General features: G+C 44.2%; 7 protein-coding genes and 1 pseudogene across 13 annotated transcripts; 3 read left to right on the top strand and 5 right to left on the bottom strand.

Moving 5' to 3' along the window:
* The first annotated feature begins 13,852 nt into the window (after positions 1–13,852).
* Positions 13,853–13,970, top strand: LOC133371022 (5S ribosomal RNA; annotated as a pseudogene).
* A 7,656-nt stretch (positions 13,971–21,626) lies between these two features.
* LOC133370855 (epithelial membrane protein 2-like) lies at positions 21,627–47,004 on the bottom strand. The gene is made up of 5 exons (XM_061597732.1): positions 46,839–47,004; positions 44,879–45,025; positions 36,531–36,647; positions 22,562–22,708; positions 21,627–21,640 (listed from the first exon to the last, which is right to left on the bottom strand). The coding sequence occupies exons 1-5, from the start codon at positions 47,002–47,004 to the stop codon at positions 21,627–21,629; spliced, it is 591 nt and encodes a 196-aa protein (XP_061453716.1).
* A 30,708-nt stretch (positions 47,005–77,712) lies between these two features.
* LOC133370854 (protein NKG7-like) lies at positions 77,713–88,463 on the bottom strand. Its single transcript, XM_061597731.1, has 5 exons — positions 88,393–88,463; positions 83,539–83,771; positions 81,929–82,078; positions 80,016–80,150; positions 77,713–77,785 (listed from the first exon to the last, which is right to left on the bottom strand). The coding sequence occupies exons 1-5, from the start codon at positions 88,461–88,463 to the stop codon at positions 77,745–77,747; spliced, it is 630 nt and encodes a 209-aa protein (XP_061453715.1). The 3' UTR covers positions 77,713–77,744.
* A 5,054-nt stretch (positions 88,464–93,517) lies between these two features.
* LOC133370364 (uncharacterized) lies at positions 93,518–98,884 on the bottom strand. 2 transcript variants are annotated; one of them, XM_061596576.1, is made up of 3 exons: positions 98,720–98,884; positions 97,179–97,245; positions 93,518–96,592 (listed from the first exon to the last, which is right to left on the bottom strand). In XM_061596576.1, the coding sequence occupies exon 3, from the start codon at positions 96,544–96,546 to the stop codon at positions 95,212–95,214; it is 1,335 nt and encodes a 444-aa protein (XP_061452560.1). In that variant the 5' UTR covers positions 96,547–96,592; positions 97,179–97,245; positions 98,720–98,884; the 3' UTR covers positions 93,518–95,211. The 2 variants fall into 2 exon arrangements, with proteins under 2 accessions (XP_061452560.1, XP_061452559.1); XM_061596575.1 differs by lacking the exon at positions 97,179–97,245.
* Positions 98,885–122,079: 23,195 nt separating this feature from the next.
* LOC133370485 (myelin-associated glycoprotein-like) lies at positions 122,080–150,805 on the top strand. Of its 5 annotated transcripts, none has more exons than XM_061596880.1 (10): positions 122,364–122,395; positions 126,883–127,057; positions 133,834–133,962; positions 137,562–137,942; positions 138,534–138,827; positions 139,900–140,172; positions 143,951–144,241; positions 145,751–145,850; positions 146,244–146,424; positions 148,070–150,804. In XM_061596880.1, exons 3-10 carry the CDS (start codon positions 133,920–133,922, stop codon positions 148,211–148,213), a joined length of 1,707 nt encoding a protein of 568 aa, XP_061452864.1. In that variant the 5' UTR covers positions 122,364–122,395; positions 126,883–127,057; positions 133,834–133,919; the 3' UTR covers positions 148,214–150,804. The 5 variants fall into 5 exon arrangements, with proteins under 5 accessions (XP_061452866.1, XP_061452861.1, XP_061452864.1 ...); XM_061596878.1 differs by lacking the exon at positions 122,364–122,395 and adding an exon at positions 125,954–126,046; XM_061596882.1 differs by lacking the exon at positions 126,883–127,057 and having other exon boundaries at positions 122,080–122,395; positions 139,900–140,052; positions 148,070–150,805.
* Positions 150,806–152,793: 1,988 nt separating this feature from the next.
* HAMP (hepcidin antimicrobial peptide) lies at positions 152,794–158,065 on the bottom strand. The gene is made up of 3 exons (XM_061596883.1): positions 157,845–158,065; positions 154,707–154,781; positions 152,794–153,101 (listed from the first exon to the last, which is right to left on the bottom strand). Exons 1-3 carry the CDS (start codon positions 157,920–157,922, stop codon positions 152,997–152,999), a joined length of 258 nt encoding a protein of 85 aa, XP_061452867.1. The 5' UTR covers positions 157,923–158,065; the 3' UTR covers positions 152,794–152,996.
* A 13,788-nt stretch (positions 158,066–171,853) lies between these two features.
* On the bottom strand, positions 171,854–201,624 carry USF2 (upstream transcription factor 2, c-fos interacting). Of its 2 annotated transcripts, XM_061596977.1 has the most exons (11): positions 200,837–201,624; positions 188,880–188,926; positions 187,380–187,495; positions 186,082–186,201; positions 182,149–182,302; positions 180,310–180,397; positions 178,575–178,633; positions 177,450–177,544; positions 176,670–176,738; positions 176,003–176,131; positions 171,854–173,575 (listed from the first exon to the last, which is right to left on the bottom strand). In XM_061596977.1, exons 1-11 carry the CDS (start codon positions 200,887–200,889, stop codon positions 173,486–173,488), a joined length of 1,020 nt encoding a protein of 339 aa, XP_061452961.1. In that variant the 5' UTR covers positions 200,890–201,624; the 3' UTR covers positions 171,854–173,485. The 2 variants fall into 2 exon arrangements, with proteins under 2 accessions (XP_061452961.1, XP_061452962.1); XM_061596978.1 differs by lacking the exon at positions 176,670–176,738 and having other exon boundaries at positions 200,837–201,621.
* Positions 201,011–266,449, top strand: LOC133370853 (uncharacterized). The gene is made up of 35 exons (XM_061597730.1): positions 201,011–201,082; positions 202,666–202,830; positions 220,378–220,407; positions 223,252–223,296; positions 224,507–224,563; positions 226,288–226,335; positions 227,520–227,567; positions 229,575–229,631; positions 232,635–232,664; positions 234,172–234,198; positions 236,785–236,808; positions 238,040–238,066; positions 239,481–239,504; positions 242,075–242,104; positions 244,478–244,501; positions 246,306–246,329; positions 249,695–249,724; positions 250,725–250,751; positions 251,348–251,371; positions 251,981–252,013; positions 252,904–252,930; positions 255,011–255,043; positions 257,155–257,187; positions 257,271–257,303; positions 257,387–257,419; positions 257,503–257,535; positions 257,619–257,651; positions 258,485–258,517; positions 258,601–258,633; positions 259,235–259,267; positions 261,308–261,334; positions 261,742–261,777; positions 261,865–261,885; positions 263,489–263,529; positions 266,392–266,449. The coding sequence occupies exons 1-34, from the start codon at positions 201,011–201,013 to the stop codon at positions 263,495–263,497; spliced, it is 1,263 nt and encodes a 420-aa protein (XP_061453714.1). The 3' UTR covers positions 263,498–263,529; positions 266,392–266,449.
* The last annotated feature ends 21,909 nt before the right edge of the window (positions 266,450–288,358 follow it).

Raw genomic sequence — 288,358 nt, 5'->3', positions numbered from 1 at the left:
ATGAAGGTGCCAGGCAGACCTCATTGGGGAGCATATTCCACAGATGGGGAGCCACAACTGAAAAGGCCATCTTCCTTGTCACCATCCTCCGAGCCTCCCTCAGAGGGGGACAAGAAGAAGAGCTCAGAGGAAGATCTAAAGATTTGGGTATGTTCATATTGTCAGTCACTGCCAACCGAGTTGAAATAAGTAATTAGCAGATAACAGCCAGCAGGCGAGCCATAAATCTGTCAGGCTTGAGTTGAGGCTGAGAGAGCAGCAACTATAGCAAGTGTGAAAACCTGATGGGAAGAGCCGAGAGAAAGTAGAACAGATGAGTCCTTGAGGAGTCTAAAATCCAAGTATCGGAGATCCAATCAGGCAGGGCAGAGTCAAAGGCACGGGATCACGAGCAGGGCAGGCTGCAATCTGACACGGCGGCCCGATGTTTCCATCAAGAGCCCCAAGCCACTCACAGCCTTTTAAGCGCAGCATCTGAGGCCAGGTGTTTGCAATCAGCCTCCCCTCTTTCAAGAGCTTGTGGCACTTACAGACAGACAGACATTCTTTATTACGGTCAACGGCCCGTCAAAAGAGATAAAAAGTTTACAGACAATACGGCAAATTAGCTAAAATAAGGACTGAAACTACTAAAATAGTATAAAATCTACAGAGAGGAGTTAGAGGCAAATAACGATAGTTTACACTGAGCTGCATAGAAATACTTAGCAATTGGAATCAAATGGGTACTGTCCTTACCAGATAACAACAGTATCATCAGCTGTTCTGGAGATCTATTAGGAAACTTTGGGATGAGAGGTGTAATATATCGGACCCTTTCCTCCGCATATAATGGGCAGTCAAATAGAACATGGGAAAGGGATTCTACATGTCCTTCCTTGCACAGACATAAGCGTTGCGCTAGAGGTATACCCTTAAATCTGCCCTCCAGCAGCGCCGACTCTAGGCAGTTAAATTGTGCCTTAGAGAAGGCTAATCGATATTTAGGGTTCGTTAGAGCGTCTAGATAGGGAGCGTGCTTTATAAAATTGGAGCACAATTTGTGCTGAAGGGGAGAGCACGTTTTATCTGCAGCTTGCATTGTAGATTGTCTGTCGATGTCCTGTAGCCGGGACCTAATAATCTGCCCAGCCTTGCTGGGGTCTTGGGAGGAGAGAAATTCTATAGACAGGCCAAGGTAAGGCAGCTTATCTAAAAAACATTTCATCCAGGTGGAAAGGTACCCATCATCCCTTAGGAGCGACAAGTAGCCTGACAGGCATCCAAGAATAATTTTGGTCCAAAAGGTAAAGGCGAGGGACCACGTTTGGCATTCAATTGTGCTTGATCCCACCTCTATTCTTAAAGCAGCATTTGGTACCCAGTTCGGGACACCAAAGACTCGACGTAGGAAAATGGACAACACTGACTCAACAGAGGGATTAAAAGCATGTATCCAAAGTTGGACACCATACAGTAGTTGGGATAATATTTTGGCTCTGAACACCAGGATAGCTGCCGGAATATGTTGGCCCCCATTATTGTAGTAATACCTTATGATGCTCTTCATTGATGACCGAGCCGTCGCAACTGCCGCACGTATGTGTGGAATCCAGGAGAGGGAGGAGTGGAATATAATGCCTAAATACTTATAAGATCTAACTTGCTCAATAATGTGACCATTAATTTTCCAATTAGAAATTAAGGGAGATTTTACAAATGCTAAAATTTTGGTTTTTGAGAAATTAATCGTTAGGGAGTTCTCTGAGCAGTAGTTCATAAAGATCTTAGTCAGACGTTTAAGGCCGACTTTTGAGAAGGAGAGCAGAGCCGCATCGTCAGCATAAAGTAGGATTGGGCAGCTGCTTCCTCTAATTTTAGGCGGATGAAGGTCAGGCAAAAGGCATTTAGGGGCCAGATCATTCAAAAAGAGATTAAAAAGGAGAGGGGCCAGAACACAACCTTGTCTGACCCCTCTTGACGTAGTGACTGAATTGGAAAGATCTCCTTTTTGGCCGCAGCGAACACGAAGGGAGGTGTTCAAATGCAGATTATATATCAAAAACAACAGTCTCTTGTCAATGGATGTTTTAGCCAATTTGGCCCACAGAATATCCCTTGGTATAGAGTCAAACGCCAACTTCAGGTCGATAAAAGCAGCGTATAGACCACTCCCTACCTGATTCCGATATTTTTCGGCTAGGTGGTTTAATAGGAGGCAGTGGTCCATGACCGATTTGCCACTCCTGAAGCCTGCTTGTTCCCATCCTAATATGTTTTCCTCCTCTACCCAGTTGGACAGTTTCTTCTTTAAATAGATGGCATAAAGCTTTCCAATCACTGAAAGCAGGCTAATTGGCCTGTAGCTGGAGGGTTCAGTCCTAGGTCCTTTCTTATAGATAGGCACCACTATGGCTTCCTTCCAGGATTGTGGAAAGTGACCTTTGTTATTGACCAATGTGAATAGATTGGCCAGGATAGGTGCCCACCAATCTGGATGTGTTTTTAGAATCTCAGGGGGAAGGTTGTCACCACCTGGAGCTTTAGCCGGTCTTAGGTTTTTAATCATGTCCATTATTTCAGACTGCGTAACCGGGGGCCAATTAGGCAGAGTTTCACAGTCAACTGCTGACAGTGTCATCGGATAGGAATATTGTGCGTCCTTTTGGAAGTCCGCAAAATGTTGCTCCCAGACACTTGGAAGGATATTACAGGGGGCAGAATTAAAAGGTCTGATAGAGCCATTAACTAATGACCAGAATTTGGGGGGGGGTTTGTCCTTGGCTGCCTGTCTCAGGGACTCCCATCCTTTTTGTACTGCTTGCCGTTTTTTGATAACTAAAAGGGCCTTATATTTCCTTTTGGTCTTATAATAGGCCTCAGGCAAGACTTTGGCATTTTGATATCGATAGCGAAGATATATCTTTTTCAGTTGTCTCTTTAGATTTAAGCATTCATGATCATACCACCTATTTCGGCCTGCATATGCATTTGATCGTCTAAACATATTATTTGATACTAATAACGGTTGAAGTGACTCAACCAGGAAATCAAAAATATTTAACGATTTAGAAAGATCAGCGGAGTTTCCAAGAGACTCTTGTATGGTCTTAGCCAAGGGGGATGTCATGAATTCTGCTATTTTAGAGGCTACCAACTGGGTCCACATGGGGCGTTTATGATGGAAGTACAGTTGATTGACAACCGAATTGTATTCTGCCTCTAGCCCACAATTCGTCTTTAATCGCAGTGAAAGGGATAAAGGGAGGTGATTGCTGTCTAATTCTTTGCCGACTGAAAGATTCGTTATTAACTGCGTGAGATGGGGAGAGGTGATCGCATAATCGATCACACTACTTCCCCTGTTTGAAATAAATGTGTATTCCACGCAGGCATCAAGGGGCTTCAAGCCATTAAGAATGGTAAGGTTATGACAACCAACAATACGGGTCAAACATATCCCCGGGTAATTAATGCTATGGTCTTTAGAGGTTCTCTCTAACTCTGGAACTAGATGTATATTGGTTTCACCCCTCCAGAGCTTAGAAGCTAAGAGACTCTCATTGTTCTGCCCAATTCTTGCGTTAAGATCCCCCAAAATAATTAATGGAACTTTGGGGAATTGTGCCTCCAGCTCTGTAATATAATAATCTAAGTCCTCCCACACTGGATCCGTAAGTGCCCTGGAGGTAGCTGGAGGAATATAGACATTGATTAATAAGAGGGATAGCGTATCAAAAATCAGGTGAACAGCCATGGTGAGATTGTGGCATGGTGGAGTTCTAATACAATGAACATTTACTGCTATGGATATTAGGATTGCTAATCCTCCTTTAGGGCGTCACTTGGTTTTAGTTATTTGAGGCGCAGCTGGTTGGGATATAGAATTGAACCCGTCTATATTTAATTCACTGGTATACCAAGTCTCCTGCAGGCAAATTAGATCTTGGTGATTTAAAAAGTTAATAAAGGCTGGCGTATGTTGTTTAGCAGGCCAGCCAGCAGTGTTCCAGGACAGCAGGTGTACTGTACAATCAGTCCTTGGTAAGGTATGGTGATTACATATGGGATGAGTTGCCTCCAGTGAGGCTAGCCTTGGCTGAAGCGGTCAATATAGCACTTCAATGTGGTTCAAAAGGCCCAATTCATCCTTAAAGACTGCTCCAGAGGATGGACGTGAATTCGAGGTTGTAGCGTAGGTCAAGGATAATTCAGATGAGGAAGAGGTCGTATTAGAAGTAGAGGAAACAGACGTTCCCTCACTAGAGCTCTTATGTTGGTTTGTATCCGTGAGGTGCTGAATTAGGCAATAAAGTTTAATAACCGTGTCTCTCTCCAAGTCTGTTAGTTGGGTGCATAGATCTGCAAGTTGGATCTCTTCCGGTTCCAGCTCCCCGAGTAAGATCGAAAGCGATAGAGCTGGGACAGCTGAGGCGTCAGTCGGAGTTCGTTCCTTGTGCTGGGAGTAAACTGAGTTCAGGGTTACCTCTGTCTCCGAGCAGTATGGACTCGCTGGGCTTCCAGAGTAAGGCCATAGTAGTTCTGGGGGAGAGGAGTTGATATAGTATTGCTGTATCAATAAGCCTCTATAATGTAGTTCCTCTCTTACTCGGAAAATCTGGTTGGCTATTGCCGGGGAATGCAATACCACAATTAGATGCCATACTCCAGGTCTTGCAGATACATTAATCATGGATTTGATGTAATTAGTAGGTTGCCCAGGATGTAGAGACTGGGCAAAGCATTTGTCCAGGAAGGTTATACTTGGGAAGTTGGGCCAGCTTCTAGAAGTCCTGGAATTATAAGATAATACTAATTTTCCAGGCTGTAAGACCAGGTTCCAGGGACGAGGCTGCATTTTAGCAGATACTGTCTTTTTGTTCATTTGTGCCGACGCTATAATAGCACTCTCTTCCCCAGATATAAGTTCGCTGGATGAGACTCCTGTGGAATGTGTAGGAGATGCTTTCTGCTGGATGTTTTGTTTGGTTGACAATGTCGGCGCATACACTTCCATGGAGGAATCCGGTCCTTGTGGTCCGAGAAGTTTGAATAATGGTTTAAAGTTCATCTTTCTTTTTTTAGTTGCTAAAGTTTCTGTATTTTTATAGTTCTTGGATTTCTTGCCATTCTTTGTTTGTCTTATCTTTTCCCTCCCACAAGAAGCGACCTTGGGCTGCTGCCGTTTGTTCTTTTTCTTCCTTTTTTATTGTTAGCTGTTTCTCTTACAGGCTCCAGCTGCTCTAGAGAGGCAGGACCCGCCGCTACAGGAGCTGGGTGCTTTGGGGGGCCACATGCAAATTGTGGCCCCCAGGACTTCACCAGGGTGGTTAGAAGGCTGTTAGTTTCATTTATAAAGGATTTAATTAGTCTCAGTTCCTGCAGGATAATATGATGCCCATCTGTCCATTCCTTTATGAACGTCAGTAACATCAGCTACTGGAGAGGATGATTCAAAGGCTCCAAGGGACTTGATGGTGGAGTAGTTTTCACTGAACTGCTCATGAAATGAATCGATGGTGACGGTCTCCGAAGGAGGTATATCGTAAAGTGAGTTGAAGGAGTTAAATGAGCAATTAAAACCAGCATCTCGCAGCTCCTCGGCTAAACTTGGAGCTGTGACTTTGGCAGCATTCTTTGTATGGCTATTAACAGCAAGAGATTTCCCTAGTGACCATTCATGTGCCACTGCTGGTAAAGGGTCCTTAGCCTGAGAATACTGCATGGTTTGAAGGGGATACACTGCATCCTGCATTCGTGGGAAATAATTAGTTATCTTGGGTTGCCATTTGTTTAAGCCTTTTCCGTTCTCCATGACAGGCTCTTCTCCTCTCTCAGTTGCTAAGGTCATTTTACTTATTCGAGCCGTTGCTTAACATATGACACTAAGGCACTTGCACCCTTCGCTCCCGTGTGAGTTACGTTGTTTATCTGTGTCTTTATACAAGCTTGGCCTCAAGGCCGAGACACTTTGAGAGGGAGCAGAGTAATTGCTCTTACATGAGTTGCATATACTGCAGCAGTTCCCCAGATTAATGGCGGCAATTAGCCCAGATGTATGAGGCTTCTGTTTACTCTACTTCCTCTCTTTATTTGCTTTTACTTATAGCCTTCTGGGGCTAGCAAGCAGCTTGCGTATAAAAGGCTCAGAATTCACGGATATGATAGATAAGAGCACGTATTTAATGCAAAGTCCTAGTAACTACAGGAGATTTCAGATAAGCGTCTTACCGGAAGACGATCCTTGCCCCGCCTCCGCTTGTGGCACTTAAACGGGCCAACTGCCTTCGTTGTTCCAACATCCTTTGGTGTCTCCTCTGTGCTGGGGTTAGCGTAGCTTCCTGGTCTCTCTCTGAATCTGACAGGATGGCTCCAGAAGGATCCTACTCCTTGTCTGAGGGCGAAGGGTCTTGAGCTGCTCATCCCTTCTCCTGGGTCTAAAAGTCTCCCATTCCCCTTCATCCTCTGTTGAGTCCTTTGAGGGAGGCATGACACATATTGGGAGATGTGTTCCAGAAGATATTGGGGTCCTGAGCTGTAAAGAGCTTTATAGATCAAAACCAGCACTTTGAATTGGGCTTGGAAGTGTACAGCCAGCCAGTGCAATTGGAACAGGATGGGTGTTATATGCTCTGTTTGCCTTGAACTTGTCAACAATCGGGCCCCTGCATTCTGCACTAATTGAAGCTTCCAAACCATTTTCAAAGGCAGCCCCACGTAAAGTGCATTCCAATAATCCAACCTTGAGGAAACCAGAACACAGATTACTGTAGCCAGGTTATCCCTGTCCAGAGAGGGTCGCAGTTGGGCCACCACCCTAAGGTGATGGAAGACACTCCGCACTACTGAGGTCACCTGTTCCCAAGTGACAGCTGTGGATCCAGGAGAAATAGAGGTCTCCACATGTCTGCAACAATTTGCATTTTTTTTATCCTCATGGAAATTATTCAGCATTTTAGTGCAATTTATCTTAATAAACACGTTTTTGCATGCAGTTTTGGCTAATGTACCCATTTTTACAAGCAATTTCTTCTAATACAATGCATTTCTGTGTGCTGTTTTCACTTAATCATTTTTATGTACATTTGCCCTAATATATGCAGCTGGTTAGTTGGAAAACTGCATTGCAAACTTCAGACAAGTGCAAATTTTGAAGGATGGCTATGTTTCATTGCTCATATTGTTTTGGACACTGCAGATTTGATCATTTGGGCTTTAAACACAAACTGAAATCCATTTCTCCTTCTCTTTTTATCTTGCAAGATAAAAAACTAGGCCCTCCTTCCTTACCCTGCTCTAGGGTTGCCAGGTCTCCGGTTTTCACCCAGAGACTCCTTATCGGGTCTCACTAGGAAGTGCAGCTCATGGAAAGCTGGAGATAGATCCTTTTTCTACTTCCTGCCAGTTACACTTCCCACAACCCCTTGCAAGTGACACGGTGTGGCTTCACTCCCAAGACACTCCAGGAAGCACAGCAGGCAGGATGCTGAGGAGAGAGCCTTGCACTGCTGTGAGTGGTGTAGATGGGCTCTTTATTAAAAAAGCAAGGGGATAAATGGAAAACCCTTGGCCACCTCATAAGGTTAAGTAAACCCCTCCTGAAAACTTTGGAGTAATTTGTAGACTCCCTTAAGAGAGGATGAATCCTGCCATGTTTCAAAAGGATAGCTGCATTATTTTTTCTTGCAATGGCAGCCTTTACCATTTTAAAGTGGTTTAAAAAAGTTCAATTCAATTAAAATATTTTTTGCTGGGGCAAAAGAGCAGTGCGCATGTGGCTGCATGTAGGTCAATGGAGTGTGAGATTTTTGCATGCAGTTATAATAATAATAATAATAAAATTTTATTTTTAGGCCGCCTATCTGGCTGAGTGAACAGCCACTCTAGGCGGCGTACATAATTAATTTTAAAATACAGTTATAAAACACAAATAAATACAATTATCACATATTCAGTTTACCCCCATCTGTACACTATAAAACTAAAATTAACTAGGGGTTCTATATGCCCGCTGAAATAGCCATGTTTTTAGTCCTTTACGGAAACCTACCAAGGAAGGGACATGGCGTAGATCGTATGGCAGTGAGTTCCAGAGGGTGGGGGCCACAACCGAGAATGCCCTCTCTCTGGTCTGCACCAGTCTAGCTGTTTTAACTGGTGGGACCGAGAGGTCTTGGGAGGCTGATCTCGTCAGGCGGCATACTTGGTGATGCTGGAGGCGCTCCTTTAGACCGAAACCGTGTAGTTGAGCATCGGTTTGGGCTGGGGGGGAGGAATTCAAACTGATTGACTTTTGCTATGACCTGTGATTGGTTTCCATGTGGGTATGTTTAGTTGGAAATCCAAACTAGTCATTGACAGAAAATGGGGTGCCATGGTGGCACTAATCACATTGGCTGAAACATTTTAAGGCACTGTTTGCCAACCAAGAGGCTCAACTCCACATAGCTGCTTTTGAATTATTTTCTGTAGGACAGCAATCACGTCTTTCCAAGAGAAGATCTCATCAAAAAAGAGACTTGAAAATGGATCAGGAATTTCCTACTGCAGACAATGGGTGGTCCATTCATGTGGCTAGCACCTGCTTCCTTAAATGTTGATCATAGCTGTCACTCACTCATTGGCTAAAATCACTGAAAGGTGAGAGCAGGCTAGTTTCTCATGAAACGAATGGGCAAAATAGTGACTGCACTTTTGACCTCTTATTCCAGGGTCTACCATGGCTAAAGACGTGGCATTTGTTTGTTTGTTTAACAAAATGTATGTATCACCTGATTGTAAGAAAACCTCTAAGCAGTTTACAAGAAACATTAAAATGATTAATAAAAACAGTTAAAAACAAGTAATTAAAAATATTTAAAAGACAATTAAAACAGCAGGGGTGTAGTGGTTAAGGTGCTCGACTACAATCTGGGAAACCAGGGTTGGAATCCCCACACAGCCATGAAGCTCACTAGGTGACCTTGGGCCAGTCACTGCCGCTAAACCTCAGAGGGAGACACCACCTCTGAATACCGCTTACCATGAAAACCCTATTCATAGGGTCACCATAAGTTGGGATCGACTTGAAGGCAGTCCATTTCCAAACTAAAGCACACCAGCTAAGAGCTGTCCAAGGTGCTGAACCTATTCCAGTATCTTGGACAGCTCCTTGAAAGTTCAGACTAAACCCCAGAGTGGATTCCACTGTCCAACTGACAGCAGCCACCAGCCACCACTGACAGCAACATCTACGTGTCTGGATACCCTTGCTCAAAAGAAATGTTTTTAGCATTGGCTGAAAAGAATATAGGGAAGGCACTTGCCAGATTGCAATTGGCAGGGAATTCCAAAGTGTATGTGCTGGCACACTAAAAATCATTTCCTACAAGTGTGGAACAAGTATTATGTGGCATCTGTAACAGTGCCAGTTCTGTCCTCCAGATGTTGTGGACTACAACTCCCATCAGCCCCCACCAGCATGACCAATGATCAGGGATAATGGGAGTAGCAGTCCACAACATCTGAAGGGTACCACATTGGCTAGTCCTGCTCTACAGTATTCAATAAACGGATTCCAACGAACTATGAAGATATCTTTTTCTTGGTGTTGTTGTTTTCCTCTTTATTCTTATATAAAGCATCAATATTGCCTTTGAGGCAACGGTACAGTCATTTCCTCCAGATCCAACTCGCCCCAATACAGGCTCAGTCTGTGCCCCACCCTATAAATATCACTCCAGATGTCATCCCAAATAGCAGCATGGCTCTTCCTCCTGCTCATGCTGACTCAGCATGTAATTGGTAAGCAAGCCAACCTATCAGGAGAGAAAAGGGATTGCTTAGGGCAATAGATGGGGTAGGGTAAACAACATCTGAGATATCTGAACACTGACTCCTCACCATGTCATTGGGGCAGTGGAATCCACTCTGGGATTTAGTCTGAACTTTCAAGGAGCTGTGCAACATGCTTTTAGCTTTAGGACTACAACCCAGAGTGGATTCCGTTGCCCCACTGACACTGAGCCATCAGCTGCCACACTCTCATTGCTATTGTCCAGCCACTGGAGTCAGAAAACCTTGACAGAGCTGAGCATGTTGTGCCTTGAGGAGAGGAGAGGAAGGAGAACCAGGACACCCATTTTCAAATATTGGCAGGGCTGTTCCTCAGAAGAATGGGCAACTTGTTCTCTGTTTCTTCAGAGGACAGGATTAGAACCCATAAGTGGGAACTGCCTGGAAGCAGATTCAGTTCAAACTGTTGGAGAATCTCCCGAAGATCTGCTTGACAGTGGGAAAGACTGCCTTGAGAAGTGGTGGGCTCTCCTTTATTTGAGGGCACTTAAGCAGAGACTAAATGCTCACCTCTCAGGGATGCTCTAATTGCATCCTGCTAGTTTTATTGTGTGCAGGGAAACTTACACCAGGGAAAACATCAAACAAGTGAGCCTCCACCTGAAGCCTAAGTGGGACAGTCCCAGGCGGGCAACTCCATAATTATGCCAAGCAGGTAGATCAGCACTAACCGTTCTGTAATAACATCCCTGATGGATCAGACCAAAGGCCCATCAAGTCCAACATACTGTTCTCACAATGGGAATCCCATAAGGAGAACTTGATGAGAATCAATAAGGAGAATGGGAAACTCATAAGGAGAACTTGAGCGCAACAGCAGCTCTCCCTGCTTGTGATTCCCAGCAACTGGTATACTTAAGACCTCATCGAGTGGAGGTAAAACATAGCCATAATGGCTAGAAGGCACTGATAGCATTACCCTTCACAGTTTTCTCTAATCCTCTTTTAAGGCCATCTGAGTTGGTGGCCATCACTATAGCATGTGTGTGTGTGTGTGTGTGTGTGTGTGTGTGTGTGTGTGTGTGTGTGTGAGAGAGAGAGAGAGAGAGAGAGAGAGAGAGAGAGAGAGAGAGAGAGAGAGAGAGAGAGAGAGAGAATTCCATAGTTTAGTTATGCACTAGAAGGAAGGAAAGAATCCATCTGGGACTAGGGTTGCCAGGTTCCTGGCCTGAGAATGATCCTGTATCTTTAAGAGAAGAGAAAGTCAGCCAAGTGCAGGTGTTCTTGCAACACTGTAATGAGGAAAACCACAAGGTGGAATTCTCCCTTTCCCCTGCACAACTTTTAAAGACACAGAAGACCTCTTGTAGGCTGGGCCTGGCAACCAAGAGGTCTCCTGTATCCTTAAAAGTTGTGTAGGAGGAAGAAAGAATTCCACCTTGTGGTTTTTCTCATTACAGGGTTGCAAGGACACCTGCACTTGGCTGACTTTCTCTTCTCCTAAAGATACAGGATCAGTCTCAGGCCAGGAACCTGGGAGACCTATGGGAAGGATAAACACGTAAATAAAAGGAGTATATTTCGGCAGGTCCCATTTTGCACATACTCACCAGTTATAAGGAACAGAGGAATGCAGGCCCAGCCCAAAAAAGACGACCATCCATAATTGCTCATTGACCATGCCTTTCCTGAGAAGGTGATAACAAAGAAGACCATCGCAACTGTGGACAAAAGGCCTAGGAACACACAGATAGAGACAAATCCTTAGAACAATAAAATTCCTAAGAAGATTAATTCCTTAGAATGAAAGAATATTGAATTATTTAGAGCCTAAGAATATAAGAGGAGCCCTGCTGGATAAGACCAAAGACCTGTCGAGTCTAGCATCCTGTTTCCTTATAGTGGCCAGCCGCATCCCTCTAGAAAGGCCACAAGCAGGGCATAAGCACAATTGTCCTCTCCTGCTGTTGTATTCCAGCAACTGGCATTCTGATCCTGGGGATAGTATAACCATCATGACTAGTACCCTTCAGTAGACATATCCTCTATGAATTTGTCTAATCGCTTTTTAATGCCATTTTAGGCTGCAATTCTACACAAATGGGAGTAAGCCCCATTGAACACAATGGGAGTTACTTCTGAGCAAAACATTCATAAATTGAGCTGCCTTTGGGCATTCAACATCAGGGTTAAGAAGACACCTCCCAATCCACCCGGGGCCCCAATCCACCCCATAAATCAGGTCAACCTGACCTGAGCCAGATCTGGTCCCAAAGTAGTTCAGGGACAGAGCTCGTGTTTAATTAGTTTTTTAAAAAAAGAAAAAAAAGAATGAACTATTTATACAGCTGGGAAGGGGTGAGGGAAGGAAATATTATGTCTCCTTCACCCCACAATCAAGAGCAATGAGTTCAATCCTTCTGGGTGCTCCTTTGCCAATGGTTTTATGCAGGGAAGGCATGCTTCCAAAAGAACCCCACAGGATCAATGAGACATCAGTCCCATGGGATGGTGCTTAGGAATGAGTTATCAACAGGAATGAGAATCAGGCAGAGTTGAGCTCCTACCTTCTCCCAGGAAGATGCAGCCAATGGTTGCAATGGTTGATTTTTCTGCTCAGTGCCTGCCTCTCCTTTCTGCCTGATGCCCATGACATTCCCAGAGTGGTCTGGGCCACCCAACTTGCAGTGATCTGGGGCTGTCTCAACCAGACTTGACTGATGCCCAGTTCCCCCTGAATCAGCCGATTTGGTTTGGGACTCATCCGAATCTGGTGCATAACCCTAGTAAACACATAAGGGAAGGCAGCAGGGTGGAACTTCTAACATGTTTTAGAACCCTGGGTTCTAAAACACACAGGGACCCTTCATGAGTGCAGGAGGTTCTCCACATCAGAGGTTCATCCTCCCACTCATGAAGGGTGATTAGAACAGCAAGAAAAAGAAAAAGCCAACCTTGAAAGGTAGACTTAGGTAGACTTCAGGGGACCATTTCCATCAGGACTATGGCATGAGAGGATAGGATTAACTTTCCTTCCCTGCAGCTGCTTTTTCCAGGGTTTGTTTGTGTTTCTAAACCAAGATTGTGATCCCATTTGAGAATGCCTCATTTGGCCCTTTCCATTCAGGGAATCAAGCAGAACATCCAAGCAGCATTTCAAAATGGAAACTGGAAAATGTTGAAAAAAGGGTAGTATCCAGTGTTAGTCTTACTCAGAGTAGATTCGTTGAAAGTCATAGACCTGCCTAACTTGGGTCCATTAATTTTAATGGGTCTACTCTGCGTAGAACCTCACATTGCAATGTATTCATTTAGTTTTGTCAAATTTCAGGTGGTACCAGTCAAAATCCGAGTGGGCCCATTGTAGTCCATGGACTTTAGTAAGTCCTGGTCATTGATTTCAATGGGTCTATACAGAGCATGACTTAGATGGATTCAACCCATAGAATATTATATGGACTTTTCATTTCAGCCCAAGTCTTCTTGGCATAGGATCTGGAGAATTTTTTCAAACACAAGCTATGGCTTTGAATTATAGGGCTTGGGGGGGGTTGAACTGACTATGGAAGCAGATGCTTATGACCCCCCATCCCATAATACCTGCTAAGAGATTGGCTATAGCTGAGGCCTTGGCCTTGGAGAAGCTGCCAATTTGGCAGTGAAGCAAGATGGCAGAAAGACAAAGAAAAGACACAACTCCAGCAATCATCGCCAATATCATGAAGGCTCGGGTAACATGGAATAATTCTTTAGGGAGTGAAAAGAGAGACAGGGGAGGACATTAAGAGTAACAATGGGATTATACAATAGCACTGCAGAGGTCTCATGTAATACCTCCCCCCATGGATGGACAGATCAGTCTAGTTCTTCTCCATGTCAGTTTTTCATCTGCTCTCTCATTTCTAACATAATCTGTAATTTTTAAAAAAAGAAATCCTACCTAAATATTTAAATATGGTGGGGCCATTTCATAGTATTGGTTCCTCTCCTACCTTTGGGGTCAGTTACTGAAAGTCGTAATACAGGGGTATTGCCAGTGTCTAGTCATGGTGGAAACAGCATCTCTGACAAACAATTTGCCCACAAATACCAATCTTCTGTCTACAGCCACACTACCTGAACACGCCCAATTTCATCTGATCTCGGAAGCTAAGAAAGGCCAGGCTTGGTTCATACTTGGATGGGAGACCGCCTGGGAACACCAGGTGCCGTAGGCTTAGAGGAAGGCAATGGTAAACCACCTCTGAATACCTCTTACCATGAAAACCCTATGAATATATCCAAGACAGATTCATAGGGCTGCCGTAAGTCATAATCGACTTGAAGGCATATAACAATGACAAACCAATCTTCTGCTGTAATGCACAGCTTCACAGAAGTTATAGGTGTGTTGTGAGACTAGTGATGGGGGAGAAATTGGATTCAGTTTGCATTTCAAGCCAAATCTATCAAATTCACACTTTCTAAAACAATCTGAGAAGTGAAACAGAGCCATCCTTCGAAATCTGCATTTTTTCCTGAATTTTGCAATGCAGTTCTCTAACCAATGTTTGCATTCATAGATTAGGGGAAAGTCTGCATAAAAATGAATATATTAATTGAAAATAACATACAAAAATACATTATAGGAGGGGAAATTTGCACTAAAATGCTGGAGAACTTTCATGAGGATTTAACAAAAATTATCACAAATTGCTGCAGAAATGTGGACAGCATTGAAGGATGCGAAAAAATGAGAAAGTGAGAGAACCAAAATAGACAGACTCTTCCATCCCACTTGATTCACATGGAGTGATGACGGACCATAGCAAGTCTGACAAGAACACAATGTGAATGGAGTGTGCACTCAAAAGCACTCCCAGGATTCTTTGCAACAGGCAGAAGGATGTGGTTGATAATGGCCCAGGCAAACAGGTTGGTGCAAAAAATGGCTCCCTAATGGCAGACTGGTTGCATATATTAAGCAACAGTAGGACTGTTACCCCCGGACTCTTTGGACTTTCGGGGGGTTGAAGAAACATCAGCTGCCTCTTAGAAATGAAGAGCAGCTCAGGGTCCTTTTGAATACCACACCTCTCCTATTCTTACCTGGCACATCCATATTAGATGAAGCACACAGTGAAGCCACACAAGTTCTCCACAGCCCAAAGTGTGCATAGTTGACTATCAGCCAGAAGTCTGAGTTTATGACAATGAGGTGAACAAAGAGGCTGAGGATAGAGGCAAGTATAGTACCCATCAGCAGGGTACTCATTGTGGGAACCGTCGGATCTGTAACTGCACAGCAAACTTGGGATGATGAGCCTGAGGAAGGGAGCCATACATGTTACGAAGCCTGTGTTTGGGCTTGCGCTGCCCTCTGAAGTGCCACTTCCCAGCCAGTGGCCAAGTTTGTGCAAATGCAGCAGATCTGGTGAGAGGCCAACAGCAGATTGTGCTGTCACAAAAGATGTCATTGGGCTGTGAAAACTGTGATAGGCCTATGCACATGTATGGCAATTCACAATAGTGTGTGTGTAATGCCACATGTTATTTTACATTTAATGAGGAGGTTCAGTGGGTGCAGATAAAGGAGAGGGCCTTTTCAGTTGTGGCTCCTCATCAGTGGAATACACTCCCCAGTGAGGTCTGCCTGGCACCTTCATTGATGTCTTCAGCACTAGGTAAAGACTTATATTTCCCCCCCAGGCGTTTGGTAGACCGAGATGATGATGTTTTATTAGTGTGCTGCCAAAGCTTTCTGTGGTTGTTTGGGGGGGGGTGTTTTGTGTTTTTTAATGATATAGTATGTTTACTTTTGTTTTTAACAATGTTGTAAGCTGCTTGGAGTCCTTTTGGTAACAAATGAATAATAAATCTAATAATAATAAACCTAACAACAACAATAATATTCGGAAAAGTCTCCAGGTTCCCTGAATGGTTTGCCAGTTAGAAATTATGTTTTCCTTCCCCATCCTTCTCTCATATGTGGTGTCCTACACAAAAGGGATAGTGTTTAGTGATCCTAATATAATTCCATATGTTGACCCTGTAGCCTTCAACACAGGAATCTATGCATCTCTACAAAGTAAGAAACTAGTTGAAATGCTGTTTTAACATTACTTTTAATATTCACAAACTCATGTAATATTCTTCTGAATACAACTTTCCTTTGTTTTCTTGATCTTGGTTTGCTTGTTGGTGGTTCAAAATAAGGCTGGGGTGAAATCCCCCCTCCCCAGTTTTCTTAAAAATATTCTCCCCCTTTAAAAGGGGGGGTCAGTTTTCTGCTGCTTTCTTTGGAGGTGGGAGAAATTCCTCCAAGAGTTGCTGCTGGCCTTATAGGGTCTCACCAGGAAGTGCAGGTCATGGGAAGGTATGGGGATAGCACCTTTTTTCTGCTTCCTGCCATTTAAATACCACTGAGCTATGGCCTTTCCCCAAATACGTGGAATAATAAAGGTGGCAAATGTGCCCCCTGTGTGTATCTGCAGCAGCGTAGAAACCTCTGTTTTGTGTGCGGCTACATAGTAGGCTACATTGTAGCCACACACAAAACAGAGGATTATCCATTAGCTTAGTAGGCTGAAGCCTAGGGGCCCGGAGCTCTTGGGGGCCCATGGAGCACTGGCCCAATGGCCCCTGGAACTACAGGGGGCCCTCCACGATCCACGGAAGCATCTGCAGACCACCATCCACCCACTATACCCCCACTTTACCTACCTTTCTGTTGTTTTTTGTGGCGTGCCGATTTGCCATCAATAAAGATGGTGGCCGAGGTTTCCTTAAGGGGCTGAAGCCTCTGCCACCATCTTGGCTGATGGCATGCATGCGTGCTATACGTGCACGTTGCTGCCATCAACAAAGATGGCGGCAGAGGCTTCAGCTCCTTAGGGAAACCTCAGCCACCATCTTGATTGATGCGCAAAAAACAACGTAAAGGTAGGTGAAGTGTGGGGATAGGGGGCCTCAAACACCAATCAGCCTAGGGGCCCTCCTCAGCTTAATCCAGCCCTGCTACTATATACTTTTGCCTCTGGTACCATCCACCACAGGCCTGTAACCCCTGAGAGATTGCCCAAGAGAGAATGTGGCCCTGAGACTCCACTCTTGGTCTAGATAGAGACTGATCTCGAACCTGTCTCTCCCCACATGTCTACAATCCAAAGAGTGTAGGCTTTATAGCGACAACTCTGTGTTAAAGGAAGAGAGAATTCTGCCTCTCCAAACAGCCTCCGTCCATATGTTTCCCATGCCCATTCAGTAGTATCTCATGAAACCCTGAAAGTATTAGGATGTTCTTTTTATTGAAGAAAAAAAATCTTTTGCAATTTGCACTGAAAAAAACATGCTTTTTAAAAAAAATAAAATCTCTTTACCCAAAATTGATAATGTCTGTTTGGTAGGGCAGTAGAAATATTTTTTTCCTACAAATAGCTTAATTGGAGGTAGGCTTCTGAATATCAGTTGCTGGGCATTGCAAAGGGGAAAGTGCTCATGTGCTTAGGTCCTGCTTGCAGGCTTCCCATAGTTATCTTGTTGGCCTCTGTGGGAACAGGGTGCTGGAGTAGATGGGCCACTGGCCTGATACAGCAGGCTCTCCTTATATTCTTATGTCTCCAAATGATCACTATTTTGGAGGAGGGATTCAAGTAAAAGCTGTACATTTAGATTTGAGCAAATAAAGTGGATTCAAGCACCCTGCTGCCCCGGCACAACAAAACCACTTTAAAAAAGAAATAGAGTGTTATATGCTAGTCCTATTCAGAGTAATCCCACTGAAATTAATGGGCATGGCTTACTTAAACTATTAATTTTAATGGGTCCATTCTGAGTAGAAATTAGTTGGATACAACACAGCCTTTTGTGCTTAAGAAAACGAAGGGAAAATGCACTGAAAATTGTGGGATGAAGAAATGACAGGATGGCATGTACACATCTCACCAGCAAGGCAGGATGCTCATTGTCCCACAACTACCCCACAGACAAATCAAAATGAATGCTCAAGAAAGACTGGACATAGTTTAACCTTCTGCATAAACATTAAGCAAGCAAATCAGGATAAATGCTGAATACATTCATTGCCTGGAGGAGCCTTCTGTTAAAGAAAAAAGTCAGGTCTGATTCAAATGCCAGAAATACACTCAGTAAGAAGGATTGCTTTCCTCAAAGAGCTTGCATGTTTTATTATTATAATATTATTACATTTATATTCCACCTTTCTTCCAAGGAGCTCAGGGTGGTGTACATGGCTTTTCCTTCTCCATTAGGCTGAGAGAGAGAGAGAGAGAGAGAGAGAGAGAGAGAGAGACTGGCCCAAGGTCACCCAGTGAGCTTCATGGATGAGTGGGGATTCAAACCCTGGTCTGCCAGATCCTAGTCCAACACCCTAGCCATTGCACCACACTGGCAGTGGGTGTGTGCATGTGTGCGTGGGTGTGGGTGTGAGAGAGAGAGAGAGAAAGAGAGAAGAGCTGTAAATCAAGGGATGGAGAAGTTGTTTGCACCAACTTTGCAGTGACTTCTGCTGGGAGCAGAAGTATACCTTCTGATCCTCAATTCAAACTTATTCTTCTGCCCTCATAACCTTTTAGGATTAGGAAATTGTGTGTTTCTAAAAAACAAACATAAAATAAAAATCTTCTTCATCATAGCTACACAATAAGGAAACCCCCACCCCCTAAAAAAAGAATTACAAAACATTTTGGTTCACACAAAATATACAAATTATAAAGGCAAGAAAGAAAAGCATGGAATTTAATCCATAGACCGTTCCTTTCCGATTGTTGCATAAACGATGCCTGATGGGCAGAGCAAGCCTACGTTGAGGAAGCCGATGGAAGTTAAGCCGTCTTAAAGTACACCATGAACTAACTCCGTTCAAGAGCCTCGGCTGAGCTGGCTGAGCTGGGAGGCACGAAAATAGCGGCAACACAACACAGACAGGCAACTCAGCGAGATTCGCTGTATCCTGATTTCCTTTAGCCCAATGTATTGTGCCCTTACTCATTCTTTATCTTTAACCTAGCAACTCAAAGATTAATAATATTGTTCATAACTATTCTTAGGCTGTTAAGGCAATACTTTACCACAGATATTCTTTTATCTTGCATTTTTTAAAAAAAACCTCACACTTTGAGGAAGTAATGACTTCCTTCTCTAGCGGTGGTAGCCAAAATGGCGCCCTCCAGATGTTGCTGGACTCCAACTCACATCAGCCCCAGCCAGCAGTCAGTGGTCGCTCAGGGATGGGAGTAGCACTCCTCAGCATCTGGAGGACACTACTCTGGCTAGTCCTGTTCTACAGTACTGAATAAATAGATTCCCAGTTGCTCTTTCTTAATCCCTTTGTTATTATATCATGTATCAGCTTTGCGGCTATCATCATTTCCTCCAGGTCCGGCTTGCTCCAGCGCAGGCTCTCTCTGCACCCCACCCTATCATTAGGGTGATATGATATGCTCCAGACGTTGCTCTAAAGATAGCACAGTCTTTTCCTCCTGCTCATGCTGAGTATGCAGTAAGAATGCAAGCCCACCTGTCAGGAGAGAAAAGGGATTGATTAGAGCAGTAGATGGAGCTGCATAAAACACCATCTGAGACATCTGGATCACTGAGCCCAGCATTATCTCACTGCCTTTGGCTCAATATGCACTACACTGACTGGCAGCAGCTTTCCAGAATTTTAGACGCAGAGTCTTTACCAGCCCTACCTGGAGATGCCAGGGATTGAACCTGGGACCTTCTGAATTCCAGGTGGGTGCTCTACCACTAAACTACATGTCTGGTCCATGTCAAATTTGCATCTGTTCATTCATTAGCCCGTTCCACCCATTTCTCACCTCAGTTTGTACATTATTATTTTTTAAATGTACAAAAATTGTATTTAGATATATATTCACAACATACATATTTAAATATATATTTTAGCTCGACTTTTGCTTTTTGAAATGCATTTACCCTAAAATAATATTTTAACATATTTTGGTATATTTGAAAGCTAAGATGTTCCTTCCAAATGCAAGGATACTATATACAAATCACCCTGAGGTCCTGGGGATTCTAATATACCTTCTGCCTGCCCACATTACAGAAGAAGGTGATGGTGAGGTTATAGGTAAAGACATCCTTCCGGAGACATGGGATCCTGGAAATTCTAGGAGACTGTTGAATTTGATCATATAAAGCTGCCTTATACTGAGGCCATTGGTCCATCAATGCCATTATTGTCTATCCCAGGAGTTCCCAGACTGTAGTCAGTAGACCACCAGTCATCCACAAGCGTCATTGGTGGTCCACGGCATGTCTGTAAAAATGCAATTAAAAATAATACAACATCTAGCACGCTGCATAACAATTGCTACAACAGGCAGAAAATTAATAAGGGGTCCATCAAGACCCTTAGCACTTGTCAAGTGGTCTGTGGGGGGGAAATGTTTGGGAACCGCTGGTCTGTCCTAAGTGGCAACCACCCAGTGGGTTCTCAGGCAAAGACTTTTTGTAGCTTCCTAGTTTATGTCCTTTTAACTGAAGATGCTGGGGGTGAACTTCAGCCTTTGTGCACAAAAAAACATGCATGCTACACTGAGCTACAGCTCCTGCCCCTACTTACCAAACTTAGGCAAGGAAAGAAGGTGCACAGTGGCCGTTCTGTTGCAGACACTTTTGGATAACATGCATTATCTGGGCCCCAATCAGGCTAGCTTCAGCTTGGTTAAAGGGGGAAACTACATCAGATGTGCTAGTAAATGAACTTTGACTAGGGTTCGGGTCAGTGACTGTGACTCTGTTGATTCTTGTGGACATCTCAGTGGCTATTTTGTTGTTGTTAGTTGCTTGTTACTGAAAGGTGTACAAGCGACTTAACAGCAAATTTAAAAACATAAACATTGTGGTGGTGGTTAGGTGTTGGACTATGACCTGGGAGACCAGGGTTTGAATCCCCACACAGCCATGAAGCTCACTGGGTGACCTTGGGCCAGTCACTGCCTGTCAGCCTCACAGGAAGGCAATGGCAAACCACCTCTGAATACCACTTACCATGAAAACCCTATTCATAGGGTCGCCATAAGTCGGGATCGACTTGAAGGCAGTCCAATTCATTTTTTTTCCCAACGCTAACAAATTCACACAAAACGTTAACAAGCTCATACAAACACCTATCATTCCACAAATACACCCATACAAAAACAACAGACACACACAAACACAACAGCCACAGGACGCTTTGGTAGCATACGAACAGCACACGAACAACGAAGAATCCTGGGAACTGAGGTTCGTTAAGGGTGCTGAGAGTTGTTAGGAGACCCTTCTTTCCCCTCACAGAGCTCCAGTTCCTACAGCAGATTAACAGTCAATCCCTCTTCCCAGGGAACTCTGGGAATGGTAGCTCTGTGAGGGAAATAGAGGTCTCCTAACAACGTTCAGCACCCTTAACAACCTACAGTTCCAGGATTCTTTGGGGGAAGAAGCCATGACTGTTTAAAGTGGTAGCATAGTGCTTTAAATATATAGCGTAAATGGGGGCCTATGTCTCTGGGAGAGTGTGTGAAGAATAAGCCAGTGGATTCCGAATTGGGGGAGTCTGGCACATGCGCTTCCCTCGTTCGGAAATCCTGCCTGCAGCGCAGACTCATGTGAAACTTGTTTTTAGATGTCAGCCCTTCAGCTAGAAAACCTGATTCCTTCAGATTGTAGGTAGATGGGGATCACATTTCTGAATGGTTCTCAATGCAAAACCAACAGAAGCCGCCCATGCATCTAGGAAATGATCACACCGGGGGAGTGGTTCATGTTCAGCCCTCTCTCTTTTTTTTATGCCAGCTGTATTGTGTGCAGGGAATTTCACCCCAGGAAGCAGATGCAAAATGTGAACCTCCCCACCTGGAGACTTAGTGGCACAGTCCTGGGGGGGGAGGGGGATAGGGCAACCCCATGATTAGACCAAAGCAACTCTAAACTGTTCTGTAATGAAAGGATGTATCTGGCAACCCTATGCAATCCGTTTCGATAAAGAAAGGAACACATTTCCCATTCTGCACATACTCACCAGTTATAAGGTACAGAGGGAAGGAGGCCCAGCCCAACCCAAAGGACCAGAGATAAGTCACTTTTGTTCCCCAGCCTCCTGTGAAACTTCCCATGGCAATCACGACACAAACAGCTAGGAACAATAACAAATATCCTTAGAACATATAATTCCTTAAATTATTTTACAGTTTTATGAGAAAGTGTGGTCTCACTCAAAATGACCTTCCCATTTGTCATTAGTAATTATCAGCGGCTCAAATTATCACCCAATAATAATAACAACAACAACAAGCTGTGCTTTTAAAGAAAAATGAAACGTTTTCTTTGGGTGGTATTCATTGCTAGTCCTACTCAAAGTAAACCCACTAAAGTTAATAGACATGGCTAATGTAGGTTCATTAATTTCAACAGGTTCAAGTAAATATCTATCTATCTATCTATCTATCTATCTATCTATCTATCTATCTATCTATCTATCTATCTATCTATCTATCTATCTATCTATCTATCTATCTATCTATCTATCTATCTATCTATCTATCTATCTATCTATCTATCTAATCTTCAACTGTTAAACCCTGAAAAGAAAAATGAAATTCCTTAGAACAGTGGTGGGGAACCTCAGGTCTGGGGGCCAAGGACACCCTCCCCACCCTCTAAATCCAGCCCCTGGGGCATAGGGTCTAGGTATTGTTTGGTTTGTTTAAACGCAGACTATGGTGTGTTGCGTTACACGGCTCAAGATGCTTGAACTGACTGTGGAACCAGATGCTTATGACCGCCTTCCCCATAATACCTGCAATAAGGCTGGCGATAGCCGAGGTCATGGCCTTGGACAAGATGCGGATGTGGCACTGGAAGAGGATGGCAGAAAGACCAAAGAGAGAGACAACTCCAGGGATCAACCCCATCAGCATGAAAACTCGGGTAGCATAGTAGAAACCTTTAAGAAATGGAGAGAGAGAGAGAGAGAGAGAGAGAGTGAGAGAGAGAGAGAGAGAGAGAAGGGAGTTAAATGGATCCACGGGATTAGACAATAGCAGTTCAGAGGTCCCATTCAACATCTTCCCCCTGGGAATGGATAGATCAGTCTATTTCTGTTCCATGTCAATCTTGCCTGCACTCTGTCCTATTTCTGAAGCAATCTGTATTTTCTTCAGGAAAATCTTTATAAAGTGTATTTAAATTAAAATTTAGATATTGATTTAAATATCGGGTGGGGGCATTGTTTTATGGTGGTGGTTCTGCTCCCATCACTAGAACTCTAACATGGCAGCATGGGACTTGACTTGTGGCATTCCACAGAAGTCCATTCTGTTCTCTCTGCACCCCGCTGTTTAACATCCAGAGATGTGGTCATCCAGGGTCTCAGGGGGACTTAGACCCTTTATTTTTGGGGGAGCGAGGTCCCTATGTCTCCAGCATCCTGCCAGTCAATCAGCATGAAATGGGAGTCTGTTAGCCACTGAAAAGAATCTTCTAATATGCTTCGTTGTCTTTTCTTGCTGATTGGAGCCAATCAGAGTGGAAGGAGGTAAGCCAGCTCTTATGGATATGCAAAGTAATTCAGCGTTCTGAGCTGCGTGTGCCAGTGTGTGTATTTACCAAAGAAGCAGGTAAGAAGTGTATTTACCCTACCTTTAAATCACTGAGACTTAAGACTTCATAAAATAAGAAAAAAACTACTTTATTTATAGAAATACATAGTAGATAGGAAAGGCATACCTAGTTCCAACTAACTAAGTTGGAGGCGCAATGCCCATATTTGGGTATTGCCATCATGGTCCAGGAGAAGAAACAAAGACAGAGATGTCTCCTCTCTTCTCAGACAGTTGAAAAAGAAGACAAAAGAAGGAGGGGCAGGTAATGTTCCCTGAGCATATCAGCTGACAACAGAAGGAAGTTAGATAGAGAAGAGCACAGGTAAAGGTAGGCAAGCCTAGCCAGCTGGAGGACCTGAACTCTTCTGGAATACAAACAAAAGAACCCAAAGAGGAGCTGCTCTTGCCCCACTTCCAACACCAGCCACTGAGAATACTCTTTTCAATAGCTAACCCTCTCCCCTTTTATGCTGATTGGCTGCTAGGGATGTCTGTTGTTGTGAAAGAAAGCATTAACAAGGACCTCCTTCTCAACCCAGCAGCAAAAGAAAAAAAGTGTGGAGGCGGTGTGGCTGTGACTGTCATGAAGAGACCCTTCACTTCTTAATTTACCGCTACACCACTGTTAGCATCTCTACGAAACTCCCGGGAGATGCCATCAGGAGAAGCAACAGGTGCAACATGTATTCTGTGAAGTCCTGGGTATCCTTTAAAACTTATCAGAGGTTCCTCAATGTGAAGACTAGTCATGGTGGGAAAATGTAGCTGGGAAACAATTTGCCCAGTACCACCTAATTTCCCTGCAATGCACAGCTTCACAGAAGTGAGGGGTGTGTCCTGAGAGATATACACACACTCAGTTCACATGGAGTGACAGTGAGACACAGAGATCTTGCCAAGAACCAAGTGAAAATGGAGTGTGCACTCCATAGCACTCCCAGGATCCTTTGCAACATGCAGAAAGGTGGCTGAGATTGATAAATAGGAGTTCCTTGGCAGACCACCTGGTTAAAAAAAAATAGCTCCCTGATGATAGACCTGTTGCTTTTATTATGGAATAATAAAGGTGTTCTCCCCAGTCACGTGGGACTCTCAGAGGGGTTGAAGAACCATTAACAGCTCCACAAACTGTTGCAAACTTTAGAAATGAAGATCAGCTCACAGTACTTTTGAATGCCACACATCTAGTACTCCTGGGCCAAGCTAGAGAAGAGCTTACCCGGCACACCTGTCCCAAATGGATTACAAAAGTGAGAATCACAACTTCTCCAGAGGCCTGCCTTGCCATTCCTGGTGAGCAGCAACCAGCCATCTGAGCCCAGGGCAATGAGGAGGAGGAGGAGGCTGAGGAAAGAGCAAACCACAGCACTAATCTGTAGGGCGTTCATCGTGAGAATGGTCAAATCTGTGACTACGCAGCCCAATTGGGATGACAGACCTGGGGAAGTGAGACAGTTGCATTATTCCAGTTGCATTATATCAGTGAGGCCTGCAGCAGATGGTCCTGTTACCACCATAGGGTGTCATCCAGATATTCTACATTCTTTGGGTGGTTTGCAAGAGGTCGTTTAGTGGCAAATTCAGAAGCACAGGGTCCCTTCATGATAGTCACCCCATGCCCCCATACAGCAAATGCTCATTTTTCACTTTCTCTCTGTGCCATCGCCGAGTCCACACTCCACTACAATAGAATTCACTAGGAGAGTCTTCTCAGAGGCTGACTCACCTCCCTTTACTCTGATTGGCTCCAATCAGCACCAAAGGACAAGGACTCTTCTCAGTGGCTAACACGCTTCCCTTTCATGCTGATTGGCTCATACATAGGGACCTGACTGGGACCCTACTCCCAAAAAAGTAAGGGGTCTATGGCACACACACACCAGTGACTCTGGACAATTACACTCCTGTTTGCAAGTAAAAAGCAGTGCCCTTCTTCCTCACGCTGCTCTCATAAGTGGTATCATACACAGAAAGGATATTGTTTACTGCACTCATTCCCAGATTTCCCTCCCCCAGGGACCGCTTGAAAATCGCTGAAGCTCTCGGTGGACTAGTTAATGGTTTTTCTGCCCACTGCTTAACACTTGCAATGTGCCATGCTAGATGCTAAAGTATGTTTTAAACATCATATGGAATTCAAGTTTTAATACAATAAAATACAGTAAGAAATAAAACAAGCAGTGAAAATATCTTTAAATTCAATATCAATATTTTACTGTGTTTATGTGCCTGTTGTGTTAAACAAAGTTCTTTAATGTCCAGTGCAATATTTGTTGACTTGAAACTTTGGTCAGATTTTATAAACTAACAACTCCCTTTCTTGAGTCTAGGGATGCAAGGATCTATTAATTTTGGTTCTCTCATTTATCCAACCTTAAATTCAGTTGTCCACATTTCTGCAGCAATTTGTGATTTTTTTAAAAAAAAATCCTCATGAAAATTCTCCAGCATTTTAGTGAAAATTTCTCCTACTAAACACCTTTTTGTATGCCATTTTGACTAATGAACATATTTCTGCAAGCAATTTTTCTTAACATAATGCATTTTGTATGTTATTTTCACTAATATATTCACTTTATGCACACTTTCCTCTAGTACATGCATTTCTGCAAACATTGCTTAGTTGGGGAACTGCATTACAAAATTTGGGGAAGTGGAAATATTGACAGATGGCTGTTTTTCGGTTCTCAAGTTGTTTTGGAAGGTGCAAATTTGGCAAATTTGGTGAACTGAATCAAATTTCTCCCCCATCCCTACGTCAGTCCCTCTCTTTTTCTTGTAGAAGACATCATCAAGCTATTGGCTGTGATAGGCATGCAGTATATTGATATGTTTTTTGTAAAATGCCAATTTTTGAGCTGAAACAGCATCATACAATTCAAAGCAGTGTGTATTCCTTTCATGCTGATTGGCAGTGGAGTGTGGACTTGCAAGACAACAGGAAGAACAAAGGAGATGAGGGAAAGTGGGAACAGGGGGTGTAGTCATGACTGTGAGGGGGTCTGGTGTGACTATCATGAAAGGACCTATGAATTTGCTATACTCTGCTGCTTACAGCAAACATTCAAAATACTAATCACTGGGGTAGGGGAGAGAAGGCAGCTTACAAAAGATAATAAATTCAAATAAGACAAAACCCAAGAATTTAACAAACATAAAATCAATATTACCAAAAAAAATAGTAAGTACAAAGCAACAGCAACAAAAACCCTAACGGACAACAGTGCTCCATGTGCTTGTCTTGCTGCTCTCCAAGGAGCCTCAGCAGACTGCCTTAAATATAGTTCAGAGGGGAGGTGTCCTCGGACCAGACTAGATGACCTACAGCTGGTTCCCTTCTCTCTTCTCCAACGGCAGCAGCAAAAAAGGAAAATGGTGGGGAGGGCAATGATGGTAAGGTCTCTTCCCCAGTCCAACTGCTAGCACAGGTTTTACTGCAACAAATTTCTCCTTTATCCCATCTGACTGCGTATCTATGACTGCCTCCTTCCCTACGGACCTCTTGGGTCTTCTTCAGATCAGTAGAGGGGATCTTTTTGGTAGTTCCACCACCCTCAGAAGCTCGGGGTGGTGGTGGCTGAGAGAGGGCATTCTCTGTGGCTGCCCCTAAGCTGTGAAACTCTCTCCCCATGGAGGTGCATCTGGCACTGTTGTCAGCTGAGATGTATATTTTTAGCACCCACACTATTTTTTTTTTGTGATGTTGTGATTTGGGGATTTTTTTTCAAAAAAAACTGTTTTTAATCATGTATTTTAAAATTTTCGTGACCCACCCTACGACTTTTGGGTGATGGGCAGATAATAAATGTAAATAACAATCTATCCATCCATCAGTATTTATAACCTAACTTTTCAACAAATATGCAACATGACTCAGAACAAAACAATACTAAAAAAAAAATGTTGTGCAGCAAAATAGACTTTATAGAAATTAGCACCAAGATATTTTTTTTAAAACTATTCTGCTTCACTGTATGAGTCCGGTGCTTTTAGTCTCTCTCCTCAGTTCCATTTATGCAGTATCAAAATTCACCATCTTGAGCTATTGAACAATATCCTTTTCTCCCACAGAAATCTAGAGATGCATCATCTCACCTGGCTCCGGATCACCCCCTCCTTTCTTCAGGTGAAGCCAGCACTCTGGAACAAGTACCTGGCATGCTCTGAGTCCACCACCCATGGGATTGTGTTTTATTAGAGACGGGCAGGATTGGCACCTCCTATCCAAGAGCACCACCCCTTTGTGGATGGCCCCCATCTCTCTCCATCTAGTTTTCTGTTCTTTTGCTCCCTTCTTCCTTTTTTCTCTGAATGGCGAGATGATTTCGCAGAACCATGTATTTTGCTCAGAGTGCATCTGACCCACAGGCTGCACATTCTCCATCCCTTCTCAACATTCAAATGAATCCCAGTTGCTTATGAACAGAAAAGCTTCCCTACACACACACACACCCTATTGCTGAATATTGGTTATTCTCCAGATAATTAGAGATTTGCAACATCATCAGTACAAGCACTGTGTGCAGCAGCACTATCTCCAAATGCTACCAAAGATGCTCATGCTGGCTTGGCATGGACCGTTAAGACTGGACTGAAAACTGTGAAGAAATCATTTGATGAAAAGACCGTCTCATTTGCCAGGATATCACTGCCAGTTCCACAAATGAGAAAGAGGTGGACATAGCTGCATGCTAGATGAGAAATTAAATGTAGTCCTTTTCAGGCATTCCAAAGAACTTGGTGTGGAGCAATAAAGGAGGAGGGGGATTAACAGGGTGTAAGCCCCACCCTCAACACACACACCCTGTGGGTGTCAGATCCTGTCCCATGCACATGGAAATCCCAGGGACCACCTTTTAACCCAGAGACAACTTCCTTGTGTGGAGAAAGGATATGGAAACTTGATGAACGACCTTGACCCAACAACGTCAATGATTTTTTAAAGCCTGTGAGTAATATTTTCCCAAAAAGGGAATTGGCCTACAGGAGCCATGCCGGAAGAAGAAATGGGTCTGTGAGAAGCAGGTGTTTTGAGTTTGAATGGGGAGAGAGGACCTTGAAGTCCTTTTTTCTTTATTTGCAGTATCACTTGCTTTTTTTATGGGACTGCCTTTTTCAGTTATGTAAACTGCTCAGCTTATGCTTTGCTAGCCTCTTTATAGATTCCTCTCACCTGCTTTTTAATGGTATATTTGCACAGTACTTCCTCCCGCTTCATTTCACATACAAATATTCTGTGAACCGAAGACGTGTTTGGGATTTACTTGAATGTGTAAAAAGGGGGTGGCCAACCTGTCGCTTATGGGTGCAATGGTGCCCACAAAAGCTTCAGTGGCACTGCCAGCAGGTAGCCCAGGATTTGAGCTTTCATTTTTTTAAAAAGAAACAAGTCTCTAGCCTTCTTAGAAAGAAAGTTATGGAGCAAAATGTGCAGGTACCCTTCTAAGTGATTTCTGTGAAATAAGTCAGCCTGGCTGCTTCATTCTGTCAGTTTTATTAGCCCATGAGTGAGGTCAGAACTGTGATTGATAATTGAATTGTTTGGACATCAGGCGATAGCAATCCCTGGGGTCCTAAAGTGCTGCTGTTTTGCTCTCCCCTTTAGTGCACTTTTCCTACTTCTGTCTTCTTTTTTGGTGGAATCTCCAGTTTGCCCTTCCTTTTCCCCTCTAATCCAGGACACACCTTTCCTGTGGCGGGTTCACCTGAGATCAGGTAGTCCCTAGAATTTATTTTCTGCAAATGCTACACAATAAGTGTGGATGAAGGTTATAGAATCCCCTCCCCCAAAAAAGGAACTTTGAAAACTTTGCAAAGAGGCTTAGGCATGTTCTCTTGCTTTGCAGGAGCTAAAGACCAGGGAATCATTAGGAATTCACTCTGTACTTAACTTGCAGTTCAATGGCATATGTGTCTGCTCAGAAGTAAGTCTCTTTGTGCTCAATGGGGCTTACTTCCAGATAAGAGAGTATAAGATGGCAGCTTCAGCTTTGGTTTAGGGTTGGCATTGGGGTACAAACAGGGTTCTTGTGCCTTTAACAAGGTATGCAGAAATTCGACATGCCAGGTCCTTTCTAGTATGGAAATACAATTATGGGGGAAAGCTTCACTATGACTACTCTCTAATTTTGTGATACAGCCATTTTTGTGAATAGTGCCCCCAACACTCTCCAACATAAAAACTCCCCAACATAAAAAAATGAGCCCTCTGGTCCAAAAACATTGGTGACCCCTAATGTGAAGGTTCTGAATGTGTGCAGGACAGGGATGTGCACGCAAGCCCCAGCCTCAATGTTCTTGCATACATTGTAGTATTGGGTTGGGAGAGATTCCTGCCTGAAACCCTGCAGAGCTGCTGCCAGTCAGTGTAGACAGTATTGGACTAAGATGGACCAAGGGTCTGATTCAGTGTAAAGCAGTTTCCTATGTACTCATGGCCACCTGAAGGCAAGGAGGCTCCTTCCCGTGACTGAGGTTCCTTCTTTATCTGGGTCTCTGATCACCCAGAGGGCTCTTCTTCACTGCACAACATGGGGAAGGCTGGGGGCTGGGGTGGGGGTGTACATCACACCTGATAACATTAGGATTGCTTCTCCCCCCACTGACCTTCCCCACATAGCTTTGGATGGTGATACCAAGTCCCAAGAGTAATTTAAAGACTTGTTAAAAACCATAAGCTGTGCAGGGGGGAGCCCTGTTAGGGAATGGGAAGCATATTGCTGAGTGGAGGGAGGGAGGGAGGGAGGGAGGGAATTTCGATTCAGTTCACATTTCAAGATGAATCTATCACATTTGCACCTTCCAAAACAACTGAAACATAGCCATCCTTCAAACGTTGCACTTACTTGAATTTTGTGACACAGTTTGCCAACCAAACTATGTTGGGGGAGAGGAAGAGGAGCTGAAAAAGGAAATAGTTGCTCTGTGAAGGAGGCACACATATTTTGGGGGTTCCCTATTCTTTGGTTCATGTTATAGGGTGTAGGGAGCTGCCATATCAAATCAGACCATTAATCCACCTTGCCCAGTATTTACTGTACTGAGTGGCGGTGGCTCTCCAGGGTTTCAGACCCAGCCCTACCTGGAGAAACCGTGGATTGAACCTGGGACCTTCTGCATGCAAAGCAGATGCTCTACCCGTGAACTACGGCCCTTCCCCCCAAAGCATAAACACGAACAGCATAATAACAGCATCAGATACGTTGAATTACAAAAGTGACAAATGTGCCCCGTGTGTGTCTAGCAGTGTGGAAACCTCTGTTTTTGCCTGACTGGAATATAACCTACTATACAAGGGTAGGAAAGCCATTGGTTGCTCTGTCCACTTTTGCCTCTGGCTACACCTACCATTGGCATGTGGACCCTAAAAGGTTGCCCAAGAGGGAATGTGGCCCTGGGTTGGGACACCAAAAGTTTGCCCACCCCTGATCTAGAGACTGATCACAAACCTGTCCCTCCTCACATATTTACAATCCAAAGACTGTAGACTTTTTAGTGACAACTCTGCATTAAAGGAAGAGAGATTTCTTCCGCTCCGAACAGCCTCCGTCCTGTATGTTCCCCATGCCCATTCAATAGTACGTCATGAAACTCTGAAAGTATTAGGATGTTCTTTTTATTGAAAAAAATATTGTTTTGCACCCAGGAGTCAGTGAAAGAAAAATAAAGCTTTTTTTTATTATTTACAAAATCTCTACACAAAATTGATAATGTCAGTTTGGTAGGGTGGTGGGAATATTTATTTTTACAAAGAGCTTCATTGGAGGTAAATTTACAAAAAAACTTTGTTGCATGGTTGGGGGCACCAGGCTTCCAAATACCAGTTGCTGGGAATTGCAAGGGGGGAAAAGTGCTCTTATGCTCAGGTCCTGCCTGCAGGTTTCCCATGGGTACCTGGCTGGCCCCTGTGAGAACAGGATGCTGGGCTAGATGGGCCATTGGCCTGATCCAGCAGGCTCTTCTGATGTTCTGATGTCTCCAAATGATCACTATTTTACAGGAGGGATTCGAGTATAAGCTGTAAATTTAGCTTTGCACAAATAAAGTGGGTTCATGCGTTGTGCCGCCCTGGTGCAACACATCCATGTTAAAGTTCAAGAAACAGAGGGTTATATGCTAGTCCTACTCAGAGTAGTCCCATTGAAAGTAATGGACATGACTCACTTAAACCCATTAATTTCAATCGGTCTACTCTGGATAGAATTTAGTTAGATAAAATGCAGCCTTTCTGTAATTAAGAAAATGAGAGGGAAATGCATTGAAAAAGGTGGGGCAGAGAAATGATTAATGGGAAGACATATAAACACCCCACCAGCAAAGCAGGATGTTTATTGTCATATAACTGCCCCACAAACAAATCAAAATGAATGCTCAACAAAGACCGGACATAGGCTGTGTGAACACATGAATTGCCTACCACAAAGCGTTTCCAGTGGCCACACCTGGAGGGGCAAAGAGTTGATCTGCCAATCAGTTATGAAATCTCTTTGAAGTAAATTTAAAAATAAAATGCACTCAAACTGAACCCACCAGGTTTTACAGTAAAAAAAAAGAAGAGGGGTGACTAGCGTTGTGTGCCCCCAGTTTCAGAAGAGATAGGTGAGGATACACTGGAACTGGAAGAACAATGAGTGCGTCTCTACCCATCGTCTAACCTCACATAAGCTTTGTGCAAGCAAATCAGGATGAATGCTCAATACATTGGTTGTCTGGAGGAGCCTTTTATTAAAGAAAAAAGCCACAGGTGTGATCGCAATGCCAGAAATAAACTTAGTAAGAAGGATTGCTTTCCTCAAATAATTTGCATGTTTTAGAGAGAGGTGAGAGCCATAAATCAAGGGATGAAGAAGAGAGAGGTTCTGTTGCTTTCACCAGCTTTGCAGAAATATCTGCTGGGAGCAGAACTAGATCTCCTGCTCCTCAATCCAAATTCATTCTTCTACCATCATAATCATAAGATCCCTGACTTGTTCTTTATGTTTAGTCCAGCAACTGAAAGAATAATGATATTGTTCATAATTATCCTTAGTTTTTAAGCCAATTTGTTGTTGTTATGTACCTTCAAGTCAATTTTGACGTTTGGCGACCCTATGAATCAGTGACCTCCAACAGTATCTGTTATCTTCCAGCACTATCTTGTATTTGATTTTGGATACTCTGTTCATAGGGTTTTCATGGTAAAAGGTATTTAGAGGTGGTTTACCATTGCCTTCCTCTGAGTCTGGATGCATCTTAGTCTGGTGTCTCAGCTTTGACCATTCCGCCTTGGGTGATCCTGCTAGGAGTCTAGCCTCTTGGTCTAGACTCTTGACGGCATTGCTCTCAGCTTCTTCGACACTCTCAAACCCCCTTACCACATTAAGGCATGCATCCTAGATTATACTATACCGTATATATTCTTTAATCGTGATTTTTTCAGAATCTCATTATGGTTCCTTCTAAAGCAGAGATAACAAATATGGTGCCCTCCAGATGTTGCTGGACTCCAACTCGCATCAGTCCCAGCCAGGACAGCCAATGGTTACTCAGGGATGGGAGTGGTACACCTCAGCATCTGAAGGACACTACCCTGGCTAGTCTTGTCCTACAGTATTGAATAAATAGATTCCCACCTGCTGCTTCTTAACCCCTTTGTTATTAAATAATGTATCTGTTTTGTCACTATCGTCATTTCCTCCAAGTCTAACTCGCCCCAGTGCAGGCTCTGTGTGCACCCCTCCATCAATATAGCAACAGATGTTAACTGAAATAGTTTCCTCATGCTGATGCACCAGTTTTCAATGCGAAAGCAAGCCCACCTGTCAAGAGAGAAAAGGGATTGATCAGAGCAATAGATGGAGCTGCATAAAACACCATTTGAGACATCTGGATCACTGAGCCCAGCATTATCCCTCTTGCTCATGGATCAGTCTATGCAGAAGCATAGAAAGCTGCATTATACTAAATCAGACCATTGGTCCATCTAGCTCTGTATTGTCTACTAGGAATGGAGGAGAAATTTGATTCAGTTTGCATTTAAACCAGATTGATAAAATCCTCACTTTCCAAAACAATATGAGAACCGGAATGCAGCCATCCTTCAAAATTTGCACTAATCTGAAGTTTGCAATGCAGTTTTCCAACCAAACAAGATTTATGAAAATCAATATATTAGGGGCAAGTGTGCACAAATATGAAAATATTCATGAAAATAACATACAAAATGCATTAGGAGAAATTGCTCTCAAAAATGTGTACAGTAGTCAAAACTGCATACAAAATTTGTATTTTATTAAGAGAAATTCACACTAAAATGCTGAAAATTTTCATGTGATTTTTAAAGAAAGAATTGCAAATTTTTACAGAAATATGGAGAAGCAAATTTAAAATTGGAAAAATGAGAAACTGAGATAACCAAAATTGACAGATGCTTCCATCCCTCTTCTGTACACTAACTGGTAGCAGCTTTCCAGAGTTTTAGTCTTTGCCACCCCCACCTGGAAATGCCAGGTATTGAACCTGGGACCTTCTGCAGGAGGTGCTCTACCACTGACCTACATATCTGGTCCATGTCAGTTTTGCATCTTTTCATTCATAAGCCTGTTCCACCCCACTCTCACCTCAATTTGCAAATTATTTATTTTTTAAATGTACAAAAAATCATATTTAGACACGTATTCACAGGTTAGCTCAACATATTCATTTCTAAATGGATTAATTCTAAAATACATATTTTTATGTATTTTGGTATATTTTAAAGCCTTCCAAAAGCAAGGGTTCTATATACAAATCACCCCAAGATCTACCAGAGGACCCCAATCCACCGTCCTGCCCACACCACAGAAGAAAGTGATGGTGAGGTTGTTAGTAAAGATATCCTCCCGGAGACATGGGATTCTGGAAATTTTAGGGCAGTGTTGAATTTGACTATATGAAGCTGCCTTATACTGAGACAGGTCATTGGTGCATATATGCTATAATTGTCCATCCAATGTGGTAACCGGCCTTTGGGATCTCAGGCAGAGACTTTTTCATAGCCCTTCTACCTGAGACCCTTTTAACTGAAGATGCCAGGGATGAACTTTGGCCTTTGTGCATGAAAAATATGCATGCTGCACTGAGCTACAGTTCATCCCCATTTACCATCTGTAAGCAAGATAACAGTGTGCACAGTGGACATTCGGTTGCAGGTACTTTTGGACAACACCATGTTATCTGGGGCCTGATCAGCCTGGCTTCAGCTTGCTTATGGGGCAAAAACTACATTGGTTGTACTGGGAAATGACCTTTGATCAAGATTCAGTTTGGGGACTGTGACTGTATTTGTTCTTCTGGACATTTCAGTGGCATTTGATATTATTATTAATATTATTACTATATTATTACTATCATTATTATTGACTTGTTAGTCGCTTGTTACTCGGAGGTCTCCAAGAGACTTGCAGCGCATTTAAAAACATAAACATAAATACATTATACCAATCACAAATTCAGGTGAAACATAAACAAATTCATACAAACGCCTACAAGTCCACAAGCGTGCTCATGCAAAAAACAATACACCCCCCCCATAACAGGCATAGGAAGTTTTGGCACTGCACTAACAGCACACCAACCTGGTTTATCAAAAGTCTAGGAAAAAAAGATAAGTCTTAACCTGGTGCCAAAAAGATGTCAGCAATGGCGCCAGGCAGACCTCACTGGTGAGATCAACCATGATGGAATCACCTATGATGGAATCCTTCTGGCAAAGTTGGGAAGATAGGATGCTGCTTTGCAATCAGTGGTGCCTGGTGCTCATTGGGACTGGTGGGCCGGAAGGCAGGGAGATCAGCAGAACCAATGACAAGCAGAGCCTGCTAGAGTGCAGCATGCATGTATTTCATGCACAAAGGCCAACATTCATTCCTAGCATCTTCAGTTAAAAGGATCTCAGGTAGAAGGGCTATGAAAAAGTCTCTGCCTGAGATTCCAGAGGCCGGTTTCCACATTAGATGGACAGTTTAACTATGGTTCTAGGAAGGATGGGATGAAAAGACACATGACAGTGGGAAGGTACATCTTATGTGTGTAAAGGACCACCCCTACATGTGCTATGTTAACCATATAAGGAATAAGATCTGGAATGTTCTGTGTGACGTATGCACAACTATATAAGCATGTGTGTTCATGGCTCGAGACAGACCTGTTCAAGCTTGGACACTCTCTCCTGATGGCCAACAGTATCTTGCTGTTGCTTTCAATAAGCTTTAGTCCTTTTGGCAGTCCTTTGCAGAATTGGCTCTTGAAAGTGTTTTTCCTTCCACACTAGTTTTGACCCCATCCTCCTGCCTGCTGAATTCTACAGGAAGAGCATTCTAAGGAGGAGGAAGCTGACAGGCTGGATATAAGAAAGAAGGCAGGCAGGTGGGAGGCTGCTAAAGGCAGACTGAGAGTGGGACACTGCCCCACTGCCCCTAATGTGCGAGCCACCACTCTTTGCAGTGGCTCCTCTCACTCCTGTCAAGGGAGATGCAGGACATAGTACTGAGGTATAAGCATTCTCCAGTGCTTGGAAAAGTTACTTTTTTAAAACTACAACTCCCATCAGCCCCAGTCAGCATGGCCACTGGATTGGGCTGATGGGAGTTGTAGTCATGGAAGTTGACTTCTAGAGCCCTTCATGGATGTCCATTATCCCCCTTGCTGCTTAGCAGCTACACAGAATCTCTGGGAGAGTTTGTGAGGAATAAGGCCAGTAAATTCCAAACTGGGGGAACTTGGAAAATGAGCTTTCCTGGTTCAGAAATCCTGTGGGCGGACTCCTGTAAAACTTGTTTTAGGCATCAATCCTTCAGCTTGAAAACCTGATTTATTCAGACTATAGTTAGATGGAGTCACATTTCTGAATGCTTCTTGATGCAAACCCAACAGAAGCCACCCATGCATGTAGAAGAGGAGCACACCAGAGAGGGTGGTTCATGTTCAGCCTTTTTCCTCGTTTGCTGCCAGTTTTATTGTGCACAGGGAATTTTACCTCAGGAAAGCAGATCCAAAATGTGAAGACCTATGATTAGGCCAAGCCTGTAGATCAGCCCTAAATTGTCTTGTAGCAAAAGAAAGGATCTGGCAACTATATAGGAAGGAAAATCCTTAAACTAAATATAGAAGTGCATTTCCAACGTTTTCTATTGTGCACATACTCACCAGTTATAAGGTACAGAGGAAATGAGGCCCAGCCCAAGCCAAAGGACCATCCATAATAAGTGATATCTGCCCCACTGAATCCTGTGAAGGTGGCCATGGCAATCATGACGCAAAGACCTAGGAACCCCCCCAAAAAAAGCTTTAAACATAAAATTCCTTAGAAATTAAATGAATCCTTTTACAATTTTATGAGAAAGTATGGTTTTACTCAAAATGGCCCTCCTATTTGTCACTACTAATTATCAGTGGCTCAGATTATCACCAGATTTTTACTTCTTGTGGTAGTAGTAGTTAGTCATTATTTAGTATAAAAGGGATTGTCATTAATTTTCAAGAATGTAATCTGTTGTTTTTGTTACAAGTTGTACTTTAAAGGAAAAATGAAATGTTTTGCTGGAGTGGTCTTCAGTGCTCACCCTACTCAGAGTAGACCCACTGATGTTGATATACATGATTAACAGGTTTGTAAATTTTAACCAGTTTTCTTTGAGTAAGATGTATGGTACAACAAGGTACAAGTAAATGTAAATTTATACACAGTGTTAGGAATACTGTGCGTTATTTGCTGATGTTATCTACAGAGGATGCTGGTCCTTTAGGGCAGGTGGGACACTGACCCACCAACCTCAACTAACCTCCACCTCCCCGCCTTCCCAATTACAACCAGTCCAGGGGGTGGAAATACCTGCCAGCTTCCTCTTCCTTAGTCTCAGTGCTACCCTTGTAGACCTCAGCAAGGAAGACGATGGGGACACAACTAGAGTGACTTGGCTCAACCTGTCACTGGCCCAGGCACCACTCACCTCATTGGGCTCACTGCCTTCTGCCCTACCAGTCCTAATGGGCACCAGCCACCACTGGAAATCTGTATACTTTATCTGGTGGTATAAGGATATATTTTATGTATTCATTGATGCACTCTTATTTTTTCTGATACTGTGATTGTTCGTAGTTATGCTTTAGGGGGAAGGGCTGTAGCTCAGTGGTACAGCATCTGGTTTGCATGCAGAATGTCCCAGATTCAATCCCCAATGGCATCTCCAGGTAGGGCTGAGAGAGATTATCTGCCTGAAACCCTGGAGAGTCACTGCCAGTCAGTGCAGACAATACTGAGCTAGACAGACCAATGGTCTGACTCAGTATAAGGCAGCTTGCTATGTTATTCCTATGCTGTGGCCGTATACTATAGCCAGCATGGATTTTTCGCATTCCGCAATGTTAAATTGAAAATACCCCCCATGCCATTCTGATGATTCCCATAAACTCATTTCAAAACAAAACCTTACAAAACCTATAGCCCACAATGCTTGCTTAACAACCCTCTGAATATTCGTCGTGATACACAAAACAGTCAGAGAGAATAGAGAGTTCAAAGTGTAAAAACAGAGACAGAAAAACCAGATCCCTTTTGAACTTTTTTCTGTCAGAATTCTCATAATTTGTTGAAATTAATTAAAAATCAGCCATGTTCACAGAGTGCCTGTAATCCTATTAGGGACCTTGCCCCATACTCTGACCTTCACCTTCTGCAGCTTAAAAGTTACAAAAGTGCCTGGCTGATTTTTAATTAATTTAAGAAATTTAGGGTTGAACTCAATGATAAGGCCGGGCATGCTCAGTAAGAACCAATGGTCAGTGTTCTAAAAGTCAGACTCACAGCTGCTGGGCTTGCTTAATCGGGCCACACCCACACCAGACCTTTATTTCAATTCAGACAATCATGGCTTCCCCCAAAGCATCCTGGGAAGTGTAGTTTGTGGTGCTGAGAGGAGATTCCTATTCCCCTGACAGAGCTCTAGTGGCCAGAGTGGTTTAACAGACAGCCACTCTGACTGAAGGTCTGTGAGGGGAACAGGGCATCTCCTAGCAACTCTCAGCACCCTTCACTAACTACACTTCCCAGGATTGTTTGGGAGAAGCCATGACTGCCTAAAGTGAAATAAAGGTCTGATGTGGATGTGGCCAGGGACAGCTTTGGTTTAAATTTGGATGGGAGACTACATGTGCCTGCTGTAGAATAAAAAGGTGGGGGAAACCCTGAAAAAGAATGATACTGTTCACAATGTTTTCCTTTTGGAAAGGAAAGGGGCTTCCCCTCTGCCCAGTGCCCACCCACCCAATCTCCACCCCTCCTCTCCCATTCCCCTACCTGCCCTCCTCCTCCGCTCCCTGCCCCTACCCCATTTCAGTTTCAACTATCCTAAGCATGATTGCACAGGAGTAAATCTCACTGAACTCAAAAAGCATGCAAATGATCAAACCTACCCTTCCCTCCTCCTCCTTCCTATCCCCTCCCTCTTGCCCTTCCCTCCCCCTTCCTTCACCCCTCTCTTCCCCTCCCCCTCCTCTTCCAATCCCCTCCTTCCCTCTCCTCCTCCTTCACTCTCCCCCTCCTCCTCCATGGCTAGTTTTACCTATCTTAAGCATGATTGCATGGGAATAAATCCCATTGAACTCAATAAGCATGCAAATGATCAAACCTGCCCTCCCCTCCTTCCCCCTCCCATCACCTCCCTTTTGCCCCTTCCCCCTTCCTTCCTTCTCCCCTCCCCTGTCCCCTTGCAATCCCCTCCTTCCCCCTCCCCTCCTTCCACTCGCCTCTCCCCTACTCCTCCCCCATGGTCAGTTTTACCTATTCTAACCATGATTACATGGCAGTAAATCCCATTGAATTCCGTAAGCATGCAAATGATGAGACCTGCCTTTCCCCTGCTTCCCCTCTCCTCTCCCTTCCTCCTCCTTCTTCCTCCCCTCCCCTTTTCCTTGTTCCTCCTCCCCTGCCCACTCCAGCCCTCTGTTCCAACCTCCCTGCCTCCTCCGACCTTTGCCTCCTCCCCCTTCCTGCTCCACCCCAGGTCAGTTTCACCTATCTTAAGCATGATTGCACAGGAAAAAATCCCATTGAACTCAAAAAGCATGCAAATCATCAAACCTGCCCTCCCCGCCTCTTTCATAATAATAATAATAATAATAATAGTAAATTTAATTTATGTGTCACCTATCTGGCCAATGGCCACTCTAGGCGACGTACATACAATAAATATGGGAGAATACAATATAAAAATACAGTGAAATATATAAATTATAAGAGCAAACAATACATAATAGGAGGCATTTAAAACAGAAGAATATTAAGCCTCCCCAGAAGTCCCGAAAGCCTGCTGAAAAAGCCAGGTCTTTAAGGCCTTGCGGAACATATTCAGGGAAGAGATGTGCCGAAGATCTTGTGGGAGGGAGTTCCAGGGGGTGGGGGCCGCCACTGAAAAGGCCTTCTCTCTAGTGCCCGCCAACCTAGCTGCTTTGGTTGGCGGGACTGAGAGAAGGCCTTGTGTGGCCGATCTTGTCAGGCGGCATGACACGATCCTATCCCCTCCCTCCCTCTTACCTATCCCCTTCCAATCCCCTTCGTTCCCCTCCTACTCCTCCTTCCCCTCCCCTCTCTTCTCCCACCTTTCCTTAAGTGGAGTGGTTTAAGCATAGCAGGCTAAAAACATGCATCTTGGGCTTTTCCCCCCAACAGCTAGAGTCATTGCTTAAGTAGCAACATATTGTAATCAGTCACATTTTACATCAAACTGCAGTTTCAGATTCAGCTGTTAATGCACCCAAAATAGAAATAGAGCATAACCTCTTGTTTGAAACACAAAAGACTGTCTTCACCATCATATGACATTGACTAATAAAAAGGCTTTGAAATTAATACAAATAAATATGACACAGATTTGTAGGATGGATAATGAGAAATATAACTTTCTATGTTAAATTCTCTGTAGAAACAGTAGTAACACAGGAAAGAAGCAAAATAAGAACACCAACAAACATCCAAAAAATTTAATACTCCATCTTTGTAGATGCAGTCCTGATTGCCACCACTCACCATATTCTCAGAGGCAAATGTTACCAAATTCTTCCAAGCTACAAAGCAAGTGGATTGGACTGTGAAAGACCAACCCAAATTGAGTTTGCATTTTGACAAATTTGTAGGATAGTACAATATCTCAGGGAGAAGGTCAGGTCTCCTGCTCCCCTGGTGCATTCACTATAGCTGCCCAATTTCCCTGCTTTTTAAAGTTTGATAGAAATGTCTGTTGATTATAGGTACATTCTTAAACCACAAGGGGTTTTTTTGCTTATTAGTAAGTTTATCTTCAAATGAACTGTTAAATCCTAAAAAGAAAGAAATGAGATTCCTTAGAACAGTGGTAGGGGGCCAAATGCATCCCCAGGCCTCTAAATTCAGCCTTTGGGACTTTCCCCAGACCACACCTTCTCCTCCCCCAGTCTGTTCACCAGTCCTCTGCTGCACCCTCCTCAAGCACATTTGCTTGGCTAAAACTGCAACAACATCCCTTGCTGGCCAGGAGGGAGAGGACTGCATGAGAGCAACATGGCATATACATACAAGAAATGCAAGCTGGTGGCACTGTTGGAAATAAAAGTGGGGGGCCTGGAATGGCCGGTGGCCACACTTAAGCGTATAAGAGAAACTATGAAGAAATCACCTCAGACTTTGAAGCTCTGGGAAGGAAATGCAAGGACTTTGAGGCCCAGATAGTTTTCTCATCCATCCTTCTAGTACTTAGAAGAGGAGTAGAAAGGGAAAGAAAAATACTCTGGGTGAATGACTGGCTATGAAGGTGGTGCTGCCAGGAGTGATTTGGATTCTGGGACCATGAGCTATGCTTCCTAGAAGATGGACTGCTGGCAAGTGACGGATTGTACCTCACAAGGACTAGGAAGAATGTGTTTGGCCCCAGCATGGAGAACTTCATCAGGAGAGCTTTGAACTGAATGCTAAGGGAGAAGTAGACATAAAATTGGTGGTAGCGACTAACAAAGGCTTGTGCATGGTAAGAGGAACTGAGGGAACAGCTCTAATGGGATCTAGTAATCATAAAAATGTAGGAAGGAAGCCAGGCCATAAATCACATGGCCTTTGCTGTCTATATACTAATGTCTAGACTATGGAAAACAAACAGGATGAACTTGAACTCTTAATACAGGAAAGTAAATACAACTTGATATGTATAACTTAAACTTGTTGGGATGGCTCCCATGACTGGAATACAGCAATTGAAGGATATGACATGTTTAAAAAGAACAGAAGCAATAGAAAGGGAGGTGGAGTTGCACTATGTGTTAAAAAATATATATCCCTGCACAGAAATACAGGAGGATGAGCTTGGTAGCTCTACTGAGAGCATCTGAATTAAAATTAATGGGACAAGGAATAAAAGGAACATGGTGGTTGGAGTCTACTACCAACAACCCAATCAAGGAGAAGATGAGGATGAAATTTTTGAAAAGCAAATTGCCGATGTTTCAACGAGGTATGATGTAGTAGTAATGGGGAACTTCAATTACCCCAATACCTGTTGGGAGATAAATTATGCCAAACACAGCCCCTCCAATAAATTCCTGGCTTGTGTTGGAGATTTCTCCTACAGAAAGTGGAGGAAGCAACCAGAGGATCAGCTATCCTTGACTTGATGCTATTCAATAGAGATGACTTGGTGGGTGAAGTGGCAGTTATTGGAATTCTGGGGGAAAGTGACCACGCTATACTTGAGTTCTTGATTTTAAAGGAACCAAAAGCAGAGAGTAGCCATACATGTATCCTGGACTTCAGGAAAGCCAATTTAAATAAACTCAGAACAATGGTAAGTAAGGTTCCATGGCAAGCAACCTTAATGAGAAAAGGAGTCCAAGATGTGTGGGAGTTTCTAAAAAAGGAAATTCTAAAGGCACAATGGCAAACAATTCTGTCAAGGAAAAAATGAGGGAAGAGAAAAGAAAAGACAGTGTGGCTTCACAGAAAACTTAGAGATGACCTGAAAACAAAAAAAGGACACATACAGGAAGCGGAAGAGAGGCCAGACTCAAAGGAAGAGTACAGGCAGGTAGCTTGGAATTGTAGGGATGGTGTTAGGAAAGCTATAGCTGAGAATGAGCTGAGGTTAGCAAGAGATGCCAAAAGCAACAAAAAAGCTTTCTTCAGATACATCCATAGTAAAAGACAGATAAAAGAAATGGTGGTACAGCTACTCAGTGAGGATGTCAAAATAACAGATCACAAAGAAAAGGCAGAAGTGATCAATTCCTACTTCGGCTCAGTCTTCTCCCAAAAGAGAGTCTATGGCCCTCCTGGCAAACATGAAGTTAAAGGGGCAGGATTACAGCTTGAGATTGATAGACAAATGGTCAAGGAATACCTAATCACTTTGAATAAGTTTAAATCTGCAGGGCCCAACGAACTGCATCCTAGAGTATTGAAGGAACTGGCTGAAGAACTCTTGGAACTACTGTCTAATATCTTTGCGAAATTGTGGAGGATGGGTGAAGTGCTGGATGACTGGAGGAGGGCTGGAGGAGGAGGATGTTGTCCCTATCTTCAAAAAGGGCAAAAGAAGGAACCTGAGAACTACAGATGAATCAGCCTGACATCAATCCATGGGAAAAGTCTGGAGCAGATTATAAAGTGGTCAGTCTATAAACACCTTGAAAACAATTCAGTGATTACTAGAAGCCAACATGGATTATCAAGAACAAATCCTGTCAGACTAATCTTATCTCACTTTTGATCAGGTAACCTCCCTCGTAGACTCTAGGAATGCTGTGGACATAATATATCTCAACCTCAGCGAAGCTTTTGACAAAGTGCCCCATGATATTCTGATTAGCAAACAAGCTAAATGTGGGCTGGATGGAACAACTATTAGGTGGGTCTACAGTTGGCTACAGAATTGTACTCAAAGAGTGCTTATCAATGGCTCCTTCTCAAACTGGGGGGAGGTAATGAGTGGTGTACTGCAGGGCTCGGTCCTGGGCCCAGTGCTCTTCAACATTTTTATTAATCACTTGGATGATTAACAGTGTAATGTGGCTGCAAAAAAGGCAAAATCTATTTTAGGCTGCATTAACAGAAGTATAGTTTCCAAATAACATGAAGTATTGGTTCCTCTCTATTTGGCACTGGTTAGGCCTCATCTTGAGTACTGTGTCCTGTTCTGGGCACTGCACTTTAAGAAAGATGCAGACAAACTGGAACAGATTGAGAGGAGGGCAACAAGGATAACCAGGGGACTAGAAACAAAGCCCTATGAGGAGCAACTGAAATAACTGGGCATGTTTCGCTTGAGAAGAGAAGACTGAGGGGAGATATGATAGCACTCTTCAAGTACTTGACAGGTTGCCACACAGAGGAGAACTGGGATCTCTTCTCCATCCCAGAGTGCAGGACACGGAATAATGGGCTCACATTACAGGAAGCCAGATTTCAACTGAACATCAGGAAAACCCTCCTAACTGTTAGACCAGTATGACAATGGAACCAATGACCTAGGGAGCAGGTGGGCTCTCCAACACTGGAGGCATTCAAGAGGCAGCTGAACAGCCATCTGTCAGGTATGTTTTAATTTGGATTCCTGCATTCAGCAGGAGGTTGAATTCGATGGCCTTATATGCCCCCTCCAGCTCTAAGATTCTATGACTCTATGAAGCCTCTGGTATTGTGTGACTGGAATGTATGTAGCCCACTGTACAAAGGCAAGAGCCATAGCTGTTGCTCCACCCACGTTTGCCTTTGGCCCCACACACCACTGGCATGCAGCCCCCAGAAGGATACCCATAGGGACTAGTGGCCCTTGGGGAAATGCCTTAGAACACAGGAATATATGAAGAGCCTGCAGCATCAGACAAAAAGCCAATCTAGTCCAGCATTTTGTTTCCTACTGTGGCCAGCCAGATGCCTCTGAAAAGCCCACAAGCAGGACGTAAGCACTATTGCCCTCTCCCAGTGTCGTATCCCAGCAACTGGTATTCTGATCCTGGAGGCAGTATAAACATCACAATTATTACCCTTGACATATCCTCCATGAATCTGGATAATCCCCCTTTAAAGCCACTGAAGATTGTAAATGTATGCAAACATACCTGGGGTTAAGCCCCTTCATCCCAGAAGGAGCCCAGGGCAGCCATGGCACTGGACCTGATAGGGATGTGATTGGTGCACCAGTCTGGAGTTGGCACAGGCATTGTGCCTGATCATACTGCTCTGCCCCTTGTGGCATTCCCACTGTGAACACCTCTCCTCCACTGCTCTTGAAACCCCAGAGGTGGAGAGTGGGTATTCAGATTGTGCCCTTCATCATGTCCATCAATTTCAGTGAGTTCACTCTGAGTGTAACTTAGTTGGATTCCACCCATAGACCTCTATGTGGTCTTTTCATTTCACTTCAAGTCTCCTTGCGACAGGATCTGGGAACATTTTTTCAAACACAGGCTACGGGTGTTGAGTTATGCGGCTTCAGGGGCTTGAACTGAATGTGGAGACAGACCCCCCACAATACCTGCAAGGAGGCTGGCTACAGCTGCAATCTTGGCCTGGGAGATGGAGCCGAGTTGGAAGTGAAAAAACGTGGCACAAAGAGCAAAGAAAGAGACGGCTCCAGCGATCATCCCAATCAGCATGAAGGCTCGGGTAGTGTGGAAGAAATCTTCAAGGAATGAAGAGAATGAATTGTTTTAATATATTTTAAAGTCTGTTTTTATGATGTTTTAAAATGTTTTTAGTGCTTTTGTTTTCCGCCCTGGGCTCCTACTGGGAGGAAGGGCAGGATATAAATAAATAAATAGAGAACAAGGTTAAATGGATCAGTCAGATTGGACAATAGCACCACTGAGGTCTCATTTAATACCTTCCCCCTAGGGAAGAATTGATCAGTCTATGGTCACCTTCACATCACACATTAATTCCATTATTATTCCACTTTAAATAGTCATGACTTCCCCAAAAGAATCCTGGGAAGTATAGTTTTGTGAAAGCTGCCGAGAGTTTTTATGGGACACCTATTCTCCTCATAGAACTACACTTCTCATAGTTCTGTGGGAAGAGAGGCTGACTGTTGAACCACTCATGAAATTGTAGCTCTCTGAGGGCAATAGGAGTCTCCTAACAATTCTCAGCACCCTTCCCAAACTACCCTTCCCAGGATTCTTTCGGGGAAGCCATGACTGTTTAAAGTGGAGTAAAAGTGGAATAAATGTATGTATGAATGTGGCCTATTTCTGTTCCATGTCAGTTTTCTGAAGTAGCCTGTATTTTCTTTAAAAAACTATTTACAAAATTTTATATTCAATATGGGAGTGGGATCATAGTGATGGTCCTGCTATTGATAGCGTATTGACCTCTGGTGTTGTTCCAGAGAGTAGCAACAGGGGGCTATTACTTGGCAGCATAGGAACTGACAAGTGGCATTCCACAGAGATCAATTCTGTTTCCCCTCCATGCTGCTTAATATCTCTGTGAAGCTACTGGGATATGTCACTAGCAGGTGTAAGGTGTATTCTGTGGAGTCCTGGATATCTTTAGGAACTTATCAGAAGTTCCTCACTGTGAAGACTGGTAGGAAAACATCCCTGAAAGACAATTTGTCTAACAACACCCTATCTTCCCCTGCAGTGCACAGCTTCACAGAAGTGATGGGTCTGTCCTGAGTAGGAATGAGCAAGAATTTTGATTCAATTCACATTTCAAGCTGAATCCATTAAATTTGCACTTTCCAAAACAATAAGAGAACCAAAATACAGCCATACTTCAAAATTAGCACTTTGCACAATTTTGCAGTGAAGTTTCCAGACCAGTAAAGTGTACAAAAGTGCATATATCCATCTAAAGTAAGCATATAAATTAATATATTAGTAAAGATAACACCCAAATTGCATTATATTAGGGAGATATGCTGGCATAAGTCAAAACTGCATAGAAAATTCTGTGAATTAGGAGAAAATCACACTAAAATGCTGATGAATTCTCATGAGAATTATTTTAACTAAAATTTGCCCATTGCTGTAGAAATGTGGGGAACTGAATTTAAGATTACAAAATGAGAAACTGAGAGAACCGAAACTGACAGATTTGTCCACCCCTGGTCATGAGACACACTCAATTCATATGGAGTGACAGTGGGGCACGGCAAGCCAGCCAAGAACACAGTGTGAATGGAGTGTGCCCTCGAGAGAACTCCCAGGATCCTTTGTAACATGCAGAAAGGTTGTGGTTGAGAATGATGAATAGGGGCTCCTTGCCAGACAGCCTGGGGCAAAAAAAAAGGCTCCCTGATGATAGACTTGTTCCATATATTATGGAATAATAAAGGTGTTCCCTCCAGTCACACTGGACTCTGGGGAGGATGAAGAACCATTAACTTCCCCACAAATTGCTGCAAACCATAGAAATGAAGATCAGGTCAAAGTACTTTTGAATACCACAATTCTAGTACTCCTAGGCCAAGACCGAGAAGCTCTTACCTGGCAGATTCATCCCAATTTGAACACAACCCATCTGGGAGCATACTCTCCAAAGGCCTGTGTGGACATCGTTAATATTTATCCAGTAATCTGAGCCCAGGGCAATGAGGAGGAGGAGGAGGCTGATAAAAGAGCAAACCGTAGCACTAATCTGTAGGACATGCATTGTGAGAATGGTCAGATCTGTGACTGCGCAGCACAATTCGGATGATGGACCTGGGGGAGGGAGACATTCATATTATTCTAAATCAGTTGCAGCCTGTGATTGGCTAGGTTTCAAAGTTTCACAAGCAATGAGAAACCTATAGCGGTTTGTGCTGTTACAAATGGAAGATGTCCTCAGACTGTGCAGACTGAGACAGACACTCAATATTTATATACACTGGGTTCTCTGGGTGGAAAAAGAGAGAGCCCTACCTACCTACCCTGCTCTCATAAGCAGTATATGACACAGAAAAGATTGTGGTTGGTGCAGTGGTCTCAGACTTGCCCCCACCTCCGCACCAAAAGAAAATTGCTAAGGGTTTTGGTGGACCAATTAATGGTTTATCTGCCTGTTGTTTAGCAGTTGTAATCTGCTGTGCTAGATGCTAAAGTATTCCTTTTAAATATATGGAATTCAAATTTTAATAAAAAATAACAGAAACAATAAGATGCCATTTTAGATGAATATTTTAATGCATTAGATATGCCTGTTGTGTTGAAGAAGTAAAAGAAAACTGCTATGTCCGATGTGGAACAGCCTCCCCAATGAGGTGCGCCTGGCGCCGACGCTACTATCTTTTCGGCGCCAGGTGAAAACCTTTTTATACTCCCAGGCATTTTAAAGTGTGTTTTAATAGCATTTTCATCATTATTTGTATTTTGGATGTTGTTTGGTTCTTTTATTGTTTGTTTTGTTTTCTTGATTTATTGTATTTATTGTATTTATACATTGCTTGTTTTTTTATCTTTTTGTACACTGCCCAGAGAGCCTTCGGGCTTAGGGCGGTATATAAATTAAATTAAATGAATAAATAAAATAAATAATATTTGTCAGCTTAAGTCTTTTGTCAGATTGTCTAAATAAGTAATTTCCATTCTGAGTCACTGTTTTTCTTTTTCCCGTGCTCTCTTAGTGTGTCTACCACTAGTCCTTGCTGCTTCCTTCATTCCATGTATTGTCTCTCCACTCTGTTCAAGTGCCCAGTTAGTCACTTTTGCCCGCTCAGGACCTTCCCCCACTTGGCCACCAGCTGTCCCATTCAGAGTGGGATCCACGAGTCTGAGACGCTGGTGCAATTAAATCTTGTTTTATTAAAGTAATGGATACATCAAAAGCAGTGCGCTTCATAGAAACCCCTAAGCTAGCTCACTAGAATTCCCTAACTGCACTCTAGACATGCTCTGCGATGTATGAAGAAAGTTGACTCAGCAGCTCCACCCAGAGAGCGGTCTGCTTAAGTAGGGAAAGTTTTTGATCATAATCTCTGACTCCTTCGCAAGTCCTGTCTCTGTCCTGTCCATTTCTCACGGCGTTGAGAGCAGGGTGATGGGGGACATGCCTCCAACGACTCGTCCGAAAGTACGGGCTCCTTAGCCACAGCCTTGAGGTCAGGGGGTGGTGACGCGCTTGAAGCATCCCGGGAGCCGCTAGGCACAGGGGGGTTAGCACACCCTCTGAAGCATCTTCCCCCAATCTCCCCTCCTTGGTCTGGGGGCGGCGCGTGCTCCTCTTCGGAGACCGTACCGTCCGTGGGAACTGGCTCGAAGTCAAGCTCACTCCCCCTCCCAAGGTCTTGCTGAGACTCAACAACTCTTGGGTCCTCCGCGCCTTCTGACAGCTGGGAAACCTGAAACTCATGTCTTCCCTCTCCCTGGACCTCGTGGAGAAGCGGAGGCTCAACACCAGCCATGGCTTTATTCATTTAAGGAAGCTAAAGTCTCCTCCCCCTGTCACTTCCAGTCCATCTCACTCACCCTCTGGGCGGACCAACATGTAAGAAAGAGCACTTGTTGTGTCTGCTGCTCCTAACACACACACACACACACACAGACGTAGCTATGCCATTCTGCAGAGTTGCCACTGCAGACCTCCTGAATGAAGTTCATTGACTACTGGTGGTCCATGGGCCACACTTTGGGAAGCCTTATTCTAATTTTTTTTTTTTAAAGGAACCATCTACAACGATTTTATTTTATTATAGATTTGGATGAGATTTGCAGACATGGTGCCTCATTCTAAGGGGATGAATCATGCCAAATTTCAGAAGGATAGCTACTGTAGTTTTCCTGCAGTGGGCAGTCTTTACCATTTTGAAGTGGCTGAAAAAAGATCCACTTAAAATATTTTGCTAGGGCAAAAGTGCAGTGTGATTATGGGTACATGTAGGTTAATCGTGTATGAGATTTTCAGTTCACCCAGCAGTTATGGGAACTAGTTTCAGGTATGATTCAGAGGTTTTTGAACTAATTCTGTGAACTTTTTGAAATCAAACTAGTTCATTCCAACTACTGGTCCTCCGCCCTCTTCGGCACTTTATGTATTTGAAAACTGATCTCATGCCTTCATCTCCCCCTTATTTTTCTCAAGGCTAAATATTCCCAATTACTTCAGCCTTTCTTTCCTTAGAGGCTTAGAAAAGACTGAGGGGAGATATGATAGAACTGTTCAAGTACTTGAAAGGTTGCCAGAGAGAAGGGACAGGATCTCTTCTTGATCATCCCTGAGTACACGTATGGTTGCCAGGTTTCTGGTTTTCACCCAGAGCCTCTGGAGCTTTTGGGATCCTCTCCGAGCCTCTGGGTGAGTCACTTTAATCTCTGGACTCTCAGCTTTCATTTTTTTAAAAAATTAAGTTTCTAGTTTATGAGATATACACCAAAACATCAGCCACACCCCTTCCCGTAACTTCTGTTTAATGAGCTCATAGCTGGCTGCTCTAACCCCACCCTTTCAGGTATGTAGCCAATAAGTGAAGTCAGGGTTATGGTTTGTGACCTCCAGGCAGTGCCTAGACCCCATTGCAATGCCAGGAAATGGTTGTTTTTTCCTGTTTATCTGAAAATCTCATAAATTTACGTAGATAGCTTTCAGCCTTTTTCTCTCTTCTGTGCAGGACTCAAACAAGTTTAAATTCTCTTGGGCTAATGATATGAATATGAAGCTTTAATCCAATACTCACTTTTCTGGGAGTAAAGCTGCAGTGCTAATCCCACATGCCTGGTGTAAACCCCATTGAATTCAATAGGACTTACTTTTGAGTAGAAGTGGTTTAATTGTGCTGTAAATTAATGGGACTTTTGAGTGGACATAGCAAAAAATATGTTTATGTAGTAAATCTTTCTCTCCTCCTCTAATCCTATTTTTAAGGCAATTAGGCAGGGCTTACTTAGCTTTTATTATGTAGGAAACTAATACTGCTTTTATTTTATTTTTTAAAAAAGTTTTGTAATGACCAACTGGTTTTGACAATAAACTATTATATGGGGTGAATGTATTTTTACATCTCTAATATGTGTGTGTATATGGAGTCTTTCCAACAACCCTGTGAGATGGGGCTGCTGACTGGAAACCAAGGCAGCTCACAATAAGAAATAAACCCCTTTCAAATCCAATAACCATAAAAACAAGTATAAACAGTTGCAAAACAGCTTAAACTGGCATGATTCTGAGTTTTGGGTTGGGTGAGTGAAGTGCATGCCTGTTTGAATAAGCCCCATTGAATACATTGGGACTTACATCTGAGTAAACAAACATAGGATTGCACTATAAATACAGGTGTAAATAATAAGCATAATTGACAGTCATGCTTATATAAATATTTCTTCATACTATGTCCCTGATTTCAGAAAGTATCTGATTTCACACTATGGTTGTATGATTATTTCCTCTACATTTTAAGTGTGCCCTTCTTCCTTGGGGTGGTCATGGTTCCCCTCTGTTGTTTTCATCCTGAGGGGCAGATAGGCTGAGAGATGGTGAGTAGCTGTTGGTCACCCAATACACTTTATAGCTCATTTCCATTTTGAAAAAATAATAAATTATTTACATGCAAGTAAAGTTTATTAAGTAGATCCACACAATACGTTTAAAGCACATCCAATTCACATGTAAAGAGCATTCCTTTCCCTAAAGAATCCTGGGGAGTATAGTTTCCCCCTCACAGTTATAGTTCTCGCCACCCTTAACAAACTACAGCTCCCATGATTCTGTGGTGGGATTCATGTCCTTCAAATGTGTGTTGAATGTGCTTTAAATGAATGATGTGCATCTGCCCTAGGTATGCTGTGCATTCATAAGTGAATTGAAAAGAACAATTTTAAAAGATATTTTTAAACAGGGGAAGGGCTGTAGCTCAGTGGCAGGGCATATGCTTTGCATGCAAAGGTCCAACATCCAATCTCTTGAAAAGACTATTGCCTGGAACCCTGGAGAGTCAATACTAGTCCATATCATCAGCACTAAGCTAGATGGTACCAGATGGCCTGAGTCGGCATAAGGCAGATTCCTTTGTTCCTTTGTTCCTAGAAGTGGAAAGAGACTCAAGGGCCACAGTGACTCCAAACTTTACTTACAGTATGTATTTTATTTATATCATTTATATACCACTTTATTAAAAAGTACCTCAAAGCAGTTTACAGAAGGAATTAAAACAATAAAATTATTGGCAAAAACAATAAGACAGGTATTTTAAAACATTCAAAATAATACAACCAACAATGAGTTAAAACAGATTAAAAACTCAATAACTTCTACATGCCTGGGTAGGCTTGCCTAAACAAAAATGTTTTAGCAGGTACTGAAAAGAGTATGATTAGTGTCTGCCTAATGTCACTAGGCTGGGAGTTCCAAAGGGTATGTGTTGCCACAGTAAAGGACTGATTTTCTTTATGAGTCACAGATGGCTGTCAAAGTGAGTCTATAGCAGCCCACAGGGTAGACAGAAAAGGGTAGAGAATCTTCTACTCATTTCTCAAACCTCTTTTGATGTGAATGGTCAAATCTGTAAAGACGTTTGGAGCAGCCATGTTAAAAGGTAGGGGCAGAGCATTCCAGGCAGGGGGTTGCCAGGCCTGCTTGGATATGGATATCTTTGCAGAGGATCCCTAGTCAAGCTTTACCAACAGCACAAACCAAACTATAGCTGCTGAGAAGTAAGTCCTACTGAGTTTTATGGGGCTTAGTCCCTTAGTAAGTGTGTTTAGAATTGCAGCCTTCAGGGATATCCATCTTTATTCCCGAGTGCTCCCATCTAACATCTACACCACGCTAGGCTCCTTTCTTCCTACAATGGCCTTCTGGTGACTGGCCTGGCCTGGGGGCACTTAAACCCTTCTTGCCAAAAGCAAGTAGGCTAGATTAAATGTTCCCTACCCAGGCTCCATCTTTTAGCTTGTAAGTAGTGGAGGCTGGTGCCCATTGGGACTGGCAGGATGGAAGGCAGGGAGCCCAAATAGTGGCTGGAACCAGAGCCAATGATACACAGAACCAGAGCCAATTGCAGCCAAAACCAACTAATTCTAGTTTCCCCCTCCCCATCCTTTTCTGTGCTGAGTTCTACAAGGTGAGACTAAGGAGGAAGAAGTTGATAGGCCCTGCTACCCCCCTGGACTGGTCAAAAGTAGAAGGACAGGCAGGTGAGGGCTGGCTGAGGGCAGAATGGAGTTGGTGGGTCACTGCCCCATTTGCACTAATACAGCAGCCTCCACAGCTTGTAAGGTTCCCAGAAGATACCATATGGCCAACTAGTGGTGTTACAAGAATTTTGGCCTATATAGACCAGAGATGGGGAACTAATGGCCCTCTGGATGTTGCTGGACTCCAACTCCCAAGATAGCATGGCAAATAGTAGGGAACGATTGGTCTGATCCAGATGGCCATGTCTAAGTTTTGTTGGATTGAATCCTTTGGCATATGATCTATCTCTCTATCGATCTATCGATCTATCTCAAGAGAGCCAGTGTGGTGCAGTGGTTAAGGTGTTGGACTACAACCTGGGAGACCTGGGTTCAAATCCCCACATAGCCATGAAGCTCACTGGGTGACCTTGGGCCAGTCATTGCCTCTCAGCCTCATGAGAACCCTATTCATAGGATCGCAATAAGTCAGAATCGACTTGAAGGCAGTACATTTACATCTATCTATCTGTCTGTCTGCCTTTGTCTAAGATAGCTGGTTCAGCCTATTTCCATTCCATGTCAGTTTCTCATTCACTCAGTTATAGGTCTGTTCGGTCCCATTTTGTATAGATAAAAAAGAAAAGCAATTTTTAAAAATCACATTTAAATTGTATGCCCTTTTCCTTAAAGCACACATTTTATACTCAAAGGTAAAGGTGTCCCCGCACTTATAGTATGAGTCGTTTCCGACTCTTAGGGAGCCGTCTTGCGAGATTTACTAAGCAGACCGTATATATGGGGTGGGTTTGCCAGTTCCTTCCCCAGCCTTTCTTTACCCCCTGAAATATACAACTTCCCTGTAAAATGCACACTTTTTGAACTGAAACTGCATAATAACATTGAAAGAAATGTGTGAATCAGTGGATAGCTGGGTTCTAATCTGCACAAAGTCCAAGACTGGCAATTTAGATCTTTTTCACTTTAAAATGTGGATCAAACAAATTTCTCCTCCTTCCTCACTATCTATCTATCTATCTATCTATCTATCTATCTATCTATCTATCTATCTATCTATCTATCTATCTATCTATCTATCTATCTATCTATCTATATGTCTGTCAGTCTGCCTGCCTGCCTGCCTGCCTGCCTGCCTGTATTTTACCCTACCTTTCGAATATTTGTTAGAATATTAGAATGTGACTCAAAACAAAACAACAGTATAAAAAATCAAATTGTGCAGCAAAATAGGCTTCATTCAAATTAGAACAAAGAGTTGTATATATTTTACTTCACAGCATGTCCAGTGCAAAATAACTGCTATTAGTCTCTCTCCTCAGTTCCATTTATGTAGTATCAAAATTCATCAGCCTTGAGCTATGAACAATATCCTTTTCTCCTACAGAAATCTAGAGATGCATCATCTCACCTGGCTCAGGATCACACCCTCCTTTCTTCAGGTGAAGCCAGCACTCTGGAACAAGTACCTGGCATGCTCTGAGTCCACCACCCATGGGATTGTGTTTTATTAGAGGCGGGCAGAATTGGCACCTCCTATCCAAGGGCAGCAACCCTTTGCGGATGGCCCCCATCTCTGTCCACCTAGCTTTCTGTTCTTTTGCTTCCTTCTTCCTTTCTTCTCTGAGTGGCTGAGATGAGTTTGCAGAACCACCTCAAGATATTTTTCTCAGAAGTACAGTTAGATAGTCTTAGACTCTGAACTGAATGGTCCTTTTTTTTGGAGGGGGGGCTCTTTAGATGGTGATTTGTATTGCCCTACTTCAAAATGTGGCAAGTCAGTGCTGCTGTGTTTGGTGGCTTCCCTGCTCATTGTGTGGAGTGGGGCCCTGGGCTTCTGCCTCAAAGGTGTTCCCTGATAGCAGCACTGATTTCACTGCTCTCAGGAGGGGTCATTTTACTGCCCTCATGACCACATGCTTGGGGGGTAGGGTTGTGTTTCCTCCTTGAGAGTCTTCCCAATTGCAGCTGAGGAAATTATATCTCTCTATGTGCATTTGATGGATGGGAGATGTTTTCACTCCAGAAAGTAGGGTTGCCAACTTTTTTATGGGCTTCTCCTCCCATACCTTTAAAAGCAGCAGCTACATCTGCAGAAACGCGTAGGGTAAAAAAAAAAAGTCACCTGCTGGTTTCAGCAGATCAAGATGATGGTGATGATATTTATTTATTTATTGCCTACTCTTCACCATAAGGTCCCAGAGCAGGTCGCAACAATGCAAAATTCAGTATTAATAAGAGTTAAAACAGTCACTGGAATAGGGTGGGTCCTCAGGTGTCATAGTCCAAGGTAAAGTGGTGTGTCTTCAGCACATGGTACAAACTATACAATGAAGGTTCCAGATGCACCTCCATGGGGAGGGAATTCCACAACCTAAGGGATGCCACAGAAAATGCCCTATCCCGGGCCACCACCCCTCAAAGGGCCCCCTCTGCCAATCTTAACATCTGAGAGGGTCTGTAGGGAAGGAGGTGGTCTCTCAGATATTTGGGACCTAAGTTTTTAGTGGCTTAAACACTAGTGAGGCTGGAAACAAACTGGCTATTGTTAAAGAGACAGGAGGAAGCCTTATTATTCTCCCTCCCCGCACAGCCAACTGGCACCCTCCAAGTGAAAGGCTGCTTTAAAATCTAATTGCTGGGGGAGTGGGGCAAGGAGGGAGGGGGCATTGGGCCAGATGTGGAGGTCCCTTGGACCACATCTGGCCCACAGGCTGGAAGTTCCCCATCTCTGCTCAAGTGCTCCCATCATCATAGCCTTATTTCACTACTATAGCTAACTAAATCAATATTAATTCCCATTGCTTATGTGCAGGGAAGCTTCCCCACCCTATTGTTGAATATTATTATTGTCCAAATAATTAGACCCTAATTATTACAGCCTTGCTACATCACCAGCACATATGCAGCAGCATTGCCCCAAAATGCTACCCAAAGATGCTCATGCTGGCTTGGCATTGACCATTAGGCTGAAAACTGTGAGGAGAAAGTTTAGTTAAAGATAAAGTAACCAAAATGTTAAAGATAAAGTAACCAAGGATATAGAAGAACAAGCCTTGCTGAAGCAGACCCAGCATGGCTTCTGCAGGGGTAAGTTTGTCTCACCTACCTATTGGAGTGCTTTGAGAGTGACAACAAGCATATAGATAGAGGTGATCCAGTGGACACAGTATACTTAGACTTTCAAAAAGCTTTCAACAAGGTACCTCACCAAAGACTCCTGAGTAAGCTTAGCAGTCATGGAAGAAGAGGAGAGGTCCTTTTGTGGATCAGGAACTGATTAAGCAGCAGGAATTGTAGGGTAGGAATGAATAGACAGTTCTCCCAATGGAGGGATGTAGAAAGTGGAGTCCCCCCAGGATTGGTACTGGGAGACTTGTGCTTTATAACTTGTTCATAAATGAGTTAGGGGTGAGCAGTGTGGTGGCCAAGTTTGCTGATGATACTAAATTGTTCAGAGTCATTAAAAAAAAAGAGATTGTAAAGAGCTCCAAAAGGACATTTCCAAACTGAGTGAATGAGCGGTAAAATGGCAAATGCAATTTAATGCGAGCAAGTGTAAAGTGATGCATGTTGGGACAAAAAAAATCTTAATTTCACATATAATCTCATGGGGTCTGAATTGGCAGTGACTGAACAGGAATGAGACCTTGGATAGTGTGATGAAGATGTTAACCCAGTGTGGGCAGCAAATTCCATGCAAGGGATCAATAGGAAAGGTATTGAAAATAACGCTGCTAATATCATGATGCTGTTGTACAAATATATGGTGCGTGCAACCGCATTTGGAATACTGTGTACAGTTCTGATCGCCACACCTCAAAAAGGATATTGTAGAGCTGGAAAAGGTTCAAAAAAGAGCAACCAATATGATCAAGGGGATGGAGCAACTCCACTATGAGGAAAGGTTGCAGCATTTGGGGCTTTTTAGTTTAGAGAAAAAGCAAGAGGTGACATGATAGACATTTATAACATTATGCATGGCATGGAAAAAGTGGATAGAGAGAAGTTTTTCTCCCTCTCTCATAACACTAGAACTCATGGGCATCCAATAAATCTGAATGCTGGAAGATTTGGGACAGATAAATGAAAGTACTTCTTCACACAACTCATAGTTAAGCTATGGAACTAGCTGCCAGAAGAGACAGTGATGGTCACCAACTTGGATGGCTTTAAAAGAGGATTTGACAACTTCATGGAGCGTAACAGTATGAAAGGCTACTAGTCACCATGGCTATGCTCTGCCTCCACAGTCAGAGGCAGTATGGGTTTGAATACGAGTTGCTAGAAACCACAGGAGAGGAGAGTGCTCTTGCACTTAGGTCTTGCTTGTGGGCTTTACATTGAGGCATCTGGTTGGCCACTGTGAGAACAGGACGCTGGACTAGATGGGCCACTGGCCTGATCCAGCAGGGCTCTGCTTATGTTCCTATGTCACTCTTTTCAGGCATTCCAAAAAACGTGTGTGTGGACAATGGGCATAAAAGAGGAGGGGTGAACAGGATGCAAGCCCCCCCAACACCCCCCATGTGTGTCAGATCCCATCCCAGGGACCACCTTTGAGTCTGTTTCCTTATGTGGAGAAAGGATATGGAGACTTGATGTATGGCCTTGATGCGAGGACGTCAATGTTCTTTGAAAGTGTGTGAGTCATATTTCCCGAAAAGGGAATTCACATGCAGGAGCTGTGCCAGGAGAAGAAATGGGTGTGTGAGGAACAGGCGTTTGCAATCTGAATGCAAAGAGGGAAGCTTGACGCTCTTTTTTTCTTTATTTACCATATCATTTCCTTCTCTTTATGGGACTGCCTTATTTGGTTATGTAGACTGCTGAGTGTATGCTTTGCTAGGCTTCCTCTCACCTGCTTTTTAACGGTATATTTGCACAGTACTTCCTCCCACGTCATTTCACATATTCTGTGAACCCAAGATGTGTTCAGGGGATTTGCCTGGACATGTAAAGGCTCTGAATGTGTACAGGACTGGAATGCACACACAAGCACAATCCCCAATGCTTTTGCATGTATGACACCCCCTCCCCCCAGCTCCTGATCTTCCTGGTGTTGTATGGTGAAGATCTGCAGATGGTATTCTACACACGTTTGTGTGAAGGCAAGCAGGCTCCTCCACATGATTGGGGTCCCTGCTTTATTGGGATCCCCAATCGCAAAGAGGGTCCTACTTCACTACACAAGATGGGGAAGGCTGGGAGGGTGTACATGACACCTGAGAATGTTGGGGTTTGCATGTCCCTCCACAGACCTTCCCCACGCAGCTTTGGATGGTGATACCAGGTCCCAAGAGTAATTTAATGTGTCATTAAAAAGATAAGCTGTGCAAGGCAGAACCCTGTTAGTGATCTCCACACCTATGAGAAACTTGGGAACATATTGGTGATTTTTTTTTTAGGGAGGTGGAATTCTCCAACAATTTAGAGGAAAATGAAATGGACTGCCTTCAAGTCAATCCCGACTTATGGCTACCCTATGAATAGGGTTTTCAGGGTAAGCGGTATTCAGAGGGGGTTTACCATCGCCTCCCTCTGAGGATAGTCCTCCCCAGCTGGCTAGGGCCTGCTCAGCTTGCCACAGCTGCACAAGCCAGCCCCTTCCTTGTCCGCAACTGCCAGCTGGGGGGCAACTGGGCTCAGGGAGGACAAAAAAGGAAAATTCTCAGAAAAGTTTCACTGAAAGCCCTCTTCTGAGAAACATCAATTCATTTAATGTTGAATGAAAGTCTATTTCATAGTAGATAAGAGAGGAGAGCTGGAAAATGTAATGTTCAAGCCTACGGCTTCCTTCAGCAGCCTGTATCTATATCTTTTATTTGCGGTCAAAGACCCGTCCTGTTGTAGGCACATAGTACAATACAAATCATTTAAACTTAAAAACAAAGCTAAAAGGGTTAGAGCAATATAAATCAGTTAAACTTAAAAACAAGGATAAAAGGGTTAGGTCAATACATTTTGTCCTTCTATTCAGTTATCGTATACAATAAAAACAAAGTAACCAGACTGAACTTCAGATCGTAACAGTTGTGCGGCATATATAAATTTAGCAACTCTAATTGTAATTTCTTTGTTGCATCCTGATATAAGGTAGCGAATCATATTATCAGGGGCCATCAGGGAAATATTTTGCGTTATATTAGATAGAATATTGCAACGGATAGAGTCGTATATTGGGCAATTAAATATAACATGAAAAAGTGTTTCAGTGTTGCCTTTCCCACAAGGGCACAGACGATGGTCGTGAGGAATCTTTTGATATCTCCCTAAAAGTAGTGCAGATTGAAGGGAGTTGAACCTAGCCCTAGTGAAAGCTAAACAGAGATTTGGATCTATGAGAAAGCCCAAATACAGAGCATAGTTGAAGGGGTCGGGCTTTAGTTTAAAATATATGGGAGAGCAGGTTTTTGTAGCCTTTGTGATGGCAGTTTGAAAGTCTATATCTTTAAATCGAGCTCGAATAGCAAATTTGGCCGAGATTAAGGTTCGTGTTGACAGATATTTGGGAGATAGGCCTATAGAGGAGAGTTTACTCCTGATTTTGTTGCTCCAACTTGATGTAAAAGACTCATTCCAGAGATGTGTTAAATATCCCGGATGGTGTTCATAGGATAATTTGGCCCAATAGTTGGAGGTTAGCAGCCACGCTTGGCATTCGATGGAAGGAAGGCCAGCTTCTAATCTAAGGACTGCTGCTGGAACGCATCTCGGTACGCCCAGTAGCCGACGTAAGAAGGTAGAAAGAACTGCTTCCATTGAAGAATTAAATGCATGAATCCAGATGGCCGTTCCAAACAATAACTGTGGGGTGATTTTTGTTTGAAAGACCTGTATAGCTGCAGGCACGTATCTTCCTCCTTTGTAAAAAAAGAATCGGAGGATTTTTTTGGCAGTGATGCGTGCATTTAGAATAGCAGCTCTTATATGTGTAACCCAGTTCAACGACGAGTGAAAGGTAATGCCGAGATATTTATATTGCGGAACCAAAGCAATTTGCTGGGCATTTACTGTCCAGAAGCCAGATGATTTGCGCCTCGAGAACACTAAAATTTTTGTTTTATGATAGTTTACAGTTAACTGATTCTGCTTGCAGTAGGACATAAAAGCACGTAATAGGCGTTTAAGTCCCACCTTGGAAAAAGAAAGGAGGGCCGCATCGTCAGCATACAGAAGGAGGGGGCAGGGTTGCCTCCCAATTTTGGGAGGATGGAAATCCCTGGACATACAGTTAGAATTTAGGTTGTTAAGATATAGGTTAAACAAGAGGGGAGCCAATGTGCAGCCCTGTCTAACCCCCTTACTGGTAGGGATTGGATTCGTTAAACCTCCGTCACGGCCACAGCGAACCCGCAGAGAGGTGTATTGGTGTAAATTGTAAATTAGGAAAAGCAGCCTGTAAGCAAGCAGAGAAGCCGGGAGGGCCATTTTGCAGAATGTTGCTGGGTTGGGGATGGAAACCTCCAACTGTGGGGGGGGGCACAAAAAAGCAGGTTCTCAAAGAATTGCTCAGAATATTATTTTCTAAGGAGTTTTTATTCAGCACTACCCTAAACCTTCGCTTTGTTCACTGCCTTATGACTCAGCTCTTAAGACATCCCTCCTTGAATACTGTTTTTTTAAATTAAAAAAAAAGTCAGGCACAGCTTATCAGTTTCATGCTGCAAAGTGACACAGGTTATTCAAAGGTCATGGCGGCTTAACAAAGTTTATTCATGTTGAAAGGCATCAGCTAGAAGACTAACAGTCTGACCCATGCAGGACTCAGGAGCGTTTTGCTAAGTCAGATTAAGTGGAGCATCAAGAGTGTGAATTTGTGGATTTATGTGATGGCTGATTGGACTATGTTGGGCTTCATCTGCACTGTACATTTCAAGCAATATCATACCACTTTAAACAGCCATGGCTTCCCCCAGAGGATCCTGGGAACTGTGGTTGGTTAAGGAGGCTGAGAGATGTTAGGAGACCCCTATATTGCTCACAGAGCGACAATTCCCAGAGTTCCCTGGGAAGAGGGATTGACTGTTCAGCCACTCTGGGAATTGCAGCTATGTGAAGAGAACAGGGGTCTCCTAACAGCTCTCAGCACCCTTCACAAACTATGGTTCCCAGGATGCTTTGGGAGAAGCCAGAACTGTTTAAAGTGGCATGATAGTGCCTTGCTCCAATTCTTTCATTGCTGAATAAAATCAGCAACAGGGGGAACAGCAACAATGGGGACAACAGCATTGACAGGGACTTCTGTAGCAGTGAGGACAATGCCACAGGATGCATGGTGGGCATGGTGAGCAGACTAGAGATGGCATCCGAGAACGGGAATGAATCATGCCCACTCCTTTTTTGTTATTTTCATCCATCGCATGGACTCCCTGTAGTTCCACCTTCCCGTCAACCTATTATTTATTTGTTTCTTTGTTTGTTTATTATTATTGTTGTTGTTATTTAAAGAACTTATAAACCACCCCACCATTTGAAAATATGTTGTGACAGAGTACAACAAAGAAATACAAACAAAAAACCATACACAAATTAAAACAATGAAAAATATATTAAATCCATTTGTAAAATTGACGGGAACAATATCCAATGAGGCTATCCTGAAAAAGGCTGGATGATTTTTTTTTTTTAAAGGCTTAAGGAGGCTCCTAAAAGAACAAACTGTTGACTCCATCTTACTTGGAATGACAGGCTACTGATCCACAGTTGGAGGCTGCATGCCTCTGAATTCCAGTTGCTGGCAACTGCATGAGGGGGGAGTATTGTTGTACTCAGGTCCCGGTTGCAGGCTTCCCATGGGCATCCGGTTGGAGTTTGTGAGAACAGGATGCTGGGCTAGGGGGCCATTGGCCAGACCCAGCAGGGCTCTTACATTCTTATGTCCTAATGAAAGGAACAGTGATACTGACTCAGCTAAATAATAACCTGATTGGTTAGAGTGCTAGACCTATGCTGGGTGTGCAATCATGAGAGGGTTCAGACATAAGATGACACCATGGTTTGTTGTACCCATGGCTGTGATTTCAAACCAAAGTTTGAGCTTCCAGAAAATTCACAGGAAGCCATGGTCTAGAACTGCTTGCCTGCTCTTGATTCCCATTATCATGATCCCTGAGCCCAGCTTGTTGCACTATTCTGAGGTGGAAGTACAGGCTGCTTCTCAACACCTCCCCCTGGGCTCTCCTGGCCTGAGGACATAGCTCTCATGCTTTTCTCAAATGCAGAAGATGACCCTGCAAAAATATTCCCCATCCCCTCCACAGCGTAGAAGTCAGTGTCAGCAGAATTGGACAGGGGCCCTTGAAACCAGCAAAACCAGCTCATCAAAGAGGTGGAAACTACTGCAATATAGACTTGCCAGCCTACATCAGGCCCCAGACCTCATAGCTTAGCCAGAAGGGCCCATTGGGAGCAGCTCCAGATCCTGAACTGCCTTGATCTTGCCTAACAAGCCTTTGTCTTAACTTTGCCTGGACTTGCCTGATCTCCTTGGTAGAGATTCTGTTTATTGTTTTGACTTCTCTTGCATGTTCCAAACCCCAGCACCTATCTGCTCAGCACATAGCATCATAAGTTCTCTGCTATCTCTGTGGTACAGCAACCTTGGCCAAACTGGTTTGCAAGCCAGCTTCAAGGTGTGTTTTCAGATCCTGGTTTGGCAGCTCCAGTTAAATCAGGCTCAGGTTCAGACATTAAAATAAAGCGTAGTTTCATCTTATATCTGAATGCATGAGTCCCATTCTCAGTTCCCTGAAGGCAGTGGTTTTTTGGGGGTTAAAAAAAATGAGGTGCCAGTACTCATACCTTGAGCAAAGTGCTTTGAGTGCCAGCACAAGATGATTGCCATGGGCAGATTTGATGCCCTTATAAGCCTCTTCCAACTCTACTGTTCTGTGATTCTATGTGTGCAAGCATTTAACTGGAAGATCTTCATTCTTCTGCTGCTGGTGACAGTAAAAGGACACATCTTTTGTCAGTAAAGAGAAAACAGGATAATTACCACCATGAGTGCTAATAACCTGAGGTTTCAGTCCACCTGGATTTTTCTTCACTATGTAGCACTGGGTACATGCGCCTGGCTTTACCGCAGCACCCTTTCCCCAAAGACTTCAAGGCGGCATATATGGTTCCTCTCTCACCTTCTCTCTTTTTATACTCATAATAACTCAACCAAGTGGGTCAGGCGGTGAGATGGTGACTGCCCCAAGGTCACCCACTGAGTTTCCTGGACCCCCCCCCCAACGACCAACACTATATCCACTACAACACAACAGCTCTAGGGATGGAAACAACTTAACACATGTTAAAAAGCATCTTTAATCTCAAAATAATCAGGGAAAGATTAGGAAAGGCCTTGTCTCCAGGCATGGAAAATCTGGGGAAACAGGCAAGCTGGGGGGACTTCCGGTTGAGCAGTCGCCATGGTAAGAAGTGTTCCAGTCTTCTCTTGATTCAGTTTTACTTTTGTCGTCTTCTCCTCTTATTCTCTGCTTCGCCCGAATACTTGTTGCCCTGCTGGATATATTGCTGTCTCGCATGAATATATTATAGACTCCTACATCTTTTGGAGGCTCAATACTAATCTTTAAGATTAGATAAGACGCTGGAGTTTCCTGCCAACTGCCAACTGTCCGCGTCTGAAGTACCTTGAGGATTGGCAGCAACAATGTTTGCTTTCTTGAGTAGCAGAGTGTAATCACGTTAGCACGTTTACTTGCTTTGGCTGAGCCATCTGCTCTTTCCTTACTCCCCCCCACTCGACAACTGAGTTTCGGGGGTCTAAAATGGTTTTCACAAGACAGAAATGCAGAGAAATGGGCTTGCTTGGGGAGGGAGGAGAATTGCCAACAACCCATGATTACACAGTTTTTTTCCCCCAAGTCAAACTCCTTGGGAGGAGAGACGCTTGAGTGGTCCCTAGATCACCAACTTCCAAAACAGCTGGTGAGTGAACTCTCACAATCTAAAAACCTGGCAGAGGAGCTTTTGGATGCAGGCTTCAATTGCTCTCCTATCTTGCCAGGGGGTGATATCGCCACTGATCTGTTAACTCTCGGCAAGCTGGGGGGCAGAAGAGAGCTTGTAGGGAGAAGGGGATTCTGGTGCCAGCTGAAAAGCAAGGTAATATGCATAAAAGCTCTGATTTGCAAATAGTCATTTTCACATAGAAATAGCCACAAAGCACCACAAATACTTGCACACACATACACAGACAGTGAGAGAGAGTCATACCCAAACGGAGGGTTAGTGCACCCAGCTGTCCTCCTTAAGATGGTGAAATGCTTTCTTTCCCCCTTGGGCAATGGAGCAGCTGCTCCATTGGTGAATATCTCATCTGACCCATGAACTAGGAAGAGATCTTGCAATGTGACATGCCGTTTCAGACCTTCTCCATAAGGCTTAGGTGCTTCTGCTTATGGTCAGTAAAGGCAAGGGGGCTGCTGCTGTGGACACAAGGCAAGCAAAGGCAGCTATGAGCAGGGGTGATTCTGTGAGGCAGCCCTCATCCATAGTTACAATCAGACATAATGGCCAAACTGTGGCCTAGCCTTCATCAATGGGCTTCAGACTCGCATGCTCCCTTTTCTTCTGCCTTCTGATTCCCTGCCTTCCTTCCCCATTTGAGCAAGCTACGGTTTGCTGTGATATTCAGATCAGGAAACTATAGTTTCTCCAAGGCGGAATGGGAAACCCAGTTTAAACCTATTGGTTTTGGGGGATTTCAACGTGCACGCTGAGGCCGCTCTCATGGGAGCCCCTCGGGATTTCATTGAAACCATGACTTCTTGGGAACTGCACCTTAGTAATACAGGGCCCACCCATGTAGCCGGTCATGCTATCGACCTTGTGTTTGTCTCTGGAGGGGAAGGGAGTGCTCTGAAAATAGGGGCTGTCAATTCTGTACCCGTGTCATGGTCAGATTGTTACAAAGGGACCTTGAACTTCCTCATGAGCAGAGCTCACTGGAAATCCAAATTCCCCAAAAGAGAGCAGCAGGATCTTTTGCTGGAGTTACCTGCACGTCACCCTCAGAACATGTATAATTTTACCCTTAACCCAATAACGCATACACTGAAAGTAAGATAGAGTGGTTTTATTAAGAGAAGGAACAAGGAAAAACAAATATTGCAGTTTACAATTGTAGTTAACAATGAGTAGTTTTCTAACTATTATTCATTCATTCATTCAGCAACACTGGATAGACTAAAGCAAAGAGACTAGACCTATAAACACTTTCTCATTAAACTCACCCACACAGAAAGAAAGAAAAAAGGAAAGAAAAAAGGCCCAGATAGTTGCATATACCTTTTCCTGGAGAGTTGCTTCAAGTCTAAAATTGAGAGAGACCTTTCGTATACAGTCCAATGAGCCAAAAGCCCTGCCCTTGTGTAACCAGCGCTAGATTTGAAAGATCTCACCCAATCCTTAGCTCTGAAGCCCCGTGAGGTTGTCCCAAAGATGCTAGAGTACGCTGGTAGGTGAGGCAGCAGCGGGAGCCCTCCAGAAGAGCCCACCCCTCCTCACTCCTCCTGTTTTTTATATCCTTTTTTCCTTAATTAAACTGACCCCAAAGTAAACCCAAAGTAAATGTGATCAGGAAGGTGGGAGCCCACTCATTTCCTGATCAGTTCCCAGATAATAGGTGTGATCTCCTGCTGTAGATTCCTGATGATTCCTCAAGGTTAAGATTATCATAATCCTTGTGTAAAACAGTTTCTTTGTTTGACAGGAGTTTATCCTGTCTTCTCCAGAGGCTTAGAAATGCAAAACACCTCCTAGTTTGAAAGGAGCTATTCTGTTTCCTCGTGATGGCCTAGATTATCATAAACATTTCCTTTGTTTGAAAGGAGCACCTATTCTTACTGGGTGACAAATCCCAAATTTCCATGAGTCAGGAAGTCTATACCTTCAGGCATTGCAAGATATGTACTCAGAGGTCACAGAGGGGCTGTTTCCCAGGAATCTTTGCTGTTGCAGGCCTTTTCAAACTCTGGTTCACTGAGATGAATCAAAGATTAAAAATTCCCAATATTTGACACCTCATAACAAGATCACTATCTGGTGAACATGGACCTCTTAATGCCGCACACTCTCTGCAGGGTTCAAGGACCTATTAGGATGGTCCGCCCCAGACACCTGATGGAATCTGAGGGATTCCTGAATGCGCTGGGGGCTTATGAGCTGACTGAAGGTCATCCGGTCGAGACCCTGGTGATGAAGTGGAATAGGGAGATCTCCAGGGCAATAGACCGGGTGGCTCCGAAACGTCCTCTCCCCCTGAACAGAACTCAGACTGCACCCTGGTATACACCACGGTTGCGGGGTCTGAGACAGGAGGTGAGACGACTAGAGCGCCGGTGGCGGAAATCTCTCACTGAAGACGATCGGACACTGGTTAGAGCAGCAATAGCAGCCTACCAGGTGGCAATAAAGGCAACGAAGAGGGATTTCTTTGCTGCCTCTATTGCGTCGGCAGAATGTTGTCCCAGGAGGTTGTTCCAAGTGGTCCGAAGCCTGGTTGGTCTAGTTGCTCAGGAACCCATGGAGCACTCTAAAGCTTCCTGTGACACATTTATTAAACATTTTGCCAATAAAATCGAACGCCTGAAGAGCGGGATCCCGTACGCCGTGGATACAGGAAGTAGGCCAGAGTCGGCCAGTTGCATTCCGGTCCGTTGGGATTGGTTTCAGCCTCTCCTCACTGAGGAAGTGGACAAGGTGCTCGCTACTGTGAAGCCAACCACCTGCCTGCTTGATCCTTGCCCCTCGCAGCTCATTATGAACTGCAAGAGAAACTGGGTGAAGGGATCAAGGCAGTGGTAAATGCATCCTTGAAAGAGGGTGCAATGCCATCAGCCCTCAAGGAGGCAGTGATAAAGCCCATCTTAAAAAAGCCCTCCTTGGATCCCCAAGAGTTGAATAACTTTCGTCCAGTTTCAAATTTACCATTCTTGGGTAAGGTGATAGAGCGAGTGGTGGCCAAACAGCTACAGACACACTTGGATGAAGCGGATTATTTGGATCCATTCCAATCGGGCTTCAGGTCTGGACATGGAACTGAAACAGCCTTGGTCGCTCTGGTGGATGATATGAGGAGGGCGTTGGATAGGGGAGAATATACCTTCCTCCTCCTAGATCTCTCAGCGGCTTTTGATACCGTTGACCACGGTATCCTGTTAAATCGCCTAGAGGGATTGGGAATGGGGGGCACTGTTTTACAGTGGTTCCATTCCTATCTCTCAGGTAGGTACCAACGGGTGGCAGTGGGGGATGAGGTTTCAGACCCTTGGCCTCTTAATTGTGGGGTGCCACAGGGTTCTATCCTCTCCCCCATGCTATTTAACATCTATGTGAAGCCGCTGGGAGCTATCATCAGGAGTTTTGGGCTGCAGTGCCATCAATATGCCGATGACACTCAGCTCTACCTCTCCTTTAAGTCCTCACCAGAGTTGGCTGTGGAAACCATGTCCAAGTGCCTGGAGTCCGTAAGTGGATGGATGGGTGAGAACAGGCTGAAGCTTAACCCCGATAAGACCGAGGTGTTGCTTGTGGGGGACAGGAGAAGGTTGGGAAACATTGACTTGGTCCTTAATGGGGTAAGATTGCCCCTGAAGGACCAGGTCCGCAGCCTAGGGGTCATTCTTGACTCCCAGCTGTCCATGGAGGCTCAGGTTTCAGCAGTGAGCCGGGCAGCTTGGTATCAATTACATCTGATACAGAGGCTGCGACCCTACCTTCCTGTACATCTGCTCCCGCAGGTGATACATGCTCTGGTCTCCTCTCGCTTGGACTACTGTAATGCGCTCTATGTGGGGTTACCCTTGAAAACAGTCCGGAAACTGCAGCTGGTACAGAATGCGGCGGCGTGCTTGATTAAGCATAGCCATCACCGGGATCATATTACCCCAGTGTTAGTAGATCTACACTGGTTACCAGTAGTTTACCGGGCTCAATTCAAGGTGTTGGTGTTGACCTTTAAAACCCTAAACGGTTTCGGCCCAGTTTATCTGAAGGACCGCCTCCAGTATCATCAGCTAGGCCACCTCACAAGATCAGCCACACAGGACCTCCTCTCGGTCCCACCAGTCAAAACAGCTAGGCTGGTGCGGACCAGGGAGAGGGCGTTCTCGGTGGTGGCCCCCACCCTCTGGAACTCTCTCCCTTATGATCTCGGGCATGCTTCATCCCTGACGGGTTTCCGCCGAGCTTTAAAGACCTGGCTCTTCAGGCAGGCCTATAATTTCGGGGTGGATTAGCCTTCCGTTGTACTAATCAGATGTTTTGTTATCAGATGTACTGTATATTGTAATTTGTACTGTATATTGCATATTGTATATTGTATTTTAACTGTTGTTGTAAGTCGCCTAGAGTGTCTGTAAAGTCAGACAGATAGGCGACTAACAAATAAAATTTATTATTATTATTATAAACCATGGTGTTCTATTCTGGTTGGCAAACTATGGGCTATAGCTAATGCTAGTCCTAGACCCATTAAAATTAATTAACATGATTAACATAGTTTCATTCATTTCAGTGGGTCTGATCTGCACAGGCCTAGCATTGGATACAACCCAATGATCTGCAAACTTTAATTTGCCCAAATCAGACATGACAGCAAACTATAGCCTATTCTAACTAGGAAAAGAGGGAGGAAATCAAGAGCATGTGACAGGAAGGAGGAGGGAGCAAGAGAGCTTGCAGCCCATTCACAACAGCCCAAACATTCCAACCATGACAACGCAAAACACGTTCTTTCATTTTTACCCCTTCCTAACACCCAAGATAAGGCTGTGCTTAACCCAGCGAAATCCCCACTGCTGGGAAATCCACAATAGGAAACCAATAGGAAACCAGACTGGTTCCCGTTGGCTCTTTTGCAGGCTCCTGTGGAAGAGTGCAGCCCCAGACTCAAGAGAGAGTAGTTTTGTGAGTCAGCATTAATATTCCACCTAAGGGGAAGGAGAGAAAAAAGACATTTTAGGAATACCAAGGTGAAACAGCCCAACCAGAAATACCTACATCTGCTGGGAAGCCACGTTCTCTGTCTGTATGCCGAGTCTGCTGTCCTCAGAGGCACAGGAACTACCTGTGGCCAAACATGTGCAGAATCCAGGGCCAGCTCAACACATTCTGCTGCCTGAGGCAGAGCAGTAAATCTCACCCCACCCTAAAGTCAAGGTGCATAGTACTCAAGGCCAGCCAAGTTTTTTGTTAGCATCCTGAGGTGATGCAGTCATGGTACCCACTGCTAACTATAGATTGAGAAAGAGGGGAGAGAATCAAATTTCTGATCGCTAATCCACAGCAAATAGAAACCTAACAATACAATCCACTACATATTTGCTCAGGGTAAAGTTCCATTGAGCAAACCAGGGCTTTTTTCTAGGTATGTGGGGATAGGTTTGCAACCAAATGCTGGAGAGTTCTGGGGCTAGAAAGAGAGGAAGGTGCCTTGTACTAAGTCGGACTAGTAGTCCATTCAGTTCAGTATTATCTAGACTGGCATCAGCTCTCCAGGGTTTCAGGCGTTCCCAGCCCTACCTGAAGCCCTACCTGAAGATGGTAGGGATTGCACCTGGAACCATCTCCATGCAAAGCAGATGCTGTACCATTCACCTTCACCTGATGGAAATAGAACCCTGTCTTCTGATAGGCTAGATTTTGGGGTTCGGGGAGCGAATTGTTTTTTCAATATGGGGACACATGTCTACTAAAGATGATGATGATGATGATGTATTAGCCAAAGGCCATGACAAATACATCTACGAAGCTAGGTCCCTTGAGTTAAATGGGATATTCCTTTTCTACAGACTGATGTCTCATAGTTCAGAATTCTACCACCTCATTTGTCTTAGCCTCCCTTCTCCCTTAGTTGGCAAAGAAAGTTTAGGCCAGACCAGTAAGAAGCTGGGGCAGTGCCGACCAAAGACATTTTGCTGACTGAAGCGGAGTCCAAATGTCTCCCTCTCCCAATATCCACTGCTAGGGCTAACACTTGTTGCACTATTCAGACACCAGTTCCTCCCCCGTGACATCACTAGGGCCCACCCCTGAAATCTCAGGGTTTGAGATGCTTCTGACCTGGCAACCCTAATCCTTATCCTCCATCAATTTGTCAAATCTTCTTTTAAATCTAAGTTGGTGGCCACCTCTACCTCTTGCGGGAGCAATTCCCTTAGTTCCACCATGTAATGTGTGAAGAAGTACTTTCTTTTGTCTCTCGTTAATCTTCCAACATTCTGGTTCACTGAATGGCCCCAAGTTCTAATATATGTGAGAGGAAGGAAAACGTATCCTCCACGAATTTGTCTAATCCTCTTTTTGAGCCATCCAAGTTGGTGGCTATCGTTGCCTCTTGTGGAAGTAAATTCCACAGTTTAACTATGTACTGTGAAGAAGTCTTCTCCTTTGTCTGTCCTGGATCTTCCAATATTCAGGCTCATTGGATGCTCCATAATTATAATCTTATGAGAGAGGGAGAAAAAAAATTCCCTACCCACTTTCTCCACACCATGCATTATCTTAACCCCTCTGTCATGTCTTCTGGAAATGTTCCCAGGGAATAAAAACACACAGGGACATGGAAAGCTGTCCTATACTGAATCAGACCATTGGTCCGTCTAGTTCAGTTTTGTCTACATCGACTGGCAACAGCCCTCCAAGGACTCAGCCTGAAGTCTTCCCCAGCTAGGGATGAAGGAGAAATTCGATTCAGTTCAGATTTAAAGCTGAATTTATCAAATTTGCACTTTCTGAAATAACATCCTTCAAAACTCTCACTCCTGAAATTTGCATTGCAGTTCTCCCACCAAAATGCATATATTCTTGGAAAATGTGCATAAATGAATAGATTAGTGAAAATAACATACAGCATGCGTTATATTAGGAGAAATTGCTTATAAGCGTGCAGATTAGTCAAAACTGCATACAAAAATGTGTTTATTAGAAGGAATTCACACTAAAATGCTGAAAAAATTTTGTGTGTGTGTGTGTTTAAAGCACATTGCAGCAGAAATGTGGAGAACTGAATTTAAGACTGGAAAAATGAGGGAGAACAGAAACTGACAGATCTTTATTCCCAGCCCTACCTGAAGATGCTGGGGAATGAACCTGGAACTGTCTCCATGCAAAACAGTTCCTCTACCTCTGAACTGCAGCTCTTCTTCTGAGTGACAAGACCCCACCTTTGGCCACCTCACAACAGTAAGGCAACACCTTGCATCTCCTGTGGAAATTTATTTCACAGCAGAAGAAGATGTTTGAGAAACAGGCAGTGGAGGCTAGTCCGTTAGGGCAAGTAGGACAGCGCCCCACCAGCATCAGTCTGCCTTCAGCCACCCACACCTGCATGCTTATTATTTACAACTGGTCTAGTGGGTTGCACTGGCAGTGCGCCTCTGCCTTGGGTCTCAGTCTTGCTTTCATAGAGCTCAGAAGGAAGGAAGATGGGAACAAATCCAGAATGAGCTGGCTCTGCTGACTGTTGGCCTCCCTGCCTTCCACCCTACAGGTCCCAATGGGCACCACCCTCCACTGCAAAGAGGAGAACAGATTTTGGCATAGCGCTACCCAGAAAAAGCCATTTCATCATCCTACTGCACGGCAGGGCTAGCCCTGGGTTTGGGGTCAGCTGCAAAGCACAACTCACCAGTTACGGTATACATTGGGATGCAGGCCCAGGCCAAGCCATAGGATGAACCAAAGATGACTAAATACAGGGTATATGGCTTGCTCCTCCTGTAGACAGCTGTGAATATTGACATGCCAATCAAGATGAGGAAACCTAAGGCGAAAAGGAGAACATGGGAATATACTTCAAAGGAAAGTTGATTGCATGTCCCCAGGGCTTCCACCAGCCTCGCATTGGCCTCCACTGAAGGAGTTGGCACAGGACCACAGCTCCAGACTCCAAAAGAAAGTGCTGCTGCTGAGAGTCATCACAGCTGCCTTGCACCAAGTCAGGTCATTGGTCCATCTAGCTTAATGTTGTCTACACTGTCTGGCAGCAGATCTCCAGGATTTCAGGCAGGGAATCTCGCCCAGCCCTACCTGGAGATGCTGGAGATTGAACCTGGGACCATCTGCATGCAAAGCAGCTGCTCTACCATTGAGCGATGGCCCTTCTCCCTCTTTCTTTCTTTATGGGGGATGTGATGTTCCTGTATTAGTGTAAATAGGGTAAGTGCTGTTTGTATAGGAGATACATGGTAAGTAGAATGAAAGAGGAAGGGGGAGTGAATGGGCAGTAGAATGCTGGATGATTGGCTGAATGTTTAAAATGGCTGACAGTATAAAAGGAAGAATGACAGGTAAATCTGGGTGGACGTTGGTGGACTTGAGAGGGTTGTTTTGGTGGGTTTTGAGAGGAGATTGTGTGGAGAGTTGGTGGATGTGAGGAGAGGGTGGAGTTCGGATTAATACTAAGACCAGTACCTCAGGAATAGATGTAACCATATGCTTAAGTGCCTTTTAAAGAATTCTTGTTATCTTTGTTATTTAATAAATACTTTTGGTTTACCAAAGGCCTGATCCTTGGCTGGGGGTTCACAGACCAGAAGGGAGGGTAAGGTAAATACCAAGGCTGAAGGATAACAAATGGTGGCAGCGGGGAAGGGTAGAATAACACCACAAGCAGTCTGAGTAAATCAAAGGGATTGGGACAGCTTAAGCACGCAGTCACAGAGGTAACCTAATTGAGGGAGACTCAGGCCGAGTCTCTGGGACTACTGGTTATAGGACGTGACTGGTGGTGCTGCCTAGCAGGGGGATCTGTTGAGATCTGTGCTAGAGCGGGGAGAGAAACCATAAAAAGGACAGTCCGGACTGGTGGAGTCTCTGGTGGTGCCTAGAGACAGGCAGTAACCACGAGCAGGTAGGAACCTGACAGGGAGAGCCAGGGAAGGGCGTCACAGGGGACAATCCCCTATTTGAAGGGTTGACCAATGCAAGGCCAGTTTAAACAGGCAGAAACTGAAGAGGGGAGACTTGTAAGAGTTTTGGAGTTGCCCATCAACAGTTTGCAGCTCCTAAACAGCAGACAGGTCATCTGGCTGCAGTCTTTCCTACTACGGCGAGATGTATGGCATTTTTATTTAAATGCTATGCATTATTTCTAAATGGGTACCCCTAAACCATCACAGGCAAATCTCATCCTCTTTTTTGGGTGAGGGAGATGATGCATTTCCACTTCTTTGGCAAGGTGTCAGACTGTCGTGATGAGAGGACAGAGGGGAGGCTGGACGTGTAAAGATAGAATAGGAGAAACCCCCTCTTCCTGTTCCCCCCCCATAACAGTGTTACCTGTGGCAAAGCTGCAGCTGGCAGAGGCTAAGATCAGGGGCATCGAGCGTATGTGGCTACAACGGAAAGAGAGGCAAATGCAGAAGCAACCTAGAAGACCACAGAGTGTTGTCACAATCAGGGAGACTCGGATAGCATGGACAAAGCCTCCTGGGTGCCAGAAAAGAAAGCATTACATAGTGTAGGGATTATGCATTTATGAATTGCTTCCCATGAGGTATCCTGAAGTGAATTATATTTCAATATAATCAGGACTTTTTTTGTGACAGTGCTCATTGGTATGGAGTACTGGCACCTCTTCTTTTGGTGCCCATGGCAGCCATTTTGTGCTGGTACCCACAGCACTTTTATCAATATATGAGTAAAAGCACCTCATTTTCTCCCAAAAAAGCACTGAATATAATAGAAATATGTAAAACATTTATAAAAACAGTTAAAGCAATTGCACAGTGATGATGATGATGATGATGATGATAATAATAATAATAATAATTTGATTTATTATGTGCCTTCTCCCTAACCTAGGGTGTGAAACCCTATATATATGTGAGTGCTCCCTTTGATTCCCCACTGTGATCCCATGACGTCAAAAGTTGTCCCCTAAGGTCTCCCCTCCATTTTCTTTTAAAAAAAATTAATTTGATTTTAGGGAAAAAATGGATTTTGTTTAAAAAAAATACTCTGATAGTGGCTGCTCCCATAGGTCCACTGCTGTGATATTGTGATGCCAAAAGGTTTTTTCCCCTGTACCCCAAAGATCCCTCCCAATCTGTCACCTTTTTTAAAAAACATTTTTTAATGTTTAATTTTTAAAAAAGATTTTAATTTTTTTAAATTCCTGACTGCTCCCAGTGGTACCCCACTGTGATGCCAAAACGTTTTTTGTGTCCCTGAAATGCATCCATGATATTAACAAAAGATTCCTGACTACTCCCGCAAGTCTCCTGCTATGATTCTGTGCTGCAAAAAAGGATTTGTGACTCCCCCACAACCCCGAATGTTGTCCTTAAAAAAAAACAAAAACTTTGACCATGCTCTTTTAAACATCAGCCATGCCTACTGTGGTATATGGCTTCCAGGCAGCTGACAATGCTTCAATAACAACCCTCAGTGTGAAACATTTGCCACCCAGTCTATACTTAGCATATGTACATTTTATGAAAATCTGGGCTTTTTTTTTTTTAAGCAATGCATAAGTGGGTCATCCTAGACTGGTCCTCTTTTCCTCACTCCTGGCCCCTGTTCTTTTGGCAGTTCTAAGAATGAGAAGTCTTACCTACATGAAACCAATATAGGGTGCATTTGGGATCTAAGCAAATCTTCCAGAGACCACCATGGAGCAGACCTTGAGGGGTGCTTTCCATCACCCAGTAGGAAGTAGACAAGGAGGTGAGCAGCAGCAACAGACTACAAGAGCAGCAGATCATGCTGCTGATCGGCAGCGGCTGTGTCAAGAAATGGAGGTTAAATGAGGTAGAGATAGCCCTGCAATTGGAATGGGGAAGTGAAAGAGAGAGAGATGATCATCATTGCCACTTAAAGGAAAGCTGCAAGACAACAGCTGCCATAAAAGTAGGGATGAGGAAGAAATTTCATTAAGTATGCATTTAAAGCTGAATTGATCAAATTCACACTTTCTGAAACAACGTGAGAACTGAAACACAACCATCGTGCAGGATTTGCACTTATCCAAATATTGCAATGCAGTTCATAGAATGCTGCTCAATACCAGGTTGGAATATTCCTTCACCTAGCCCAATCCCCCCAGTCTCGTCTAGCTGCCAGGGAGCTGTGTGTGGCACCACAGGAGTCTTAAAAGCAAATGTTTGACTTGGGGACATTCAACAATTAGTCAAGCATTTTGCATTGAATTGTCACTATCGTTAATTAATTGGTTACATGCATTGGGGGTTTCCCATTGATTAATGTTGCAGCAAGCGTTCATAATAGGGCTGAGCTCCATATGTGGCCAAGGGCAAGCTAAACTGGACCTGTTTGGAGGCATTTGGGCCTTGGCCATGTTGGGTTGAGATAGCCTTGGATCACTACAGCGGTCAGTTACGGTGCTATCAGGGAGTAGGGTGTAGGGCAGAAAGACGAGGCAGACATGGGCAGGAGAGTTGGACAGGAAAGGCACCTCTTCACAGGAGAAGGTAGATGCCTGCCTTTTCCACCCAATCTCTCCTCCTTCCTACCTCCCCAAGCCCCGCATACCAAATCCCCTTCGCAAAGGAGCAGTATCCCGCAGTAGGGAATTCTGTTGCTTATCAGCTGATAAGCAGGACAATTCATTCTGTGTGGTGCCAGTCACTGCTTCTTTGCAGGTGGATTCCCTGCATGCAGAGAAGCTGCTTCTGAAGCAGCAGTGACTGGCAACGCTCAGGATAGAACTGTCTTGCACACCAGCTGGTAAGAAAAACGATTCCGTCCTGCGCTGGTTGAACCCGCCTGCTCTCAGTCAGCAGGAGAGGGGGAGAGAAAGAGACGTTGTGTCTCCTCCTTCCCTCGACCATATTTTTAATTTTAAAATCCCTTAGCCCTGTCCCTCGAATGACTTCAGTGGTGGATCTGGGGCAGAGTGGGTAGTCCCATCTTTGGGACAGTGCGGATTGGCCCTCCTCAGGTCCCACAGTTCAAGGTCACGAGGTGGATTGGGATGGCTGTGCACAGCCCTAGTTGTTAAGCAGAGGTACCCTCTTCCCTGTTCTACTGTACCCCCTTTCTCCTGCCAAAATAAGATCTCCTTTGGCCACACCTTTCTGGATCCTTCTGTGCCATCTTTGTGTTACGGATGAGAATGGAGGAACATCTACTTCATCTGAAATGAATCTGGTTGCCTAGGCTACTCCAGCTGCTCCAGTGCCAATTCCAACCAAACAGGTTCTTAGAGTCTTCTAACCACAGAGATTCTGACCAATCAGGTTCCTGCTGCTCAATAATAGGAAGAGTTGTCACTCACCATTTTGGGGGGGAAATCTGCATGGCTCCTCCACACATTATTGCATGCTTACGAGTCAGGTTTTGCCGCAGCATATTCTTCTGCTATGATGTGGTAGCTGGATAGTTTTGTCTTAAGTTCAGCTTAAAACTAGCATATATATGTTTTATGCAAATGTGTCTTCTTTTGTCCTCTTTAGTGATGTATTTCCTCTGTAGGAGCATGCATAAAGAGTCACCCTTCCTCTAACACCAAGCTATATCACTGAAATGAGATTAAATCATGAAACTGAGGTCACATCTACACCATCCATTTAAAGTACTCTTATACCACTTTCTGAAACATGGCTTCCCGCCCCAAAGAATCCTGGGAACTGTAGTTTGTTATGGACCTCCTGAAAACAAACTACAGTTCCCCTAAAGAAAAGCCATGACTCTTAAAGTGGTATATGAGTACTTTAAATCGATGTGACCAGCAACATCACAGACACTAGCCAATAGTCACCTTCCATAGCCATGCATTTTTTAGGTTCTTGCAAAAAGAAAAAAAAGGTTCAGATCTTACTCCAAAACAGTTTTCTTACTGAAAACAGAACAGTTGTACTGAATGAGGGGGGAGCATTTTCAAACCATCCTTCCAAATATGTTAATGGTCTTCTCAGACCATCTTTTGCCATGCAGACATGCCAATAAAAAGACAAGCCAAATGAGAGTTCAAGCAAGGTACTTTATTTATTACATTTTTCATCCCACTTTTTCTCCAAGCAGCTCAGGGAGACATGTTTCTCCCCCCCCTCTCTTTTTTTCAAATCCATACAACAACCCTGTGAGGTAGGTCAGGCTGAGACATGGTGAGTGGTCCAAGGTCACCCAGTGGGCAGGTATTTGAACTTGAGTCTCCCCAGGTGAAGTCCAGCTTTCTGTGTACCACATCATACTAGGTTTTGGGGGAAATCATCACGACAAGTTCACACTGAAAATAGCCTTTTTAATCTTAAGAGAATCAGTCAAAGTCTAGAAAAATGTTCAGGCGAGGAAAACGGTGGTGGCGGAGAAACAAACAAGATATGGGGCAGAACATTGGAGAGTAGCTGAGGGTCCTCGAGCCAGCTGACAAAACCAGACTAAATGCATACAAGTTCTTGTTTACAAATAGAGGTTCCCAGCTAAACACATAGATATTGACATGTCACAACCACAAATACTTGCATAAAGCTGTACCCAGACCCAGGATAGTGTACACAACTGTCCTCCTTAGAAAGGCCAAAATTCTATCTTTGTTTTTTCTTGTGCTCATGTCAACTGCTGCTTCAGTGAATGGATTACTAACACATTCACTGTGAAGAGAAACTGAAATTGTGTATTCCATTTCATATATTCTCAGCGTGGCTGGAGTGTTTCTGTTTGCATTCAACAAAGACAGACAAGTGACTGTGGTGGACAGAAGGGCAAACAATGGATGCCGTGAAAGGGGGAGATTGCATGGATTAGTCACCACACATAGTTACATTCAGACATAATGATCAAAGCACGATTTGACCAAACCACGGTTTGGCCATCATGAACAGACTTGCTCTCATATGTTCTCTTCTTGCCCTCTTCTTCCTCTCCACTCCAAAGCATAGTTTGCTGTGGTGGCCAATTCACATCAACTATAGTTTGCACAGACCATGCTTTGCTTCCCAACCAGAACTGGAAGCCCAGGTCAACTCCTAGTTATCAACTGTAGTACGGAGGCAAACCATGTTTTGAGCAAGCCACGTTTTGTTCAGTTGGTATGTCCTGACAAGCCATGGTTTGTTCAAACCAGAAGGTGAGGGAGGGAACTGGAGCAATCCGGAAGCCCTCTCACAATGGTCAGATCATGCTCTGCCATTATATTTGAATTGGGACAAACAAGACCGAATCTTTGCCCCCTCCCCATTCTGATACCCAGAATAAGGCTATACTTAACCTAATGAAATTCCCCTCTGCGGGAAATTCATGACAGGAAACCAGCCAGTCTCTTACTGGCAGCTCTTTCGGCCTCTGTGGCAGAATGAACCCCCAGACTTAGTAGATGGTTGTTTTGTGAGTCAGCATTAGTAGTATGCCTAGGTAGAAGGAGGGGAAAAAAGATATTTTAGAGACTAAAATACTAGATATACTATTTAGGCCCTCGGGCCTGGGGTCCAAAAGTAGCCCTCAACACCTCTGTATCTGGTCCTTGAAACTCACTCAGGTCATACTCCCTGTCTCCAGGACACACCCCTCACTGGCTCTGTTTCACACCCCAAGTGTTTTTGCCTGGCTAGAATGCGTCCTTGAACTCTGATAATGCCTCTTGTTTGTCTGGATGGAGGATACAGAGGGGTGTGTGAATGTGTATAGAACTAGCCTGCTACACAGAGGTTATAATATACATTGGCTGCTCTGCTCATTTTTGTCTCTGGCCCCACCCACCACGAGCACATGGCCAGAGTCGGCTCCAGGCATGCCGGGGCCTTTGGACAACAGCCTGTCCCAGACCCCCCAGCTCCCCTTCCGTGATCCACGGCAGAAGCCGTGCAGCAGGTCGCAGGACAGGAACTTCTGAGCCGCCCGCCATCCCTCCACTTAACCTACCTTTCTCTGCTTTTTTTCCGGCTGCACGCACTGCGCTCTCAGGGTTACCATCAATCAAGATGGCAGCCGAGGTTTCCATATGGGGCTGAAGCCTCTGCCACCATCTTGGTTGATGGCATGCAGCGCGCGCATTGCTGCCATCAACCAAGATGGCGGCAGAAGCTTCAGCCCCTTACGGAAACCTCGGCTGCCATCTTGATTGATGGCAACCATGCGCACACTGCAAAAAACAGCAGAGAGAAAGGTAGGTGAAGCAGGGGGGTGGCGGGCAGCTCGGAAGCTCCCCCTGTCCTGCCATCCACGGATCATGGAAGGGGAGTGGAGGGCCTCTCAGGGGCTCCTGTAGCTCCGGGGCCCTCGGGCCAGTACTCCACCTGGCCACCCTTTAGAACTAGCCCTGCACATGGCTTTCAGAAGGCTGCCCAGAAGGTAAAGTGGCCCTCAGGTTGAAAGAGGTTCTCTCCCTCTACCCTAAGTATTCTACTAAGAAAAGGAGGAAGCGCCACCACTTCCCTAGGCAAATTTTGACTCTCAAGTCCCCGCTGATGTCAGTGGCTGAGTTAAAAAGAAAAAACATGACAGCAAATACACTGCTGGGGGGTAGGCAAACCCAGTGCACTGATGGGGATGCAGTTCCACTTCCTCTCTCCGGTCATGAGATTGATGAGCAGAAGGGGGTGTTGAAACCCTTCTCAGCTGGTCTGCATGGATATGCCAAGGAGGCACCCTTCTGCCAATCACATGACATTATGATGTCTAGGGATGGAAAGATCTGTCAATTTCAGTTCTCTCAGTTTCTCATTTCATCAGTCTTAAATTCAGTTCTCCACATTTCTGCAGCAATTTGCATTTTTTTAAAAATCCTCATGAAACTTTTCCAACATTTTAGTGTGAATTTCTCCTAATAAACGCATTGTTGTGGGGAGTTTTGACTAATGCACACATTTCTGCAAGCAATTTCTTGTCATATAATGCAGCCATTTTTGCATGTTATTTTCACTTGTATATTTATTTTATACACACTTTCCCCTATGCATGTTTGTAAACATTGTTCGATTGATGAACTGCATCACAAAATTCAAATAAGTGTGAATTTCAAAGGATAACTGTGTTTTAGTTCTCCAATTGTTTCGGAAAGTGTGAATTTGATAAATTTGGCTTGAAATGTGAATGAGAATTGAAATTCTCACCTATCCCTAATGGCAATGGAAAGATCTGTCCATTTTGGTTCTCTCTCATTTTTCCAATCTTAAATTCAGTTCCCCACATTTCTGCAGCAATTTGTAGGGGTTTTTTTTAAAAAAAAATATCCTCATGAAAATTCACCAGCATTTTAGTGTGAATTTCTCCTAATAAACGCATTTCTGTAGAGAGTTTTAACTAATGTTCACATTGTTACAAGCAATTTCTCATCATCTAATGGATGTTTATATATTATTTTCACTCATATATTCATTTTTATGCACACTTTCCCCTAACACATGCATGTTTGTAAACATTGCTTGGTGTGTGAACTGCATTGCAAAATTTAAACAAGTGTGAATTTTGAAATATGGCTGTGTTTCAGTTCTGATACTGTTTTGGAAAGTGCACATGTGATAGATTCAGCTTGGAATGAAACCAGAATCTATTTTCTCTCCCATCGCTTGCCTTAGGTGGTGATGAAGCTGAGGCTGGACCTGCAAGATGCTTTGGGCCAGTCTGCAAAGCGCAACTCACCTGTTATGACGTACATAGGGATAGAGGCCCAGCCCAAGCCGTAAGATGACCCGAATATGACCAAATCACGGGTGTAAGACTGGGAACGCTTGTGCACGTATGTGAATATAGACATGCCAATCAAGATGAAAAGACCTAGGGCCAGAGGGAGTAAAAAAAATGAGAATGCACTTTTGCATCCACCGACCACGCATGGCAATCTCTGGCAAAATGTTTAGTTAAGTTGTATATCTGGGACTTGAGATCAGAAGGGCAGGCAATGGGAGTGTTATCTCTGTCTCTGTAATGTTTGTTATTCATTTATCTATAAAACAAAATTAAATATTTATTTTTTTTTAAAAAATGCACATCCCCAAGGCTTCAACACACACACATACCCCATTCTCCCCACTGAAAGAACTTGCACAGGAATCGCTGTTCCACAACCCAAAGGGTTGTCCTTACCAAAGTCGAGAGAAGAGGCTGAGGATGCATAACAGAGCAAGAGAAACACCAGGAAGCAGACTTTATACCTAGGCAGATTGTGAAGAGGAAGCCACAGACAATGAGTCTGGTTCTCACAGCTGGCTGAAGGACAGAAAGTCTAGGGGAGAGGTGCTGCTGGGTCTGGCTGAACCCTAATTGTAGAAAGCACAGCTGTGAAGGGGGCTGTATAGTGGAAGACGATGGGTGACAGAAGGCACCGGCACAAATGCTGATGGGCGGGTGATGTATGTTCAGTGGGCATGAATTCTAATGGGAGGAATGAAAAGCTACAGCTGGAACACAGGGGGTCAGGAGTGTGTGTGTATGTAAGTATGTGAATGCCTGAAAAGGGGAAAAACTATGGGAATAGTCAAACTGCTGTAAAAGGTATGTGAAATTGGGGAGTTGCGGTGGGGAATAAAACTCCCCCCAGAAGGACTGAGTTTCATTTATATGAGACTGAAGGCTTGCTTGCTTGCTTCATTCCTTGCTTGGCTGCTTGCTTGCTTGCTTGCTTGCCCATCCATCCATCCATCCATCCATCCATCCAACTAACTAACTATCTGGCCCTTCCTCTCAGTAGGAGCCCAATGTTGATTTGTTAGCCCTTGAAGCATACATTGACTCTGAGAAAAGGGCTCCATAAAATCAGGTAGTTGCTTTGAGGTATTTTTTGGGAGGGGGGCTTTAGAAAGCCCACCCAAGGAGTTCTATGATGATCCCAGACTCTATGCCCTTTGGGCAGTAGAGATTTCACTAGATAGATCCTGAGCTAAGGATCATGCTGGCTTTCTGAGAACTCCTGTTGTAAACTCTTAACATAGACTGTTGGTCCACCTGGCTCCGTGCTCTTCCTCCTTGGGTCCCCAGATGTTGTTGGACTACAACCAGTGGTGGCTTAGCCATTAGGGCAAGATGGGCACTGCCCCACCAACCTCAGTCTGCCTTCAGCCAGCCTCCATGTGCCTGCCTTCGTACTGACAGCCAGTTCATGGGGTGGTTCTAGCTATCTGCCTCCTCTTCCTCAGTCTCAGTGCTGCCTTTGTAGAACTTAGCAGGGAAGAGGATTGGGGCAGAACTAGAATGAGTTGGCTCTCCCTGCTATTGGCTCTGGCTCCACCTATCATTAGGCTTCCTGCCTTCTGCCTTACCAGTGGGTGCCAGCCATTCCTGACTACAACTCCCATCATCCCCCATCCAGCTTTACCAGTGGTCAGGGATGATGGGAGTTGCGGTCTAACAACATCTAGGGACCAAAGGTTGAAGAACACTGACTTGCTCTTCTTGTCTACAGTCTGGCAGGGATCCAGGCAAGGAAACTTGCTCAGCTCTACCTGGAGATGGTGGGGATTGAACCTGGGACCATTTGTATGCAAAGCCTGTGCACTACCATTGAGCCACGGGCTTTCTAGCATTAAAAAAAAAGCAAAACACCACAGCAGGGTTACCTGAACAGAAGCTGAAGGCAGCAGCGGTTCTGACCAGGGATATGCGGAACAGCAGGTCACGTTCAAAGGAGATGCAGATGCATAATAAAGATATGAGGCCGCAGAAACACGCAATCAACAGGAATGCTCGGGTGAAATGGATCGGCAGGGCTGTAATCCAGAAAGAACGGAAAAAGCATGATCAAGGGCTTGGTTTATGAGTAGATTCATGGAATTGTCACCAACTAAATTCTTCTCAGAGTAGACCCACTGAAATCAATAGAGCCAAGTTAATCATGTCCATTAATTCTAGTGGGTCTATTCTGAGTAGGATTAGCATCAAATACAACCCATTCTCCCCTTCCCCTCCAAATACATGGGATGGGCCGTAGCTCAGTGGCAGAGCATAATAATAGAACACTTGAGACATACACATTTTAGGACCCCCTCTAGTAATTTGTTTGAAACTGTTTTTAATCATGCCTTTTATATTGTTGTGACCATCCCTGGGACCTACTGGTGAAGGATGGGTAATAAATTTAATCATCACCATCATCTGCTTTACACGCAGAAGGTCCCAGTTCAATCCCCAGCATCCCCATTTGGGACTGGGAGAGAACCCAGTCTGAAATCCTGAAGACCTGCTGTCACTCAGTGTGGACAATACTGAGCTAGATGGACCAATGGTCTGACTCAGGATAAGACAGCCTCCCATGTTCCTGTGACTTAAGGGAAGGACCATAGCTCAGTGGTAGAGCGCTAGCCTTGCATGCAAAAGGTCCCAGGTTCAATCGCTGCCTTCTCCAGGTAGGCTGGGAAAGAATCTCTATCTAACTCAGTATAAGGCCACTTCCTATGTTCACATATATCTACAGATATATCATGTTTTTGGTAAAAAATGAGGTGCTGGTACTCATTTCTTGATAAAAGTACCGTGGGTGCCAGAACAAAATGGCTGGCACAGGCAGCCAAAAAAGAGGTGCTGGTTCTCTGTCTAGTCCTGATGGATCAGACCAGAGATACATTAGTCCAGCATCATATTTCCTAAAGTGGCCAACCAGATGCCAACGGGAAGTCCACAATCAGTGCGTGTGAATGCAATAATCCCCCCCCCCAACGGCTGTTTCCCGGTGCCCCCAATCCTGGACAATAGAGCCATCATGACTGGTAGCCTTACCCTCCACAGATTTGTCTAATCTCCTTTTAAAGCTTTCTAAAGTTTTTAAATGTTTTAAAAACTGGATGTTGCTTTTATATCATCATCCGATAGAGACTGAGTGCACTAAGAAACAACCAAACATACAAGACACTAAACAGTTGTTAGCTGCTGGGCATGTTTGTTCCACTACGGACACACCACATATTTAAAGCACATTTTCCCCAAGAAAAAATCCTGGGAACCGTAGTTTATTACTCACAAAGATACAATTCCCAGCACCCTTAACAAACTGCAGTTCCCAGGATTCTTTGAGGGAAGCCATGTGCTCTAAATGTATAGCGTGGACGTCTGTGAACTAAGTGAAAATGCCGCTGTCAGCTCCTAACTTAAATACAGATACAGATCCCTGGAAACCAAGCCTGAAATGCTTGCATTTTGTACCAAGATCACTGACAGCAGTGGGAGACCTTACCTAGTAGACTAAACCAATACAGGGTGCAGTCAGGATCTAAGCAGACCTTCCAGAGTCCACTGTGGAGCAGGCCTTTATTGGTGCTTTCCAATACCCAGTAGGGAGTGCTCAGGGAAGTAAACTCCAATAGCAAACTGCCAGCCGAGCAGATCCCGCTACCGATCCTCAGGGGTTCCGTCAGGAAATCGAGGCGATGTGACACCACACTTAAGGAGATCACAGAAGTTGGGTCGCTGTGTAGAGGACAAGGGTGGAGATGTTGTCATCATGAACAGCGAAAGAAAAGTTGCAAGGCAAAAGGTGCTGTAAGGCAGGGGTGGGCAGAAGGCAGATCAGGATCTACTGGGTGATCTCTGGGAAATTTGTAGATCGGTCAGGACTTCTGATTCTCAGTTGTCTAACAACACGGCAACAACTAAAAAACTCCCACCACTACAGGATGCGGAAAAAGGACTCTGTGGGGAAAGCCAGGAGTGGATTTGAGTGTGGAAGGACTTGAAACCTTGGTTCCAGTACTGATCATAAACAGTAATGAAAGCCATCACATGTGAGCGTGGTACTAGGAGGATCACCTGGCAGAGCCATATATTTTACTCCTGGCTGTGGATGCTGGGTCTCAGGGTTCTAATAAAAAACAAGATAGAACCCAGATGCTGCGAGTCTTCCCATTCCCACCTCTAATGTAGGAGACAACTTGAAGATGCATGGGCAAATCTTTCATCATGTAAGCCCATATCCCCCCCCCCCCGTAATAGAACTGCTTCTATCTAAGAATGACTGCTTTGATCAGTATTAAAACGAACAAGGCCTTTGCTCCCTGAATTGCTGATAAGGGCAAAATACTCAGGGCCCGCAGGCCTCCATTGTGGCAATGAAGAAGAGAAGGTTAATGATGGGTCTTGCATATAAGGAGAAGGATGGATCTCCTGATTAACACCACCACAAGTCACTTCTTAACAGGCGTAGCTGCTATTTCCTGGACCCTGTGCATGGTTAAACTACTGTGCCTATTTTCTCTATGTTCAGGAACACCTTGTTAAAATTTTGTTCCAGCCTAGTGCCAGCATCCTGCATGGTTGGGCAACTGCTGAGGCCCACACATCTGGTGGGGCCCACCAGTGCAGTGGCCACTCCCAGCTTCACACACTTTTGAGACACCTGTTTGGCTTACCTGTTAGCAGTACTGTAATTGGCTGGGAGAGAGTTAAGCAACCAGTAAGTTCCAGTCAGAGTTTAGCAGGTGCCAGTTTTTATGTCCCACAATGCAATGCGGTATGGTGAACACTTAGCCCTCATCCAGCCAATTATAGCATCGTCACAGGCGGGTAAGCCAGCCAACTGTAGGAGGAGGATGCTGGCAGTGGCTTCAGCAGTGCCACCAGAAAGCGGAGGAGAGATGGGGGAGCAGTTAGCATTGGGAGTGGGCATTTGTGGTAGTACACAAAGGACCTACTCAGGCCTGGCATTGGCTCTGATTTAGTTGCATCAAGTTTCTAATGTTGTCTGTCCTCATGGCTGGCTCTATCAGGTGTTGGACTGGTGTCTGGAAGCACTGATATGCTGCACAGGGACCAATAAACTGAGGCCGAATCCTGATAAGATAGATGTTCCATGAGTGGACGATTCCTATACCTTGGAGTTAGGTGTACAAGCTGTTCTGGAAGAGATTGAACTCCCCCTGAAGCAACAGTTTCATAGTCTGGGAGTACTCCTGGATTCCAACCTGTCACTGGAGTCTCAAGAGGCTTCTGTTGCTAGGAGTGTTTATGCCCAGTTTAAGCTGATCACTGCCTATGGCTGTTCCTAGATTGGGATACTCTAGCCTCAGTTGTCTATGCTCTGATGACCTCCCGTCTGGACTACTGTAATGCACTCTACATGGGGCTGATCTTGTAGACTGTCCAGAGGCAGCATCTAGTGCTGTCACTGATCCTGAAAGAGCTGCACTGGCTGTCAATGAGGCACTGGACCCAATTCGAGGAGTTAGTACTAGCGTACAAAGCCCTAAGCACATTGGGTCCCACTTACATAAAAGAGTGCCTTTCCCAATATCAACCATTTCAGGGCCTACAAACAGCTTGGAGAGGGGGCTGTCAATGGTGCCACTGCTTAGTGCTGCCCAGTTGGCATTGACTCATGACAGGGCCTTCTTGGTGACAGTTCCTCACTTGTGAAGTGACTTCCCTGGTGAGGTATGTCTCCCCCCCCCCCACACACACACATTATTAACATTCAAAAGGAATTTAAAAATATTCCTGCTTTTGATGGCTGAAACATACTGTTCCTGGTATTTATTAGCTGTGAGGGTATGTGACTGCTTTACATGCTTTTAAATGTTTGCATTGTTTTTAGATGTTTTAAACATGTTTTGACTTCCGGGAAGGGTGACTTCGCTTGTGCCTGCTTTTGGGACGGGCTCCCGCCTCAAAAGAAGCTTATTCAGATATAAATCAGTCAGAACATTTTTTTTTTTTTTGACTGATGAAATTTCTCCCAGGCAGGGAGAAACGTAGAGATCAACCTCAAAAGCCTGTTTTTGTTGGGAGGACTGGATTTCATTAATTTATGAGATAAGGTCCAGCCAACAATGCCGGATGGACTTCCTAACAAGCTCTATCTGTTTAAGCGATACGTTTATCTTTTCTTTAAAGAGAGAACGGACTAACAGGCAAGCACCCTTCTTTCTATTATTTTTTTTACTTGGTTTAAATTGTTGCAGCAAAAGGAGATTTGTCAGATTGATCGGCTTTGGACAACTTCTGGGTGAGATATAGCTCTTCTCTGTTATTCACGAAATTAACAGCTTATCTCTGTTTCTGTCGCAAAAAGCTGTCCTGGAAGTGCATTCTAAAGATAATAAACAGAAGAGGGATTTCTATTCCTGATTTCTATTCCGAGCAATATTATATTGTCAGGGACTATTCTCTTTTTGGTCTATTTTATTTTGACGAATCTGCTTCTTCACGACGCCACTAACTGTTTTGATGCTGGGAACTAAATTTGTTTTGAATTCTTGAACATAGAGAGATAAGGCAGGTTGCTCTGTTTATACTGTGATGTCATCAAGCCTGGAATATTAACCCAATTGTTGCTGAAATAAGAAGTGGTTCTTCTTTATTTTTGTTTTGCTTTGTTTTCGTGGTTTTAAAAATGGCAATCAAGAAAGTGGCTGAGAATCTGGAAGTAACTATGTTTCAGAAAATAATGGATGAGATTGAGATAACGAAACAAACCCTGCGACAGGGTAGTAAGGAGCTGAAAATTGAACTGAGCAAAATGACGCAGGAGCTTAAAGAAATAGGGGATCCTGTGAGAGAGGAGAATGAGATCAGAGATGAGAAAAGAAAAAATAAAGGGAAGATACAAGCCCTGGAGATTGGAACAAATGTGGCATTGGAAAAAGATCTGGAGTTTATGGATTTTAGAAATAAAATCTACTGTTTGGAATTTAACGTTATCTCTGAAGAAATTAATAAAGATATTAGAGATAAAGTTATCAATGGCTTGGATAATCTTCTGGACTGGAATGATGTGATGGAGCTTGATATAGAGAAAATCTATGGAATTAACTGCAGCCATGTGACAATGGAAAAACTCTTAAGAGATGAGCCAGTGCATTTTGTAAAAAAGAAGAACACAGATATGACTTTACAACAGTATTTCAGCAACTTATTCAGAATGGATGGCAAGAAAATATTTGGGATAGAGGAAATTCCCATCAGACTCTTATTATATGACTATGGCTACAACAGCAAGATTATTATGGAATACTGATAATGGAAGATTGGACACTGAAATTACTGGACTTAACAGGACTATTGAAGATGGAAGATGGAACTAATAGGGATAATGGAATAATGGCTATTGAAATTATTGGACCTAACAGATTCTGATGAGATGGATTAATTGAAATGTTTATTTGGACTATGGTTATGACAATAAGATTATTATAATTATTAACGAGATGGATTAATTGACATGTTTATTTGGAGAAAAATTGATAGATATATTTCTTAAAGAATTGAAACCTCTCTTTGACTTTTTGTGGAAAGAATAAAGTAATGTTTATGAGATTTGATGATTAATTAAGATAACTACTGGAGGAAAGCGATTTTATAATATGATTTAAGAGACAGGATTGTTATATATTGTAGATCTATAACTGATTTGATATGTGACAAATGGGAAGTCAACATTTTATTTTTTTTTTGTTTAATCATTTTTGTTTTGTTTTGTTTTTTGTCTTTGAATGTTTTATGATTTTGTTTTCTATGTTTTATGAAAATTTGAATAAAAATTATTGTAAAAAAAAAAAAAAGATGTTTTAAACATGTTTTTGCTTTCATTTTAATTGTATTGTTTCACCGCTCTGATGTTTGCCATCCAGGGCTCCTTTAGGAGGAAGTGGAAGGAACAGAAATTTGGTAAATACTAAATAAATAAATATCCTGAGGAAGAGTGAAGCGGCTACTTCAGATCCTGATTGGCAGGAAGAGTGGCAAGCTGCTAGGGTACAGAGCTGAGTGTGACACTTGCTGTGGCCAGCATCCACTAAGCTAGGCTACATCCACACTGTACATGTAAAGCACTCTTATTTTACTTTTAACACCCATGGCTTCCCCCGAAGACTCCTGGGAACTGTCGTTTGTTCAGGGTGCTGACCTCGTAGAGCTACAGTTCCTATTACCCTTAACAAACAATAGTTCCCAGGATATTCCATAACAGTTAAAGCGGTATAAGAGTGTTTTAAATGTATGATGCGGATGTGACCATAGACTGCTATGTTCAAGTGCAGTGGAGGATGCTGTCCTGTCACCAGTATTGATTCCATTGCCAGTCTATGAATGCACAAACCAGGCGTGATCCTTGACCGCCTCCCCTGATGGTTCTTTAGTGCCATGACCATTTCCTTCCTCCACCCCCATGGCCTAGATGTGCTTGGTAGATCAAGGGGGAAACAGTTGCACAGGAGGGTGGAGCGAACAGCAAAAGATCTCATCAACCCAAGCAGAAAATAGCCTGTTCACCTCTAATTCCAGCCCTGAATCCTGAGATCTTGCTCCTCCTGCTGGAGACTCTTGGAATGTGGTCAAACCCTGACACCTCAGGTCAAACCTAAGGCCTGGTAGCCTTACCTAGGACCCACATGACCTCTGACCTCATTCTTGTCTTTCAGTTTTCCCAGGCCTGTTAATTGAAACTGGGTTGCTTAGCATCACTGGTACCTGACCACATAATATCGCTCCCGTATGGTTTCCTCCCACAACAGGCAATCCCTCAGCCACACCTTTCTGCCATTTGAGGTGCCCTTTGTGATGAGGGTGAGGATGGAGTAACATCTACCTCTTCTGAAATTCATCTCGTTACCTAGGCTACACCAGGTGCTCCAGACGCTTCTGAGCAGTGTAAATTCTGACCAATCAGATTCATGGGGCTTTCCATCCACCAGGATTCTGACAAATCACATTAATGTTGTCTAACAACAGGAAGAATTGTATCTGCTATTTTGGAAAAATCCTACATTTTCCCATGTATTTTTGCATCCTTGCATGAGACAGAATCTGGCCTAATTTATGGCACTGCCAAGATATGACAGCTCTACAATTTCCCCTGGTTTTCATTTTATCCATAGGTAATCGATTTCCAGATTCCAGTTTGGTATGAGGGGAACCACTTATGCATCGCCAAAAAAGAGAGGACAGATGAGGCCACAGATTTGCATATGCTCATTTATATGGAAAGATGCACATTTAGAAATAATTGCTATTATTTCAACCAGGTGTGGGGAACTTTTGGCCCTCCATAAATTGCTGAACTACTTTTCCCATCATACCTAGCCATGTTTGCTGGGGTTGATGGGAGTTGTAGTTCAGCAACATCTAGAGGGCCAAAGGTTCCTCAAAGATGCTCTACACACACACACACACAATCTTGCCTGTAGTGTGAAGAAAGTCTGCCATTTTCATTCGGAACCCAACACACAAGAGGTCATTGTTGAATCAGTGAATCTTTACAGCTGTTTGCCACCTTCTCACCTGGTCCCTGTAACTGTGCTTTGAAGAACAGTGTGATCTGTAACAATTGCTAGGTGACAGCCTTTATTTCCATGCTGTGATCAAGCCACAGTTGAAAGGCATATCAGCGAGGGATGGCTAAAGAGTTGGCAAGCCTTTCTACAGCAGCAAGAGACAAGGTTCTGTAGTTTGTAAGAGTGGAGAAGCAATAACCAAATTATCCTTGCAGGGAGGATAAGGATATTTAAAGTACACTGCAAGAAAGCCTGTACTGTCCTCTTTGAAAAGAGGCGGCGTCATAGCTTAGCAGCAGAGCATCTGCTTTGCATGCAGAAGGGGGTAGGTTCAGTACCCAGCCCCTCCAGATAGGTCCTGTCTGAAATCCTGGAAAGCCACTGCCAATCAGGGTAGACCATCAGCTTGCTGGGGATGATGGGAGTTGTAGTTAAGCAATATCTGGAGGACCAAAAGTTCCCCACACCTGGTGTAGACCCCAGTCAACATGGCCAGTGGTCAGGAATTATGGGAACTGTAATCCAGCAACATGGGGGGACTCAACGATTGGGAAAGGCTAGAAATGGTACTTTTCTGACACACACACACAGAGTGTATCCAATACTAGTTCTCTTCAGAGCAAACCCACTGAAGTGAATGGGCATGAACACCTAACTTAGGTCCATTAATACCAAGGGATCTACTTTAAGTTGAAGTTAGTTGGCTAATAATAATAATAATAATAATAATAATAATAATTTAGTTGGCTACAACCCATAATCCTTTGCCCAAAAAAACCTGCAGTATTTGGGACAAATTAAGAAACAATTATAGCAAACCCATGTATCAAGAATGGGTCAGGTTGTAGTACAAACCCTAAATCGGGCTGGGAACCTATGGCCCTCCAGATGGCTACATCTCCCATCATCCCTGACAATTGGCTATGCTGATGGGAATTGGAGTCCCAACAACATTTGGTGGATCACAGGTTCCCCACTACGCCTATACAAAACTCACAGGTTATGAGGGAAGAGATATTTGAAGTGAAGCATGGGCAGGCAAACGGAGGGACTGAACCCTCCCTCCATCAGTAGTCTCACCTAAACCATCCCACCTGTGGAATCCTGCCCTTCCCTCTTCCCTCCATGACACTCAGGATGGCAAATGTGGAATTAAACAATCTTAGCCTTATCACATCATTTGAGGTAGGCTAGGTTGAGATATGGCGAGCATCACTTCCATGTCTGCAAGGCAGGAGATTCCACTGTAAGTTCCCTAGACAGTGTTACATTGCAGCCTTTGTAAGGATTTCAAATTTAAACCTAAATCTGTCTCCTTCACTCTGCCACAATAGAAAGGTATTGGCTGATGTCCTACAGTACTAACCCCAATCCCCAAACCACCTCCTAAATGCATCAGAAAATGTGGTGGTAGGTCCTTGTGTTTGCCCCTCATGGCCTGAGGGTGCAAAATGGGCATCGAGAACATCTATAGAATAGAACGACTCTTCCAAATAAACTAAAATACACAATTCCATTCTAGTTATTTCATTTTGACTTTTATTTCAGCAAGCATTTGTAAATGACCCCGTGTATCCTGACCGCTATAGCTTTTTTACTTTTTGCTAAGATTGCCTCTTGGCTTTATTGAATGTTGAAAATCATTTTGTAGTGTCTGATTTTCACTATAAACCACCTTGAATATTTGTTAGGAGACGAAAGAGTATATCAAAAAATCAGCTGAGAATTTTTTTCTTAACTGTTATTTCTTCTATGTTGCATTTTTATATTTCTGTATTTTAACTGTTTTGATGTTTTATTGATTATTTTATATGAGCAGGTTTGTGACCGTGTATCAATGAAGTACAAGGCTGATACACTCCGTCATCAATGCTGAAAGTAAACGAATATTAAGAGCAAAATCTAAATGTTTTAAGATGCAGTGCTGCACTGAAACACAAGGGGGAACCAGCAATTTATATTTCATTGGAACGTTTTGACAATGGACCGCAAACGCAACCCACTAAAAAATCAAGTCTCTCTGCAGTCCATCGCCACTCTAGATTAGAATAGGGGATGAGGAAGAAATTTAATTCCGTTCACATCAATGGGTGGAAATTATAGGGAAGCAGATTTTGGTTGAACATTAAGAGAAGCTTCCTAACACTGAGAGCTGGTTCACAGTAGAACAAACTGCATCAGGACAGGAGCAGCAGTTGGTGGCTCCATGTCAGTGGGGCAGTAGAATCTGCTCCGGGTTTCAGCCCAAACCCGTCTAGGAGCTGTCACGCTGGAGGTGTGGGGTATTTAAGCAAAGGCTTGGTAAGAATGTAAGAAAAGCCCGACTGGATCAGGCCAATGGTCCATCTAGTTCAGCATCCTGTTCTCCTAGTGGCCAACCAGATGCCTATGGGAAGCCCAGTCAGGACCTGAGCGTAACAGCACTCTCCCCTCCTACAGTTTTGATCAACTGGTATTGGGAGGCATATTGCCTCTGACCACAGCTAGCCAGCTGTCAGGGATGCTGTAGCTGCAAGTTTCAGCACTGAATAAGGGTAGGATTACCTCCAGAAAAAAAAAAAAACCTTGAAATGCGCAGCTATGAGTGTATGTGATTGCTTTTAAATGTTTTAGATTGCTCCAGTTGGTTTAATGTTTGTTTTTAATTGTATTGCTTTAACATTTTGACGGTCGTTCCCCTGGGTTCCCTTGAGAGGAAGAGCAGGACACAAATTTAATAAATAAATAAAATCTTAATTTATATCCCACCTTCCATCCAAAGAACTCAGGGTGGTGTATATATTCATCCACCAGTCCATTTATCATCACAAATACTCTGCAAGTTACACTACTAGCCATGATGGCTGTGCTCTGCCAACCTAGTCAGAGGCAGCATGCTTCTGAAAACCAGTTGCCGGAAGCCTCAGGAGGGGAGAGTGTTCTTGCACTTGGGTCCTGCTTGCGGGCTTCCCCCAGGCACCTGGTTGGCCACTGTGAGAACAGGATGCTGGACTAGATGGGCCACTGGCCTGATCCAGCAGGTTCTTATGTTCTTATGAAGGATTGGCCAAGACTGTTACCCAGTGAGCTTCAGCTAACTAGATATCTGAATAAGTGTCTCCAATCCACATCTGACGCTCTAATAGGGATGGCAGAGGTGGCTTGTGGCTCCATGTCAGTGGGGCAATGGAATCTGCTCCGGGTTTTAGTCCAAACTTTCAAGGTGCTCTCAGCAGCTGCTGCCACTGAGCCACCAGCCATCAAGGGATGGAGGAATTGATCTTACTTAGACTCCAAAGCAAACTCACCTGACCAGATCTGGGTGAACCATGACATGGATTGGACCTATCTCCTATTTCACAACCCAGCGGATTCCATTATGAGGGTCTCTGGGTTTAAAACAGTTCAAATTACTACTTAGGAGGTGGCCCAAGGGTTGCACGCTACCTCCACAAACCCTTTTTTTCTTTAGACCTTTTGAAATAACGTTGTCCAGATGCCACCACCAGGTACCATGAATGAACACTGAACAAGCTCCCTTTTGAGCAACAGGGCTTGATGAAATTCTGTCACTGCCAGGGGGAATTGTAGAGGGGCTAGGATGTGGCTGCCCCTACATTGGGCCTTTAAAAGAAGAACTTGGCCCCCATTCCCAAACTTCTTGAATGAGGTATCTTGGATAATCTTCCTGGGTTCCCTAGAACACAGCCTGAGAAAGCACTGGATTAAACAAATAGACACTTTGCTTGATACTCAGCAATTCCTCCGAATTCAGTGGGATCAACTCCCAAGTCAGCATGCATCCATGACATACAGCCTTACTCTGTTGTCTCCACATCTTTTGTTCATGCTCTTGCATCTTTATTCCAACAAAAAAAAATGACCTCTCTGGCCAAGCACACTCAGGAGGGGAAAAATACAGCCGCGGCTGCTTTGCTGAAAACAGCCCACACTGCTACAAAGTGACGCCAACTTTATCTTTATTGCAGTAAGTTTACAGAAAAATGTGATTTTACACATTTGTAATTAAACAAACAACCATCTTGGTCTACATGGCTTGAAGGGGATAAAAGGCTGAGCCCACAGAAAAGGTAAGTTGAAAATGATGTAACATACATTCCAAACTCACCACAGTGGTATTTATCTTGGACCTTTCAAAGCAAGCCAGGTTCACTACATTAGAAGTATAGGGATATTTAAAAAAATCTTTACAGAAATCCCCAACATAAACCCAAGTTTTTTAGATTGCTAGGTTAATGCACCTAGATTTGCCAGCTACACCAAACATCATCATCTTAGAGCTGATATACACGTGCAGACAAATAGTGCAATGTAGTACTCCTGGGATGATACCATTTCAGAGTGTAGGCAACAAATTTCATGTCTGAATGCTTCTTCCACATAAAATAAGCCTCCCTACATAAAGGCCACCACATGAGAGAGTTTCCACAGGAAGGAATTTCCTTTCAGTTTTAACATGGAGAAGCATTCAAACATGATTCCCCCATGTAGAGTCTGAAATGGTACTCTCAGGATCTCTGCATCACGTGGTTTATCTGCATGCAGTCTCACCCTCTGAGCTTTCAGTTCTGGATTTCTTTATCAAAATATTACAATGATAATTAACTTCTGCAAAACACCAAGTTCACTTTAACATAACTGCTACATATATCAACTACTGAATCAACCAACGTTTAGAAGATTTGTGTGTGTGTGCTTCTCCCCTTGCCTTCAAAATGTAACTTGTTCTCATATTAAATACAAACAGAACCAAAAGCTTAACCCTTTATAGTTAAGATCAAATGCACGCCCACACCCGTCAAAAGGAAATACTGCAGTAAAATTCCTGCCATGGATTGCACAGGCATCCATCCAAATTCTTTTGTCTTCAGTGGCTTGCAAACCATGCCATCCATTTGCTGAAACAAACAGTTGTCTTTTTCAAATTGACTACAACAGAACACCATCGACAGAGGAACGGAGCACATATTACAACTGTTTGGCGAATGCCACCAAAAATGGCATCTTTGGCCACTCGCACCTACCCACCCCAACTATTATTGTTTAGAACAACTAAACACATCCATCCTATTCAGGTGTTACTGCAAACTGGAAATCCCATGTGTGCTGGAGTGGGGTGGGGGAAGCACAGGGACAAGCTGCACGTTTCAAGAGCAAGTGTGGCTGCGTACACATCTTGTATTTAAAAGCACCAGACCGCCACCAAAAAATCCCAGGAACTGCAGTTTGTCAAGGGTGCTGGAAAATATAGTTCCGTGAAGGGTAAAAAAATACCAGGATTCTTTGGGGGAAGCCATGTGCTTTAAATGTGTGGTGTGCATGCAGCCTGTGAGAAGCAGGGCCTACTTGCATAGGCTCCCTGTGCAATGTAGAAGTCTGCTACATCATGAAAGAGACTTCGTAAGTACAGGAGACTTTGCTACTGCAGTTGTCCTTGAACTCTGAGGGTGACTGATATCCTTAAGGCACTCATCCCAGCGCTCCAACCTAGGTATGGAATTTCTAGTTTGCAACAACACCTGAATTAGGGCTGTCAGTGGCTGCCATCATACAGAGACTCTCCATGCTGCTGATCTGTATTTCTGGCAATCAATCTCTTCTCTCAACCCCTTCCCACCCAAATCGTGTGGTTTCGCTCTTCTCTCTCAAGATTTAGATTCCGCGACAGCGGCATTCTCTAGGGACTGCTCCTCCTCCTCTGGTTCGGATGGCTTCACTTCGGTGTCAATGGTCAGATCCGTGGAGCCTTCAGAGCTGGACTTCCCCGGCAGGTCAGTATAAAGGTTCTTCAGGTATCTGACAAACCCGCCGTTCTTGCTCCAATCTGCAGCAGTTACTCCCTGGTCTTTGGAAGCCGACTCTGGAAGAGGAGAGGTCAACAGCCTCAGTTTGGGAGGATCAGCAGACGAAGCACATTCCCTTTCCCAATCTTCACTTGCTTCGGAAGTGTTGGAATGGTCATTCTGGTGGGGAGTATAGGGAACACTCCCCGTAGCAGGGACAACCGATTGCCCGCTCTCATAATCCACCTCCCAGTCTTCTCCGCTCTCCTGAGCTGCTGTTTTGGCCAGTCCAGCATCTTTAGCCTTGCCTACAAAGCTAGCAGATTCTCCAGTTCCTTGAGTTTTCTGCCATCCCTTCCCGGCGGCACCATCCAAACTCCTTTTTGCTTCGGGGGCTTCCCTGGAATTCTGCCAATGGCTCCCTTCTGGGTTCCTTTTACCATTGCTGGTGCTTGACCTGAAAGGAGACCCTTCTCTCCTCCAGCCTTGCAAGCCTGACTTCCAAGAGCTCGACTCAACAGTGCCTTGCCTCCGGTCACCCCAGGACCTTCTGAAATTCTGCTGCTTGCCTTGCCAACTACCCCCAGTAGCATGGTCTCCTCCTCCTCCTCTTTGGTTCTCCTTCCAGCCCATTGGGGACTGAGTTCTCTTCCAACCCCCTGCCAAGTGGGGTGGGCTACAGTCAGACCAGCTCTTTCCATCACCTCGTTGGGCCACACTGGTCCAATGGCATCCATCATTTTGACGCTCTCTGACTCCGCTATTCAGCCCTCCACAGCCACCATAACCTCCATAAGGTGCTCCCTGTTGGTGGACTCCGCCCGGCTGTGGCTGGATGCCAGCACTGCTCGGCATGCTGTGGCAACTCGAGTGGCAGCAGCTCACTGTGCTATGAGCAGCCGGACAATGGCACATGGCGAAAGACCCCTGTCCACCATGAATGGGTGTTGGAGGCAGAGCATACTGTGCTCCTTTGGCAGCGCTGTTGAGGAGGAAGTAGAGGACATCCAAGCGCACAGGCACCGTGATGGAGGAGAGATTGCTTGAGGAGGAGGAGGAGGATGACACACGGCCTAGGGAGAAGGGCTGCATATTGGAAGGCCCAGATGTGGAGAGCTCACTGGAGGATGAACCAGATGACACCAGGACTGGTCTCCTCTCAGGAGAGCTGCTATTGGCTTCCTGATTCTGAGCCATGGGGGCCTCCTGTGCGATGCTGGCACTGGTAGCTGGAATGAAGAAACTGCAGAACAAAGAATAAAACAAGTGTCCCATTATTTTCTAGGTATTATTTTCTTCGGCAGCAATACAATGTTCTACCTGAGAAAAGTCCTATCTCAGAAGATCTTTATGACCATTCCCCTCACCCCAATTCTCCTGAGGTAGGAAAGTATAAAACAGAAGTGGCTAACCCCCAAGTTCAGAGCCTAATTTGGAACCTCAATGACATTTTCATGTCCCCACAAGCCCCACCAATTTTGGTGGTGGCCCCCAAATGAAAAAAGTTTAAGCAGAGAGTGCTGGGGTGGGTGGAGATCAGGACCCTGACTGGGAGGAGAAATTGTCCTCCCAACGTTCAGACCGATCTAATAAGCTGGAAGTGGGCAATCACTACTACCCCTGACAGATTTGCATGGATGAGCTGGGGGAGCTGTGTGTGCATGAGAGTGTGCATGTGTGGGGCTCTTTCAGTCTCACCCACCGCTAGCATGCACCCTCACAAAGGTTGGCTCAAAAAAAAAAAAAGATTAGCCACCTGACCTTGGGCCAGTCACTGCCACTCAGCCTCAGAGGAAGGCAATGGTAACCCCGCTCTGAATACCACTTACCATGAAAACCCTATTCATAGGGTCGCCATAAGTCGAGATCGACTTGAAGCCAATCCATTTCCTTTTCCTATAAGGAGAAGCAAGGCTGCCATGACATACCCACTTATTTGCAAGGAACCCCCACTGAGCTTGATGGAACTTGCTCCTGAGGAGACATGCAAAGGATTGCACTGTAAGCATAGCTCTGCACATGAAGATAAATCACCCGGTATGAAGTCATATAATTTCAGTTTGCAACGGAGGAGGGAAATTGTGTTTGACTCCCTGCACACAGAGAAACAGAAAGTAAAAGACTACTAGAACCTTTTACTGTATTTGTGCTCTATGAGCAAAGACATTTTGATCTGGCAAAGATGGAAATGTTACCTTAATTTGGTTCCCAAACTCCCCCCCCCCGCAAGGACCACATGAAAATTGGTGAGGGTCTTGGCAGACCCACTTCATGATTCTTCTGCCTGTTATAGCTATTATAATGTGCTGTGCTAGGTGCTGCATATTTTAATTGTATTTTATTGCTTCTTTTATTTCTGATATATATTGTATTTTACTGTATTACAATTTGAATTCTATGGAATTAAAATTGTGATACTGTACAGTAAAATAAAACATACACAAAATAAAACAGGCAATACAAATGCAATTAAAAATCAATATGAATATGTAATGCAACAGATGTGCCATCTCCCATCTTCAACTACAAATCCACTAACACCCCACTTGAAGGAAGCTGATGAGCCACTGGTGGTCTGCAGACCAGAGTTTGGGAAACGCCACCTTAACTCAATGTGTTTGATACAGGTTCATGGATTCAGTTTGATGGGATCACATGTAAACTCATTATGATGTTTTGGATTACATTCAGATATCACCAAATTATTTTTAGGAGGCACTATAAATAAACACACGCACATACTGTATATATTATATAAACACACATATATAGTAAAAACATCTTTAACCATCCAGAGCTAACAGTATAGAAACCAACAGTAAAGAAAACATCTTTGCATGTGCACAGTGGCTCTTTCTGTTAACATCTGAATTTATAAGCAGCCCCCACAGATGTGGGACTCAGGGGAAGCCTGTCCCAATTCACAGCACATGCTTTGCAAGCAAGTTGGAACCTGACCAACTCCCCCGCTGCCTTACAGCGCAATCCTATGCAGGGACTTATTCCCTGGGGAAGTATATTTAGCCTGCATACAGAAGAGTAATCTATAGAGTTGTTCGTTATAATTTTGCATTCGAGTTCGCAACTGGGGCGCTGGACCAAGGTGCCCCACATCAGATCCGATTTGACCGAGGGGCTTCCTGAGGAAAGAGGAATCCCACCTCGGTTCACACTGGGGTTCACACTGGGGCAAAGGAAGGAGTTCTGCCTATAAAATGAAGGGGTTTTGGAGCGGATTTTCTTTTTTTAAAGAAGGTAGCCTGCTTGGGCACTTAGGGATATAAATCGGTTTAGCGCAGCTTCCTTCGTTAGTCTACAGATGGCGCACACAGTCGTGGGGACAGGAGAGAGAAACATCCGTGTGTTTTACCTGCGATCCGCTTTGCCCTCTCACGCTCTTTTTCCGTTGTTTTCCACGCGGCCAAAGCAGCAACTGTCGCACGAGGAAGGGGCACACAACGCATGCGCATTAGCCCTGAAGATGGCTATAGGCGCGGCTCCAGCCGGAGGGTGGAACCCAGAGGCTTTGTTTACAAACAAGAAAAAGAAGTGGAGTGCTGGGAGGAGCCTAGCGAAGGGAGGGGTCTATAAAGCTCGCAGAAGGGGCGGGGCTTCACCTTACGCTGTGTGATTGGAGGAATAGCAAAAAAAAGATAAGAACGAAGCCTGAAGATCAGGAGGGGAGGAATACTGATGATGATAATCAACTGCTACAGTAATACTGCTAGTAGTAATAGTTCTTATTAACCACAATACTAATAGTGATGACAATTAACTATGGGTGGTATTCAGTGCTAGCCCTATTCAAAGTAGACCCATTTAACTTAATAGCCATAATTAACTTAGGGTCCATCATTTCAGTGGGCCTACACTTGAATACAGTACTGTAACGGCAAATTCAGGGTCCCTTCATGATAGTCACAGCCACGCCCCTACCCCCCTTGTTTTTGCTGCGAGGTTGAGAATGAGATCCTTGTTAATATCTTCTCTCCTAACAACACAGGAGCCAAGCAGCATGAAAAGAGAGTGTTAGCTGCTCACCTCCCTTCACTCTCCAATCAGCAGGAAAAGACAAGGAAGCATGTTAGAAGACTTTTCAGTGGCTAATACACTCCCCTTTTATGCTGATTTGCTCATAGGATGATGGAGATACAAAATTAAGGTGTCTGAAACCCCGGATGACTACACCCCTGGCAACCCAATGCTACTACGATGATGAAGACTAAATAATAATATAGTAACAAAAATGACAATAGGTATGGGGTAAAATGAAGCTCTGTTAATCTTGGATTGGTTTAATCTGGGAGACAATATTAATCATAAAATTAACATACCTTAGAAGAGAAAAAAAAGAGTAAATAGATTTGTAGAACTGTGGTCTTTATTTATTATGTTTTGGAACAAGATCCAAGATAATATTTATCCATATTCTTTATATATATTACTATAAAAGGAAAAAGAAAATAATATGAAAAAGAGAAATATCTTTATATAAAAATGTGATTTCCCCCCTTTCTTTCCTTTAAAATGCACAGAAATCTATATAATTTTTCCCTTCCTCCTATTTACTGATTGTATTTTCAGTTATTACTAAGTTATGGAAAATTAAATTTATTCTGTTAATAAATCCTGTTTGATGATGATGATGATAGGCCAGCCCCCGCACTCCCCCCCCCTGGTAAACAAGGCTCCTGTGTCTTTTAAAGCTGCATAACAAGCTGAAGTTTAGTAGGTTGACTTTGACCTTTTCTCCCATTCCTGCGATTTCATGCTTGGAGGGACTTTTCCCCCAGCATAAAAAAGGCAGGGATTGGGAGTGTGTGTGAGAGAGAGGGAGGGAGAGAGGGAGGGAGGGAGGGAGAGGGAGTGAATGAGTGAGGGAGAGTGGCCGAAAAGCACTGCTACAAAAGGTTTAGGAGCCCCCTTTGGGAGGGTTGGGGAAAACTGACAGTTCTTTTTCTTTTCTTTTTCACCTTGGATTAGAGAGATTTCCTTCATGGCTGCATACACACACCGCATGCCATTCATTTATGTCAAAAGCACATTCCTTCCTTCCCCAACAGAATCTTGGGCAGTGTTGCTTGTTAAGGATTCTGGGAACTAAAACTCTGTGAGGATTAAATTATGGATCCCAGGACTGGTTGGGACAGGGTGGTGGTGGTTATATACTTTCAATCAGAGCTTGGAAAAGTTACTTTTTTGAACTACAACTCCCATCAGCCCAATACAGTGGCCATGCTGGCTGGGGCTGATGGGAGTTTTAGTCAAAAAAGTAACTTTTCCAAGCTCTGCTTTCAATGTTCTTTAAATAAGACATTCCCAAACTGTGATCAGTGGTCGCGAATTTCGTTCAGGTAGTCAGTGACATGCCTGTGGATCTGCAGTTGAAGACAGGAGACAGCACATCCATCACATTAAATATTCATATTGATTTTTAATTTATTTTAATAGCTTCTTTTATTTCTTATATTGTACTGTATTTTATTACAGTTTGAATTGTATGGAATATAATACATAGGAAACGAAAGGATCAAGAAAAATACAACTAAAAATCATACAGCGTCTAGCATAGCACATTACAATTGCTACAAGAGGCAGAGAAATCTTTAAGTGGCCCGCCAAGACCCTCAGCAATTTTAACATGATCCACGGGGAGGGATGAGTTTGGGAACCCCTGCTTTAAATGGATGGTTTGTACACAGTTTTCTTCAGCACGGTAGTGATCGGGGCAGACATAGTGAGTAAAATTTAAATCCTGTGATTTACCCAGACACAGTTTACCATGTGATTTAACAATCAATCCCTCTTCTCAGGGAATTCTGGGAATTGTAACCCTGAGGGGGAAATAAGGGTCTCCTAACAGCTCTCAGCACCCTTAACAAACTACATTTACCACGATTCTTGGGGGGAAGCCACAATTGTTTAAAGCAGTATGATACTGCTTTGAATGCATAGTGCAGATGGGGCCTTAGATCAGTATGTCACGTAATCAAAATTAGAGCAGTTGCTTTAGCATAAACGTTTTTCAGCAGTCCTGATTACAGATCTCCTACATCATGCCTGATGTGCCTCCTGGTAATATATTTGTTTGGTGTGTGTATGTGTGTGTTGTTCAAATGTAATGACTTCAGTCCACATTCTCAGAGTGGTTTAACAGTCAATCCCTCTTCCCAGGGAACTCTAGGAACTGTTGCTCTGTAGAAGGAACAGGGGTCACCTAATGACCCTCAGCACCCTTAGCGAACTATAGTTCCCAGGATTCTTTGGAAGAAGCTCTGATTGTCTAAAGCAGCCTTTCCCAACCAGTGTGCCTCCAGATGTTGTTGGACCACAACTCTCATCAGCCTCAGCCAGCATTGCCAATGGTCAGGACAGATGGGAATTGTGGTCCAACAACATCTGGAGGCACACTGGTTGGGAAAGGCTGGTCTAAAGGGACATGATACTGCTTTAAATGTGTAGTGGAGATGGGCCTCAGTCTGAGGACGCTCTATGCGGAGAAAGTGTGGATCGCCTGAGGGCCCCTCCAGGCATGAACTGTGCATTCGTGATGATTTGTGCTCATGATAGTATCAGGCGGTTATATGTGTTCTCATTATTTGCACCTGCAAATGTTTAGGGGTGGTCAATTTCTCTGTTTCCAATCAGTGCAAGTCCTGTAGCTTCCTGCTGAAATGCTGTAACTTGTCCTACCACAAATGTTCCAGACGTTGTTTTTTTCAGTCCCACCTTTGTCAGGCTGTAGCACAAGAGTGCCCCTCCGGAGGGCAATAATGCAGTAATGCTGAGGAAGCGTCGCCAAACAACAAATAAAGCTGAACATTGTGTTGGCGGTCCAGCATAAACCCACCATTTCTACACTATTATTGTGTCAGTGCCATGTTGCGGAATATACCCACAAAAAGCACACCAGTCTGGAGGGGCCCTCAGACACATTAAGGAATAAACTTCTCCACTGAGGTGGAGCCTTTTGACCTCCAAGTAGGTGCCTCGATTTGCAGGTCAAATTAAGCCAAGTAGACATCATGGGGTCCCATTTTCTCTTCCTTTCTCCTCCCCCAGGAGGGCACTGATCTGCTTCTTCAGTTGCCGGGCTCTTTCTTGAGCTTCCTGGCTGGCTCCCGGATCGTCTGTTTCCACCAAAACTTCCAGGACTGAGCGCAAGGCATCAGCGTTCTTGACCGACTCCATCTGTTCTGGGTCCGCTTTGATCTCTTCCACCCAGTCCAAATATGCCTGTAGCAATCCCATGTCGGAGAGGAAACTGCTTATGATCTTGAGCTCAGGTTTCCTGTGACTCAGCTCAGAGAGTACTTCTCTCCCAGCCTTGCTCAGGCGGTTCCCCACGATGCTGAGAAAAGTAAACAAGGCTTGTAAAGGACACTGGGAAAGGTTGGCTAGACATGGGGTTGGGTCTATACTAAAGTAATCAGGTCCCATTGAAACTTAAGTTAACCATGACTAACTTTCCCCATAGATTTTCAGTGGGGCAGTTAACTTAGCCTGGATTCAACCCATAATATGCAAACAAGCAGATCTTATACGGTAATAGGAAAGCGTTCAGTTGACACGCAAACCTCTGCTCCACAAATTCAAGAAATATGTGAGGAGGGTTTGTTTATTTAATTTCTATCCCACCCTTCCTTCCAGAAGGAGCTCTGGGCGGCCACGTCATGTGGCTACCCCTCTTGTCTACTGAATGTAAAAGGGGGTTTAACAAATTCATTTGTGTGCCTCCTCCGAGGGAGGTACGGAGGATGGTGACACGAGAACAGGCCTTCTCAGTGGTGGCCACCCGCTTATGGCATGCTCTCAACAGAGAGGCACACCTGACACCATCATTATCCATCACTAGGCACCAGGCAAAAACATTCCTCTTCTCCAACGCATTTGTCTATTTGGAGGGTTCTTGGAGGGCTTTTGACGTTTTGGCCTCTTTTAGGAGGTGAGTTGTTCCACCATCTTATCCATGTATTGTGTGTGTGTGTGGGGGGGGGGGTTACTTTCTGTTTGGGTTAGCTTTATATTGGTTTTTTAATAATAATAATAATGATGATGATGATGATGATGATGATGATGATGATGATGATGTTGGCTACTAGTTACGTGTGTATGCTGTCTCAGTGGTAGCTGAGGATGATGACCTCTAGAGGGCATCAGGATAGCAAAGGCTGATTAAGATCCTTATTTTCTTCTGAGGTCAAGATCTGATATTTTTAAATGCTTTTTTTCATGAAACTTTTATTAATAGATAAGATTTGTTTCTTTGATATATGGCTTCATTTGTATAGCAGCAAGTGATTATACTGCAATAAATGGATGGATATGATGATGATGATAAATATTAAACAGAGTTTGGGTCATGGCTAGCCAGCCTACACAACAACGGTTTCAACAGTTTAATTGTTGTAAACTGCCCAGAGAGCTTCGGCTATGGGGCGGTATAAAAATGTAATAAATAAATAAATAAATCATGTCTGATTTTAAAAAGTGTTGGTGTCTGGGAAGGGTCATGGCTGGGCCTTCTTTAAAAGGTCATAGAACAGGTCGGGGAGGCTAACTATTGACCCTCTAGAGAGGTTGCTGAACTCATAAGAACATAAAAACACAAGAAGAGCCCTGCTGGATAAGCCCATGGCCCATTATAATCCAGCATCCTGTTCTCACCTTGGCTGACCAGATGCCCATGAGAAGCCCGCCAGGAAGACCTGAGTGAAAGAGCACTGTCCCTTCCTGTGGTTATTCAGAAACACAGTAGCTATTGATAGCCTTCTCCTCCGTGCCTCCAGTTCCCATGAACCTCAGATGGAATGGCCAAAGATCAGGGATGACGGGAGTTGTAGTCCAGGAGCATCGGGAGGGCACACGTTAGCCATCTCTGGAGTAGATTCTAGTGGGGCGTGGCAGGAAGCTTTCTCTTGGCCTCCCTAGTTGGTGCTGGCAGATACTGTGGGGTGGAGCTTGGGCTTGGGCTTCTAACATGGCATGAAGGTGTTGCCTATGGAAGCGCAGGAAGAAGGGACTCCTATTACCCCCAGGGATGGTCAGTGGTCAGAGGTAGGGGACACAGGGAGCTGCCTTATACTGAATCAGACTGGCAGTGGCTCTCCAGGGTTTCAGCTTGGGTACTCTCCCAGCTCTACCTGGAGATGCCATTGGGGATTGATCCTGAGACCTTCTGCACGCAAGGCAGATGCTCTACCCCTGAGCTACAGGCCATTCAGCCAAACGATGGGAGCTGAAGTCCAACAAAGAGCTGGCAGGCCACAGGCTCCGCATTTCTGCCTTGATGGCCGTCTGTTCCTCCTCACTGCAGCTCAGCTCAAGGAATCTGCCCTCCCCTTTTCAACTATAGTTATTTTATGTACAGTTATAAAGGAGGTGAAAATCAAATACGATATGCATACACAAAATATGTTGTGTGTGCATACGTATGTGTCTGTGTATAAAAGATACACATGTTTCCATATTCTATAATATACACACGTTGAAAACAAATGCTATAGCAATTACAGCACCTGTTAGGTTAACAAGGAATGTGACACAACAAATTTCCTGTATGTAAAAATACTGTAAGTTCCTTTATTTGTTTATTAAATAGATAAACCTCTCACAAAACAACAGGCTGGTATACAGACGGGAAAAAAACCTTTAAAAGCAATACAGAACAATTGTGAAAGCAACTGGCTGCGCAACAACATTTCAAACCAGTGCATAGGTTATTGTAAACCGCCCAGAGAGCTTCGGCTATGGGGTGGTATATAAATACAATAAATAAATAAATAGGCAAGTTAGTATAAAAAAATCTTCAAGAGACACATGAAAGTCAAAAGGGAGGGTGCCTGTCAGATGTGCACTGGAAGAATGTTCCGCAGCATGAAATGGGCAACACTAAATGTCCAACTTCTGGTGCGGCCAGCTGGGGCTCTGTAACACAGCGGACAACTAACTGCACTCCTCTGGGTGATCTTAGTGATCGAGCTCAGGCTGTCTTTCCTGGACTCAAATTGTTCATGAAAGTATTATCTGGGTCATTGATTAATCATTTATTTTTAACATATTGTATCACCAGGTTCTACCTACATAGCATTGCATTATAGTGTGTGAGAGTGTGTGATCTTTGGGGGGGAGGAAGCGGCCATGTCTCATTGATTCCATGTTGCCTGCCCCACTAAAACTCTATCCTGCCAGGCTTTTGGGTTTTTTCCCAGATGCTTGCAAAAATATTATACTGAAATATCAACCAAAGTTACTCACGTCAAGAGCCGAAGAGTTGTGTTGCCCATCAGGGAATCCACAATATTATCCAGGCCACTGTCCGTGATTCCTGTGATATCCAGGTAGAGCTCTTCAAGAGTGTTGTTGATCTGGAGGGCATCCCATAGGCTTCTCACCCCCTCAGAACCCAGGCAGTTTCCACAAAAGCTTAACAATGCGGGGGGGGAGGGAGAGGAGAAACAGAGAGAAGAAAGTTTAACTTAAAACAAGGAAGAACTCCTGATAATAGTGGATTTCAAACTAACACCTTGAGCATTCTTGTACAGGAAAACCCAAATTATCAGAATGAATGAAGCAAAAACAGATCATCTGGGGATTAGGCGTTGCTATCACATTATTTATTTGTTTGTTTGTTTATTCAATTTGCATCCCACTTTTCCACCCAAATGCACCCAAAGAGGCACACAACACCACAGAAAAAAAACATATCAATATAGCATTACAATAACAGTCCAATGTCAATTCAAACGCAATGTAATATAGAGTTGAAAGTGGCCAGAGGGTCACATGATCCAACCTCCCAGCAAAAGGAAGGATCCTTCCGAGATCAACCTATGAAATCTAAGATAGGTTGCCATCCCAAGGAGAAAGCAGGTGCAGTATACAAAAGCAAAGAGCTTCAGATAACTCGAGCAAGTGAGCCAAACAGCGTGCTACAGGTCAGTAGGGGCCAGTGGGGTGGCCTGGCAACTCACAGCAGTCGTTTCACCTGGCACTGCGGGGACTTCAGTATTTCAGCTTCTATTACTGCTGCCTTGCAGTCCAGAGAATTGTATCGCAACCTGGAAAATAAGAGATTCATTTGGATAGGACAATGCTGATTTTCTCAGTCCATTCAAAAAGACACTGCGGATGTCACTCCACTCCTGCTGCCTCCAGGGACCCAGAAGTTTAATCTCCTGCCAGTTGCTAAGCCCTATATCATGTCTAGAATCCAGAAATACCAACCACAGACAGACTGGCCATTGACACAAATTGGCCAGAGCCTGATGAGCTGCAGCCAACATGGCTTGCACTGGCTACCTATCTGGATCATCTGAGCTGGAAAACTGATCCTAACTAGACCTGACCTAAATGCCACCACATTTGCACAGCTGGGAATAGGATGCTGGGGTCCTGCAGCCTCCCCCTCCCACATAAGGCCAAAGCTGAGGCTAGAAAACTGCCAAGAACATACTCACTGCAGAGTCTCACACCGATGGAGAAGGCCCTGCAGCCGCCTCAATCCTCCCACGCCCATGTTGCTGTAACTTAAGTTGAGATTCCGTAGCGTCTTATGCTCTGAGCAGCCTAAGACATAGGCCAGAGCAGCGCAATCAGCTGGGTTCAAGGTCACCTTGAACAGATCCACCTCATCCAGATTGGAAGCTACGTTCTGGGTCACCCCATCCTGGTGCAGTTCTGCCAGGCAGTGCAGCAAGGAGAGCAGCTTCCTGTCACATTCATATTGAACTTTCTTCCCTAGCCATTCTGCCAAAGGCACAAGGGGGTCCCCTGTCAAGCCCCCAACCAAGCCCTCCAGCTTGCCCTTCATCCTGGAGCTCAAGAGGCCCATGAAGAACCTGGAAAACATTTGCAGGTTGTCCCACTGTTGGCCTCCACTCAGGAACTCCTTGGTGTAGCCAAGAAGTCCCTCTACAGCAGATCCATCTGGTAGGGATAGAAGTCTCTTGGTCTCACCATATTCTTGAATGTTTCCATCCCACCAAAGATCCAGGCAAGAAGTTAGCTGTTCAGCACTGGGGTCCAAGATAGCCACAGAGTACAATGCAGCTAAGAACTCCTGTATGGTCAAGTGGAAGAAGCCATAGACCTCATCTTTCTCCTTGAAGAAGATCCGGTTCAAGAAAGTGCCAGGCAGGTTCTCTGGGTCAAAGCCGAAACTGCGTAGCTCATCTGCATAGAACACAATCTGTCCTCTCAGCAGAGCAGCATAGGCAAGCTTGCCAAGCTGCAGTACCAAGTCTTTGGCTTTTTCTAGAGCACAGTTTGGTCCTCCAGCTTGCTGCAGCGAACGCCGGTGCAGCCGAAGGATGGTGCATAAATACTGGCGGTAGACCTCGGTGATGGTGCTGGGTGGGGAGGCCTCCCTCACTCCAACACGTGGGAAGAATTTGTCCAGAGCTGTGCAAATAATGAAGCAATAGAGAGGAATAAAACTGAGGCTGGCTAAACCTTCATGGGCAGAGATGTAGCCAAGCACAGCCGTAGCACGCTCTGGATTCCGGAAGAACCGGAGGAAGTAGTCCTTAATCTGCTGTTCTTGAAAGCCAAGAATAACAACATGGCGATCAAAGAGATCTTCTGGAAGGGTGACAGAAGGCCTGGATGTGACTACAATGGTGGACTCAGGTAGCAATGTCCTATAGAGGAGCCAGTGCACCAGATCTTTGACATGAGCTGGCTGGTTCATTTGGAAACAAGAATTCTTGTTCTCCAGAGAGTGCCTGAACTCATCCAGACCATCTAAAATCACCAGAAGTTCTCCAGGCCGATCCAACAGCTCAGGAAGAACCCTGTTTAGGTGGACGTGCTTTTTGAGGATCAGGTCTTCGAGGCTCTGGGGCGTCCTGATGAGGCTTAGCTCTCGGAAGGAAAAGTCCAGCAGGCAAAGGAAATCCTGGAAGGCTGCACCCAGTGCCCAGTCATGGAGAATCCTCTGGGCTGCTACGCTCTTACCAATGCCAGCAGCCCCACTCAGCATCACACGGCGAGGTGGAGGGCTCTCCTTGGAAACTGAAGAGAAAAGCTGGTGTAGGGCCAGGCGACGGGGGGCATGGAGGGAGTAGAGGCGAGCCCGGCGAGAGGCCAGCTGCAAGTAGTCATGGCTGGTGGAAGCAGATTGGAGGCTGTCGGACAGTAGCAGGTCGGTGTAGCGGATCTCAATGTGCCCGCAGGATTCACTGTCATCCACGTTGGTGCAAAGCTTCTCTGTGCGGGTCAGCAGTGAGCGGCGGTGGTTTTGCAGAGCAGCTGGCAGGAGGATAGCAGTGGGGATGAAGGGGTAGGAAGAGACCCAGAGAAATATGGAGGATAATTCTGATGGAACACAAGCACGAGCAAGGGGATCCCCCCCTTTAGTTTGAAACTCCCATTTGGAAAAATATCTATGTTGGAAGGCTCTGAGGCCACATCTGTTTCCAAGTCCTATTGACCCAGATCCCACCTTTGCTTGCTCATCCAGATCCCACCTTTCCATCTGGGGTTGGCAACTAGGGTGGTCACAAATGGGCCAGATTTGGCCAAGGGCCCCCAGTTGCTTACACAGTTCATGGTTTCCCAAACCTAGGATTATCTTCCTATACCAAGGGATAAGACATCCAGCCTGTGGGCCAAATGTGGCCTGCTAGGCTTTCTGTCCAGCACTCAGGACTCTCCCAGCTCACACCCCTCACCAGACCTCTGCTGCATCATCTCAAGTGGTTGGCTAGAATGTATCCTTCAACTCTGATAATGCTTCTGGCTTGCTGGCTTGCGTGCATGCGTGTGTGTGTGTGAACCTCTGGCCTTTTTGTGGCTGTACTGTAGCCTGCTGTAAAAAGGTAAGAGTCACATCTGTTGCTCTGCTCACTTTTGCCTCTGGCCCTCAGTCAGAAAATGGCTCCCCATCCTTGTTCTGCACCATAGCCCCACTTAGTCCTGACCTCTGTTTGAATACTTGCTTCTTTCATCCCTCCGTTACTATGCCATTATCTTTTCTTTACCTTTGAGTTGTTGGCTCAGGGCTCTTCGGAATGTCAGGTCATTGTTCGTTTCTTCATCTGCTATGACAAGAGAAGGTATTTTCTGTGTGTGGAACAGGCACCCTGCAGAGACCTCCCACCCAAGAGATTTTGTTGCCTGAGATGAAAGATGAGATGGTGCCCTCATGTCTTGTACAGAAGCTGCTTTCATCAGCAGTTGAATCTTATTTTGACACCAGCAATAGGACAGTGTCCTCCTAAGGGAAACAGGCTAGCTTAGGGGGCACAGGCCGGCTTCCAACACCTCGAAACTATGCTCTACTTCCCATCATGTTCCACCTGAGACAACCACCACACTCTGACCAACACGGGCGCGGGGAACCATTGGCCCTCCAGATATTGCTCAACTACCATTCCCATCATTCTCCGCAAGCATAGCCAATGGGCAGGGATGATGGGAGCTGTAGTTAAGAAACATCTGGAGGGCCAAAGGTTCCCCATACCTGGCTTAATGGTAGGACCAGCAGCACCTGCCCACAGACTGGCATACCACTTTTCAGAAGGGTTCTGAAAGGTTTGCCTTGGTATGAAACTGGGACAATTCTTGTCTCAGTTCAGTCAGTTTTCCCATACTGTCCACAGATCTGCGTTATCATTACTTTGACAAGTGCCACATAATGTTTGCTTTGCACATGCAAGGAATTGATCCTACATTGTGGCAAACACACTGGTGGAGCAAATTTGGTGCTCCCGCCAGTGTGTTTGTACAGAGCAAACCTGGCCACCACCTTGCTCATTCCCCAACACTTCCTGGTGAGCAGCAGCAATGCAACTCACAAGAGGTCAGGTAAGCCCCACCACCCCACCACACTATCCTCTACTTGATACAAATATAACCAAACACATACATGCACCCCCCTCTTACAGAGTGATGCAGGAGAATGACTTGCCTGCAGACACCATTGGAATCTTGTATTTCTTTGACTTCCAAAATTTCAGTCGAGATCTTTTGTGGGTTTTAGGAGGAGGATCTAGATTGAAACAGGGAAAAGAGCAATGATGAAGGTGAATCAGTGCAGTGGCAGATGCCTCTCGGCAGGTTACATCTCTGGACCAGAACTTAATCCCCCTCTCACCATCCCAGATATGGGTACGTGGAGTGGGCTTGTGCAGAAAGCATCCTTATGTTTGCAAGGATAGGCTTGAAAGTGTGTGGACAAGACAACAGTGAAATCTCAGGGCCAGACTACATTAGCATGACATGTATCACACACCACTGGGAGCACAGCAACATAGAAAGCTGCCTCATATCAAGTCAGACCATTGGTCCATCCAGCTCAGTATTATCCACACTGACTGGCAGCGGCTCTGCAGGGTTACAGACAGGGAGTCTTTCCTAACCCTACGTGGAGACACCTGGGATTGAACCTGGGACCTTCTGCATGCAAGGCAGATGCTTTACCACTGAGCTATGGCCCTTCCCCACATCAGTTTTAGCATGGCATGCATCACACACCACTAGAAGCTAGCCTACTGTACCAAGGTAACATTTGCATGCATTGCTCTGCCCACCTTTGCCTCTGGCTCCACCCACCACTGGCATGTGGCCCCTGAAGCTTGCCCAGAAGGGAATGTGGCCCTTGGGCTAGGGATGAGGGAGGAATTCAATTCAGTTCACATTTAAAGTCAAATTTATAAAATTCGCACTTTCCGAAACAATGTGAGAACCAAAACAGAGCCATTGTCAAAATTCGCACTGATCCAAATTTTGCGATACAGTTCTCTAACTAGGCACTGTGGGCAAATATGCATATATTAGGGGGAAGTGTGCATAAAAATGAATATATTACTGAAAACAACATACCAAAATGAAGCATGTTAGGAGAAATTGCTTGCAAAAATGTGTACATTAGTCAAAACAGCATACAAAAATATGCTTAGTAGGAGAAATTCTCACTAAAATGCAGGAGAAATTTGTTTTTGTTTTTTTTAAAGGGAATCACAAATTGCTGCAGAAATATGGAGAACTGTATTTAAGATTGGGGGGAAACTGAGAAACTGAGAATTGAATTGACAGATCCTTCCATCCCTACCTTGGGCTGAAAAAGGTTCCCCACCCCTTGCCCTACAAGCTAGTTGTATCACTGCCATACCCAGCTGGGTTGGAGAAGATTCTTCTTTTAATTCCTCAGGATGGCTGATTTGCAGCCAGTTCTGAAGCTCAGGGCAGTAGGCCTGTTGTAGCTCCTTCAGCTCTTCCAGGAATTTCCGACTCTCCTCAGGCTTGCAGCAGACCCTGTCCAGAAGAGCAATGACTTGGTTGGTCTTGGGGTTTGTCTCCAGCAAGCAGAAGTACTCCAGCTGGGTCAGGAGCCCACAGTCATAGAGCCGGCGGAGCAGAGGGGCTGGGTTGGGCTCGACCCAGCGCAGGAGCAGTTCCCGATGCTCTTGGATTTGCCGAGTACAATCCGAGGGAGTTGCCATCTGTGGAGAAGGAAGGAAGAGAGGAAGAGAAGGTGAAGTACGTAGATGGAGGGCTCGTTCCACCAGTTAGTTGGTAGAGTGTTACCAGATCTGCTTGGGTGTCTACACTGGAGGCTAGTCCATTATGGCATTTGAGGCACTGCCCCACAAACTGAATCCTCCAATCCCGCCTGCTGTCTTACTTACAGCCAGTAGCGGCTGGTGGCTTCATATCAGTGGGGCAGTGGAATCTGCTTGGACAGCTCCTTGAAAGCACCTTGGACAGCTCTTGAAAGTTCAGACTAAAACCCAGAGCAGATTCCACTGCCCCACTGACATGGAGTCACCAGCCGCCGCTGCTTACAACCAGAGGGTGGTGGCCCTGGCTGTCAGCTCCCTCCTCCTTCGGCTTGGTGTTGCCCTTGCAGAACTCTACAGGGAGGAGGAGGGGGACAAAACTAGAACAGGTTGGTTCTGCTGGTCTTTGGCTCCGGCTCCTCCTACAGGTGGCCTCCCTGCCTTCCTTCCACTTTCAATGGCCACCAGCCATTAGCGTGTGTCTGTCTTATTTATTCTATTTATTTATTTTATTCAGCTTATATCCCGCCCGACTAGCAAACAGCTCTCTGGGCGGCAAACATAGAAACATATACAATAATAAAATTACAAGATCAGTATAACAAATATAAAAGTACACCATCTAAAATAAAAATTACAACATTTACATAAATAACTTAGATTAAAATGCCTCAGAGAAGAGAAAGGTTTTAATGTCTATGCACATGCACACATCAGATGCATTTTCCTGGATGTATTACTTTGCAGATTGTACTAGAGATACAGAGGTTATTGCAGTGGATACAATACTTTCCCCTTTGCTTTTGCAGCCCCCCCCCCTAAAAAAACACCACCTTGACATGCTGAAATCTGAAAAAGACAATAGGGAGTAAATTTTGGAAAGGGCAAGACCAAAAGCTTTGGCAAAGGATCTGGCGTAGAGGAAGTGGGAAGGCTCAGGAAGGAAGTGAGGAGGCTGCAGCCCATAGACTGTGAACTCATAACACAGGAAAGAGACCCCTAGGGCTAAATGTAAAGACTGAAAGGGTCTTGCAGAAGCCACAAGAGAGATTGGACAAATCCAGTAGTGCAGTGGCAAATTCAGAAGTGCAGGGTCCCTTCATGCCCCCCTTTTGCTGCCAGATTGAGAGTGAGATCTTTGTTAATGCCTTCTCCCACAACAACAGATCTCCCTAGAAGCCAATAAGCATGAAAGGGGAGAGTGTTAGCTACTGAGAAGAGCCTTCTCAGAGGCTGACTCCCTTTCACTCTGGCTCCAATCATCAGGAAAGGACAGGGAAGCATATTAGACTATTCTTAGTGGTAACTCACTCCCCTTTCATGCTGATTGGCTTGTAGAATGCTGGAGACATATGGACCCTGATGGAACCCTGCTCCTAAAAAACTAAGGGGTCTAAGACACCTCCCCCTCAAGACCCCAGATGACTACCCTTCTAGGTAATTTACATTCCAGTGTAAAATATCTCTCTACACACACACACACACACACCTTTCTCTCTTCTCTTTTGAAAAGAATTTTATTACTTTGTGCTCTTTTGGATTACAATGCAGGGGAGTTAGCAGGGGCTGCACAAAATTGTTTTGGGCTGAATCTGAGCCAATTAACCCTCCGCGACTCTAGTTAGGGAAAGGGCCATAACTAGCTAGCAGGCAAAAACTTATTCTCTCTTATCATGATCTTTCTCCAGGGAGACAGAAGGAAAAAGCTGATAACGGAAGCTAGGAAGCTGACCTTTCGGACTAGCAACCCCAGTGACAAGAGGAATTAGTTGCTGATTAAAGCCAAGGGTTCCGCTAGCTCCGGAGTGAAGAATGTGATATGGACACTGTGCCTTTGGAGCTGTCTCATATGGCCTGCTTTCACACTGCAGTTATTCAGTTATTCTGATGATTTCTGACCTGGTCATTTGTGCATTATATTTTATCTTTCACACGATGTACAAGCTACTTCCAGAAATCTTGTGGAATATAGTGCAAGTTTAGCACTAATTTTCGTGATAAATAATACCAGAAACAATCTGCTTGCAAGCCTGGGAACCAGGATAATTGGGGGGGGGAGGGTTACTAGCTTCAGCTGCTCATGTGACAGGCACCCCAGCATTCAGTGCACTCCTGTCCTCTAGAAGAGCAGAGACTTTTTGCCTGACTAAAATTGTACCGGTATTCCGGCGTAAGCACAGGTAGCAGCAGCATTTCACACACACACACTTGTGTCTATACAACTAAAAAAAATAAAAGTCAGATGCTAAAGGGAAAGGGCTGCATGGCGACTTAGATCTCCTACACAGTGGGGAACTACAGTGTACATGTGTATGATTGGAGAGGGACGAAAACAAGATGTTGTTCATTGCAGCCATGTGAAAGACATTTGTGCGAAATGCCGGCGTATCGGCTGAAAAAGCTACTGTTCCTTAATGCAACAGGTATTGCAGTGTGAAAGGAATATTAGAAATCGGGACAGAAGTGCTGCCATTTTAATCTGTTAAACTAATGCAATAAGCTCCATGTCTGAAAGCAGTTCTAGTCCTGCTCAAGTTCAGGAAAGTAAAAACACAACAGGACATATGAATATAAGAGCCTGCTGGATCAGGTCCAAAGCCCGTCTAGTCGAGCATACTCTTCTCATAGTGTTCATTAGGGTTGCCAGGTTCAATCCCTGAGACTGATCCTGTATCTTTAGGAAAAAAGAAAGTCAGCCAAGTGCAGGTGTTCTTGCAACACTGTAATGGAAAAAACCACAAGGGGAATTCTCCCTCCTCCCTGCACAACTTTTAAAGATACAAAAGACCTCTTGGAGGCTGGGCCTGGCAACCAAAAGGTCTTCTATATCTTTAAAAGTTGTGCAGGGGGAAGGGAGAATTCCACCTTGTGGTTTTTCCTATTACAGGGTTGCAAGGACACCTGCACCTGGCTGACTCTCTGTTCTCCTAAAGATGCAGGATCAGTCTCAGGGATGGAAACTGGCAACCCTAGTGTCCATCCAGGTGCTTATGGGAAGCCTGCAAGCAGGACCTGAGTGCAGGAGCACTCTCCCCACCTGCGATTCCTAGCAACTGATATACAGAGACATACTGCCTCTGACAGTGGAGGCAGAACATAGCCTTTGTGGCTAGTAGCCACCGATAGCACTGTCCTCCATGAATATGTATAATCCCCTTTCAAAGCCATTCAAGTTGGTGGCCGTCACTACATCGCTTGTGGGAGCAGATGCAAGGGCTTTCTTGTGTCTGTCCTAGACCTTCCCGCATTCAGCTTCACTTGCTTCTGAGTACAAGGGCATGCATACGATGCCGCATGGCATTTTGCCTCCATGGTGTCCATTTTGTAAAGGAAAACATGTATGTCTGTATGTATGAAAATAGCGTAGACGCCTATTTTGTGACAAATTGTGCATGGCTAGAATCAGCTGCAGCTGATCCCTTTCCTAAATGCCACTTCAAATAGGAGTGGGTCGTGTCCCACTAAATCAACCTTTCCAAACCTTTGGGCCCCCAGATGTTGTTGGACTACATCTCCCATCAGCCCCAGGCAGCATGGCCAATGGTCAGGAATGATGGGAATAGCAGTCCAGCAACATCTGGGGACACCAAGGCTGGGAAAGGCTGCACTAAGTTATACTTAGAGCAGATCCATTGAAATTAATAGGCCTAGGTTAGTCATCTCCATGAATGTCAATGGCTTTGCTGCTCTAAGTAGGGCTATCATGGGAAACTCCAGAGGTGTAGTGGCAAATTCAGAAGTGCAGGGTCCTTTTATGATGGTCACAGCCATGCCCCCTCATAGCCACACCTTCTAAGATTATACAACCTTCTATGAGCATGAAAGGCGAGTATGTTAGCTACTGGAAAAAGCTTTCTCAGTGGCTGACTCACCTCCTTTCACTCTGATTGGCTCCAATGAGCAGAAAAGGACAAGGAAGCATGTTAGAAGACTCTTCTCAGTGACCAACACACTCCTTTTTCCCGCTTATTGGCTTATTATAGGATGCTGGAGACAAAGGGACCCTGCTGGGACCCTGCTCTCAAAAAAGTAAAAGGTCTCAGACCCACCAAAACTCTGGATGACTACACCCCTGGGAAGCCCACAAACATGTTTCGGTCAAACCTTCACCGTATTCAGGCTCTTACACGGAAGCTGGTGACTAAAACATGTTTAATAAGTAGGTTGATAAACAGCTCCCTGGCGGTGCTCTTCAGCATGATTCTTTCTAATCAGAGATGGAGGGGGAGAATCTGGAGGCTGAGTTGCACGACTGGCCAAGGCTCTACAGAGTTTTGGATAGGGATAAAATTCAATTTAGTTTCAATTTAAAGGCAAAGCTATCAAATTACCACTTTCCAAACCAACCTGAGAACTGAAACACAGCCATCCTTCAAAATTTGCAGGTATCCAAATTTTGCAATGCAGTTCTCTGACCAAACAATGTTTACAAAAAAAATCCATAGATTAGGGGAAAATGTGTATAATTATGAATATATTTGTGAAACTAACATACAAAACTGTATTATATTAGGAGAAACTGCTTGCAAAAATGGGTACATTAGTCCCCCCACCCCCAAATCGCTGCATCTTCATCCCAGGTTAAGAGGCACCTCTTGAACCACAGGCAGCAGTTAAAGGGGCACAAAGAGATTATCAACAGAAGAAGTGGCGACCCTGTTTTAGCACCACAACAACAACGGGGTGTGTGTGAGAGAGAAAATTGCTGCCATCTGGGCTCCAGGTGCCTCTGGCTCAAATCCCTTCTCATTCAGGGAGCTCATTGATGACCTTGACTGGCCCGTATCTCTTCATCTTAACTACCTGGGGGGGGGGGTTTCTTGGAAGGATAAACAAGATAAGAAGTACAAAGCACTTGGGGACACGAAAAGTGCCAGAGGGATGATTAATAATAACCATAAAGTGATAAAAGTTGCATCAAAAAGTATAACTGTTAGCAGACTCTGAATTCCTCAGTAGCTGACACCACAGTTTGTGTGTGCATGAGCCAGCCGGCCAGACAAAACACTCCCACTAAAATGAGGATGTAGACTTCAGACTTGAGTCAGAAGGCAAGGCAAAGTTGAGCAAGGCCTCAAAGCCCTTATACTTTTCTTATGGGCCAGCAGATTGCATCGTTCACTCCATCAGAAGGACTAATGTCAGATACTTCCCCTCAGGAGGGATGGACAAATCTGCCAGATTTGGTTCTCTCTGTTTCTCATGTTCCTATCTTAAATTCAGTTCTCTACATTTCTGATGCAATTTGTGAGGTAAAACCCTTCCTGAAAATTTGTCAACATTTTAGTGTGAATTTCTCACAAGAAACAAATTTTGGTATGCAGTTTTGACAAATACACATATTTTTGCAAAGCAGTTTCTCCAATGTCATGCATTTGTGTATGTTATTTCCATTAATATTTGCAGTTATGTGTACACTTTACCATAATATATGTATTCAATTTGTGTACACATTACTTTGCTGGACAACTGTATTGCAAAATTCAGTGAAATGCAAATTTCAAAGGATGACCATGCTTTGGTCAATGTATTTTTTTGAAAAGTGTGGATTAGGTAAGTTTACCTTTAAAAGTGAATTGAATCAAATCCCCACCCCACCTCATTCCTACCCCTCAGAGATGGGAATCAGCTACTCCATACCTTTCAGTATTTTACATATAAGATAGGGAGACTGTTTACACTTTTCTTCTCACAGTGCAGATCATTGCTTGACTCTCTCTTCTGTTCACCCTGTCCAACATTACACATCACAAAAGTCTCTTTTCCACTTGTTGTTGTTATGTGCTTTCAAGTCGATTACGACTTAAGGTGACCCTATGAATCAGCAACCTCCCATAGCATCTATCGTGAACCACCCTGTTCGGATCTTGTAAGTTCAGGTCTGTGGCTTCCTTTATGGAATCAGTCCATCTCTTGTTTGGTCTTCCTCTTTTTCTACTCCCTTCTGTTTTTCCTAGCATTATTGTCTTTTCTACTGAATCATGTCTTCTCATTATGTCTCCAAAGTATGATAACCTCAGTTTCATCGTTTAAGCTTCTAGTGATACTTCTGGTTTAATTTGTTCTAACACCCAATTATTTGTCTTTTTCACAGTCCATGGTATCTGCAAAGCTCTCCTCCAACACCACATTTCAAATGACTTGATTTTTCTCTTATCCACTTTTTTCACTGTCCAACTTTCACATCCATACATAGAGATTGGGAATACCATGGTCTGAATGATCCTGACTTTAGTGTTCAGTGATACAGCTTTGCATTTGAGGACCTTTTCTAGTTCTCTCATGGCTGTCCTCCCCAGTCCTAGCCTTCTTCTGATTTCTTGACTGTTGTCTCCATCTTGGTTAATGACTGTTCAAAGGTAATGATAATCCTTGACAAGTTCAATGTCCTCATTGTCAACTTTGAAGTTACATAAATCTTCTGTTGTCATTACTTTTGTCTTCTTGACGTTCAGCTGTAGTCCTGCTTTTGTGCTTTCCTCTTTAACTTTCATCAGCATTCATTGCAAATCATTACTAGTTTCTGTAAGAGTATGGTGTCGTCTGCATATCTTAAATTACTGATATTTCTCCCTACAATTTTCACACCTCCTTTATCTTGGTCCAATCCCGCTTTCCGTATGGTATGTTCTGCATATAGATTAAACAAGTAGGGCAGCCTTTCCCAACTAGTGGGCCACCAGATTTTGTCGAACCACAACTCCCATCAGCCTCAGCCAGCATTGCCAATGGTCAGGAAAGATGGGAATTGTGGTCCAACAACATCTGGTGGCCCACTAGTTGGGAAAGGCTGAAGTAGGGTGATGAAATACACCTCTGTCTCACACCCTTTCTGATGGAAATTCTGAAATTCCTTGGTCTGTTCCATTATCCAACGTATGTTTGCAATATGATCTCTGGTACCTTTTCCCTTTCTAAATCCCACTTGGATGTCTGGCATTTCTTGCTCCATATATGGTAAGAGCTGAAGGTATGTGAAACTGAGCTTAAAGGTTTACTTTAAAAAAACAACACACCAATTTTCCCAGAATCTCTAATGCAATAATGTGGTCCTCCTTACCTGCTAGGAAACATCAGACAACCAAATGTTTGGAACCTCAAACACCAGGGGAAGCTCTGTGCAAGTTTCTTTCTGCGTGGCAGAAGTCTTAGCCAGTTGGGAGATCTACAGTTACCAAGGAGTGGCTTCAGTTAAATATTTACCACAGGTAACTTGGAGCAAGTTACCATGGGTAATGTACACATTCTAGGGAAGAGAACTGTTTGGAGGACCTGGGATGTGACAGAGTTTGTGCTACAGAGGATCTTGAGGGTCCCTAAGCATTTGGCAAAGCACTGTTTAAGCCAAAGGAGGGGCAGCACAGAATTTGAAATGATGGGGGAGGATTCAGTGTTGTGCATCACTCTTTGACCTACCCCACAAAAGCAGAAACAGGTGAAATTTTGCAAAGTGTGTGTGTGCATGAATCTAAATGATGGAGGAGAAATTTGATTTTGTTTGCATTTGAATGAGAAACTACCAATTCCTACTTCTCAAGCCTATAAGCCAACTAAAACACAGCTATCCGCTGAAAGTCACACTTCTCCGAATGTTTCAATGCAGTGCTCCAACCAACGTGTACAGAAGTGCATATATTATGGAAAAGTGTGCAAAATGCTTATAACTGGTGAAAATAATATATAAAAATGCATTATATTAGGGTAAATTGCTTGCAGAAATTTCCATTATTATCTATTTGTTGAAATTGCAAACAAAAATGTGGTTATTAGGAGAAATTTACACTAAATTGCTGCTGATTTTTCAGGAGGATTTTAGGAGAGGAAATCACAAATTGCTGCATAGATCTTGAGAAATGAATTTAAGATTGGAGAAATGAAACACTCAGAGGAAGCAAAATTGACAGATTCAGCCAGGTACCAGGTGCCTCTAACACCTGAGGTGAGGTGGAGAGTGGATGGCCTTCTCAGTAATAATATTACACACACACACACACACACACAGAGAGAGAGAGAGAGAGAGAGAGAGAGAGAGAGAGAGAGAGAGAGAGAGAGATTGTGGAATACTCTTCCCAGGGATGTTCACCTAGCCCAATTCTGAAGTCTGTTATTCATTTTATTTGTTTATTCTGAGAAGGTATGAACCACACTGTTCATCCAAATAATGGATTGTGGGGCAGTGTATATAAACATCAAAAATCCACAATACAATATTTTTAAAATGGAGGCATTCAGAGGCAGCTGGACAGCCACCTGTCGGGAATGCTTAGATTTGGAGTCCTGCATTGAGCAGGGGGTTGGACTGGATGGCCTTATAGGCCCCTTCCAACCCTACAATTCTATGATTCTGTGATAAACAACATTAATCATTAGGTAAAAATATAATCAAAATTGAAAAGAATAAAAACTATCCAACCAGGTAAAAATAAAGAGAGCAAAGAACTTTTATTTTCTCAGGCCCTGTAACTCTGTTTCGCCTGTGCTTTTTTGTTCTGTTTAATGCTGTTTTTATTTGCTAGCTGGATTTTGTTGTAGCATCACCATCACCATTATCATTACATGATCATACACACTATTATTGTTGTTGTTGTTGTTGTTGTTGCTGTTATTTATTATCATTATTATCATTATTACATTTATATCCCACTTTTTCTCCAAGGAGCTCAAGGTGGAATACAAACATGGTTCCCCCCTTCCCAATTTTATCCTCACAACAGCCCTGTGAGGTAGGTGATGCTGAGAGACTGTGACTGGCTTAAGGTCACTCAGTGAGGTTCATTGCCGCGTGGGGATTTTTGTTAAATTGAAGAGTGGCTTCTAGATTCTTAAAAATAAATAAAAATATAATACACCCATCCATTCTTCCATAAATCTGTTTAGTGAGTAGAATTTATCCATGTTGCAGAATCCAGCTTTTCTTTGCACAGAATCTTGATTTTTGTAAAAAAAAAAGAAAAAAGGACAACACACAAACACACACACACACACACACACACAGAGAGAGAGAGAGAGAGAGAGACCATTCTTCACCCTTGCTGAAAACTTTGCAAGTGTAAATAACAGTAAATGGCAGCCATATGGTTCAGCCTTCCCCAACCTGGTGCCCTCCAATGTTGTCAGACTCCAGCTCCCATGATCCCTAACCATTGGTCATGCTGTCTGGGGCTGATGTCATTTGCAATCCAACAACATCTGGAGAGTGCCAGGTTGGAGACAGCTACTCTGGCTAGCCATCTGCAACCCTTTCCACACCTGGATTCCTTCTTAGGGCTTCTGTGTTATTTCTGCTTAACTTAAGCAGGATAACAGGAAACAGCTGACATCCAACTGTGTACATTTGACTGAGTAGGCAGCATGTGAAGAATGTGAAACGAAAGAGAAATGGCCAGTGAAAAGCTCTTTCTATTTTTGCAAGTCTCGTTTCCGTTCTCAGCTAGAGACGCTCCCTCCATAAAAGACACACCACGGCCCTACCAAGCATCATCATCACTTCCATATGATGGCATGATCACTCATTAAGCAGGCTTCTCTGCCTGTTAGGCTGCAGAGAGGCTCATCAACTCAATCTGAAACACAGGGAAGGGGAATTATTTTCAGTCCAAGGGCCGCACGCCATCCTGGGCAACCACCGGTCATCTGTTGGGTATGCTTTGATCTGAATTCCTGCACTGAGCAGGAGGTTGGACTCAATGGCCTTTTAGGCCCCTTCCAACTCTACTATGATTCTGTATCAAGCAAGGCAGGTGCAGGATGTGGCCTGGGAAAGGACAGTGTGGCCTGAGGAGGGGGTAAGGCCAAGGGAGAAGCCCAAGAGGAGGTCTGGAAGGCTGCATTTGGCCGTGGGCCTGAGCTTTCCCGCCTCTGCAGTCTACTCCTTCAGAAGTAACCCCGGTCCAGGTCAATGGGATATACTCCCAGGGAAACATATAAAGGAGCCTCTTTCAACCTAGTGCCCTCCAGATGTTGTTGGACTACAACTCCCATCATCTCTGAGCATCGGCCATGCTGGTTGCAGCTGGTGGGAGTTGCAGCTCCAAACATCTGAAGCAAAAAAAAAGGAAAGGTAACTTCCCACCTCTCCACATGTAACCAACTTGCTGTGCTGAAAGTATGTTAACTCCCGCAGGGTGGGTGAGGCGGTGTGCTTTTGAATTGTTTTTCTTCTGATGGTTTGTGGAGAATCCATTTTATGTGCTGTAAAATGTTTGCTGCTGTTGCTTTTCTTTCTGAAACGGGACCTTGGAAGCCCATTGCAGTGTTCTGATATTTTGTATGTTTTAAACCTTCTTGGAAGAGCAATGTGGTCTGAAAGGTGAGATAAAAATACATTCAAGAAATGGAAGAAGCAACAACTGAAACCTTTGCTCTTGGCCTGGCCTGTGGTCAAAAGCAGCATGGCAAAGGGAGCCTGAAGAGAAAGAACGAATCATTTCTGAATAACCAGAATACAAATACAGGGAGGAGCCTGATATGTTTTAAAAGTGGCACACGGTGCACATCTATACATATCCATGCAGAAGTAAGCCCCACTGACACTCAACTCACTGGTAAGTGTGTATAGGATTTTTGCAGCCTTAATTGTATTGCTTCTATCAGTGGTGTAATGGAGCCGGCGTGGAATGTCACCACCGCAGGGGAGATGCCATTTCCTGGCACCCTTTTTGCCAATCCTCTGCATGCTGAATAGATACTTTTCTCCCGCCTTAGGAGAAACCTACCAGCTAAGCTAAGTAGAGAAAGAAGTAGGTTAGATTGATGGCCTTCATGGCTTAAGGATTAAGCTGCCACGTTTGTTTTGGTGAGGAGAAAGTCCAAAAGCTCTTTATTACGTCCAATCGAAATGTCACAAAATTCTGAGCAAGCTTTTGAATCCACCAGAACTCTTCATCAGGCTGAATGTTAAGCAAAGCAGTGTGTGTATGTGTGAAAAAAAAATGTTGGCTTGGTATTGTTGGCCATAATGGCTCCATTGGTCAGGTTAATTTTTGTTGTATAGTCTTAGAAGGGGCATGGCTATGGGTCATAAAGAGCACCTGTGCTTCAGAATTATAGCAGTAATATTGGTAGTAATACATTTATATACCACTTAATATTATTATTATTGTTGCTGTTATTAGAAGTAATACATTTATATGCCACTTAATGCCAAAATAGGCTTCTAAGCATAAAAATCAATTACACAAACATTAAAATATAAACCTTAATTAAAATACACAATAAAACTTTACAACGTAAACATCCATACTTAAAAATGTGCAATAAAACAATCCCATTAAAACAACACAGCACTGAACACAGGAGAGTCACATGGAGAGATCAAGGGAACGCATGTCTAAACAGGTGTGTCTTCAAAAGCTGGCTCACCACTGTTAGTGAGCAATTGGTAGCATTACTGCTACCTGCGCACACTTTCCATTACAAGCAACAACAACAACAAAAACGGCTAGAGCAGTGGTCCCCAACCCTTTTCCCCCACATACCATGTGAAAATTGGTGAGGGTCTTGGCGGACCACTTAATGATTTTATCTGCCTGTTGTCGGATGGAGGGAGGGAGGGAGGGAGTTTTGAAAGCAACAAACAGAACTTCACCCAAGCTTGCTCTGGATCCCTATAAGGATATATATGGATTGCAGTACACTTTGAACTCCATAGAACTCCAATAAAATACAATATAAGTAATAAAATAAGCAGCCAAAGAAATAAGAATGAAAAATTAGTATGAATATTTAATAAGACGGATGTGCTATCTCCCGTCTTCAACTACAAATCCGCACACACACCACATATTACCTGAATGATGCTGATGGACCACTGGTGGTCCACAGACCACAGTTTGAGAACCCCTAGGATAACGACTTCTGTAAAAAATGAAAATTGAACATTCACAGAAGGGCTTTCTGGCATGTCCCTAAGGGCCCGAGGCATTTACGAGCCCCCTGAACCCACCAACCAGCCTCACCACCATGCTCCTGAGCCTGCAGCTGATTGGCTGGATGAGATGCAGTGGGGGCAGCCAAGCAGACACCCCTTATGCCCTTGATCTCCTAGTATCATGTAACTAGGATTCCCAGGTGTCCGGATTTTGCATGGAGACTCTGGTTTTTGGGGGTGCTCTCCAGGTCTCCGGGTGACTCACCTTAATCTCTGGATTCTTAGCTTTCATTTAAAAATAAAAATTAAGTTTCTAGGTGGTCTGGTTCAAAAGGTATAAACCAAAATGTCAGGCCCCCCCCTGCAATTTTCGTTACTACTGGCTGCTCTAATCTCTGCCCTTTCAGGTTGTTAGCCAATCAGTAAAGTTAGGGTTGTGACTGACAATTTTGTTGATCCCAGGCAATAGCTAAACTCACAGTTTCCTTTTCCTGCTTATCTCACATCAGGAATTCAATAAATATATACCTTTCAGCAGCGTAAAGAGTACTTTCTCTGTACAGGATTGGGACTTGTTTCTGAGTAAACATGCATAGGATTGCAGCCCCGGGGTCAGGTTGTGCCACATGGGGATTTCTGTGACCTTGGCTGACTGGCTGGCAGGATTTTTTTAGTTTTGGTTAGGAACCCCGACTGGTGGTGGGATGCTGAGTTTTCTGTCTTACTCATAGGAATCTTGTTGTGGTTGGTATGGTATTACATACAGAACCCCTGACAGATAGTTGTACAGCCTCTGCTTAAACCCCTCCAGCAAAGGAGAGTCCACCACCCACCCTGCCCAGGTAGTCTATTCTGCCGTCAGGCTACTCTCACTGTTCAGAACTTTCTCCTAATGTCAGTCAAAATCTGCTTCCCACCAATTTCTACCCATCTGTTCCAGCCCTGCTCTCCAGAGAGCAAGCCTGTTCCATCTTCTGTGTGACAGATATCTGAAGGCAGCTCTCTGTCTCCTCTTAATCTTTTTATGCTCCACTTTGGGGATTGAGATTTTCCAGTGGGATGCTTTTGGTGCCTCACCATGTCCCTGAGGTTCAAAATACCTTTAGTGTGGCAGGCTCTACCCTGTGGAACTCCTTGCCAACAGATGTCCATCCCTGCTTGCTTTTAGATGTCTTTTAGTGACCGTATTGTTACAGGCCTCTGAAACTTAACTAACCAGTGTATTTATTGACTTGCTATTGATGTTTTTATAGATGACATTATTGTAGTATTGTGGTTTTTTAATGTTGTCCATTGCCTTGTAACATTTCCTATGAAAGTGTATTATTATTATTATTATTATTATTATTATTATTATTACTATTATTATTATTATTTCTCCAGGCTAAAAATACACAGTGATAGACAGATAGATGTCCACAAATGTCCAAAAATTAAAAGAGGCCAAGAGGCAGGGTCCTGTGTTTCAGGCTGGTGTTGGATCCTAGATTCAGAAAGGCTGAAAGCCAGTCCCCCTGGTCATGTTTCAGAAACATCTGGCGAATACTAGGGATGGGCAAATCTGTCAAATTTTAGTTTCTCTGTTTCCCATTTTCCCAGTCCAAAGTTCATTTCTCCACATTTCTACATTAGTCTGTGATTTTTTTTAAAGTCCTCATGAAAATTAATATGCATTTCTCCTAACATCCACCTTTCTCTATACAATTTGCCTAATATACACATCTGTTTGCAATAATTTTTCCCTGATGTATTCACATTTGTACATTACTGCCACTAATACATGCATTTTTATGCTCACACTTTAGTATATGCATTTCTGTACACATCACATGACTGAGAAATGCATGGCAAAATTAAGGGAAGTGTGAATTTCAAAGGATGCTTGTGTTTCGGATCGCGAATTGCTTCGGGAAGTGCAAATTTGATAGGTTCGTCTTTAAATGCAAACTGCATCCAATTTCTCCGCCATACCTCAACTGGATACCCAGGAAACGCCTGGCATAAAATTCAGTTTTGCCAGCGACAACTCTGGGCCAGCAGGTAGTGGGGGCAGGTTAATTAGCGAGGCCAATTGGTGCTGAGGGCTGGAAAGCAGCAGAGCACAGAAACTTCGCAAGGCCTGGGGCCAGAGCGAGTGAGCGAGAAGCGATTATTTATAGTTGACAGGAGCGGAGAGAAGACACGAGAGGGAGGGAGAGAGGGAGGGATGCAATGATAGAGAGAGAATGACAGAGAGAGGAAACACTAGAGCGTGCGGAGGAGGAAACTGCCCCGCTTGCAGGTGCAGGGGGGAAGGAACAGCTGGGGTCCCCCTGGTCTAGGACAGGTGAGCCCCTTGGAGACATGTGGGTTGGAGGGTGGGAAGGGGCAGGGGGGTTTGGTTGCGGGGGATTGGGAGGGAGCAGTTGGTGTACAGGTTGTGAGAAGGAGAAATGTTTGGTTGTTACTAGGGTAGTCCTACGTTGCACAGCTGGCAAGAGCAGAGAACCCAGGAGTCCTGGGATGGGGGCTGCGTTAGGATAGCCCCCCTTCCTTTCCCCCCCACCACTGTTCCTCTTCTGCAGCTGAAGGCAGAATCCAAGATTTCCACATGACCCCTTCGCCAGCAAATCTGCCGAGATTTGGATGGCGTTAGCCAGAGTTAGGGATGCAGAACTGCTGATTCCCTCAGCTGCCCTGCTGAAGACTGAGAGACCTCTCCCATCCGCTGGAGGGACACTAATGCTCCAGGACACTCTTGCAGAATCCTGGACTGGATCTCTCTGTCTCTCTGTCTCTCTCTCTCTCTCTCTCACACACACACACACACGCACGCACACACACACACGTTACAAGAAAAAGGGAAATCGGCATAGACCCCAGTTCCCTCCCTTAGATGAGGACACAAATGAAGAGAAGCCGCTAAAACTCCACCGCCCTCTCAGACATAGGGATAAAAAAAACAAAGACAAGAACGCTGAGCTTTTGGCTGGCCTTTGCTCTAACTGCTAGGCACTGCTTCCCTTAGATTCCCACTCTTCCCCTTAATGTAATGCTGAAAAGCAGGAAGATTCTAGGTCTGCAACACTGGGTCAGTTAATTGGTTGGATGAATCTATTAGACATTGTGGCTGGACTGAAAGATGCCCTCCCTCCCCATTTATTTATTTTTTAAAAAATGCAGATGGCAAGCGCTGTCTTAGAAGATGCAGCTCTCCTTCCTGTGCGAGAGATATGTGGGGAAATTCCTCTTCTAAGAGGATGCCTGCTGTGTGACACGCGTGTGCATGAACTTAAAAGACAAGAACGTATCTGGGACATAGTTATTGCTTTAGAATGCCATCCCCCACTATATAAAGGTATGCATATTTCATTGATTAATCCAGGGATGAGAATCACAGACCTGGCCTCTGCATGTGACCCTCAAAGTTTTTCCACATGGCCCTTGGGACTCTCAATAGGCCACGCTTATTCCCAGGCTACACCCCGCCTTGCTGGCCCTGCTCTGTGCCCTCTCTCGAGTGCTTTTGCTCTGCTAGAATGTGTTCCTGAAGTGTAATGATGCCTCTTATTTGAACGGATGGAGAGATGCATGTATGTAGATGTATGTAGTAGAAAGTCTGACTTTTGCATGGCTGGAATGTAGCCTGTTGAGTAAGGGTAAGATTCACATTTATTGCTCCACCCACTTTTGCCAATGGCCCCGCCTGGCCACCATTGGCATGCAGCTTCTAGAAGGTGGTCCATGAGGTTGATCATCTCTTGGGCTGAAAAAGGTTTGGTCCCCCAGTTGAAAACTCATATGGGTAATCAGCTAACAGCACAATCCCTTTTTTGGGGGGATGGCGGAGGGCATGAGTGAAATGTCATCTGATCTGATGGTCTTCCCTCCTTTGTCAGTGGGCCCTGGCAAAGGATGTGAGAAGATGTAAGCGATTTCCAATTTGACATGGGACAAATAAGCAAACATCAGCAATTTCCACTTCTGTTCCCATTTTTGTCAGAATTCTCTGCCTCTAACAGCAGCTTCATCTGCAGGCAATGGCAGGAAATAACAAAGAAGCCCAGAGTTTGACTGATCGAGTTGCTGGAAAAAGCACAGAGGTAGCCCTGGCCGGTCAGTCAGCAACACACAGCGGATGTGCTTTGGGAAGCCACAGCTAATGTTAGCTTCCAAGCACATATGTAGATGGGGTCAAAAAATATTTGTGTCACATGCAATGGACTATGCTCAGGAGGAAAACAACCCAACAACTTCACATGTGCAGCCTCCCTATGAGTCACTGCTAGTCTCCACATATCTGGGCAGGCTTTTCAGATTGGAGAGCGTGACTCTGAGACAACCTTCCCCCCCTTCTCTCTTTTGCTTTAGAAATTAAGCATCATTTAGCCAGCGGGGTGCAAGTGATGAGACACAGTGGCTTTGAATCAGTGTGGACAGCAGCTTGATTGCCCTGAGGTTATGTCTCTGTACATAGTAGGACGTTATGCGCTCTCGCTGGTGGTGGTGATGCTGATGCTACTGACACAACTACAGCCTCTTTCAAAGGCAGGAGTGAGAGAAGGGTGCAAATGTATGTTGCTTGAGAATGAGGATGCTGGGAGATGGGGTGCTGCTTTTGTCTGGACACAAGCAGAGGGGGAGACGGTTGCAAACTAGAAAAAGTTGGGATTGACTGCGGGAGCGACAATTTTACTGAACCGTATTAGAGATAACCAGCTGGCATTTGAGGTTCTAGTGCTCACCATGGAGGCTGGGAGCTCTGCTCTTGAGCCAGGCCTTGCCTGCCTGGCAGCACCTTAGGGGGCCAAGAGCTTGCTGGTTCACAGGGCTTTTTATTTTCTGGCAAAGCCTGTCAATGAACTCCAGAGCAAACCTAGTCTAACCAGAGCTGGCTTCAGGTTTGAGGGGGCCCTCAACAAAGGGCTCTTCCAGACATCCCTTTAGGGTGCATTCACAAAGTTCTATGCTCATGATGGGATCGGGCGCAGTTATACACAACCCTTCTCTCAATACTGTTTGCACCTGCAAAGGTTTGGGATGGACATTCCTTTCCAATCAGTGCATACCTCGTAACTTCCTGCTGAAAACCTGTAACTTTTCATACCACAAATGTTCTCATTGTAGGGATTTCTTTTGTTCTACTTCTGTTGCATGAGAGTGCAAGAGTGCCCCTCCAGACAGCAATAACACAGTAACTTTAGGGAAGCATCGCAGAACTTATAAAGCGGAGTGATGTGTCGACGGTTCAGGATAAATCCACCATTAATGCACTATTATTACATCAATGACATGTTGCAGAATACACCCACAAAAAGCTACAAGGCCAAAAGAACCTACTTGTGGACCAATAGTGACCCCCTCCCCCAGTAAGCTCACCTGGTGGTGCCAAACATAGGGAACGCTCCGCTTAATACTGGGGAGGTGTATCTGAGCACTGGCATTGAAATTTCCTACAATTCTGCAAAGTGATGCTACATCAGGGGCATTTTGGGAAATTTTAATGGTGGCTACCAAGACCCAGCTACCCAGTGCTGATTGGAGGGGCATTGATGTCCTGGATGGGGAAAACAAAGGGGAATAGAGTTCCAAGACCTTTTTTTCAGGGCAGGAGCAATGGCATAATCTGCCTGGGGCCCAGAGTAATTGATGGGCTCTGTGCAAATGAGGCGATGATGAGGATTTCAAGTTTGTTTGGGACTGATTAACACAGGGGAACTCCAAGCACAGAGAAAGTTTTGCGCATTAAATGCAAAGGGGCAGTTAACCACACATGTCATTTGGTCCTGAATGTAAAATTGCAGGCATTTCTTCTCCATACACCCAAAAAAGAAGCATTGATTTTAAAGGGTGTGAGAAAAAGAAAGATCAGCTCAGAGGCAGAATGGCATTTTGGATTGGCATTGTCAGGAACTTGCCAAAGCCCACATCACAGCAGGGGGCCCATCACAGTGTCCCCTGTCCCTGCCCTTCATCCTCCTTGGTCTTTGTTACCTGTATCTTTTCTCTCTGAAAAGTGCAAACAGGGAAGGAGTAACAGCCTTTATTTGCCTTGTCCTCTCCTGGCAAGCAATGCCAATTGGATCCATAGGCATAGAACAACTGAACGGGCAGTGATGAAAATGGCAAAGGAGGCGAGCCCACTCAGTGTTAATCATCACGCAGTAATAAACAGGGGGGAAATGATAAGCCCTGCCCCATCTGTTGTTGTTGTTGTTGTTTAAGCCATTTCTATACCGCTTAATATATATAAAAATCTCTAAGCGGTGTACAGAAGATAAAACAGCAAATATAAAAATATACAATAACACCACAATACAAATGCATACAAAATACAAATTAACAAATAAATATTAAAACAATTGCCTTGCACTTATCCACTCAACATCTCTCAACCTCCTGGCTCTCATCCAGGACTCCACACATCCACCCTGGCTCTCACCCAGGGTCCAACACACAGAAATTGCCCCCTAAAGTCTCACAAGCTTCCCAGGGGACCCCAAAAATGGCAAACAGAAGGATGTGGGGGCAGCTGGAGGCCCGGGCCGCCCCTGCGCTGGAAGGTGCCGCTGACAAGGACATTGTTCTTGCCAAGGTAGCATAGGTAGAATCTGTTAACTCTTAGAAGTGGGCAAGTATTTGGGGGGGGCAAAGAGGGGAGGATGGTCAGTGGGATGATGGGGGCAGAGCACAAGAAGAGCCCTGCTGGATCAGACCAGTGGCCCAACTAGTCCAACATCCTGTTCTCACCGATGCCCACATGAAGCGCTCAAGCAAGACCTGCGTGCAACAGCGTTCTCCCCACTTGTGATTCTTAGCAACTGGGATTCAGAGGCATACAATCTGTGACAGTGGAGGTAGAATATCATGGCTAGTAGCCACTGACAACCATATCCTCCATGAATTTGTCTAATCCCAAGTTGATGGCCATTACTATCTCTTATGGCAGCAAATTCCACATGTTACCGTATTCTTCCAAGCTACACAGGAAATGGATTGGACTGTGAAAGACCAACCCAAATTGTGTTTACATTTTTACAAATTAGTAGGGCAGTGCAATATCTCAGAGAGGAGGTCAGGTCTCCTGCTCCCCTGGTGCATTCACTGTGCTGCCCAATTTCCCTACTTTTTAATGTTTGAGAAATATCTGTTGGCTATAGGTACATTCTTAAACCATAAGGTTTTTTGCCTATTAGTGAATCCTTTTTGAGGTGAGGTGACCAGGACTGACACAGTATTGCAAGTGCAGCATCCCAACTTTTTCATTTCGCATTGTAGTTGTCACTGTCTGCTTTCTCTTTCCATCGAAGGGTTTGCAATTCCTGGTTAGGGAACAGGTCCATTGGGGAATGCTATTTTAATCTCTTGCAGGAGCCCTTTCTCCCAGTTTCATCAGGCTACAGAGACTTTTGCCAGGAGCCTGTCTCTTGCATTTCAACATCTTCATGCTGAAGCAACAAAGTTAAAGGGGGCCCTGTTGTTTTTGGACGGCAGGGATCCTGGCCATTCAACAAACTTGAGAAAGGCAGAAATCCAACAAAATGAAGCTTTATCCCTTGTGGCAAGGGCCATCCCAAAATATTTTGCTGCCTGAGGCAAAGGACAAGGTGGTGGCCCCTTCCCTATTCCGTATGCAAATATTGACTGGACTGGTGGTAAAATCTTACTTTGGAAGGGCCATAGGTCGGTGGTCAAACTTCTGTTTTGCATGAAGAACATCCCAGATCCAACCCCCAGCATCTCCAGGTAGGCTGTAGGAGTTCCTTGTCAAAGTCCTGAAGACCCTCTGCTAGTCCGTGTGGACCAGAGGTAGGAAATCTTTTTCAGCACAAGGTCCAGGGGTGGTCAGTGGTCTCAGGGGGCCCTTTGCTGCACCTTTTCCAGCTCTACAACATCCAGTTAAGGCTGCAATCCTAACCCCACTTACCTGGGAAGAAGCTCCATTGAATTCAATAGGACTTATTTTTGATCAGACATGAGGCTGAATGCCACTACGTTATACTCAAAGGAAACCCATTGAAATGAATAGATCTATGTTAGGCAATCCATTAATTTCAATGGGACTACTCTAAGATAAACATTAGCTATAGCTAATAACTGTAAGGCAGCTGAGATGAGTGTTCGGCATGGGATGATATGTGTCAAGAGAGGGGACAACGAAAGGCTATCTAAATTTGGCCAAAGAAACAGGGCAAAGTTTGAATCCAAACTGTATTTCAAAGGTTTCTGAAATCCTGGGGATCTACTAAACACAGGCTACAACTTTATGCTTGCTCACACACACACTTCGATCTGAACATCCTGGCAGCTGTTCAGAAATCCAGAACACTTTCAACAAATCCGTCAACCAGACATGCTTTGTAAATAGGCCACAAAGTTACTAGCCTAGAGGGGGGAAAAAACCTGCTGGAGGCGTAGGACAGAGAGGTCTGCTTTTCTTCCTCTAGTAGCTGGCTGCATTTCTGTGCCAAGCATGGAGGAAGGTACTTCCATCCTCTGGCAGCCCACTTGGTTTCTGTTGGGGATCGGGCAAGAGTTGATTTTATTTGCATTTTAACGAGAAACAACCTAATTTGCACTTCCCAAACCAATATGCAAATCGAAACAAAGCTATCCTTCAAAATTTGCACTTCTTTGAATTTTGTGTTGTAGTTCCCCAACTGTACAATGTGAAGAAAAATGTTTTTGGTAAGGGAAAGTATGCATAACCGTGTATATATTTGTGAAAATTTGTGCATTATATTAGGTAATGTTGCTTGCAAAAATGTGTATATTAGTCAAAACTGACTACAAAAATGTACTTATTAGGAGAAATTCACATTACAATACTGATGAATTTTCATGAGGAATTTTAACATTCAGATTGCTGCATAAATATGCAGAACTGAATTTAAAACTGGCAAAATGAGAAACTGAGAGAAAGCAAAATGAACATATTTGTCTATGCCTAGTTTCTATGCAGGGCAAGAGTAGGGATGGAGTGTTCCATCCCTCCTCTGCCAGCCCACTTGGTTGACTGCATGGAATTCCTGGTCGCCTGTGGCTAGCAGGCTGGTGCTTAACACAAGGCTGCATTAGATGTTCTCATAACCTTTCATCAGGAGTTCATTCCGCTGGTCATCTTCCAATGTGATCCATGCCATCGTTTGACAGCAATGCCTTTCTGCATTCTATAGAGGAGAAACAGGCTAATTTTTATGCAAAAAGGATAAATGGGCATAAATCTGTCTTCAGAAATGGCAATATCTAAAAGCAAGTGGGGGGACATTGCAGCCGTTCTGTTGTTGTTGTTATGTGCCTTCAAGTCGATTACAACTTATGGCGACCCTATGAATAAGTGACCTCCAACAGCATCTGTCGTGAACCACCCTGTTCAGATCTTGTTAGTTCAGGTTTGTGGCCAGGGCTGGGGCCAGGCATGATGGGGCCCTTGGGCATCAGCCTGCCCTGGGCCCCAGCACACGCACATCTGCCTGTACATCTGTCCCACTTACCTCTACCTCCTTAGGGTGGGTGGGTAGCAGTAGCTTCCGTGATCCGCAGTGCAGATCGCGGGAGCGAGTTCCGAAGTACCCACCCACTGCCATGATGGCTGCTGGCAACATGCTCCACTTACCTCTCGAAGTAAAAGTTGATCGCCAGGGCAGTGCCAGGGCTTCTACATGTGCAAATCCCTGCCATCAATCAAGATGGTGACGCAGGCATCAGGCCCTTAGGGAAACCTCAGCTGCCATCTTGGTTGGCCGTTGTGGGTCTGCACAGCAGTGGGGGGATGCCTCAGAACTCCCTCTCATGATCCGCACCACAGATTGCAGAAGCTACCGCTACCCACCCACCCTAAGGAAGGGCCCCTTGGGACCCAGGGGCCCTCGGCCAGGGCCTGACCTGGCCACCCTCTGGCTCCCGCCCTGTCTGTGGCTTCCTTTATGGAATCAATCAATTCCTTGTTTGGCCTTCCTCTTTTTCTACTCCCTTCTGTTTTTCCCAGCATTATAGTCTTTTCTACTGAATCATGTCTTCTCATGATGTGTCCAAAGTATGATAACCTCAGTTTCATCATTTTAACTTCTAGTGATAGTTCTGGTTTAATTTGTTCTAACATGCAATTATTTGTCTTTCCATCTCACCTGTGAGGTTGGCTGTACATGACGGAGAAGGTTTTTCCATCCCCCCAGCCCTGAGCCTCTCTCAGGGCTGTGATCCCAGCACTACTTCACAATATGAGATTCTCCAGCAAAGATCTCCAGTTGGCATTTATCTTGGGTGAGTTCCTTGTTACTTGCAGATCTGATACTCACCCAAATCTACTTCTGAGGCAACAGGCCCCCTTACAGTGTTATAATGAAGATGTTCCACAGCTGCTGCCTCTCAGAGACAGTTGCACTTGAATCCTGGCTGTTCTTAGGACTACAGTGACACATAATCCACAGCTGAAATTTGTAAAAAAAAAAGCAGGAAAAGAAACTCTCACATCCAAAGGTTTCCCCCTCCCCTTGTGAACACGGATTATATTTATAACTCAAAATTGAATTTTAGTTGAGAAATTTGGTAGGGATCGGAACAGAAGCTCAGTTTGGTGCCCAGAACTAACTCAGTGATGGGCAACTTCAAACCCACTGCTCTCTCTTCTGTAGGACTTCAGTGCCCAGGACGCTGACACAAAAAAAGCTTAAGGGTGGTATTCAGTGCTAGTTCTATTCAGAGTAGACCTATTGAAGTTAATAGACATGACTAACTTAGGTTCATTCATTTTACGGTTTACTCTGAGTAGTTGAATATAAGCCTAAGATTCTATCATGGAAAGTTCTCTAACATATCAATCAGGAATCTGTATAGCTATTTAAATTTTTATTTTTATTTGCACTTCTAGCATGCCCTTCACCAAACAGTCCCAGGGAAGGTTGCAAAAAAAGACAATAACTTTATTGTCACCCTCAAACAAGAACAGAACAAACACAAGAAACATCTGATTCCATCCAGATGCAACTTAGGGCTTATCCAAACGGAGCGGGATAATCCACGGTTTCCATATTCGGTTTGTCATCCAATAGTCCTCACTTTGCCTTTTAGTTCACTCTTTCCCAATGAAAAAAAACGCTTTTTTGCACCCGCACACGCAGCGGTAAGACCCCTACATTCTTTTCGCTTTTTCCAAGTTCCGCCTCTAAAACCTCCCCCTATCAACCAATTGGTCAGCAAAAAAATGACGTATGCTCCTCTCCCCCTTTGCAACGAAGCACAATATGGCTGTAAAGGAGTTCTTGCCGGAAGGAAAGGCTGCTGGTCGGTTTCACACCTGCCTTCCCATGGAGAATGAAATTGACAAAGCTTTGGAGCAGGCTTGAAAGGGACCAGAAGCACTTTTCTTGTTTGCATTTGAGATATTACACTTAAACAAATGTATGCTTTTCTGCCTTTATTGATATTTAAGGAGATACACATGCTGGCAATTGCACTTATTTCTCCAAAAAAGCAAGAAACTGTGTCCCCCCCTCCTTCTCCCTTTCCTTCCCACTGAGAATGAAATTGACAAAGCTTTCCTGAGCAGGCTTGAAACCGACCAGAAGCCCTTTTCTTGTTTGCATTTGCGATATTACACTTAAACCAATGTATGCTTTTCTGATTTGAAGCAAAAACCCCAGCAAGTAGAATGAAATTGACAAAGGTTTCAGAGGCAGGCTGAAACTGACCACCACCACCCCTTTCTCGCTTGCTGTACATTGCAGATTTCACTCAGAGCGGCCGCCCAGTTTGCAGGCTGGCAAAAAATAAAATGCATCTGCGCAGTAGTTGCAGACCCCCCCCCAACACCCCACCATTGCGATGATTGGTTTAATTTTCCTGGGCTTATTCTCGCACATGCGCAAAAGTGCAGATATGTGATTGGCTGGAATGAGGAGAAGGGGCAAGGGGAAACGCCCAAGAACCGCCCATCAGCTGTAAAGTCCGCGGTATTTCATCCTAACTCCTGAAGGCACAGCGGATGATTCCCGATTTTCAACAGCAAATCACATTTTTGCCGGTATTGCAAGGAGCGGATTTAACCCATGAAAATGTGTAACAGCGCGAGATGTCATTTGGACGACCGAAAAATAATGAACACACATAGCGGGCGTGTCACACATTTTGCAGTCGTCTGGATGAGCCCTAAGTCCAGTACCATCTAGTGACCAAACTGTATAATGAGCAACTATTCACAGAGGATGGCTCTGTGTGTATTTATATATTTATTTATTCCACCTTTTTTCCTGAGGAGCTCATGGTGGTGTACAAGCATAGTTGTCCCTCTCCTGCTTTTATCGTCACAACAACCCTGTGAGGTAGGTTAGGCTAAGAGACAGTCCAAGGTCATCCAGTGAGCTTCATGGCCAAGTGGGGATTTGGACCTTGGTGTCCCAAGTCCTAGTCCTAAACTCTACCCATTATACCACACCGACTCAGTTAAGGGAATATAAAACTGCAGTCAGTCTGTATTGCAGACATAACCTTCAAAACTGTGTGCCCTGTGACTTAATTTTTTCTCCATCTGTTAGATTGGGTGCCATAACCTTCCTCTTTCAACAAGCCTTTTAAGTTGAGACCTTATCCCAGTCTACATCTGTGTTGGAAATGCTTTTTAATATGTTTGTAAAGCTTTTTTTAAAAATGTTTTTAACTTTTTTTTTTTAAGATGTTTGGAAAGTTTTTTAAAAAAATGTTTTTAAAGTTGTTTTGTTTTAAAGTATTTTAAAGTCTGGTTTTATGATGTTTTAAAGTGTTTTTAGTACTTTTGTTTGCCACCCTGGGTTCCTGCTGGGAAGAAGGGTGGGATATAGATCAAATACTAAATAAATAAACTGTGGTTGCCACTTCTTTATATATTTAGAATATTTGTTTGTTTATGTTGAACATTTGTTGGCCCCCCAATCAATAAAGCCGCTAGCGTGGTTCACACATCTTTACCTTTAACAATACTTCTACAGTGGAAAAGATGGTCTGTGCTGCTTTTATTGCCCAGTTCTTTCCAGGGTCCTGTCTCAGGTCCCCTTCCCCATGTTTTATGAAGATGCTTGCTTTGCATGCAGAAGGACCAGAGCTTGGAAAAATTACTTTTTTGAACTACAACTCCCATCAACCCAATCCAGTGGCCATGCTGGCTGGGGCTGATGGGAGTTGTAGTTTAAAAAAGTAACTTTTCCAAGCTCTGAGAAGGACCCAAGTTCAATCCCTGGCACCTCCTGGTTAAGTGTGTAGCGAAAAGCTGTGCCTGAAACCCTGGAGAGCCACTGCCAGTCAGTGTTGACATTACTGAGCTAAATGTACCAGGGATGTTCTTATAGCTATGTAGTCCAACGGCAAAGGACATGCTTTATACAGAGGAGATCCCAGGTTACTTCTTTAAAGAGCTTGGAAAAGTTACTTTTTTGAACTACAACTCCCATCAGCTCCAGCCAGCATGGCACTGGCTGGGGCTGATGGGAGTTGTAGTTCAAAAAAGTAACTTTTCCAAGCTCTGCAGTTCTTTTTAGGAAGAGCTGTAACTCAATGGCAGGGCACTTGCTTTGCATGCAGAAGAATTCAGGTTCAATTCCTGGCAGGTAAAGATGGGGAGAAAAGCTGTGCCTGAAACCCCAGAGAGCCGCTGCCAATCTTGTTGACAGTGCTGAGCTAGATGCCCCAATGGTCTGACATGGTATAAAGCAGCTTCCTAAATACCTGTAAGTGGGAAAGAGAAACTTCAAGGTCTGAAGAAGCACTTTTAGAGCAATATGTCCAGTTTCCAGGAGGGGGGGGGGAGCCTGGCAATCCAACCTATATCCCAAAACCTTAGCTCAACTTTAAGATTCTCTCTCTTGCTCCCCCCCCCCCATCCCTTTCTCCAGTTCTGTTCTACAGCCCTGTTTCTGTGGCCTGGAGCTCCGTGCTGCCCAGCTCAATCCGAGCCCTGAAGGGCTCCTGCGTGGTCATTCCATGCTCGTTCACTTTCCCGGGTTCCCGGGCTTCCTGGGGTGGCAAATTCAGCATGGCTTGGTACCAGTACCAATCGCGAGGCTACCCTGAGATCTACAACAGCAAAAGCCTAGGCAGTGTCCTGCCAGTGTACAAAGGACGGACGGAGATGCTGGGGGACCTGGAGATGGGCAACTGCACTCTTAGCATCAATCCCGTGCGCAGTGGGGACGCTATGAGCTACTATGTCTGGATCAACCCCGATTCAGTCAAGCACCGTTTCTATGACGTCACAGTCCGGGTGGACATAGCAGGTGAGGCGGATGCTTTCAGTTAGGACAGAGGTAGGGAACCTCATATCCAGACCTATCTTTATTTTATATAATATATTTTTCTTGTTTTCTAAAATTGGACAGAAAAAAATTCATGGATGGTAAGCATACAATGCAGTTTAAAAGAGGGGAGAAATTGATGATGATATATAAAACGGGGAAAGGTTTAACAGTGCCAGCAACACCAATTACAGTTATACATTACCAATGCTTACATAACTCTATAAAAATGCATTAAGAACTTCAATTAGTGACTAGTTTGACCAGGCCAGAAACGTAACTGAGAGGGTGGCGGTTTCAGGGTGCAAACATCCTTACTAAGGAAAGTTAGGAATGGCCGCCACATTTCATCAAATTTGTCAACTTTAATTATTCTTCGACTAAGTTTACTTTGTTGAGTAAGCCTCTGTAATAGAGCCAGCTCCCAAACCTTATGCCGCCACCCATCCATAGTAAATGAAGAGTTATGTTTCCAGTGGTGAGCAATTTCAATTTTTGCTTCAAGTGGCCCTCGGAAGGATGTCCAGAAGGGAATGCGGCCCTTGTCCCTGATTTATAGCCTTTTGCTTGCAGACACTCCGAGCCAACTGGAGCTGAGTGACCCAGGATTACTGACAGAAGGGAATCGCACCCTGATTACATGTTCAGTCATGCACACCTGTCCCTTGGCTCCACCTACCCTCACCTGGAACCTTGTAGGAGGCAAGACTGTCACAGTCCAGAAACGTCTAGCTGGGGGTGCCTGGCGGACAGAATCAGAGTTTAACTATATCCCTTCTCACAAGGATCACAGCAAATACCTGCAGTGCACAGCCACCTTTCCAAACCAGCAACAGTGTCGCAATGGGATCTACCTGCAAGTTAAATGTGAGTGTCTGAACACAATACTCGGGGGGGGGGGAGGTTGGAGACTTCAGCAGAAGGCACCTTTTCTTCATAGCTACGGCTATAGATGCACCCATTTTAAATTGTAAAGACGTTTTCCTCTAACTAATATGAGGACTGGTTACTTGTTTGTTTTTAAAAATAAAACTGGATGTTTCCTCCATTGTATTTAAAGTGTACGAATAAATATATGTGAAGAAGGGATGTTCCAGAAGGCATAGTTAATCACAGTTAAAATGTGTGGCTTCGTCCCTGGGGGAAATGTTGGCACTGGGTTGTGATAGTGAAGCCACGATTAAGGTGCTGATAGTAACTCCTCCTTCAGCATCCTGTGGGTATATTCATTCAAATACATCTGGTAAGATTTTCTGATTAGTTCTAAACATCTTTACTCCTTTCCCCATACCCTAGAAGAAAGTCTTGTAAAGTGTGGTGGTGATTTGAATGATCAATTTCTGAACCTGCTTGGAGCATGGAAACATATATCACAATTGGCCGTTATGCCTCTTTGTATATAGGGTTGCCACCCTCTTTTTCTTTTTTCCTTGTTTTTTCTAGCAGGGCCTTGAGCAGCTGAGTCCAAAACCAAAATTCAACAGATGAAGACCCCATCATTGCAGGCTGCACCTGCTGAATTTCTGCCTGTTCATTAACCATTAAAGATGCAGGGTCACAGTCACATCCACACCATCCATTTAAAGCACATGGCTTCCCCCAAAGAATCCTGGGAATTGTAGTTTACCCTTCACAGAGCTACAATTCCCAGCACATTTTACAAAATACAGTTCCCAGGATTCTTTGGGGGAAGTCATGTGCTTTAAATGGATAATGTGGATGTGCCCATTTATTTATTGTATTGTCACAGGTTGTAAATATATGAGGTTGTTGCCTCGTTGGGGGACAGCTGACCCTGCATTTTAAATTAGTAACAAACAGGCAGAAATTCAACAGGTACAGTTTGAGGAATTGATAGGTGAGGAATAGAATCAGGACTGCAGGTAGAATCCAGAAGAGCTTCCACAGGCCTCCACCCTAATCTAATTGTCTATTCCAGATTCTCCCAAAAATACGGTCGTCTCTGTAGTAGGGAATCCAAACCCAAAAGAAGGAGACAACGTCACCCTGCGATGTAGCAGCCAGAGTAACCCGCCTGCTGTCAATTACCTCTGGTTCTTTGGACATCAGAAGGCACCACTGCAGGCAGCAGGTACTGGGTCAGAGGTGACCCTGGTGGATGTACGGAGGGGCTCGGGTCCGTACCACTGCGTTGCAGAGAATGATGTTGGAATGGGAGAGGATTCGCCACCCACCTACCTCAATGTGGAGTGTAAGAACACTTCCCCCCCCCTTTTACTATTGCTATATTTAGTTATGGCCTGCTTAGGCCTCAGAAAACTGTCACACTGAGAGCAGGTTTACTGAGTCAAGATGCCACCCTTTTATTCATCCATGGCTCCCAAGCCTTTATGAAACTTAACAAATCAAACCTGCTCTCACTGCATCTCCAGGCCCTGGAAAGTTTCACCTGCTCCATTTCTGTCCATCAGGCACGGCCCGGTAATGCACGTTATGGCACTAATGGCATTTACAGCTCAGAATAGGGATGCCAGCTTTTTAAAGGGCTCCAGTTCCTGTGCCTTTCATAGCAACTTACTCCTCAGGTTTGGGCTGGTTATAATACAGTGTTCTGTGGTATGAAAAGCCTCTCGTGTATCGTCTCCAATGCGGGGTGCATAGGGCCCTTTCTTTAGAGGTCTTCAGGCGGGCCATAAAGACTTATTTATTTCAGCTTCCATTTCTTAAATAAGTCTTGTGATCTTGTTGATTTTTACTCGTATTTAAATGGTCTAATGAAGACTTTCTGAATGGTGTTCTGCTGTTTTCCTGGCTTAGTTAGTTTTAAATGATATGCTGCTTGATTGCGTATATTGTTTTTACGATAATTATTGTAACTGATTTGTGGTTGTATTTAACTGTTATGAAACTGCTTTGTGAGGTCATTTGTTCTAAAAAGTGGCTTATAAATATTTTAAATAATAATAATGATAATAAAGGCATTATAGCATTTTCTTTTTCTTTTTGCTAGTCAGTGGGCAACCCTAGTTCAGCACTGCCATTGGACTGTGGAATTCCCTCCCCTTAAATATTAGACAGGCGCCATCTCTGTAATATTTTCGCCGGCTATTGAAAACTTTCCTCTTTCAACAAGCCTTTTAAGTTGAGACCTTATCCCAGTCTGCGTCTGTGTCAGAATTGATTTTTAATAAGTTCTTAAACCTTTTTTAAAAAACGTTTTTATTCTTAGATGTTTTGAAAGCTTTTTTTTGAAGATGTTTTGTTTTAATGTGTTTTAAAGTTTGTTTTTATGATGTTTTAATGTTTGGTGCTTTGTTTGCTGCCCTTGGCTCCTGCTGGGAGGAAGGGCGGGATATAAATCTAATAATAATAATAATAATAATAATAATAATAATAATAATAATTGGACGTACAGGGCATAAACTGGGCTCATTTCTTTTCTTGACTGCTCTCCTTTTTCACTTGATTTCTGCTTCCTGATAGCAGAAGGAAAGGGGTGTGTTACTTCTGCAGCAGTGGCAGAGATGACCCTGAAAAGTCCCTTTCCCCAGTAAAGAACTTGCAGCTCTTGTGACATAGGACTGTGTTGGGAAAGTCATGTGCAAAGTCAGAGCCTTGTACAGATTTATCTTTTTTGCCTCGGGCCTGAGTTTCCTGATCCTGACCCCTAAGACTAGAGTTGCAAGACTGCATCAGGGTTTATTCTAACGTGCAGCTCAACACATTTTGTGCAATTTCTGGGGGTGGGGAGTGCATTGTGAAATAAGACTTTTTGTGCAGTTGAGCATACGGGATTTAGTAAGGAGCTAGGTAGTTTCTAAAAAAGAAACGGATGAGAAAAGATAAGAAGAAATAGAAGATGAAGATAAATACTGTTATGAGCATGGGGGGGAGCTGGAATGGATGATTTCTGTGGGTCACCTTTCCAGCCTCTGATTTGGAATCCTATGCCTGGGAGGCTGGCTCTGCTAGCCAGATGAATCTCGTTTGTTAATCAAATAGAGTGGCTAGGTAGTTAATGGTCCTATTTAGTTGCCCCAGCAACTGGTGAAAGGGGCTAGGAAGATCCTTTTTGTCATTTTAAACTCTACTGGAGGAGAGTCTCCCCCCCCCCACTCCTGGGCGGGGAGAAGTGTGTTTGGAGTTGGCAGTGTGTGTTCTAGGGAACTAGGGCTGCAGGCGATAGGATGCCCCTGCACCTAGATGGAAAAGCTGGATATTAGACTGCTGATGCCTTGAACCCCTCCATCCTAAGCTCAGGTTGGAATGTGTGTACATAAATAAACCATATTTCATAAAGACACCGCAGTCTCCACTGGCCTTCTTCCCAAAGGAAACCAAACCCTGGATGGGCGCAGGGACCCCCTGAAATCTCACCGCTCGGAGATTGGGGGAGGCGCGCAACACTACTTTCAAATCTTCATAACCTTATACTATTAGCCAGTGCTTTTTTGGTTAAAAAAATGAGGTGCTGGTACTCATATCTTGATAAAAGTACTGTGGGTGCCAGCACAAAATGGCTGGTATGGGCAGCAAAAAAAGAGGTACTGGTAATCTGTACTGGTGAGGACTGTCACCCCCCCCCCCAAAAAAAGCCCTGCTAATAGTATATTATGGGACTAATTACTTGACTAGTTTGGAGGTGGGCAGTGAGCTGGCTGCTTGGCAGCGGGAAAGAAAAGCTTAGAATTTATTTATTTATTTATTTAATTTAATTTATAAACCGCCCTTAGCCAAAGGCTCCCTGGGCGGTGTACAACATAAAATAATACAATAAATCAGCAATCACAAAATATGAAATACAAATACATAACAACAATAAAATAAATTAGAATAACCAGAACATTAAAACGTATTTAAAATACATTAAAATGCCTGGGAGAATAGGAAGGTTTTAACCTGGCGCCGAAAAGATATCAACGTAGGCTCCAGGCGTACCTCCTCAGGGAGAATATTCCACAATTCAGGGGCCACCACCGAAAAGGCCCTGGATCTTGTCACCACCCTCCGAGCTTGTCGATGGGTTGGTACTCGGAGGAGGGCCTTAGGTGACGAACGAAGTGCACGGGTAGGTTCATTGCGGGAGAGGCGTTCCGTCAGGTATTGCGGGCCCACACCGTGTAAGGCTTTATAGGTCAATACCAGCACCTTGAATCTGGCCCGGAAACAGATCGGCAACCAGTGCAAACGGGCCAGAACAGGTGTAATATGTGTGGACCGATTGGTCCTCGGCAACAGTCTGGCTGCTGCATTTTGCACTAGTTGCAGCTTCCGAACCGTCTTCAAGGGCAGCCCCACGTAGAGTGCATTACAGTAGTCCAATCTAGAGGTCACCAGAGCATGAACAACTGAAGCGAGGTCGTCACCGTCCAGATAGGGGCGTAGTTGGGCTACCAGCCGAAGGTGGTAGAACGCATTCTGAGCCACCGAGGCTACCTGAGCCTCAAGTGACAAGGAAGGATCGAAAAGAACCCCCAAACTACGAACCTGTTCCTTCAGGGGGAGTGTAACCCCATCCAGAACAGGATGAACATCCACCATCTGTGCGGAAAAGGCACTCACTAACAGTGTCTCAGTCTTGTCTGGATTGAGTTTCAGTTTATTAGCTCCCATCCAGTCCATTATCGCGGCCAGGCAACGGTTCAGCACATCAACAGCCTCACCTGAAGAAGATGAGAAGGAGAAATAGAGCTGCGTGTCATCAGCGTACTGATGACAACGCACTCCAAAACTCCGGATGACCGCACCCAGAGGCTTCATGTAGATGTTAAAAAGCATGGGGGACAGTACTGATCCCTGAGGGACTCCACAATGGAGAGTCCAGGGTATCGAGCAATGCTCCCCAAGCACTACCTTCTGGAGACGATCTGTCAAGTAGGAGCGGAATAAGCCCTGGGCTGCATTAAGTGCACATTTAAGCATTTGAAAGTGTCTGGGGGGCACTGGAGGAAACAACTTGGATCGTAGCAAAAATACATTGCCAAATTTGATTGCTGTTGTTTGTAAACATCTAATTGCCCTCCTTGCAGATAAGCCAGTGATCCTGCCCCAAAGGAACTGCACCATGTCAAGGACTGGAGAGACGGTCACATGTTACTGCATGGCTGAGGGAAACCCTCTCCCTGACATTGAGTGGCGTTTACCAAACCGTACTGTTCCCGGGGATTTCAACAGTTCCGAGTTGCAGGCAGCCTTGGCTTCTTGGGGTCAGGCCATCGTTGGGGTACTGAGCGGCCCTGCTTCCAGCCTGGCCAATGTCTCCTGCGCAGCTACCAACCACCACGGGCCCAGCCAAAGCACCGTGCCCACCATCCAGGCAGGTAAGGCTGAACGCAAGAAGGAGGTAACTCTGAACATAGGAAGTTGCCTTATACCCAGTCAGCCCATTGATCCATCCAGCTGAATATTATCAACATTGGTAGCAGCTCTCCAGAGCTTCAGACAGGAGTGTCTCCCAGCCCCATCTGGAGATGCTGAGGATTGGACCTGGGACTTTCTGCATGGAAAGCAGATTCGCAAACCTGTCCATTTTGGTTTCTCTCAGTTTCTCATCTTTCCAATCTTAAGTTCAGTTCTCTGCATTTCTACATCAGCGTGCAAATTCTTTTTTTTTTGTAAGTTCTCATGAAAATTTGTTAGCAGTTTAGTGTGAATTCCTCCTAATATTTATTTATTTATTAAACTTGTATACCGCCCCATAGCCGAAGCTCTCTGGGTGGTTTACAACAACTAAAAACAAATACAATTTAAAATACATCTTTTTAAAAAACAATTTAAAACACAATCTAAAAATTTAAAACAATATATAACACATTTTTGTATGTAAATTTGCCTAAAATACACAATTTTGCAAGAAATTTTCTTTAATGCATTTTTTGTGTTATTTTCACTTAATATGGTATGGCCTGCCTTCAAGTCGATCCCGACTTATGGCGACCCTATGAACAGGGTTTTCATGGTAAGCAGTATTCAGAGGGGGTTTACCATTGCCTTCCTCTGAGGCTGAGAGGCAGTGACCGGCCCAAGGTCACCCGGTGAGCTTCATGGCTATGTGAGGATTCGAACCCTGGTCTCCCAGATCGTAGTCCAACACCTTAACCACTACACCACACTTATATATCCATTTTTATAACACTTTACCTTAATATATGCAGTTTTGTACACATTATTTGGTTGAAGAAATGCGCTGAAGAATTTGGAGATTTAAAGGATTAATGCATCTTGTTTCCGGGAATGCAAATTATGTGTGAACTGGCTTGAAATGGTGTTGGAGACTCTTTGTTGACTCTTGTCTGCTGCTTTATCTCTTTTTTGGGGTTTTAATAACTTTGATTGCCCAAGTGGGCAAAGTGTCCTCTCATAGGCTCCTTCCCCTGTCAGTGTGCCCTGGCAGCCTTACGTGGCTGCAATGGCAGTGCATTGAGCAGTTAAGTCTAGACACCCGTTTAATTTCCCGCAATGCGTCAAGCGACATTAAGTGAGGGCAATTGTGGGAAATTAAAAGGATGGCTAGATCCAGCCATCTGACACTGCTTGGAGTACTGGGTCAGAAAATGGTGGGGGACCCAGGGCAGGCATCAGCAGTGGACCTTGCCAGGACTTAGGGGGCCCTGGGAGCTGCCCAAGGATTCAAGGGGCTGATGCCGGCTCTTCTGGCAGACTTAAAACCCAGCAAGTGAAACAAGTGGGGATGGAGTCATGGAGAAGCTTTACAACCTAATTTCTGCTTGTCAGCTACCTGTTAAAAGGATGTTGTGTCCAGTCTGTATGTCTCCAATCTGCCTCTTTACAAATGACAGCTTCTAGGTTTCACTGTTTCTTTTTTGCAGCAGACATCTCCCTCCTGCTCATGGCATCTGGGGGTGCCGTTGGGGGCCTTCTCTTCTTCGTCCTGATGGGAACTGTGGTCTACAAGGTAGCAAAGAGCAGGTGAGGAAGCCAATGGAGCAACTGAATCTATCCAATGCCAGCAAGTAGATGCTAGTTTTCATTTATATAGCAAAAAAACCCAGCTTCTATTGTCCTTTGTCCCCTCTCCCTCCCCCCTCTATCCTAGAGATGGTCTCCTTTTTTATGGAGGGTTGCCAAATTTTTTACTGGCTGCCACTCCGCCTTTACAAGAAGCATGATCTGCAGACGTTAGCAGTTGATCATGTTTATCTCCATGCCTGGGGAAAGTTTCACCAGCTGATTTCTGCACATCGAGCCACTGTTAATTGTGCTGGGTCCCCCCCCCCCAAAGTAAGTTGGCAACCTTATCTCTACACCCCATCTCAAGGATGTACTTTTAGGAACACTTCTTTCTTTCTTTTCTGCTGCTAGGAAGAAGGGGCAGAGGCAAGAGGACAATGAGGAGCAGGAGGACCCTACACTTTCTGTCACCGATGAAAATAGAGAGCAGAAGACATCTCTGAAAGTAGAGAAGCCATCCCGGTTCCAGAAGGAGGAACCATTCAACATGTACACCAAGTCCAAGGCAGGAAGGAGCCTAGCTGCTGGCAATGTGAGGGCAGCCTCAGGGCAATACAAAACTCCACAGCTTCTCTAAAAGCAGTTGTCTTTCACTTTCATCAGGATTCTTGCAACCTTTAATTCCTTAATCAGTTGGGCTGTTTAAAGCACACGACTTCCTCCAAAGTATCCCAGGGGCTTAGGTTTACCCTTCTCAGAGCTGCAATTCCCTGCTCTCTTAACAAACTATAGTTCCCAGGATTCTTTGGGGTTGGTGGGTGGGAAATGTGCTGTAAATGTATGGTGTACACACTCAGACAACGGAGACCTGCAACAAGATGTGGCACGGTAGTGCTTCTGTAGAGGGTCCCAGCCATGCCCTTTCCCAGGGAACGCCATTCCATTCCCCCTTTCCAGCTGGTTTTCTATCGTCTCAGTCCCCACCACAACAGACATGCCTCATTGAGCTAATTTGAGAGTTTTTAGATTCCCCCCCAATACTTTTCTGTGCTTCTGCAAATGCTGGTGTTCCCCCAACCCTGCAGGCCTGCCAATACCTCTTGGGTACAGATGGTGCCATTTGGCTACATTTGGATCAGTACTTGGAGAGTGAGGTGCTATTAGTATATATAAGGTTCTCCATAGGAAAGTGCCTTACATGGAGTCAGATCTTTGGTCCGTCTGTCTCAGTATTGTCTCCTTCACAAACTGGCAGCAACTCTCCTGGGTTTCAGGTAGGGATCTTTTCCAGCCCTTCCTAAAGGTTCTGGGGATTGAACCTAAGATCTTCTGCAGGCAAAGCGGGTGCTCTAACCACTGAGCCACAGCCCATTCCCTAAAGGGATGAAACTCTTTTTAATCGACTGGGTTTCTTCAGGAGGAAGGGGGGATATAAACTGACTAAATAATAATAATAGTGCTCTTTTTTTTTGTAAAAAAAAAAAAGAAGAGGTGCTGGTACTCATATTTTGATAAAAGTGCCCTAGGTGCAGTACAAAATAGGTGCCTTGAGCAGAGAGAGAGAAAAAAGAGGTACTGGTATTCTGTACCCATGAGTACCATCACAAGAAAGAGCACTGATAATAACAATAATAATAATAATAATAATAAAAAGGCACCTCCAATTAATTAGGCAACACATTTTAAGATGTGTTAACCATGCCCTCCTCTAAAGGAGTCCTACAAATGAAAGGTTGCTCATCTCTAGCTTGTTGTTTTTGTTGTTATGTGCCTTCAAGTCGATTACGACTTATGGTGACCCTATGAATCAGCGACCTCCAAGAGCATCTGTCATGAACCACCCCGTTCAGATCCTGCAAGTTCAGGTCTGAATCAATCCATCTCTTGTTTGGCCTTCCGCTTTTTCTACTCCCTGCTGTTTTTCCCAGCATTATTGTCTTTTCTAGTGAATCAGGACTTCTCATGATGTGTCCAAAGTATGATAACCTCAGTTTTAGAGCCACCTAACTCAGGCTGTGTGCAAACCATATATTTAAAACACATGACTTGCCCCAGAGAATCCTGGGAAGTGTTTGTTAAGGGTCGTGGGAACTGTAGCTCTGTGAGGGGATAACTACAGTTACCTTCTCACAAGTCTTTAGGGGAAGTCATGCGTTTTAAATGTGCTTTCAGTGTATGTGTGTGTGTAGTTTTAGTTTCTTGAACTAAAACCTTTCTTTTTTTCTTTCTTTTTTAAGGATCTAAGCGCTGAGGCCTACGAATCCATGGGGATAGTTGAGGATTATGAAAATGTACCAGCAGGTGGGCCAACTGGACTTTATGGGAACCTGGGCAACTGGCACTCTACTTCCGGCACTGACCAAATCTACTCCAATGTCTGATGTGAGAAAGGAGAGAACTTGTCCAAATTATTTTCTTTTATTTTCTATTTAACAAGTGCTTGTATAACTAGAAGTAATGCTAGCTAGACCAAAGGGGATGATTGGGCAGGAGACCTGCGGAGAGCATGGAGCCAAAGTGCGACACCTAAATAAATCTTCTGGGGCTCCCTGCTTGCAACAGTTACCTCCCACATTCCCTGGGGAGTATTGTTAGTATAAGTCTTTGGAACTCCTTGCTGCAGGGAAACATTATTATACAGGGGAGTGGCTGTATACTATAGCCAGCATGGATTTTTTGCATTCCACAATGTTAAATTGAAAATACCCCCCATGCCATTCTGATGCTTCCCATAAGCTCATTTCAAAACAAAACCTTACAAAATGTACAGTTCTGACCTCAGAAACGCTTGCTTAACAACCTTCTAAATATTCATGGTGATACACAAAACAGGGGGAATAGAGAGTTCAAAGTGTAAAAGGAGAGAGAGAGAAACCACACCCCTTCTGGACTTTTTTGTTACCAAATTCTTCCAAGCGACACAGGAAGTGGATTGGACTGTGAAAGACCAACTGAAATTGTGTTTGCATTTTGACAAATTTGTAGGGCAATACAGTATCTCAGAGAGGAGGTCAGGTCTCCTGCTCCCCTGGTGCATTCACTATAGCTGCCCAATTTCCCTGCTTTTTAAAGCTTGATAGAAATATCTGTGGGCTATAGGTATGTTCTTAAACTGCAAGGTTTTTTGCCTATTAGTGAATTAATGCTAACTCCCAGGACTTCCTGCTCTTTCTGTGTCTGGGGATATGCTATGGGTGTGGAACCCCAGTTTCCAGTACATGGGGGGAATATTTATGACTTTACTTCATAGGGCTCCTTTCTGTGGAGAAGTATTATTAATCCTCATCCCTGGGATATCTTGCTGCAAGAGGGATAGCTAATGGCACCAAGCCCCCCAAGACAGCCTGCCAAAGGGTGTGGAGGCAGATCTGTAGCTGGGGGCACTAGCCGGGAGTCCACCCACCCCCCAATTTTCTCCCCACACAATTTTTTCACAAAAAATAAATCATTAAATTTATTACAGACAAAATCTCCCCCTACTTTTTTGGGTGCCCCCCTTGACATTTTAGGCTGGCTGCAACCATGCCTGGAGTTGTGCTGTTCTCATCCTGTCTTTCCTAAGGCTGCAAGGTCTTTCCTGCTGTGCTGAGCCCATTGGGTCTGCGGATTTTACAGTCAAGACTTTCAAAGTATATGTCTCTATTTTTGTAGTTTCAGCATGTCCCTGTCGCTTTTATTACTGTGATTAATTTGGAAATGGGGTGGCAGGGAGGATGCCATAGAGATCTCTCTGCAGGGGACTGCGTCAACACTGAAGACTTTTTCAAGGACGCAGTATATAGGGCTGTCACGGTTTCTTTCCCAGTCGGGGCTCCTGCTTTTCTTTGGTCACTGTGAAGGTGCAGCTTTTCTTTGGTCACTGTGAAGCAGGGGTGTGAGACCTTTGGCCCGTGGGCCAAATGTGGACCTCCAGGCCTCTCTATACTCAGCCATCAGGATTCTCCCCAGACCACCCCATCACCGCTCCTACTCTGTGCCCTCCTCAAGCACTTTTGCCTGTCTAGAAAGTGTCCTTGAACTGTAGTAACGCCTCTTGCTTGCCCGGATGGAAGATGAAGAGGGGTGTGTATATGTGTATAAAGCTCTGGCATCTGTGTGGCTGGAACGCACACAAAGGTCAAATTCACATCTGTTGCTTTGCCAGATGATGCTTCTGGTCCCACCCACTGCTGGCATGTGGAACACAAAAGGTGGTGGATGAAGGACTGCAGGCCTTGGGTTCAAAAAGGTTAAGAACATAACAAGAGTCTGCTGGATCAGGCCAATGGCCCACCTGGTCTAGCATCCTGTTGTCCCAGTGGCCAGAAGATGTTGAATTGTGTGCGTTGTTGCGTGAAACAGCATACGTTACGTTGGAGTTAAGTTGAGCAAGAAGCTTCACAGATGCATTAGATCAGGTTAAGAGTCTTTTATTAAGACATTATGGCTTAAGGCTTTAAGATCCCCCCCTAGGAGAGAAGTTCTCAGTTCAAAGACATTACACAGAAGACTCAGCTCAACACAGATAACTGCTAGAACTCTCCCAGTCTATCTTGATGTTGCCATGACAACGGCCTTGACTCTCCGTTCCCAGACTGGGCAAAGACATAACTTCTCTTAGCTATAGATTTCCACACTTTCAGACTTGATGGAAAAAAACACTCAGTGACAGTATAGTTCTATAATCAACAGAAGATGCCCATGGGAAGCCCGCAAACAGGATCTGAGCATAAAGAGCACTCTCCCCTCCTGCGGTTTCCAGCAACTGGTATTTGGAAGCATCCAGCCTCCAACTACGGATGCAGATCATAGCCGTCATGGCTAGTAGCCATTGATAGCCTTATCCTCCATGAATCTGTCTAATCCTCTTTTAAAGCCATTCACTGCCTCTTGTGGGAGTGAATTCCATAGTTTAACCATGTGCTGTGTGAAGAAGTACTTCCTTTTGTCTGTACTGAAGCAAGACTGTACCAGTTAAATTTCTGCCTGTCATGCAGATGTTCAAGGCACAGACGTCTGGCCAGAACACACACAGATGCCTGGCCAGTGATATCAATAATAGCTGCTGCTATCCTGCTGCTGTGGATGGGGACCACCCTTTTTAGAATAGATGAAGGTGGGCTGAAATGCAGGCAGATCAGTTTGGCATAGCAGGGGTCTCTTTGCCCCATGGTGCGGGCAGCACAAATGCAATGCATGAGGGAGAGTTCCTAACTGGTCTCTGAGCAGTGCTATTCTGAAGCTGATGGCGTCCATGGTGGTGAGATCCAGGAGTCCAGTGGAATTACCTCTGAATTTTGCTTAAACTCAAAGCAAATTTGGCAGGTGCTGATCAGTCTAAAAGGGATGCAGAAATTTCAAGGGGGGTTAAGGGGATTTTGACATGAGTCAGCAGGGAAATTCATCCTTTGCATACATAAAACCCCGGATTCAATCCTTAACACTTCCAGCTAAAAAGATAGTTCATTCATTACCTGTTGGTACCAATGCTGGACTAGCCTTGAACCTCACTGGTCTGAAAACACCCCACCCTGGCCTCCTGTGCCTGAATTTTTTACTTTTTCTACTGTTCTGTTTCATACTAGACATTTGCTTGTATGTGTGCGCTTATGAAGCATTTTAAGGTGTTAAAAGTCTCTCAGACTTTATTTAGTAAACCTTGCAACAACTCTGTAAGATAAGCCAGGACTATTACCTACAGAAAGGCAGCACCACACCAACAAAGAAAATGGGGAACGTGGCTCAAGCTACTTGTCCACTGCAATTGTGGTGGATGAGTGGGTAGATCAAATGGTAGAATTATCTTTATCCAAGTTTCAGTTTACTTTGAGGCTGACCTTCACCGTGCGTATACTGAGCTGAAATACATGAGGCCTATGAGGAGACCCAAGCCTGAAGGAGTTGGGTATGTTTAGGCTAACAAATGATGATTAAGAAGCAATATGATGGCCGTCTTCAAATATCTGAAGGGCTATTACATGGATGATGTAGCAAATATATATTCTATTGTCCTGGACGGCAGGACCTGAGCCAGTGAGTTCAAATTACAAGAGGATTTTGATTAAACATTAGGAAGCACCAGCTGTTCAATGGTGGGATGGACATCCTTGGAAGAAGGTGGATTCTCCTTTGTTAGAGGTTTGTAAGCAGAATCTGTGTGGCTATCAGGAATGTGTAGTACACACCATACATTTAAAGCTCATGACTTCCCCAAAGAATCCTGGGAAATGTAGATTACCCCTCACAGAACTACAATTCCCAGCGCCCTTAACAAACTATGGTTCCCAGAGTTTTTTGGATGAAGTCTTGTGCTTTAAATGCATGGTGTGTATATAGCCCTGAATTTCCTACATCAGTTGGGGTAGATGAGAAGACTTTTTAAGGCCCTTCCATCTGTATGGTTCTATCTGCATCTGAAGCTCTGGAGAATTGCTATCAGAGGAAACAATGTGAGGTTACGACAACCTTTGACAGCCTGGTGTCTTCCAGATGTTTTGGAATGTAACTCCCATCTGCCCAAACCAGCACAGCTGTTTTGTAGTCCAAAACATCTGAGGGATACCAGGTTGGCAACAGCTGGGCTACGCAGACCAAATGGTCTGATTTCATACACAGTAAAGCAGCTATCTATCACACACTCTGTAGCTACTACCAAGTGTTGAGCTGCATCTGGAGGACCAAAAATAAACACACTTTGGGATTGTCAAGGGCAGTTAAAAAAACACACACACCATAGGATTAATAGCATTTCTTGAAAGGTGAAGTCAGGGTGCAGTACTTCTGGAGCAATCACACGCAATGCTTGTGAGGTAAAAAGTAACCACAAACTCTCAATGACACTGGTGCGGTAAAAATTACTGACAAGCATATGATGACACTCGTGACGTAAAAAAGTACACAATGACACTTGTGAGATAAAAAGGAATTACAAACTTTCAATGATACTCGTGAGGTAAAAAGGATTACAAACTCTCAGCGACACTTGTGAGGTAAAAATGCTTTAATTCCCAACAAGAACAAACAAGAACATACAAAGCAAACAAAAAACAAAATAGTGCCAAGCTAATAAATAAGGAGAATGTATTGGGGGTAGTATGGGCCAAAGTGGGGGGCCTGGTGTGTGCGTGGTGCTAAGTCAGGGAGGGGCCCAGCAGCACTGTGGTCATCCATCAAGGCCCTCTTCCTTCATGTCCGACAGCACATGCCACACCCCTTGTTGCGACAGCAGTTGCAACAGTAGGTGCAGATGGGGAAGTGGCTGTTGAAGCGCTTGGATCTCCGTAGCAACGTCTGTGGTGGGAAGAGAAAGACTATTATTAACATTTTTGTATCCTGCTTTCTCCAGCTATACATAAAAGTTGGCTTATAATGAGCCCTGAATACAAAATACAAATAATATAAACCATTACAAAATAAATCAGTCAGACATATTGTGCAACTGAGGGAAACGAAATTGGCAGTCATTAATATTTCCTTGAGAAGGTCATTTTTCAGGCCGAAGTTTGTCAGTGGGGCTTGGCCTGGGTTTATCTGTTTTTAAGACTTACAGATTGTATCCTCCTTTCCCCAGAAGTGATTCAAAAGGGGCTTACAAGGAGGCTTGCATACAAAATAGAAATAATATGCAAATTAAAACATAAATAAAGCATAAATCAGTAAGCCTGGCAAATAGTGTAATTGAAATGAAATTAGGAGTCGCTAATGTCTTCCCTCAGAAGAGAGCCACTGACACTTTTCAGGCACATGACTGTGATTTGTATTTATTTAGAAAGATTTATAGACCATTCAGAAACAAAACTCTCTGATCGGTATACCTAATAAAACTGATAACGGACAGCTAAAATTTGCAAAGTTCTTTATATGTATAGATATGATAATTATCAATAAAACACAGAATTGGTAAAACTTTTACAAGACACAGATAATTATATTATATGTCTGGGTAGTCTTGCTGAAAGAAAGGTTTCAGCAGGTGTCTAAAATAATATAGTGAGGGTGCCTGCCTAATGGTTGAGGTCAGGACCTGCTAATGGCAATGTGTAGCTTAATCTTTTCATAGGGGCCAGGATCATGTTTTGCCAGGGTTAGGACAGAAGGAGAGGTTGATAACTGAGGCTTCTAGATTCTTCCAGCTCCCATTCTGCAACTGATATAGGTCTCATCCACACCATACATTTAAAGCACATTTAATGTGTACTTAAAGCACATGGCTTTCCCCAAAGAATCCTGGGAAATGTAGTTTCTTAAGGGTATTAGGGTTCTTTGGGGAAAACCCATGTGCTTTAAATGTATAGTGTGGATGTGACCCAAGTTGGCCTATTTCCTCTCAACCAAGAGAGTGGCTACAGCTTAGCGGCAGAGGACCTGTTTTGCATGCAGAAGTTATCAGTTTCAATCCTTGGCATCTCTAGTTAACAAGGTCATGAGAATGTGATGAGAAAATGACCATCCTGAGACCATGCAGAGCCACTGCCAATTAGAGTAGACTAGATGGGTGGGGCAGATGGACAAATACTCTGATCTGTTATAAGACAGTTTTCTATGTTCCAGAGCAAACTGGACTTACAAGGAGCCTCATAAACTATCATGAGGTAGAACTACCCCCTTTTTGTTTGTAAAACTCCTGGTACCTCAAGCTGACTGCCTCTAAGCATACACAGAGGGACTATCCTCTGAATGGAACACGTTATTAAAAAAAGGTTTCTAAGGGTGAAAACAAAAGGAAGGGCAGGACTGGAGAAGCATTCTCCTTTGAGGCTGCAGGGTTCAAAAAAGAGAGGATTCGGGTTCCCTTTTCAGCCTGGCACAGATCTTACAGCTATGTCTCCCTGCACTACAGTGCCCCCTTGCTTTCACAATGGAGCAGGACAAGCAGCACTGGGTTATAGGTCTCACCTGCAAGCCAAAGATATTTGTCATGGGTTCTGCCTTATACGTATCCAGGCTGGTAAGATCTTTCTCAACCTCTGTCTGTAAAAAGAAAGAAGAAAGGATATTTGCTTTGGCCCGTTTTGAATGGGGTAGGGAGAAGTGTTTTCAAAAGTTCACAGGAAAAAAAGTTGAGACAGTGTAGTTTAAGCTTTCAGCTCTGGTTCCCTCTCTGCACCTCCTTGTACAGTGGTGCAACTCCAGAGCTTGGAAAAGTTACTTTTTTGAACTACAACTCCCACCAGCCCAATCCAGTGGCCATGCTGGCTGGGGCTGATGGGAGTTGTAGTTCAAAAAAGTAACTTTTCCAAGCTATAAACACACCCATTTTTATGCATATAAAATGACACAGTCAATTAGGCAGATCTCTATCTTCTTTTGTTCACTTTTTTAGTAGGGATGAAAATATCTATCAATTTCAGTTCTCTGTTTCTCATTTTTTCAATCATAAATTCAGTTCTCCATATTTCTGCAGCAATTTGCAATTTTATTTTTTAAAAGAATCCTCATGAAATTCCATCAGCATTTTAGTGTGAATTTCTCCTAATAAACACATTTTTGTATGCAGTTTTGACTAATGTACACATTTTTTCAAGCAATTTCTCCTAATATAATGGAGTTTTGCATGTTAGTTTCAAAGATATTCATTTTATGCACACTTTCCCGTAATATATGCATTTCTGCAAACATTTTTTGCTTGAAAGAACTGTATCACAAAATTCAGATAAATGCAAATTTTGAAAGATGGCTGTGTTTCAGTTTTCACATTGTTTCGGAAAGTGTGAATTTGTTAGATTTGGCTTTAACTGCAAAGAAAGTTGAATTTCTCCCCCATCCCTAGCAGCTATACATATAAAGAAACACATGCCAATTTTAGGCAGATCTGTGTCCTTTTGTTCTCCTTTTCGTGACACTTTTCCTCTTCTCTCTCTCTCGCACACACAGTTTTTGGTGATGTGTTATCTGCCCCCCCCTTGTTGGCTTGCTACGTGTTGAAGTGAGTGAAGAAATACACATTTCTATCCAAAGCAGGGTTTCCCACACTTCTGAGTACATTGACCCCTTGAGGAGCTTATACAGTCCCCATGCCAAATTCTAAGGAATATAAATGAAATCAACATTTATTATTAATCAATCACCATTATTAGGAATCATAAAAAGTGAAAAATAAGAAGTAAAATAAGTGAAAATAATGATCCCTACATACAATTTGTTTAAGCAATAAAGCAGCATGTTCTGAGAATATTGTTGCACTCTGGGATCGTCTTATCAAATACAGAGGCTCCTCATTGGCAAGGGAGGTGCACTCTGTACATGCCCATGCTTTTTATTTCTGAGGGTCATAGTTCCTAATTAATTGGGGTTTTTTTTGCAGGATGAACTTCTTTTCCACCCCTAGGCCCTTTTTCACCTCTAGGCCTTTATTCACCCCCTTCACAGTCCCATCGACCCCAGGGGGTCTATCAACCATTTTGGGAAACCTTAATCTAAAGAGAAGAGCCATTAAGTACACAGTTTGAAACTACCTTTCTCCATCTCTCTTTAGAGATCTGGAGCAGATCTACAACCTTGAAATAACACGCTAATACTACTGACACTTTCCTCAAACACACACAGAAAAGGGGAACACAGTGATTTCTCAGGGACAAGTCCTACAAGCAAGGATTTACTGTGCTGAGGTGCAACTAATGTCTTTGCCACAACCCTATACAGCCAGTTTATCCCTCTGTATTGCAGAAGAGTGGGGCTGAAGCTGAGAAAAGTGAGGCCACTTTCAAGCAAAGCCAGACCAAGACATTTTGTTGCCTAGACTGAGCAGCAAATGCCCCCCAATATCAAGGTACTGACTGAGTACCCTAGACTAGACCTCAGGCAGAAAATCCCATAAGCACATCTTCCCTTCTCTGAGGCTAATACTAATAATGGTAATAAAGTAACAATTTGCTGCCCTTTCATGATACCCCAAATCTACTGCATGAGGAAGTGGCTACCACTCTCTGCCAAAGAGTGGCAGCTTTGTCTGTCAGCTTGTGAGTTCACAGTGTTCATCCTAGCTCACACATTTAATTGCAAAGATACACCAACAATCCACACCTCTCAGACAAATGTGCAGATCAGGATGTAGCTGTCCATCAGATCTCATAATTCTTGGTTCAAAAACTGTATCAACATGTGTGCTTTCAGATAAACTACATTAAGAACTGTTTACTTGAAAATACATTTATAATGCAATCCTATACATGTTTGCTCAGAAGCAAGTTTCGCTGAGTTTAGCAGGGCTTACTCGAAGTGGATATAGGATTGCAGCATCAGAAATGCATATTTTAAGAGAAAATACATCCAAAAGTGCATTTTCAAAAGGATTTTTTAAAAATATTAGATTTTTTAAATTAATTGATATATTTTTAAATACAGATTAATTATTTTAATCTATTTTTAAATTATTTTTAATCACATATTTTTTAAAAACAAACACTAACTGCATTTTAAAACTACTACTACTACTACTACTAATAATAATAATAATAATAATAATATGGAAACAGGACGGAGCAGAACACATATGAAATCAACATTGTTCACAGACAAAACTAATCCATCTATCCTTAATTAAGTGGTTGTAGTTTAGTGATACGGCACATGTTTTGCATGCAGATAGCCCCTGTTTCAGTCCTTGGCATCTCCAAGGACACCTGGAATGTCCCCTAAAGCCCTGGAGAGGCACTTCTAGCCTGTGTAGGTGATAATCCTGAGTGAAACGGAGCAATGGTCTCACTTAGTACAAAGTAGCTTCCTATGTTCCTATAACTAATCTAGATTACAGTGTGGTGTAGCGGTTAGAGTGTTGGAGTGTGACCTGGGAGACCAGGGTTCGACTCCTCACTCAACCCTTAAGCTTACTGGTTGACCTTGTGCCAGTCACTGCCTCTCAGCCTAACCTACCTCACAGGGTTGTTGTGGGAATTAAATGAGGAGGAGAACCATGTGCACCACCTTGAGCTCCTTGGAGAAAAGGTGGGACATTAATAACAACAACAACAACAACATTATCTTGACAAAGAAGATTCTCAAATTCTACCTCATAATTTATCATGTCATTCTCACCTGAAGTTTGACAGCGCAAACGTTTCTGGTGGCAGCACTGAGAAGTATGAAGATTATGCAGACTAGTTGCAATTTCATCTTCGTTTCTTATGATGAGTTCAGTCCCTTTTCTTTCAATCTGTTTTCTTTCTTCTTTTTTGCCCCCTCAGACTGTCACGATCCCTTTCTCTCTCTCTCTCTCTCTCTGGGATAGGCCTAGAAGGTGTTATTCTCAAGCAGAGAAGAGAGCTGCTTTTATAGGCCAGGGAGTCCCTCCCCAGACTGGAATCAGCCAATCATCTGTGTTCCAAGAAAGAACACATTTGGAAGAGATAACGCCTGAGCAAACAGGTCAATAAGCTTATCACATTGGATCAGAAACGCATATTCTTCATACACACAGGAAAGGGGGCCAAATTTCCCAAATGATGTAACTCGAGGTTGCTCTACGACACTTCACATCTTTATTTACGCCAGCGTGTGCACAATTTAACGGATAAAGTCTGATATGTAGAACATCGGGGCAACACACCTCAGTGCAGAACATATTCTTTCATACCTTTCCCCAGCCATTGCAGCTGATTTACTGTAATTTTCTGACCTAAGGGGTTTTTGCTGTTTTTTTTTTTTTAAGTAACTAGAAATCAAAAATAGGAAAATACAGTTTATGGGCTAGAACTGCCCCAGATTTTGCAACATTTCTTCCGATCTGTGAGCAGAGGAAGTGTCACAACCCTGGAGAATTGTTTAACAAGCAAATCTGGGAATACTATCACCAAGATGAGGTGGGAACATAGTTCCTGAGGAATGTTCAGACATGGCTGATCATCACTAAATACTGATCAGATTTTGTTCCTCTGTGGAGCTGACAAGAGATGTATGAAAAACATGATCCAGATTTCAATTTTTGAAGTGTGCACCTTGACAGATTTTAATGCAAACTGATTTCCATATGAGTCGCTCAGTGAGGCTAAAACTGGCACAGTCCATTATAGTAAGATCCAATGAGCCAACAAAGTGATTGTTAAGTTGGATCCAATAACTAAGTTAAATACAATTATTTATTGGGCTGTGAATTCTCAGAGATTAAAGAAAAAAAGTGAATTATTACAATATTACAAGCTTTAATTCTGGGTTACTGCTGGATAATTTTCTTATCCATCCAAGGGCGTAATGTCTTTTTTATTTTGAATGACAAGGGTTTTTAATTAATTAATTAATTAATTCTCTCTCCATTTTTTCTGAATGAAAATGATCAGTAAGTTACCAGAGGAAGGAAGCAACAGTGGAAGATCAAGACATGAGTGTAAAGTCTGTTAAAGTTCCCCAATCCCAGCACATTTTGAACCGATATGGGAAAATCAGAGGAAATCTTCAAAAAGAATAATCCACAACAGTAAAGATAAAAATGGGATATATTAAAAACTTAAAACTATAGTTTGTTCATGTAACATTTCAGAGATATTCTTAGTTGTGCCCTGGAAAGTTCCAAGGTTACAGAGGTTCCTCCTACATAAGTAGACTAGAAATCAAACTATTTATTTATTTATTTATTTTATTATTTGATTTATATCCTGCCCTTCCTCCCAGCAGGAGCTCAGGGCGGCCAACAGAAGCACTAAAAACTTTAAAACATCATGAAAACAAACTTTAAAACACATCTTCAAAAACGTTACTTAAAAAAAGCTTTCAAAACATCTTTTAAGATTAAAAACATTTTTAAAAAGAAGGTTTAAGAACTTATTAAAAAGCAATTCCAACACAGACACAGGCTGGTAACAGAAATCATCTGTTTCAAGTCCAGATGAATTAAGAATGAAGGATGAGAATGCATAGGTTTTATTTTGTATATCAAGGATCTCCCCAAGATATAATTTACAGGAAGAATTCTCAAGTAAATTATTTCAGCTTGTATTTGATTACATCAAATGGTTTTACTCCTATGTTTCTAACAATCAATTATTAATATTTATTTTATTATAAATATTTTATCCTGCCCCTCAGTCATATTCCCAGTACAATCTACAAAAAATAAAAATAAAAAATAAAACAAACTGTTAATGATAATTATAATGGAAATGATAATGACACTGGCGGTAACAGAAATAACTGCAAGAGATTCTCAGTTATGGCGGCTGTTTTTAAATGTAAATATTGGATTTAGCAAACTGATACTTTATTAGAATTCACTCTTGCGAGGTTTTTTTAGGTATTTCTTAAAGCTGGATTTCAAAAGTAAAATTTGTAAATGCTCAAAATTTTGTAAGTCAGATATGAATCCTAGAACTTTGCAAATTTTAAATGGATGGAAAATTTCCCCTTCAGCTCTTCTTATTCAGACAGCCTCTGCATGGGTGTCCTGCTCAGTCTATTTGCTAAATTAAACATATGTGCATAATACCAAAACCTCAATGTCTATGTCTTTTTGAGGTAGAAAATATGACACAGTTCACAATTAAATAAAAAAGAGCTACAGCTCATAGTTAAAAGTAAAGGGCATCTTTAATATTTATTTTGTCATTCTCTTTTTACAGTATTACACTAACAAATCATCAAAATATAGAGAAGCATGCCGTTAACTTGCAGCTCCAAATAATTAACAGCTTCAGCTACCTAATATGTTGATTTGTAATATTCTATATAATCATCAACAGCATAACCCATTCTGATATCCTGCCTAGCTTCCATAAATTCTAAGCTGTTCATAGCGTCATTAGTAACCCTGTGGTTGCCTTTAGAACAGATCTGGCTTTAGCCACAGATTTTGTTGGATTCTAGACATAATTATTTTCATTCTTAAAATGCAGTTTCTGAATAATACTCTAAATAACAAATAATCATGTTGTGTCCAGCACAGACAACCATTTTATGGATTCAAAAAATATGTTAATGGTGTTTAAATCTATGAGACCAGCAACAAAATGTTGCAGTATATCGCCAACCCAGATCAAGAATTGTCTTCTTTAGCCAGCCACACCCTCCTCCATTATAGGCTGCAAAGAGCTCAAGCAGGCTACACCACTCCCCTAATTTTCCATTTTTCTTTTCCAAATGACATCTGACATTCCATGGATACTGAGCATGCGCAGTCCTCACCGGGCTGTTGTGTGAGGAGGGGGTTCCCCCTTAGGCGTATGTATATATTCTGTTTTTTTAATTATGCAGACCTCAGGGTTTCCTTGAACATATTGATAATGCCTCCCTCTTGCTTCTCTGTGCCCACAGTTTGCCTCCAATTGTGTTGGCACTCACTCAAGTTCGTTGTTAAATAGAATGGTATCATGGCTGAGACAGTAAGAGCTGAGTATGAACTTGCACTGGAGTTTTTCAATCTCCCTTGCAGTCCCCTGAAAAGCTGCTCTGGAAGGTTGGGGTGGCACCTCCAGAATGGCATTGAAAAAAGCATAAGAGCTACAACAGGAAGAACTGACAGGATCCCTGTGTGCAGAGAAATACTTTAGGCATTAGTGCTGGGCTTGGGGGATCCTGGTTTTTATTTATAAGCGCCACATCCTTTGTTCTATTGCATGAGCACCAAACATGCCTGTCATTTATGCCTTGGCAAGTTCTAGGTTAGATTACTACAATGCATTATGCCATGAATCTCCCCAAAGGATGGGATAACCACATGAAGCTCCAAGCACCTTTTTATGGGAGGGGGGAGGAGGGACAGCAGGGAGGGACACATTATACGGTCATACACTGTTGGTACATTTTTCCAGTAGACTTGCCTTCTATCATTATCAGATTGTTCAGTGTGTTGGTTGTTGTTAATTGTATTAACTGTGTTATTTATTGATCAAGGTTGCACCCATTTCTCTCATCTGGGAGTAAACCCCACTGAATTCAGTGGGACATTTTTGAAAAGACGTGCATAGGATTGAACTGTTAGATTTTTTTAAAAATACCCATTATGAAATTAGTGTTTATTTTTTAAAAATCTTGAAAGATGGAACCAGTGTGTGTAGAATTTATTTGCAGCTGCATTAATCTGTACTGCTAAACATCATAAATCCCGTCAATTTCCAAACAGTTTGTTTTAAAAGTAATGTAGCATTCTTAATTAATTTATTTTGCAAGAAGTCAAATTAATAGGCTTATTGAAAGACTATGTTTATAAGCTATTAAAACATTATGTAGATAAGATACAACTATATGCTTAAAATAGTACTGGTGTTTCCTAATTTACCCCTTTTTCATGTTAAAATATGCTGATCATGGTTAAGTTTCAGTTTTTGTATATTCATTCTCCGTAGTTTTTATATGTAATATTTTCAGGACTTTTTTTCAAAATCCCTCATATTTCTGAATGAGATCTGCTACAGTATTTTTTTATAATCATTATTCTGACAAATACTCTAAGCTTATGGCACTGAGGTCAAAGGAAAAAATCATTAAAGGCAAGCTTACTTCTATTAAAATCTTTGTAGGAGATGAAATATATACAGCCCATGAAGTCAGCCAACAATTCAAACATTTTAAACTGGACAGTGAAAAAAGCGGATAAGAGAAAAATCAACTCATTTGAAATGTGATGTTGGAGGAGTGCTTTGCGCATACCATGGACTGCGAAAAGGACAGATAATTGGGTGTTGGAACAAATTAAACCAAAAATATCACTAGAAGCTAAAATGATGAAACTGAGGTTATCATACTTTGGACACATAATGAGAAGACATGATTCTATAGAAAAGGCAATAATGCTGGGGAAAACAGAAGGGAGTAGAAAAAGAGGAAGGCCAAAAGAGATGGATTGATTCTATAAAGGAAACCACAGACCTGAATTTACAAGATCTGAACAGGCTGGTTTATAACAGATGCTATTGGAGGTTGCTGATTCATAGGGTCTCCATAAGTTGTAATCGACTTGAAGGCACATAGCAACAACAAAGCTTGGGATAGTTACTTGAGATCAAAAATTATTTCTAAAGCAACTAGGTAGTGTGAAAGAATTTAAAGGTACAATTAAATAATTATTATTCCTTAATCTGTTGGGATTGTTGAAATGCAGATAACATGATTCCTAATCTCCATAACTCCATGCCTGCCTGACTCATAGCTACTTCTTGGTCAAATGTTTTGGATAATGAACAAAGTTATAGGGTTCATTGACTTTCTCTTCCATGTCCAAAAGAGCTATCAGGATTTGACTGCCAAGGACAAGTGCCTTGTTTTTGAACCTTCATTCCACAGCACAACGTTGCTTATATTACACTTGTATGTTCTTGGTAAATCACATCATATGCACACAATTGCCTCTCTGGAGAAAACAAGTTGGGAAAAAAACAGTTTCAGGAGATGTGTCCCTAGTTCTTCTAATTACAAAAAACACACAACACCCTATTTTATTTTATTTTGGAGGGCAGGGGAAGGAACAGGTATTGTATACAATGTGTTTTCCCCAAATGATCTCAGTTTTTTTAAAAAGAAAAGAAAAAGTTGATCCTTTAGACAAACTTTTCACCTTTTAGGTTCCAAACATTCCTGTGTTAAAGGACTGATACGTCTTGTTCTTGGTTTTGTTTTGAATGAATACAATTGTAGGCATCCTTGTATTCCTGGCACATTCTACAGTTTTTGCTCACCTAATTGACACATATTTTTGTCTGCAGGAAATGTTCAATTTCATGGACATTTATCAAAGTTTCTGTGGTTCAAGTTAGCTACAATATGAGACAATTCATTCCAAAAATAAAACTGGTTGATTTATGTGGACACACACACAGGTTTTAAGGTTTCACGTTTAGACTATTAGCATATTGTAGGATTTTTTTCTTTGTTTTACTTGTTATTTTTTTAGAATCTGTCATGTCATGATTTAAATGGATGTTATATCAATGTGCAAACTGCTATTAAATATTTTCTATTATCTTGGATTGTACTTGGATTGCTTCTGCTGGGAGGAAAGGCAGAGGAAGGGTGGGTTATAAATCTAATAATAAATAAATAAATAAATATTTGAATTCTATTTTTATAAATATGTAAACGTACTGCCTTCAAGTCGGCTCCAACTTATTGCGATCCTATCAACAGGGTTTTCATGAGGCAGTGACTGGCCCAAGGTCACCTAGTGAGTTTCATGGCTATGTGGGGATTTGAACCCTGGTCTCCCAGGTCATAGTCCCACACCTTAACCACTACACCACTAACAACATTCTCTTTTTTTTAAAAAAGCAGACATCTTTGAGCAATTAGTTAAATTGTACAGAAAGATGAACCGGTAACTGATCTCATCCTATGGTAGGCTCCTTTTCAAATGTACCTCATTTGTATATTTGTGTGTGCGTGTGTTTAAAGCTGGAATGAAGCTCCCTGCGGCTAACTTATCAATATCAACACAAGAAATGTAACTGAAAACACACCAATCTAGCATTTCAGAAAATCAGCTAGTCCATCTTTCAGTGGAGCTTAATTGAGGCTACATTGTTAACAATGCATTTTATTCTTCAGAGACAGATTGAGAAGTTTATTTTTATTTTAAGTTAGACTTTAATATTTGATCTGGATTTTTGATCTGTACTTAAACTGCCTTTTTGATTCGTCATTTGACTGAAAGATAGGATGCAAAACTCTGAAATCCACCCAAAATTAAATAAGCAATTAAGTCCAACTGATTTCAATAGGAGAGTTAAAGGCATTTAAGACTGCAATCCTAAACCCAGTGACCTGGGAGTAAGCCCCTTTGAACTTAAATTAGACACACTTCTCAGTAGACATATTAGGACTGTACTGTTAATCTCTGTTGCTGAATCCAATGAGACTATTAACTACACTGTTCTATTCATGTCTTCTCAGAAGGAAGTTCAATTGAGTTCAATGGGACTCACTCTCCAGGTAATTGAGCCTAAATTGCAAACTGATGTAGGAATTTGGAGAACTGAACTTAAGAGGAGAGAAACGAGCATCAGAGAGAAACCAACATGATTGGATTCACCCATACCTAATAAAGATGTATATTTGGAGAATGAGTTTGCTATTAGTATATACCACAGGATAACAATGGCCACTCAATATGCGCTGACTGGTGTGTGTTAAGGGGAATATCTCCCCATGGCCTCAGTGCTTGGGTTCAGTGACAGGTAGTCACCTTCCAGGCAGTGGGGCTGCCTTGCACAGAGATGCCACCCTCTCAGGTGAAATGTATTTGCTCAGAGCCCAGAGGAGACAGTTTGTTTGCAGTTTGCTTGCATCTCTAGTGGGATTTGGCTGGGGTCCAGCCGACCTGGCTCCTCTCCGTCGGCCAAGTGCAGACCCAAAGGCGCCAGGCTGCACACCTTCCCTTCCACGCAATCTGCCCAGGACCAGTGGCCTTGGAAGCATCGCTTCCAGGCAGCCCTCTCTGAGCAGAGGACATTGAATAAAGAAAAAGGGCCATGGCGAATCAGAGCCCAGGAGATGCATGACAGGAGAGAACATGGTGCAATTACTATAAGAATAAGCCCCACTTACGCTGCCCTTGAGCTCCTGAGAGGAATGGGGGGTGCAAATGTCATCTTTATACTATATAATAAATCGTGCTGATCCTTACGTAGCCAAAATGGCACTATCTATGCACAGCAGGTGACAGCAGGGTTGGGGGAACCTCAAAGTTTTGCAGAAATACAAAACAAAAATTAGGTCACCCCCCCCCCATGTTGGTGGTGGGATCCTAAAACATCTCAGTGAGGATTGAGCATGCTCAGTGACCACAGAATGTTGATCATTGCGGAAGGAAGAGAATAGAGCAAATTATCCTGGAAAAAGGGCATTGCTGTCTGGAATCCATAACAGGAAGACTCCACGCTGCATGATTTTGTTGCAAGTCTGACTTGTTTTTATTTGTATCCCTTCATTTTTCCAAGAAGCGTAAGGCAATGCATGTGGGGAATTATCCATGATGATGATGATGATGTCTACTATTATGTGCAAATATAAAATTAATAAGGGTCCTGCTATTAGGTTTACAATCTAACTCTATCCTTACAACAAGCCTGTGATAGTTGTCCTGTTAATAACCTAATTAATTGCCCATGGAAACCTATCCATGCCTAAGAACTAAGCCCCACTGAGTCCAATGGGGCTTACTGCCAGGTAGGGATGGGCAGACATGTCAATTTTCAGTTTCTCAGTTTCTCATTTTCCCCCAACTTTGGTTCTCCAAATTTCTACATCAGTTTGCGTTGTTTTGTTTTTTTTAAAAAAAAGTCTTAATTTATCAGCATTTTCGTGTGAATTTCTGCTTACACAAATTTTGTTAAGCAATTATGCCTAATAAACATGTTTTTTGCAAAGCAGTTTTCATAACATGATGTGTTTTATTTTCACTAATATATGCATTTATATGCACATTTTACCCTAAAATATATGCATTTTGATACACATTACTTGGCTGGAGAACTGCATTGCAAAATTTGGAGAAGTGCAAATATCAAAGGATTGCTGTGTTCTGGTTCATGTATTATTTCGGAAAGTGCAAAGTATGTAAATTCACCTTTAAATGCCCAGAACTGAATCAAGTTTTCCCCCATCCATACTACTAGCTAAGTGTGTTCAAGCATTTCAACTTAACCAAGCACTCCTATGGCCCTGGCAGTGATTTCTAAACAACAGGAAAGACGGTGATGAGTAGCAAGTGGCTTGTTCATTACTGAAGAAAGCAGCACAAGGAACAAAGGGAAACGTTCATTTTCAGGTCAGGCAATGGACTCAAGCTGAGCTCAGGCCAGGGGTCCCACCCCAAAATTAAATTCCATCGGCTGGGCAAGTTAGTTACTAATCTGCGGTAGAAGCTACTCTTCCAAATTCACATGGTAAGAGGACGTTCTGTCTTCTCCAAGGAGGTGCAGGCAAATAGTTAAGTGTGGCTCATGCAGAGATAAAGGTGGTGTGTGTGTGTGTAAAAGAGAGACAGAGATGCTGTGTGTGTGTATGGGAAAACATGGGGGAGAGTGAAAAGAAGATAAGAGGAAGAATGCATCAAAAAGAAACAATCAGTGTGCATATTTACCTGAGAATAAGCCCCACTGAACTCTCTGGAACATACTGTACATCTGAACAGACATGCATAGGGTTGTGCTGTACTGTTAATCCCACGGGAGAGCTCCATTTAAGACTTTAGATGTGGGGTTCCCAAGCTGTGGTCCACAGTGTCTGTGGATTTTTTGAGATTGACAACAGGAGATGGAACTTCCATCACGTTAGACATTTGTGTTGATTTTAATTGTATTTGTATTGCTTTTATTTTTTATATTGTTTTATTGTATTACAGTTTGAATTCTAAGGAACACTTTGGCTATGTAAGGATTGGAGAGAGGGTCCACTATTATGCAGAACAAAACAGGCTCTGGAAGAAGGAAGGATTCATGTTCCTGACATGCCCACTTTCCACACACAGGGAGTTTGAAGTATCCTGTTTTCCGAAGGCTGCCAGCTGACCAGGAATAAATGGCTTTGCCTACTCCTGTGCCTTTAAAAGCAGCATGTTCAGCAGCTGAGGCTTTTGAAAGAATGAAGATGAGCACGACCATCATCTGTGGCAGCAGTTGGAAGGGCCATAGCTCAATGAGAGAGCACTTGCCTTGCTGGGTTCAGTCCCCATCACCTCCAGGGCTGGAAAAGAGTCTTGCCTCAAACCCTGGGAAGCTGCTGCCAGTCAGAGTAGACAATCCTGAGCAAGATGGACCAATGGTCTGACTCCACACACCAAACATTTAAAGCATATCGAAAGCACCCCGCCAAATAGTCTTGAGAACTATAGCTTATCTTTCGCAAAGCTACAATCCCCAACATCCTTAACAAACTACAGTTCCCAGGATTCTCCAAGGGGAAAGTGTTTTTGATGCTTTAAATCTAGGGGTGTGTGTACACAGCCTCTGTATAAGGCAGCTTCCTCTGTTCCTAAGACAAAACAGCCTCTTGGCTCAAAACCCTGCTGGCTAACAGGCTTCCTTTGCCCTGTCCCTTACTCTTTGGCCATGTTGGGGAGCCTCTGCCTAGGCACGCCATTGGGTCCCTTGGAGAATCTCTCTGGGGACCCGGCTCTAATGCTGTTTGCCAAAATGCAGGTCAGAGGACACCGCTGCATGATGCTCCATCTGCAAACAAGCCAGAGAGGGTTGCGACATAACCCTGTTTGCCCTCTTGGTGTCTCTCTCCCCCGCCTTCCAAATCTGGGGCATGGACAGTAACAGCCAAGATCAGAGATTACGGGTGGCGCCGGGCACAGAAACAGATAGGCGACAGGCAGGCTGGCCAAGCTGCTTGCAGGGTCCACCAATTTCCCTGGGCAACCTGTCCTGCTGCGCCCTTCATGGGGTGGGGGTGTCCACAAACTTGTTGTCAAAGCAGCTCAAGGACAGTGTTACTACAGGCAGAGGCTAGCATCCAGGAAGGAGGTGGTGTATGGGTGTGGGGGAGGTAGGAGGCAACTGTAGGAGGGATTGGAGGAAACCGCAAGTTCACATCCACCTCTAGTAGTCCAGGAATTCTTGAGGGTGCAGCTTCCGCACAGAATGTTGTTTTTAAATAAAGTGCGTCTAGGAAGTTCTGACAGTTTTTCTGAGCCGAACACTCAAGGCCACAGAATGAACTTTCAAGGGTCCCCACCTCAACCCATAATCCCCGAGCCCCATTGTGGATCTGCCCCTCAGCAAACACTGGGATGGCTGCTTTTTCAGGACCCTGAAGTGTTTTTAACATGCCGTCATCAGAGTGTATTTGGGTCCATGGATTGTTGGGGAATATGCCTCCATCTTCACTACTTGTGCACAGATGTAGGTTTTTAATGCCCACCATATGCGGGGGTATAGTTAGGTAATTTTAGATTAGATATGGGCAACCAATGGCCCTGCAGATGTTGGACTACACCTCCCATTATTCTTGACTATTGCCCATGCTGGCTGGGGCCGATAGGAATGAGAGTCCAACAGCATCTGGAGGAAGCCATGTTCGCCATTCCCATTTGAAACTCTGGACATCCCTTCTTTAGCTGGCCATGTGGCTTACTTCAGTTATGTCTTGCTGTGTTTGAGGGCCCTCCTACTCATTCTACAGAATGAGGCCCTGAACATGCGTCCCCCCCCTTCGAATCCTGCTCTGATCACATCTACATTAACATCAGTGTAGTGGTTAATGTTGGAAGTGGGGTGTTGGAAGTGAGGCAATAGCAACTCCTGTTATGGTTGTTTGTATTCCAGAAGGAAGATAGAGTTAGGGTCCTCCAGCTGGCTAGGCTTGCCTACCTTTACCTGTGCTGTTCTCTACCTTACTTCCATTGTAAACTGATATGCTCAGGGAAGCTGACCTGCCCCTCCTTCCTGTCTTCTTCTTTGACTGTCTGAGGAGAGAGGAGACATCTCTGCTCTCTCTCCTGAGCCATGAGGGCAATACCCAGGTCTGGGCATTGCGCCTCCAACTTTAGTTAGAACTAGGTATGCCTTTCCTATGTACTATGTATTTCTATAAATAAAGTAGCTTTTCTTATTTTACAAAGTCTTAAGTGATCTAAATGCAGGGTAAAAGCCTGCTACTTAGGTAAATACACACACTGGCACACACGCAGCTCAGATGCTGAGATTCTCTGCATATTTCCATAACATGGGAGAACTCAAGATCAAACCCTCACTCCACCATAAAACTCACAGGGTGACTTTGGACTAATTACACTCCCTAGGTTGACAACCCAGCCGGCTGGCCAGCCTACTTCACAAGATCACTGCGAAGATGAAATGAGGGGGGGGGGAGAGAGAACCATACATACCCCATTAAGCTCATTGGAAGAAAGGTGGGATAGACTTGCAATAATAAAAAAATAGGAGTCTTGGGTATGGTCCACAGTCCTGCCATCTGGAATGAAAAGTGAAGAAGCTCCTATCACACTGGAAGAAATTATTTTGGAAGGCCAACCAGACGTATGTGGGAAATTTTCAGGGGTGTGTGTGAGGTCAGAGCCTGTGAGGTGCCTTCTCTGCCCAAACACCCTGCCATGCTGCAGTTTGGCTTGAAGAGAGGGAGAGTGAAATGGTATGTCTAGCAGGCAATGGACAACGAAGGGCACACCCTCAGGGCAGTGCAAGAGCAGCATCTCCTCTGATTTGAGACTGGAAACTCCTAGTTGAATTGGCATAATGAAGAATACCATGCAGACACACCTGAACACTTGGAGTGGTACAGTCAGGGCAAGTTGAGAACGTAGCCTATATTATGGCTGTGCAATTTTGGCTCTGCTTTTTTAAGGCTAGGTTTGCATTTTATTTACAGGGGTCCATTTTCTATCTGCTTTTATTAGTACTTTGTCATGTGTGTATCAGTAAGTCTTTGTAATTACAGGGTACACAGTCAGTGCACCAGCAGCACACATATAGTGACTACCTATGCTATAAAGCTTAGCACTAGGAATGAGGTATACCCGTCATGTCTGCTTTAAGTTAGATTCCAGCACTGAGCAGGAGGTTGGACTCGATGGCCTTATAAGCCCCTTCCAACCCTGCTATTCTATATGATTTGCAGCAGCCATAGAGGTGCCACCAGAGGCAGAGGTGCTGGAAAGTAGCAGCACTGCAGGCCAGACTAGTTCACCCCCAGTGTGGCTAGTCTGTCCTAGTACTTGCTCATGGTAGTGGGCAGCAGCCCAGATTCCTCCTTGTCCCGAATCAAGAAATAATCTGGCCATTTTACTTAAAAAACAAAACTTTTAATTTTTTGAAAAAACCTAAAAACCTGGACCTAAACTGTCTGAATTTTGGCAGTTAACCCCCTGGGTGAAGGGCTAGCATGTCGCCAAATTTGATGCACATGTGAAAAATCAAAAAAGTGATGGCTGCTTTGGTGTCCCAATGCAGGTCAACGGGAAGACTGAGGATTTGGATCCCCAAATTTTGATTCTGATTAAGGACCCGTATCGATCTGAATCCGGCCCCGAACCAAACGAGGGAGGGAACTGCAGCCCTAGCCTTTATGCCAGCATATGAGAACCTGTGGCCTACCAGATACTAACTCCTGTCAGCCCCAGCCATCATGGCTAGTAGTCCTGTGAGTTGCAGAAATGTGACGTGCTAAGGATGCCGGTTCTTTCCTCTGCCGTTAGGTCACGCTCAAGAGGAGAGGCTAGCAGGGCACAACCCAAGTGCCTTTTATCCTGCATGCTTTGTGAGTAAACAGCAAGCCACTGCAGGGGCTGATGCAGAGGTTTTGCTTTGATCACAGCTGTGCAAATCTCTCAAAACGCCTGAATTCACCTGTTAGGTTGATCAACATGCTGGAAATCGAGGTCTGGAGATTCGATATGGTGGGCCTGCAAGCTGGAAGAGGCTCAAATGGAGCAACACTAGACCCATAGTTAGTCCCAAGGTGGTGGTGGGGCTGGCAGGCTGGGGGGTGGCTTACCTCCTTCATCCACTGCTCCCTGTGATTGCATGGTGTGGTGGGACTAGGACAGTGAGAAGCCAGGTTGAAATCCACGTCTGACCACAAAGGTTCAGCAGGCGACCTGGGCCAGTTGCCAGCTCTCACTCTTATCTCCCTCACAGGGCTGTTGTGAGGACAGCCAGCACGGCAAAGGGATTAGAGGGTCAGACTAGGACCTGGGAGACCAGGGTTCAAATCCCCACTCCGTCATGAAGCTCACTGGGTGACCTTGGTCAGTCACTGCCTCTCCGCCCGACCTACCTCACAAGGTTGTTGTGAGGATACAATGGAGAGGAGGATAACTACATATGCCACCTTGAGCTTCTTGTAGGAAAGATGGGATATAAATGCATCAAATGCAATAAATAAAAGGGAGGAGGTGCAGCAGGTGTGGGGAATCTGTGGCCCTCTAGTTGTTTCTGAACATCAACTCCCATCAGCCCCAGCAAGCATTGCCAATGGCCAGGGATAATGGGAGTTGTAGTCCAGCAACATCTGGAGGGCCACAGGTTCCCCATACTTGTCTTATGCTGTCAAACTAGGGCTCTAGGCCCTCAGTGCACTCTGCAGGGAGAGAAAGGGAACTGTGAAACAATTTTTTTCAACCCCCACATGCAACCACAAACACACATTACTGAACCACAAAATGATTTGAAACAATATTATTTCTGTGCAGGTTTTTCTTTCCTTTTATATATAAACAGAATTTCTTTCTACTTTCCAACAATCAAACCCTGCAAGCCAACTCATTTCTTTCTTTTTTCTTGTTTGATATATCATTTGCGTTTTCCCTTGATTTAACCTCTCCCCTCCTCACATTTATTGGGGGGGGGAGGGTTCAGAGCAAGACTGATATTTGGGTACAAAGATTTCCACAAATTCAATTGTGATTAATCTAGAGCATTATTTTTTTTTTCAACAGGGCTGGTATATATAGATATAAAAACAAAAATCAAACCTAGGGAACTTGCTATTACAATAATATTATTTTATAATTTTAGGAACCATTTATCTTCTTTTCTTAACAAAAAATCTGTATAGAAGCAGGGAATGGGGGGGCGAACCCAAAATATAGGAGATTACTTCTTTTTTAAAAAAAATTCATCTCCTGATTATCTTTTTAACCTGAAATCCTAAAACACTGCTGAAGTTTAATTAAAAAATTATATAATATCAAAAACACACACAAAAGCAACCCTGTTGTCAATTCGATCCACCACTAAAAAAAACCTTTTCCTAACTGCCTGGGTTACAGCTATCATACAAACACCGTACCTCTATACAAACGCGCTTGGAAACTAATAAAATAAAAGATTACTTACAAGAAAGACAACAAAAGAAAGGGAGGGAGGGAAGGAGACAGTAGTAAGAATTAGGGCTGTCAGCCACTCTGCCTTAATTATTGTCATTTTTTTTTTTTAGTGGTATGAGAGTTAAGAGGACAGATGTGGTTAAGAGGCAACACTGAACTGCAATCTCCCCATTCTTGACACAAGGCACAATCCAACCAATGTTCTGTTGCTCTGACTGCAAGTTGAATCCCAGCTAACCACTGCTGAACTTTGCCCACGGTAAAATGAAGGTGCATGAGCACGCAGGTAAGCGCAATGCGTGCTTTTGCACAAGTAGCATTCGTTTCAGGATGTCTCCAAAAGCAGGGGCCACCTAACCTGCAGACTGTGTCCAAACCGTGGGGGCCAAACCTGAGAAACCAAATCCCTCCTCCTCCTTCCCGCTTTTCAGGGCCAAACCAAAACGACTGGCTCATCAACATGGTTCATCGTGAGATTCAGAGATGCACAACTGTCAAAAGAAAAAGCAGACTGAATCCAATAGCTTTTGAACAACCACGCTCAGGGGAGGGGAATGCCCCCACCCCAGAGATCTAGCAGAGGAGGAAAAGGGGGCTGAGGGAAGAGGAAAAGAAGGGGAAGTCAGCTAACTTGTGTTAAAAATCTACTATAAAAAATCCAGGTTTCGCCTGTTTCATCTTCATATAGCCTAAGGAAAGGAAAGGAAGTGGGGAGGGGAACTGTGGGGAGGCTGAGGGGCCCTTTTGTAGCAGTAGCAAAGGCTGGCATGGCTAACCGGCCACCTGATCAGGCTCTTTCACCTCGTCCCCGCTCCCAATTTATCCCTCCCCTCTATTATTCCCCACAGGAGGGGAAACGAGGCAAGGTTCATTCAGGGGAGGGTGGTTCTATACAAAAGGACGAGAAGAACTGGAGGTTGAGATCCCGTGTAAAGAGGCAGTGGCAAAACGTGTGTGGGGTTTTTTTTTACTGCCCTGGGGTGTCCCCCACAATCTCAATCCCGTGTTGCTGCAGCTGTGCTCTGAGAAGGGCGTTTTCATTCTTCAGCTCCTCAATCTGTTGTGGGGTAGGGCGAGGAGGGGGGGGGGAGAGAGAGAGAGAAGAGGTTTTTTTTAAAAAAAAAATGTGTTAATGACAGATGCCTGCTCTGAAAGGCAACCCCCATCTCCAAGCTTATCATCCTCAGTGAGAACCATGTCAACGTTCTCTAGAGCGATAAATGAGATATCTTAAAGTGTGGAGCACAGATTTGCAGAGGGTTGTTTTGTGTGTGTGTGGAGGGGGTTGCCCATTTATATCACATAGACCCCAAATCGGATAAAACAACCCCGCTGAGGTAAAACACAGACTGCACTTCTTTTGGAAACTGGTCGCCACAGCTCTGGCTTCAGCCAACTGAAGCGAGTTCTGCTTGGCCAGGTAGTTTGGCTGGTGCTTGGCTGGTGAGGCGCTCTGGAAAGGTTTGCGAACTGTGAAAAGAAAAACTTATCACCCTCAACACGCAAGGCCTAGGCGTGGGTAGAGGAGTCTGTCAGTTGGGAAGGAACAAAGCAGAGAGAGGAGGAGCAATACTATGGCAATGGGGGGTCAGCTGACAGACAGACGACAGACAAGACAGACAGAGGAGAGAGACAGAGAGAGAGAGAGACCCTCTTCAGGTTCCATGTATTATGCGAAGGAGAGAGGAGACAGGGGGGCTACCTCCGCCCCCTCAATCACATGCTGGCCCCCAATGTACTCTATGGATTGGAGGGCAAACGGTTGCAGTGGAGACCTGTGTATGGAGAGACGGGTGCGGTGACATAACGGGGGGGGGAACTAGTGTGTTCATCCCCACTCGTCCTCAGAAGAGTCTAACTGTATGAAGGGAAACTAGCAACTGAATAGGACATGTGTGTGTGCATGTATATATAATAATATTATTATTATTAATAATAATAATAATAATATCCTGCCCTTCCACCCAGAAGCAGCTCAAGGTGGCAAACAAAAGCACTAAAAACATCTTTAAAAACATCTTAAAAACAATAGATCTTTAAAAACATCTGTAAAAATAAATCTTTAAAACATTTAAAAAAAGATCTAAAAACAATTCCAACACAGATGCAGACTTGGATAAGGTCTCTACTTAAAAGGCTTGTTGAAAGAGGAAGGTCTTCAGCAAGCGCTGAAAAGACAATAAAGATGGTGCCTGTCTAATATTTATAAGGGGAGGGAATTCCAAAGGGTTGGCGCCTCTAAACTAAAGCTCCGTTTCCAATATTGTGTGGAACGGACTTTCTGATGAGATGGTATCTGCAGGAGGCCCTCACCTGCACAGTGCAGTGATCGACTGGGTATATAAGGGGTAAGATGGTCTTTCAAGTATCTTGGTCTCAGGCTGCATAGGATTTCATATACCAAAATCAGCACCTTGAACTTATATATGTGATCTCTCTCTCTCTCTCTCAACACACACACTTGTGTGATTTATGTGTGTATGTATGAATGAATGGTATGTATGAAGAGCATGTGCATAGGTTTAGATCGTGTAAACGGAAGGGAACAGGACCAAAGTGGTGAAAGGGATGGACCCTAGAAACTCAAAGTACACTGAAGGGGCCAGGGACCTAGCAAAGCAGCATCCACACAAACAAAACTGGGGAAAGGCCACAGGTCATTGGTAGAGCATCTGCTTTGCATGCAGAAGGTCCCAGGTTCAATCTCTAACAACTCCAGGTAGGGCTTCGAATGTCCCCTGCCTGAAACCCTGGACAGCCACTACCAGTCAGAGTAGAGAACACTGAACTAGATAGACCAATGGTCTGACTCGGTTTAATAAGGCAGCTTCCTATGTTCTTAAAACTACAGTTCCCAGAGTTCTTTGGAGGAAGGCACAACCACCCTATTTCAAAAGTCAGGCTAAAGCTGTAGCAGATATGTGCCTTTCAATCTAACCCACAAGGATGAGGGTAACCCTGTGGATTAACAGCAGATGTCAGTGTATCGTCACTACTTTTCAACTCTGTGTGGGATTTCACCAGCGCTTCTGGTTGATGCAATTCTGCAAATACTGTCCACATCCTGCATTAACCCCGACTTCTCCATAGCCATGTTTTAAGCCAGTTTGGGAGCAGGGTGGCATGAGAACAACGAAGCAGGTTTGCTGTTGATGACCTGAGCTGAAGAATTCACACCAGCCATGGTAACTGTTGTCTGTCACAACCATATCCATTTTGTGTGCTCTCAGGCTAGCCATAAAAGAACAGGATTAAAGATCTCTTGGTGGACTGACCCACAGCTACTGAGCTATGCTTTGCAGAACTCAAATTGCACAGTTCTGGAAACACGTCCATGTGTGCTCTATGCTAAAAAAAAGGCTGAGGTTTTGTCCCCACAGCAATGTAAGACAGGTTGGACAATTTTTCACTATTCTGCAGTACCTTTTACTCTGGTCTTTTTTGCTAGTCATTTGCTATAAAAGGGAGGGAAGGGCTGAGGTACCTGCTGCCGTAACAAGTCATTATCCATCTGTAGCCTCTCAGCTTCTTTGAAGGTCTCTTGCATGCGCTGGTTTGTCTGCCGCAGTTCACGGATATAGTCACAGGCCTTGGAGAGGATGCCCCCTTTGCTCTGCGGGATGTGCAGAAAACGTTTTCTAAATTCAGTGCCACCCCCGAACCAAATCAAAGCCAGGACCTCCCTGCGCTGCCTCTCTTTGGGTGGGAATGTTCAAATTTGTGTTTTAAATATGTTGCAAGTCGCCAGCAGACCGTTTGGTATTAGGCGACTAACAAATGGGGAAACAAATTAATAAAGAACCTGCCATCCCTGCACCCATCCAAAGACACACACGTGCAAGCAGGTCAGACTTTCTATGTCCTCTCTTGAGTCCAAATCAACCTTACATAACTCCAGCTACCAAGAAGAAGCAGGTTTTAACTGGATTTTTTCCTGCTACAATCGAATTTGCCAGTAGAGGGAGATAAAGGGCATTATGTTGCTCAAGCAGCTACAGCCGTAAGATCATCAATGGGGCATTTTCTAACAGGGCTTGATGAAGAAAGTCAGCCTGGTTCACAAGACATTTCTGGAAACCAGGACATCTAAAATAAAATTATACAGGCGAAAATAAATAAATAAATAAAACCATCCCCCAAACAGTGATTACTTTGTGTATCTCATTCTTTTCACGACAACTGAGGTTTTCTCCTGTCAAATGTGAATGCCATCCTTCTCCCTGGCACAGGAACAGATAAGAAGGGTTGAGGAATACATGCTGGGCACCAGCACAAGGTATCACTGGGTAAGGGCCAGGGTTCTACAGCCTGGGCAGGGTCAACTGCTGCTGCTGCCTCTGCTGCAACCAACTGGCTGGCCAAATGTCTGCCCGTGGCAGCCAGCAGAGCCGGAGGAAACTCCCCAGCCCCACCGTACTGATGATGTTGACGAGTCAGTAGCCTGGAGCCCTGTTCAGCACCACTGCTTAGTCACCTGCAGCCGTGACTGTGGCCCCAGAGCTGTTGCTTGAGAAAAAGACATGAGGAGAAACAAGGATCCACATAATAGTGTGTGTTTGGGGGTGGGGAGCATGGAAGGGCATCTGGCCTAGCCCACAATTTAATGTTAATTAAACACTTCCCTTTACAACAGGGTTGCGGAACCATTGGCCTTCCAACTGTTCTGGGACTACAACTCCCACCGTCCCTGATCTTTAGCCATGGTTGCTGGGGATAATGGGAGTTGTAGTCTAACAACACCTGGAAGGCCATAGGTCTCCCATCCTTGCTTTGTAGCAACCAGCCAGGGAAAAGCAAAGCAGAGAACTCTCTGCTGCCTTGGATCCTAGGGGAGAATGAGCCAAGGAGTCCACCCCCAACAGATAACCAACACCTCCTCCCAAACAAACAGCTCTCCCTGCATTCCTCCTGTGCCGGGCAATTGCCCTCACCGCCCCCGTCTTGCTGTTGTCTGTATTGCAGTCTGGAATGATTTTTGATAGCTGGACGATCCAGTTATTGATCTTGTCTCGCCTCCTCCGTTCAACTAGAGGGGGAGACAAAGAGACAAGAAGGAACCAATTAGACAAAAGGATGGGGAACATTTTTCCCCCCTAATGGGGTCAGTGATTCCACCACCACCCCCCGGAGAAAAAAATAAATCAGGGGCCACATCAGGCGAGCTGACCAAATCAGCACCTTGAACCAGCTGATATCCAACCAGGCACACACTTTAGAAGGTATCTGGCAGGGCAAGCTTGAAATTAAGCAACAGGATACCTCAGGCCTGTGGGACACAGGTTCCTTCACCCCTGGATTAGAGACATCAGAGCAACCTTCCTCAACCTGATGCCATCTAGCTTTTGTTGGGCTACAGCCTTCATCATCCCTGTTCGCCATGCTGGCTGGGGTTGATGGAAGGTGGGAGTCCAATAACATCTGGACAGCACCAAGTTGGGGGAAAGCTGTGTCACAGGTTGCCCAGCAATGACATTGCAGTGATCTTGCCTATGGGAACAGGACAGAACTAAGCTTCTCAAAATCAGCAACAGTGATTGGTACATGGATCTGAACTGCATCGTCCTGTTAGTTAAGAGTGTGTTGTGGTGGGGTGGGGGTAGGGATGAACAGTTCTGATGGATAGGAAAGCAGCAGCACCACGCCCCCTTCTTGAATGAGCATTTGGTCACGTGGACCAAGAATGTGGATTTAAAACGTTCCCGGAATTGCTTGGGAAGCTTTGCACATGGTGCGGGCATCCCGATCAGCATGAAACGACAAGACATCCAGGAGGCTTGATGGGCACGGAAGTGACAAGAGCAGCTTGTTTTATGTTGGGAGGGCACCTGCCATGTTATTCAGCCTGAAGGGATGGACCACGCCCTTCCCTCGAGTTGGTATGAGGGCTGTGGTGACATCACAGCTGAAGGGGGGGGCAAGGAGAGGAAAAAAGCAGTCCTTTCCACCATCTTCTCTAGGGCACTGTGGGCCCACAGCATGATCAATCCCTGTTGTAACTTAACGGAATGCAATGTGAAAAACCAGGGAGGGTCCTGTTGCTTTGCTCTTCCACCCACCTTCATTGTGCTGGGCTCTCCTCCTCTCGTCCCGCGGCGTCCGTGTCCCGTCCATTTTCCTAGATTTTTAAGGCAAAGATATGGGGAAATCAGAAGGGGTCGGGGTGAGGCTTCACAGACTCTGCTTACATCTCTGAAGCAGGAAGGAAGCAAGGGTACCATTAAAAAAAAAAAAAAGGTAAGGGAAAGGCAAAGATTCCAAATCTCTCTTTCCCTGCCCCCCTCCCTGCAATATAGGGGAATTGGGCTATGGGGAGAGCATGTCTCCCTCTGCCTTAGCATCTGAGTGCTAACTTTCTTTCTCAGTAAGAGAGGCCTGCAAGGCTAGCTGCATAGGGTCAAGGTCCTCACCAAGACACATTTAACAAATTTAGTGGAATTGCCTTGAACATTCGAAACCTGGCCACAGTGGCCTGCGCGTTGGTAACCTCAAGACTGGATTGCTGTAATGAGCTTTCTGTGGACCTGCCCTTCAGGTTGCTCTGGAAGGCTGCAGCGGGCGTAGAGTGCAGAGGCTAGGATGCTCAGCGGGGCTACCTAACCATGCCCAGGTGACACCACCTCTGAAAGAACCACACCAGCTGCCATTCTGCTACTGGGCCAAGTTTAAGGTTGCTGTTGTTGAGGGCGACTCACAAAGCCCTAGAACAACTTAGGACCAAGTAGCCAAAGGGAACGTCTCCTGCAAAATCTTCGCGGCTGTCAAATCTCGCATGGGTGTGTGACGGACTCTCTGTCTGCCTACTGGGAAGCCAAAGTGAATCTAGGCTTCTCACAACATGCAAGAAGGCAACAGGACGTGACTGTCCAGATCAGGCCCTGCAGATGCTGCTGGATTCCAAGGCACATCCATAAACATGGGACAAGCTGGCTGGGACTGACTCCCATTCCTGGTCTACATGCATGTTTCATGCTCAACCTCACACAGGAGCTGCTTCTTTCGCCCTGCCTCCCATTCCAGCTGCTTCCATCTGCTTAAGTGCGCTCACGGTGCCTCGAGTTCTGGCCTCTTCCAGCTTGCATCCATACTACACTCGCTTCTCAGCGGTGGCCCCCAAATTATGGAATGATCTTTCTGACGAGGTGCGCCTGGCGCAAACACTTATCTTTTCAGTGCCAGGTCAAGACTTTCCTCTTCTCCCAGGCGTTTTAGCATGTGCTTTTCAATTTTTTAAAATTGTTTTTTGTGTTTTAAAATGTGTATATTTGTCTTTATTGTTTTTAATTGCTGTAAACCGCCCAGAGAGCTTCGGCTATGGGGGCGGCATATAAATGTAATAAATAAATAAATAAATAAATCTCCAAGGCCGTCACTCAGTGGTAGAGCACCTCCTTTGCATGCAGAAGGTCCCAGGCTCAGGTCCTGGCATCTTCAGGTATAGCTGGGAAAGACCTCTGCCTGAAACCCTGGAGTGTTGCTGCCACTCAAGAGTCGACCACGCCGGACTAGATGGGCCAATGATCTGACTTGGTAGACGGCAGCTTCCAATGTTTCTTCCCATTTCCAAACCCGAAGGGAGGTGTGGGGAGCCTGTGGCCTTTCAGATGCTGCTGAACTACAGCTGACTCCTGACTGTTGGCCATGCTCACGAGGGCTGATGGGAGTTGCCATTCAGTGGCATCTGAAGGGCCAAGGTTCCCTGCTCCTGCTGTGCGGGAGGGCCTGGGTTAACTACTGTAGCTGGCTGAGCTCTTGACCCATCAACCTTCAATTCACTCCCGGAGCCATACGTACGGGGAATAAGGGTGGGTGCGAGGGGCGATGGTGCGTTGAGTTCCTGTCTGCAACACGTCTTGCGGGGTCATCATCACATAGAACTGGCCTGGGGGAGAAACACAGAAAAGAATTGCTATTTAAAAAGAAGCAAGCACATGCACACACACATGCACAGAGAGAGAGCACTATGGAGAAATCCTACCCTTTCACAATCCAACCAGGGACCTCCTGTTTTAGGACTGGGGCGACCGAAGTTCAACTCTTCACTCATATATACATGAATCACACTGGGTGTCCTTGGGACAGTTGCTCTCTCGTAACCTGACCTACCTTCCAGGGTCGTTGTGGGGATAAAATAGAGGCAAGAGAAGAGTAGCATGCATGTTGCCTTGAGATCACTAGAAGAAAGGTGGGATACAAACGAGAGCCAGCATTGGTGTAGCAGTTAGAATGTCGGACAAGGGCCTGGAAGACCAGGGTTCAAATCCCCAGTCAGCCAGTTCAGTCTGTCGTCTCGTCTCCTGCCTTACAGGATTGTTGTGAGGATCAAATGGAAAGGGGGAGAACCATGTACAACTACCTTGAGCTCCTTGGAGGAAAGGCAGGAAATGGATGTAAAAATAAATAAATAGACAAATGGATTGAATACCTGCCAAATGCACTCACAAGCTGAGCTGCGTGCATGACATATGATTCCACAGGAGTGCAACAACAAAAATGGTTCCAGGCGGAGGGAGGTATCCAATGCATTCACTCCATTAAGTTTGAATCCAATGTAGCCCTAAGTAACTTGCTCCGTTAGTGCAAAAACTTATGCTTCTGCAACAGAACTCCTCCCTTCTCCCGCGTGCCCTCCTGCTCTGGAGGGTTGGGGGAACCCCCAGAACAGATTCAGGGGGGAGCACAGGGGGAAAGAGAAGGTGGGAAAGTTCTATTGAGCAAGCCTAAATTTTTGTGCTACTGTGATGAGATACATAGTGCTGCACTGGAGTCAAACCAGAGAATCCAGCTTTCTGAGAATCTACACTTTCAGTTTTAGCTGAAGAGCAAGGTTTCTAGGCCTTATTGACTGCAAAGCTATGTTGAGCAATGGCTTCCCAGATTTTAGTGAGCAAAGGGGTGTCTGAAGCTCCAGCACCCTGCTGCATGGCTAACAAAATCAGAATTAGGCAAGAATGTTGTCCATTTACTGACTTTTAGGAAAAAAGTATGAAACGAAATTTAATATTTATTATTGCTTTATCATATTACAAGAACAATTGCCCCCCTTTTTTGTATTATATATGCATATGAATTGCATATGAATTATATGCAATATATTTTTATATTTTTCTATTGCCATATTTGTATGGCAAATAAGAAAAAACATGCAAATATATGTAGGCAGTAGAAGTCAGGTTTTATTATTATTATTATTATTATTATTATTATTATTATTATTATCATTATCATCATCATCATCATCATCATCCACCCTTCACCATGAGGTCCCAGGGCGGGTGACAAAATTATGAAAACACAATACAAAAATCAGCTCCAACATTTCCAAATTATGTGTCTCAGCTGCCAATGGGGAGGGAAAAGAGGCGCATCTTCAGCACATGACAAATGCCATACAAGGAAGGAGCCAGGAACACCTCTGTGGGGAAGGAATTTCTGTTTCTCTATCTAGCATAGGGTATCTAACACAGCTCTGTACTGTTCAGGTATTGTGATGGCAGGAACCACTACACAGAAGCCAGCTCCATGGAGAGCCCAGCAGGCAGGAGACATCCTCTGTGCAAACTACCCCTATGAACCGGTTGTCCGGCTCCTGCTCTAGTGGGAAAAGGTGGGGCCACTCTCTCATTTACCTACCTCCAGCTTGTGTCAGCGACTGATCTGTTGTCTGCACTGACACCGCTGTGGCATCCCCCACTGTGGAGGCAGGGAAGTACGCAAACCGGGCCTCCCCGCTGACGGCATCCGTGGCTGGGCTTCCGCCATTGCTGAAGGGGTTCTGGATCACAGCCTGGAAAAAAAAATTAAAAAGGGAAATGGCATTGATTAGCAAGGGGAGACAATTCTGCATTAAGGCGCTGTTCCCAGGGCTAGGTTCAGAATGGAGCCTGCAGGGGTGGTTACAAGTAGAGGCAGCAGGAGATTCTGAAGGGAGCTAAAGTGGAAAACGGCATCATATTCAAATGCAAGCAGGTGATTACAGATTTCAACATAAAAACACAGGTTTGGGGCAGGAGATTCAGCTTTGGGCACTGGAAAAATTCTAGCAGTTGCATACTGCCAGCAGGTTGCCAATCCCTGTTCTAATGCAACGGGGGCATCTAAAAACACCGGTGTAGAGTGCATAGTAAATCAATGCATCTCTCTCTCTTTGGAGCAGGATTTGCAGACGTTCAAAAGCACAGAATGAGGATTTGGTAGGATGTTAGGAGCCAGTACGGCGTGGTGGTTAAAGTGTTGGACTACGACCTGGGAGACCAGGGTTCGAATCCCCACACAGCCATGAAGCTCACTGGGTGACCTTGGGCCAGTCATTGCCTCTCAGCCTCTGAGGAAGGCAATGGTAAACCACCTCTGAATACCGCTTACCATTAAAACCCTATTCGTAGGGTCGCCATAAGTCGGGATCGACTTGAAGGCAGTCCACTTCCATTTACACATTTTCAGTGCCCTCTTGTGGTTAAAGAGTAGTAATGCTGGCCATTCCTAAGTTCAAGCCACAGCTCAGAAGCAACATGCATACTTTTCTTTGGGATACATCCAGACTTTGCCATGAGCCAGGTTCAGTGGTGGCTGGTGCCCACTGGGACTGGTAGTGCAGAAGGCAAGGAGACCAGCAGTAGGCACAGCCAGAGCCAGCTAAACGTAGCTGTGTCTCCATCTTCCTCTGTATGAGCGCTACGAGGGCAGCACTAAGCCTGTGGTGCAGGAAGTTGGCAGGCAATGCCACCCTGGTTGCAAGGGGGAAGGCAGGAAGGTGGGGGCCAGCCAGAGGCAGACTGAGGTTTCACTGTAAGAAGGATGATGACAAACTAGAACAGGCTCAGATGGCCACAAGGATGATCAGGGGACTGGAAACAAGGCCCTGTGAGGAGAGACTGAAAGAACTGGGCATGTTTAGCCTTGAGAAGAGAAGCTGAGGGGGAGATACGATAGCACTCTTCAAGTCCTTGAAAGGTAGCCACACAGAGGAGGGCCGGGATCTCTTCTTAGTCATCCCAGAGTGCAGGACACAAAATCATGGGCTCAAGTTGCAGGAAGTCAGATTTCGACTGAAATCAGGAAAAGTTCCTAACAGTTAGAGCGGTGCGACAATGGCACCAATGACCTAGGGAGGTGGTGGACTCTCCAATGCTGGAGGAATTCAAGAGGCAGCTGGACAGCCACCTGTCGGGGATGCTTTAAATTGGATCCCTGCATTGAGCAGGAGGTTGGACTCGATGACCTTATAGACCCCTTCCAACTCTACGATGGGGCACCGCCCTGTGTGCCCTAATGGGACCAGCTGCCGCTGGACAGGTTACTCATGTGGCCCTGAGTCTGAGGAGGAGGGTGACAAAGTCAAAAAGAGAGCAATGGAAGGGAAACGGGGGTGGGTGGGCAGGAGAAACCATCTGCAAGAGAACAGCTCAGAGCCCTGGCAGGAGAGATCCGTCCCTCCCCCGGCCACCCACCAGGGATGGAGGGAGGGAGGGAGGGAGCGAGAGCACAGACCTGCCCATGTTTTACTCTTCTCTACCCTGGTTTCAGCCTAACCCTCAACAGATTATCCCTAAACAAATGTGGTCCTCCGGGGGAAAAATAAAAGGTTTCTCATCTTGTTATCTTTATGTAGCGAAAAACAGCAGCATCCAGTCACAACACAGAAGTTATCAGCTTGCTTGGGGGAAAACTCCAAGGCTTGCTGAAGTAGAAAATAAGACTTAGGGCAGCCTTTCCCAACCTTTGGGTCCCCAGATGTTGTTGGACTACAACTCCCATCAGCCCCAGCCAGCAAGGCCATGGTCAGGAGTGATGAGAACAGTAGTCCAACAACATCTGGGGACCCAAAGATTGGAAAAGGCTGATTTAAGGGGGCAAAATCTGTGAGTGAGTGAGTGAGAGAGAGAGAGAGAGAGAGAGAGAGAGAGAGAGAGAGAGAGAGAGAGAGAGAGAGAGAGAGTTTTGCTCCAAGTCTCGCTTGTTAATCCTAACTACCACCATGCAATGTTGATCACGGTATTATCATCATCTCATTTTCTCCAGATGAGCTTCCTAGAAGAAAAAAGTCTGACAAGACCTTTCAGGGCACAGCAAGTGGGTCCTGGTCTATGTACAAGGGTAGGTGGGGGTGGAGGAAGAGAGGACAGGGACGGAGTTTCTCACAGGGAGCATGGGCTGACTGCTTGGAAATGCAGCCACGCGCAGGTTTAGCAAGCCGGTAAACCACATCCTAGCACGCAATGTCTCTGAAGAGATATGCACTCGATTCACAACCTGACCGCTAAAAATAAACACACGCTGCAGGAGGCTGAGCAGGGGCTGGGCTGCTTTGGGGGAGGAGACAGGGAGACAAGGGCAGCAAAAATACCATCGTCCCCATAGGCGACTCTTTAGTGCTTCTGCTCTGCATCACGCAGCAGACTGAAAGCCACAATCTTCACACTCTGTGTAGGCCCCTAGTTCAGCTTCACCAGAGCTTCTAACAGCCAAAGTGCAATCTCCACTCTACCCATCGCCACCCCAAGCTAAACCGCGGAGGTGCGCTTGCAACTCCCGCACGTTGCGTGTGCGTGCTTTATTTAAGTAAATGCTTTCTGGGATGAGATCAATGCTTTGTCTTCAAAGAACGCCCAACTCCTAGATGGTCTGCATAGTCACTCTCTCCTGCCGTGCCTCTTCAGCGCATGCCCCTTCCGACCAGAGGCTAAACTAGATGGAATGCGAGATATCTATCGTGGGAAGGACACTGCAAGCTTCCTTATGTGAGTCAGTGTTGTCTACAATGACTGGCAGGGGCTCTCCAGGGTTTCAGCCAGGAAGCCTCTCCCACTCTTGCCTGGAGATGGGGTGGGATTGAACCTGGGACGTTCTGCACGCAAAGCAGATGCTCTGCCACTGAACTACGGCCAACGTCGGACCTCCGGCTGCAGGACTGTGTGCTTGTGTGGGATCTGGGATGTGTGTGCATGCGCGCGCATGCCACAGTGCTAGATTAATCCTTTCGCACCCCCCAGGTTCCCTAATGTTCACCCCCACCCCTTACCAAGCTGCTGTTTCTTACAATGGCGGGGGACATGTTTAACAGCTTCATTGGGAATGGAAGAGGAGAGGAACAACACCGAGTGACGGGTTACGTTCCTCTTCCTGTGGCCCAGAACTGTATCACACACCCCGCCGCCACCACGAAAGTGATACTGGAAAAGCAAATCACAGATATTCTACACCAGCCCTTCCCAACCTTTGGGTCCTCAGATGTTGCTGGACTCCAATTCTAAATAAATTTCTTTCCAACTAAAAACAAGCAGAGAATTAAATTCTAAAGGCCTGGGTGAATAAATGTGTTTTTAACATGGTGCCTAATAGACAGTGACGGTGCCAGAAGTGCCTCCCGGGGGAGAGCATGCAGATTATTTGATAATCCGTATCTTATTTCTATGTGTCACCTGATATCTACAAGTTTTATTGCGAGGTCTGCTGACTGGATCAATCCCTTGATTTATTGATTGAACTGGAAAGGAGGGGTATACAATTCTAACACAAACGAAGAAATCTGACGCCACATTTTGGGGCTGACAATCCACCTCTCACCTGAGCAACAGCTTGCTGGCCGCCGGTAAAAGCCGCTGTTGAGACCACACTGACTGCCCCCGTCGCATCTGTCTGTCCATCCAGCTGACTGTCCGTCACCTGAACGACTCTATATGTCACCTGAGGGGGAGGGGAGGCAAAAGAACAACCACTCTTGAGATAGAAGCCCATCAGGAGGAAAAGTGGTGGTCAGGCCACAGAGAGAAGTCAAAGCAAAGTAAACCCTACAGAGACCATTTGGGGCAGGGGGCTGTAATGAGGGTCCTCGGCTGGCCAAACAGAACCATAGCATGGAATATAACATCCCAAAGCGTTTCAGATGTTTTAAACAAACTAAACGAAAGCAAAAAATCAAAACAAAAAAACAGCACAAGTTTCTAGTTCTTGGGGTAATGGACAACTCCTAAAATCTCAAAAAAAAAACAGAGCAGATCTACTTGGTGGGAAGAAATGCATTGGTACACCCTTCAAAGGGTTCTGCCATGCAAGAATAAAACCAGATCATCAACTGCTCCCTCGCGTGAAATCAATCAAAAAATTCTACATGCAGAAAGCTAGGGTCTCAGGGAGGGTACAACTAGTGCTTGAGTTATGGGGAGGGAAAGGAAGAAAGGGTTGTTTCCTCCCCGCTTTTTGTGATGGTCCTCTTTGCTACTGTTTTGGAATGCTAAAGAGGGATACAATTTGGCTAGAAATGGAGGGGAGTTAAGGATTGCGGTTTGGGGATTTCATTAAAAAAACCCTCCCCACAAAATTGAGCAGTGGCTAGAACTGTTTTCACCAACAGGCTGTTTTTCCTGATGCTGGGAATTTGGGGCACACCTTCAATCATGCGACAACACCCCCAACCACTGACAATCCAGCTTGCAAATGCACAGTGTGATTTTTTTGAATGTGTATATAGGAACATAGCAAGTTGCCTGCACTGAGTCAGACCTCTATTGCATCTAGCTCAGTATTGTCTACACTGACTAGCAGCAGCTCTCTAGGGTTTCAGGGACTGCTCGCTCCCAGCCCTACCTGGAGATGCCAGGAACTGAACCTGGGACCTTCTGCATGCAAAGCAGATGCTCTACCACTGAGCTATACGGCTCTTCCTTTACGCTACGGCCATTTCCCGTGCAGACTGGCCAGTCTCGAGTGGGAAGCCGGCCGTGGGGGGGGGGGTCCCTTGTGCCTTAAACTCTTGCCCCTACCTCTGTGCCCCAAACCGCAGGGGCAAGTGACCTTGAAACTTCTGCAAACAAACAATCAAGTTGTGGAGTAAAAGCCAAGCTACCCAACAAGCAGTCTGCTACCTGTCCTCCATTGTTCTCTGTGCGGAACTGGTACTGTATATTATGGTCTGTAAATGCTGCTTGCTGGACACTGGCGATCGCCACTGCAGTCTGCTCGTCCGCATTTGTGCCGTCTCCTGGGGAAGGAAGGAAGGAAGGAAATGAATGACTGCCAATGAGGGACGTTCCCAATGGCACATCAGCCTCAACGACACAGACTCTGTTGCAGGGAACGCCAACCTTCTGGGGCCTGTTGGCGCATTTGCAAGCTGGAGAAATTGTGGCGAGCACCGACACTCACCCTGCAAGCAAGCGCACACCACAACCTGTCAGACTGGTTACTACAGAATGCTTCTTTCAAGCCTAATTTTGGTGTGTGTGTGTGGATTCTGCAAGGGCCAGAGAAGACCTCTATGGGCACACGTGCGCCCATGGATGCCACATTGGCAACTGCTGCTCTACTGGGTTACAGGGTGCTCCCTCCAGAGGAGAAACCACAGGATTTGGGGAGGAGGTGTGTGGCTGCTCAGACCACACAAGACGCTCTTCAACTCTGTGGCACGGAGGGTTCATTTTGACAACCTGTTGTTCCGGGATTTAAAATCCTGAACTTGCTTCAACCCCTCATTCATTTACATTGTAGGAGGCCATTATAAAAATCTCCAGCATGTGTGCAAGATGTGTCTTAATGCTGATTGATTACACCTTAGCGTACATCCTTAGCGTACCTTGGTGCACTTCACCATCAGGAGCGCGAGAAGGACAGACAGTAATACACTTTGCAACATACTAGCAAGGACTGTGGGGTCTAATCTGTGGCAGCAACCGGCAAGTACAGCAGAGGAAAGAGGGTAATGTAGTAGTTACAGGGTTACATTTAGAGTGCAGGGAGTTGGGCTCACAATACTTTTATGGGAGGATCTCGGGCCCATCACCATTCCTCAGCCTAACCTACCTTGCAGGGTTGTTGTGATAACAGAGAGCGAGAGAGAAATAGAGTGAGTGAGTGCGCATGAGAACAATACCTGTGTATGCTGCCCTGAAAATCTTGAAAGAAAGGCAGGAGAGATATAGATAAAAAAACAAAATAGAAAACCAGGGGATGATAGATTGGAACCTCATTGGGGCATGAACCTCTCTTTCTCGCTAGCAAAACTCTGTAAAGTACAACACATGCTGGCGCTGCTGTATAAATTACAGATAAGGGTTTTCTTCCCCTCTCTCTAAAACAAATCCTGCTGAACCTTGTGCATGATGTGTCCGAGTGAAAAGCACAATGCTAAATGGGCATTTGGGGAGTCTGGGGGTGAGAGATCTGGGATTCCAGCTGCAAACAAATTGGCCCAGTGGGTCTGGACAGGGGAAGGCTAAAGACTCAGCTTTGTTCACAGACAGACATTTTGTACGCCTTACTTATCGGGCGGTGCCCTGGCGGTAGAAATCCCTCCCCGTGCGGGGGCTACAACTTGCTCACGCAGGGTGGCTGGGCATTTTCTGGGCCAGCCCAGGACCCCTCCTCACCTTCCTGCAGCTCGACTCCCTCTTCACCTTCTTGACCTTTCTCGTGGCTGGAACACAGACGAAGAAAAAGAAAAGGAAATAATTGTCACTCGGGAGGGAATCTTATGGGTGCAAAGGGGTGCCCTTGCCTGCGGGATTCTTGCAAAAACAGGCTCAGCCTTCACCAGCCTGGTGCCCTCCAGATGCATTGGACTACAATTCTGCTTTTTAGTCCAAAGCATCTGGAGGCACCAGAAGGCTAAGCTAGAAGGCCGGTCCCACAGAAACGGTGCAATTTCCCAGGGTGACTGCTGCTCCTTCGCGAGACAGATGGGCTGCTCTAAACTATGGTTCTAAGTTGCAGAAAAGCTCACTGTAGACCCCCTTTCACAGGTTAATGGCACAAAGGGACTGTGGTATTCCCTGCCACAAAAGATCTAGGCATCGAGAATGGATGCCTGCATGGGCAAGGCCTATGCACACAGGCTCCCACAAAACCTGAAACTCTGGTCAAGGCAGGCTTCCACTCGTGTGAACGCCTGCTTGCAGAGCAGTCTACGCATATAGGCGTCACCAGACAGAGGAATACTGCAACCTGCCTTATACTGAGTCAGAGCATGGATTGGCCCATCTGGGCTCAGTATTGTCAACACTGACTGGTAGCGGCTCTCCAGAGTTTCAGGCAAGGGATCTCTCCCAAGTCTACAGGGAAACAATGGGGATTGAACCTGGGGACCCGCTGCATCCAATGCAGCTGCACGACCACTGAGCTATGATCGTTCCCCGACCTCTACGGGGACATTGGGGACGGGGCTGAAGAGCCGCATATCCTCGAGGGCAAGGCCAGCAATACAGTCGCACCGCACTCTTGCACATCTGAAGCCCCCTTCACACAATCAAAGCATGAAGGGGGGGAGGGTAATCGCAAACTTTCTTTGTTTTATTACTGTTAGGTTTTTTATTATTATTATTATTATTATGTTATCTGTAATGCTAGCTAGCTCTTATTTCATTGTATAGTTTTGTAAAATGTGTTGATGTTTTTGTATTATTTTATATGATACATTGGAGAATGTTGTAGATATTGTTATAACTGCTCTGTTTGTTTTGTTTCATTTATTCTGTTATGTTATGAGATTTATTGTTTACTTATGTTTACTTAAAATGTGGTATTGTTTTTCCTTTTAACTGTATCAAAGCTGAATTGTATATTTTATATTGTAATTGATTTTTTTTATGTTGTAAACCGCCCAGAGAGCTTCGGCTATGGGGCAGTATAGAAATTTAATAAATAAATAAATTAAATAAATAAACTAGCATGTTTTCATTGCTAGAGCACCCGGTTGGCATATAATGGGAAGGAACAACATGGATCGCAAAACAGAAAACTTGATTTCAAACTAAGCAATTCGGGGGTCTGCAGATTTCAACTAAGGTCCCCTTCCTGCCGCATTGTTTATTTATTAAATTTATATCCCGCCCTTCCTCCTAGTAGGAGCCCAGGGCGGCAAAGCAAAAACGCTAAGAACACTATAAAACATCATAAAACCAGACTTTAAAATATATTAAAACAAAACCTTTTAAAAAAACATATTAAACATCTTTAAAAACATCATTAAAAAAAAGCGTTAAAAACATCTTAAAAAGCAATTCCAACACAGACACAGACTGGGATAAGGTCTCTACTTAAAAGGCTTGTTGAAAGAGCAAGGTCCTCACAACCACCCTGTGAGGTAGGTTATGCCTAAGATCATCCAGAAAATTCATGGCTGAGTGGAGATCTGAAATTGGGTCTCCACTCTCAGCCACTGCACCACGCAGGCTCTCAGGCTGGTCTACCTACCCCAGAAACTGTCTATTTAAGACTCACTTTGGCTCTCCAGAATTCCAAAAACAGAAGTCTTTTCCCCAACACCTTTTTTAACTGGAGATGCCAGGCACCGAACCTGGAATCTTCTGCATTCAAGGACCCTCTCAACAGTGCCTTTGAAACCTGCTACATACAGGGAAGTCTTCCCACATTCACCTGTATGACACATGAACAGAGTGTGCGCATGACACTCTCGCATGGCTGCACATGACACAAGAAATTTGGTAGCGGCCAGCAAACCGTCTCTCAGGAAAGTCTGTCACTGGGATCCCTGATAAGCTTCTCAGAAAGCCCAGCGTCTCCTTCCATTTGAACACCCAACTGTACTGTAACCTGCAATTTGTGCCAGGCAAAATGGTGCTACACAGATCTATTAAAATTACCCTTCAATCTGCTCTTCATTCATTTCCTGCTCAGCGTGGAGAAGAGCTAAAAAAACTTTTTTAAAAAAACAAACCCATAAATTCTTAGCATGCTGAATTGCACACCCAGGACTAAATTTCATGGATTGACACATGGGTTTGCGGAATAATACACGTTGAAAAGATATTGTGAGGCATAGTGGCTAGAGTGTCTGACTACTGGGGAAAAGTGGGTTCTTAGCCAAGAAATTTACTGAGTAGCCTCAGGCCGGTTGCACTCTCAGCGCAATCAACCTCACAGGGTTGTGAAGGTGACTCGGAGTGGGAAGATCACATATGCCATCATCACTTTATCAGAGAGGAAGGACAGGATAAAACTGTAAAATAAAAAATACAGTAATTTGTTTTTGCAAATTGACACACACCCCTGAATCTCAAGAAACCAGGACACAGGTGCAAATGACTTAGATGCATTGTTAAACCACGTGCGTTCATACTGGTAAGGGTGGGCCAAATGGGTTTCTCTTCAATATATTACACGGATAGATATCATTCCACACTACACTTTATTTTGCATTTTGTATTTGCGATGCAAAACCTGGAGCTGGCCTGATTTGTAATACAACCCTATGCATGACTACCCAGAAGCAAGCCCCACTGAGTTCAATGGGACTTACTCCCAGGTTAAGTGTGTATACACAGCAGAGCAGGAATGGGGACCCAGGGGTCACCTCACCTCATGGGAAACGTTCTGGGCCCTGCATTCCTGTAGTGGGCAGGGCCAGAGAGAAAAGAGGGTGGAGCAATGGAGAGAAAAGAGGGTGGAGCAATGGAGAGAAAAGAGGGTGGAGCTATCCTTCAACCACCCAGGAGTGAGAAGGTTCTGTTCATATCCACAGTCCCTTCCATCTAGGTAAGCAAGAATTCAAGGACGCATTCTAGCCAGGCGAAAGCACTTGAGGGTGTGGGGAGGGGTCTGTGAGGGGTGTGGCCTGAGGCAAGCACGGAGGGCCAGACACAGGAGCTCTGTGTGTGTGTCACATCTGGCCCCCAGGCTTGAGATTCCCCACTCCCTATATATAGGATTGCAGGGAATTCATTACCAGAGAATAAGTGCCATCGAATTTAATGGAGCTCGCTTTCTGAGTACACATGCAGAGGCTTGTGCTGTCAGTCTAAGGGCCCCAACTAGACAGAATACAATTCACACAATTCACACAATTAGCGAGTATGTGAATGGCTTTGAAAAGTAAACTGCCGGTGGAGGGAGGGGTGGGCGCCGAGGCAGACTGGGGCCCTGTCCAACTGCTGTTTGCATTGGGAGAAAATCTCTTAATGAAACTATGGGATCTTTTTGCCCCAAGGCAAACAGGATGTGCAGGAGGCAATCCAGATGAGGACTAACAGTGGGAAGCAAAGGGTTAAACCCTCCCCCCCCTCACCACACACATATGAGCTTTCTAGCCCAGATCGGGAAGGGGCTCTGCACCTGTGATTTGAAATTTAAGGAGCCATTCACGCAATTGCTAATTATATGAACAGCATCCTGTCCAACTGAGCCCCAGCAGACGTGCCATGCACCCTTGCTCATTCGAAATCTGAATTCTCACCTGCGTGCATTTTGTGGTTCCATGGGAGGACAGCAAAAACAACACAGGGAAGGTATGGATGCAGAACTCAGCTTCCCAAGAAATCCTAGCCTTTATTTATTTAATTAATTTGCTTACAGAAGGATTTGGGAACCTGAAGCCGGGAACCGAATGTGTCGCTCCATATCTCTCCATTGGGCCCTTAGGATTCTCCCCAGGTCACACCCCCTCTCCTCAGGCCACATCCTCACTGGCCTTGCTTTGCATCACAAGTGTTTTTGCCTGGCTGCAATGTGTCCTTGAACTCTGATAATGCTTGTCGCTTGCCTGGATGAGAGGGGTGCGTGAGTGTAGGTAGAAACTAGCCTACGGTACAAATCTGCATTTATTGCTCCACCCACTTTTGCATCTGGCCCTGCCCACCACCAACATGTCCCCCTTGGAAGGTCACCCAGAAGGGAACGCAGCCTCAGGCTGATAAAAAGTTCCCTACCCCTGGCTTGCAGAAATTATGGGGTGCCCTGCCACAATTTAAGTTCTTGTGTGGTGGCTTTGCAATGCATAAACAAAGCAAGTTAAAAATTCAGTGGGTCATACCCAACATTCGTGACACTCAAGAGTAGATCCATTGAAATCTATGGACTTGGAAGGCTGTTGTTTTCAGGGAATTTATGCTGAGTGTGACTAGTGCTGAATATCACCCTGCATGCACACCACACGTCAAAAGCACATTCCCTCCCCCAAAGAATCCTGGGAATCTTTGTTTGCCCCTCAGACTACAGTTCCCAGCACCCTTAAAAACCACAGTTCCCAAGATTCTTTGGGGGAAGTCATGTGCTTTAAATGTATGGTGTGTATGCAGCCATGGATTTCCCACATAGGCTAGGGGTGGATGAGAAGACCTTTTAAGGCCCTTTCTATCTATATGATGTGCTCTAAATGTATGCCTAAGCAGCCTATACCAATAAGAAAACAATAACAAATTATGATGCAGCATAAAAGTCGAGCAGTGAAAAATAAAAAAGTGGACTGAAGGCAGATTTATAAACAGGCTAAAACAGATATCAGGACCTGGGAAAATAAAGAGGTCTTTGCCTGAGGCTGATAACAAAAATGGGAGACAGGTGATCACTCTATTCTAGCATTCTACAGCTGAGGTGCCAACACTGAAAAGGCCCTGCTGTCCCTCACCTCAAAGGGCCTTAAAAGAAGACCTCAAGGTCCAGGTGGGTACATGTGGAGAGAGGCAGTCCTTCAGTTTGCCTTGCCCAAAGCTACTTGAGATGAGAACCAGCACTTCGAACTGGGCCCAGAAACAGACCAGCAGCAGGTGTTGATGAAGATACAGTGGCCTAAGTGCGTTCATATTGCCCAGAGACCAATGTGAACACTGTGGCAGAGTGGATAGAGTACTGGGACAATGACCTGGGTTTAAATCCTTAGCCAGGAAGCTGACTGGTTGACCTTGCACTAGTCACTGACTCTCAGCCTAACCTACTTCACATGGTTGTTGTGAAGATATAATAGAGAAGGGGGACTTTGTACACCACCATGAGTTCCTTGGAGGAAAGGTGGGATATGAATGTCATAATAAAGACATAAAATTTTGCACCTCTTGGAATAATGGGTGTTTCTGGACAGTTTTCAAGGGTAGCACCAAATACAGCACACTTCAGTAGTCTAAATCGGAGATCTGTTAGGGCACGGTTGACTGCAGCAAGGCTCTTTCTGTCCAAGTAGGGTCCGAGTTGCTGTGTTATCAACTTAAGCTGATAAAAAGTTTCATAACCTAGAAGGCACTTGTGCTTCTGCATGACAAAGGTAGAGCAATGAGCACTCCCAGATTATGAATCTGATCTGTTTATTCATGTTAAATAAGTTTCTAGCCCTTACAGCAGAAGTGGGGAACCTGTGGCCCTTCAGATATTGTTCGACTCTGACTCCCATCAGCACCAGCCATCACGGCCAATAGTCAGAGACGACTGGAGCTGAAGTCCAGCAGCATCTGGAGGGCCACAGGTTCCCCTGCCTTAGAGCTAAAAAGCAGATATGCTTGAAAGCAAGTGGGCAACGACAGCTGGAATCTGAAAATTGGGAAAAGGTTGAACAGATTTTTTTAGTGACTGCGGGATGCGAGGCTTTCATGCTCACAATGAGCAAAACCAGGAGAGTATATGCAAAAAAGGAAAAGGCAGCAGCAATATCTGAGGAATTATGCAAAATAAGAGAAACTATGCAAATTAATCCAACTGTCAATTGCTCACCTGATACAGGTTACAGAATTCCATACTCCCCTGTGCAGAAGTTAGAAAGCCTGGGCACAGAACGTACCTAAAACATTTCCCCTCCAGTTCATCTCCCACTGATGTAACAGTTCCTCCTTTGCCCAATATAAATCTCTCACCGTGCAGTACTCAGAAAGTGAGCCCCATTCCCTAAAGTGGGCATCAATAGAGCCTCATCTTACTATTAACGGCGAGGGACCTTGACATTCAGCCTGAGCGCTCCTTAAAGCAGACGATCTCTACGCTGATGTTTGCAACAAGGGTTCAGTGTTAATATCCTCTTTTTTTGCTCTGAGGGAGACAGGATAAAGGAAGGCACGCAGCTGCTTTGCAGCAAGCAGGCTGCAGAGGCGCTGGAAAGCATTCTACTATCTTCATCTTTGGCGCTGGTAGAGGGAGACAAGGCTCCTATCTCAACAGGAAGTTGGCACAGAGCAGAAACAGCAGGGGCGAAGGTGCCCAACACAGAGAAGTGAGGCTGGGTGAAAGAGCTCAGAAAAAAGGGCTGATCCTTACATCCTCAGGCTGCCTCCGAGGACGCCTGTGTGATTACACCTCAGATCCTTCCTCAAAAGCCACCTCTTCCACATCTGGCGCAACACCGTCCCCCACCCACATCCCAAACACAGTCCGCTTCCACTGGGGAAGGGGCGTCACTCAGTGGCAGAGCATCTGCTTTGCATGCAGAAGGTCCTGGGTTGCATCTCCAGGTAGGGCTGGGAATGTCTGCGTCTGAAACCTTGTAGAGCTGCTGCCAGCCAGTGCAGACCACTGCTCTTCAACCTTGAGTCCCCAAATGTTGTTGGGACTACAACTCCCATCATCCTTGGCCACATCGATGAGAGCTGTAGTCTATCAACATCTGGGGACTCAAGGTAGAAGAACAGCGGTGTAGAGACAATGTGCAGCTAGACTGACCAATGGTCCAACTGAGCAGAAGGTCGCTTGCCACATTCCATCTGCCTGGCACCCTCAATATCCATGTGTTAATATGACACACCCAGAAGGGAAAACTCTTTGAAAGCAGATAAATGCATTTTTCCTGAACGCTCGCTGAAAAAAAGCTTCTGTTCTGGTTTCAAATAGAACTGAAGGGGGGAGCGGACTCACGCATCACTCATTCACCCCCTGCCACATCTGTTTCCCTATACCACCCATTTACAGCCACCCAAGCACCTTTGTTTGTACAGTCCCTTTCTACCCCCACCCCACAGCCTCCCTGTGTAATGTCACTCTCTCTGGGTCAACATCTTCATTGAGCTGTCCGCTACAACCCCAAGGTCTTGTTCCTGGTCAGTCACCATCAGTTCAGGCCCCATGAAAGCAGAGGTGAAATTAAGACATTTTTTTTGCTCCCAACGCGTATTACTTTACACTTGTTTACACTGTATTGCATTCAATGCATGTAATGGTTGAGGTGTTCTACACGCAAGAAGTCCTAGGTTCAGTCCTGGCATCTCCAGGTAGCGTGGGGCAAAGCAGCTAGCCTAACACTGCCTGTCAGCCAAGACCAGGGATGAAGAAACTTTTTCAGACCTTGGGCCATATTCCCACCTGCACAACCTCCTGAGGGCCACTTACCAGGGATGCGCAGGGCCAGAAGGAAAACTGGGTGCAGCAATCAATCATTTTACCTTTGTCCAGGAGGCTAGTTTCTCCACAAACCCCTCTCCAGCCTCCACCCAGACAGTCAAGAGGCATGATCAGATTTCAAGGACACTTTCCAGGCAGACAAAAACACTCAAGGAGGGTATGAGGTGCAAGTGTTGAAGGGTTTGGCTGAGCTGGAGGGGTGGTGGAGTCCTGGAGAGAGTCCCGAGGGCCAGACAGAGAGGCTTGGAGGGCTGCATTTGGCCTCCAGGCCAGAGGTTCCCCACCCAACAATACTGACCTCGACAGCTTGCAAGGCTTCTTCCTATGGTCCTCCTGGCATCATCAGTCCTCTCTCAACAAGCCTTTTAAGTAGAGACCTTATCCCAGTCTTCATCTGCATTGGAATTGCTTCTTAAGATGTTTTTAAAGTTGTTTTTTTTTTCTAGAAAGATCTTTTAAAGATGTTTTGTTTCAATGTTTTTAAAGATATTTTATTTTAATATGTTTAAAAGTCTTTGGATTTGAAAAAGACGTTTTCGAGTGCTTTTTGTTTCCCGCCCCGAGCTTCTCCTGGGCGGAAGGGTGGGATATTATTATCATTATTAATAATTATTATTATTTATTTATTGCATTTGTATATCGCCCCATAGCTGAAGCTCTAACAATGTCATCACATGAGATAACTCTGGCTTCTCTTGTTCCTATCGTGTCACATGCCTTTTTTGTTTTCAGCAGTGCCCATCCCTGTTTGGATGCCCCTTTCTTTTCATTGAAACCCCAGCAAATGTCCTAATTCAATTCCGGGAGGGCCGGACGAGCTTAAGAAATGATAAGCAAGGGTAGGAGGGGGAGAAGGCAGGCAAGTAACCCTTTACATTTTCTCTCATCTGCCATCAACAGAGGTAAACGTCAGGCCTATGAGAGAGAGCTTGCCTGCCCATCGACCTTCCTCCTTCAGCCTGCAAGAGTTGGCGAAGCACAGGGGTGACCGAACCTTGGGGCCCTCCAGGTGCCATTGGGCTCTCAGATCCCATCAGCCCCAGCCAGCACGGGCTATGGTCAAGGATGATGGGAGCTGGAGTTCAACGACATCTGGAGGATCACAAGTTCGCCATCCCTGCTGTAGCGTATTGGCAAAACAGTGTAATTTTTTTAGCCTGAAGGTCATTTTTTTTAAAAAAAGCCTCGTAAAGTTCATAAAAGTTTTGTAAATTCACAAAAACTGCTAGCCTTAAAAAGAAAAAGCTAGCTTGCTGGGGGTGTCACAGGAGGGACAGAGAGCTGTAGCTAGCTGTAGCTAGCTGTAGCTTTGCTAGCCCCCCCTCTATATTTGCCTGCATGGAATTCTATGTACTCGTCTATATGCAATCCCTGGTTGCCTATGGCTACCAGGCTAGTGCTGGGCTGAATTATTCCAAGTTATTGCATTTTTAATCCCACTCTTCCTCCGGAGAGTTTACATAGTCTTCCCCCTGGTCCCCTTTATCTTCACTACAGCATCCTGGGGTAGATTGGGTAGGGTGAGAGTGACAGGCCCAAGGTCACCCAGCAGGCTTCAGGACTGCGAGGATTTGAACCTAGATCTCTCCAGTCTAACTCTCTTAACGACAAACCCAGATCAGTCACGTGGCCTTAAAGAAGCTGCTATATCCTGTCAGCCTCTGCGTCCCTCACCCCCAAAGGAACGTGATGCAGCAAATCTTGCTGAAGCGAAACAGGTCTGGGTCAGGCCAGTGCTTGGATGGGAGAGAGTCCAGGAAACCCTGTGCTTACACAGAGTTCTGCTGAAGACCAGCACTCTGGGAAGAGGTGCTGGCTGTTATCAGGGGAATAAACACTTAGGACATTAATCTGAGATAGGGAGGTAAGGAAAACAAATAAACACACGTCAACTGTAAGGTAGAGGTGGGCAGATGGTAGATCTCAGGGTGATTTGCAGGGTGATTCCCAATGATTTACCAATAGAAACAAGAAAAGGCCTCTTCCCCCCTCCTAAATTAGGCTGCAGAAATCCAGACAGCTTGGATTCCTAGGCTGAGCATGAGCTCAGCAATTCTGTGTCTGCTTTCCTCAACCACTGTTTTGCCGATGGCACCAGTTGGTGATCACTTATTTTCTATATGAATCCTTCTCCCCCACTCAAAAAAAAAACCATCTAGGGATCATAGCCTTTTACCCTCCTATGAGTGTTTTCCTTGGGGAAAAAAATGCCAGGAAGTTAATATGACAATGGCCCTGAAACAACTCAGTCTTGCATATCAATCCATAAATGTTTCTGCCCACAGCAGCTCTAACTAGGCTAATACAAAATTATGTTACTCACTTATGGCATATTCGTGGCTAAAAGGGAAATAAAAGACCCTTCTCTTCCGGATTACAAAATGTTCACTGTCTGGTCACCCAGAGCCCAGTTTCACTCACCATTGGCAAACAACTGAGCAGCTCTTTACAGGCCCAGACTAAGTACCAAAGCATGGCACAATTTTCCACTGGCTGATCTGCCAAACTGCATAGAGTAGATGGGTTTGCCTGAAGTAACATTGCAACCCACAAGCCATCTCTAGGCCAGCCTCCTCCAACCTGGCGCTCTCCAGATGTTTTTCACCAGAACTCCCATCAGCACCAGCCAGCATGGTCAAAGTTGAGGGATGATGGGAACTGTAGTCCAAAATATCTGGAGGGCACCAGGTTGGAGAAGGCTGTCCTAAAGACTCGTTCTCTCACTCATACACACAGATTTCACACATTACACTGCAGCATAATTGGATTTGTACACTTCACAGGGCAACACAGATAATCCCAGGTCTCCAATAATGTACATATCACACCCACACTTTACATTTGTAGATGTGCACTTAAGATGTGCATTAGGTGTTCACCCACCACCCCATAACCAGAGACGTGTGAAGAGACTTTTGGCCTCTTGCAAGAAGGACCCATGTCATTCAGACTCCCAGGCATTTTGGTCTCACATGAAAAGCCCCTAGCCTTTCCCAACTAGTGGGCCACCAGCTGATGTTGGACCACAACTCCCATCAGCCAGCATCGCCAATGCTCAGGAAAGATGGGAATTGTGGTCCAACAACATCTGGAGGCACACTGGTTGGGAAAGGCTGCTAGCCTCAACCGGCAGCTTTGCCTGGCTCAATTTCCTATCTGTTCAGTGCAATTCACCTACTTGTTTAATTATTACAATGTATTCCACCCTTTACCTAAAGCAGAGGCTGGGAATATCTGGCCCTTCAGGTGCGGTATTGGACCACAACTCTCATCATCCCTCATTAGTGGCCATAGTCCTATTATCCCTGTCAAGTGGCTATGCTGTCTGCGAATGAAAGGAGTTGTGGGCCACAACATCTGGAGGGCCACACATTCCTCATCCCTGTGCTAAGAAAGGAGAACTCTATATACACCCTACTCTTTAAAAAAAATCCTCTCAACAACCCTGTGAGGTATGGTTAGGCTGAGAGATCAGGACCCAGGAAACTTCATGGCCAGGTGGGGATTTCAACCTGGATCTCCCGCTTCTAGTCAGGCACTCTAATCACTACACCACACTGGCCTCTCAACCCTACACCTCCCTCTCCTTACTTTTTCTCCTCACCCCAGTCTGGTCCCCTTTCACTGCTGCTCCACAATCGTACCCACTCTTTCCCCATCAGGTCGGCCAGCCTCTTCTCTCCAGGGCCTTCACTTACCCCACCCCGGGCTTTTCTCACTCCTCCCTCCCTGCCCTCCAACCAGTCAATCCCAGGTTTTCCCCTTCGCCTGTAGCACCAAAACAATGACCCCACTTCATTTCTCTCCCCCCAACACCCCCAAATACACACAAAGCAGGCCTTTTCCGGCTTATCCAGCTCCCCCCGCCGCCGCCCACCATCTCTTTTCACAATGCGTTTCAGATCCTGGACAGTGCGGGGGTGTCCCGTTCCTTCTCACCCTACAATGACCCAGAGAGTCCTCCTGATCGCAGCCTCTCCTCTCCCCCTCCCAGCTTCCTTTTATTCCACACCGAATTCCGACCCCCATCCAGGTCAGCCCCCTAGAATTGCCCCCCCCGTTCCCTGTCCCGGAGAGCTTCAGCTCTGCCTTGTCCTCCATTTTGTTCTCCCCCTCTCTCTCCGTGCCGCTACGGCTGCCACCGCAGGAGGAGGAGGATCATGGCTCGTTCCCTCTCCCCTCCCTCGCGAGGCCTGAGAAGAGGGAGAAGGACTGGATGTCCCCCACCCCCACAGAAGAGACGGGGTGGGGGTGGGGGTTATGGAATCTTTCCCCTTACCTGGATGCAGCGGAGGCGGTGGCTGTGTCCAGGCCGGGATCCAGCATGTCCATGGGGGGAGAGGGGAAGGGGGGGAGAGGGAGGGGGGAAGGGAGAGGGGGGGAGAGGCCCCCGCAGCACCAGGGGGAAAGGGGTGGGAGAGGAGGAAGGGATGAAGTTTAAATCTCACGCCGGATGGAGGTAGAGGGGACGCGGAGGAGACACGGGAGCCGAGGCGCTGATCACGGGGACAAACACTCGGGTCATGTGAGGAGGAAAGCGAGCGAGCGATTCTCTCTCCCTCCCCTCCTTCCCCAGCTGGGAGCCCGGGACACGTGAGGGGGAAGAGACGGGAGAGCGTGGGAGCCGGAGGATGCGGACTGAAACCCGAGAAAGCCCCGCTGTTGCCGATCGAACGCCCGCGGCCTGCTTTGGAACGTCGGCGAGCAAGCAGCGGATGGAACGTTGCAACAATCCAGAGAGAGTGGAGGGGGAGGGGATAGAACGTTGCGACGATGCGGGGCGGGGGAAGAGGGAGGAGGTGGCGGCGGAGGAGGGGAGGAATGGAACGTTGCAAACAAGCGGCCGCGGCGGACGGAACGTTGCGGGCTTTGCTCGAACGCTGCGGCAGCCTGGGCGGGCGGGGGAGCGTTCTTTGTTGTTTTAGAACCTTGCAACAAGGGGAGGTGGGAGAGCGAGGGAATCTTGCAAGGACGGGGCTGCTGCGAGTCCCGACGAAGCGGGGGAAGAGATCTATCCGCGATCGAGTACTCAAGATTTCCCCCCCCCCGCGCCTCTTGTGGTCCCCATGGCGCATGCGTGTGTGCTAAAGGATATAGGCAGTAGGGGTGGGTGGGAAGAGATGACAGCTCAAACAGAAGAGGGAGCCCTCTGAATGCTCCTTGACAGGGTGGGGGGAGGATGGGAGGCTTGACCTAGCCTGTGAACCGTTTAGTCTGGTGCAATAAATTGAAGCTGCTCTTTTAAGACTGCAACCCTGAGCGCGCTTTGCTAGGAAGCAAGTGCCTTGGACGTCGGCGGAAGTTGAGAGTAAACAAGCAAAGGCCCCAGTTGTACGTTTCTGGCCTTTTTAGTTCCTTACCATGCTCAGCGGAGAATATTGGCCCCAGTCCTTCGGACCTTAACCTGGAAGCAAGGTTCATAGGGTCGCCATAAGTCGTAATCGACTTGAAGGCAGATAACAACAACATTGTGGATGCACTGGGCTGGATGGGACTGGCTCCTACCGTGAGAGACTCCCGACGCTAGATCCCAGGATCTGGGAATCAGCCGCGTTTAGGCTCAGAAAGCTGGCTTATCAGGGCTAAAGCTGTATCTTGACCTACTTTCCACACGATAATTCCATGTTACGTCGTGCACCGTCAACAAAACTGTTCTAAACGGGATGGGTGAGGGGAGGCTATCTATGGCCCTCTCCAGCTCCCACCATCCCTGCCCATTGGCCATGCTGGCTGGGGGTGATAGGAGTTGGGAGCCCCGCAGTATTTGGTGGGCCGTAGGTTCTCCATCCCTAACTTGCGGCCAGAAAGCTGCAGGCAGCTGATCCCCTTTCAGCGCACGTGTTTATGCCTGAGTTGGGTGAAGTGGCGCGCCACTTGCTCCTTGGCATGTTTAGGAGGTTGTCGGCCCCATGGCTTACAAGGAGCCGCCTTCTCAAGGAAACCTCTGGCGTGCGTAGGATTGCAGCCTTCATTGCAATAAGGCTCAGATAGGGGATCATTTAGTTTGACATCCAGTAAGCTTGATTTTGTTTTTCATTGGGTGAGTGGGACATAGTTTTCAAGGACTGCAAAACAACCAGCTAGAAAGGCTGTCTTGGGAGGTGATAGGCCAGAAGAGATCGCGTGATTAACGCTCATTCACCTATCGTGGCTTCTGGGGGCGGGTTTGTTCTCCGTTTGAGTATTAAGGAGGAGGGATTCAGTTTGCATGTTTTCAGATATGACGAGAGCAGATTTGTGACCTGGGTGGAGAGAGACTTTCTCAGTCCAAAAGTGAGTATCGCACCTGGGGAAAAAACTTATGAGACTGACCCTTCCTAACAGGAAGTTGACTGAGGGCTCTGCCCACCCCCATAATATTCTGTTTAGTTGTGGCAATCCCTGGTGTGAAAGCAAAACTTCATCCGTACTCTGGTGAGGCGTAACTCATAACGGAGGTTTCAGGGACTTGTTCTCTTTGATGTGGCATCTTATTTACTACATTTATATCCCGTCTATCCTCCAAGGAGCTCAAGGTGGCATACATGGGCCACCCCTTCAACTTATCCTCCCAACAACCCTGTGAGGTAGGGTAGGCTGAGAGGTACTGACTGGTTCAATGTCATGCAGTGAGCATCATGACTGAGCTGGGATTTGAACCAGGCTGTCTCCAGTCTAGTCAGATAACCACAGCACTGCACTGGCTGCAAGCTTAATTATCTACATCTGAGTTTTCTGAATACCAAACCAGTTGGGTGGAGATTCAGTAAAACTCACTTAGGCTGCAGTCCAATACATGTGTATTCAGAAGTAAGCTCCATTAGGTTCAGTGAGACATACTCCCAGGTAAGTGTGTATTGGATTGTAGCCCTAGGGTGTAACAGTCTTTACATTTCTGACTGCTGGATCTTTTATCATTAACAACAATGCAGTATAATAGTGTGCAAATTGTAACTGTTTGTATTTTATTTTATTGTGTGCTGTTTTGGCAACTTGGTTTATAAATATATCAATGAATAATGCAGGGGAACAGAAAGCTGCCTTATGTCTGGAGACACACTAGTTGCTTCAAAAACAGCCAGACCATTTCCTCTGTCTGCTCTTTGAAACAACTCTGCCCACGGCTGGACACATCTCCCTTGTCAGCTGCTCATTAGGACCTCCCACAGCAAAGTGTTGGGCCAATCCCTGTGTCTGCCTGAGCCTACAGCAAAGCCTTTTCATTGGATGCACCTGGTGTGGCAATGGGGTTGATGGCCAATTGGTTGGGAAGCCTGTGTGAAGCTGATTTCCAGGTAAAACACGCTGGAGCTGCAACTTCTGAGGTTTTGGAGTGAAAGGGGTGGAGTTTTACTAGCAGTGCATGTCCAGAAAATGGAGGTGGAGATGCACTGAAGCCAGCACAACCTCAAGTGTGTCTCTAAGATGAGCCATTGGTCCATCTGTCTCAGTACTGTTGACACCGGCTGGCTGCAGCTCTCTAGAACTTGGTTGTTCAACCTTGGGTCCCTAGATGTTCTTGGACTACAACTCCCATAATCCCCAGCCAGTTTAGCCACTGGTCAAGGGATCATGGGAGCTGTAGTTCAACAACTTACAGGGATCCACATTTGAAGAACACTGCTATAGGGTTTGTATGCCCTGGCCAACGGGCTTTCAGGTTTCAGAGATACCAAGGAGATGAATAAGCCAGATCCAGCAGGTTTACTCACAAGGAGAGTTTATTGAGTAACTTACAACACACAGGTGTATCCGATAAGGTAGAACAAACTGCATGGTCTTGCATGAACCTTTGTCAGACTGAACACCACCAAACTGAGCACCAAGCATGGGTTATATAGGATAATTGTTTACAAGCAGAGTGGTGAATGACTAATAGCTGCAAAGAACGAGGTCATGGCTTTCCCAGCCTAGCACTCCAGTGATGGAGGCTCTTTCCCAGGGTCATACAGCATAACAATAGCTGATAAGCACAGCCTCTAATTTCCTGGTGGGGAGTTAATTGCTCCAAGGTCTACACTATCTGGTTAACAAGGCACCTTCCCAGCATCCTTGGCAGGGCCTCAAACTGCTAGCTGCCTCAGATTAAGCACCAGGTGACTCTGAGCTCACATTGGTTGTCCCTTGACCCATCTTCAGCTAAATCCTAAACTCTAGAACTAAGGTGGGGGGGGAATGCAAGCCCCCTTTGCCTAAAGGCAGCTATGCTGCTGGTGAAGAGGCTGAGCATCTGCCCACGGGCCGCTACAGGGTTTCAGGCACTAGTTTTTTCCAGCCCTACCAACAGATGTCCATGATTGAACTTGCAACTTTCTGCATGCAAAACATGTATTTTATTGAGCTACTGCAGCCAATCCAAGACATTTGCAGCCCTGCTGGAGACAGGAATGTGGCAATCAATACTTCCTAGTGTTCATAGATGATATCTGTCCACTTGCATCCACCCTTGGCTATCCCTGCCATTCTTAATGTGTGGGATACCCTTTCTATTGAAACAGTCTGGCCAAAGCCACATGACATGTCTAAACCTGATAAACTAACCTTGCTAAAAAGATAAGGGTCTTAATAAGGAATCTGAATGAGTAACCAGTTTTCACAATTGTTTTGGAGAGGGGGGAAGCCACAGATTGGCCTGGTTCATCGTGGAGCAAGCATGCAGGCTCCAGGAGAGGAGATTGGAGCTGTTTGGCTCCTCCCCAGTCATTCTGCTGCTGTGCTAAGCCTAGTGACAGTTTACTGTGTCATCTGAAACTGGGCATGCGATCTAGCTCTTACAGATGAACTACAAGCTGTAAACCATAGGACAAACCTTGGTTACAGCTTGTGGCTAGTGGGGAGAGAGCTAAATCATGAACCCAAATTCAGATGACATGCAAAACCAATCCATGATGTAGTGGAGTGGAGCCACAGATTGACGGGAGAAGAGAAAAGCAGCTGCAGTCTTGCGTGGAGCGTGCATGCTAGTGCATTTGTGTTGAGCCATGGTTTGGCTTAGCCTGATGTGCAAACCAGGCCATTATCTAGTTTATATACACACACACATATATAGGCCCTGTTCACACATTACATTCAATGAGTGTACAGTCTGTATACCTGGGTACACAAGCAGTTGAGCTGTACACTCGTAGTTATTCACATGTAACTTTCAATGAGTATACAGTCTCCGTTATATACACATTTGCAGCCAGGAAAAGAAAATGGCTATTATTCATTACATGTCAAAAGGGTTTGGAGCAAGTTTAAAGCAGACTTGGAGGAATCTGTTTGTGGCACAATCCTGAAGAATAGCTGTGCTGCTCCATAGCAAGCAATAACAAGAGTCACATGATGACACACTGAACACTTAACAGACTTATTATAAATATTCTAATTATTGATAAATCACCTAGTATTTAAAGGAAATAATTGAATTTAGATGTTAAAGGTTGCAATCCTATATTCACTTTCACTTCAGGAGTAAGCCCCATTAAACTCAGTGGGACTTTATTTCTGAGTAGACATGGTTAGGATCACACCGTGACTTCAGATTCCTTCTCCCCACCCCCTTTAGTAGATTACTGGTACATCCTTCCACCTTCTCTCAAGATAGCAATTTTCACTTGTCTGAGCCCACAGGGGCCACACAAGCTCTGCTTCAGAGTCTTAGGGTCTCCCCCTCCGGATTTTCCCTCTTCATTACCTCTCCTCTGCTGCCCTTTCACCTCTTCCTACATTTCCCTGAAAGTGATGCTGCAATCCTGTCCCAACCCTATCTACCTGGGAGTAAGTCCCATTGAGCTTTGTGGGACTTACTTCTGAGTAAACATGGCTAGGATTGTACTGTGCCTGTGACCAGACATATAGACAAGCTCTCTCCCCTCCCTTTCTCTGCCCCCCCTAACTGTTTCTTCTATGAGGCTGGAATCCTAACCTTACCTGGGAGTAAGCCCCAATGAACTGAATGGGATTTACTTTAGAGTAGGCATGGTTAGGATTGCACTGTGAATGTAAGCCAAACTTTTTTTTTTTTTTTAATTTTAGACAGCCCATGCCTAACTCTAGCTTCTCTGACAGGGATCACTTTTTTAATGCAAACCTAACTCCACTAACTGAATAAGCCCCATTGAAGGAAGTGGTACTTGTAAATAGACATTTTTAAAATTACAGTGTGAGCCCTCAGAGCTATCCTCTCACTGGGATAGGTTTCTGCTTCCCTGCCTCCTTTTCCCTTCTCTCATGACAACAATTTTCACTTGCCTGAAACCACGAGAGGCTTGACCTCCATTCCTTGCTCTAGCTCAGCCTTTCCCAACCGGTGTGCCTCCAGATGTTGCTCGACCACAACTCCCATCAGCCTCAGCCATTGGCAATGTTGGCTGAGGCAGATGGGAGTTGTGGTCCAACAACATCTAGAGGCACACTGGTTGGGAAAGGCTGCTCTAGCTTCCCTGACAGTCTCTCACATTTTTAGGCACTCCTAACACCTTAAGAACATAAGAAGAGCCTGCTGGATCAGGCCAGTGGCCCATCTAGTCCAGCATCCTGTTCTCACAGTGGCCAACCAGGTGCCTGGGGGAAGCCCTGGGACTAGGCCCCACTGAACTCAATGGGACTTACTTCTGAGGAGACTTTTACAAAAATTGCAGTGTGAGTCCTCCAAAGCTTCCCCCCACCCATTTTTTGCCTCCTTCCTTCCCTCAAGCTCATTCATTGCCAGTACACGGAAGCTCTGCTTCAGGCTGGCCTTCTCTCTTTTTTGCCTTTTCCTCCATTTAAGCCTTATTCCTCTTTCCCACTCCACGGCTCCAGCAACTCAGATTTTCCTGAACTCATTTCTGATTGGTGGCAGCTACTGCTGCTAGAGGAACGCCTCAGGCTCTCCCCAGGGAGGAAAATGAATTGTTCATGATCAGCTCCACCTGGTCAGCATGCAGGGAGAATCAACACATGAACAAAATACCTCTTACTTCCGGGGACCGGTACACATGGTTATTTTTCAAAACACCATGTGTAGACTCTTTCTCAAGAGCAGCTGAACCCAGGTACAGGGGGCTTGTACCTGGGTACTGCGAATGCCCCTGTGGGTAATTTAAGGTGAGTGGTTAATCTGCATAACAACTGGCTATTGTGCTCATTCATCTGACTTCAAGGAGAATGTGCACATAATCTATGCATGAAGAGGGAAATGTGCACATGTCCAGGTCAATATACATCATCTCAGTCTTGGAAAATGTGCCTCTATCAACTGAATTTTGTGCATCCTCAGGTCATTATCCATAATCTTCAACAGGCAGGAGAGATGTGCATATCTCAATTGCATTTCGTATATTCTTCAGCCATCGTGTGTAATCCTCAACAGGGTTGGGAAAGTGCGTATCTTGGCTGAAGTTTGTACATTCTAGGGCAGTATGCATAATCTCCCCACAGACTTTAGGGAACCGCCTTATGCTCCATCTAGCTCAGTATTATCTATATCAGGGATTGGGAACTTCAGATCTGGGAGCCAAATGGAGCCCTCCGGGCCTCTCTACCCAGCCCTTGGCACTTTCCCCAGGCCGCTGGTTTGCATGCTCCTTGAGGGTGTTTTTCACCTGCGGCACGTGCAGGAAGGAAAAGGCATAGCTAGCCTAATTGAGTGGAGGGGTTTCAAACTCATGAAAGGTAAACCCACCCATCCTTGTGGACAGCAGGATCGTCTCAATCTAGATTGCAACCATGTTTAGGATGAGCATGAATGATTCTACATGAAGGGGAAAAAAACTACTATGAGCTACAAATGAGCCTAAGTAAATATGAGTAGAGTTGCACAGTGTAGATTTAAACAGCTGCAGATATATGCAGTAAGCTAGGCCAAGGTGCTTAACATTGGAACGTAGGAAGCTTTCTTCCAACAAAGTCAGACCACTAGTGCATCTATACACTTAGTGGCAGCTCACCAGGGTGATGCCTCCCAGTTCTGGCTGGAATGTGTCCTGGAACTCTGAAGGGCGGTAGCTCAGTGGTAGAGCATCTGCTTTGCATGCCGAAGGTCCCAGGTTTGATCCCCAGCATGTCCAGGTAATGTGAAATCTAGATTGGTTGCTCCACCCACTTTGGCCTCTGCCCCTGCCCACTGCTGGCATATGTCCTTCAGAAGGTTGTCCAGCAGGGAACAAACTTGGCTCATGGACTGAAAGAGATTCCCCTCCCAACCTATAGCTCATATTGTTAAAAGTGCCTTGCTCTGGCCGTTCAGTGTGGACCTACAGCTCGTCCCCAAGTGCAATTCATGACTGACAGTCTCACCACGCCACCTGCTCATTCTGGACTACTAAATTTTATTTCCCCTAATCTGCCTAAATCTGCTCATGTGACCACATTTTCTTGGTTTTGTAGTATGTGACGTTCAGGTTCACTATGAAAACGGCTGCAAAGTGATTTTTTTAAAAAAACAAATGTTTACATCAGGGATGGGGAACCTATTGGACTACAGCTCCCATCATCCCTGACTATTGGCCGTGCTGGTGTGGTTGATGGGAGTTGTCCAAAATGTCTGGGAGAGTATTAGGTTGGGGAAAGCTGCCCTATGTAGTGGCAACAATTGCGTCAAAAAAACATCCTTCCACCATTGTGTGCGGTCAGTGTTATCCAGTGGAGCTTGTCTTGGGTTGTAAAAGGGCTGTAACTTGCTTATTCCAAAGGGGCAAGCATCCTCGGAGGCCCACCGTGACCACTTTGCAAAACATTAGGAGGGACCAGATCAGTCACATCTGCTGTAACTTGATATCCACAGTACAAATCTAGAAGGGACGTCTGAACTCTTGGCTTCTCCAGTTTTGGTGCAGACATTTTAAGAGTGGTTGTTGCAGGACCAAAAATGATCCACTTCCCGCCCCCCCCCCCTGACACTTTGGATGTTTTTGTTTGTTTTAAACATATGTTAGTTGCCTTTCTACAAAGCCCTCAAGATGACATGTGACAACACACTAAAAATACTATAGAAATAAAACATAATTTTTTTTTACAAAAATGCACGAATGCGAGCTAGCACAACAATGAAATTATTAATAAGAGTCGGAGCTAATGAACAAACATAAATCAGCAGACACTTTAGTCTGTGAAAGGTTTGGAAAACAGGTTTGCCTTCACCCTCTGGTCAAACACAAATGGTGAAGTGAACCAGTGATCTTCTCTGGGAAGATTGTTCCATAATGTAGGTACCACCACTGAGAAGGTCCTGCACCGTTCATTGATGCAATGCACCTTCCTAAATGATGGCACACGGGCTAAGGTTTCATTCCCTAGGTCTGAGAACAGGGGAAGGAAGATGTGGGAGGGAATGCTCCCTAAAGCATGCTAGACCCAGGCTGCTTAGGGTTTCAAGGTCGTATAATAATGACTTTCTTGAATTGGGCCCAGAAGCTCAGTCGTAGCCTATGAAGCTGTGATAAAACAAGAATTAGACGTGCTTTTTGTGGCCCATCCTGGTTAACAACCTGGCCACCAAATTCTGGGATGGATCTGACAATTTCGGTTCTTTCAGTTTCTCATTTTTCCAATCTTAAATTCAGTTCTCCATGTTTCTGTTGCAATTTACTTTTTAAAAAAATCCTCATGAAAATGCTTCAGTATTTTAGTGCGACTTTCTCCTAACCCGTTTTTGTATGCAGTTTTGACTAATAAACACATTTTGCAAGCAATTTCTCTTACTAGAATTCATTCTTGCTTGCTATTTCCACTAATCTATGGATTTATGTGCAAACCCTTTCCCTAATACATGAATTTTTGTAAACACAGTTTGACTGGAGAACTGCACTGCAAAATTCAGATAAGTATGAATTTTAAAGGATGGCTGTCTTTCGGTTCTCATGTTGTGTGTATTTGATAGATTCAACTTTAAATGTGAACTGAAACAAATTTCTCCCTCATCCCTATCAGCTGCCCATCTTCAAGGGCAATCCCAACATAGAACACACTGCAGTAGTCCAACCTGCAGCTTCGTGTATAAGTTTGTTTGTTTGTTTGTTTACTTAGAAAGCAATAGTGGCCATTGGGCCATGTTTGCCCCATCCTAATGTAGCAATTAACCTAATACATAGATTGACTGATTGATTGATATCCTGCCCTTCCAGAAGGAGCCCAGGGAGGTATTGCTACAACAACAGAGCTCGTAGGAATGGAAAGACAGACTGGCTTTTATTAACTTCCTGGATATTGGGAGTCAGACTTAGACTGCAAGAGGGACATCTGTAGTGATGTGAAGAATTTAGCAGTGCAGTCTCTAGCCTTCATTAAATGTCGAGGGTACTAGTGTTCAGAAGAGTTGAGGTGGAGGTTCATTGCTATGGCTGTAATGGAAGAGTCACATAGGGCACTATTCACAGTCTTTTAAAAATATGTCCCACTTGTGGAGCACTGCTAATATCTAGAACAGGTGTGGGAAACCATTGGCCCTCTAGATGTTGATGAATTACAACTCCCATCATCCTTAGCCATTGGCCATGCTTGCTGGGGCTGATGTCAGTTGTAGGTCAGCAACATCTGGAGAGCATCACTTTGGCTGCCCCTGATCTGGAGCATCCAAGAGGACTAAAATGGCCCATGGTGGGTGGGGCTCATAAACTGAAGGTTGATTGGCTGCATCGGTGCTGAGCTTGGAATAGCCATAGGGGCAGGTTGGATGTTCCGGTGGCCTTTGCCGTCCTGCAGAATGAAGGGCAGCTCACCCGGAGCTGCAGTAGTGGCCACGCATGGCATGCTGGTGATGACCATGATGTCTGGCCGCAAGGGGGGACTAGTTTCTGGTGGTGTTGGCAGCCCAGGAGCACTGGTGAGAGATCCTTTGCTGGCATAGCTGAGAGCCAGCTGCTCCAGACATCTCTTCTTAAAGAAAGCCTGAGTGGTGGCATGCAGCGGTTGGAGAAGGTGAGGGACAGGCTGCCCTGGGTGCAAGAAGAAATCAAAGCCAGAGCAGTCAGTGGGATCGTAGGCCAGCTGCCGGGACGCTTCGCCCTCGCTGGGCCAGGCAAAAGGGAAGGGGAGGGTGAAATCCTCGGTGAGCACCCGGATTGCAAAGTCATCCTCTTTGCCAAACTCTTTGTAGGCCCTCTGGATGCTGTGAAAGTGGTCCTCCCATTTTTTCATGTCTCCGTCGTAGATGTCTGGAAAGGAGCCCGACAGGGTTTGGACCAGCCTTGGGGGTGAAGAGGCAGTTGCCATGGAGCCTGACAGGCTGTAGATGACTCCAGTAGGGGTGTTAGGGGAAGCTGTCTGGTTAAAGAGTGGGGGTGGCAGTGGTAGTGACGGCAGCGGTGGCAGAAGCAGGAAGTCTGGTGAGTTGTTCCCTCCCCCAGACTTGGCTCCACTTCCTGGAACAGAGAGGGATTTGCCCTGTTGCAGTGGGGCAGGAAGAGCCAGGCTCCCTTCGTCATCTGTGAGTGTACAAGCCAAAGATTAGGTTAGGACTGAGAAGCAACAAATCCACTCTCCAGCTCTCCAGGGACAAATTGTTCTGAGCCTCTAGCAAGCAGGATGCCTGCAAGACCACAGACACCCACCCCAGAGATCGCATGTGTGCTGTGATTTGGAAGAAGTAAGAAAGGGTATGAGAGATAGTTCTGTTTTTGCTGACTTCGTCCATACCTTCACCACAAATGAGAGAATACTCACACACACACACACACACACACACTCACACCCCTCTCCCCCAAGCCCTCTCCATGTACCACAACACTTGGTCAAGGGGAACACCATGATGACAAAAAAGAAAAGAAAAATATGTTTGGCTAGTAATCTAAGCCAACATTTGTGGACCTACGGGCAGATTTGCAATAGAGGAAAAGATCTGGGTGGATGTAAGAGACATCACTGCGAAGAACAGAACCTTTCCAGTAGTGGCACCTTATTCTACCCAAAAGTTCTTGCTCTCCCTCTCTTCCATTGAAATCCACTGACAGGCCACGTTTAAAGGTGAAGTAGATGAATGACAGGCTTTTTCTTCCTTTTTGGCTCCAGGTTAGCAAAGACTGGTCTACATCATCCCTCTATACTCCACATCAGCAACTAGTTCTACATAAAGATCACAGAGTGCTCAGCCAGGCTACCCTCTTCTTCAAAGTGCATCACCAAGAACTTCCATTTTGACTGCCACCACACCCTCCTCTGGGTCGTCAGCTAGGGTCAGCCGGCGCACTTCAGGGGTCTGGATTGGGTTGTGGGGGCCCCAGTTCCAAATCACGTCTCTGCGCCTTCTGTTTTGTCCTTCCTAGAGCCAGTTAGCCCCGTTCTTTTTCCTTTAGTCCCTGCAATATTCTACTAAGACCCATCACCTGGGGACTGAGCTGGGTTCTCCAAAGTCTCTGGTGCTAAAGAAGCCATTGTAACTCACGAGAAGTGTGTGCGGAAGGGGTGTGGTGGTGGGGAAACAATTGTTGACTATAGTCGCCTAGGAAGCGACAATGGCTCTGTGATGACATCACAACTGATTAATGGGGAGAAAGGGGGCAGCATAGTGATGCAAACAATCGGGGCTGAATGGAGGAAATGGCTCTTTGTTTTATTCCAGCAATGGGAAATCTTTTTTTTAAAAAAGAATAATAACCAAGCCCCGCAGATGCATGGAGGGTGGGTGAATAAATCAGGGGCCACACACAAGCATTAATTTTATTACATTATTTATAAAACATATTTGTAAACCACCAGCCCGTTCACAATGTCATGGTAGTGAACCACAGAAATCATAAGAGCATCATAAAATGATAGCATCATAAAATACAGAAGAAATGAGCAAAACTGCATCAAATTCATTATCTTACTTATTTAAAAGAATAGTGATGAATTGCATGATTGCAGCCTTCCCCAACCTGGAGTATGGGATTATAACTCCCATCATCCCTGTGGAAGTTGTAGTCCAAACCATCTGGAGGGCATCAGGTTGGGGGAAAGTTGTATTATAGGTTCTTAACCGTCTTACAAATACCATAAATAAATGTAAATAACGTAACATAATTACTAGGAGAATAAAAACCTAAGAAGAGCCTGCTGGATCAGGCCAGTGGTCCATCTAGTCCAGTATCCTGTTCTCACAGTGGCTGACCAGATGCCCATTATGGGAAGCCTGCAAGCAGGACCTGAGCGCAAGAGCATTTTCCCCTCCAGCGGTTTCCAGCAACGAGTATTCAGTAGCATACTTCCTCTGAAGATGGAGGCAGAGCATAGCCATCATGGCTAGTAGCCACTGACAGCCCTATCCTCCATGTATTTGACTAATCCTCTTTTAAAGCCATCCAAATGCTGGGATGTTGCTATCTCTGGTTACTCTGGCTGGGATCCACTAACTAAGGGGAATAATACACAGGGCTAATGCAATTAAAGATTTCCAACATTCTTTCCTGGAACAGGTAAAGAAGAGTCCCTAAAAATGCCACAGCCTGGATGAAATTAAGCAGGTGGTCTGCACCCAACCCCTGAGTTGAGGTTCCTCTTGTTGTAAGTCGCCTAGAGTGTCCCTAACCCGGACAGATAGGTGACTGAAAAATAAAATTTATTATTATTATTATTATTATTATTATTATTCCTCATTTCTGTTTCATTCCATCTAGGGCTTTGTTGTTGTTATATGCCTTCAAGTCGATTCCGACTTATGGCGACCCTATGAATCGGCAACCTCCAGTAGCATTTGTTATAAACCACCCTGTTCAGATCTTGTAAATTCAGGTCTGTGGCTTCCTGTATGGAATCAATCCAACTCTTGTTTGGCCTTCCTCTTTTTCTACTCCCTTCTTTCCTTTTCCCAGCATTATTGTCTTTTTTAATGAATCATGTCTTCTAATTATGTTTCCAAAGTATGATAACCTCAGTTTCATCATTTTAACTTTTAGTAATAGTTCTGGTTTAATTTGTTCTGACACCAAATTATTTGTCTTTTTTGCAGTCCATGGTATCTGCAAAGCTCTCCTCCAACACCACATTTCAAATGTGTTGGTTTTTCTCTTATCTGCTTTTTTCACTGTTCAACTTTCACATCCATACATAGAGATTGGGAATACTATGGTCTGAATGATCCTGACTTTAGTGTTCTTTGCATTTGAGGACCTTTTCTAGTTCTCTCATAGCTGCCCTTCCAAGTCCTAGCCTTCTTCTAGTTTCTTAACTATTGTCTCCATTTTGGTTAATGACTGTGCCAAGGTATTGATAATTCCTGACAAGTTCAATGTCCTCATTGTCAACTTTAACGTTACGTAAATCTTTTGTTGTCATTACTTTAGTCTTCTTGACGTTCAGCTGTAGTCCTGCTTTTGTGCTTTCCTCTTTAACTTTCAACAGCATTCGTTTCAAATCACTACTGGTTTCTGTATGGTATCGTCTGCATATCTTAAATTATTGATATTTCTCCCTCCAATTTTCACACCTCCTTCATCTTGGTCCAATCCTGCTTTCCGTAGGATATGTTCTGCATATAGATTAAATAAATAGGGTGATAAAATACACCCCTATCTCACACCCTTTCTGATGGGGAACCAGTCGGTTTCTCCATATTCTGTCTTTACAGTAGCCTCTTGTGCAGAGTATAAGTTGTACATCAGGACAATCAGATGCTGTGGCACCCCCATTTCTTTTAAAGCATTCCATAGTTTTTCACGATCTACACAATCAAAGGCTTTCCTTTAATCTATAAAGCACAGGATGATTTCCTTCTGAAATTCCTTGGTCCGTTCCATCATCCAACGTATGTTTGTGATATGATCTCTGATGCCTCTTCCCTTTCTAAATTTGGCTTGGACAATGGGCATTTCTTGCTCCATATATGGTAAGAGCCTTTGTTGTAGAATCTTGAGCATTACTTTACTTGCATGGAATATTAAGGCAATAGTTCAATAATTACTGCATTCCCTGGGATCCCCTTTCTTTGGAATTGGGATGTATATGGAGTGCTTCCATTGTTTTCTTTTCCATATTTGTTGACAATTTTTTGTCAAAATTTGGACAGATTCAGTCTTAGTAACTTGTAGCAACGCTGTTGGTATGCCATCTGTTCCTGGTGATTTGTTTCTTGGCTGGGGCTGATGGGACTTTAAGTCCAGCAACATCTAGAGGGTAGGGAACAGGATCCAGATGGTGGGCTGGATCTTGAGCCCTCCCCCATGGGTCACTTTGACAGGTGGGCAAGGCCGACCTCCCATCCACTGATGTTGCCATGATCTACACCTGAATAACAACTATTTTTGATGGACGTTGAGTAAATCTTTGACTGCCACCTTCTTCAGCCCCAAACATTTCACATGGGATCCAGCTTTAATTTATCGTATGCCATTTCTCTCACCTATTTTTTCTTCCTCTAAGAAAGAGGCCATAGCTCAGAGGCTGAGCATCTCCTTTGCATGCCAAAGATCCCAAGTTCAGTCTCTGGCATCTCCAGGCAGAGTTGGAAAAGACTCCTGCCTGAAACCCCAGGGAGTTGCTGCCAGTCAGAGTAGACAGTATTGAGCTAGATGGACCAATGGTCTGACTCAGGATCAGGTAGCTTCCTACGTTTCCTTCCTCATCATACAGCTGACTTTGGACACTGCACAAGCACGTAGCATGGCTGTTTTGGATCCCTTTACCATAAATGTTCATGGCTCTCTTTTTCTTGTTTGCATCCCGGGCACCCATCAGATTTTTATTTTTTTTTAATTGGGCAGACCAATGTTTTAGAAGAAGAGCTGGCAATTTCCCAATGTGTCCACTAGATGTCAGTCACAGACCTATATTTTGCCTCTGCTTCAAGGGTCATGAAACTTGGAAATGGACTGCCTTCAAGTGAATAGGGTTTTCATGGTAAGCGGTATTCAGAGGGGGTTTGACATTGCCTCCCTCTGAGGCTAGCCCTCCCCAGCTGGCTAGGGCTTGCTCAGCTTGCTACAGCTGCACAAGCCAGCCCCTTCCTTGTCTGCAACTGCCAGCTGAGGGGCAACTGGGCTCCTTGGGACTATGCAGCTGGCCCACGGCTGCACAGGTGGCAGGGCACGTAACCCCTGAGCCACTCACTGTGGGGGTGATCTTTAGCTGGCCCTTGGCACCCAGCAACATGAGTGGGGATCTGAACTCACAGACTCTTAGATTTATAAAAATGAACTGACTGTTCCATTGTCCAGATAGACTGCTTGATTCCTGTGGACATTTTCCCCCTGGTTTGTGTTGGATTAGGAAAGATAGCTTACCACAGGAAACAATGGAAAGTAGGAAGTTTGTTGTGTTTCCCAAACAAAAAGAAACTCTAAAGACAGGAGTGCCTTCCTACACAAGGGTGATATGGAAGTCTTGCACAAGTGCTCTGGTCTTATTATTTTTTAAAGAATGTACTGTGATTACAGTCTCCAAGGGAATCCCTCACATGTGGCAATCTTGAGAGAACAGCTCATCTACTAATCAGGTTGTTGAAATACAAAATGTGGCAACTGGTGAAAATAGGTATACTCGCATCATTTAGACCACCAGAAACAAAACAACTAGGCTGTGCTCAGATGAGGAGCAAACAAAAGTAGATGGGTAGGATTAGAGGCCACCCAGTGAAACATCATCACACCTGAGACAAAGTGGTCACTAAAAAAAGAAAAACACTAGTGGGAGGAAGGGCGGGATATTGCACCAGATTTTAGTAGGTGCATAATGGGGTTCTAGTAAAAAAACAAAGATCCTGCAAGCCTTAAATCCCCCCACCCCTGGATTAGACTAGGCTTGGTTTATTAATTATTTTGTTAGTCATTATCTAATAAATGAGCAGGGGTTGCTCATATCAGCTCATTTCAATGGGTCTGCTCAGAGTAAGACTAACATGGACACAACCCAAAATCATCTGGCTGCAACTGTTGTTCTCTTGAATGGATCCTGTACTAGAGTTTTCAGTTAAGGAACCAGCTGCTGTAGTTGCCCTTCTAAAACAAGTTTGGTTTGCAGCATTTAAAGGTGTTCCTACCTAACCTTCCCACTCCAAAACAATATGAAAACCAATACACAGCCATCCTTCGAAAAGCGCACTTCTCTGAATTTTGTCATGGAGTTCTCCAGTCAAGTTATTGGTGCAGAACTGAATTTAAGATTGGAAAAATAAGAAACAGAGAGAAACTGAACCGGAAAGATTTGCCCATCCCTAGCTCTGTCGGAATCACATCAGATGTGGGGTTGGGCATTTTTGTAAGGATCACTGAGCATGGGGAGCTTTTAAGTATTTCCTCCCCCCTCCATGGTCCAGATAGCAATTGTGCTCCCCCCAAAAGCTACTCATTGTTCCAAAAGGAACGCACCCAGGGAGAAGGAATGCTTGTTAAATCCACATGCTGGTGGTGTAGATCTATTCGCAAATTTTTATTAAAATTATCTTGGTCTTACGTTGCTGATTTGGTTTAAATGTTCTCCAGCAGAGCAGCCATTCCATGCATCACAAAAAGAGAGGGGAAAAGTAAAGGTATGTGTATGTATATGAACATTTAAAAATGATTACTTATCATTTCAGTAGAAATAAAACCCATCTCACCATAGTGGGGAAGACTGTCCCCACTTGATCTGTTTCTTTGGGTACCTGACCTGTCCACTGTGAGGGTGCTCATTGTTGATGGGCAACTTTAGAAAAATGAGAAACTGAGACAACCGAAATTGACAGATCATTCCATCCCTAATGTGCAAGCATTAATTGTGCTAGAGCTAAGATATAGAAAAGAGGATCTTGAAAACTGACAAAAGATAACTTTTCCATTTAAGTCAAAATAGCAAAGGATCTAAATTTGGCTGATGAAGAGATGGGAAATAGGGAGAACTATGAGTCCACGTTGCAGTTGGCTCTGGAAGCAGAGGGCCATTTTCTGCAAGAGTGACCCTGTGATGAATTAATCCTTCTAACCTTTCCTTACTGATAAGGTAATTTGCCAACACTCTCAATGGAGGCTTTCAGTTTGAGCAATGTGGCTTGTGATGACAGATCCATAAATACCAGTTTCTGAACGGCCAGCTCACACTTTTGCATGATTTCACGCCTGGGGCAGAAGCCTGAACCCAGGCTAAAATGAAGCTCCCAGTTGTGACTGCTGTTCTTCTGATCTTTGTGCTTTGCACAAAGGGAACCAACGCACAGGTGAGATGGAAACATATTTCTAGGAGAAGTGAAGCATCAGCTTTTGGTGGTGGGGGGGGAGGGGAGAACCCAACCCAATGTAATCAAACGTCTTATTTCTTTACTAGCATATCTAGGGTTGTTTGGGAATTCTAAGAAAGCAAAGAAAAAAATCAGGGCAATTTTGAAATCTAGCTAAAATCAGGGCAGCTTTAAAAGTTTCAGTCTGCCATCTTGATCCCAAAATAGCACATAATTGTATCTAACTAAAGACAAAAACCTGCTTGGCAGATTCACTAGCCCTTGGTCTCCTTTTCTTCCATGAATTTGTCATCTTCTTTTTAAGCTATCTGCTTTGGTGGCCACGACTGCTTCTTGTGGGAGCGAATTCCATAGCTTAACTATGCGCTGAGTAAAGAAGTACTTCCTTTTGTCTGTTCTGAATCTTCCAACATCCAGCTTCACTGGATGTCCACGAGTTCTTGTGTTATGAGAGGCCATTTTTGCTCAATCCACTTTCTCCATACCGTGCATAATTTTACACAGTAATACAGCAGTTAACAAAGTACATGCATTCCTGGACATTACTTTTTTAACAGAAATGTTGGTACCAGAGGTAGGAACGTGGAAAGAACAGGGACAGGTTTCTACCCCACAAAAAAGAAGAGCAGTTCATATTTCAGCAAACTTTTTATTCAAACCTAACAATACGCATGTCTGAAATGAAACAACCAGGTCAGATAAGCTTTGCATACAGGCCATTTGGAGGCTTCTTCCAAAATGCATTCAGGGATGCTTGTCTTGCCTTTTTTTTTCTTTTATCATGTAGCATCTTGCTATAGCAATCTAAAGCTTTGAGCACAGTTCTCCTCTCTGTACACTTAAGCAGGCAAGGAGCAGCCACCACCCAGTGCTTGGTCTCTCTCTCTCTCTCTCTCTCTGCCATCCTCCCCTACACTCGAGCAGACGTGTCTGCGGCAAACAGTGCTTCCAGGGCACCCACAGCACTGTTTACTGCAGAGGTGCCTGTGCTACCTGGTAAGGAGCACCATTCAAGCCACGTGTGAGAGAACTGCCTGCAGCAGCCGCAATCCACTAGTCAGCAGACACATTCTGACTATGTCAGAGTGTGTGGCCCCCTCCACACCCCACACATGCAAAAAAGACTTTGTTAAAAGGAGCTGCTTTCCTGGAGGATTTGTTAACTGAGGTATTACTGCAAACGTCAATCATGTCTCCTCTTACTTGTTTTACTCTAAACTTAAAAACCTCAAACGCTACAACCTTTCCTCATGGGGGAATTGCTCCATCTCTTTAATTATGTTGCTTGCCCTTTTCTGAACCTTTTCCAACTCTACAATATCTTTTTTTTTAAAGTGGGGCAACCAGAACTGTACACGGTATGCAAATCGCATCATAAATTTGTATAACAGCATTATGGTATCAGCAGTTTTATTTTCCACTTAGTTGAACACAACTCCGTATGTATATATTTCCCTATTGGCAATACCTTCATAAGGCTCTAATTTATATACAGTGCTTTGAAAAAGGAAGCTAAGTCTTTCGTACTTGCACATAAGAGTAGCTAAGGGTGAGATCCTATGCACACCGACCTGGGAGCAAGCCCAATTGAACTCAGTGGAGTTTACTTCTGGACACTGAGTAGGAATGAATAGGATTGCAGTATGAATTCTGCCCACAAATCGCTGCTCTTGAAATAAGGTGTAAACAAGAGCCACAAGGCTTTATTTTAAATTAGGTTTGTAGAAACTAACAGCATCATTTTATTATTCCAGTGGGATCCCAACTATGGCGCTCCTGTCGCAGTAAGTATGCCATGTTTGTCTGTTGCTTATGCTGCAATCCCTTTTAAATAGACATTGTAATGTTCTTTCAGATGCATCGGTGAAGGCACCTCTCATTTCCCCTTCTTGACATGTGGCAGCAGCATCCACCAGTAGAAAGCCAGGCATGCAACACCCCACAACTGCTGCTGGTAGTTTTATTGATCTTGCAGCCATAGGGTTGGTTTAGTATTTACTTTATGATGTTTCTGTTCGTGCTAGCTGGCTCATGCACAACTCTGACCTGTGGTCTGTCTCAGTCTGAGGCCTCCACCCTTCCCCATAAGCTTCCCAGATGGTTTTCCTCTGAAACATCATGTCTGTTAAAGAGATTTTGCAACAGATATTAACAAATTGCTCAACCTCTAACAGGAGTGGACCTTTTTAAGGCTCCAGCCAGGACTGGCACCAGTGGGCAGCCAGGGTGGGCATGGGCCAAAGACCCCTGCGGCTCAGAAGGGCTCCTCCTAAATCTATAGGATGGGGCATTAATTGTAGGTAAATTCAGATGGCGGGAGGCGAGGTGCATCGTTGGTTGCCCACTGCTAAAATGCAGCCCAGCTAGGAGGGCGGTAAGTGGTGTTGGCGGCCCCCACAAGGGCAGCAGTGGCAGAAGTAAAATATGTGGCTGGAGACGAAGGAGGAAAAAGGAGTTGTCCTGGCAGCACGGGCTTAAATAGGCTTGCTGCCACCACCTCTGTGCGCAGCCATGCATAGATGTCACATCCGCACGTTGTGCTGGCACGCTTGCCCCGCTTCAAAATGGCAGCCATAGCCTCAGCCCAGAGCTGCAAATGCACCTCGTGTTGCGGTATTGCTGTACCAGCACGGAACAGGGACTGCAGCTGAGGGCTGAAAATCAGGCTGCAACGGAGGGGGGGTTGGGGAGCATTAATGACCCTGTGCCAAAGGGCCCCCTGAAGTTTGGTGCCGGCTGTGGCCAAGGACCCACTCATGTCTGGTGCTGGCCCTGACTCCAACTAGCCAGCCTCATCTGGGGCCCTGTTGGATCAGTCCAAAAGCCCATCTAGTCCAGCTTCTTGTTCTCACAGTGGCCAATCAGATACCTCTGGAAATCCCACAAGCAGGCCATGAGCACAACAAGAAGTCTCCCCACTTACAATTCCCAGCAACTGGGATTCAGAGGCATACTGCGTCCAGCATTGTGGCCAGTAGCCATGGATAGCCTTCTCCATGAATTGGTCTATCCTCCTTTCAAAGCCATCCAAATTGCTTGCCATCGCTACACCCTACAGTAGCAAATTCCATTTTTTAACCAAGTGCTGTGTGAAGCACCCCTGTGCTGGGGAGAACACTGGGCAGTCAAGGGCTATTGGGCTCATGTCCTGCCAGTGGGCTTTTCATAGGCATTCAGTCAGCCACGGTGGGAGACAGGAAGCTGGACTAGATGGGCCTGTGGCCTCATCCAGAGGGGCTCTTCTAATGTTAATCGCCAGGCTGATAATCCCTTTATTCCCTCCCTGGGCAAGGATTATTAGTGCAGAGAGAATATCTCAGTTTGGAAATCAGAACAACAAGTTCCTTTTGAAAGCACTGGTAGTGGTGAATAACGCAAAGGTCCATAGACCAGTCTGTCCCGTTCGAGGCCGAGGAAGGCAGGCGCACTTGGTTCAGTAAGATTTTCTCTTTTTATTAGAGTTACATCAATCTTAAAAGCCTTTCAACTCATTCATCTAACTAGGCTTTCTAGGAATTATTTCCCCTGACTGTCACTGACTATCCTACCTTCCTGTTACAGACGTTGACTCAGCACCCCCTCCTTGTCCCCACCCCCTTAAATAGCTTTCACTTTCGGGAGCAAACGTTTGCTCCTTCAAACTGTTGCTCTTCGCGCCTCTGCATTCTGCAAAGGCAGGGGGGAGAGCGGCCAGGCTTCGACTTCCCCCTCTGACTGAGGGGGGCTGGCAGTCTAGGCAGGCGTGGGAAACGGATGGACTCCCAGCTGAGAACGTGCAAGCTGGTCAGGTGGCTTCTCTGCCGCTGGAGAAGGGGGCGTGCTCTCGGCAGCATCCTCTGACAGCTCTCTCTCCGCTTCCCCAGGGAAAGTGGGAGGTTGGGGATGCTGCGAGCCCTCCTCCTTCAATTCCTCGCTCATATTCTCCAAGTCAGAGTCCTCCTCCCGCAAGCCCTCCCCCCTGACCTGGGTCACAACACAGTCAGAGCTTTCATTTTCTTCCAGAAAAGGGTTATCTTTTCCTTCCTGGAATGATCAGCTTATGTTTAAATAAATTTCCATGGGGTGGCAGCAAAGGGCTGTACATAGGGATAGCATTTTTTTTGTAAATCTCATTCCTGTCTTGCTCCTTGATCTTGATGAGTTATTTTTTTTACCAGTTCTACTAAAAATAAGAGCAAATCTCACAGATTATATGCATGATTATACATATAATATTATAAACATATTATATACATATATACTCCGAGCTTCCTGAGGTAACTAGCATATAAACACATACAAAAAATAATGTAGTACAACATGGGGCTTGGCTGTTTTATACATATTAACCCACACAGGCTGGCAGTGACTTTCCAGGACTTCACAGACAGGCATCATTCCCAGTCCTACCTGGTTTAACTTTAACCATACCCAGCCCTAATGCAGATGAAATGAATTACAGCTATTTATGGTTTCCAGGCCATTACATGGACATGTGAGTATTGACATTGGATGGCCACAAATTTTTACAGTCCTTGACTTCACCCATCAGTAAACTCTGTAGTTCTGCTTGATTGTGGTTTTCTTGTGATGATGTGTGTCAGGGAAGAAACAGGGTGGAGTAAAGTGTGTATCGTTATCTTTTCCAGAATTATTACGGTGCCCCCAACCCATCTCCACAGTTCCCACCACCTGTAAGTATGAGAAACTCTTCTTTGGATGATTCTTGTTCTTTGATATGGGGTATCAGGCTATATGGTTTGATTTCAGCATCAGCAGTAGATAGTTCATGGTATTTGTGTGTCAGGGAGTGACAGTCCAGCTAGAGTAGATTCTGCGGTGGTCATCACCTTCATTCCTCTCTTGGTTTTCTTTGTTCTTAAAAGCTTTTGCCTGTCACCTAAACTATAGCAATGAGGGTGCCAGGTGGGCCTCCCTTTGGAGGCCATTCCAAAGGTGGGGAGCCACCACTGAAAAGGTTTGTTCTCTGATCTTCACCCACCACACTGTTGATAGAGACCTCCAGAGAAAGGCCTCAGATGATCTCAGATGATGCAGGAGAATGCAGCCCAACAGGTATTTGGTTCCAAACCATGTAGTGCATTAAAGGTGAGGACCAGCACTTTGAATTGAGTTTGAAAAAGAATTATGTAAGAATGTTTAAAGCAGAGTTGGGAAACTTTTTATATTTTTGCACCGAGGCTGCATTCTCTGTTGATCAACTCTTTGAGCCCTCTTTGGTTTAACTTTAGCCATAGACAGCACCAATTAGGGATGGGGTTTGCTGCCTAGTTCCGATCCGCTTGTGTTCTGATCAATCCCGATCCGCCCTTTCTTGTTCCCACTTGCTTTGGTGCTCACTGATTTGATTCACTGGGTTTTTTTGTTGCAACAAAAATTGTGTAATTTTTAACATAAATGCCTATGTAAATGATCACAGTGTTCCACTTGGTTTATTTTTTCCTATTTATCACACCTACATGCTGTTATGAATGCATCGATTTAGAGGAAATTATGAAGATAATTATGTAAAATGGGGGGGAAATTCAGAAAAGAAATCCATGCCGATTACAGCCGCATTGCATCGCAAGAAATCAGTGCTGGTCTGAAAAGATAGCGGACTGTCGAATTCAGTCGGAATCCGGTACTAAGTCCAATTTAGTGGATATTCTCTCCCATCCCTAGCACCAGTGCAGATATAATGCTGAATTACAGCTATTCCTGGTTTCCTGACATTGCAGCAACACGTCAGTACTGACAGTGGGTGGGTGCAAATTTTTACAGACTTCACCCATCGCCATCAGTAAACTCTGTGGTTCTGCTTGGTTTCGTTGTGGTTTTCCTGTGATGATGTCTGTCAGGCAAGAAACAGGACAGAGTAACGTGTATCTTTATCTTTTCCAGGATTATAACAATGCCCCAAAACCACCTCCACAGGTTCCACAACCTCAGCCACCCCTAGTAAGTATGAAAAACTCTTCTTTGGATGGTTCTACGTTCCTTGGTATGGGGTATCAGGCTATGTGGTTCGATTTAGATTTCACGGAATAGTCGTAAAAGTGATTCAGGTTCCCTTGCCTGCTTGTTTGTTTTGTTCATGGCATTTATACCTTGCCCTTTGGCCCAAAAGGGCTCTCAGGGTGGCTTATAAAGTTAGTACTCAAGAGGACCCCTGTCCTGAGGCTCATAATGACACAAGGTGGCGGGGAAGAATAGGAGAGAGGACAGAAAAGTAGGCTGCCTGGAGCATGGGATCTTCCAGTTACAGTTCCAAACAACATTTTGATAACTGTGAAGTTCTCTCAGGGTAAAGACACACTTACTGTTCTGCCTGTTCCAGTCTATCTCCACCACTCTTTTCTGAAAAAGGGGCACACAACACTAGTCAAATCCCGCCCCTTTTTACTGTAAACCCTGATGGGCTCAGCTCAAGTGCATTTAAAAAAAAAAATCAGCTTCAGACAGATTTCACAACTGATTGGCAGATCATCCCGCTCCAGCTGTGCTGTAGGCAACTCGTGTGCTCACAGCCTCAGATGCAGCAGTAAAGACAGCCGTCCAACGTCTTCAACAGAATGCTTCATTTCTTTTACAATCCGAGAGTAGTTTTATGCAGTCTGCCCCTGACTGAGGCTGCACTCTCCTACATGAACCTCCCAGAGGCTTTTCCTCCAAAACACAACAAAGACCTTATCATGCTATCTGTGCAGATTCTAGCCGTCTAGAAGAGCATCAACTGCTCTCCAATATCATGGGCAGTTCTGATAAAGGGCATCCCCTCCCTTGAAGCCCTTTTCCCTGCCCCTCCCCAATCAGATCCAGGATCTGAGCTGGTGACTAAGGACAGGGCAGATCCTGCCACACAGCTCTTCCCTCAGACAGCCTGTTGACAGGTGGAATGTTGTCATATTTATAGTGTTGAAAAGGCATTTGTGCTTGCCGTGATGTTTGTTGTTGTGTTACTGTTTTATTGCTGCTGTTTTGTTCTTTTTGCTATTATGCAATTTATTTGTTTATTTATTATTTCACTTCTATCCCGCCCTTCCTCCCAGCAGGAGCCCAGGGCGGCAAACAAAAATGCTAAAAACCCTTTAAAACATCATAAAAACAGACCATAAAATACGTTAAAACAAAACAACGTTAAAAACATTTTAAAAAGCTTTAAAAACATCTTTGAAAAAGGGTTAATAACATATTGTTAAAAAAAATATCAAAAGCATTTCTAACACAGACTGGTCAACAAATTGTAAGGCGCTTTGAGCACAATGGCGGCATACAAATACAGAGGATGATGGTGTTATTCTGTGTTCTCAGCTTCCCCGTTCTTGCTCCTTTTGCACATGTTGTATCGGAATTGGCTTTATCCCAGCTCAGACTACTGGCCTACCTAGCTCAGTATTGTCTATGCAAATGGGCAGCGACCTTCCACGGTTTCAGGCAGAGATCATTCCCAGCCCTCTCTGGTTTGACTTTAACCCTAGCCAGCCCCAATGCAGATATAATGCTGAATTATAGCAGTTTCCAGGCATTGCAATGGGTGTGTCAGTACTCACAATGCCAGGCCCCAAAGTTTTGACTTTGCCCATCAGTGAACGCTGTTGCTCCACTTAATTTCTTTGTGTTTTTATTTGTGAAAATGGGCAACAAACAAGAGTGAACAACCTGTGTATCTTGATCTCTTCCAGAATTATAACGGTCTCCCAAACTCACTTTGGCAGGCTCCGCCACCCCAAGTAAGTATGAGAAACTGCGTTCCTTGATATGGGGCATCAGACTGTGTGGCTCGATTTAGATCTCATTTAGTAATAAGTGGTTCTGGGACTGCTGGTAGTGCTGGGGAGTGCGAGTCCAGCTGGCATAGGCTCCAGGGTGGTCTTCACCTCTCTTGAAGACCGATTAGTTCTGAAAAGATTTTGCCTGGCAGCTAATGTCAGGTGGCCCTCCCGGGGGGTGGAGGGAAAGGTATTCCAAAGGTGAGGAACCATCACTGAAAAGGCAGCCTAATCAAGGGGAGGGTTTTCAAGTGCAGATCAAGTAACCATGCCCAGCCTTTGGATGGCAGGATCTGCAATCAATCTAGATTGAAAGCAGCATGTCGAGGATGAGCGTGAATGGTTGCGGATTGAGAAAAACTACATGTTTGTGCTATAAACGGGTTGGTGTATCCCCAGCCTAGAAGAGCAGCAACTCCTCTCCAATGTCATTGGTGGTTTTGGCTGTCTTGCCCTCGATAAAGAGCAGCCCCTTCCCAGAAGCATTCTTTCCCCAAGATAGGCACATAGGAAGCTGCCTTATACTAACTCAGGCCTTTGGTCCATCTAGCTCAGTATTGTCTACACTGACTGGCAGCGGCTCTCCAGAATTTCAGGCAGGGATTCTCTCCCAGTCCTATCTGGAGATGCCAGGGACCAAAGCTGGGGCATTCTGCATGCAAAGAGGCTCTACCACTGAGCTATGGCCCTTCCCCACATGAGACCCCCAAAGCAGAGCTGGGGTCTGAGGACAGGGCAGGTCCTGCCACAGAGGTCTTCCTATCTTCCTCTTTTTGTTCCTCTTGCATAGGTTACATCAGACGCTGCTTTAGCCCAAGCCAGACTGCTGATCCATCTCAACTCAGTATTGTTCACACAGATCGGCAGCTGATCGCCAGGGCTTCAGACCTGACTCTTTCCCAGCCCTGCCTGGTTTAACTTTAACCATATCCAACTCCAGTGCAGATGTAATGCTGAATTATTGCTACTTCTGGTTTCCTGGCATTGCACTGACATGTCAGTACTGATATTGACTGGCCCCAATTTTTTTACAGCCCTTGACTTCGCTCGTTAGTAAACGGTGTGATTCTGCTTGGTTTTCTTGTGATGCTGTGCGTCAGGGAAGAAAGAGGGTTGAGTAATGTGTGTATCTTTATCTTTTCCAGGGTTATAACGGTGCTCCAAACTCACCATGGCAGTTTCCACCACCCCCAGTAAGTATGAGAAACTCTTCTTTGACTGATTCAAAGTTCGTGGATATGGGTCACCTGATTATGTGGCTTGATTTAGATTTCCATTAGTAGAGCATGGTTCAGGGTGGTGATGGTCAGGGAGTACAGCAGGAGCAAGCCTCGAGATATTTTTCATTAGGGATGGGTAAGAATTTCCATCCAGTTCGCATTTCAAGGCAACTTTATCAAATTCATACTTTTGGAAACAATATGAGGACTGAAGCACAGCCATCCTTCAAAATGCTTACTTATTCAAATTTTGCGATGAAGTTCACCAACCAATGTTTACAAAAATGCATGTATTAGCAGAACGTGTGCATAAAAATGAAAATGTGAGTGAAAATAACATGCAAAAATGCATTATTTGATGAAAAATTACTTGGAAAAATGTGTGTATTAGTCAAAACCCCATAGACAAATGTGTTTATTAGGAGAAATTCCCACTAAAACACTGGAGAATTTTCTTGAGGATTTTTTTTAAAAAAAATGCAAATTGCTGCAGAAATATGGAGAACTGAATTTAAGACGGGGAAAATGAGAAACTGAGAGAACCAAAATGACATCCATAGTTTCCCCCTCACTTTGCTCTAGGGATGGGTGAGAATTTTAATTCAGTTCTCATTTCAAGCCAAATCTATCAAATTCACACTTTTCAAAACAATATAAGGACCAAAATGCAGGTACATTTTGAAATTTACACTTATTTGAATTTTGCGATGCAGTTCACCAACCAGTGTTTACAAATATGCATATATTAGGGGAAAGAGTGCATAAAAACGAATGTATGACTGAAAATAACACGCAAACATGCATTATATGATAAGAAATGGCTTGCAAAAATATGTACATCAGTCAAAACTGCCTACAAAAATGTGTTTATTTGGAGAAATACGCACTGAAGAATTTTCAAGAGGATTTTTTAAAGAAAAATTTGCAAATTTGCTGCAAAAATGTGTTTAGAGACTGCATTTCAGATTGGAAAAATAAGAAACCAAGAGAACTGGAATTGACACATCTTTCCATCCTTACTTTGCTTTCGTAATTCTTAAAAGCTTTTGGCTGACATCTAAATGATACTAATGAGGTTGCCCAGCAGGCTTCCACAGGGAGGAAATTCCAAAGGCAAGAAGCCACCACTGAGGTGGCAGAGCTAGATCCAGGAGTAACCCCAGACTAAGAGACTGCAGTTTCAAGGGAGTGCCACCCCATCTAGAACAGGCAACTGACCTATATTATGAACCACTACCCCCAAGACCTCCATCTTATCAGGATTCAGCTTTAGCCCATTGACGGTCATCCAGCCCATCACTGTGCCCAGGCAGCAATCCAGGCTTGCACAGCCACACCTGATTCAGATGTTGGGTGGGGATGGGGGCTTCGGGGAAGGATCAGGTTGCAGTTGTTGGCACACCTGTGTAGTTGCCTCAAGCCCAGAAATCACCCAGTCTTGCTGCCCTGTCGTGCCTCACCCCACCCCAACAGGCACAATGCTGCCACATCCTCCACCCACCCATCCTCATGAGCCATTTCTGCATGCTGTGTTGGACTGACATGAATGAGGGTCCAAAAACATCTGCGAGGCCACAGGTTCCCTAGCTCCGGCACAGATGAAAGCCATGCACACATTATTCCAAAGCAACAGGATACATGCAATGTTTTGTTATATTTGACAAGTAAGAAAGAATGAGTTGCAATCACAGAAAACAATAATAAACACATGTATTTCTCATCCATCAAGATATGCTTTTAATAATAATAATAATACCACCACCACCTATGGCATTGTATGTATTGATTTTAATAACATGACTGATAGCTAGAAATAATAGTTTTCGGATAGGGGCGGGTACCAATTACCTGGCACATGGATGGGCAGGGCAACAAATGTGGAAGGTGACTACCCAAAAGGGTATAAAATATAGGTTAAAAATATGTTTGTGGAAGCAAACAAGATCAATGACTGTATGTTTGTTTTTCTTTCTGTGGCAGCCTCCTCCTCGTCCCTATCCTCCTGGTCCCTATCCTCCTGCTGGCTTCCCTGGCTCTGTGAGTGTGATCTGTCTTTGTGTGTCTTCTCTCTTGTGATAGAAACGAGGTGAACTGTCTGATCCTAGTCCCACGGATTTCCATGTGACCTCTCTTCCCAAACGAGGGTTGCCTGGGTCCATCATCTAAAGAAGTGAGCAAAGGAAAATGACAGAAGCTCTTTGCAAGTGGTCCACCTAAGGACAGAGTTGCAACAAAAACATCTGGGTAATAGACTAGCAAGCAGAAGTTAATTTCAACAGTATAGCCCAGTCTTTGGCAACCTGATGTTCTCCAAATATTTTGGACTGCAATTTCGATCAGCTCTGATGGCTGGCTGTGATGGAAGTTGTGGTCCAAAACATCTACAAGGCACTAGGTTGACAAAAGCCAATGTAGCCTATTTCTATTTACTGATGAAAGCAGTTCAGTCTTCAGGTCCAGTATCTGAGGCCCGGTCCAGGCCCGGCCTCCAAGAGGTCTTCTGTATCTTTAAAAGTTGTGCAGGGGGAAGGGAGAATTCCACCTTGTGGTTTTTCCCATTACAGTGTTGCAAGAACACCTGCACTTGGCTGCCTTTCTCTCCTCCTAAAGATACAGGATCAGTCTCAGGCCCTGAACCTGGCAACCCTACTCAGCACTGACACATCTTGACCCCATTAGCACCAACACCTGAGTTGGCCCTGTTTTCCCTCCCAGATATGGGCTTAGGTGGTGGCAGTGGCTAGGTTGGTAAAGCCACCTGCTATTTTAAGTTTCCCATAATGCTCCAGAGTGTGATGCTGCAGGAGGTGCCCTCAGAGGGTAGGGTCCCAGTTACAGGATATATAAGCCTTTCACTGTAGTACTCCCTGACAAGGGGAGGGTTCAAAATACAGCAAAATCCAAACAAACCAAGGCCAAGCACAGAGAAGCAGTGTTGTTCCAAACATGCTCCAGAGACAGAGTCAGGCAACAGTCCAAGGTCAATATCACAGGGAGTTCAGGCAAAATACAACACAGCAAATTAGGGCAACTACCACCAGGATAAGGGACCAGAAACCTTTGTTAGTTCTAACAACTGCAAGGTTGCAAAGAGAGGTCTTATATACTCTGGCCTCCTAAACCACACCCTAGCCACAGCTGCTAGCAGTGGAGTGTAAGATTGTTTACTCACAAGTAGATGAACAAATCTGGGCCTATTGGTGCATACTATGTTGTGGCTCTTCAGCCTGGACCCAAAGCTTTTCACACTGGTGCTCTGAAGGACTGGGGCAGCAGCTCCGCCACCTCCTCTGACAGTTCCAGAAGTTCTTCATCAGGTGCCAACCTGAAGATCCCCTCAAGAGTAGGGTTGCCAGGTCCATGGCCTGAGACTGATCCTGTATCTTTAGAAGAAAAGAAAGTCAGCCAAGTGCAGGTGTTCTTGCAACCCTGTAATAGGAAAAACCACAAGGTGGAATTTTCCCTTCCCCCTGCACAACTGTTAAAGATACAGAAGACCTCTTGGAGGCTGGGCCTGGCAACCAATAGGTCTTCTGTATCTTTAAAAGTTGTGCAGGAGGAAGGGAAAATTCCATCTTGTGGTTTTTCCCATTACAGAGTTGCAAGAACACCTCCACTTGGCTGACTTTCTCTTCTCCTAAAGACACAGGATCAGTCGCAGGCCCTGAACCTGGCAACCCTACTCAAGAGGAACCTCAGCATTGGATTCAGGGGCCCCTGCCTGCTCCTCAAGGTCCTTGGCCTGGTGGATGTCTGTTTTGCCCTCTGAGGACTCAGTACCTGGTACAAGGCCAGGGCTAGGCATGGCGTCAATTGCCCAACAAACGTTGCTGTGGGACATTGCAATGGGAACATTAAAAGGCCAACCTAGAGCCATCCCTGGTAACTGGAATGCAGGCTGGAGTTCTGGGTTTTGATTGGAGCAGTCCCTTTTTATGGAATGGGAAATATGGGAGGTGGGAATAACCCAATCCAGGACGTCCCCAGGCCACACTATGCCTACAGTAGGAGTGGGGAACCTTTCTCTGTCCAAGGGTTGTGTTCTCTCATTGGGAACCTTCTGGAGACTACATGCTAGGGGTCGGTCAGTCTGGGGCAAATGTAGGTAGATCAATGGATGTGACTCATACTTTTCTGCATTCTAGTGTACATTCCAGTCACTCACAACTCAGAGGTTTCTACACCCACCCTTACACTCCCACACATATTTTTTCCTTTCTCCATCCAGGCAAAAATTTAAATGTACTGCCTTCAAGTCGATTCCGACTTATGGCGACCCTGTGAATAGGGTTTTCATGAGGCTGAGAGGCAGTGACTGGCCCAAGGCCACCCAGTGAACTTCATGGCTATGTGGGGATGCGAACCCTGGTCTCCCAGGTCATAGTCCAGCACCTTAACCACTACACCACTGTGGCTCTCTCCATCCAGGCAACCAAGAGGCATTACCATTGTTCAACGGCATGTTTCAGCCAGGCAAAAGCATTTGAGGAAGTCATGGAGAAGGGCTGGTGAACAGCGGGGCTTGCTGAGGGGGAATGCCTGGGGAGATTAGCACACTGCTTCCAAACTGGAGCTATGTGCAAAAAGCCTCTTGATGGAGAGCATTCAGAGAAAAGTCTGCAAAGTGGCCTTTCCAGGGGGTGGGTGGGGATGAGAAAATGCTAAATGGCAGACATTTACTTGGTAAAACTTTCTTCTGAGGAATTCCCTCCTGGGTCTATGATGTAAACAGATTTTCTTGAAACTAGTAAGCTTATTTAAACCCACTGGGAATTGCTTCCAGGAGTATATATGTGCTTAACAGTTTGGGGGGAAGATGAGAAAATGATGAATCGCAGACATTTCCTTGGAAAAACGTACCTCTGAGGAATTCCGTCACGGCTCTGTGATGTAAACAGATTTTCTTGAAAACTAGTAAGCTCATTTAAATCCACTGGGAATTGCTTTCAAGAATATGTGTGTGCTTAACAGTTAGGGCACTTGAGCCGTTTCATTTCTGATGTGGAAACAAACAAGATCAAATAACTTTTTTTTTTGTAGGGTTCTTCTAATAACGGCAACACAGGATGGGTAAATACATTTTGTTTACCTGAGGTTGTGCTTTCTCCTTGGGCTGGGCATCAAACTGGCCCTTAGATCCTAGTCCCCTTGATTCCAGTGCAGCTCCCAAGTTACATGTGTGCAGCCCTGGATCCTTCTGTCCACTTGTGTGCAGCTGAAATGGGGCCACAGACAGAGCCAGGGACATTTTTCTGGTTGAGGCAGAGCAGCAAATGCCTGCCCTCCCCAACAATTTGCTGCCTTTCCATGACACCCCAGATCTTCCACCTGTAGTGGCTGCCTCACTTTGCTTAATGGCAGGGGGGCTCCTGGCCACAGAAGTTGAAGTGGGAAAGCTGCACAGAATGGGGTGGGGTGGGGCTCCATGCTGTATTTTAGGATATCTGTGTTCAGTAGAATTGCTAGGCTCAACGCCTGAGAATGATTCTGTATCTTTAAGAGAAGAGAAGATTCAGCCAAGTGCAGGTGTTCTTGCAACACTGTAATGGGAAAAACCACAAGGTGGAATTCTTCCTTCCTTCTGCACAACTGTTAAAGATACAGAAGACTTCTTGGAGGCTGGGCCTGGCAACCAAGAGACCTTCTGTATCTTTAAAAGTTGTGCAGGGGGAAGGGAGAATTTCACCTTGTGGTTTTTCCCATTGCAATGTTGCAAGAAAACCTGCACTTGGCTGAATTTTCTCTTCTCTTAAAGATACAGAATCATTCTCAGGCCCTGAGCCTGGCAACCCTAGTCAGGTGGTTTGGATGTGTGTTTACCATATCAGACCCATGTCTGGAATTCCAAGAGGGGGGGGAGATATATTAGTGGGGGGGATTGCAATGGAAAAGTGCGGGCAAGGAAAAAATGCAAATGACTCCCCCCTTTTCCTTGTAAGCAGCCATCATTGAGATTCCATATGCACATTTGCATGTGCCCTTCCTCCTAAAAATTCTTTCTTTCTTTCTTTCTTTCTTTCTTTCTTTCTTTCTTTCTTTCTTTCTTTCTTTCTTTCTTTCTTTCTTTCTTTCTTTCTTTCAGTAAATATATATTTATACCACCTACCATCATAACAAATCCTGAAATACAAATGGGGTGGGGATGGGGGTCCATGCTGTATTTTAGGATATCTATGCTGATGTGGTTCTGGATTTGTCATACCCGTGTCTGGAATCCCAAGGCGGGAGAAGGCATGAGTGGGGGAAGTTTCAGTTGGAAAGATGGGGGCAGAGAAAGGGTGAAAATCTCATCTCCTTTTCCTTGGAAGCAGCTGTTACTGAGGTTCCAATATGCACGTTTGTGTGTGTCATTACCTGCTAAAAGGTTTATTTCTTTTAAAAATATATATATATTATATCACCTACCATTACAGCAAATCTTGAAGTGGTTTACAAAGATAAAAACAACAACCCCACTTCGCTCAACAGTATTACAGATATCAACAATAGGGCAAAATGTTGCTTCCCGGCAAAGAAGATGGAGTTGGACAAGGAAGTTCAAGCCTGCTTGACTAATATATGTCCTTTTCCCTCCTAGTTGGATAATTTCTTCAAGAAGCTGCAAGTAGGTATACAGAAGGGCTTTTCTTTTCTGTCTGTTTACTATAACCTCACTATCGAATACTGAAATGGGGATTGAAAAATGAAATGGACTGCCTTCAAGTCGATCCCGACTTATGGCGACCCTATGAATAGGGTTTTCATGGTAAGCGGTATTCAGAGGGGGTTAACCATTGCCTCCCTCTGAGGCTAGTCCTCCCCAGCTGGCTAGGGCCTGCTCAGCTTGCCACAGCTGCACAAGCCAGCCCCTTCCTTGTCCGCAACTGCCAGCTGGGGGGCAACTGGGCTCCTTGGGACTATGCAGCTTGCCCATGGCTGCACAGGTGGCAGGGCACGTAACCCCTGAGCCACTCACTGTGGGGTGATCTTTAGCTGGCCCTTGACACCCAGGAGACATGAGCAGGGATTTGAACTCACAGACTCTGGACTCTGGACTCCCACCCAGGCTCTCCTCTCCTCTGTGCTATACCAGCTGTCTGAAATGGGGATTAGCTGAATGAAAATATGTAAAGATTTTTTTAATACACTCTGGTATTCCAGCTAGCCTTTTACAATTTGAAGCATGAAAACCTGGATCCAAATTTCAGCCATGAAACTCCCTGCATGACCTCTCTTTCAGCCTGGTCTGCCTTACAGGGTTGATGTGATAATTAAATGGGGAGGGACGATGGGACTCCTTGAAGAAAGACAGGATAAAAATAGAAATTTAAGTGTCCATCAACCATATCATTTTACTTAGGACCAGTTTGTACATTCAGCAGAATCAAATAGGATTGTACCACTTCAGGCTGCAAGATGTGTGTGTGTGTTCCAAGTTTGATCCAATGGAACCAGGTGCAAAGGACATGCCCTTAGAATTAAATAATTCGGAACCCAGGAATTTGTTCTGAGCTGGACTGGCTGGCAGTGGTGGTTATCAGACCTCTTGTCTGCAATGTCTCTGTACTTTACTGGGATGGGCAAGGTGGCAGGGAGTTTGGTGTGATTCAAATGCACCTTCTGAGCCAATCTGGTGCTCCTGCCAGTGTGTTTGTATCATGCCAGCGTCACTGCCACTTTGTCATCTTCTTCCTGGTAAGGCACAGCAATGTTGTTGATGGGAGGTCAGGTAAGCAACAAACAGAAAGACTTAGGTCAGGAATAACAAACTTGTGACCCCCTTAAAGATGTCGCTGGACAACAGCTTCCATTTATCCCTATCATTGGCTATGCTGGCTATGGCTGATAGGAGTTGTAGTCCAACAGCATCTGGAGAGCCACAGGTTACCTGTCATAAGTGATCTGCTGAAAGAGTGACAGACTAGCAACCAGACACTAATTTCAACAACGTAGTCCAGTTATTGGCAACCAGGTACTCTCCAAATCTTTTGGACTACAACTCCAATTGGCACTGCTGGCTAGGCCTGATGAGGGTTGTAGTCCAAAATATATGGAGGACACTAGGTTGGCAAAAGCCTGTTTTTATAAACCAATGAAGGGGGGGGTCTGTCTTCAGGTTGGTGTCTACTTCCAGTGCCCTTTTGCAGCTGCTGGGGTCTAATGGCCTGTCAGAATCCATCAGCACTGACTCATGAATTGGCCTTCTGGCTCCCTTCCAGACATGAGCTTATCTAGTGGCAGTGGCTAGGTCTGGGAAGCCATCTGCCATTTTAAATTCCCCATAATGCTCCAAAGTGCCCAACTAATGTTGCTCTGGGGCATTGTGGGAAATTTAAATGGCAGGCATTAAAATGCTGCCCCCCTCCAACCTGGAGCCAGCCCCGTTAACAAGAATGCAGCTCAACATATGGGTTTTAATTGGAGCAAATCCCTTTATAGAATGGACTAGATTAGACATTACATGGGAGGAGGAAATAACAAAATCCAGGATGTCCCCAGGCCTTGAGCATGAGTGGGGAAACTTTCCCAGCTTGGAGAGCTGTATTCCCTCATGGGGAATTTTCTTGGGGCCATATACCAATAGTGTGTGGGGCCAAGGCAAATATGGGCAGATCGACAGGAGGGAGCAGGCTAACTTGTAGCCACACAAAAGTCAGAGGTGTCTACACCCACCTTTACACACGCATCTCTTCTTTCGCCATCCATCCAGGTAGGCAAGATGTATTACCACAGTTCAGAGACATATTCTAGCTAGGCAAAAGCATTTGAGGAGGGCATGGAGCAGGGCCTGGGGAGGGGGCATGGCCTGGACAGGGCCCCAAGAGCTGCACAGAGAAGCCTAGAGCAGCCTTTCCCAACTTTTGGGTCCCCAGATGTTGTTGGACTACAGCTCCCATCAGCCCTAGGCAGCATGGCCAACAGTCAGTAATGATGGGTATTGTAGTCCAGTAACATCTGGGGTCCCAAAGGTTGGGAAAGGCTGCCCTAGAGGGCCACTTAAGTCCCCTGGGCTGCATATGTCACAGTTACAAGATGGAGCCAGCACCTCCAAAAAAACTTACAGATTAACTCGAAACTAAGAAAACCCATTTATTTTCATGGGAAATTGCTTCTAAAAATCAGTATAAGGATCTGGGTACCTAAGTAGTTTCTTTTCTGGTGTGGAAACAAACAAGATCAAATAACATTTGCATTTTTTAAATTGCTGTAGGGTGGTAATGGTGGCTTATCATGGGTAAGATCAATTTTTTAACATTCTTTTTTGAGGTTGTGATTTCTCCTTCTGTTGGGTGTTCGACTGGCACAGATCTTAGTCCCCTTAATTTCAGTGCAGCTCCCAAGTTATGTGTGCTTAGAATCACACTAACAATGCAATCCTATGAATATATTCTTGGAAGTCCCATTGGATTCATTGGGGCTTACTTCCATGTACGTGCCTATAGAACTGCAGCCTTAATATATGAATTGCAGCACAGTCCTATGCCTGCCTGTCTCTTCAGACAGAAGTAAGGCTATGTGCATGCACGCCATACATTTAAAGCACATTTTCCCCTCCCCAAAGAATCCTGGGAACTGTAGTTTATTAAGGGTGCTTAATTGTAGCTCTGCGAGGGTTTAACTGCACTTTCCAGGATTCTTTGGGGAGGGAAAATGTGCTTTAAATGTATGGTGTGTACGCAGCTTAAGTCCCATTGAGTTCAGTAATAATTGAGTTCAATGGAAATTATTACCAGGAAATTGGGGATAGGATTTTAGCCTCCATTCATCAATGGAAAGCTGCAAGAGAGAAGTGTCAGGGCTAGTGGTCTTTAATTGTTGTAAACTGCCCAGAGAGCTTCGGCTATGGGGCAGTATACATATGTAATAAATAATAATAAAATAATAATTTAGAGGATGGGCATAGGCATAAAAGACCCAGCGTGCACATTCAGTATAAGAAATAAAGGATGCAACTCAACAATAATGATTTGTGATGAATTTCCATTGAAAAAGCAACAAAATTCCTAAAATTCTGTTGATTTGAATGGGACTTAGTTTTGACTTTTTTTCCCCCAGATTGCGGCCTTATTTGTTTTAATTTAGTCCCAATTTTAAGTGTGTTGTTATGTTTACAAGCCACTTTGGGGCTCTTCGGGGAGGGCTATTGGGACAAATATGGGATTAGTAAAGAAATGCATTTACAGATAGGATATACCTGACCCCAAAACCCTTTTGCGGAAGGTTCCAATAAGTACATTTGCACGTGCCATTCTTCCTTAAAACATTTATTTATTTTTATTTAAATATATATATTTTATAACACTTATCATTACAAGTAAATATTGAAGCCGTTTCACTCAAAACAGCATTACAGATATAAGCAACAGCATAGGGCAAAATGTTGCTTTCCAAAAATGGCAGGGAAGATGGTATTGGACAAAAAGGATCCAGCCTCTTTGAATAACCTATGTCTTTTCCTCTCCTAGTGGAAAAGTTCATTTGGGAGCTGGCCAGTAAGTACATGGAACGGGATGACTTCTTTGGGGGTTCAATATAATCTCAGTACCTAATACTGAAGCTGGAGTTAGCTGAATGAATAGATGTAAGGGCGGCAATTGGGCTAAGATTTTTAAACTACTTTGGTTATAGCAGCTACTAACATTTCACAATTTGAAGCATGAAAACCTGGGTTCAAATTTCAGCAATGAAACTCCCTGTGAGACCTCTCTCTCAGCCTGGTCTACCTGGCAGGTTTGATGTGATGATTAGACGGGGAAGGGCAGATGGCCTGCTGTGAGCTTCCTTAAAAAAGGTGGGATAAGAATGGAATACTGTATAAGTGTCCATAAACCATCCTTTTTTACTCAGGGCCACTTTATGCATTCAGCGGAATCAAGTGGGACTGTACCACTTCAGGCTATAAGTGGTGGGTGGGGGAATTTACATATTTGAGTTACCCCTGTAATTCAGGAGTGGGCAGACTTTAGGCTTGTGAGGACTGCTTTATTTTTCACTAGAATCCTGAGATCCACCCAACAAAACCAGGTGCAAAAGGCACGAACTTACAATTAAATAATTCTGAACCAGGGATTTGTTCTGAGCAGTAGCAGTCAATGCGGAGAGGGTGGCGCTTACCTGACTTCTTGTCACCACACCAGTGTCCCTCTGCTTTCCTGGCAGGGGTGAGGTGGCGAGGAGATTGGCAGAGTGCAAACACACCAGCTGAGTGAATTTGACGATCCTGCTGCTGTGTTTGTACCCTGCCAACCTCCCCAGCACTTCGACCCTCCCTCTCTCCCTCCTGTTAAGGCACAGTGTCATGTCCTGGCAGAGCTTGGAAAAGTTACTTTTTTTGAACTACAACTCCCATCAGCCCAATCCAGCGGCTGTGCTGGCTGGGGCTGATGGGAGTTGTAGTTTAAAAAAGTAACTTTTCCAAGCTTTGTGTCCCGGGTCCCGGTCCTACAATCCTTCCTGCTCCTTCATGCCTGAAATTTGTTTCTTTCCCTTTTTAAACCCTTCATTCACTCACTCCCCCTTCTCCTTGCAAACACTCCAGCCAATCACACTCAACATTCTGTTAACCCTAACGTACAGTACCTGAACATAATAGGAATCAAACATTGTGCTTTTGTCACATGCAGTTGACGGGAGGTCAGGTAAGCCCTGTTGCCCCTCCAGCCGCTACTGATTCTGAGTATAATTGAGCTCACAGCCTTTCGACACAAAAACCCTCCACGCACATGTTTCTTCCTTTCAGCAGTATACGTGAACTGAGTATATTAAAGTCTCATTTCTATAATTGTGAAGGCTGTGCTTTTTGGAGGAGAAAGTGCACCTGTAAAGAGAATGTGCAAATATTATTTCAGTTTAATTTCTCGTGTGAAAAGCCAACAGGAAAAAATGTCTCCACTTTTTTCCCCGTAGTTTATTTTTGGCGGTAAAAAACAAGTGAGTATAATAAGTTTCATTTCTCTGATTGTAATCTTTTCTCCCTGTTCTTTTTTTTGGACTAGCACCTTGTATATCATATCATATCATATATCATAGAATAGAATAGTAGAGTTGGAAGGGGCCTATAAGGCCATCGAGTCCAACCCCCTGCAGGCTTATGATCCATCTCATCCCATCCATATACATACGCACGGACATAAGCACACACACATGGTCTTACTGTGTCCTTTCTATCCCTCCCCAATTCCTGGACCTTAGCAAACATATTCCTGAGTACACTCTGACATGCTAGGGTGCTTACTAATACATCACCAAAAAACCAGAAACAGAAAGTGAAACAGATTTGCATATGCTAATTTATTTGTAGAAGTAGAAATTTGGATATAATTTCTAGAATTGAAATAGAAATATAATACATCTCACCCTAGTGGGGGAAGATTGTGACCAGGTGGCCTGTCTGTGTGTTCAGTCTGATGTCTGTGAACTATCGGTGGACAATTTCCAAATCACTGCTTTCCCTTTAAACAATTATTTTCCTTTAAACTGGGCTTGGACCAGATAATCCCTCAAACAGAAGACTGCCCCCTGTAAAATAGGGCACATGACCATCCTACAGCATCATGTTCAGCCATTGCTTACTATGGAAGGTCTGTGCATGCCTCCCGCAGGCTGATCCAGCAGCCTCTCCAAGGCTGTGTATGCAGGTAACTTTGGCTCAGCAACCTATGTGGGAGAGAGCAGGGATGCTAGATCCCAACCTAGAAGTACTGGCAGGCTTTGCATTACAGGTAATGGCCAGGTGTGTCTCAGAGTGCTGGCGCTGGGAGCAGGGATGGCAGGAAATGGGAGTCCTATGGGGAATTTGCAGTGGTGGTCCCATAAGTGTGGAATTCCCCTCCCTCAAGCACTTCACATGGCCCCTTCACCTGTGGCCTCTAAGCAGTCTCTCAGCTGCTTAAAACAGTTGATTCATCTTATTGCTAGACCCCTGTATAGTTTGATGTTGTTTTACAATATGTTTGTTCAGTTGTTTTGTTTGTAACATTTCTGTTGTAAGCCCCTTTACGAGGGCTTGCTCTAATTGGTGAGGTTGCAATAAATAAAATAATAGTTTCAGAATCTGTTTACTCTACACCAGGCATGGCTTCCCTCTTTTAGTCCAAGAACTGCATTTCTCTCTCTCACACACACACATGCACACACAGAGAGAGGGCCACCCCCTTTCTCAGTTCATCTGTGCAGATCACCCTCTCTCTGCTCATCAAATTATAGGGATGGTTGAGAAATTCAATTCAGTTCGCATTTCAGGGCGAATCTATCAAATTTGCACTTTCCGAAACAATATGAAAACACAGCAATCTTTCAAAATTCGCACTTACTTGAATTTTGCAATGCAAATTTTGCCAAATTAACCATGCTTACAAAAATGCATATTTTAGGGGAAAGTGTGCGTAACAATAAATACGGGAGTGGAAATGACAAACAGAAATGCAATACATGACAAGAAATTGCTTGCAAAAATGTACACATTAGTCAAAACTCCGTACAAAAATTTATTAGGAGAAATTCACACTAAAATGCTGAAGAATTTTCATGAGGATTTTTTTTAAAAAAATGCAAATTGCTGCAGAAAGGTGGAGAACTGAATTTAAGATTGAAAAAGACGAGAGAGAGAGAAACGGAGAGAACTGACATTAACAGATCTTTCCATCCCTATCAAATGATTCATCTGATGTTCAGAGGTTATTTGTATCCCCACCAGGGTACTGAGCTTTGCCCACCTCAGCAAATGTGTCTATTTTTTATATATATATAAAAAATTGGCTGCTGCCACCAAAATTGGTTTGGTATTACAAAAGGTTTTCAGGGAGGGGGAGGAGGAGATCAGGCCATTGAACTTGGGGTTAGCCACCCCTGCCCTGCAGTCCTGTAAATTGGCTACATCATGCTCTAGTCTCAAAGGCAGCCACACAGACAGATAAACAAATGTGTGCTTCCCCCCCTTTTTTTGAACATTCTATACAACATATCAAAAGTTGTCTATGTGAAAGTGTGTGAGTTCAGGGTTTATTACACCCCTGAATCTTATTTGAATTTTGCAATGCAAATTTTGCCAACCTAACAATGATGTATATGTGAAAGGAGAAATGGGACATGTAGAGGGAATGTGCAAAGATTATATCAGTCTATTAAGAGACTAAACGTTAAATCAAACATAATGGGGTAAGACTATTGGGATGGACAGACTATTTGTAGCAGATGAGCAGGCTAAACTAGGCCTCTTGATGGAGAGTAAATTCCTTTCTTTTTCTGGAGGTGGGTGAATAGAGGGGTGGATGAGAAAAGGATAAAGCTCAGAAATTTTATTGAAAAAGATATCTTATGATAACTTCTAGCTCAGCTCTATGAAAGATACAGATCTATTTGATAATAATAAACCCATTTAATTTCAGTGGAAATTGCTACCAAGAATAAATGTGTGGTTAAGGATTTGGGCACGTTAGCAATTTCATATCTGATGTGGAAAGAAACAAGATCAAATAACATTTGTATTTGTATTTTTATAGGGTTCTTCTAGCAACCAACCCTCAGATTGGGTAAAATAATCTCTTTTTGTTATCTGAAATTGTGATTTCTGCATCAAGCCGGCACTTAGATCCTAGTCCCTTTGATTTCAGTGCATCTCTAAGTTGTGGGTGCTTAGAATCGCACTCTAACAGTGCAATCCTATGCATATCTTTTTGGAAGTAAGGCCCATTGTGTTCAGGGCAGCTTACTTCCAGGTAAGTGTCCATAAGATCTTAGCCTAAAATAATTGCACAATCCCATGCATGCCTCCTGAGATGTAAATCCCATTGAGTTCATGGGCCTTATTCCCAGGAAATAAGGGGGATAGGACTACACCCTCAGATCATCAAAGGAAAGCCACAAGAGAGAGGTGTCAGGGCTAGTGAGTGGTCTGAAGGGGGAAAGAGATGGGATAGGCACAGACATAAAAGATCCAGAGTGCACATTCACTATAAGAAATAATGGGCACAATTCAACAATAGTGATCTGTAGTGAATTCCCATTAAAAGAGCAACAAACTGGCCTCTAAATGTGAATTCCTAAAATCCTGTTGATTTCAATAGGATTCAGATGTGACTTTCTGCCCCTTGGTTGTAGCCTTGACTGCTTTAATGATTATCCCAGTTTTAGGTGTGTTGTTATTTTTGTAAGCCAGTTTGGGTGCTCTTTTGAGAAGGTTGTTGGGGCAAACATGGAATTAATGAAGAAATGCATTCATAGTTGGAATCTACCTGACCCCAAAACCCAATTGCTAAATGGGAAAACTGACCCTTACCCTCCTCCAGGTATGTCTAAGGTGGGGCATCTGCATTCATCTTGCTAGTTTTATGTGGAAATGGGTGGTGTGCATGTTGTACCTGGCTGAATTCAAGCGTTGGGCCTGCATGCGTAAGAGCATTCAGGAGATATTTGTCCATAAAGCCAACTGGCTGCTTTGCAGAAGGAGGAGGCTGAATTGAAGTTCTCCTCCTTCATATTGTTGAAGATTCTACCTGGGTTACATGTGTGCAGCCCTGGATCCTGCCCTTCTGTACAGCTGGAACAGTGCCATAGACAGAGCTAGAGACACTTTGTTGTTTGAAGCAGACCAACAAATGTCCACTCTCTCCAGCACCCCACAATTTGCTGCCTTTTCATGACACCCTAAAGCGTCCACCTGAAGTGGCTGTCTCCCTTTGTCTAATGGTAGGGTTGGCCCTGGCCATAGAATACAAAGGCTGCTTTCACACATGGGGCTAACAGTGCTAGTTTAAAGGATTAAAAAGGTAGCATTTCGTTCCGGATTTCAAAACTCCCTTTCACACTGCAGTACCTGTTATACCGGCATTTTGCGCAACAGTCTTTCACACTGGTGTATTTCCTCCGCAACTTCCCCCGAGGCGCTATTAGCCCCATGTGTGAAAGCATCCACACTACAATGAACAGAGAGCAGAGTTTTTCTCCCACCCCCCCTTCATTCAGCCTCAGGCGACACCGGATGAGCAGGTGGTCTTCACCTACCTTTGGTTTGAGGCCTGTTCTTTCGATGCGTGGGGGGTTTTGAAAGAGGCACGATCTTGATCGCGATCAGCTGAAAGGCACGGCAGCGCACCAGCAGAGGCGGTGGTAAGGGCGGGAACGCACTGCATGCTGGGATGGCTATTTGTAAGGGCGGGAACACACTGCATGCTGGCATGCCTGTCACGTGAGCAGCGACAGCTAGCACAAAACTCCCGCGATCTTCCGTGTCACCGGCCTTGCTATCAGATTATTTCAGGTATCATTTATTTTGGCATTTAGCGCTATACTTGCACTACATGCCACCAGAATTCCGGAGCTACCTGTAATGTGTGAAAGCTCAAATTTTATGCGCAAATTAACAGGAAATAAATCGTCAGAATGATGGAATAAAGTGCAGTGTGAAAGCACCCAAAGTAGGAGAGCTGCACAGAATGGGGGTGGGGATGGGGGTCCATGCTGTATTTTAGGATATCTGTGCTGATGTGGTTCTGGATTTGTCACACCCATGTCTGGAATCACAAGGTGGGAGAAGGCATGATTGGGGGGAGTTGCAGTGGAAAAGCGGGGCAAAGAAAGGGTGAAAATCCCTCATCCCCTTTTCCTTGGAAGCAGCCATAACGGAGGTTTCCGTATGCACATCTGTGTGTGCCTTTCCCTGCTAAAATATTTATTTATTTATTGACACACACACGCACGTGTGTGTGCATGTGTGTATCACATGCCATTACAGCAAATCTTGGTGTTTTTTTTAAAATCTTCACACACCATTTCACTCAAAACAGTATTACAGATATCAACAATAGACTAGGGCAAAATGTTGCTTCTCCAAAGTGGCAAGGAAGATAGAGTTGGACAAGGAAGATCAAGTCTCTTTGAATAATCTGTGTCCTTTCTCCTCCTAGTTGGACCTTCTGAAGAAGTTGCCAGTAAGTAAATGGTTCTCTGGTTGTTTCATACAATCTCAGCATCTAATACTGAAGCAGGATTAGCTGAATGAAAAGATGCAAAGATATATATATATTTAAAGACAGTCTGTTATACCAGTAGCTACTAGCATTTGACAACTTGAATGATGAAAGCCTGTTTCTAAATCTTGCCCATGAAGCTGCCTGTACGACCTCTCTCCCTCTCTCTCAGCCTGGTGTACCTTACAGTAGATAAGAACATTAGAAGAGACAGCTGGATCAGGCCAGTGGCCCATCTAGTCCAGCACCCTGTTCTCACAGCGGCCAACCAGATGCCCATGGGAAGCCCATAAGCAGAACATGAGTGCAAGAGCATTCTCCCCTCCTGCGGCTTCCGGCAACTGGTTTTCAGAAACATACTGCCTCTGACTATGGTGGCAGAGTATAACCATCATGGCTAATAGCTATTGATAGCCTTAACATCCACAAACTTCTAATCCTCTTTTAAAGCCATTCAAATTGGTGGCCATCACTGCCTCTTGTGGGAGCGAATTCCGTAGTTTAACTGTGCTCTGTGTGAAGAAGTACTTTCTTTTGTCTGTCCTGAATCTTCCAACATTCAGCTTCATTGGATATCCACAAGTTCTAGTGTTATAAGGAAGGGAGAAGAACTTTTCTGTGTCTACTTTCTCCGTGCCATGATAATGGTATACACTTCTATTGTGTCACCTCTGATTCACTTTTTCTCTAAACTAAACACCCCCAAATGCTGCAACCTTTCCTCATAGGGGAATCGCTCCATCCCCCTGATAATTCTGGTTGCCCTTTTCTGAACTTTGTCCAACTCTACAAAATCCATTTTGAAGTGAGGTGACTGGAACTGCACACTGTATTCCAAATGCGGCTGCACCATAGATTTACACAAGGGCGTTATGATATTGGCAGTTTTATTTTCAATACCTTTCCTAATGATCCCTAGCATGGAAATTGCCAATTTCACAGCTGCTGAACATCTTCATTGAGCTATGCACTATGACCCCAAGGTCTCATTCCTGGTCAACCACCATCAGTTCAGACCCCATGAGAGTATAGGTGAAATTAAGTTTTGCTCTACTATGCATAATTTCACACTTGTTTACATTGAATTGCATTTGCCATTTTCCCACCCTTTCACCCAGTTTGGAGAGGTCCTTTTGGAGCTCTTCGCAATCCCTTTTTGTTTTAACAACCCTTAACAATTCAGTATCATCAGCAAATGTGGCCACCTCACTGCTCAGTTCTAGGTTGTTTATGAACAAGTTAAAAAACACAGGTCCCAATACTGAACCTTGGGGGACTCCACTTTCTACAACCCTCCATTGAGAGAACTGTCTATTTATTCCTACTCTCTGCATCCTGCTACTTAACCACTTCCTAATCCACAAGAGGACCTTTCCTCTTATTCCACATGACAGGGTTGATGTGATGATTAAATGGGGAGGGTCAATGGGCTGACCTGAGGTTCTTTGAAGAAAGGTGGGATAAAAATGGAATATAAGTGTACATAAATAATTCATTTTTACTTAGAGCCAGTTGATATATTCAGCAGAATCAAGTAGGACTATACCACTTCAGGCTTACTTATCTGAATGCATGCCTAACTCAGGAGTGGGCAGACTTTAGGTCTGCAGGATCTACTTTGTTTTTACTGGAATCCTGACATCCAGCAAACAGAGGCAGATGCAAAAGACATGATATCAAAAGCTGCCAAGAGATCAAGAATAATGTATTGTTTGCTCCTAAGAAGCTGAGATACTCTGAATCATCTATCCCTTTTCTCTTGTAGGCTGACTCTTACAACTGGATACAAGTAAGTATATGAAAAGGGTTTTCTACTTTGACTGTTTCATATCATCAGTGTCTGATACTGAGTCAAGGTTTTGACGACTGAAAAGCAAAATGTACAGATTGCTGTTGGACTGGATTTGAGCCACTGTGGTGTAGCAGTAGAGTGACAGACTTGGAGCAGGGAAATCCCAGTTCAAATATCTGATTAGCCATGTGTGTACTAGAACGCATTTCTTTTTCTCTCGAAAATAAAATACCAGAAATAGCATATGTTACTTAGTGTGTTTCTAAATCACATCATAATTCAGCATGTTGAACTGTACATCACAGGCTAATGAAGTCATATAACACAGATGATCAAATACAAAATAATTTCTCGATAAGAAAATAATAGCAACCTATACCCATCCACAAAATGTACATTATGTATTTAACAGTTATTGGCACTATGCATGTTTATTCAGAGTAAGATCCACTGAGTTCAATGGGATTTACTCCCAGGAAGAGGTGGACCTGTCAATCTCGGTTCTCTTTTTTCCAATCTTAATTTCAGTTGCCTAGGGAGAAGGATTGATTGTTAAACCATACTGAGAATTGTAGCTGTGTGAGGAGAATGTGAGTCTTCTAACAACTCTCAGCACTCTTAACAAATTATAGTCCCCAGGATTCTTTAGGGAAAGCCATGAGCGTTACAGTGGTATAATACTGTTTTAAATGTATGGTGCAGATGTGGCCTCACCTGATTTCTGGCAGTCATAAGCCATAAGAACACAAAAGCCCTGTTGAATCAGGCCAAAGGTCCATCTAGACCAGCATCCTGTTCTCACAGTGGCCAACCACATACCTATGGGAAGCCATCAAGGTGGGCATGAGCAGTGCTGTTCCCACTTGTTTTCCCCAAACTGGTATTTGGAGGACTAGCACCTCTTACAGTGTAGGTAACCATGGTGGCTTGTAGCCTTATCCATGAGAGGACACCACTGGTCACCAGTAGGGCCAAGAAGGAATGTTTGTTCCCATCTTAAATTAGCTGCAAGAGGGGAGAGTTTCCCTCCACTCTGCACTGACATATCAGTAAGTCATGATTCAGTTTTAGTTAGTCTAAGGACTATAGAAATTGGTCACAACTGTCTAGTTCAGTGTGTGTTTGAGACCTGGAGTAGGAAGGCCCCCCTTAGGCCCTGACAATCTCATTGAGCTCTAGGGATGGGGGAGAAATTTGATTCAGTTTGCATTCAAAGCCAAATTTATCAGATTGGCACTTTCCAAAATGATAGAACTGTAATACAGCAATCCTTCAAAATTCACACATCCAAATTTTGCGATGAAGTTCTCCAACCAAGCAATTTTTACAAAAATGCATACTGTATATTAGGGGAAAGTGTGCACAAAATGAATATATTGGTGAAAATAGCATATTATATTAGGATAAAATGCTTGCAAAAATGTGTACATTAGCCAAAACTGCATGCAAAAATGTATTTATTGGGAGAAAATCACACTAAAATGCTGACAAATGTTCATGAGAATTTTTTTCAAACCAATTTGCAAATTGCTGCAGAAATGTGGAGAACCAAATTTAAGACTAGAAAAGTGAGAAACTGAGAGAACCGAAATTGGCAGATGATTCCATCCCTATTGAGCATTAACACTTCCTAGCTCAGGGGCAGATGATGTTGACAGGACCTTATAACACTGATCAGATGGCTGGGGCAAGGGCGGTGTCATCTATAAGAGATGACTGACAAGAATGGAAGGTCCTCCTTGCTCTTACTTTAGTAGAATGCATTGCCACACTGAGTTTGGAGAGCTTGGCTTACTAATCAAGTGTTTATGCTCAGACATGCAAATAATATTCAATGCATTTGCTTTCCTGTGTCTTCATTCCCAGAGCATGCAGGCAGGTGTGTATAAAACTGTTCACCTTAACTCTTTGGCTGATGTAAGCAGTAGAATATTTCTTACCCTGCCATTCTGAATGGTGGGGTTCTGGTATATTGACCTGAAAAGAACCCCCACATCTGGCCAGAAGACTTGGCTGCCCTTTTAAAAAGTCCTTTAGAGATGGAACTTTAGAACGATTTCTAACATGCCTTACAGATATTTTGCATGGGTGCAGTAATATGTAACATCAGTTCAGTACCTGTGCATCTGTTTGTTGCAAAGTAAGCCGGTTTCAAAGATATGCCCAAGGCATCTAGGTAAAGTCTGAATCTGGAGAAAATTGCCCTGGATTGATATCTTGAGTTGAACCCAGACTTCAAGATGAATGTAGTCCTGTTAAGTCCATGTTGGGGAGCGTGGCATTGCTCATTTCAGCTCTGGCCCTAACATCAGAGCATTTTTTAAGGAAGTGTTGGTGGGTGTCTGTTTTTTCATTCAGATGGCTTACATGTGGAAGTCTCTACCATGTGCAAGCCCTGACATTTGGACTGAGGCGCAAGTGGTTCAAACTGGAACAAAGAGGAACAAAAGGGAGTGAATACAGCCTTGTAAATGAATTTACACAAGTCACTAGCCTAGCAAAAATCTTAGTAGCCTGCTCACCCCCCAGCAAGTATAACCATTAAAAAGTAAATTAAAATAAAAAACTGCTGCTTATGATCCATGTCCTGCTGTCGCAGAATTCTTACAAAAAAAAAAAAAAGAATGAAGATACAGAAAACCAGACATCACAAGTATACAGGGAGAGAGATTTTGTTAAGAAGCATATCAGACACACCTTGGTGTTTTGTAATAACCCTAAGGATTATTGTGCAATGTGTCCCTATGTTCTACTGTTTCTATTCACTTTCACTAAAATTTCATACCTCTAGTCAGTGTTTAAGTGGCTTCCAGTCTGAATTTGTGTTCTTGGTTCATTGATTAAATTGTATGTGTCCCTGGGTGTTCAAAAGCTAGGACTGGGTATCCATTTAGACACATAACTATTACTTACAAGATGCCTTGCCTAACATTTCTTGCCCCAAACTTCTTCTGTGGAAAGATCTGAAGGGGGCTTCTACCTGTGTTCACTACAATGTAAACAGAAGCCTCCATGCAGTTGGGAGCCCTGCTTTATCAAGGTAATGTCGTTAAAATGTCAGTAGAAGACCCCTTCGTAACTTTCCTGCTCAACACAGGATGATCTGGAACAGAGAGGAAGTGCTCAGTGCATGCACAGGGTGGAATACATAACCCCATTCCCCCAACACAGGCAGTTATTTCCTGTTCAAGCATAAGGCCTAAATGGGATTATTGAGTCATGGGTGGTGTTCCTGCACAAAAAGCATGACAGGAATCTCTCCTGTCATAGAAATAATGGCCACATCTCTGTTGCCTTAGGGGACATTATAATGAAATGCTAATTAAAATAACTCCTCTCTCTCCCCCCCCCCTTTTTTAAAGCAAATATTCAATCGAAAGAAACCAAGTCCGGTGAGTACTCCTGGGGGGAAAAACCTTTCACATGATTTTTGCTATTCTAATGACAAGCAAGGTTGAACCTAAACATGAAGGGTTCTGCACCAAAGGTAGAAGCTCTCCATATTTTAGCATCTACAACAGTTCTACAGCTCCCCCCCCCCCGAGAATGAAGAGGTCACATACCTCAAGGTAGACGAAGGCTGCATTCACACTGTACATTTATTTCACTATTATTCCACTTTAAACAGTCATTACTTCCCCCAAAGAATCCTGGGAAGTGTAGTTTGTGAAGGATGCTGAGCGTTGTTAGGAGACTCCTAATCCCCTCACAGAGCTACAATTTCCAGAGTCGCCTGGGAAGAGGGATTGACTGTGAAACCACTCAGGGAGTTGTAGCTCTCTGAGGAAAATAGGAGCCCCCTAACAACTCTGAGCCCTCTTCACAAACCACACTTCCCAGGATTCTTTGAGGAAAACCATGGGCATTTAAAGTGGAATAATAGTGGAATAAATGTCTGGTGTGAATGTGGCCTAGGTGTTTGTTACTCTTTACATCTTTGAGAGAAGGTGTCTGGATCTCATCTCACAACCAGGCAAAAGCTACACATTTTTTGCAGTATAAAGGGATCTTCTGGAAAGGCCACTATGCTGGTGTAAACAGACTGATGTGAACAGGACACCATCACTAGCCACCTCCCAAGTAGACAAGGCAGTACTCTAGTCTATGTTGCAAAGACTGTACTTCAACAATACTATTTGAAGCCAAATAAATCACCACCCGTGAGTGCTTAAAAATATGGGAGGGCAACATGGGAATGTAATGGTTTGAGACCAGCATTGTTTTGATCTTCTAGAATATCTGAGAGACCCAATGATGCCAGTTCAGGAGAAAATGGCTGGCATGGGAAGCAGCTTAGTAAACACTGGGTTCCCACTGCCCAATGAGTGAGGCAGATCTCTTAAAGGAATGAAATGATTAACTCTTGACTTGTCTCTTATTTTTTCCCTCAAGAATGGAGAATATCAATGGCCACCTCTTGTGAGTAGTGTAGATTTTCTTTCCTGTTGAAGTATATGCATTAAAGTACCCGCTTGTGCATAAAGTGTTTCATGAATGCCAGAGATTGGAGTAACTTTTATTGTCTAAAAGTGGCTATATAACATTCCTCACAAACGTGCTAATGGGGACTTTACTTGTGCTTCAGTCTTAGTCCTAGTTTCACTTTCCATAATTATACCGTGTCAGGATGATATTTCACCACACGAGTAAATCATGCCTTTTACTTTATTGTTGTTGTTATGGCCAATTCACTTGAGCATTTTTAGGAGGTAAAAGGAAGGTCTATGATACAAAGATTATACTGCAACAATACTGTTTGAGGCCAAATAAATCACCACCAATAATTGTGTTTAAAATATGGGGAATTTTAGAGCAGCATGGAAATGCAATGGTATAAGACTGACATTGTTTGGATTTTCCAGAATATCTGAAAGAACAAATGGTACCAATTCAGGTGGAAATGGCTGGTAGGGAAGTAGCTTGGTTGCGAACCCAGGTTTGCCACTGCACAATGGGTGAAACAGCCCTGTTAAAAGAACTGAAGTATTAACTCATGACTTGTCTCTCTTTACAAGGACTCTGGATATCAGTGGCCACCTGTGAGTAGCACTGTCTTTCCTGTTGACGCATATACATTAAAGTACACACTTGTGCTTAAAGCTTTTCTTTTCTTTATGGCTAATTCACATGAGCATTTTTAAGAGGTAAACTGTAGGCGTATTTTTTTATTTCTCCTATGAATGAGATCACTTGTGAGGTCACAACTCACCTACTTTACAGCCACTTGCCTTATACTGAGTCAGACCATTGGTGCATCTAGTTCAAAAGTGAACTAACCCCGCCCTGGGCTCCTGTTGGGAGGAAGGGCGGGATATAAATCAAATAATAAATGAAATTGTCTACACTGACTGGCAGCATCTGTCCAGGATTTCAGAGAGGGGACATTCTCAACCCTTCCTGGAGGGAGGGTCCAGCACATGCACAATGTTAGTGGCAGGGGCAGCATGCATGGTCCAGTGTCCTCAACACAAGTGAATGTGTCCTGTTTGGCCATAATGCCTGAACAGGATTATCGAGCCACTGATGCTGTTTGTGCACAGAAATCATGAGACAACTATCTCCTGTCCTAAAGATAATGGGCACATCTCTGCTGCTTTCTGGAACATTTTAATTAGATGCTACTTAAAATAACTCTGATATTTTTTCAGGAAATATTCAGTGGAAATAATCTTCAACCAAATGTGAGTACTGCTGGAGAAAAATATTCACATAATTTTTGCTATTCTAATGGCAAGCAAACGTAGACAAAACATGGAGGGTTCTATACCAAAGGTGGTTGTTCTCCTTAATTTAGCAGCTACAGTAATTCCATATCTTTTACTCGTGGAGAGTGAAAAGGTCACATACCTCCAGAGTCACTAGATGTGCTAGACTTCTTAAATAGACTTGGATATTGGTTACGTTTTACTCCTGAGTGTGACCAATGAGTTGACTGTGGGCAAAGTGACTGTGCACTTACATCTTTCTAAAAGAACATTAAGAGAGAATCAGCTTATTCAAGATGCAGTAGCGGAAACATGCAAACACACCGTAGGGATTAAAAGACTGTATGATTCCAGTTCACGGTAATTGGAAACGAGCATATAGATCCCTAATCAAATGAATTTTGAACAAGAAGCAGATGGGCTTTTTTGAGAGAAGGTACCTGGATCCCACATAACAAATTTGCTTTGAGAAGGGATCTTCTAGAAAACCCCTCCTCCCTGTGCTGGCCTAGATGGATTGATGTGAAAAAGACACCATCACTAGCCACCTTACAACAGAAGGCAAGGCAGTACACCAGTCTATGATGCAACATTTGTACTGCACAATACTGTTTGAAGCCAAATCAATCACAACCATGAGCACTTAAAAAATATGGGAGGGCAACATAAGGATATAATGGTTTGAGGTTGGCATTGTTTGGATTTTCCAGAATAACAGAACAAATGGTACCGATTGAGTAGAAAATGGCTAGTATGGAAAGAGCCTTGGTGGCAGACTCCAGTTTGCCACTGCACAGTGAGTGAAGCAGGTCTGTTAAAGAGCTGAAATAAATAACTCTTGACTTGTTTCTTATTTTGTTCCCAAGAATGGAGAATTTCAATGGCCACCCTTCGTGAGTAGTGTTGATTTTCTTTCCTGTTGAAGTACATATATTAAAGTACACACTTGTGCATAAAGCACAAGTAACTCCTGTTTGTTTGTTGTTTGCTTTTCGTGTGGCCAGTTCACATGAACACTTAAAGGAAGCAAAATGTAGGTGCATTTTTCTTTCTCCTGTGAGTGTGGAGATCATTCATGAGACTGCCGCTCGCCTACTTTAACAGGAACCTCACCTTATTCTTAGACTATTGATCCTTCTAGCTCAGTATTGTCTACACTGATTGGCAGCATCTCTATAGGGGTTCAGAGACAGGCCGTTCTCAGCCCTATGTGAAGATGCTAGGGACTGGACCTTTTGATGCAAGGCATGTTCTCTACCACTGCAAAGCTATCCTTCTTCTGAAAGCTTTGCAGTGGTACAAAGGTCTTCACCGTTTAGATTTTGTGCCCAAGCCTATTTATTTATTGCTTTGTTATTGTTGTTGTTGATGATGATGATAATCCCTTCATAGGCTTGGCTGGGTCCACACCAGGGTGTTAATGTTCATATATATTTCTATGCATGCATTTGTGTGGCATCTTCCACATATCAGTGGGTGGTATTCAAGGCTAGTCTGCTCAGAGTAGACCCATTGAAGGGAATAGGCATGACTAACTTAGGTTCAGTGGGTCAACTCTGAGTAGGGCTTAGTTGGATACAATCCGTTGTGTTGCCACACATGTAAAAAAAACCCCACCCAACCACCCAATGAACTTCAGTGTGGCCACAGTTGGGTGATTTTATATTGGAATTACTTCCCTTAGCAGATTATCTCCGGATCGGGAAAATTCAAATTTAATGGAGGGGGGAATGCAGGAGGACACCATGTGGACAATGCCATTAATACTGAGGCACAAGCAGCTTCATTAAACTCTCCCATAGGTGAGCCCCTTGTCTCTTATAATCTCCTCTTACTTCAGGAGTTGGGGACCTCTAGCCTGCAGGCCTAATTTGACCCCTCCAGGCCTAACCGTTTGGTCTGCGAGACCATTTCTGCCAAGCCACACCCGCTTGCCCTACCCTTAATGTCATATATGATATCAGGTGTGGGGCAAGTAATGACCTGAGTCAGCCAAAATAGGATTTGGAGGCACCAGTGATCAGGTGATTGACAACGCCTGCAAAGCCCTGTACAAAGACCTGACTGGGGGATTTGTAAGGGGCTTCCCAAGACCTGACAATCCTCTGCAGAGCTCCTTGCAAAGTGCTCCACAGGACCCATGAAGGGGGGGGAGATCACCTGACTCGTGATGTCAGATGATTGACAGATGGGCAACTCACCCACCTGTTAATCGTGGCTCATAAGGGGTGGGGAAGATAACGATCTGGCCCACCAGCCACATCCACTTCTCCACCCCCTGCCTTATTTATTCTCCCTTTGTTTTCTTCCCTGCGAACAACATTTAGACAGTGAATTGACCATATCACTTGCAATTTACTGCCTTGGGGACTGGGATCTGTTTTTTTTGTTGGTAAGGTTAGTTGTACAATACCATGTACATAAGGAGTAGCTAATGTGGTGCTCTCTAGCTGCTACAAGTCTAATCCCATCAAACTTCAGATGGGAAGATTTTATTTTTATGTCGGCAGGCCTGTATTAAAGGCGAGCCAGTCATTTTTATGATTGCTTGTACTGTTTTTAATGGTATTTTATATCTTTTGTAAATGTTGTACATCACCCTGGTATTGTAGGGGGGGCGATCTATAAATATTTTAATAAATAAGCAAATCATCCCTGACCATTAGCTGTGTTGGCTGGGCCTGGTGGGAGCAATCTGGACAGCACTCTCTCATTCATATATATTTGGGATGTGCATCAGTTTTGTATATTTCACAAATTACAAAGTGAAAGAGGGTGATTTAATATTCTGCTTAACACATTGTATAATCTCCCAGAAAACAAATCAGAATGAAAGCTCAATAAATAGTTCACATGATTTAACCTCAGTGTCAACTTGGTGCAAACAGATAAGGATGAGTGCTAAATAAACACGTTGGTTTGAAGCAGCTTTAATTTCCTACAGTCCAATGTACATCTTTTGCATTGTTTCAGCCTCCCCCACCACCTGGACCATATGGACAGCCTGTGAGTATTACCTTCCTACAAGTCAAAGTCAGATTTGTATTGTTTTGAAATGTAAGCATTAATGTTCTAAGCCAGATTTGCATCTTTTTCATTGTTCTCAAATGCAATCATTCATGCTCCTTTTCCTTTCAGGGTCCTCAGCTTTATCCAGCATATGAACAGCCTGTTAGGGTGCATCCAAGCTGTTGCTATTGAGGTGTCATCAGGAGATTTGGGGTGAGGTATCACCAATATGCAGATGACACCCAGCTCTACCTCTCTATTCCATATGAATTAGGAGAGGCAGTTGAAGCGTTGGAAATGGTGATGGGCTGGATGTGGGCCAATAAACTGAGGCTGAATCCTGAAAAGACAGAGTGTTATGTGTCCCAAGTTCTAGATTCTGGGAACTGGGGAGAAGGTCTGTCCTGGATGGGGTTGCACTCCCTGGAATGATCAGGTCCATAACTGGGGGTGGCCCTGGATTCAACCTTGCTACTAGAGGTTCAGGTGGCCTCGGTGATTAGGAGTGCCTTTTTCCAGCTCCAGCTGGTTCGGCAGCTTTAGACCATTTTGGATAGAGATGACACTGTACTCTGTGCTCTGGTAACTTCCAGACTGGATTATTGCAATGTGATCTATGTGGGGCTGCCCTTGAAGACAATTCAGAAACTTCAACTGGTCCAAAATGCAACAGCCAGATTACTGGGGTTCAATTTATATCTCCCTTATATAACCCTTATTTTAAACCCTTATTGGTAGCCAGTTCGTTTCTGGATCCAGTTCAAGGTGCTCACACTTGGGTTTAAAGCCCTAAATGACTTAGGATCCAAATATCCAAAGACCCTACAGACCCTCTTGGACATTGAGATTGGTGGAAGGGGACTTCTTGATAGCTTCACTGCCCTCAGAGGATCAGAGGATGGTGGCCCTAAGCGGTGGAATTGCCTCTCCACAGAGGTATATCTGGCCCCTTCACTGTACATGCTTCATTCTATGCTGAAGACGCACCTCTTCACTCTGGCTTTTGACTGAATATATATTAGGACCCTCTCTAGTTGTGAACATGACATCTCCTATTCAGATGTTATGAAGAGACAGAGCTGAGTGTCATCAGTATATTGATGGCACCGTGCCCCAGATCTCCTGATGATCCCTCCCAGTGGCTTCAGATAAATATTAAATAGCATTGTGAATAAAATAGTGCCCTGTGGCACCCCATACATAACTGCCAGGGGGGCAACAAGCACTCCCCCAATGCTACTGTCTGAAGTCAGAACCACTATAACACAATGCCCTGAATTCCCATTGCACAGAACCAATCTGGGAACATACTGCGGTCAATGGTAGCAAAAGCCACAGAGAGGTTGAGAAGCAGGAGCAAGATCATACTCCCCTTGTCCCATTCTTGATAAAGGCCATCCATGAGGGTGGCTAAAGCCAATTCAGTCCCATGGCCAGGCCTGAAAACAGATTGGAATGAGTCATGATAGTTTGTGTCATCCAAGAATGCTTGCAGCTGCCCCACCATAACTCTCTCCACCACCTTTCCTGGGAAGGGGATATATGAAACTGGTCAGTAATTATTTGAAAGCAAGGGATCAAGGGCAGTGTGACCATACCACTTCCTCCTTCAAGGCAACAGGGACTACCCCTTCATGCAATGAAGCATTAACCATATGCTGGAACTAACCAGTCAACTATCTTCTGCTAGATTTAATGAGCTAGGAGCCACATGGGTCAAGCTGGAGTGTGTTTGGGTGTATAGCCGCAATCACATATTGGCGAATTCGGGTTGTGCAGTTAAAGTTGATCTGGTGCTCTTCTACAAGAAACCCATTGCCTCTCTAAACTGGACTTTTTGCGATAAAAAAGTGACAGCAAAAGCTACTGGAAAGTGTGGAATAATAATTGATTGGCACAATATTGTATAACCTCCCAACAAACAACACAGAATGAATGCTAAGTAAGTAGCTGACATTGTCTAACCTCAGTACAAACTTTGTGCAAACACATCAGGATGAATGCTAAATAAACGGGTTGGCTTGAAGCAATCTTGGTTTTCTACAGGCCAGATTTGCATCTTTTGCTGTGTTTTGAAATGCAAACATTTCCTTCCTTTTCTCATTCAGCCTCCCCCACCACCTGTAGCATATGGACCACCTGTGAGTATTAATTTCCAATAATCTAGATTTGCATCTCTTGCATTGTTCTGAAATGCAAACATTTCCTACCTTGTGTCTTTCAGCCTCCCCCACAACCTGGAGTATATGGACCACCTGTGAGTATTAATTTCCAATAATCTAGATTTGCATCTCTTGCATTGTTCTCAAATGGAAACATTTCCTACCTTGTCTGTTTCAGCCTCCCTCACCACTTGGCACATATGGACAGCCTGTGAGTATTAACTTCCGTCAAACTAGTTTTGCATCTTGTGCATTGTTCTGAAATGCAAACATTTCCTACCTTGTCTCTTTCAGCCTCCCCCACCACCTGGAGTATATGGACCACCTGTGAGTATTAATTTCCTACAAGCCAGATTTGCATCTTTTGCATTGTTCTAAAATGCAAACATTTCCTTCCTTTTCTCTTTCAGCCTCCCCCACCACCTGGAGCATATGGAGAACCTGTGAGTATTCATTTCCTACAAACCAGTTTCATATTGTTTTGTTTCTTTCTCTTTCTGGGACCTTCCAGACTGTTTCTATTTTTGGGTGGGATTCAATCACATAGTAGCAAATTCAGATCGCATTATTAAAATAAGAACATAAGAAGAGCCTGCCGGATCAGGTCAGTGGCCCATCTAGTCCTGCATCATGTTCTCACAGCAGCCAACCAGATGCCTGTGAGAAGCCTGCAGGCAGGACATCTGTGCAACAGCACTGTCCCCTCCTGTAATTTCCAGCAACCGATATTCAGAAGCATAACAGTGGAGTCAGAGCATAGCCATCATGATTAGCAGCCACTCATAGCATTATCCTCCATGGATATTTCTAATCCCCTTTTAAAGCCGTTGTAGGTAAAAATATCCAATTGGTGGCCATCACTGCCTCATGTGGGTGTGAATTCCACAGTTTAACTGCATTGTGTGAAGACGTATTATCTTTTGTCTGACTTGAATGTTAAATCAATTAAAGTTAATTTGACGCTCTTGTGCAACAAACCCATTCCGCCCTCCATTAGATCTTTTTTGCTATAAGGAGAGTGACAGGAAAATGCACTGGAAAGTGTGGAATAATAACAGATTGACACAATGTCGTGTAACCACCCAACAAACAAAACAGAGTGAATGTTCAACAAGTAGCTGACATTGTCTAACCTCATTGCAAACTTTGTGCAAACACATCAGGATGAATGCTAAATAATCAAGTCGGCTTGAAGGAACCTTAATTTTCTACAGGCCAGATTTGTGACTTTTGCATTGTTTTGAAATGCAAACATTTCCTGCCTTTTCTGTTTAAGCTTCCCTCACCACCTGGAACATATGGGCAGCCTGTGAGTATTAATTTCTGATAAATTAGATCTGCATCTTCTGCACTATTTTGAAATGAAAACATTTCCTTTCTTTTCTCTTTCAGCCTCCCCCTCCATCTGAAACATATGGATTGCCTGTGAGTGTTAACTTCCTATAAGCCAGATTTACATCTCTTGCATTGTTGTGAATTTGACACTCTTGACCCAATTCCACCCCCAATTGGATTTTTTTTGCTTTAAGGAAAGTGACAGGAAAATGGACTGGAAAGTGTGGAATAATAATTGATTGACACAATGTGGTATAACCTCCCAACAAACAGAATGAATGCGCAATAAGTACAGTAGGGCCCTGCTAATATGGCGGGTTAGGGACCAGGCCCCCGCCGTAAAGCAGAAATCGCCGTAAAGCGGGGCCCCATAGACTATAATGGGCCGCGTCATGCAAAAATGATGTCAAAATGACATCAAAATGGTGCACGATAGAAAAAACCCGCCGTATTAGCGGAACAAGCGCTGTAAGAGCGGGGCCTTTCCCTAATTGAAAACTGCCGCATGAACGAAGCGCCGTAAAGCGGAACACCGTAAAGCGGCGCCCTACTGTAGCTGACATTGTCTAAACTCAGTGCAAACACATCAGGATGAATGCTAAATAAAGAGTCGGCTTGAAGCAACCTTAATTTTCTACAGGCCAGATTTGCATCTTTTGAATTGTTCTAAAATGCAAACGTTTTCCTTCAGCTTTCCCTGCCACCTGGAGGATATGGACAGCCTGTGAGTATTTATTTCCTGCAAGACAGATTTGCATCTTTTGCATTGCTTTTCATTGTTTCCTTCCCTTTCTCTTTCTGGGTCCTCATATTCAGTACATGAAGAGTCTGAAGATGCTTCCACAGTGTTGCTATTTTCGGCTGGGATTTGATCACAGATTAGCAAATTCAAATTGCATAATAAAGTTGATTTGATGCTCTCAAATCAAATCAAATGTTTATTGCGGTCATAGACCCATAACGACTTGATACTCTTCTGCAAAAAACCCATCCCCTCACTGGACTTTTGTTGTTTTGCTATAAAGAAAATGACAGAAAAATGCATTGGAAAGTGTGGAATAACATTTGTTTCATGCAACGTCATATAACCTCTGTGCAAACAAATCAAAATGAATGCTCAATAAATACTGTAGCTGACATTGTCTAATCTCAGAGCAAACTTCATACAAAAAATCAGGATGAATACTAAATAAACAGGTCAGCTTGAAGCAACCTTAATTACCTACCAACCAGATTTGCATCTCTTGCATTGTTTTGAAATGCAAGCATTTCCTTGTCTTCTCTTTCGGCTTTCCCCACCACACGGAGAATATGAACAGCCTGCCAGAATTAATTTTCTACAAACTGGCAGACCAATCCAATAAGGGTGGGGAAGGAGGAATTTGTGGTGGTAGAACTGCCAGATCCTGAGCCCTGCCAGTTTTGCACCAGCCAGGGTAGAATGTGGAGAGCCAGCTGGAGGGAAAAGAAGTATGCCAGCTTCAGTGCTGGTGTAATTTTCACCCCATCATGGAGGTATCTCAAGGAAACAGGAGATCTGCCTCTGACATTCCCCCCCCCCGTTGCCCTCTCTGCCTTTGGTACCCTTCCTTGAAGGAACAGGTTCGAAGCTTGGGGGTCCTTTTTGACCCTTCCTTGTCGCTCGAGGCTCAAGTGGCCTCGGTGGCACGGAATGCGTTTTACCACCTGCGCTTAGTAGCCCAACTACGCCCCTATCTGGACAGTGATGATCTCGCCTCGGTTGTTCACGCTCTGGTAACTTCTAGACTGGATTACTGTAACGCGCTGTACGTAGGGCTGCCCTTGAAGACTGTTCGGAAACTTCAGCTAGTGCAAAATGCAGCAGCCAGGCTGTTGACGAGGACCAATCGGTCTGCGCATATAACACCTGTCCTGGCTCGCTTGCACTGGCTACCTATTTGTTTCCGAGCTAGATTCAAGGTGCTGGTGTTGACCTGTAAAGCCTTACACGGTGTGGGACCGCAATACCTTGTGGAACGCCTCTCCCGCTATGAACCTACCCGTTCACTTCGTTCAGTATCTAAGGCCCTCCTCCGGGTACCAACTCACCAGGATGCCCGGAGGACTGTTACTAGATCTAGGGCCTTTTCTGTGGTGGCCCCCGAATTATGGAACAGCTTACTGGAGGAAATACGCCTGGCGCCTACGGTTCTTTCTTTTAGGCGCCAGGTTAAGACCTGGCTATACTCCCAGGCATTTTAATGTTTAATGCTTTATGTTTAATGTTTTTAGTTTAATGTGTTCCTTTGTTACTGATTTTATTCTATATTGTATTTTAATCTCGTTTTGTACACTGCCCAGAGAGCTATTAGCTATGGGCGGTCTAGAAATGAAAATAAATAAATAAAATAAATAAATAATTCTGACAGAGAGGCGACAGCAATAGTCCTTGATGCCATGGCTAGGAGGGGACTTCTGAGGGTGGATCTTCCTCTCTCCACCTACTGAGATTGAGATCTGTAAAATCCTATGGCCCTTTGGATACCCACCCTGGGAACACAGAATTGTGCCTTGATTAATCAGTTATATTTAGAGGCTACCCTATGAGAAACTGTTCTCACGCAGCTATACTTTACAAACAGGATTTGCATATTTTGCATTATTTTGAAACTCAGGCATTTCCTGCTGTTTCTTTTTAACTTCCCAGGAATATTCAGCATATGTAAGTACTCATCTTCCTGTCAGCAGAATATGCATCTTTTTGTATTGTCTTGAATAATTCCCAACATGTCTTTTTCGATAGCCCCTGGTATTACCAGGATATGAAAAAGTGAGTATTTATTTCCTACAAACTGGATTTTACACTTCCATTTAATTATTAGCTATAGAGAAATTTACATTTACAGGCCACTCTATAACAAAACTTCCTAGAGTGGCTACATTCTACAAATAGGATTTTGCACCTTTTCTGTTACTTTGAAATACAGCCATTTCCTGCCAATTCTCCTTTAGCTTCATGTAGACTATTCAGGATATGAAACACATATAACATTCCTATATTATATGCCTACCCTAGCTTGATATTGGCATCTTTTTATCATCTTGAAATATTAGGAATTCCTACTTCTTTTTGTTTAGTGCCCTCCGAAAGATCAAATACATGAAACTATTTTGACACAGATTTGCATGTTTTGTGTTATCCTGAAGTATAAGTAATTCTTAATTTTTCTCTTGCAGCCCCCTGAGACAGGATCTGAACCCGAATCTCAGAAAGTAAGTATTCCTTCCAAGAGGATTTGCATGTTTTAATTGTAAAAATGGAAGTAATTACTAGTTTCTCTCTCTTTCTTTTTCTTTTAGCCCACCCAGGCACCTTATGAGGTGAGTATTAGGCCTTCCTATCTCCCTCGTGGCTCTGATCCGTGGGCCCCAAGGAAGGCCAATCTGCCCTATCCTGAAAATGGGACCACCCATTATACCCCAAAGTTATTTGGGGGGCAGGGCTACGGATTTTTTAAATTAAAATATTGAAGGAGACATGACATCTTCTCTCTCCCCCCTCCCTGACTTAGAGCAGGTGAGTACAGCCAGCGCAGGATGGAATTGTTTTGCTTACCCACCTGGTAAGCAGGTCAATTCCATCCTGACCATTGCTGGTCGCTGCTGCTTTGCAAGCAGATTATCTACATGCAGGGAAGGTACCCGCGAACAAGCAGTGACTGGCATCACCGCAAAATGAATCCTCCCACTTATCAGCTGATAAGCAAGAAGATTCCCTACTGTGGGGTGCTGCTTCTTTGCGAAGGGGATTTGGTGCGCGGGGCTTGGGGAGGCCTGGCAGGAAGGAGTGATTGGGTGGAAAGGCAGGCACCTACCTTCTCCCACGAAGATGTGCCTTTCCTGTCCAACCTTCTCCTTCCTGCCCATGCCTGCCTCTTCTTCCTGCCCTATGTCCAACCCCCTGATAGTCCCGGATTACTCTGGGCCACGCTACCCGACCTGTAGCAATCTGGGTCTATCTCATGCCAACTTGGACAAGGCCCAAAGGCTTCCAAAGATTTGGCTTGGACCTCAACCAAATATGGAGCACAGCACTAGTGAGTATTACAAATACTAACATATACATATGCAAATGCATATGTATATTGTTGATATACAAGTAACTCTTGGCTTTCTCATATAGCCTCCTGAAGATGAATCAAACAAGGTATCATGCTTTCTCTTCACAAGAAGAGCCTTTTGCATTAGCCTGGCTGTGCAAATGGCAACAGATGTTAATATAAACAAGATCAAGTATAATGAAGGATGAGTTCTTTTCTCCTCACATTTCATCCAGGCCCTTTGTAGGAATGACCAGCAGGCTAGGCTCTGGTTCTCTACAGCCGTTCAAAACAGAATGGAGGTCCAGCTTTCTTTTATCAGCAATTTCAATTAGGGCCCGACGAGACTTGATACCAATCATACAATTAGTGGTTTTGACTCTACGGTTTGTTTCAAAATGATCTTACTATCTTTCAAAAGGCTTTACTGACCTTTTTAGCAAACCTCCCAGTCTGCTGAACCCTTCACTACAAGATTCCTAATATCTACTCAAAAAAGGGAAATCCTTGTGGATTACAGTAGATTCTTCTCAGATCCAGAGTTGTTTCATATTAATAGAATCCCTTTCCTATTTTACAACATGCTTACATGCAGTTAGCAATGACCTTTATTGCCCTAGACACTCTTCTTTAGAAGCCTGATTTGCATATTTTCCTGTATCTTTTTGTGATACAATCATATTTTGGATCCACTCTGTGTCCTTCTCAGTTGCCTCTTATTTACTCTCTCCAAGTACTTTCTAAAATAGTGACTTAATGATCCACCCTCACCCCACCCTTTCTAGCAATTACATGATGAATTTTCTCCTGTGAGTTCAAGAGCATCAGCCTTCATGTTGTTTTGCTATTGGTCTGAGTTGGTTGCCTGCATTTTGTTTTTTCAGGCACCATAAACCTGGCCATTGTACCTGGGAAATACACTCAGGTGAGTACATAGGATGCTACCTTTGCACTAAGAGATTTTGCACCATGCTAGTTTGTCCAAAGACATTAGTATATGGGTAACCTTGTATGCAGATATCTAGGACTATTGGTTTTGAGGATGGGAGATGGAAGGCAAAATTTGAAATATCTGCTGTTTGAAATACAGTTGGTAAAATATGCATTATTTTAACATATGTATTGAAGAATTATCTTTTTGTTCAGAGCATCAGTGATCTATGCCATATAAGGTAGCTCCAAAGAACACATAGGAACTACCTATGTTTTCTCCTTTTCCCATTTTCTCCTTTAAAAAAGAAAAAGCAAAAAGAAAAGAAAAACCAATACCACAAGTACAAAAACCATAATAGGTACATCAGAAAAGCAGGAAAGGGACAGCTCAGACCAGAGCTAGCAATTCCTGAAAGAATCAGAAATTCTCTCTGAAAGTAAGCCGTTTCAGATAACTGACTGGAAACAAGGAATGAGGGAGCAGAATGATCTTTCCCTGGAAGGGAATTCCATAGCGTTTGTGCTACTACTGTGAAGATCTTGTCCAACTCTTAAGACGCTGACCACTGTAGTTCAGATGGCGGAGAAACCCAGAGAAGGAACTCTGGGCAAGCTCTTAAAGTAGAAGCAGGTTCACAGAACAATGGTATACATGTTTACTTGGAAGACATTCTGAATTCCTACTGAGTTCAGTGCCATATATTCCTTAGTAATCATGTTTAGGATTGCAGCCCCACTCATGTGATACCTTACCCACATTCTTAAGTTGTACAGTCCCAGAAGGGTTGTGTGCCATTTAATTCTTCTAAGTATTTAGCTCAGCAATATCAAGATGCCCCTGAACTAGGGATGGAAGGACCTGTTAACTTTGGTTCTCTCAATCTCTCATTTTTCCAATCAGTTTTCCAAATGTCTGCAGCAATTTGCTTTTAAAAAACAAAACAAAAAATTGGGAAAATGTTTTTCAGCATTTTTGTGTGGATTTCTCCTGATAAACACATTTTAGTGTGTAGTTTTCACTAATGTTCACATTCTTGCAAGCAATTTCTCCTACTATAATGCATTTAACATTATATTTCATGAATATGTTTATTTTTATGCAGACTTTCCTCTAATATATGCATTTTTGTAAACATTACTGGGTTGGAGAACTGCATTTGGTTGCAAAATTTGGATAGGTGTGAATTTTGAAGGATTTTATTTATTTAATTCAATTTATTTAATTCAATTTTTATACCGCCCATAGCAAGGCTCTCTGGGCGGTGTACATCAAATAGGTGTACAGGATGGCTGTGTTTCAGTTCTCATGTTATTTTGGAAAGTGCAGATTTGATAGATCCTGACCTAAACATGAGGAGTATGCCAAGTATTGTCTTCAGGTCCAGCCCTAACATTAAGTAGAGCAGGAGTGAATAATCTATGGCCCTCCAGATGTTGCTGGACTCCAACTCCCATCAGCCCCAACCAACATGGCCAGTGGTCAGGGGTAATGGGAGTTCCAAAACAGCAACATCTAGAGAGTCACAGGTTAGTCACTTCTGAAGTAGAGATGACTAGGCAGCTGATTTTGTGTGCCATGAAAGGACAGCAAATTGTAAATTAAGTTTTTTATCAGCATTCCATTTTTACTGCTGGGGGAGGGATAGGCTCTTGTATGATTTTTCTACCTTAGGTGACAAAATCTTGGCTGGCCTGGGTTCTATGCCCCTTGAATGGGGGAGGGGATGCCATTTGCTGCTCTACCTGAGACAACAAAATGTATTGGGTCAGCCCTAGTGGCCTTTAGAAGACAAGCAGAGCACTCATTTCTTGCACAACTTTATCCAGTCTGCTTTCCCTGAAAAGAGACATCCATGCCCTAATATTAATATTTGTGAGCGTCTTAAGACCCAAATACCTGTCTTCAGGTATATGAAAATATAACTTGGAAAGGTAGGAAAGTGTCTGTTTTTGAGAGATAAATGCATAGTAGGTAATGCTCCAGAAGTGTTTTCTCAGAAGGAAGTCCTGCTGTGTTCACTGAGGCTGTTCAGGACTGAAGCTAGGCAGAGCAATCCGTCTTGTTGGAGGCTGGCAGGAGTGGAGACAGAGCTGGCAGAAGGGGCCACCACATCCAGCTGTCATTTGGAGGCCTCTGGGAGGGAAGGATGCTGGCTGCCCCGGCAGGCACGGCAGAAGGAAACAAAATACATGTTTCCTTCCGCCGCCACTTTCCCCGGCATACTGGCTGTCAGCATGGAGGGCCTTGGGAGGGAGCCAAACGGAAACTGGATGTAGTGTAAGGTCCCCCCCTTGGCTTCTCCACACCCCCAGAGCACCCCTTTTGGGGGCCTTGCACTGGCTTCTGCTGGCATCCCAACACTGGTCTGGGCTTTTTCGGTGGAGCCCTGGCTGAGCCAGGTTGGGCTGGATGTCCTGTGGCTGCACCGGGAGTTGGGGTTTCTGCCAGAGTAGCCTGGCTGAGCTGGGACCCAGCCAGGGACCCGCAGTATCCCCCTCCCCTCGGCCAGGCATATATATGACTTGGATTGCTCCCTAAGTCACTGTGAAATAGGCAAGCGTGTTCTTTGTCCCTGAAGAGCCAAATATGTCATCCAGCTGCCTCTCCTGAATAATTCAGAGCTTGGAAAAGTTACTTTTTTGAACTACAACTCCCATTAGCCCAATCCAGTGGCCATGCTGGCTGGGGCTGATGGGAGTTGTAGTTCAAAAAAGTAACTTTTCCAAGCTCTGCTCCTGATACATAGGATACAATACCACCTGATGTGGCATTCTTGTGCTGCAGTGAATGAGGTGAAATGTGTTTGTGTGTAGGAAATTCTCACCCTTATTTTTTCACTTCTCTTTTTTCTAGATCTGCAAGTTGGATGTGCTGAGAAGAAGCCACAATGCCCACTGCTACGCTTTCTGTCTACAAATTACAGAACTTTCTTTCCAATCAAGTTCCACAATGCGAGCTGCAACTGCTTTCAGACGGGGGGAGGTCTGGGGACTGTATTTCTTCCTGTTGATTTTGGGTGCCTTTACTGCAACCCAAGGCAGGGGAGAACTTGTGGATGCTGGTTGCTTTGCAAAAAATAAAATATAGTGTTACATCACAGAACTTTGTCCTTTTATTGTACTGATGTATTAATTCCTTTGCAAGCTAATACCCCATTCTAATACTGTGGCCTTTCTGTAAGGTAAAAAGTTGGCCATACTGACATGTGACATATATTTTGGGGCACTTAAGCATACTCCCATCAACAATTCCCCACCACCACCAAGTTTCTTGTTATCATTCTTTTTTGGGGGGAAATTATGACACAAGACCATTAGCTTAATAAAGTAACAACTAATCATAAAAAATCACATTCTATGTGGTTTTCCCTAAGTGAGATGTTACATCAAATTGTCAGAATGTCCATGAATACTATATCACTTAGGACTGTATCCTACTACCCAGTGAAGCTGATTGAAATTAATGGGCCTAATCAAAGCTTGGAAAAGTTACTTTTTTGAACTACAACTCCCATCAGCCCCAGCCAGCATGCCCACTGGATTTGGGCTGATGGGAGTTGTAGTTCAAAAAAGTAACTTTTCCAATCTCTGGACCTAATGGATACAACTTATGATGGCCTGTATATGTTCCAGAACTGCATATATAAAAAAGAAGCCTGTTCTTATGGAAAATCTCTTATGTGTGGTTTCCCCCCAGTTATTTGAACACAGCAGTCTTATTCATTACCAATGAATTCATCCAAACAGAGAGGATCATAACATAAGAACATTATCTGCCACATGCTGCAAAAAACAACTAAGATTTTTAAAAGTCTTCCATATAGGGTTGCCAGGTCAGAAGCATCTCAAACACTGAAGTTTCAGGAGTGGGCCCTAATGATGCCACAGGGGTGGGCCCTAGTGATGTCATTAAGCATGATACATCAAGCATCAACCACAGCTGCTTGGAGCATACCACTCAAAACAAAAAAAATCTGATTGGAAATTAAGATAGAAATCTTAGCTAAATGAGGGTGTATCCAGGTCCAGCTGAAGTGATGGGATCATTCCTTCTCACCTGCTTAGGGGGCCTGGATAGGAACATTTAATCTAGCCTACTTGCTTCTGGCAAGAAGGGTTTAAGTGCCCTCAGGCCAGGGCAGTCAACAGAAACCCATTGTAGGAAGAAGGGAGGCTAGTGCTGTGGAGATGTTAGATGGGAACACTCAGAATAAACATGGATGCCCCTGAAGGCTGCGATTCTAAACACACTAAGGGACTAAGCCTCATAGAACTCAACAGGACTTGTTTCTGAGTAAATATGATTAGGATTGTGCTGTTGGTGAGGCTTGACCAAGGATCCTCTGCAAAGATATCGATATCGAAGCAGGGTTGGCAACTTTCTGCCTAGAATGCCTTGTCTGCCTTTTAACATGGCTGCTCCAAACTTCTTTACAGACTTGGTCGTTCACTGCAGAGAGAGGTTTGGGAAATGAGTAAGAGTTAAAAAGATTCTCTACCCTTTCCTGCCTATCCTGTGGGCTACTATAAACTCACTTTTACAGCCATCCCAATTCCAGTGAGTAATAATTGACAGACAGAAATACATGGTTTGGTCTACCTTCACAGACAACAGCTTGGGAACAACAGCTGAAGCTACACTTCCCAGTATGTGAATTCTCTTTTATCACTAATGAGCAAGAAACAAACCATCATGCAAACAACAAGGTGTAATCAGTGGGTTTAAGGGGGTTGAGCTGAGCACATGGAACCACTGTTGTTGCTTCTATGGATGTAAGGGAGAGAGGTCAGAGAGAAATGAAAGGCAAATAGAAAAACAAAATATAGTGATGATTTACTAAATGCAATACCATACCAACCACAATAAGATTCCTATGAGTAAGGCAGAAAACTCAGAATGCTGCAACCAGTCAGGGTTCCTAACCAAAACCCAAAACTAAAAAAATCTGGTAGCGAGTCAGCCAAGGTCACAGAAATCCCCATGTAGCACAACCTGACCCAGGGGCTGCAGTTAGTGCAGAATGCTGCAGCACATAATATCTCTGCTCTGAAATCTGCACTGGTTGTCGATTCTGGGAGTAATGCTGCAATGCAAATCCCACCTGGGAGTAAACCCCATTGAATTCAGTAGGACTTACTTTTGAGTAGACATGGTTAGGATTGTGCTGTAAATCAATGGAACTTTTGAGTGAACATAACCAAGGATTATGTTGTACATCTTTCTCTCCCCCTCCAATCCCTTTTTTTAAGTAACTAGGCGGGGCTTACTTAGGTGTCCCTGCTGTTAGTTAGTAGGAAATTAATACTAAAGTATAGTCAACATTTAAACAACAGGCTTTAAAATAGGCTTTACATTCAGAAAGTGAGGACAAAGGCCTGTCCCAAGGAACATATAATCTAAAATCTGACACATGGGCAACAACAGAGGGAGGGCAGAGTTGCAGAGGGAAGCAATATGTGGTTGCTTCAATTGCACATCTTTAAGGTTTGGTTAGGAATGAGCATACAGCTGGTATAGCACAGTGGGGAGGACAGCCTGGCTGGGAGTCCAGAGTCTGTGAGTTCAAATCCCCGCTCGTGTCTCCTGGGTGTCAAAGGCCAGCAACAGATCACCCTCACAGTGAGTGGCTCAGGGGTTACGTGCCCTGCCACCTGTGCAGCCGTGGGCAAGCTGCATAGTCCCAAGGAGCCCAGTTGCCCCCCAGCTGGCAGTTGCGGACAAGGAAGGGGCTGGCTTGTGCAGCTGTGGCAAGCTGAGCAGGCCCTAGCCAGCTGGGGAGGACTAGCCTCAGAGGGAGGCAACGGTAAACCCCCTTTGAACACCGCTTACCATGAAAATCCTATTCACAGGGTTGCCATAAGTCAGAATCGACTTGAAGGCAGTCCATTTCCATTTTTTTTCAGGAATGAGCATAGGTGGGTGCAAACTAGGAATGGAATGATCTGCCATTTCTGGATCTCTCAGTTTTTAATTTTTCTAATCTTAAATTTGGTTCCCTGCATTTCTGCAGCAACTACCAGGTTGCTTCCCCCCCCCCCCCGAAAACAAAATCCTCATGAAAATTCTTCAGGATTTTAATGAGAATTTCTCCTAATAAATACATTTTGGTATGTCATTTTGACTAACGGACACACTTTTGCAAGCAATTTATACCAATATAATGCATTTTTTATATTATTTTCACCAATATATTCATTTTGTGCTCACTCTCCCCTAATGTATTCATTTTTGTAAGCTTTCCTCTGTTGGAGAACTGCATCGCAAAATTCAGAGAAGTGCAAAGTTTGAACAATGGCTGTGTTTAGGTTCTCAAAAGTTGTGAATTTAATAACTTTGGCTTTAAATGCAAACTGAATCAAATTTCTCCCCCATCTCTACTGTAAACACGACCTCACATTAGAGCTTTACCCAGCCCTTGTTGCACCCGCTCTCCTTCACAATGCGAGTAGCTACCTGAATAGGTCCTACTGCACATTTCAAAACAAAAACTAATAAGAAATATGCAGAGGTGATGTCAGGAAGGGGAGAAGGGGGGCTATTTCAGGACAGAGTGGGATGAAGGAAGTGAATGTATAAGTTCATTGGCAGATGGGGTACGCAGGCAGCTGGGACTTCTGGCAACTATTCAACTCATGTCTGTCCACACATGAAACTTTGCTTTGTATTTCATTTTCAAATTCTGAATTTATTCCTTCTCCTTCACCCAAAGGTCCCAGGGTAGGTTACAAGAGTTTTAAAACACATAATTAAAAACAGTTAAAAGCAACCTTAACAACAATAAACTTTTATGAAAAAAGGGAGGCATGGAAGAGCAGGGACTTCTTTGCCACAGCCTGGTAAGGAAAAGGGAGAAGAGCCCAGTGACCAGGGCAGTGTGGAATGGAGCAGACAGTAGGGGGGAGATGAAAGCTCAGTAGGGAAGCACTTCCAGATTTCATTTTTTTACTAGCATTATATTTCCTCATATGTAGGGCCCCTCCTCTTATGAGTAAAAGGCAGCCCTCTGGGAGCTTAGTTAGAAGGCTCAATCAAATCAATGAGTAAAAGGCAGGGGTCTTTTAATTTGGGGGGCTTAGTAACAAGGCTCAATTAAATTAAGCTCCGTTAAAATGAACTTCCTTTTATTTTTCTTCTCTTGTCATTTTACTGTTCATACTTCCTCAGTTAACATTTGGCAAGAATGTTCACCATGGATACACAAACACGTACAGCAGCAGCGCACCCTAAAAACTGAAAGCGAAGGCATGCATTTGTAAATGACCCATATCTATAGGTCATTTTCAGAGTCGCATATACCTAAACATAAACCTACTTGGGCTAATTAGGAAAATGGTCACCACTCTGAAAATAATGGTCCAAGATGTGCTACAAAATATATTCTAACAGTGCCGCTCTGTCTTCAATGGTTAAACTGGAACAAAAACACCAGAGATAAAGCAAAAGCACAGCTTTGGCCTGCGGTACCATATTGAACAACTCATACAGTTATCTGAAGCCTATTACTTATTTGGCAGCCAAGTCATTTTTAATAATATGAATGCATGAAAGAACCAAATTAGATCAGCCATGACATATAGCATCCTTTTGTTAGTATGTTTGGTAGCACATCTCCCTATCTTCATTTTGTCCAAATCAGTTCATTACTTTCAGAGCTGCAACAATTACTCAGAAAGTAGACCTAGCTCTTGCCATGAAAAGATATGTGGTCTTGAAAATGACCATTAAGATCATTTTTGAGGGTGGCATCCCTTGCCACCTGATGTACAATTCATCTGGCATGGGTGCCTACTTTTAACACACCAATGCCAGTTCAAATAAAAATAACATTGTGGCTCGACACTATAGCTTATTTTCCTTTCTGCTATCTTTCTGCTTTGGGTACAGCTATTCATTTATTTAAGATAACGTCTCACTTTTACACAGGTGATTTACACCTCTCTGCCTCTCAGTTTCAGATCTTTCTTCCATTCAATTCTCCTTTCTTAAATCATGCCTCACTGCTGTTTCGTCTTGGCTTTCTTTTCATTTTCTTATGTTTAGCATATCTAAACCTGATCAGCTGTCTCAACAAGGTGTTAAAGCTGTTCCGCCCTCTTCTTTCTTTATCTTATGAGACTTCTTGGAGCATTCATTCAGTCCAGTGAATGCAAAGAGGAAGCAACCTCTGCCTCTTCCAATACACGTGTTCCTTAAGTCTATAGAAAGCCTGACATGTTCATGGCTGTTCATGGGGCTCAACACCAGAAAGGGGCCGTTAGGGATGGGAGAGAAATTATATTCAGTTCACTTTTAAAGGTGAACTTACCAAATCTGTGCTTTCCAAAACAATAAATGAACCAAAACACACCGCACTTGAAGAAGGATGCAGACAAACTGGAACAGGTTCTGAAGAAGGCAACAAGGATGATCAGAGGACTGGAAACAAAGCCCTATGAGGAGGGACTGAAAGAACTGGGCATGTTTAGCCCGGAGAAGAGAAGACTGAGGGGAGATATGATAGCACTCTTCAAGCATTTGAAAGGTTGCCACACAGAGGAGGACCGGGATCTCTTCTCGATCGTCCCAGAGTGCAGGACACGGAATAATGGGCTCAAGTTGCAGGAAACCAGATTTCAGCTGAACATCAGGAAAAACCTCCTGTTAGAGCAGTATGACAATGAAACCAATTACCTAGGGAGGCGCTGGGCTCTCCAACATGGGAGCCATTCAAGAGACAGATGGACAGTTATCTGTCGAGTATGCTTTAAGATGGATTCTTGCATTAAGCAGGGGGTTGGATTTGATAGCCTTATAGGCCCCTTCCAGCTCTACTGAGCTAGATGAACTAATGGCCTGGGATATACTGCAGTAAATCATTCCTTCCTCAATTCTGGGACAAAGGCATTCTTTTCAGCTGAGAAAATGATAATAAAACACCAATGAGAGATTATTGACTAGAGAGCACAAGAAACAGTGATGGCTGAAAATTCTCTTTTCTCATATATTAATATATATTGATAACATGACATTTTAAGGAGAGGTGTAAGAAATAGGAAGCTGCCTTGGTCCACCTAGCTAAGTGTTGGGTACTCTGGCTGATGGTTGCTCTCCAGAGTTTCAAATAGTCTTTTCTGGTCCTACCTGGAGATGCTGGGGATTGAATTGGGGACCTTTTGCATGCAAAGCATATGCTGTACCACTGAGCTATAGTCCTTCTGCAGCCTATGCTCGTGGGAAGTGTCTGCCCATGCACATGAACTGCTAAAAAACAAACAACCCTGTCCTTGGCACATAACCTTCTTTGATAATGATAAAAGATGTTCTCAGGTGATATCTGGTCAATTTGTTCTGACATTTAGAAACCAATATGTGATGTTCATCGGTTGGACAGGTGATTTGTTTTTGTTTAAAGAAAAAGGAACATACATATATTTGTCAGGAGCAGAAAGCTGGATCAAAGGCCCGTTATCAGTTGTAATCAATGCAGTTGCCAAGACAGAACAAGGGAATCCACTGATGCACCAGGTTCCTGGAAAGATTGTTCCATCAGGGGCAACAGCAGAGAGCCAAAAATGATCCCGGCAATTAATAAAGACAGATAATAAAGACAGATACCTTTACATGCCCTTTGCTATGCTGGCAAGTCATGTTCTGATTGGTACACACAAACGGATGTAGATAGGTGAGTTGCAGATAGGTCAGGCAAAGGACAAGCATGACATGGCCAATGTGTGCAGGTGATGAGTTGAAGGTGTTCACTGACGAAAAATGATAGAAACGTTGCAACAACCTGAGCTGATGGTGACTCTAGCACAGACCTAGAAAAAAGAGTAGAATCTATCCCATGCTATGTGCAAAACATGAGTTACCAGCTGTTTTGCTTCCCTAGTATGGCAAGCTCCCTGTGTACCACCAGCAGGCTGCGTGTTTTTTACTGGTGGTTTGCAGTGCATCTTTAAAGTATAGCAGCAGCAGCAGCAGTCATAACCTAAGCCAGGGCGTGGCATGCAGCTAGTAAGACAATCAGCATTCCTCTTTTCTCTTTCCCCAACTTTGACTCAGCCCTAGCTGCAATAGTCAGGATTGACATTACTTCTGGTGGCCCTTGCTGCACTTTCTCTTCTGCTACTTGTGCACATTTTATTTATTTATTTATTTTATATCCCACCCTTCCTTCCAGTAGGAGCCCAGGGTGGCAGTGCCAAGGGTCAGTCAGAAAAGTGAGGATTTGCCAGAGTTCTTAATTTCTTCGCCTTTTTCTTACCTGACGTTGTTTCTCTTTTACACCCTCCACACTCCTCCCCCATTTTGTAGCTTCCTTTAATGCTCCTTTCTTTGAAGCAGAAGTCTTTTTTCCTGCTCAATAGCCTCGATGTAACAGTAAGGATCTCCCGGCTGTGAATGATGCTTGAAAATGGAAATGGACTGCCTTCAAGTCGATCCCGACTTATGGCGACCCTATGAGTAGGGTTTTCAGAGGGGGTTTACCATTGCCTGCCTCTGAGGCTAGTCCTCCCCAGCTAGCTAGGGCCTGCTCAGCTTGCCACAGCTGCACAAGCCAGCCCCTGCCTTGTCCACAACTGCCAGCTGGGGGGTAACTGCGCTCCTTGGGACTATGCAGCTTGCCTATGGCTGCACAGGTGGCAGAGCACGTAACCCCTGAGCCACTCCCTGTGGGGGTGATCTTTAGCTGGCCCTTGACACCCAGGAGACACGAGCGGGGATTTGAACTCACAGACTCTGGACTCCCAGCCAGGTTCTCCTCCCTACTGTGCTATACTTGCAAGTAATCGCCATATAGAACACTGATCCTGATATGAGGAAGCTAATCTGATTATCAGTCGACTGGCTTCCTTTTGAGTAAGACGCATGGGATAATAATAATAATAATAATAATAATAATATAATAATAATTTTATTAGTCGCCCATCTGGCTGGATGACTAATAAAGCTTCTAAGGCTGCAGTCTTATGCACATCTACCATTGATCTTGCTGGGGCATATTTCTGAGTAAATATGCATGGGATCATCTGCATGGTACTGTTTGGGGGGGAGAGACAAAACAGTGGTTATGTTCGGGAGGGGAGGGGCAGAAAAATAATTAATTGGTCTGCCAAGACCCTTTTCAGTTTTCAGAAGTGATTCTTGGGGGGGGGACTTAGGAACCATTGCCTTAAGCCAAATAAAACCAATCCTTGACCCACTGATATGACAGTGTAGGGTCATCATTTGTCCAGAATGCCTCCCTTCCTTCAGCCAGTGTAAAATAGGAACCAAAAATTGACTGCAATGGTTACCAGCTAATCTTGCACTCTCAGAAATCTGGTGGGTGGGCAGGGTGCTGCTTGCTAGTGAGAACTGCAGCTCCTGGAAGATGTGGCCTCCTCAAACATGCACAGCCATGCCTGCACCTGATTAGCTGAGCTGTCAAAGTCTGCCAGCTGGTTGAGCACCCACTTCATAATTCATAATTCCAATATTAAGAGAAGACTAGGAATATTTTGGAAGCATCCCTACTCTCAGCTGTCCTCTTTGCTTCACACACTCTGCAAAGGTCTGGGGACATCCACAGTAGTTCCTGTCTTCTAGATTTCCATTTCCCAGGGACTGATCTGACAGTTGGAAGCCCCTGCACTCCCTGCTGATCTGCTTGGCAGCAGAGGTGACCATGCTCCTTGTAAAGGACAACCCAGCTCTTCTTAACGCTTTTTCCTTCTCAAAATATCTCTTCACACATTACATCAGTGGTTCTCAAACTTTTTTGGTTCGCGGCGCACTGTAAAACTTATAAAAAGTTTCTGGTGCACTTCGTGTACAAAATTAAAAACATATTAATATATTTTAAACTATGAATAAAAATAAACTATAGAAAACTATTACTTACCCTATACAAATGGGTTTCTTCTAATTTTTAAAATATACTTTTATAATATTTGAGGCACACCTAGCCACCTCATGGGGCGCACCAGTGTGCCTGGGCGCACCATTTGAGAATCACTGCATTACATTTTCAGGTGTAGAGCTACGACACTTCATGTGCACACCTAGAGATAAAGTGCAAATGTGGTCAACCTGACTACAAATGCATATGTACTGTAGGAACATCCAACAACACTGGTGCTGGCTGTGACTCCCTATCTAGTGTGCACTTGGTGGCAAGCCCCCATATAATGTGTTACTTGGTCCTAATACTTCATATGCCAGATACAATGCGTAGCATATTAGTTGAAACCAAGATCATAACATTTTATTACAGTTTAACATTTAGCAACTCATTTGGACTTGCAATTTCACTTTGTGAATTTCATACATTTGCATATTTTGTATATTTAATTAAACTGAGGTACCTATATTAAGTTCACACACACACACACACACACACACACACACACACACACACATCTCTCTCTCTGTCTCTCTCTCTGTTAAAGCAATAATATCTCAGCATTGGCTTACTAAACTCTACTTTTGGACCATCATTCTCTGAATTACTTTGAGAATTGTCTCCTCAAAAATTTCATTCCTGCTCCGTAAGATTCTCCTAAATTATATCTTGAAATGGAAACATTAGCCATGCCACATAGCAACTCTCACACATACTTCATTGCACATAGGTCAAGACTGGGCGCTTTAACACCCCAGTTAGAAAGAATAATGCAGCCTATTCTTTGGCACCAAGTCGCCCCCAGACTTCTGGAATCAACCATTACTTTCCACACTATGATGATTATGATAAGTTGACCTTTCCTTATTGATAAAATGTGATTGATCCCCTCAGTAAGGAAGGTATTATATTTGGTCAACGAGGCTTGAAAGTAGAAGAAAGCTGTAGAGTATAAATACAGCAGGTAAAAGTGTTCAGTCCTAACATCAGTGACTTCACTCCTAGAAGACATTAACGCAAAGCCAAGATGCATCTCCAGGTTGTGGCCACTGCTCTTCTCGTCTTTCTCCTTTGTCCAAATGGGAACGTAGCGGTAAGTCTGTTTTTGCACTTAAGGTAGCCATGTGAAATCTTTCATCACCACTTAGCCAGATATTCAGTGAGCTACAGGAATAGGACTGCATGTTTTTTGTGGGACAGAAAGCTCTTCTTCAGGCAAGATAAGAAAAATCTCTGTTTTGGGGTTTTTTTTCTGTACATAGCTTCTAAAATCCTATGATTATATCTAGGGGATCATCGTAATTGTAAATGTTTTCCATTTTTCTGCGTTACATTATGGAAAAATACATGGCACTGTCAGAGAAACCATAGCTGCTGAAATCCAGATGATCCTAATGGCAGCCCAGTCTTGTTCATTTTTGCTGGGAAGAAAATCCCATTGTTCAAGTTTACTTATTTCCATGTAGTGAGCATCGGATGCGGCCATAGTGATTGAATGTTGTTTTTCACACATAAAGAACTTTGTTCAGATACTTTTGGTCTCCCAGTCTATCCTTCTTTGCACTAGCAAAACAAATATTTTGAATTCAGATAGCAAAATGTTTCAAGCTTCCTATAGGTGGAAGCTGAAATGTTTGCTGTATGAATTCTGTATCTGTTTTGTTAGTTACATTCATTCTCTCTCTCACACACACATGAGCTAGGAAATACTCCTGTTTGAAATCCTGGAGAGCTGCTGGCAATACTGAGCTGGACAGACCAATTATTTGATTCGATATAAGGCAGCTTCCTATGATCATATGACCTTAAGATTGGTCTCAGAGGCCTTTCTCACTAGCTGAGTTTAAGAATGATACATTTGACTGGTACTAGGAACACAGCTTTCACGGTGATGGCTTCACATCTTTGGAGCTTCTTCCCCTGAGAACCTTTTTTGGCTTCCTCAGTTTTAAGTGAGCACTAAAGACCTTTTCATTTTGCGAGGCCTTTGAGTGAACTGTTGCTGGCTGTTATCTGCTTTATTTTTGTGCTGTTTTGAAAAATTGGTTACATGTTTTTAATCAATAGTTTTTCATATTTTGTTCTTTATCTTGATGAGATACCATTCCCTTCCACCCCTCTTGACAAGGGCATTTTGTCCAACAAACATGGCCAGACCAGCTAAGCCACTACTTGAATCAACTTCAGAGCATTTTTGTTGTTGGGGTGGGGGGACAATCGTAACTGGTTTGTCTTAACAGATTTGACGATCAACAATAGGATCTTGTATATAATTCTTGTTTTGTTTTTAAACTTAGGCTCCTGCGCTACCGGTGAGTATTACAAATATTCTGGGCATTGAGAAAACTAGCTGACCAAAAATAGTTTAAAATGGGATACTTTTCAAGTAAAAAATACTCTTTTAGACCCTTTGGGGGACCTTGGGGGTATGTAAAAAGGCCTTGCTTTGTATTTACAATGAAGGCAAATTCAAGTAATTTTCAGCCATGATATACCATTCTCTTTCTCTCCCCCCCCCCAGCATATATGTTTGTGTATAGACAGTTGAAGGTTGCTTCCACATTAGGAGTTTAGTGCACAATGCTATGCTTCATTCATTCCCATTTTGCCTCTATATAATGTTATCATCCAGTTGTTGCTCTTCTGTGTTTTCTCCATAATTTTCCCATCCTTTCTCAGACCTCAGAAAATAAACTAGTAGATGTCTGGAAGGGCTATAGCACAAGAAAGAAAGAGAAATATCTTTGAGTAGGTGCTGGGAGGAACCTAAGATTATTTTCTAGTTATTTTCTGGAAAAGGTTGACTGTTCAAATGCAACATTTTCAGTGTCACATCCCTCCAATATATATCTTTGTCATTGTTTGGAAAGAAGAGTTACAGAATGTTAGGTTTTGAATTTTTGTTAATATTCAGTGGGATGTGGATTGATTCTGCATAACGTCTTCTGAGATCAAGTCACATAGTCCTGCATGGACAGAATCGATATTGGCCTCTGGTTTGGGGAGATGATCTCTTTGATGCCCTCTCTTGTCTCCTGAAAACTGTCATACTAGGACTGAAAATCCACAAGGATTTTTTTTTTAATCTGGGAGTAGGAGTCCCCCCATACTATACATTTGTAATTGAAAGTTGGTCTGCTGCATATCCTCTTATTCATCTGCACTCCTTACCCTGTTGGGAACTGATGAAGGGCTTCGATCTAAATGCATTAGCCTAGAAATTAGAGAGGGACCTTTCAGAAAGGAATGGAAAAATCCAGAAGAAATGGGAGGGATAAAATAATAATCAATTATACTATAAAACCTTTTTTTAAAAAAACCAGCAGTAAGAAACACACCAGGCGTGAAGTCATCCAAGAGGAGCCTGCTGAAATGTGCACCAAAACGAAGTTGATTTTAACCCAAGATTGTACAGCTTTATTGGTCCTCCACTAACATAAGAACATAAGAAGAGCCTTTGATTGCCCACGGCTTTTACTGAAAACTAGAACTAGAATTAAGCTGGAACTGATAGTTCACAAAGATGTTTCTGGAAAATTTTGTGAGGTTCAGAGAGATTTGAATTCCAAAGTGGCTATTATAAATAATAGCTTCTTCTCAAGATTATACAGCTTTATTGTTTTGTTTTAATTTATAAACTGCCCCAACAGACTGTTGATCAATACAATCCCTGTGGAATGTCCATGGCTTTATTGCAAAAAGGATTAGAGTAAACATAAAACAGATAGTCCACAAAGATTTTTTTTTCTTTTTGGAAAACTTTTATGAGTAGGAGCTCCTAGTTCTTTCTTGAGCAATGCATCAAGATGATGAATTTCAATGAAGCAATTTTGGAGTTATGGCTCATCACTGAAAGAACTACACAACCATGCTTGAGAAGGAAATGTACAAGGAGTATACACTGGTACCAGAAATCTGCATTGTAGATCTTCAGGAGCTTGGGAAAACATGAACATTGTACAAATTGTGAAAGTAAATGATTCCAACCAACTGCAGAAATGGCTTGGAACAATATCGTCAGAGCAAAACAAATATACTCCAATAAATTTATCTGCCTGAATTAACTCCCAATTAAAACAAAGAAAATACAATCACAAGCCCAATAGCCAAACAAAAGAGGACAGTGTGGAGTAGAAAGAAAAGAAAAAGTGCACCAAAGACCAATTGAGGAACACCCAAAAAATTCCTAAACACTCCTTTGTGAAGGTGACTGGCTAGTCCTCCACTATCCAAAGGGTGGGAGAGTAGACTCTGCAAAGAAGAAGAATAGAAGATGCCCCCTTTAAATGTAGGGCACTCACCATGATTGATTGATCCCTCTGTGGCCAAGGGAAGGATGAAGTCTCTTGAGACATCCTCCCAAGGGGAGGGATGGAGCAAATTTGCCCCTTGTCCTAGAAAACAACACTCTTTCCTCACCAGTTTATATTGATGATTTATTCCAATCCAAGCATTTTCTTTGTTTTGGCCTTTTACGAGAAAAACTACAAAAGCACCCCAGTAGAGGAGGCCTTTATGTCAGAACCATGTCTGCCATTTTACATTTCTGTGAGGTTACTCAGGATTGTTAGCTAAAGAAACACTCTTTAAAAAGATACTGATTATGAGCTAATAATTTTGTGCTTTCTATTTTAGCTTGGCGGTTTACTCGGCGGAAGTGTAAGTATTGCACATTACATTTATATGGAGAGTCATTAACTTTAGAAATAATGGGAAGTAGGAGTCTGAATGATTTCCTTGGGCATCTTGCTATTGAAAATCACTTTCATCATACTTAAGGTTAACAGAATATCAAATTTGAAATGAAGACATAGTGGTGGTGTTTAGTGATCTGAGGTGCAATGGAGACTTGACCACAATCAGTAGTGTAGTAGCAAATTCAAAAGTGCAGGGTCCCTTCATTATTGTCACAGCCACATCCCCCCCCTTTTGCTGCTGGCTTGAAAATGAGATCCTTGTTAATGACTCCTTTCACAACAGCAGACGTCCCTAGGAGCCAATAAGCATGAAAGGGAAGTGTTAGCTACTGAAAAGGGTCTTCTCAGTAGATGACTCACCTCCTTTCACTCTGATTGGCTCCAATCATCAGGAACGGACAAGAAAACATGTTAGAAGACACTTTTCAGTGGCTAACACCCTCCCCTTTCATGCTGATTGGCTCATAATATGCTGGAGACACAGGGACCTTCATTATTCAGCTTTTATCATATGCTGAAGATATACCTCTTCACCCTGGCCTTTGAGACTTGAGAGAGACATTTTAGGACCCTCTTTAGCTGTTGTTGTTAACATTTGTTCTCCCCCTTCACTCAGAGGTCCCAGGGAACCCTTGATTTTCATTTCTTCAGCTCTACCACCACACTTAGGTGCCTAAAAGTCTCTTAGAAGACTTTGCTCTTTCTCCCTGGTTCTTATGTCTGGAACTGCTCCCCTAGACACAAACCTGATAGGGTCTCTATCTCTTCCTCCAGATCTCTCCTATTCTACTATATAGCCTCTGACACAAACCCATAAACCCTATTCCCAGCTGAAACGAAGTATATATTATACCCCTGTTTCAGTTCACCTCCATGTCCCACTCCTCTCTCTGCTGCCTCCTCTTTCGAGAATGTTAGACTGGAAGCTCCTAGGGGGAGGGACCTGTCTTCTTATTGTTCTACTGTACACCGCGGGTGGAGAACCTGTGGTCCTCTAGATGTTGCTGGATTCCAACACCCATCGGCCAGTAATCAGAGATAATAGGAACTGTAGTCCAGCAACATCCCCAAACAAGCAATTATATACATTAGGGATGGACGGACCTGTCAGTTTTGATTCTCTCAGTTTCTCATTTTTCTAATCTTAAATTTGGTTCTCCACATTTCTGTATCATTTTGCTTTTTTAAAAAAAAAATATCCTCATGAACATTTTCCAGCATTTTAGTGAGAATTTCTCCAAATAACACATTTTTGTCTGCAGTTTTGACTAATGTATACATTTTGGCAAGCAATTTCTCCTAAAGTTTTGGAGACATTTTTGTATGTTGTTTTCACAAATATTTTCAACTTCATCCGCACTTTCCGCCAAGATATGCAGTTTTGCAAACAATGCTTAGTTGGGGAACTGCATTCTGGTGGCTCTTGCTACACTTTCTCTTCTGCTATTTGTGCATATTTTATTTATTTATTTATTTATTTGAGTTATATCCCACCCTTCCTCCCAGTTAGAGCCCAGGGCGGCAGCCCCAAGGGTCAGTCAGACAAGGGAGGGTTTGACAAACAGCGCTCTTAATGTCTTATCCTATTTCTTACCTGCCGTTGTTTCCCTCTTACACCCTCCCCCCTTCTCCCCCCCCATTTTGTAGCCTCCTTTAATTCCCCCCTGTTTGAAGCAGAAGTCTCTTTCCCTTCTCAACAGCCTGGATGCAACAATAAGGATCTCCAGGCTGTGAATGATGCTTACTTGCAAGTAATATGTTTGGAAGGGCAGAAAAATAATTAATTGGTTTGCCAAGACCCTTTTCAGTTTTCAGAAGTGATTCTTGGGGGGGGGACGACTTAGGAACCATTGCCTTAAGCCAAATAAAACCAATCCTTGACCCACTGATATGACAGTGTAGGGTCATCATTTGTCCAGAATGCCTCCCTTCCTTCAGCCAGTGTAAAATAGGAACCAAAAATTGACTGCAATGGTTACCAGCTAATCTTGCACTCTCAGAAATCTGGTGGGTGGGCAGGGTGCTGCTTGCAAGTGAGAACTGCAGCTCCTGGAAGAAGTGGCCTCCTCAAACATGCACAGCCATGCCTGCACCTGATTGGCTGAGCTGTCAAAGTCTGCCAGCTGGTTGAGCACCCACTTCATAATTCCAATATTAAGAGAGAAGACTAGGCATATTTTGGAAGCATCCCTACTCTGAGCTGTCCTCTTTGCTTCACACACTCTGCAAAGGTCTGGGGACATCCACAGTAGTTCCTGTCTTCTAGATTTCCATTTCCCAGGGACTGATCTGACAGTCGGAAACCCCTGCACTCCTTGCTGATCTGCTTGGCAGCAGAGGTGACCATGCTCCTTGTAAAGGAAAATCCAGCTCTTCTTAACACTTTTTCCTGCTTATTCCTGTGCAGTGTGCGTAGGATGCGGCCATAGTGATTGAATGTTGTTTTTCACACATAAAGAACTGCTGGGACCGTGCTCCCCAAAATGTAAGGTTCTAAGACCCTAGGAGACCCGAGACAATTGCACCCCTGACCAAAATTATTTGAATGCTGCAATGGACTCTCTTCCTCTCATTTTCAAGTTCATTAGAGGAATTAGCAGTATGAAATTATTCACCTCTCCCTTAATGGTGTTCCATGGAACATTCATTCAGCTTTCTCCCATAAATGTGAACCGTTGTCATTCACTCCTGTATTGTAAAGTAAAGCCATTTGCTGGCTCAAGGTGATGCTCCAGCCATAAACATTCACATAGGCACCACTTCAGAATTTCACAGGCAGTAAATGGACAGGGTAGCTGCATTGCAAGACAGGCTTGTGGGGACTATTATTTATTGCTTACATTTGTATCCTACCTTTAAAAAAGAAATCTTCTCACAAGTCAGTACCCAAGGTAAAGAAATATATAAAAACAGTAAAGTGCATAATTTAAATCTAAAACAATAAAAAACCTAAACATAGTAAGTATACCAAATAGCCTATGAATATCTTGAAGCTGCAGTCAACTGCAATAAAAACTTAAAATTATCTTAAAGACACAGTAAAACAGCTTCACGTATTTCAGTAGTCAAATTAAAATAATTACAAAAAAGCTTCAGTGGTTTTCGGGGCCCACTTAGAAGCACAGAGCCCCAAACTAACCCCCCTGGTAAATAGAGGAAGATGGCTTTGGGGCAAAAGTATGCACACTGAATTCAGCTGTAGAACAGGCGATAAGTCTAGATCTGCCATTGTGAGATAATCATAAGAAAACATGATGTAATAATGATATTTTCCTTTTTTTTTCAATTTAGGGTCTTACTGGCACCTTAGTGAGTATTGCAAATCCATTCTGTATTGGCTAAATGGTCTGTAATATCCTTCGCCACTGGGTCCTAGCCATCTCTGGCCTGGTTTTGCATTATGGTTTCTAGAAATGTCCCGCAGAAGTGGCTGATAAAATCAACGGAACAATAGTAGGGCTCTATTCAAGTCAAGGGTGGTAATTGCGAGTGAAAGTGTGAGCAGAGATGCAGACATCATTAGTTGACTCTGATGTGTCCGAATATTCATAAATGCTGCTGCCTGGTGCCCATTTCCCTTAATTCTGGAGAGCTGCAGATAAAAGAAAGCCCAGATCTGCACCAGTACGTCCTTGGAGATATTTTCATAAAGCTGTGCGAGCAGGAGCTTGCAAGTGTCCTAGTATGGTGTTCCTAGCTGTAGCAGAGGCACTGGGTGGGTGGTACATGGAAGAGGAGTGGTGCAGCAGCAGCCCACAAGGAATTTATGTACCTTTTTGAGGATAAACTATCTGTGAGTTTTGCAAATGTCTGTAATGACAGAATGGTCCATAATTTCTACACCAAGGGGCTGTAGGCATTTCATATAAGTTTATAGACATGCCCCTCAGAAGTGGCTGATTGGATCCACAAAGCACTACTAGGCTTCTGTTCAAATTAAGGAGGGTTAATTGCAGTGTGGGCAGAGACTCAGTCACCCCTAGTTGGCTTTAATGTATTTAGCTATTCGTGGGCTCTTTGCCCTTCGGATGAAATAGCATTGGGAAATATGTCCAGATCTGCTCTCCTTCCTGCACATATGAATAGGACATTGTCTCTGTTGAATGCCAAAGACTGGAGTGAAGGCTGTGTCAGCTCTGCACTGAGTCTGCAGTGGGGGTTGGAAATTCCTGGGTCGTTAGCAGGGAAGGGAAGTCTTTAGCCGGCAGACTGGTTGTAAATCTGCCAGGCCAACGAGGAGGGAACCTGATAAGGGCCAGGCCTGCCTGAAGCTTACTTGCCAAGTCACAAGTCCAGAAACGAGGTCAGTAGAGGTCCGGGATCAATTGCCAAGGGGTCAGTCCAAGAGATGCTGCAGGGAAACTCGGTGTACATGAGCCACACCTGACATTGCAGTCCGCAACAAGCTGCAGCCAAGGTGTGCCTTATAAAGAGCAGGGTTGACAGCAGGTGTGAGCTCTCAGCATTTGGGCCTTAAGGAGACAGGCCTGCCTCTTTTCTGCCTGACCTTCTGCTGTCTACATTCTGCAGGTGAGGGGGCAGTATCCTGTTCACTGTCTGTGTCTGACTGCAGGGCCTCTGCTGTATCTGGGGTGGTCTGCAGCTGAGGGGGAGAAGGAGCTGGGTTCTCAGGAGGCTCCTCCGTGTCTCCTTCTGGGTCTGCTGCTCCTGGGTCTGCTGCTGTTGCTCCTGAGTTGTCCTCATCTGAGGAGTCCTCTGACGGGGCCATGACAGGCTGGACCACTCACTCTATATTCCCTTGATCCTACATTGCATCCAGCCCTATGCATTTCTCCTAAAAGAGGTTGACATTTTCATATGCCATATCTAAGAAGGGTCAGAAGAAACCTTTGTGATTTCCTTTAGGCCACATGGTAAAAAAAAGAACACTGAGTGTCTGGAATTTTAATTTCTCTTTCTGTTGGGTCAGTGGCTTCATATTAAGGATTGTGATAAGACAGTTTTCCATAGAATTCCTGAGAGGAAATAAAGGAGAAAATGCTTAAACTGGACCTCATAGCCCAGAAAGGTATTTTTGAAAAATGTTGTGAGCAGGAGCTGGCAGCAGACCTTTATGTCAAAAACAACGTTTGCCTGTTTTCATTTCCATGAGGTTATTGGGGATTTTTAAGTGAGAAAATACATCGCTGTGTGCCAGTTAACAAATGAGGAACTGAGCTTGGAGGCTACGTATTAGAAACTGGTTGCCCTTTGTACTTGTACTTTAATTGGTTATTATATAATTGTGATTAACAAAACAGAAGTTTTTGTTTTACTAGCATAAGTTTCGAATGACAGGATTTCCAGTTTAGATGACTGTGGGCATCAGTGGGTTTGCTGTAGAGATTCTCGCCATTTTTGTTGTTTTCAGTGGTGTGAAGGACATCAAGAAAAGGGATGTGTGAAGTATCATTTCTACTATTAAATGTAAACTTAATAGATAGGGTTGATGTACATAATTCTTAAATTGTTCTAAGGTCTCTTTACCATTTGCACAGACTATAAAGATGTCATCAGTGTATTACCCCCATATAAGTGGTTTGTTAATGGCCTTTTCAGGATCTTTGTTCCATTTTACCCATAAATATGTTCGCATATGATGGAGCCATGCGAGTCCCCATATATATATATATATATATATATATATATATATAAAACAACACTGTACTGTATGCCTTTCTGGGTTCTTTTAGTACAAGAGTTTATAACAAAATAAAACCATTTTTATACCATTACTATTATTATTTTAAAAAATTGATTATTTGAAAATGAATTCTTGCTTTTTATTTCAGGAAACTCTGACAAATGTGAGTATTGTATATTACTTATCTTTGGACAGTTATTAACTTTAGTGATATTTTCAAAGTTAAAAATACAACATTAGGAGACCACTTCCTGGCCTATTAGACCTATGAAAGAGTGGTTGAAGGTCAAATGGTCGAAGTGAGAAAACTGGGACCTTACTTGGCCATTAAATGAACTGCAGAAAAGGTTCCAGGTTCAGTCTCTTCTGTCTGGACCTCGGTGCCCCATTCCCCTGAATTCTGAAGAGTTGCAGATAAAATAGTGTTGCGAACCCTGTCCAGATTTGCTCCAGTATGTCCTCAGAGATTTTTTCCTAAGGCTTGGTGAGAAGGAGCTTGCAGAAATCAAGTATGGAGCTTCTAGCTCCAGCAGAGGCACTTTGTAGGTGATGGGTAGGAGAGGAATTAAGCAGCAGTGGCCCACAGAGAATTTATGTTCCTCTTGAAAATAATGACTGTAATGACTAAATGGTCCATAATCTCTTCACCAAGGGGCCTTAGACATTTCATATCAATTTGTGTAAGTTGGCTTTGATATATTTAGCTATTCATGGGTTTTTTCACCTTTAGATGAAGTACCATTTAAGAAAGATGTCCAGATCTGCATGTATGGATAGGACATTGTTCCCATTAGATTTATATTGTTTACCAGAGAAATATGGCTGAACCTGAAAGACTGAAGTGAAGGCTAGGCCATTCCCTCGGTCCTACATTGAGGAAGTGATAAAAGTGGACGTAATAGTCCAATTTATTTTGTTTTTGGAAAATGTCTGAATCTCCAGAAGCAGGACTCTTTCTCAAACTTTGGAGGACTTAATGAGGCTTAGATTGATCAGCACTCTGATCTTAGAGTGACGGATTCACATGTAGCACTGAGGAGGGATTTCTGCAAAAGAATAGAAGGAGCCTTTGTTTGGCAGAGTTGTCTATGACAACTTTCAGAACATCTGCAAAAACTCATGCTTGTATTTAAGGCTCTTGTAAGAGAAGTTCCTTTTAGTAGCTTGCTAGTCACTAGCACTGCGAAGTCACTATTTCTTTATTCAGAAGAATATTTAAGCTGAAACATCTACTTCAAAATTTGGTTGAAAAATATGTTCAGAAAGACTCAGATTCCACAGTTACACATACTGTATGTAGCTGAGGTTTCTGTTGTGATCTCAGAATGGACATGGATGAGCAAATGTGGCTGCAATATAAGATTGAGTCACACCATGGCAACTAAAAGAGGTATTTCAAAAATGTTTTGCTTGCATTTTTTAAAAAATAAAATAAAATAATGTATTGGCTCTTAGTTTGCTGGTTATAAAAGGGTGCCTGAAATAAAGTGAGGGTATAGGTATTTTCCATTTGTGGGAATGGAGGGAGAGCAAATGCAAGGGGGTCCCAGAGTCCCTGGGAGGAAGTTACAGTCAATTCATAGACTTCCACTGCCACCCAGAATCCCCCAATGTTACTAACACCTCACTTTACCCCATCCCTGTTTTGGCAAACATAGTGCTACTTGAACTGGAAGGGTGCCACTTTTGCTCCGCCATCCCTTCATGCACTGCTGCTAAGTTTGCAAAGTTTAAGATGGGAATGAGGCCACAAACACTGGAGGCCAGAAGCACTGGAGGTCCTTCCTCCATAAATACCATGATCTCAAATGTTGATGCTATTTAAACACAAACAAAAATAGAGTAAATGTGGTCGTGCTTTTATCCGAAGGAGTAGTTTGGCCTGGAGTTGCAGCCTAACAAGTGAAGAGTTGGTTGCAATGGCTGCAAAATGCAAACTAGTCCCAACTGTGTAAGTTGCAAAGTTACTTTGAGAAAGTAAAAGAGAAGCTGCACTGCTCACTGTGGTTTGGGTCCATTGGATGGTCTCTTCACTGGAAGTCACTCTCAGAAGAGTCTGAAGTCCATGTAATGATGCTTTATATTGTTAAGGAGTTAAGTAATGAAGGAATATGGCTTTGGGGCAAAAGTATACACACTGAATTCAGGTGTAGAACAGGTGGCAAGTCTATATCTGCCATGATGAGATAATCATAAGAAAGCACGATGTAATAATGGTATTTCCCTTTTTTCCTATTTAGGATCTTACTGGCACCGTAGTGAGTATTGCAAATCCATTCTGTATTGGCTAAATGGTCTGTAATATCCTTCATCAATGGGTCCTAGGCATCTCTGGCTTGGTTTTGCATTATGGTTTCTAGGAATGTTCCACAGAAGTGGCTGATGAAATCGACAGAACAATAACAGGGCTGTATTCAAGTCAAGGGTGGCCACCATTAGCTTACTCTGATGTGTCTAACTATTCATAAGTGCTGCTGCCTGGTGCCCCATTTTCCTAAATTCTGGAGAGCTGCAGATAAAATAGTAGTGAGAAGAAAGCCCAGATCTGCTCCAGTATGTCCTTGGACATATTTTCATAAAGCTTTGTGATCAGGAGTGTCTAGTATGGAGCTCCTA

The sequence above is a fragment of the Rhineura floridana genome, chromosome 15 (genome assembly GCF_030035675.1).
Source record: "Rhineura floridana isolate rRhiFlo1 chromosome 15, rRhiFlo1.hap2, whole genome shotgun sequence".
Taxonomy (NCBI): Eukaryota; Metazoa; Chordata; class Lepidosauria; order Squamata; family Rhineuridae; genus Rhineura; species Rhineura floridana.
The sequence above is the reverse complement of the archived record's forward strand: the minus strand, read 5'-3'. Positions and strand labels throughout refer to the sequence as shown.

Excerpts from the sequence above, each read along its gene's own strand:
- HAMP (XM_061596883.1), bottom strand. The coding sequence starts at position 157,922 with ATGAAATTGCAACTAGTCTGCATAATCTTCATACTTCTCAGTGCTGCC. Across the intron at positions 154,782-157,844 it reads TTTGCGCTGTCAAACTTCAG|ACAGAGGTTGAGAAAGATCT; the intron begins GTGAGAATGACA and ends TTCTTTTTACAG. Across the intron at positions 153,102-154,706 it reads CAAATATCTTTGGCTTGCAG|ACGTTGCTACGGAGATCCAA; the intron begins GTGAGACCTATA and ends TTCCCACCACAG.
- LOC133370855 (XM_061597732.1), bottom strand. The coding sequence starts at position 47,004 with ATGCATGTCCTACAGATTAGTGCTACGGTTTGCTCTTTTATCAGCCTC. Across the intron at positions 45,026-46,838 it reads AATTGGGATGAATCTGCCAG|ATTTCTTCCACACTACCCGA; the intron begins GTAAGAGCTTCT and ends CATTCCTTGAAG. Across the intron at positions 22,709-36,530 it reads TCCTCTGTACCTTATAACTG|GTTTCTACTATGCTACCCGA; the intron begins GTGAGTATGTGC and ends CATTTCTTAAAG.
- LOC133370853 (XM_061597730.1), top strand. The coding sequence starts at position 201,011 with ATGGAGGTAGAGGGGACGCGGAGGAGACACGGGAGCCGAGGCGCTGAT. Across the intron at positions 246,330-249,694 it reads ACTCTTACAACTGGATACAA|CAAATATTCAATCGAAAGAA; the intron begins GTAAGTATATGA and ends CCTTTTTTAAAG. Across the intron at positions 257,652-258,484 it reads CTGGAGCATATGGAGAACCT|CTTCCCTCACCACCTGGAAC; the intron begins GTGAGTATTCAT and ends TTTCTGTTTAAG.
- LOC133370364 (XM_061596576.1), bottom strand. The coding sequence starts at position 96,546 with ATGGCTCAGAATCAGGAAGCCAATAGCAGCTCTCCTGAGAGGAGACCA.
- LOC133370854 (XM_061597731.1), bottom strand. The coding sequence starts at position 88,463 with ATGGGGGTGGAGGAAGGAAATGGTCATGGCACTAAAGAACCATCAGGG. Across the intron at positions 80,151-81,928 it reads TGCCTTCAGCTTCTGTTCAG|GTCTTTTCATCTTGATTGGC; the intron begins GTAACCCTGCTG and ends CTCTGGCCCTAG. Across the intron at positions 77,786-80,015 it reads CCCTATGTACGTCATAACAG|GCATACTACTAATGCTGACT; the intron begins GTGAGTTGCGCT and ends CCTTCTACCTAG.
- LOC133370485 (XM_061596877.1), top strand. The coding sequence starts at position 133,920 with ATGAGATTCTCCAGCAAAGATCTCCAGTTGGCATTTATCTTGG. Across the intron at positions 144,242-145,750 it reads CGTGCCCACCATCCAGGCAG|CAGACATCTCCCTCCTGCTC; the intron begins GTAAGGCTGAAC and ends TCTTTTTTGCAG. Across the intron at positions 145,851-146,243 it reads TACAAGGTAGCAAAGAGCAG|GAAGAAGGGGCAGAGGCAAG; the intron begins GTGAGGAAGCCA and ends TTCTGCTGCTAG.
- USF2 (XM_061596977.1), bottom strand. The coding sequence starts at position 200,889 with ATGGACATGCTGGATCCCGGCCTGGACACAGCCACCGCCTCCGCTGCA. Across the intron at positions 188,927-200,836 it reads ACCGCCTCCGCTGCATCCAG|CCACGAGAAAGGTCAAGAAG; the intron begins GTAAGGGGAAAG and ends TCTGTGTTCCAG. Across the intron at positions 177,545-178,574 it reads GAGAGCCCAGCACAATGAAG|TTGAACGGAGGAGGCGAGAC; the intron begins GTGGGTGGAAGA and ends CTCCCCCTCTAG.